Consider the following 207,295-nt stretch of genomic DNA (forward strand, 5'->3'; position numbering starts at 1 on the left):
TTTTAATATTCACATTTTCCTATTATTGTGTATTAGCTTCTTAAAAGCTGTATCTACATTTATAAGCAGTGACGATACATGGAAATCTTTCTGAATATCCACTTAGGGTCCTGAAAATGCCAACGCAGACAGAGGTTTACTCAGCAGACTAGCAAATGGGTTCCCAGGTTGCCTTTGGAGAACACAATAATAATGGATTGCATTTATATAGCACTTTTTGGCCCCTCTGGCCAACACCAGTAGGCGGTAGGTAAAGTGTCTTGCCCAAGGACACAACGACCAGGACAGAGAGAGCTGGGGGATCGAACCGGCAACCTTCCGGTTACAGATGAGTTTCCCAACCCCCTGAACCACGGTCGTCCCACAATACTGCCAAAACCTGTGTAAACTTGCGACAAAATTAAGAAGCTTTTAGATTAAAGGGTAGGTAGACACACAGAAATATAGTATCGGCATATTCCTCTCTGAAGTGGCTTTTTGGGGTTTTTTCAGTTGAATGATCAAAGTAAAAGTTTTGAATTCATAGATGCGGAGCACAAAGTTACCATAATAATCAGTGGTCACGAGATGAGAAATGTACCCATTTCAAGGCTATATCTGTTTAGAAAATGAACACAAAATGAAACTTCTCTAGAACAGGCCCATTTGAAATCATTTCATGACAAATTCTGCCCATCTCCATATCTGTAAGACTCAGTGAGAGTAGGGGATGGCAGCAGCATGGGGCTGAGGCGAACGCTGCAGTAAAGCTGAAAGGTTTCCAGCAGCTTTCAGTGGCAGACATTTTCAGACGTGGCTTCCTTCTCTCTGCCGGGAATACTGTCAATTAAAACCAATTTACCCAAGTGTCAAGTTTTGAGAATGACTTTTTGTAAATCATTTATACTCATTATTTCTGATAATCATGCTGTTATTGAGATTTTAAACATGCATTAGCAAAACTAAAATATTTCAAAAGCTTGTCGAGTCCTGTTTCGAATGCCATGCATCAGTGCAGTGCAGTGTTATCTTGCCAAATATATCATCAGTCTCATATTTACACAGATCAAATGTGCTGTATGTTTGTGTTTATCACCCCGAGACCACAGAAGACAGGAAAAGGTATTTACATATTTCAAAGACACACAGGACTAGAATCAATTTGCATAACTATAGAGAGTATCCACACATCTACTGTGTTTAGGACAGCCAAATAGGAAGAAATATCAATGATAAATATGAACCACTGTGCATTTAGAGGTCCTGTACAAGCGAGATGACGTGCAGGCAGCACATAATGAGACACAAACCCACGTGTCACTGATCAATAATTTACAAAGGAATGATCAGCACGCTAGCATACACATCCCAGGGTATTTGAAAGATCAATGGCATACATGCAGTAATGCCCTGAAATGCTGCAGGTCTTTGGTAGTGTATAAGAGACAAGAAGATCTCATTGTTCTGTAGTGAATGACAGAGCAATCATAGCATTGTGCAAAACAAGTCCAACCTGCTGTTTTGATGGTGGATTTATGGGATGACGCCTACAGTAGGTAATCAATAATGAAAGGCTCACCAGCCTATAGAGACCACATCCTGTAGCATTTGACTGCAGATTAGATGTAGACGCAAACATTGAGAGGTAAAGAATTATAATCGCATCAGTGTTGTTAGTAACATAATTTTTGCGGTGTAAAATAAGCCTCTTCAGTGTTTAGCTCTCAATTCCTCCTTATATCTGATTTTCTTTTTCTATTACATTTCTCTTTATATCTATTTCTGGCTCCAACCAATATCTGACACCAATATGAACTGACAGACACACTGAAAAGATCTGTGTGAAGAGTGACAGTAACAAAAGATGTCACATTTCTGCAGCTGGTTTTGAACACATTCTGGTTTTGGTCTCTGCCCTCCACTGCTGATGTGATTTGAGGTTTCTTCACAGATATCAGTCAATATATCCACTTTAATCCTCAGTGTTGCTGTCCTTCAGGACGGAGGAAATCCTTGCACAACCAAATATTAACAGAGTTAGACTCAGTCTAAGACTTTGTGACACTTTATAATGCAGTCGTGTGAAAAGGAAAGTGTTCTCAGGACTCCACGCAGAAAACCTTTTTTATTGTCACTGCACACATACAGTGCTGAACAAATTTATAAGACCACCTGTCATTGTATAAATTGACGAATGCAATTCAGGAGTAAATAACTGTCATTTTTCAACCTAATAAAAAATTTATAATGATAACTTGCTTTTTAAATTTTAATTTGAAATGTCAGGGGTAACAACAGTAATTTTATTTTAGCAAAAAACAAAACAAAACTTCAGTTAAAAAGCTTTAATTAATGGGGATCATCCATTATGAGACCAATGCTGTTACTTTAGCGCAGCTGTGGGATAAACCTTACATTAATTTGTTAAGCACAATACTCCATTTATACAGTATTGTATATAATTCTGTGCAATATAATACTGTATTGATTCATACATGCTGCATACATACATTAGTGGCTGCCAACACCACTATTCTGTGTCAGTTTAATTAAGTTTTATTAAATTTTATTCATATAATCCAAATTACAACAACAGCTGCCTCAAGGTACTTTATTTTGTAAGGTAACGACCCTACGATAATGTTGACATACTATGTCATTAACTTTTTGTTTAATCTCTCATCTAGTTGGTTTTGTTGTCCTGTAATTAGCTGTCTCCCTGTGCTCCTCTTTACCGTCTTGCTGTTCTCTCCACTCCCCAACTGGTCACAGCAGTTGGTTGCCCTTCTCTGAGCCTGTGTCTGGTGGAGGTGTCTTCCTTTTAATTGGGACTTCTCTATGGGCAGAAATCTGTGCCATCAGAAACTGAATTTGAATAAGTTCAATTTGAATTTGAATTGCTCAGATTGAATCTGAATTGTAACTTGAATAAATGCTTTTGAAAACTGAATTTGAATTAGTCTAATTTGAAATCGAATTTATGGTTTGAAAATGATCATCACTAAATTGTATGCTTGCAGAGACCCCTACAGTAGGGAAACATGCAAAACGGTGTCCAAACCTTTGTATTTTAGCTTTATTTATGTCTTACACAGCATCCCAACTCTTTAGCTGACTTAATAACTTTAGCTAAAGTGAATAGTTAGTCTAATTCATTAGTGCAGCATTACTGGATCACCTCTGTTTGAAGTGATATAATGTGATATACAACTATCACTGAAACAGCAAACTTTGTAAATAAGCAAACAACACTTCTCATTCTCTAAACGTTTGGCCACAGCTGTAGATTACACTATCAGTGCTTGTTCACTCTTGACAATAATAACATTTCTAAATTTACTTTGTGCATTTACAGGTAAACAATATCTAATATTTTATCTAAATGACTGCTGGGTGAAGAGCCTGAGGCCGGTGACAGTCCAGTTCTACTCTAAGTACATCCTTACAGTGGCTCACAGGACAAGGCCACATTCCTGTCCTGTCAGAAGAGAAGAGAAACTTCAGTCTTCATGCAGTTCAACCACACCTGTCATATTCCATATGACAGGGGTCTCAAACTCCAGTCCTCAAGGGCCAGTGTCATGCAACTTTTCCATGCCCTCGAGGACTGGAGTTTGAGACCCTTGCCGTATGGTGTTCATGCTGTTTTCTACCCCACAGTTACAGCATGTCTGACTGCCTGTTCAGCATATGCAAAAATATATGATGAGTTTAAGCATGTGATGACTAAGGCCTTCCATTATGGTGTTTGTCATCACATGTCACAGACATCTGGATGATCATTTGGAATAAACTAAAAACTAAAAACTTGTTACTTCATCTTTTATCTTTATTATTATTATTGTTCTTATGTTACACTTTTCATTGTTAGGCATTAGGTTTATTTGTAGTAGTCCTTTCCAACGTCTTTCCCTCTTCCATGTTACTGTGTCAGCTTGTCAGCATCTATTTGGGTTTGGAAGTGGAACAGAAAGTAAAGAAATCCAAAGTGCCATTAAAACCAGGAGAGGTTCTTATATTTCAGAAGAAGGGATTAATTCAAAAGAAATTACCTCAATGCCATATTTTATTTAGGAACCCTAGAGAGCACTTTGCAAAATAACACATTCTTATAATTTCACCCTCAGATGAGCCAAGCTACGACTGTCAGGGAAGGTGATGTAGGTACAGAGCATATGAGAGTGGTTAAGTTAATGTCTCTTGTCTAGATGAAGGCACAAGAGGGATCAATGGCAAGGCGTAGAGATTCAGTATCTTAAGTCTTCAGTGGACACTCCATTTCTGGCACAAAACACCTGTAAAAGATGGTCGATTTAGGAGGTGACCCAACAACTTCAGCCTGTCAAACATATTAATGGAGCAGTATGTTTAAAAAAAAAAAAAAAAAAAAAAAAAAAAAAAAAAATCTAATTAAGCATGCACTCAGTACCCTAAGATTATTATGGTAGTTAAACACAGTGATAGTTGTATATCATATTATATCACTTCAAACAGAGGTGATCCAGTAATGCTGCATTAATGAATTAGACTAACTATTCACTTTAGCTAAAGTTATTAAGTCAGCTAAAGAGTTGGGATGCTGTGTAAGACATAAATAAAGCTAAAATACAAAGGTTTGGGCACCGTTTTGCATGTTTCCCTACTGTAGGGGTCTCTGCAAGTGTAACCCAGATCATTGTTTGAGTATGGGATTTCTGATTATTTGTAGTCACTGAACGCACCACTGTGCCATGCGCATAGCCACTCTCTAGTCCAGCTACAGAGTTTTTTTCCTTCTGTTCGTCCGATGAGGCGCATGCTGCTCTCGTGCCCTCTGCGAGCTGGAAATTCGGAAAAAGGAGTCTTGTAGCGGTTACGAACGTGAAGCTGAGCTGAATCCGACAGCCATTCGCCATGACATGAACCCCTCTGGCTTGTTTGTTTGCCCTTTTGGTGCCCTGGATCCTACTGGATGAACTGCCTTGTGGAAGTCCTCATCTGATGACTCTGCTGAACCGTCCTGGCTAGTAGATGGTCGTAGCTGCGGGTGGATGCTTCTGCTTGCTGGATGTTATTATTGGGTGCTACACCGTTCCAACAGAGCGGTAGGAACAATTCAAAGGGCCCAACGATGCACTTTATTTTTTCCCTGAGCTCAGGTGATTTTCTTTTGGCCAAAGGACCTTGAAGGGATACATATTTGAGTTTATTTATTTTATTTTTCTTGGGACACTGAGTGGAAAGACACTACAAAACAAGGGGTTATTATTTAAAATTGTGCCTAATAAATGTGTTTATGTTAAGTGAGTGTGGTGTCCATTGTGTGCTGGAAACCTTATTGTTCCTGTGGTGGAGCAGCTACTACCAATCTCCTTTACGAAACTAGCCTCTGATGGGATACAGATATTTTGGACACATTTGAATTCTTGTAACCTATTTCTAGAGAAACTGTGATTCTGGGCTTAGACATCGGGGTGAAATTGATGACACCGACACCTAGTGAACTGCCCAAGGTCAACAGTCCTGATTTCCACGCATTAAAGGTTTGGCGTAAGTACAGATTGCGTTACAAGTGGCGAGCCAGCCAGGTGATTGGTGAAAAGTAGCACCTTGACTTTCCAGCTCACAACACCTACCTTTTCATTTTTCCTTGACCCTATTGAGTTGGACATGGATCTTTGCAGACGTTTTGATGTAAATGGCCAGTGCTCACTTTTTGTGACTGGCATTGAAGGGATTTACACAGATGATGACATTGCTAGTGTTTTTTCAGTAAATGGTAAAGTTTCTCGGATAGTTCGAATCCCAGATGAATCAAACCAGCCAGAGGGTAGAGTCCTCATAGAATATTTGTCTGATCAAGCCATTTCCAAGATCAACCCCCAGATCTTAGGCGACTTGCCGAGCCCCAAGGATCCTGCTATCGGTTGGTCTGTCAAAACCATTCGAGATGTTGCTCAGGAAGAGGTAGGCAAGGAGTTAGCTCGTAGATACTTAGAAGAACTGAAGGCTGTTGGAGATAGTGGTAAAGCAGGTTTCTTGAGTGTTATTCAGAGTGAGGTCAAAGAAGCTCGACATAACTCTGAGATTCCTGACACACAGCCACACACAGCTCAGGATGGTGACACATCCCTCCATGACACTGTAGCTAGTGATCATGATGAGCCTAATCACTACACACAGACCCACAATGCACCTGATAGTGCTGTGGTGAACCCTGTTAATATCGACCACAGTCTCCTTAATCCACCTCAGATTCAAAAAGTTGTTGTTGAGCACGTTATCAGAAATGACTCAACAGCCCCGTGGTCTACACAAACCAGACTGCGCACCTTTTCTGGCCGTGCTCCTAGGCCCAATGGTGAGGTAGACTATGAAACATGGCGCACACAAGTGGACCTTCTTGTCAGTGATTGCTCCCTTAGTGATGCGCAAAAAGTTAGGAAAATACTTGAAAGTTTGCTAAGTCCAGCAGCCGATGTTGTTAAGTTGCTTGGTGTGAGCTCACCACCCAGGGCTTATATTAGGCAGCTCGATTCCGCTTTCAGTGTTGTAGAGGACGGAGAAGAGTTATTTGCAACCTTTCTCAGCTCCAATCAGAATAGCGGAGAAAAGCCCTCAGCATATTTGAACAGACTCCATAGCCTCCTCACTCGAGCTATTTCTAGAGGGGGAGTCTCTGTCGAAACTTTAAGCGAACACCTACTCAGACAGTTTATTAGAGGCTGCTGGGACCAGAGTCTCATTATAGCTCTCCAACTAGAGAACAAAAAGAACAGTCCACCAACATTCCCAGATCTACTCCTTATGTTAAGGACCGAGGAAGGTCGTAGATCTGCAAAGCTAGACAGGATGAAAAAACATCTGGGTGCTACAAAAGCAGCTGTACATGCCCACTCCATTTTTGATGTACCCTCCTATGATGATGAGCCCGTTCCGACACAGACTGCAAAACAGAGTGAAGCATCTAAGCTTGAGAGGAGAGTGGATGAGCTTTCAAAGCAGGTAGAGAAACTGAGTCAAAGGTCCAAGAATTCTCCTTTTGACAGTGAGCTTAGTACAGCGTTAAAACAGAGACAAGAAGAAACTGTTAAACTTGAAAGTAAAATAGATGAGTTGTCTAAGCAACTCAGAGAGCTCACTCAGAACCAAAAATGTCCTAAAGAGAATGATAGTGGCAAAGACTTCCTTACGGCAAGAAATAGCAGTGCCAGGAGACCAGTTAAGGTTCCCTCTATGCCAAAAGCATGGTTCTGCTTTAGATGTGGTGAAGATAACCACATTGCCGCTCGGTGTCCAAATGAACCCAACCAGGCACTAGTCCGTCAGAAGAATGCTGAGTTAAAGGAAAAGCAAGGAACGTTCCAAGCCCAACAGGTTACTGAGCCTTTTGCTTTAAACTTGTAGCGGCTCCTGCTGTGGGACGTCCAGGAGCTGAGACCAGCATTAGTCCCGCCTCAAGTGACCAAAGAATTGATGTTCAGAGCAAAATGAAGACCCAGACAATGGTTCAAGATTTCAGTTCCCAATCCCGCTTGCCACCCGGTCTGATAGGTCCTCGTTGTTCAGCTTCTGTTTTGGTTGAGGGTGTGCAATGCAACTCTATCATGGATAGTGGTTCACAAGTCACTACAATCTCCGAATCATTTCACAAGGATAAACTGGCACATCTCCCCATTCAGCCCATTCAAGCATTGCTTGAGATTGAGGGTGCGGGTGGACAGCACGTTCCCTACCTTGGTTATGTTGAGACCCACGTCACTTTTCCTCAAAACATTACAGGCAAAGAGGAAGAGTTGGTTGTTTTGGCTCTTGTTGTGCCTGAGTGCCATTTTAACAGCAGAATACCAGTTTTGATTGGTACCAATGCACTGTTAAGACTCCATGATAAGTTATCTGAACGTGACGGTCCAGATTTCCTTCACAGACTGTGTTCCAGAGATGTAGCACTGGTTCTCCAGCACTTGGCTAAACAAATGGATGATTGCCACATACGCCCAGTGAGGTTGCACGGGAAAGTACCAGTCACCATCCCTGCCAACCACAAGTGCTGTTTAATGGGCGATGTTAGGCTGAGAAAGAACACTCCTAACGTAAGTTTTGTCCTTGAACCAAATGAACACGACAAGTTACCTGGTGGTTTATTTCTTGAAACTGCTTTGATAGACATCCCTTACAAAGCTAAGAGTAAGGTTCCAGTCGTCTTGCAGAACTTGAGTGGGCACAGTATTGTGTTGCAACCAGGAAGTACAGTTGCCCAGGTATGTGTAGCCCAGCACATTTCACCCCTGGTGCCTGTTTCAAATGCTTCTTCTCATGACAAGTTTGATGGAGAGAAGCTAAAGTTTAATCTTGATGAGTCACCCCTCTCTGAAGAATGGAAAGGGCGCATTACCACCAAGCTCAAGTCTATTTCAGAAGTGTTTGCGGTTGATGACCTGTCTTATGGTCATACCACTGTGGTAAAACACCACATTCGGCTGAACGATGACACGCCGTTTAAGGAACGGTCGAGGCCCATCCATCCAAGTGACAGAGAAGCTGTCAAGCAACACCTCAAAGAACTGCTTAATGCAGGGGTTATTAGGGAGTCAGAGAGCCCCTACGCATCTCCAATAGTAGTTGTGCGTAAAAAGGACGGTTCGATCAGGTTGTGCGTTGATTACCGCAAGTTGAACGCACGGACCATTAGGGATGCTTATGCCCTCCCAAACATTGAGGAGACCTTCACGGCCCTTAGTGGTGCCAAGTGGTTCTCGGTCATGGACCTCAAATCAGGCTATTATCAGGTTGAGATGGCCGAGGAAGATAAAGCTAAAACTGCTTTTGTCTGTCCTCTTGGGTTTTACGAGTTTAATCGCCTGCCTCAGGGCGTTACAAATGCCCCAAGTACGTTTCAACGACTGATGGAGAAGTGTGTTGGGGATTTGAACTTGAGTGAGGTACTTGTGTTTTTGGATGATCTGATTGTGTTTTCAGACACCCTGGAGGAACATGAGGTGAGGCTCATGAGGGTGCTGAACCGGTTGAGGGACTTTGGGTTGAAGCTGTCCCCAGAAAAATGTCATTTCTTTAGGCCCTCGGTGAAGTACCTTGGCCATGTGGTGGATGCCCAAGGAGTTCACACAGATCCTGATAAGATCTCAGCTTTGAAAACATGGCCTCATCCTACAAACAAGAGAGAGCTAAAATGTTTCCTAGGCTTTGCCGGTTATTACCGGAGATTCATTGACGGATACTCAAAGATCGCAAAGCCTTTAAATAGTCTAACGGCCGGTTACTACTCACCCAAAAAGAGGGGTAAAGTGTATCTTGAAGAACGTTTCAGACAACCGTCAAACATTAACTTACCTTTTGGAGAGGAGTGGACACCTGAATGCGAAAATGCATTTAAGACTTTGATTGAGAGACTGACATCGGCACCTGTCCTTGCTTTTGCCAATCCACAGCTACCATATGTCCTGCACACTGATGCCAGTCGTGAAGGCTTGGGTGCAGCACTCTACCAAGAGCAGGACGGGAAGCTGAGAGCTGTGGCTTATGCAAGCAGGGGACTTTCCAAAAGTGAGAGAAACTATCCCACTCACAAGCTTGAATTTCTAGCTTTGAAGTGGGCAGTTTGTGAGAAGTTTAACAGCTACCTTTATGGCGCTAACTTCACCATTGTGACGGATAACAATCCTCTCACGTATGTACTGACATCTGCGAAGTTAGATGCTGCTGGTCATCGCTGGTTAGCTGCGCTGTCTACTTATCAGTTCACCGTTAAGTACAGGGCCGGTCATGCCAATCGCGATGCAGACGGGCTGTCCCGACGACCACAAGCTCCTCCTTTTGAAGATGAGGATTTCATCAAAGAAAGGGAGAGAGTTGATGACATGAAAAACCGTCTTCTAGAGGTGAGCAACGAGATGAGTCACGAGGTGGTATCTGCCTTATGTCAGCGCCATCTTGTGGTGTCAAAGATCGAGCACTGTTCAAATCTAGAACAACCTTTGGCTGTAGAGTCTCTTGCTGTTGATCCCTCAACAGTTGCGGATGTATTTGGAGAAGACACATTACCATCTATGACAAGCTCTGACTGGTATAAAGTTCAGAGGGATGACCCGGTTGTCTCACGTGTCATTACCTTCGTTGAAAGAGCTCAAAAGCCCAGTTTCAGAGAAACAAACCTTGAAGCTCCTGATGTTAGGCTTCTTCTCAAGGAGTGGAGAAGGCTCGAACTGAGAGATGGAGTATTGTACAGGAAATGGACAAATAGAGACAACATTGTATGGCAGTTAGTCCTACCTGAACAGTTCAGAGGGAAAGCGTTGCGTGGAGTGCATGATGAAATTGGTCATCTTGGTTTTGAACGAGCACTGCATCTTGCCCGTTCCAGATTCTATTGGCCAATGATGACAAAGTCTGTAGAGGAGAAGTGCAGACAGTGTCCACGCTGTGTCAGGAGGAAAGCAGTGCCTCAGAAGGCAGCGCCTCTTGAAAATATTATAGCAACTTACCCGCTTGAACTCGTTTGTATGGACTATTTGTCAGTTGAGCCAGACAACAGAGACACCCGGAACATATTAGTTATCACTGACCATTTTACAAAGTTTGCTGTGGCAGTGCCAACTAAAGATCAGAAGTCCAGGACCATTGCAAAAGCTCTATGGGAGAACTTCATAGTTCATTATGGGTTTCCCAGTCGTCTACTCAGTGATCAGGGTAGAGACTTTGAATCTCACACAATCAAAGAGCTATGTGCGTTGATAGGAGCAGACAAAATCCGCACTACACCTTATCATCCTCGCGGAAACCCGGTGGAAAGGTTTAACCGGACGCTTCTTGATATGTTGGGTACGTTGGAAGAGGAAGACAAATCTCACTGGAGGGACTTTGTTAAACCCTTAGTTCATGCGTATAACTGCACGAGAAACGACACGACTGGTTTCTCTCCATATGAACTGATGTTTGGCAGACAACCCCGACTACCCATTGATCTGGTCTTAGGTATCCAACCTGAAAATGCCAACCATAAGTCTCATTCAGAGTATGTGAACAACCTTCGTCAACGTCTGGAGGAGAGCTACACCCTAGCTGCAAAAACCTCCCAGAAGATCGGAGAAAGGAATAAAGCTAGGTTTGACGAGAGGATTAGAGTGGCCGAGCTCTGTGCAGGTGACAGGGTTTTGGTTAGGAACATGAGTATCAGAGGTAAACACAAAATCTCAGACAGGTGGGAACAGAAAGTACATGTTGTGGTTAAACGAATCAATGATGGCCCTGTCTATGTTGTGGAACCCGAGTTGGGGAATGGACCAAAACGCACCTTACACAGGGATCTCCTTCTACCGTGTGGGTTCTTACCTGTGGAAGAAATAGCAGGGAGCAGATCTCATGGGCCCTCTAAAGGGAAGAAACCAAGAAACAAAGCCGAAAGGGAAGTACAATCTTCTGATAACCCTGATGGTCAGGAAGATGAGGTATACAGTGATGAGGACGAAGTGTATCCAGCTTTTGTGGTTCCAGAAATAATAACCAGAGGTCCTTTTATCCAGACTGAAAGGCAGGTTATCACACCTCAGCTGTCCACTGGGGATGTGTATTCTAGCTTGCCCCGTGCAGAGCCACAAGACGAGTCACACGCACAAGAAACACCCTGTCATGTTTCTGAACCTGGACCTTTGTTACACTCAGAAAGCAATGAGGTGACCACATCTCCCATTCCATCTGGTGAAGGTCCAGGTTGGGTTGTTATTGACATTCCTGAACAGACAGAACCTGTTGAAATGAATCAAGAAAGCAGTGACACTGCTGAGCAGAGTTCAGAGCCAGAGACAGTAGAGTTGCGGCGTTCTGGGAGAGAGAGACGCCAACCTCGTAAACTAACTTATGACGAGTTAGGTGAGCCTTTAATTTTAGCTCTCAGTTCCTTTTTGTCAGAGTTTCGCAATTGTATTCTCTCAGAGCACTTTCCTTCACACACCTGTTAAGTCAAGTGTGCATGCAGAGACTCATGCACTTTAGAGGGGGAGAGTGTAACCCAGATCATTGTTTGAGTATGGGATTTCTGATTATTTGTAGTCACTGAACGCACCACTGTGCCATGCGCATAGCCACTCTCTAGTCCAGCTACAGAGTTTTTTTCCTTCTGTTCGTCCGATGAGGCGCATGCTGCTCTCGTGCCCTCTGCGAGCTGGAAATTCGGAAAAAGGAGTCTTGTAGCGGTTACGAACGTGAAGCTGAGCTGAATCCGACAGCCATTCGCCATTACATGAACCCCTCTGGCTTGTTTGTTTGCCCTTTTGGTGCCCTGGATCCTACTGGATGAACTGCCTTGTGGAAGTCCTCATCTGATGACTCTGCTGAACCGTCCTGGCTAGTAGATGGTCGTAGCTGCGGGTGGATGCTTCTGCTTGCTGGATGTTATTATTGGGTGCTACACCGTTCCAACAGAGCGGTAGGAACAATTCAAAGGGCCCAACGATGCACTTTATTTTTTCCCTGAGCTCAGGTGATTTTCTTTTGGCCAAAGGACCTTGAAGGGATACATATTTGAGTTTATTTATTTTATTTTTCTTGGGACACTGAGTGGAAAGACACTACAAAACAAGGGGTTATTATTTAAAATTGTGCCTAATAAATGTGTTTATGTTAAGTGAGTGTGGTGTCCATTGTGTGCTGGAAACCTTATTGTTCCTGTGGTGGAGCAGCTACTACCAATCTCCTTTACGAAACTAGCCTCTGATGGGATACAGATATTTTGGACACATTTGAATTCTTGTAACCTATTTCTAGAGAAACTGTGATTCTGGGCTTAGACATCGGGGTGAAATTGATGACACCGACACCTAGTGAACTGCCCAAGGTCAACAGTCCTGATTTCCACGCATTAAAGGTTTGGCGTAAGTACAGATTGCGTTACACAAGCATACAGAGGGGGTACTCTGAGAGGGTCCAAGATGACAACTTTGGAATTCTACTAGAAACAGTCGATCATATTTGTTTGTCAAAGCTGAATTCAGGGCAAACTACGCTAAATTAGCGTTTTTAGCTAACAGCTACAATAAGCATAAAAGTTACTGTACGGCTATCATTTGTTAACATGACGCTTGTTCTTATACATGTAATACATTTATTACCAACCTGAGAGTTTATCCGCTAGTCATTCGACATGACGAATGACTTCTGAAGTCTTAATTCAGCTCAAGATGCTGTAGATTCCCGTCAGTAACACTTTCGGTCCGCTAGTAAAACGTAGTTCTATTAATCTGCGCTTGAACCGGAACCGGATGTAAGTTCCAAAAAACTGAATTTTGGAACTGAAATTGATTGTAGAACTGAAACTGAATGGTGAGAAGTGAAACTGAAATTATTCGAGAGCTGAATTTTTAAAGGATAAAATGCAGTTTCAAAGCAAATCAATTCATTTTCAAAATATAAAATTCAATTTCAAATTAGACTAATTCAAATTCAGTTTTCAAAAGCATTTATTCAAGTTACAATTCAGATTCAATCTGAGCAATTCAAATTCAAATTGAACTTATTCAAATTCAGTTTCTGATGGCACAGATTTCTGCCCATACTTCTCCCCCACCTTTGCCAAGTGCTTGCTCACATGAGGATGATGGATTGTCTGGGGCTTTCTAATAATACTGGTTATTTAACCTACAATATGAATCCCTTTGAGATCACTGTTGTTAAACTGTAAATAAAAATAATGAAATATAGTTTAATTGAAATGATAAACCCAGCAACTATGTTTGAAAGACTGCCTTTATTTTCCCCAGTCTTAAACTGGTTGGATGGAAGGGACGGTTTTCATTGACAATAGTGGTTCATTCAGATATGCAGCTCGATATATATTAATTCCATTTGTGCAAAGAGGAAACCAAATGCATGACTTATTTTTTTTTTTGTTGCATACAGAGACAGTTGATTGAGAACTTGTGTAGTTTTTACGTGGTTGGAGCCACACAATGTACACTAACATGCTATGATTGGCACAACTTTTTTAAAATTTATTTAAGAAAAACAACATATTTATGTAACTTACTGAAACTTCGTTAACGCATAAATTGTTTGTTTCCTGGTACTTACTTTTTTTGGTGATCAAAGCCACAATTTCTCAGCTGTTCATTGTCAACATTGTTTGGAAGACCTTTCTTTCATTTGCATTCCCTCCCCTCACCCTCACCCTTTCTCAGTTCTCATGCCTGTTCTCATTAGTACCTGTGGATCACCTGTCTAGTGAAACTCTGTGGGGCACCCTAAATAGCACCCTTATGGTGAGTTTCTTATTCTTATAAAGTACATCTTCTTTTAAATTTCTTTTTATTTTGCAATGTTTGATAAAACAAACAACAAAAAAAAATATTACACAACCTTTCCATCGCCACTAAGTCCAAGAAGGACATCCAACAGATAAGGAGTTAATATGGAGAAATACCATTCTGTGTGTTAAGATGTTTGGCAAGAAAGTCCAAAGCTCTGGTTAATATTAACATTTGTATCTATTTGGTGGTGGGAATCACTAATCATTGGGTGTCGGATAGACATGCAGATCATGTCTATACTGGGTCTGTTGGTCCGTGACCAACTCTGGACATCTATACGACGTCCAAACTAGTTCCACAATTTGGACGTCCAACCATGACCGAACTTGGACGTCATTATTTTACATTTTCTTGTTTTCTTTAACTGGCTTATTTATTTTAGTTAATTGACTTATTTGTTTGTAACCAGGTCATGGTCATGTTATTTATTAAAATGTGTTGAAATGTTAAAAACATTGAAATCCATGTTAACATGTAAAATAATAATGGTTAAAGTGTTTAGAAAAAAATGTGAAATTCCTTAAAAAAGCATTTGCATTATATATGGTTCATTTTTACAAGTATCCTGTTTTATTGTGAAAAGCTTTGTAAGGGGAAGTGAATGGTGTTGTCATCAGTAGCCTGCTCTGAGAAAGTACAGGAGATGTCCACTGATCACTCTGCATTCTTGCACAATGTGAAGGCTGTAGCTCAGGAGGTAAAGCAGGTCAGCTGCTTATTGGAAGGTTGGTGGTTTGATCCCCAGTTTGAATGCCTAACATCCTTGGGCAAGATACTAACCCCGACTTGCTCTCTGATGTATGAATGATAGTTAGAAAGCACTGAAAGTATAGATAAACAGTGCTTGTGCATATGGATGAATGCGGTGTGTTGTATATAGCGCTTTGAGTACTCCACGAGAGTAGAAAAGTGCTATATAAGAATCAGTCCATTACACATAACTGTTTCTGTACATGTAGAAGCATTATAAAGAAGATCTCTAAGTGTGACTTTTAAAAGACATCCACACGACCACATTTGGTGCTACCAAAGACAACACTAAACGTTTAGCAGACGTTGAAAAAAGATGTTGCCCGGAGTTACAAAACAACCAATTCAGTGGACCAAAAGTGGAGGTCCAAAAATGACTTATAAAAGTGACTCCAACGTCACTGTCATGGTCATGGGTCAGCCACCCAGTGTTTTGATCTTATATTATTATTATTATTATTATTATCATTCTATGGTTTTATCTTGGTTAATGTCTACTAGTGTTTTGGTTTCTGTTTTGTATTTCTAGTTCCTGTACTCCTCATGTCACTCTTGCCCCTGTGCCTGGTGTATTTCCTGTTGTACTTTGATGGTCCAGGTCTTGTCTGTGTAACTGGTGTCAGCTGTGTCTCCCAGCTGTTTCCTCTTTGCCCTGTTCACCTCTTCTTGTATTTAGTGTCTTAGTCTCCCCCTGCTCGGTGTACACTCATTTTGCTGTGTGTCTCTCGTCGTGTCCCGGTTGGTTTTTCCTAGCATGAACGTCTTAGTTTCTAGGTTCCTGTTCCCAGTTTCGGTTTAGTTCTGCATTTGAGGTTTTGGTTCGTTTCTGTAAAATTCATTGCTTTGAAGAGTTCTCCAGCAATAAAGCTGCACCCTGTGGTAACTCCCTGTTTCTGAGTGCTGCATTTTGGGTCTTTTATCTTGCCTGTCGCGCAGCACTAGACATGACAGTCGCTTTATGCAGTGGGATGGTGGTTTGTTGGTGATCTGCTGCCTCACAGGTTTGAACCCACCAGCCAGCTGGAACCGTTCTGTGTGGAGTTTGCATGCTCTCACCATGCTTGCTTTCAGGGTTCAGGAACTCACTTCCTCACACAGTCCACAGACATGCATGGGTATGATTAACTAGCAATTCTAATTTGGCTGTAGGCCATTTAGCTTTTGGCCGTTGTGAAAGACAAATGATTGTCTGTCTCAATGTGTTAGTCCTGCGATAGACTGTTTGTCATTAAGTTTTTTCAGCTCAGTATGCCCTGTGCCAAAAGCTTATCGTTAGAAGTCGTTTTGGCAGTGAGCCCGAAGTTAAAGAATGCTAGCTGGGTTAGCTATCAAAGCAGGGGTGCCACACTGTGTAATGGAACCAAGAGTCAAAAGTCTGCACTCAGACACAGACTCTCTTAAACAATAGAGTAAATTTATTTGTGAAAATTGCAACAATTGTCCAACACAAAGTCTACAGTAGTGACAATCCCGCTCCCAAAGTGCTCACGATTGTCCTTGCTAGTTTCTCCACAGAAACACTCTCAGGCACACTTTGCTCACTGCTCCCATGGAAAGATTTCCACATAGGTTAAGAACAAAGACAACGAGCATTGGAGCTTGGGTTACTCTGACTGTCTGTAGCTTAACGATGCAGCGAAGACTGAAGCTCAGCCACGCCCTTAAGTAGTGGCTTCAAGGAGGTATCAGGTAATGGTGTGTGATCATCAGGAGGTGCACAAAGTCCAAAAGGCAGGAACCTGGCCTGAATCCCCCTATTGCACAAAAAGGTATACACCCACATGCACACACACTGGAATAGTGGAAAGGCAAAGTAGAGAGCGAGGAGAGGAGAGACAGACAGGGATTTTTTTGCCAATCTCAGCTTCACTGTTTGGTTAGGTTTGGCCACCATGGAGGCTTGTTAGTTTTAGCCACTGAATATTCCCCTTCACAGCAGTTGCTTTTAAGTTGTTACCCAGTGACCTGAACAGGTCTGCATTAGCGGTGAGTTGGGAGTGAGTTGTTCTACTATTGCTATAACCTTTGGCCCTGACACTGATGTTAAAGGTTTCTCTCGTGCATGCTTCTTATACTCCAGCTACTTAGACAAAGCTGCAGGTACTGCTGCTCTGGGAATGAAAAAACCTCTAGTCAAGGCTGTGGCAACAAGCAGTACATATTATTGTAATCATGCTGTTTTTCTGTAACACAGTAATGTAACACATTTCAGTACTAAATTCCACCCTCACATTGTAGTTACAATTATGTTGTTGCCTGCGTTACAGAGATTCTCCAATTATCTGTTTGATAGGAGGATGGCAAGCAAAGCAAAACATAAAAAATGTATTTTCCTTTCTATATACTTACAAAGCAATCAGCTGATTTCAGTTCATGTGCAGGGAGGGGGGGCATGCTGGTGCAGTCTACAGCTTTTGAGAAGTGAAGATATGAGCAGTGCTTTTGTCTTAATTGCACAAAGGGAGAAATATATAATGGTAAAGTACAAGCGGCATCCTGGACAGAAACCACTGTTAATACCACATTAGGTTTTTAGAAATATCTGCACAGGTAGCTGAGTGCTGAGTGTATGCTGACTCCAACCCAGCAGCCAGAGCCTGAACATCAACAGCTAAAAAGGCAGTGGTGAGCAATCAGGTTTGTAGGACTGTAGCCTCCATTTCTACAGTGTAATAGCAGGGGAGACTGCTTTGAAGGCTCTTTGGGTTGTTTTTCAACTTTCCTCTGTGTTTCTGACTTTGTGTTCAACCTTAAACACCTAAAGAAAGATCATATGCAGTTTCCTCAGCTGGATAGGGATTTGTGTCAGTGTGTGGGACTGTAACATAAAATTAATTTTGTTAACTTGTGAGACTGTGGTTGTGCATTTCAGGTCATGTTAAGTAACATAAAAAACAAATAATAGTAATATATTACTAGTAATGACCCCAACACTGACAACAAATCAGTCCAATAGGTTTTTAAAACAAAGGCAGCCGTTCTCTCAAATCTGATAAAAAGGGAAATAGCTTGTGCAGATTTTAACTGATTTAGCTGCTGTTAATGGCTTAGTTATGAATATGCTGGACGTTTTTATTTTGTATCATCAGAGTGGTTTAACTGTTATGGTGAGAACTATGTGTGTTATGAACCTGAATATTGTCATTCTTTGGAAGTAAATTAAAAAAATGAAACTTTATAATTATGTTTATAGTACAAGCCCCATATGTACATATACTATACACAAACCCTTACTCCAAAAAGATTAGCCTGAGCTTTAATCTTACCCTAAAAGCAGTCAAGCTTTGAATGTATTCTATGACATATCTCAACAACTATTTTACATATTGTCTAAAGCTGCAAAAATGTTATTTTAATGCTCTTAAAATTGTGTTCTCTGTGAATAATTATTAAAATTATTAAAATAATTAAAAAGCTTGATTAAGGAAAAGGATAAAACAATCCAGCTCTTAGAAAGGAGAGTGGAGGATTTAGAACAGCATGCACGACTGGAGGACGTGATTATTACCAGTTTGGAAACCAAACACAGGAGCTACGCAAGAGTTACTGAGATTGGGAGTGGTGTGAGGTCTGGCGGAGATGAGCCCCCGGTGGAGGAGCAACAAACACTAGAGCGTCAGGTAGTGGAGTTTTTTGCGAGTAAAAAACTTCCCCTGCATAGCAACAACATCGCGGCGTGTTATACCCTCCCCAGAAAGAATGCCAGGGCAACTCCAGCAATAGTAGTAAAATTTGTGAATCGAAAACACAAAATTGAGCTACTGAGGCAGTCCAGACAACTGAAAGGGAGTGGAGTATATGTGAATGAACATCTCACGAAAAAGAACGCCGATATTGCCAGACAAGCCCGTATCATGCGTAAAGAAAGAAAAATCCAAGCAACATGGACAAGAAATTGCAAAGTGATGATAAAGCTCAACGGAACACCAGAAGAAGCCAAGGTTGTAATGATCAGGGATCTTCATGATTTGGACAACTACGGGGGATGATTACACTGTTGCGGTCGGACGGCAGAAGGTCTGTTATGATGTGTTTGCTAACAACTAGCCGAACTTATTCAATGAAAGACACTATTTCCGACTGTAGGAGGGGGAAAATGGCAAGGTATGAGACAGTAGACTGGAAGAGTATTACTGTGAAGCTGCAGGTGGATATGGAACTGGGACCAACGGTGTTACAATTATGCGCCAAGACCAGATATAGATCTGAGCCGCAGTTATTTATGGATCGGAAAGAACTGTATAGCTATGAGTGGTTTTTCAAAATTATGTTGTGAAATACTTGGGTATGTCATAAGGATAACAGACATTTAAAGAATACTCAATCACAGTGACTGAAGATTCGGATTACAAATTACATGATTTTGAAAATAATATCAATCCAGAAAGGAATGTGCTTAATGCAATTAATGTTACATGCGAGTATTATACTGAGAATCAATTTAGGGATAATGTTGACTTAGGCAATACATTTTCATTAATTCATTTCAACTGTAGAAGCCTCTATAAAAGTTTTGTTCTGATCTATGATTTTTTGAATAATCTGAAAGGCAAGTTTAAAGTGATAGCACTATCAGAAACATGGATAGATGAGGAAAGGGGTTGGGACTTTCACATTGATGGGTATGAATTACATCATATAAATAGATCTAATAAGAAGGCAGGAGGTGTGGCACTTTTTGTTGATAGTGATTTGAAATGTAAACAGGTTGAATATATGTCTGTGGCTATTGATGATTTAATGGAGTGTGTGACAGTAGAAATAGAAAGGGAAAGAAAGAGTAATATAATTGTTACTTGTATGTATAGAAGGCCTGGGACACTGATAGAAACATTTACAGATGTAGTAGAAGATTTATTGAGCAAGGTAAAGGGAAATAAGACATCCTGTATTTGCGGTGATTATAATATTGATTTTTTAAAAATGTTCAATCATAAGGCATCATCAGATTTTTTTGAGTTATTTTTTGGAAGAGGGTTCTACCCTCTGATTACTAAACCTAGTAGAATAACTGAAAAGTCAGCTACTTCAATTGATCATATTTTCATTAATTGCTTGGAAAGCAACATTATAAGTGGTCTTGTCATAAATGACATAAGTGATCATTTACCTGTTTTTGTTACTTTAGATTATAAAATGACACGAAAGGAGGACGTGTGTGTGGACAGATATATAAGAATTAGAAATGATGATGCAATAAATGAGTTCAGGCAAGATCTTATGAAAGAAGATTGGAATGAGGTTTATGTAAATGATGTTAATGCTGCATACGAGGCATTCTTAAATACTTATTTGGTTTTGTATGAAAATCACTGTCCACTGGTATTATATAAGCAAAAGAAAAAGAAAACTACTGGTAAACCATGGATAACAAAAGGACTAGAAAATGCATGTAAAAAGAAAAATAAATTGTATAGAGATTATATAAAACTTAGAACAAAGCCTGCTGAAATGAAATATAAAGTTTATAAAAATAAGTTAGTATTAATTATCAGAAAGGCTAAGAAAGAGTATTATAATAAATTATTTTACAAAAACAAAAATAATGTTAAGGGTATGTGGAATATCTTAAAAAACGTATTGGGTAATAAATATACATCTTTAAATGTACCTACTTACTTTAATAAGAAAAATAAGGTCGTACGTGATATGAATGAAGTGGTAAATGAATTTAATTCTTTTTTTGTAAATAGTGGGCCTAACCTGGCAAACTTAATTAGAAAACAGGATGATTCAGAATGGAAAGGAGATAGCAGAGTGGTACAGTCTATGTTTTTAGGGGAAATCACTGAAAAAGAAATCATAGCTATTGTAGCAGAATCTAAAAACAAGACATCCACTGACTGTGATGGGTTAGACATGGTCATCGTAAAAAAGACCTTGGATTGTATAATCAAACCTCTCTGTTATATTTTTAATCTCTCATTTTATTCGGGTGTATTTCCTGACCGAATGAAAGTGGCAAAAGTTATCCCTTTTTATAAATCGGGAGACAGACATAGTTTTAATAATTATAGACCAGTGTCATTGCTATCACAGTTTTCTAAAGTGCTTGAAAAACTCTTTGCGCAAAGATTTGATAGTTTCATTGAAAAACATCAACTGCTAAGCGAAAGTCAGTACGGATTTCGACGGAACAGATCAACAGCAATAGCATTAATGAATACTATTGAAGACATTTCATCAGCAACACATCATAATAAATATACTATAGGGGTATTCATTGATTTAAGAAAAGCTTTTGACACTCTGCAACACTCCATTTTGATTTCTAAGTTAAGAACTTATGGTGTGAGAGGAATAGTATTGAACTGGTTAAGCAGCTATTTAGATAATAGGTTTCAGTATGTGCAGTGTTTAGGCAATTCATCTGATAGAATGAAAATAGAATGTGGTGTCCCTCAAGGTTCTGTTTTAGGACCAAAACTTTTTAATTTATATATAAATGACATTTGTGATGTGTCAAAAATGTTGAATTTTGTTTTGTTTGCAGACGATACAAATTTTTATTGTTCCGGAGAGAACTTGAAAGAATTGGCTAAAATTATGGTTATTGAAATGAAAAAAAATTTAAAAATGGTTTGATGTAAATGAGTTATCACTGAATTTGGAAAAAACAAAGTTTATGATATTCGGAAACCGTGTAAAGGAGGAAGAGATAGTATTATCTATAGAGGGAGTATTAATTGAAAGAGTGACAGAATTCCGTTTTCTGGGTGTAATAGGGGATGACAAGTTAACATGGAAATCACATATTGAACATGTTAAAAGAAAGTTGGCTAAAAGTATTTATATCGTGGGTAATGTTAGATATATATTAGATTACAAGACAATGAGAATATTATATTTTTCATTGTTTCTACCCTATCTGAGCTATTGTGTTGAAGTATGGGGGAATACATACGTGACTAATATGAAACCATTATATTTACTACAGAAGAGAGCGCTTCGAATTATGCATAATGTTAAATATAGAGAACACACTAATAATTTGTTTATAAAATCAAAATTGTTAAAACTAGAAGACATAGTGAAATTACAGACTTTAACTATTATGTTTAGGGCGAAAAATAAAACACTACCTCTTAAGTTACAAAGTTTATTTGTATTGTGTTCAGAAAATGGGGACGGCAGAAGGAAGTTTTATTTTAAGCACCGGTTTGCTCGAACCACACAAAGGCAAATGTGTCCAACAGTCATAGGCATAAGAAACTGGAATTCTCTCAGTGATCATCTTAAGTGTTGTATAAATGTTTCTCAATTTAAAATCTGCTATAAGAATAAAATGATAAACCAATATGAAGAAGTTGAAAAGAATAGAATTTAATTGTAGAAAAATGATCCTTTTAGTTTGATATTTAGTGGTATTGTTCATTGTTGAGTATATTGTTCTGTTTGCTTTGTTTTGTTTTGTTATGTGCAGAAAATTGTCATAGTGTAATTTTGGTTGCCTACTTGTATTATCACAGATAGGGGGCAGGTATCAATAAGAACTTATTCTTCTTCCTGCTCCTTTTCATGCATGGAAACAGTGTTACTTTAATTGAAAGGAAGGTTGTGTATGGGAATGCATTACTGCTGTACCATGTGTGAAACAAAAATAAATAAATAAATAAAGTTGCCAATTTGCTAATAATGCCTGATCTTATAACCAAATTACCTGGGACTGTAGCTGAATGAAAAAGTGTCATGACAGCATGGTCATAGCTAACACATTCATTTCAAAAGCTGTACCTGCACAGCGCAGTGTAGCAAAAGAGTCATCTCAGAAATCTCAGAAACTACAAAAAAGTGTCAAAGTTCATGAAAGTGCAATAAAAAAGTTCAAGAAGAAGATGGTTTGTTGGGGACACTACAATCTTCTAAAAACGATCTTAAAAAAAACCTATGTAAAAAAAAATTGACACTATCCTTTCCTACTGTGCTGTTTCAGCAGGCCCTGGATGACTCAACAAAAATGATCCCTTCATTACAAATGTTAGAAAAAAGGTCATAACAGTCAGAGTAAAAACAGTGAAAAGAAACTGTTCTGAAAATGGTTCATCACCTTTTTAGGCCAATCATATTTTCCCTTGCGGCTGAAGAGATGATTCAGTTTAACCCTTCATTATTTAAGGTTCCAGAATCTATGACTAAAGTCAGATTAATAAATCACCCTCATTAAGACTGGCAGCACAGCAACAGCCAGTTGCTGTGCTGCCAGTCTTTATAAGTTTTTGACTGAGTCAATAGGGCAGTTTGCAGCTGAGTGTGAAGCGGCTGAGAGGAGAATCAACACCTCCAAATATGAGACCATGTGCAAAAAAGGTGCAGTTCACATTCCAGATTAGGGACCAGTTGTTGACCAAAGTGAGTTTAAGTGTCTCATGGTCTTGTTCACAAGTGAGGGGAATGTGGATCAGGTGATTGATAGACAGACAACAGTCTTGTTGGCATGGTGTCTGAATCTCTCCAACTAGCCTGTTGTGCAGAGGGAGCTGAGCATGAAAGCAAAGCTGCCAGTTTACTGGTCAATCTATGTTCCTGCCATCACCTATGCCCATATGACCTTTGACCTCTTGTTAATGGCATGGCATGCAGACTGCTTTTACAACCATTTGTGAAAGAATGGGTTTCTCTCAGGAGCTCAGTGAATTCCTGTGTGGTACTGTGATTGGATGCCGCATGTGCACAGACCAGTTGTGAAATTTCATCTCTACTAAATGTTCAATAGTCGGCTGTTAGTGGTATTATAAAAGTGACAGCCACTAACTAGTAGATCACGTAAAATCACAGAGCTGGATCAGCGGATGCTGAGGCACATAGTGCAGAGAGGATGCCAGCTTTCTGCAGAGTCAATCGCTGCAGACCTCCAAACTTCTCCACCTGGCAATACGATGAATGGGTCTGGGTTTGGCGGTTGCCACGAGAACAGTTCTATAATGATAAGGATTTATTTTGTCAGGAGTTGGGCTCAGCTGCTTAGTTCCAGTGCCAGGAAGTCTTGATGCTTCAACATACCAAGGCATTTTGGACAATTTTATGCTCCCAACTTTGTGGAATCAGTTTCGGGATGGCTCCATCCTGTTCCAGCACCACTGTGCACCAGTGGAGCAAGGTCCATAAAGGCATGAATTTGGATGAATTTCTGGAAGATTTGAAGCTGTTATAGCTGCAAAGGCTGGGCCAGGATCATATTAATAACTATGGATTAAGAATGGGATGTCACTCAGGCTCATATGCATGTGAAGGCAGACAAGCAAATATAGTCTATGTCCTACTGAGGGAAGTCCTCAGGGCAGACCTAGAAGATGTTAGAGAGATTAACGCCTTGGTCCCCTTCGGACAAGCTGAAGGAAGTTGTTGGGCAGAGGAAAGTCTGAGTGTATAAATGCAGAGAAACAAAAGAACCTGGGTGGACGCATGAACAGCAACAGATTTGCAACGGCAGGTTTATTTATGACAGTCAGTTTCTGTTTTATCTCTAACAGATTATATGTAATAGCCAGCATGACTAATTCATTCCCATCTCTGATAGCAGGCTGACTCCATCTTATTGCTGTTTTGTTGACATTTGTGTCACTTTGAACACAGCAACTGACTGTGACTGGTTGCAGTCCTGTTTCCTGCAACCAATTTTGGTCAAACTCTCAAACCACTCTTTTGCTTAATGTGACTGTACTATAATGCAAACTGAGTTATACTGCATCATTAACATCAAATTATTATTTTTTATCAACATAGAATAGAATAGAATTAGAATAGAATTCAACTTTATTGTCATATACATAACACATAACATAACACAACTAACAGCTTTAATATTTATTTTCTAAACCCATGGTAAAAGGTGCTTCACACAAGGCATTAACTTCATAAGTAACATTCGCCATGGCAGCATTACATCCACAGTGGGTTTGAGCTCTTACTGAAAGTTATGCAGGAGTTGCATATATAGAAAATGCTGTGCTATGAATGGCTGGGTTGCGTGTTACTTTTAATTTTGGGACAGCATTATCTCCTTTCCATATCATAAACAATGGTCCAGTGTGTTGAAATTTAAAGAAAAAGAGAACGGGCCAAGATACATTTTGTTAGCATTTACAGTTGGTCCAGCTCTCATTATGTCTTCTACTTAGATAGTTTCAGGTAATTTTGCTCAGAAGGCAAAACAGCAACCAATGGTTAAATTAGAAATGATTATATATTCTTCAAAGTTCTGTTGGGGACATCAGCTTCCCTGCATACACTTCAACATTTTTACAGTGTTCATTCTTAATAATTGAAACAGTGACTACAATACATATCTGACAATTAAAATTAAATTACATTTTTGGGTGCGGTAGTTTAAAATGATTAATTCACCGGTCCGATATTCTCTTCTTATTTGGAAGTAACACAGTTCCTGCATTTGATACTGGCACACAGGAGAGTGGGCTTCAATAAAGGTTTTGAGCAGAAGGTTAACAGCAGAGATCAGACCTTGCTATAATTTGTGAAATAATATTCATCATAAGCCTGCTCTTTAACACCTGTAAATGTATTCCAATGGAAATCCTAAAACCATCAGAACACATTTACTCCCTGACAAATGAAACACCCCTGGGTCCATTGCTATAATAAATTATGGACAGAGGTACCAAAAATAACACTTCATAAGAATTTGTAACAGTGTAACAATCCCTGGAAATGTCTTCTTTCCATGGTGCTCTTAACAAAAGCCACAGCAAAATAACAATGCAACAGTGAAGTTCTGTGAAGAAACTTTGGCATTCAAAGACCCCCGATGAATAAAAGTGATGAGTGTGGTGTTTGTCAGCATTCAGCAGTGGTCTTCCACACAGAGCCTTTTCCCTGTGAACCTGGAAGAGAGCTCTACTGGCTGCCTGTCAGCTGTCCCATGGTGCTTGGAGAGGGCTCATGGTCTTTTTAATTCCCAGCCAATCTTCTGTCCATCACACCACTTTATCCCTACTTTAGAGCGCAGCTCAGGTCCACACACTGTCACTTTTCTGACATATCTCGCAGCCTACACCTCGACAATACCAGAAAATATTGTCAGCTCCTTCACACCCCCAACTCACTTTCAATATGAACAACAAATCATATTTTCAAACTGGATGTAGAAACAGAGCCTCCTACCTACTTTCCAACACCAGTCCCCTCCATTTTGACTTTTTTCCTTGGCAGCATGTGTGTGTGATGGGATTGAAACCATATGTATAATAAAATAAGTTCTCTGGGTTTAGCTCATGACAGATCACCTGGTGCTTATCAGTTGACCCAAGCAGTTTCTTCGGATTGTCCCGTAGGAGGCGTGAGATGTTGCTAATAATGAGAGGTGGTGGATTCAAAGCAGCACAATGTGCACAGCCTAGCAAAGGTAAAGAAGCCACTCTTCGAACGCTGCCATTCTCAGGAGATTTCCATGAATAAAGGATTAACCACAAGCTGTGAGTCAAGCTCTGGTTCTTCCACTTGCTTTACATATTTAAGGCAGAATTTCGCACCAGCAGAACAGGCGGCTTAAAGTCAAAGGAGATTGTGCAGCAGTTTTGCAAAGTAGAAACAGTTTTGAAATAGTCTGTGGAGTCGCTGAAACTGTCAACGTGCATGGCTTATCATACCTTAATTTTTAATTATGTGTCAAAAAAGGTAGTTAAATGTGCACCCGCTCAGTTTATCTCATTTTTGTCTTACTCCTCAGTCAATTTGGAGCATAAATTTTAGTTTCCTCCTCTGAATTTCCAAATGAAAAGCTTCTCTTTTAGGCCTTTAAAATGCAGCCCCTGTCAGTAAACATATTTACACTAAATCAATGTCACAGCAGCACAGAGATTATGAGCCAAGATCAGAAAGCTTTGAGGAAAGTCATATCAGTGCTGATTTTATCTCCCGAGACTAATGATTAAGGGATAACCTGCAGAATCCATCATACATTTAATTGGTTCAACTGGTATCTGTATGGCTGATATCAGGTTTATGAGTGTAAACACATAACTTTAACTGAAAAGTCTGCCTCTCTGAACACCAGTCAAAACTGAGACATGCAGTACTTTGAAATAAGTGCTCTTTGTTTGGTAACATGCTGTTTTCTTTGATGGGCTGGTTTTAATAGAACAAAATAGCGACTGGAGAGGGTATTTTATATAGACTACAGTGTTCCAGCTCCTGTATCATAGTTACCTGTAGGGCATGTTTATTCTGGTTAGACATTGTTTGGTTTTTCTTTGATTTAACCCTGAAATAACTGCTCTGGGTAATTTTACAGTTGGCTGCATTTCTGCATGACACAACTGTTTAACCGCCTCATTAAATGATCACTGATCTGGCAACTGGACATCTGGATGGACTTCTGGACTGGCTGAAAAATTGCTTGGTTGTCTTGCAGTTTGACCAGGTCAAAAATCTGATTTCCCACTTGGCCTCTTTCAGATCACTTTGTGCTTGTAAGTATTATTGGAGTAATATTGACATCCTGGCTTACTGAGCACACGATAGACCTGGATGTCTCTGCAGAATAGACCCATCTGCACATCTATTGTCTTTCCAGACAGTATTGTTGCATTTTTCTTGAGATTTTTGATACTACATCACTGGTAAAACCGATTATTCCACATAACGTTATTACAATTTGTAAAGTGTAAAACTGTAGTTTAACATCTGTTGTTATAACCAGAATACGCAGTTTAACAACTATTTGACCAGCCACACGATGCAATATACAGTTTCTAAACAGTGACGGCACTGTTATACGTTTATAACAATTTAACAACTGTTGTTGGACAGGCTGCTCAGGAGGACATTTATTATTGTGTAACAAGGTGTTCATTCAAAATTATTATACACAAATTATATGTCACTAAATCAGACACCACAGCACCATTATACTTCTGTTATTCTTCTGTAGAAAAAAAAGATTTTATAACTCAATAGCAAACATCGCCACTAAGAAAATAAAGAACTGCAGCATATAGTAATGCAAGTAATGCAATACAAGCTTGTCTTTTTAATTGGATATCTGTGATAACTGACTAATATGAGGTTTTATTAGCTTCAAGATGTACAGCAGACTGCATTGTCCAATAATAAGGACCAAGTGTTGTGTTGTTTCTTTTTGCCATTTTCTCTTTCTGCATTCTCTTTACCCAAATATTTCGAGGCAGATGGCCGCACTCCCTGGTTCTGCTGGTGGTTTATTTGTTAAAAGGGACATCTTTCTACCACCATGTACCAGTGTGAAGGGCTCTGAGATAAGTTTTTGGTGATGCTTAAGCAAAATAAATAAATAAATACATTAATTAATTAATTCCACCGATTCATTTTGTTGTCTGGGTCTGGATGACAGTTTAACAGTCTAGGACATCCATACATCCTTGCCACTTCCTCCAGGTCTTCTTGAGGTGAGTGGTTCCGAAGACATGATCGTGCCTGGGTCTGCCCCGGGGTCAGTTAGACATGCCTGAAATAGCTCATCTAGGTGGTGTCACGGTCAGGTATCCAAACTATCACGGATTACTCTTGTTGACGTGGAGGTACAGTGACTCTATTTCGAGCATCTGAAAAATGAGTGAGCACCTCAATCTATCCCTAAAGTTAACCTTACTATTATTCTTATTTACTACCTTTAAATAAGAGGTTTGATTTCTTTAAAGATTTTTATGGCGAAGGTTTTCACAGATTTCACAAATCTGTGAAAACCACAGATCTTTTGCTGTCTGTTGCAAATCTATTGCAATCTACATAAATTCACATGAACTATTTACGTTCACAATCCAGCCAGAGTCTCATAGGTTTGAAAGACAAAAATCAAAAATTCTTTCACAAATAGTAAAGTAGTTACTGCAGCAACTACTTGTAACTGTAACTGTATTGACAATGTAACTGCAGAATGACATAGATTCTTTGTAACCTTGCTTTGATATAAAAATATAATCAAACTACCAGTTCAGTCAAGTAATTTTTGACTGCAAGATTGCAGCATGTTCGCCAACTCTCTGCACTTACAAGTCAGATAACAGCTATCTGCAGACCTTTGCCAATCTGACTGAGCCATTGTTTGCAGACAGGTTGCCTCTCATCAGGTGACCTGCAATTGCCTTGGAGAAGATGGCCACTGAAACTACTTCCAATCTGTTGCAGAATGCAAAAAAAGTTGAACGCAATCATCAGTTTTTCCTACTCTCAAGGAGGCCCATCATTGGTGTTTTACTCTAGAGTGACTGAGCCATTAATGAACCAAAAGGAATCTGCAAAAGAGAAGACAACAAGCAAAAAAAACATCAAACCTCATATAATTTTTTTGTGCCTGTTTCATAAACCTTTCATCCCACTGTGCAGTGGAAAGAAAGTTCTAGTCATCTGATGGAGGTATAGCATGAAAATCTCTCGAGAGTCTTTAGGTAATTTTTCCTTGGTCCCAAGGGAACACTCTAGCTACATCTCTTTACCTTTATTTCTCTGCAGCCCTACAGCATAAGCAGCTTGCACTAAACTTACTTAATTGCTGTGATTCTCCACTTTACTCTCTGTAGTACAGCCAGAATCTCCTGAGACCAGTTTTGTAAAGAATAAAGTCACTTAGTAAGGTGTATGACTCAAACAAGAGAGAAAACACTTCAGATGATTAAAGGGTTTCAATGTGAAACTTTTATTGAGCCTTTTTGTCATCTCACAGAGATAATAATATATTAATACAATGGTATTACATTGCTGAATGAAGAAATCGTAGATTCGGTTAAAGACAAAGTATGATCATAAATTTAAGAGCAGGGATTTTGTTTCTTAAATATCAATTTGGGACATCATAATGGGATATTCCAGCCACAATAGTGAGAATAAATAAAGGGAGTCTCATGTAAGATGCACTTATTTAAAATTATATCCAGAAAAATAGTGAATACATAGAGAACAAAATGTGATGTTATATAGTGAATAATCCTAAATAAAAAGAATAGTGTTCACAAAAAAACATGGGAGACGCACCATTTTACACTCTTACCTAAACTTTACAGCACACCATACACAAGCTAGCCATATATCATACATAATTTAGGAGTCTATGAAAGACATTAAAATACATAATAGTAAATAAAAGTGAAACTTAAAACATGACAAACAAACTCAATTTTCTACTATTTTCAGCTATTTAGTATGATCAAAATGGAAATATTTCTCCCAGGTATTCAATAGAATCCTTTTTTTTTTTAATTATTTTTTTTATCTGTATTTAAAAAAGCTCTAGTCCTGATGTAATGCAATTATGTCAAATGTTCTTTTTTTCAGTGTTTATAATTTCAATTTGGGATGTATAACAGATGTTTATGTGACCGCTCTTCCTTTTTAATAAACTCTACATACAATCACATCAAGTGCAAAATACATTTCATGAAATGCGTTTGACACAAATAAAACTTTACAAATCTAATAAATGACATTCTACATTGTATCTTCAATATGTCTGCCCTTTTACAAAATAATTACAATCAACGTGTTTTAGACGGGTTCACAATAAGTTTAAAGAGCATTAATTTAATAAGGCAAAGCAGATCTTACAACCTACACACCAGGTTAACTGGTTAACTTTTTTTCCACTACACAACCTCTTTAAGCAGCAAATCCAAGTATTTCTTTACATATATTTAAAAAGAATCATGTGCATTTTGTCGCTTAACATCAACACAGGAAACATTTATGGTCAGTTCAAGCTGAAACATGGACCGGGGAGGCAGCAGTATGACACATGTTTAACTGAAGAATCTGTACAGTTACAACCCCCCCCAAAAAACCAACACGATTAAAAGCAATGACCGGTACAGAGTGCAACAGGAATTATCTTCAACAGTCCAACTGCTGTACAGATGAGCAAATAACTGGCCTCTCTTTTCTGCTAAATACCCCCTTTTTGGGTCACATTAGCCATTATCTGGTGTAATGTAATTATGTCTGTGTGTGTGTCTAACAGTCAGGCAGAGCTTCTGCTTACAGAGCAGCGTTTCTCACAGTGGACACTTTCATTTGTCATAGTGGGAAAAGGCCCAGCTGGTAATTATTAACAGTAACAATGACTCTGTTCCACTCAGGTGTGTAAGCAAACAATGCCGCTGAGGCGCTGTTGCACAATAGCAAGCCTAACTTGAACTAGAACACAGCCAGTGGATGAAATGCAGTTGTTATAAAAGTGAGCTGTTACATTTATCAAACGTGCCCAGGTGTAGTGCTTAATTTCCCAAAGCAGGGGAATAAAAACAAAAAGAAAAAAACTGCTAGATTTTTATGACTTTTATTAGAGAATCCAAACTGGTAGATTTCAAGAATATATATATATACACACACACATATATATATATATATATATATATATATATATATATATATATATGTTGTTGTTGTTTTTTTTACATATGTGAAAACAGGTGCACAAAGCCTTTTGTGGCTCCAGAGCGAGCTGTACTAAATCTTATAAACAGTTTCAAGTGAAGCTGGGTATCAAGCTAGAAAGAATTGAGTCTACTCGATCTCTGGAGCCTGCCTCTCGTCTGCGTGCGCCTAGCAACTCAAGGCTACAACAGCATAACCCACAAGAATCACTCAGAGAATGTTTGGTGTTCAAAGTGCATTGTGGGTAATGCACTCAGCAGCTGAGTGGGGAAAAAAAGGACGCTGGGCATCATTCACTTATGTGTGTAGAAACATTTTTGCCCATCCCACAAAATAAATGCACATGCCAAATAACTGTCAAATTCAATATCAGTAAATCAGAATCTAAATCAAAAGATCTTGTTTGCTGTTTGCTGTGCACATGTTTACCTTGGGGTGGTTCATGCAGAAAGAGGAGACACCTGCACCATTAAAGCAAACAAGCAGGAGAAATTCTAACTGAAGAATCTGAAAGAATAGATAACAGTATAGAATAGTATATTAAAAAAAAGGTTAATATTAGTGTTAATTTTGATGTACTTTCTTTAAATGTCCTTACCATCAGGTATTTAAATGCATAGGCATTTTTATTTGGAGATATACTGAAAATGCTGATCAATGAAACACACATACCAATGACTTGTATTATTGTTGCTTGTTACTTTGACTTACTGATGTGGACACCGACACCGTGTACCTGTAGCTGACTTTTTGGATGAACCTATAGCACTACTATATTTGTGCATGCTTAAAAACAACACTTAACAAAGTAAATAAAGGAAAGTGAATGACTGTTTTATCTGTTCTTAGAAGCTAGGGCAAAAAAAAGTGGAAATGTAGAGTCGAATGGGGAAACTGGGACACGGACCTGCCCTGTTCAATTCTCAGTGCACGATAAGAAACTCATCTTCCCATGTTTATCAAATGCATGCATCCTGGAGGGTTGCAGTGGTCCTGAAAATTGCCAGATGAAAATGTTTTGTAATTGTGCTGTTGCCTGTGAGTAGCGGTCCGGCCACGGATTCTGTGGGGCATTTGACAACCTGTCAGAATGGTTTCATCATTCAGCTTTGGAAAATTTCTACTTCCGCTGCTTATTCCATAAATCTGATGGAATAAGATAAAAGACAATCTTACACTGTTTTCATTCTTTTGTCTAGAGCTGATTATAAAGGCATTAGAAGCTACAAAATGAACATAGAAAATATCACGAGGGAGGGAAAATGAATTGAAACTGGAAACACAAATCCTTTTGAGTTGAGACCTATAAAGAAAAGAACACAAAGTATAATGTTAGCAAAGAGATTCAAGACATAACTTCTGTGTCTTTTTTGAGTTTTGGAGTTTAGATATGGAAAAATTACAGCACTGAATAGAGGAGAAGTGTTTACATTATGATGTATGTTTAGCTTCTTAACACATTCGTTGTTTGGTTCACAGTGTTTCTAGCGTGTCCTGATCAGTCAAAGTGCCGTTTTTTGTTTCCTAAAATTTCAGAACTTCTATATTAACATGCAAAAAGCTGATGTTGTTTATCTCTCTTAATCTTTCGACTTAAAGATGTCAAACTGTGTCTGTTCTTTGAATGACTGAGGTTTAGTAACAATGAAAATAGACAGTTGTGTGTTGCACATTTCTAAATGATTAAGCTTATTATAAAAGCTCTGCTACGTTTACATGGAACTGCTGATCGATCACAGTCCGCAGTCGCCAGCATCACTACGGGGGCAAATTTCACTGGTTGACTGGCCAGGTTGCACCCATAGGTGTGTGTGGCTGCACTTAGCACAGGTTTTCCTTTCACAGCTGAGAGGTTCGCTAGATAAGGATTTGGGGCAAAATACTGCATTGTTTTTTTTTTTTTGCAGTTTGTACATCAGAAACTGATCAATAAATTATAGTTTCTATACATAGCTTTGAGAGGTATTTGCAGAGAGTGAAGTTAAGATAAACTGAGAATACTGGAAAGTCTAACTGGTGCAAAAGTTTTGCAAAACATCAAAGCAGTTGTAAAGTGCATGCATGTAGAAATCTGAGTGGTGAAAATTTGCTGAAGTCCAGAATATAACAGAGAGGCATTCTTAAAAGCACTTAAAAGTGATTGTGAATGGCATTTCTCCTTATATATTCAGAGGCTTTTTTTTTGGTTCTCCATCACCCAGCTCATGATAGTCTTGTGAACTTAAGAAACAAGGCAACTGGACTTCTTTAGGTTTTTGAAGAGATTTTGCTCCTCATCCAAGAGGCTTTCTGAGTTATAGAACTACTGGTGGAGAGTCCAAGGTAATAAACCCCTACTGGGGCTGTCCCCCTTGAAGTGGTCCTGAGGGTTGTTAACCCACTATTGATCATATGAGTCATTAAATGAGCCAAGAAAAAAAAAGCCACGGATCATTCCTGTCACTGGGGCCGACAGGTGAAACCTTAGCGAGACTTTGCCCCACCCCATCATTATATGAGTTATTGAGGTTACCAGAAGCAAAGTATGAATGGAGGTTGAAACACCTGTGAAGGGATCTCAAGATAGGTGGCTGATCAGTGTCATAAACCAACACCTCTGTTCAACAGTGGACATTCATAGTGGGCATAGATGACCTGCTTTCCTTCTCTCAAACCATCTGTCTTCTTTGCTAGTGTTCACATCCACACCAATGTGAACACTGGCATCCTCAAAAGAGTATTCGTTCTCCTTTAAATGCAGGTGTACGGCTGGATCTTGTGCTGCTCAGGTGGCTCTCCTATGCTGTACCAAGTGTTTGTGGAGTGGCTGTTTGGTTTCTCCGACGTCTGAGCACTCCTCACTGCATATGCTGTGTTGTTCAACCAGTGTTTGGTGTTTTCTCCTTGGAATGAACCAGGAAGTTCAGTTGCCTTCTTTTCAACCTCTCAAGAGGATAACTTAAGAGGATCTTTCTCAGCCAAAAAAATAATTTGTTAACTGTTTTAAAGTAACGATAATCATTTGCTTTATTTTTGAGAGTAAGATGAAATATGTGTATCATTACCTTTAGAGGGACTGGTTGTATTTTTGATCTTTGTACAGTAAGGCTACCTGTTTTTATTTCTCGTATTCACTGTGCTGATCTAAGCTAAATAACGTTTGACTGCAGCTCTGTAGACGCTGCACAGATAACACTCTGATATTGTGTTTCTCCAGCTTCTCTGGGGAAAAAAATGAATGAAGCACCTCTTCACTTTAGAATTTAAATGGCTATAGCTTTCCTGGCACAGGCTATCTCGTAGCTTCCTTTGCACTTATGCACTGCTGTACCTCTTTTAAACTGTACTCTTCATTTAGAGTTTTTGCACTTATCGTATTAAATTCCATGAAACCTTATCCATATAATGTTAAATATGCCAATGGGTGTTTTTTGAGCTATATTGTAACCTTGAATTTTATTTTGAGTCACTTTGTTTTTAGGAAAATGGACAAAGACAAAATCTGCTTTAGTTGAGAAATTGTCATAACAGAATAGTTGTTTAATTAGGTTTCCTGCTGATGATTTACACAGAAAGAAGCAGAGACACGAGTCAGAGTGACTGACAACTGAAGATCAGAAGCTGCAGATACTCCCGACAGGCAAGATGTTTAATTTCAGATTTTAATTTTACCTGCCTAGCTTACCTACTCTGATAACACATTTAGTTTTTTTTCCCCTTAACCCATCTCTTTAGATTTACATGGAAAACATTTGATTTTTATTTAAAGAACACCCATTTAGTTGAATCAGACATCTACAAATGTAAAAAGGTCAACATATATATGTGTGTGTGTGTGTGTGCATTTGCTGAACTATATAATAAATAAAAGGTTAAATAAAGTCATAATTATTTCTGGCAAAGTCAGCTTGTTTACATTTCTCCTCGTCTGTTTCCCAGGTAACGCCAATGCTTAGCCCAGTGATCAGCTACACCCATCAGCTACACCTAAACAGAGACTGTGCTTTATGTTTTCATGATTCATCTGAAAAAGATGAAAACATGCTTCATATTTTCTCTTGTTGGCATTGATTGAGAGACAGCTGTGTTTTAAAAGATGGCTTTTATAGCTCTTTCTACAGTTTGTCTTACATTTATGTTTCCACTCACTCTAAAGACAGAAATGTGAAACTGAAAGAGGATATGTTTGATCTACATGTCTTTGCTAATTGCAGGTAATATTCCAAATTGCAAAATTAGTTAGAACAAAACAGATTACATGATTATAATCACTAACACATTTATTTTGACCATTAAACAGATCTAAGCTTCAGCCTTTTAAACTCTTTATTTTGTCTGAAGCAGGAAATCAAAGCAGTACGTCAGCTTTACCTGATTACATTCTGGGGTCTTAATCGTGCCAGAGTCTACTAGTTGATATTTTCATTGAGACTACATAATACAGTGTGATTGTACATCAGCTCCAGCGCTCCAGAAACTGGCAGATAAAGTTGAATTGTTTAACAATGTGATCACACCACAGCTGCCAACAGTTTTTAGACCAAATGAGATGTTTAATATCACAAATAAAGTGCTGTTTACCCTATCAATGGAGATCTATCACACCATCAACTACTCATCATTGTCAGTATATTTGCCAAAATGTTGAGCTACGGTAAGTAGCTCTGAAAAAACAAAACAAAAAAAGCCCCAAGAGCTAAAAAGCCCAACGTTCTTGGGTGAGATATCTGTGTACATTTTGTGTCTCTTCCTCTTGGTTGCATGGCACAGTCTAATTACAATTTATATGTGTATTCTGAAAGCCTTGTTCAAGCTACAGTAAAGCTGATAAACAACATCAGTCACACAGGGGATTAGTTACACACGGTGCACCCATCCCACTGCTTCTCTGCCTAATTCTCTGCTCCAATCATTTGCATGCTGTGGAGTGTATGGAACTTACTGGACATCTTTGGTATGCGGATGGGACCGCTGCTGGTGCCATCGCCCCCTTCGGTCAGAGCTTTGATCTCAATGAGGTAGTCCTCTCCAGAGGGGATTTTCAGTTCCAAGCTGGTCTTATTGGTTTCCAGTACAGTGGTCCTGTCATGCCAGTTCTGGCGATACACAACCTGGAGGACAAAATGCAATTCTTTAGTCATAACAGTGAGATATTAAACTTTTTTTACTCCTCAACAGAAAAATTTGTAACTTCATTCAACGTATCAAACTAGTGTGTAAAAACACACATTGCAAATCCAAGAGCGGCGCATGATACTGTTGCTTCATCTTGGTTATACAATCCTATCTCTAGGAGGTAATGAATTCAAAATGCCACACGGCATGACAGGGATGATTTGGCTCGATGACTCAGGGACTTGAGAACAGAACCTCAGACATCATTTTTGCATATTTACTTGTGTAGCTTCACCATCATTAAAACGCAGCAGAACGTTTTATTTAGTCCTCCGAAAGAAACACAGTGCAGAGAGCCAAACTGCAAATTTAGTTAAAAAAAGAAAAATATGCAAGGAATATTGACAGTATTGTCTTTGTGAAATCTTTACTCGAGTCGTGTCTGCAAAAGAGCCGGCTAAAGACTATGTACGATGTATGTGCATCAGGTAAAATAAGTATTGAACAAGTCACCAGTTTTCTAAGTAAAAATGTTTCTAAAGGTGCTACTGACATGACAAGCTCATTAGATGACGATGATAACCCATTCAATCCACACATGCAAACTCCTCTGTCTGAAATCATGCGAGCAGCATCTGGTCATGACTGCTATATGGTGAAATGATGTTCTTTCTGCTTCCACATTAATACCCCGACAGTGCTCACTGCAACCTGCAGTAGCTTAGAGTTCTTCTGTAACCAATGCCCTCAATACGTTTTGCAACAATAAGGCTGCATAGGTCTGAGAGGGAAGGACGGTAAGCACAGGACCCACTGGAGGATATCAGGCCCTCAACCCACTTTCATAAGGTCTCTGATTGTTTGGAGGTCATTGTGTAGGCCACCCTTGTAAAAGGAGATACCAATGATAGTGATGGGTTAAGGACCTTCTATGGCCCTGCTCTAACTACCTGTCTCCTTGAGACTGTGCCAAGAGAACTAGCAATAGCACATAATGATGTACCATCCTAGAGGTAGAGGAGTTGGACTACCTGTGTGTGTGTCTTGTATGTATATATATATAAATCACAAACAGTGTGCTTTTCCACACAAAGTATGCAAAGTGGATCAAATATGATTCATCGTTTTACTGCTTGGAAAAACTTCATTCCTTTTGCGGCATGACGCCTTTCATTTTATCACCTGGAACAGATCTTTTAATTTTGAAAGGCCAGACAGGGCCAATCCATAATGTAACACTGGAGTGCTGAGGTCTATCTTTCCGCTGCAATGAGAAAGCCATTTATTGAGATGACAGCTGCTGAGGCTCTATTTGTTTCCCCAGTTCTGGACTTTCTGCTGTTATTCTGACAAACTCACCTTGTATCCTGTCACCTCGGACTCATTCTCCATCGCTTTGACATGTTCCCAATTTAGAAAGATCTTAGAGTTGGTCAGTTTCCATTCAATACTCCCTGGAGGGTGACTTGGTGCTGCAAGACATGTAATTACACAGACAGAAGATTTACAGATGAATGCGTGTCAGTGATCGTATTCTCTAAGCTAGTCTGCACGTAGCCCATTATGAATTTTACATCATATAGTCGTCAACCTTAAAGAGCACACCGGAGAAAAATGAAGGTGCATGACTTTTGACTATCCACAGGAAATCAAACTACTTGATTAGAAATAAACACGGTGTAGGAAATCATTTGCAGTCTCATGTGCAGTCCTGTGTCCTAATATAGATGGCAAACTGTATAAGGATACTGATTATGCAGATTGGCTCTTTTCAGAATCTTATATGCAATGTAGGTGGATCATAATTAGTGATAATTACTGATTTATGAAGGCAGAAATGGTGCAGAGTGCAAAGTACAATTTCATTTGTTTCCTATGTTCGGTTTTGCATTGTGAGTTTTGAAATATTTATTTTTCCTATCTATTATGTTAATAGTTACTATTGTTACTTAGATTTACAGTTATTTTATTTTATTGGGTTTATTTTGGTTTCATTTTATTATTTTTTTTATATTTTGCTCACCTCATTTAAACAATTTACATGTCATATATCATATTTGTTGTGTTTAACCCTAAACCTGTGGCTGCTGTATTTTGACTGTCACCTAAGCAGAGTGAAATAAATCTAAGTTGAAGTGGTGAGTTGCCTTCACACCTAAACAGAAACATTGATGTAGTCAGAGGTTAAAGTGGGATTTGGCAGGTAGAGGAACTCTAATATCAGTTGCAGTGGCTCAGCATGGGGAAAAGAAGAAGAACTAGTTTCTATTGAGAGCTCCAGTAGATTTTCTTTGTATACCAGCTGTGATCAGCTGACCTGCTACTGCTGCTCTGAGGTTTACTGGTCTTTGTGGATTTGCACAGCTGAATTGAACAGGATGTAGCTCAGTATTTCACAGCTATCTTGGCTGATTTCAGTTCTCTACACTGACAGTATACTGCATATAATGTTTTTATACTAGACAGTGGAAAGTTTGTGTAAAGGTGGAATACACTGCAGTATTATAGGCATTATCAGATTAAATTCTGATTCATCTACACTTTATGCAACCTAACAGTGACCATGAACACCACAGCTTTATTATACATTCACCACGGTACAGAAAGCGAACCTGTTTCACAACAAAATAAATAAAAAAAACTTCACATCATACAGATCCAATATCTGATGTAATAAACAAGGACATTAAATGTAAGCTTTAAATCTGCAGTTTATCAAATGCCTCTGAGTAGTCCTTACCTTTAAATCTAACCTCTCTTCTTCCTTTCTTTCCTCATCTCTCAGTAAAGTCACCGCACAGTCTTTTCTCTCCCTGTGAAATATAGCTGCTGTACCTTTAGCTAGCAGAAACTGTGCGGCAGACTGCATACAACCAGTTTGTGTGTTTGCTGTTATTTGTTGAGCTGATAGGAACGTTGCATTTGAAATTACCTGCCACATTAAAAAACATTGTTCCCCTCAGGATTATCTTTTGTATCATTGTTCTCTTTATTTAGGCTCAAATTGATTCGATGTTTGAAGGCGCACAAAGCTGGGAAATAAGAACCTTATTTAAATGCGTTAAAGCTAAAGTAAGGAGGCTCTTTAGAAAATGTAAGCAGTAGAAAGTACAGATGTTTGTGTAAATATGTTCAAAGATAAAGTAAAAAGTTGTCAGTAACCTTACTTTGTTACTTCTCACCTCTGACCAAGGCTATTTTAGCAAAGAGTTAGCTTTTCACCTTTTCCGTCTGCACACACTTGTTTAATCAGTATGTCCACCACACTATTCTTACCAACATGGTCTCATTCTGGGGCATCACATGATGCCATTCTGTCAGATGCCACCTGCGTCACCCTTGATATACGCCATGAGATAACAGCCTTACAAATCCCTGAAAAGTCAGTATAAGAACATAGAAGAGATGCTGATAGTCAAGAGCCCAATGTGTCCAAACTGTTACATGTTTGAAGTTAAAACAGGTGTGACTGTAAAGGAGCTGAAAGATCCATTCTGAGTGTGCTTTTAATAAAAGCAGTCATGGAGAAAATGTACAATTTCCCTGTGGTACAAAAGTGTATTATAAAGTGTGGAGGATGTAATAGATTAAAGCTTCAGTTGTTCCATAATCAAATGAAGTTTTTACGACTGATAAACACATTTCATGTTTGTCTATATTTAAGGGATAATAAGAAAGGACGGGCTTTTGAAATTAAGAAGCTCGAACCCGAAGATACTTTGAAGCTGAGCCTTTTATTGTCTTCAAAGACATGTTTGAATAGAAACCTGCACCGAATAGGGGCCTGCTCATCAGGTTATCTTTTAATGAACTACACTAACAGGAGGTCTTGTGGACACATTGATATTGCATTATTGAAAGAATCGGCCCAATCTTACAGCCTGTAGTGATTTCTAATTTATTAACAGCTCTCTTTTGTTTTCACACAGCTATCACACAGGAAACGAGTTTAGCAAAATTCTTAATTCTTTCATTTAGGTTTTTAGCTTAGTTTAATAGACAAAGGTACAAAACTTTTGACTTTATAATCAGAAAAAAAGTAACTTGTAAATTGGTGTTTGTGAAAAAGAAAATCAAAGAGTGTAAGAGAGGCAGCTGTGATGTAGGTGTATGTGTGAATGTTACCCTGAGGTGAGAAACAGCTGGAATAGCTGGAGGCTTCAGTAGTCTGGTAATTAACTGTAGGGGTGTTACAATAGAAATGTGACAGTATAGACGGCTTTCTTCCTGAAAAGATGGATTTGCTGCACAACTATTTGGGAGAATATGACTGGATGGGTATGAGTGAGTAAACAAGTACCACTTAAAATCAATATTATATGAAAATAAATCACTAGCTTTAGTAATATTCTGCAGAAATTAAATATTTAGGATAAATAACTATATGATATACTTCTTGACCCCCAAATTAATTGGAATTTACTTTAAATCATAATAAAAGTTTAAATTCTTGAAACGAATGCATCCTAGGACCTGGCGTCCACATATGTGGACATCACATTTTTGGTTATTTAGACAAAAATACTCAATTTTGCTCTACAAGGGCCTGATATCCACTTATGAGGACATTATACTGCTACTGTTCTATCAAAATTTTAAACGAATATCCTCATATGTGGCTCTTATTTTTCTTAAAAAACAAAAATAAGGTAAAAAAAAAAAATCTGGTAATTCTTTGTTTTTACATTCATCGGGCCCCAATTAGCCAAAATATCAAAGAGAAATTAAAAATGCATGCTGTGGAAGAGTTCGGGTCTTAGGAGGTTAAATACATTTTGATTGTAGGGTTTAGGTTTATAAAAGAGGTATTCAAAAGCCCCTTATGGTAAAAAGCAGATATAATATATTAGACATAATATAATATTGGGAAGATCTCCAGCTGGTCTCAATGAAGTTGATAATATATTTTATGAATCTTAAAAAGTATTCAAAAAGATAACAAAAGTGTGTGCGAAAACGAATCACCCGATTTAAATAAATGGAAATGTATAAGAATACAATTATAGGAAAAAACAATACATGCAAATCAATGAATATGGAGGATGTATTTGAAATCAACAAGAAAAGCGCTGTGTTAATGAATCTTGAAGCAAATGATTGTAATGAACTGCTAAATATGTTTTCCTCAATTTCTATGATGAACCACAAACCCTTAAATTTATATTCACAAATCTGACTGTGTATTTAATGATTATTAGGATTTTTTCCATATATTATTGCAAACTCTGATGGTAAATATTATAATTAATGATTGTAAACATTGTGATTTGACATCAATCTGATGCACTCATCAGAATAATTTTTTTGTTTCATGGAACAGGTAAAAAGCATGAAGTTTAAGTATAAATACAGTACTTGCTTATATTTAAACATATTTATTTCAATATGGCCCCTAACAGCATGCTGAAATACTATCCTAACATGATCTCAGTTTTAATATTCCTGCTATTAGAAGGATAATAATAGTGATATTATTGGTGTGAGTAATTACCTCAGTCTCAGCTGTTACTGTGTAAGACAGTATTATCATCATTGGGCACATATCGAGTATGTCATATCTAAACTCCATTAAACAGACTCAAACGTATTTTTTTTTTAAAAGAAAGACCCTCGAGTCAACATGAAAAAAGCGGTTAAAGTAAATAGATCCCAGTTTTGTGTGTGGACTCACGTGGTTTCTTGGTGGTGATATTAAAAGGTGGGCTGCAGGGTCCAAGTCCAGCACTGTTCTGGGCTCTGACTGAGATCAGATAAAGTGTGCTGCCCTTCAAGCTGGAGAGCAGAGCTGTGCAGTTGATAACCCTCACTCTGTCTGCTTCACTCTGCTCCAATCCTTCCTCCCAGAAGAGAACCTGGACCAAAGAGACATGAGTTACCACAGACCTCTGAGCATAGTGCCTACCTTTTCATTTTTTCCTTTTAAACTGTCAAGGTAGCTTCCACCCTGACTGGCCATTAAGATAGTCACATCATGATTATGAAGTAAAACATCCCGCACAATGTCATTTCAGAGTGCATATGCTGTAGATTCAAAGTGCATATGTATGTTTAAGCAGTACCAGCAGACATATAGTACAAAGGAACAGACCTATGGATAAGATACAGATATCAGGTTTAAAGGAGCATCACTTTAGTGCTTCCACTTTATCGACTTAGCTATTGTAAGTCTCCGATCAGTCCAACACGTATTTTCAAACTACCAAATGATACTGTATCAGACAATCAGCAATATCACAAGCAGCAGTGAGAGTGAACAGTACCAGAGCTTGTCAGAATCTGTATTCACTGAGAGACTGTTTATGACCCAAACACAAGACAGGGAAATGTCAAACAGATGGTCTGAATGTAGGTACTTATTTAACTGAGTGCACACACGGTTTTTTAGGATCTTGCTTGGGAGAGGCAGATTAGCAATAGGGCCTGGAGTTGCTGATAACAGATGCATCCAGGGTGTTTTCTCCAACTGAATTTTAATTATAGAAGTATTTTCAGACACTTGGGAAAAATCTCTGAAATACCTGAGCACAAGAAGTTCACAGTTCTTATAGCACCTCTGCAAAGAATCTAAACACTCACTCAAAGAGGGATCGAAGAAGGCTTAAGCTGTCTTGCTGAATCTTATGCTGTCTAATAGAGACAGTGACAGTGAAATATGTCATACCTGCAACACAAATTGTGGTTGTGTGTGGTAAACATGAACAGTAAGTGCTGCTGATTTTACATTATATTATACATCCCAATACTAGATAACCAAGCAGGACAGGTGCTGTTTGAAAAGGAAAGAGCTGTAACTACAAATTAGGACGCTGTACATCTTTCCTTTTCTTAGTATGAAGTTAATTCATAAAAAGTGTCACATTGCATACGTGTGGAAATATCCATCCATCCATCCACTGGAGCGCTAGTAGTGACACAGCAAATTTTTGGGAGTGGGGTGGGGGGTGTCACTGCATTGATGCAATGCATTTCTATTGATGGCCTCACAATATTCTACTGATTTTGCAGTAAAAAAAAAAAAAAAAATCTAACAATGTGCCAAAATACAATGTCTATACTTTATATTATAAAGGTTTAAGATTAATGCAGCCGCTTGGTCTGAAAAGTGAAACCAATATGGAAGTGCCTGCATTCTTTCTATTGGCCTGTGGGGGGCGACTCCGCTGGATGCAGAAGTAGATTGCTTGTATAATTATTTACATCATCAAAAATCTTCCTGATGAATTTATGGTTTAAAATATCTAGATATATTACCATTATGGGTAATTCTACTAACTGTATATTAGTATATTTAAGCTTTGTAAAAGTGTGCGGTTTGTCATTTGTGGGTTTTGTTTTTCTTTAACAAATAACAGATGGACTGTAAAACTTTTTATGGTGCAACACCGGGCGATTTGACCTGTGGGATCATGCCTATTTGGACACAAAGAAATGTACTATGCCCATTACTTATTCATGCGTACAGTCAGCATATAGGAGGTGCTGATCCTTCTGTCAAGCTGATGCTGGTACACATTTACAAGATCTCTTCCAGGTCAAGGTGATGGGAGCTTGGATATATCTTTGCCCTATACATCTCTCTTACAGACTGCTGACTTGTCTGTGAGACAGACTGTGCCCCATTGAACAAGAAACAAATGTTTCTTCAAAGGTTTTTCTTGCACTTGACCACAACTTGAAGCAAATAAACATCCCAGTATCTAAAGCTGAGCAACCGTCATCCTCCTCTCAACCACGAGCTGCTTCAGAAGGAGCAGTACATCCCAAGAGCCTCACAACCACTACACTTCAGTGTGAGAGGCTGAAGTTGTGCTACCTCTGCTGGAAATATATGTTCTTTGGCTTGAATGCAGACCAACAGTGCTTTGATAAGAATTGATAAGAATTTAGCTATTCTGATTCCGTTACCAATGTCACTTATCGATTCTCATTGGGTTCTGTTTCTGTATATTGGAGGTATTTCAGTGTTGGCGTCATTACTCCAAAAAAGTAATTATTACACAGAAATCTTTTCTTAAAAGTAATCCAGTATGTTACTTAATTAAAGAAAGTAATTTGTTATACTAATTGTTACATTACTTTAATGTTACTCTGTAAAATGACCTGAAAGGCACTGTCTCATAATTACCATTAAACAGTATGGCTGCAGTCCCACACACCCTGATGAGGACACACATATGATCTCTCTGTTAGTATTACACCACGGCTCTCTTAGTAGAACAAAAAGCTGACGTCACAAAGCAAAAAGAAAACGAGCACAAACTGCTCAGCCTGACTGCTCATCAGTTTGTTACCTGCTTACGTTCAGGTTCTGGCTGCTGGGCTGAGGTCGGCATTCACTCAATTTTAACGTCACCCTGGGTTCTCGGCTAGCTTAGCGTTAGCATGTTGTCTGTGCCGGGTTTTCTGGAAATCCATCCTATCACAACATCCTACCTGTTGTTTCTGCGTATGAGCACAACATGAAATTAAGCGCCAAACCGTCCTACCTTCGTGAATATGAGCTGCAAGCATAGTCAAAGGAGCTTGCAAAGAAAAGCGTCTGGACTGCTTTAAGTTGCTTGAAGACGTTTCACCTCTCATCGGAGAAGCTTCTTCAGTTCTAAGGTCAAATGGTGGGGAGTCCCAGATTTAAACCTGGTGGGAGTATCCCCCCACAGAGGGACAAAAGGACCCCCTGATGATCCTCTAATCGCCTGAGCCAAGGTGTGAAACTGGGTGTGGGTCCCAATCAGCCAGGGTTTCGGGTGAGCTCGTTGTGAAACCTGGCCCCACCTTATCATGCGAATTCCTGAGGTCAGATGGCCCAGGATGTGAGTGGGCGTTAAGGCGTCTGGGGAGGGAACTCAAAACTGGATTATAGATGGCAGAGAGTTGGTGTCGTAAACCACCGCCTCTGTTCAAAGATGGTCGCTCACAGTGGACATAGATGGCTTCTTTCACTCCTCTTTCAAACCATCTGTCCTCTCTGTCCAAAATGTGAACATTGGCATCCTCGAAAGAGTGTCCTTTATCCTTAAGATGCAGGTGGACTGCTGAGTCTGGGGGGATACTCCCACTAGGTTTAAATCTGGGACTCCCCACCATTTGACCTTAGAACTGAAGAAGCTTCTTGGATGAGAGGTGAAACGTCTTCAAGCAACTTAAAGAAGTCCAGACGCTTTTCTTTGCAAGCTCCTTTGACTACAATGACCTGGATGACTGAGAACCTTCACAGACAGCTACAAGCATACTTCGACGGGTAAAATTAAGTGGCAAACCGTCCTATCTTTATGAATATGAGCCAGAAGCATACTCTGATAGGTAAAGTTAAATGGCAAACCGTCCTACCTACTTAAAATTTATGCTGGAATTATTGTGTGACAGTAGAAATGTGCATAAACTATGTACAGTAGGACGGTTTGCCAAAGTAGAACCGGTGCTTGCAGAGAGGCAAAGTTGTTACAGCATAATGTTGTTGTTTCGAATGAAGCTCTTAGGTTCTGTGATGATCAATAGCCCCTTATCACAGTTGGCATGTTGACCTTTCACAGTAGGAATGAGCAGGTGCTAATGAACTTAAAGATCTAATATTAAAGTGTAGACACGACAATATGACGGGGATTCAGCATACACAGAGCCCTTTAGCTGAAGCAGCTTCATGGGATTCTGCCATTTATTCACCATGTATTCACTTTTTCATGTATTTACTTTTTCCTTTTGTATGCCATCATAGTTTTAATGATAATGACTATCGTTATTAAAAGCATGTTTTGGCATTTTTCAACTTTTGATTGGCAATCATGGAGTTTGCTGAGTTTTTTTATTTTTTTATTTTAGGAATTTAACATCTAGAGCTGTAATTTGGACACTGTGCACTCAGACGGTGAAGGCGTGACCAAGTGCTCCTGCTATTTTGGTTCATGCGGCTGAAGCAGGGCTGGACAAAAGTTTGGGTGGAATGGAAGATAAATTGAAGGGTGTGATGATGACTCATTACCCTCTCAGTCAGTCACATTTCTGCTCTCGTACCTTTCAAACTGCTGTTCCAATCAGAAAGGCATAGGAAGAAAATGTCGCTTGGGACTGACCTCAAGTGCAAAATGGTGTTGTGTAGAAGTGCAGTTAGGTAAGAAGTGATTGTTCTGAATTTTTGGCATACAAATTTAGAGGTACATTTCCTCATCTTATTTTAATGGTTTCTAAGTATTTCTCTAAAGGGGCACATAGAAACCACTTTTCTTTAGCAAAAAGACTGACTTGAAGTGTAGTTGTCATCCTCTAAGCAGACATATAAGATGGCACTTCACTGAAATCAAAGACACTGCTAACATAAGTAGTATTTGTCACCTAACATACATGGAGGGCTCTTTATGTGTGACAGACTGACAGCTGGTTGTTCCGCTTCAAGACTTGACCATAAAAACACTAGTTTTTAGTTCACTTCTATTGGGGTTTCTCCTTATTAACCTGACTCCTTAGTTCCCCATCAGTACAAACCTTTGATAAAATAACTCTGAGGAAAGTGCTGCATTTTGGCACCATGTACGAACAGGATAATATGAATGTGCAAAGCTCTCCAGCTTCACTCCCCCTCTTCCCTCTTTGGCTGTAAAGAGGAACTTGCTGTGGGAGGAACGGGTATCCTCTTCTGGGAGATTAAAGAGCAACTACAGATGGAGGTTATTTCTGGAATTCCTCCAGAGGACAACAGGTAAAAAGTTTTTAGGCCAATCCAACTATTTTCTGGGACTCTGGAAAAGTAGATGCTTCGCTTAATGTCACTATGGTACTTGCAATAAAGACACTTTCTTTAAAGCCTGTGAATAAAAGACTACCATCATTTAGTTACTGACTGATTTTCAAAGAGCAATGATGTGACTTTTCTTTATATGTACCCAATTCAAAATTTATATTCACAGTGCTTAGTTAAGGAAGTGCATAACTGCCCTGGAGTTTGCAGTAATATAGAAGTAAAGGAGCTCTGATGCTACCCAGCAGGTGTAGGATTCACATAGTGTCTACACATTATAAAACCAGCACATTAGCAGAGAACAAGCTGCAGCTTGCATTCAGTCTCTTGGGACACGTAACAGTGACATGTAATGGAAAAAATTTGACTTGAAGTGTAAAAAATACTAAAAAAACACAGATGAAAGGCCTCCTGTGTAGCAACACAGCTAGACTCAGCCACACTTTGGATGATGCTTTCAAAGCCCGGAGAGTCGGTTCCTGTAATAACACCGCAGACAGGGAGGCTGAAGACACACAAACCAAGCAGATCTCTGTCTGTGCATCTGCACTGCTGATTTAAAGAAAGTGGCTCTAATTTCTAATTTTTGTTAGATAAACATTTTGTTAGGTTCACATAATGACTTGTATGTGACCAGCTAACAAATAGTTGTTATCATTTTGCATATCTCCTCACCTCTTTACAGCTTATTCTTGTCGTTTTACCCACTTTACTTACTGGTTTAACCACACCACCACCAAACGTGTTCACACCAGACGGCAGACACAAATACTCACTAACATGTAACAGTAGTCCAGCATGCAATGGAATGAATTACATGTTGGTGGTAAAGAACAAAACACAGCTAATAAAGAGTGAATCTAGTTAGCACACAACAGCTAATTTATTAGCTCCACCTAGCTAAACATAATGCAATCTATACTATCTAATGTAAATGTTACAATGTCTAGTTTTTGTCTAGTAAAAAAATATTTCAGAGACCTTTTGATATACTTTTGGCTGCTCACTTACTTCAGATGGCACAGTTTTTACACTGGTTGCCCTTCCTGACACAAACCCTACCATTTATCTTGCGCTGGTGACCCCCTGAGTCTGAGTTTGTGTCTCCTCCTGTTGTCAAACTGGGTAATTTTCTCATAGAAGGCAAAGGTATTAACATATATACCATGGGGTCACAAGACTCCTTGATACAAAATGTGCTAAACCCTAAAAAATGTATTCATAGGTGTTTCTCTTATTTAGTCTAGCCTCACTGATTTAAACAGGATGGTTAACAGAAGTTAAACAGAAGTATCTTTTAGGTGTAACATAACTGATTTAAGCAGCACCACAAACTTTAAACAGATTACACGAAGCCCCTCACTGAATTATAAGAGCACCTGAATATTATGACCTTTATCCAGGGGTAATTTCTAGCAACTACAACTGTTGTTTTAGACCACATTAGCTTTAGCACAGTGCTCCTAATACACTGGCAACTGAGTGTGAGTGATAATAATGTGTCAAGTCCAAAAAGATTGCAATTGCAATGTGTGTAAGTGTTGTTGCCCTGAGCATTGAAAGGACATGGCCGACCATGGTCTGACCAGCACCAACCAGTAACTAGGCAGTGGGATGTATCAGTATAATAACAGTAATGTCACTATGACATTAATAGGCCCCTGGTGCAATCCCACTTTAATTCCCAGTAACCTGAAATAAGCAGAACAACCCACTGCCACTCCAAAGCCATAATAATTTAAACCATAAATTTTCCTCTGGAACGCTGTTGTAGCACAGCCAAAATTAGACTCCAGAGGGGTTTGTACCCAAATGTACAGAGTTTAGGTAAGCACTTGATGTTGAAAACAAAAGAAACTTTATCGTCCACATGAAGTCAAACCCTAGAAATGCAGTTGGGAAAAGTGCATGTAGTTTTCAGTCAAATGCATGCACATATTTTTCCACCATCAGCTGCTGTTTTTTTCTCAGTCTAATCAGAAGATTTCTGACCTGACCTGTTACTTCAACCAATCCATGAGTTCCAACTGAGCAGATTTCAGTTGTAACCTTTTATATAGTTCTGAAAGTAAATAACAACACAAACATAAAATAATTCAGTTCCTTAAAGGAAATTCCACTGTGTGATGATCCAAATTATAAGAAGCTGTATTTACTGTATATTATGCAAGCACTAAAGAAAAACAGCACCGACGGGTGTGATGCTGTAGCATCCCTAAACTGTATGCTTGCTGGAGTTGTACCAAGCCTTTAAAATTCAAATGATCCTCTAAAACAGCTTTTGAGAGGCAATTTAAGCCCTAAATTAGATTAATTAGAATATATGTCACAAAATCCCAGTAGACCTCTTTAGGAATGGTTTGTCATTGTGAGACTGAAATATAAATATCTACCCACAGGCTGCTGTTCGGTTTTTCAGATCAAGCTGGCCAAGCCAGCTGACAAAAGCAATGCCAAAAAATGTAGATTTTACAGTTAGATAGTTTAAGATTGTTCTTTTTTATTTTCCTCCAGCTTGCATTCTGGCTTAGGATGGAGCTTCTGTCCGAAGTAGAGGAATTTGAGTATTTTGGTATATTGGTATCACAGGTAAAGTATCGTCTTGATGCATTCTCAATCATCCAGGAAAGTAAATCTCCAAAAAGTTGATTCTGTTCATCTGGACGTAGCGTTTTGTGGGAGAAACGTTTCGTCACTCATCCAAGTGACTTCTTCAGTCTCAGCTGACTGCAGTTTTCCCCAAATCTTATAAACAGTACCTTTGCATAATGACTGAAACCAGCCCACTGAAGGAACAATGGGCTGGGAGGTCAGTTCCTTAATCTTAATTATGCAAATTCTCATGACCATTGATCAACAGCCATTGACCAAAACCCACTGATCAAAGACCACTGATCAATGGCCATGAGTACCACTCACAGAGAGTTGGGGAATGGCTGCAATCACAGCATTGTACGATGGTGACAGATGTACCCTTAGTCCCCCTCCTCGATTCAGAGATGGTCTTTCCCTTTTCACGTAAATGGCCTCCTTGACTCCGCGCTCAAACCAGCGTTCCTCCCCGTCCAGGATGTGTACATCCTCATCCTTGAACACTGGCCTGTAGGTGTAAATAGACTGCAGAGTCCTGGCCTGATGAGGTAGCTCTTCTGTGTTGTGCCATCCACTTCGCCAGAGGTTGTTTGGTTTCCCCGATGCGTAAATCCTGGCAATCCTCCTGGCACTTAACAGCGTACACTATGTTACTCTGTTTGTGTCGGGGGACCCGATCCTTGGGGTGGACCAGTTTTTTGGTGCAGTGTGTTTTGGGGTTTAAAAGCCTGTTTATAAGATTGGGGAAACCTGCAGTCAGCTGAGACTGAAGAAGTCACTTGGATGAGTGACGAAACGTTTCTCCCACAAAACGCTACGTCCAGATGAACAGAATCAACTTCTTGGACACAGAAGTAGTTTGTGAAAGCAATGCTGATCCAAGATCCTATCCTCACCTATGGCTAGGTACTCTGGGTAGTGACTGAAAGAAGGAGAGTGGTTACGAGGGATGGAAATGAGCTCTGAGTAGGATGCCTTATAGGTGCCTCCTAAGTGAGGTGGTTTGGGCATGTCCTACTGGGAGGACGCTCGAGGGCAAACCCAGGACATGCTACAGAGATTACATATGTCAGCTCATTTGCAATTGCCTCAGTGTCCGTCCAAAAGGAGGCTGGGTATCTCTGCTAAGACTGCTTACCCTGCTGCCTGGACCAAGGTAAACGGTAGAAAATGGATGGATGGCGTTTTTTCTGTTGTCTGTGTGTTTTTTTTTTTTTTTGATTATATAATTTGCACATGATCAATAAAACCAGCAGGATTATATAAATTTTATAACTGAGCAGTAAATTTTTACTTGCATAGGCTTCAAATTATAATAAGTTGAATATTTTAAAACATTTCTACTCTTAGGAAGCTGAATATTTCATTGGATTTTCCCGTGTTAAACATGAATATTCTAAGCTGAGTTAAATACCTCTGTCTTGTTTCCAAACATGGAAACCTCTGTCTTATGACAATGTGTGTAGCAAACATTGGCAGCGACCTCAAAGCATCTCTGCAGAGGTTAGGCCACCTGGGTATACACTGCCATGTAAAATATCTGGGGTTTCGGAGACAGTGTTATTTTTATCTAGGTTTACCACAGCTAAATCCCAGGGGAGTGTTTGTTGTACAGGATAGTGATGTATGATGTTCACACATTCTCTTATTTATTTTCTCTCCCTTTTTTCTTAATAGCAGCTCTGAGACAGCCTTGGGTGCAGAGTTCTCTTAGAGACTGTAACAGCTGTCAACAGACCTCTGTGACTCCAGCACACACAGTGTTTTAATGCCAGAATATTTCGACAGCGTCACCATTGGTGGTTATATTCAGATGAGATCAGGTTATTGTGCTGTCAGCCATCTGGGATTAATTTTGTGTCTTTGTTTGAATGTTTCACTTTTTTTTCATTTTCCTACCTCATATGCAACGATCTTCTCACTGTTGGACCTTGGAGGAACTGGTTCCCAGAACACCTCGATCTCAGAGGCTGACACCGCACGGGCCCACGCTCTCGAAGGTGCTTCAGAGGGTTCTGTAAAGGATGGATTGTTATCAACAATGTTCCCTCTAAGCTGTGGCGCGTGTGCATTTGCACACTGCTGGCACAGTCTCTGCGCACAGAAAATCTGCGTTGCGCACAAAAAAAAATCTAACCTGAATTGAAATTAAAGTAAATACGTTAACAATTCTGTTTTGCAGTGTTAGTAAGTGACTGGCTGCTCCCGTATGGGATTAGAACGATGCCACCTTATCCCATAGTCCAGCCAATGATGCGATTCACATTCGTATATACGCAGGTAATCGACGTCGTTGACAGGCTATGACAGCGTCCTTATGTGAGGACACCAGTGTTTTAGCTAGCAAAGCGGCGTGGCTGATGTGGAGTGAAGCCACGTTAATGATGAAGTGTACAACCATTGGAGATGTGAGCAGGACAGACGGAACAATTGACGGGAAAAGTGTGGACTTTATACCAGTTTTTAAATTGTGTTGATAGGCCACGTAAAACCAGAGTTATGATAAAACTATCTGCAATGTTTGGTTTTCTTCCTGAGTACTGTCGTTGTTTATATTTACTGCGGGAAGAAACGGTAAAAACGGCGTTTTGTAAGGAAAACGCTCGAAAGCCTGTGAGCAAAAACAAAACCAAAAAACCTCCCTTTCCTATTGGTGGAAAAATGTACCATGTCGACCAATCAAAAAATGATATGGCAACATTGCACTTAGTTGTTTAGGAATGGGGGGAAGTTTTAGGAGTGACTGCGGTGTTTTGAGATGTGAGACATTTGCGACGTTTAGCGCAAATCTTGTGTAGTTAGTGTGTAGTGTAGTCAATAGTTTTGTTGTGTGTGTCAGAACAATGAGGCGATTACTGAATGTTACAGGTGTTACAGCAGTGATACATCTCCTGCTGTCAGGCCTGCAGGTATCAGGCTGGTGTTCTGCTTTATCTCATAGTGGACAGAAATTATTTTTTGGAGTGGCACAAATAATTTGTGTGGCATCAAATTTGCAGAACAGCTGATTGTTCTGTAAATAGTTTGAAATGTTTATTTAAAAAAACACCTTGGCTGCATTTTTAGGTAAACAGCTGCAAAAAACTCAGTAACTTTTTTGAAGAAGTAACTATATAATTAATTGCCCAACATTGGTCATTATATTCTGTATTTTGCAGACAGAGTTACAGGACTCTCTCCCAGGCCACAGACTCATACTCAAAAAGTCAGAGCAAATAATGATAATAATAAAGTTGTGTTTTCAAAATTGGAGTTCAAGTTATTTTTACTTCCAATAGTGTTAACATACGACACAGGTCATGAACAAGATTTTTTTTTTTTAATTTTCATTGTAAGTGGGCTGAAGCAGTTAATTAAAAGTAGTCTAACATAAATGTAAATGCTGTAATTTGATTATTTTAATAAACCATGTATCTTGGATGGATTCGATGCTGGCGTGACCACAGTGCACACGTCTGATGTCGCTCACAGTGGTCCAAGGCATCGCTCAGGGAGTTTGTGTGTTCGCTCAGACACATGGAAAATTAGAGGGAACATTGGTTATTAATGCACATATTTTTACTTCTACACAATAAAAAATATATTTTTGTCAGATCTTTTGGGAAATCTAAAAAAAATCTAAACACAGGTGTAATTCTCTAAGCTACATAAAACATGAGCGTCACTTGATTTTTACCTGTTAACTACAGAACAACAACTGCTGCCTGCTCTGAGACTTATTTCTGTACTACTCCATCATCTGTGACTCCGGGCAGACTCTTTTTTTTTTCTTCTTCTTTTCTGTCCCTCTGTTGCAATGATCCTGGACTAGACTAGACAAGAGCATGTCCTCACACTAACGACACACACTCGAACTTACAACTCTCCTAACCTTTGCACCAGTTTGTCTTGTTCCTCGAAAAACCTTGATACCATATCTCATCCCATTTTTGGTAAACTCAAAGTACAAGTTAATGGAGTCTATAATCATAAATGCACAAAAGCAAAAGAAAGCAAAAGACAACGACACAGTTATTTATGATATTGCCTTTTGTGTGTACCGTATTTCTCGGACTACAAGGCGCATTTAAAATCCTTTAACTTTCTCAAAAATCGACGGTGCACCTTATGTATGAATTCTGGTTGTGCTTACGGACCTCAAACCGATTTTCTGTGGTACACGGCGCTCAAAAATCTGTCAAAAAAATGTTTTAGTACGACTTTGGTAAGCTACGAAACCGCACCACTTGATGGATTGTCGGAGCATTATGGCTACCATAGTCAGGAGCCTCACGGAGTAATTCGTACTGTGCTTCAGCATAATATTACCGTATTGTGTGTGTATAAGGACCCCAAAATGTCAGCTGTTAAGAGACATGTTTACGAAGCAGATTTCCAACTCTATCAGTCACGCAGTAGAACACGGGAATAAGAGCAACTGTGAAGATGACGAATTTGATGGATTTGTGGAATGAACTGAAAAAGTGAGTGTATTGTTCTGTATTTTTTGTGTTACAACCGAATGATGCTGAGTTATTGTGAATGAGTTGAATAAAGTTTAACTTATTTGACTGTTTTGTTTCGCATAATTTGCCTTATGTATGAAAACAGACCCGTTCATCGACAGTGCGCCCCATAATTTGTGCCTTATGGTCCGAAAAATACAGTAATTGACACAAAATGCGTATTTTACATTGTTACCATAAAGCTATCATCAATACACTGTTGTCGTGAAAGCCCTATTTGCAGCTAAAAGTGAAAGGATACGTATTTATATTTGCAGGACGTGAAGACGCTCACCTTCCTCTGCAGAAAACACTCTAACAATGCGGCTGAACGGCCCCTCTCCCATATTGTTGTAGACTCCCACTGTCACCTCAAACAGGGACAGGGGTGCGATGCTGTCGTTTCTGTAAATATATCTGGATGCGTCAGGTGATGCCAGCACTGTCTGGATCCAGGTGCTGCTGCCAAGTGGGCGGAAAGCTACAACATAGCCAAAGTCCTCTCCGCTCTGCTGTTCCTCTGGAACTGGCTGAGATGGGGAAGGAAAGTTACGCCTTTGACCCAAACAACTGTGAGCAGAAATTAAATTAGGCAGCTGTAAAAGAGTAAAGCAGTAACAGTGTTTTATGTCTAACAAAGTTTTGAGCAAATCAACGGATCCAGCACCTCTCCGTGCTTTGACCCACATCCAAAAAATGTAAAGCTGTCACCTAATTCTGGATTTACACACGTGTAATTTGCACTGGCTCTGTATCTCCTTGTTGATTTACACAACAGGGGGAGTCAGCAGGCAGCAAATCAGAAAAGCTCTGCCTTTTAATTAAAAGCCATTCCACTGAAGCCAGACTGCTGCAGACGCAGTAACCTGCCAGGATTCCATTCTTATCAAAAGAAGAATACTCTGTCACAATGAATGCCCACTCAGAAATGCCCATGATCCTCTTACCTCCCACATAATAACAAGTTCTCCTCGAGCTCCTCCGCCACCACTCACGTTAATCGGCGCAACCTTGGGAACTAAACAGACACAAAAGGAAACTTGCTCATCCCTCAGTTCTGACTGTTATGTCTGACGCAGGTGCAAGAAGTAGTTCAAATAAGGGGATCGCAGGCACTATGTGGAGCTTCTGTTTACACAAAATGGGTTAATCACACAGGAGAGGAATTAGGTTTTTGTTGACAGTGGCATTACCACCCGTGTGTGCCGCCGTTATTAGCCGAGTGCCATATGTCAGCCCCGTGCGTGAGGCTCAACGGGAAACTTGTTCCCTTGTGATTCAACCAGCGGGATAGAATTACTCAGCTAACCAGTCAAAAAAAGACTCGCTCACAGCCATGTCTCATGGCATGTGCGAGTGGGAGATGCTTCTCTTGATGCAACCACTAATTAAACCCAACACATGCTCCAGAGTGCACAAGAGCTTAGTGCTGACACTTTAAAAAGCATTTTAAAAGTGTAACTCAATTTCCACTCTTCCCGCGTGCGACTGAGTAATCAAAGTAGTGGCATGAAAACATAGAACAGATTTGAAACATCACAGGGAGCACGGACAAAAAGTGGAACTAATCAAACAGTTAAATTACATTTTCCAAGTGGGACTGATTAATTTGTTATGAAGAGAAACAACAAATCGAGAGGGTACCTGCTGCTTTGGTTCGAATCTGTTTTGATGGCGTGCTGGGTTCTCCAACACCAACACTGTTGATTGCCACCACCCTGAATTCATAATCCACCCAGGGGTTCAACTCTTTCACTGTGGCATGCATCATCTGTCCAGGCACAGAATCAGGAACTAGGATTAAAGAATTTAGAATTGACATGTGTTTTGTGTTTTTATGTTTCATGTGTCACAATCACATTTGCTTCCCAGCGAGTATAAGTAGTTCATATACCAGTGAAATGCATGGAATGAAACTATGAAATTTCCAGCTTTAATCAGCTCGTCAGCATCTCTACAAGCATCATAATTATTGTCGATCGCACAGGTGCATCAGCATCTTGCAATGCTATTTTAAACAGTAACACAACTAGATAACCACAATTAATAAGCTGTTGCAGGACTGAGGATTTTTAGGCTGTATTGCCAAAAGTGGCAAGAAATTCCTGTGAATACCTGATATTTATTTACTTAATGATGGTAAATCAGCCCTCAGTACACGTGCATTTTGATTAGAAAAAATACATTTCAAAGTACAGTGAACAATAGCTCCCCTCCCGGTGGTTCTGAGGGGGACACAGAGGTGCAGCCTGTGTTTTATTTTTGGACAATAAAGTTACAATGGAAAGGTGGTTAATTTTGAAACCAACTAAATATCAGGATATGTCACTTTTATAGATCAGTGAAAGGGCGATGCTACTTATATGCAAACGATACTAAGCCATGCTACGTATCTGCGTGGAGAAAAATACCAGGAAATATGTAACTATAAAATTCTGTGAGTAAAAAGAATTTTATGCATTTCTACATCAAGACTTCTTGTTTATTGTGGAGCTATTCACAACTCACTAAACAGCTTCATTCACTGAAAAAGCTGCAAAGCATTTCAGCTTTCGTCTGTTACATGTCATACATGTGAAATGTGTCATAAATGGTTTATATGCACAAACTTTTAATACATCAAAAAATTGTTTTTAAATATTGTATTTTGTATTCATATCATGCCAGTATCATGTGAGGGAGCATTGCCTTAACTATGTTCATTTATAATCACCATAAAGAACACTGAATTTTGAACCTTGAATGATAAAAAACACATTCAATAAAAATATAACTGCCTGACGGTGGTGGTGCATTTGTACCTGTCCTCACAGTCTGCCAGCCTATAGAGAAGGGGGTCCTGGCCTGCACCATGTACTTAGTAACAGGGCTGTGGTTGTCAGCTCCAGAGCCCCAAGACAGTTGCACAGTAGTGTCAGTAATGTCAGTCACAACCAGGCCCTCGGGGGGCCCAGGAGGTCCTGCAACAAGAAGAGACACCTGCATCAGCCTCACTGCACGGCAGCAGCCTAAACAAATGAGCTCACGTCAGCTTTGAGACTCCACTGCAGGTGTTATTCATAACTTAGCTAACAGGCTGTGACACCACCATAATTAATACACCGAATATCACAGATCAGTGGGGACGCAGGTTACACTTCTTTTATCAGAGACTGGGGTATTTTTAATGCTTTAATTGTTAAAAAAAAACAAGTACAAGAAGAAAACAGTGAGTGAGCTCATCATGAAATCTGACCTATTTAGTTTCTGGAGATGTATGCCTCACACCAGCAAGAAAAACAACAAAAGAAAGAGAAACAGGTCGCTGAATATTTTTCTTTTAGGAGGTTTGTTTAGCTTTAATATGTAGATACATTTAAAAAATGCCTTTATTCATTATCACTGGGTTTCACAGATTAGTTGTACAATAGGTTAAAGTAACCTTGTCTTTACATACTTATAAACTAGGACTAGATAATGTATCCATGTTAAGACTTTGCTTTTCTAAGGTCCAGAAAAAACAGAGGTAAAATTGTGCATAACATTATATGTTGTCTAGCCCGCTGCAAGTAGGTGTACCTACTTACATTATGATACGTTTTTATTTCTATGAAGATATGTTGCATGGCCGAGACCCTTGGATGAGTTTTTCAGTAAAGATTTCATTTTACAAGTTTTGTGTAGTAGAATGAGCTTATTTTGCTCAATAGGCATTTTCTGTCTGAGGGAGGTTCAGTGTTTTTTGCTAAGTGAAAGTAGAGTATAATAATAACAAAAGACAACATTAATTACCAGGGATTTGGGAGAAAGGCAGATTTTTCAGTTGGTTTCTCACTAAAATCAGGGAACGCAGCAACATGGGATTTCCTGCAAAGCCCTGCAAATCTGCAAAAGTAGCGCTGTGCTCTAAATGCGACTAACTACTTCTGTAGGAAGATGATTGAGCATCAACAACACTGGTTTTGGATTATGCATATAAAAACACAATATGGAAAACCTGCATAATCTATATTGGTGGCAGACTCTTGATTCCCTGCATTGTAAATCTGAACGTCTCAGATTATCCCAGACCATTCTTTCTACGCCTAGTCTAACCTTTGCACTTTTATCATGTATTTCCTTTGTGTAATACGTCATGGTTGTGATGGCGTGTCTGTGAAGATATTTGCAAATTCAAATGGAACTTGAGTCTGCACACTTGGTTTAAGGTTTTGACAGATTTAAACTCACGTGAAGCTCGAGAATAAATATGAGCAAGCTTGACACAGTCTGTCTCTCATCTCACAGTTCTCCCTGGCAAAGCCTATAAGGCGCATAACATATGCATAAGCTATGCTAACACATAATAAAAATGGAATAAAAAGAGACAAAGGAAGTGTCTGGAGCTGCGGACACCATTATATCTCTGAAGGTTGTGTAGATGCAAGCACCCTGAACTCAACGTTGTTGAATAAAGCCTATTGTGCCTGGGTCACAGACATATTTTGTCTCTACTTAAACTACTGGCACATCAACCAAAGAGACGGGTATGTATGATATCTATAATCCTTGAGTATAAACATCAAAAATGCTCTCCCCGAGAGTAACATTTATGGCATGAAATCAGTTAAAAACATACTTTATAAAATGTTTTCTTGCATGAAGACTGTTTTTCTAGATACCCTTGAAGCTTTTTCTTACTCTTTCCTTCAAGTTAACTGTGATATAAGAGGCAATGAGTTTAACTTTATTTTCTCAAAGACTGTCATCAGCCTGAAAGTTGGAAACTGGGTAACACGTGTCAGGAGTATCTGTTTAACAGGACTAATTTAACTGACACATGTGCTTAATTACCCATCTGTTTTTTTTAACCACTTAGCCAACATCCAACAAGTCTGTCCAAGCAAGACGGTACGGGCAATTACAATCACAAGTTGACCTAACCTCCATGTCTTTGTGTTGTTAGACGAAAGCAGAGTGCGCAGAAAAGAAAAAAAAAAAAACATCACTGTGCAACCAGTTAAATCCAAATTATACTAACTAATCACAGAAACATCATTGGGATGTTTTTTTCACAAAAGATCTTATATGCAGAACACTGTTGCTTTGCATCTTTTCATGTGTAGAAATGCCTTCTTTTGGCATATTTCCAGTAAAGCCACTGGGACAAATTTGAGTGTAACACCATCGGGGGGATGGCTTACAAAGCCCTGTCTTTATGTCTAGACGGGCTCCTTTCGTTTGGCAGCATCATTCTCCTGGCTGAATTTGAACCGGCTCTCGTCTGCCAGTCAAATCGATCAATCAACGGCACTATGAGCAACCTGAGTCTGCATTGCCTGCAACAAGCCAACCGCGCAAATACAGGCGGCCGTGTCGTATTAAAAGAACAACTTTCAGTGCTGAAAATCATCAATATTTTCCTTCTGAAATCAGAAAAGGGATCTAACATGTCTTTACAGAGTAAAGCTTGTTTACCAGCAGTGAAAATGCTGCTAACACTGAAATGCTCAATGTTAAATGTAGAGGAGTTTTCTGCTTTATCGCCTGATTTAAAACTTCTGTTGGAAATTATATCAGCAAGTAATGAAATTTATGCAACAAGTCCCCCTCTTTACACTGTCAGTGATACAGCTCTTATCATCATCTTAAGAAACACAGACATGCAGAGTACTACAAAATGACAAGCAGTGTAAGGAGGAAAAAGCATACCTCTGACAATTAAGTCTGCTGCTGCAGAAACTGTGTCGATTTCAGTGTGTACCATACACACATACTTCCCAGAATGCTTTAGCTGAATGTTCCTCACCATCAGGTCACCCGCAAATCCCTGATGACAGAGACATATGCGACTGAAAGTCTCGGAGAAGAAAAAACCTCCACCAAAAGCAGCAAAGTCAAAGTGAAAAAAGAAAAGACGTATAGGAAATCCTCAGGAGCACATTCAGTTTCATTCTCAGCCATGTGCTGCAAATCCTCCACAAAAGGAGCTTGGAATAATCAACCACAAAATAAAAAGAGGCAAAAGAAATTAATTTGGTTTTACGTTGTAAGAAAGGCTACACAAAATTGACTTGTTTTCAGTGTTTTCAGTATTTGTTGTATTTACACTTTAACCTTACAACTCGGCTGAGTGGCTCCAAGAATAATTTTCAGAGATGCTTTTTTCAATTTGTTGCTGCTTGTTCACACACACACACACACACTTGTTTTTTGTTTTGTTTTTTCCCAGAGAAATACAGAGACTCTTTGTTTGTTTGAATATTTTTAAAGGAAAGTCAAACATCTGTTGTCATTACGCTCACTGTGAAATGTTAGTGTTTTACGGCAGCTTCAGTGGCCCTGCTATGATCAACCTGACAAAGCATAAATCTTGCAATCACAAAGATTTTGGCTCCTTTGTGAAGGCTCAAATTGATTGATTTGCACTAAGATCTCCTCTGGGCTAGAGTCTCATCCTTATAGGCTCCCTCGTCACGACTCACAGTAATATCTGTTGGCGTCTGAATTGAATGTACACAGCTTTCACGTGGGTTTAAAATGGAGCTAGCCTACAAATACCAGTTCCCCTGGTGCCTTCATGTTCTCACAGAACCAGTTCAGTGTATACAACTTTAAGGAATAATTTGACAGGGTGAGAAATGCGCTTAATTAGCATAGAATCCAGAGAAAAGAGTGATACCACTCACTTGTCTCAGAGACAGGCTGGGAGGCATTTAGCCTAGTTTAGCACAAACACTGAAGGGAATTCAAAACCTTTTTTTTAAATTCCAGGACCACAAAAGCTTAACAATTACAGACAAAATACTATATGTGAATTTATTCATTGACTATAACGCTATAGGTATGAGGAGGTTAACTGAGTTTATCATACAGATTGCCTGAGCTCACTAATCGCTACATATTATTTTATTAACCCAATATAATTAGTACGTTTTAGAAGCAAACGTATGTGTTTTTGTCAGCCGGTCAGCCAGCTACCATTTCTTCTGAACCAACTTCAATTTGCTGTCTTAAAATTTGAATGGAAGATTATCTACATATTTACATATTTAATCATGTTTGTCTAATTGTTGCGGAACAACAATTTACAGAGTTGCAGGCATGTACCTGATATAATTGTGCAGTATGATCATGAAATACATCCATTAGCTGACATTTTTATGGGTAAATAATATATTTTTTTAAAAAGTTAAATGGCAACACACTGCATCGTGCAGTACTCTGTCATTTGATGGCTGTAACCTATACAGAAGTAGCCAAGGGAGCAACAGCTATTAAGCTGCTGCTGTTATGATGAGTTGATGCATGTCTGTGCTCGAAAACAGGACAATAGCGTTTCCTGACTCACTGCAATAACGTGTGTCAAGATGTGGGGCCTGTGTGGGCAGTGATGGGGATATTTTGACACATGTAGGTCCTCCTAAAACCACATGTTGCCATTTTTATATTTCCATTTGTTCCAGTTGTTTTTTTTCCAGGTGGAAACCTCTGAGGCTGAATAATGAAGCCAGTGAGGTGCAGGTCTATAATCTTGTCCCTGACGTCCTCGCGCTGCTCTTTGGTCTTGCCCGTGATGATGATGAAACTGACTCTGTGTACAGGTGTGCTTTATATACATAACAACTTGGGATCAGAAATATATGGGATTGACTGTGCCACATGGGCACACAGCCACTCTGTGGAAAACAGAATAATAACTCGCTTATTTCATTCAATGAATGCAAATCAGTTTATAGCTTTTATGGACCTTGCTTTCTCTGGATGTATGTCTGATACTCTGCCTCTCTTCATTAAAATGAGAGACTGTTCCTATCTTCAAAAGTCAGAAAACTTACAAATTCAGGGATCAAATAATTATTCCTTCCACTGTATGTTTGAAATTGATTTGGATTTTACTGGATCCACCATGTTTGTGACAGATACAGACGTGGTGTATTTTCATCAAACGCAAAGCAAAAAAGCTAACCATCATATGTATACATACTCCTCCAATCATCTCAAAGTGCTCCTGTCTGTTGAAGTCGATAGCTTTGCCGTTGAAAAACCACTTGAAGATGGGGCTCAGGGACGAATCACTAGACACCTCACAGGGCAACACGATGCTCTGTCCCACGCTGGCATCCAAGCTCAAGGGTGGAACTATGATCTTTGTGGGCTCTTGGGGAGAAAAACACATTGACTTGTTACTATATGCAGCACAGTGTCGCTATCAGCCAAATGAATAAGGTAATGAAGCTTATTTTGCCCAGAATCACGAGACAGATTTTGGTCTAGCAGTGTAATTAAGCGACCTTAAATAACTTCACTTAAAAAGCAAAAGCCGCCCATAACTCAGTAATGAATAATTAAAGACGCTGCAATCACAGTGTCAACTAGAAAGAAATAAAATGACTCTCTCACTCTCGTTCTCTATAATAATCATCATTTAACAACCCCAAATCTGAAAATGCTACAGGAGCTCTTTTTAAATTAAATGAAAATATTCTTCACTCACAGCTATAGATGTCAGTGGTTTGCCCCACTCTGCTACATGAACAATAACTCAGAGCTGACAAAACCTCGCATGACTTATATGTCTGTCAGAGCGGCAGGAACATAAAACGGCTATATATTTCATTATCCATTTCATGCTTGAGCTACTATTTTTTTCCCTCTAACAAAAGTTTAAACCCTCGGCTTAGAAGGTACACTAAAAAAAGAAAACGTGGAAAAGAATACCTTTTACCACCAGTGTCCCTGTGCTGCTGGAAGTACCAAAACGGTTTCTGGCCACACATGTGTACCTGCCTCCATCCGATTTGGAGATATTGGTGATGCGAAGAGTTCCATCCTCCATGATGGTCCGTCTGAGGAGAGAGACAAAACTGAAATAGCCCACTTCTTTATGACTTCTTTAGTAATTAACCGAATGAACAATGATGTCAGGAATCAAAGGGACCAGCTCTGGCTGTGATAAGAATTCATTTCTCAAACCATTTGAACTTTCTCTCTTTTATCTTTCTCGATTTAATTCTTTTTGAATGAAGGCTTTAGAATCTATTCCAAAAATCTATTTGCACGCTTCAAAAGATAACAATTATCTTAGCTGAAGCAGAACAGATTTGCTGTAGGGTCAGCACAGTATTGACAGCACAATAGCTTAAATGCACATATTAATTGGACACACAACAGGCCACCGGGGCCGGGCGGCATGGTGATAGGGCGAGGGGAGCAGCGCTGTAGAGAGGGATCTTTACCTGCAGCCTTATCGCTCTACAACATGCAGCGATTATATCAACATGCTATAAGCCATTTCTGAAATGCAATAATATGGTGATATACAAGAATCTCGCCTTGAAAAAAGCATTAGGCTGGCAGTCTGATTAGAGAGCGAGACAAAAACATAACTAAAACAACAGCTACACAGAGGAATGATGGCCTTGTTGTAAGAGCGAAACAGCTGGTGACTTACTTTTGTGAACTACATTTTCCTTTGATACAGGAGCTCTCTGTGGTCAATAAAGGTGGGGCTTCTTTTGGGGACTGTGATTGGGGATTTATTACATTTTGAAAAAAAGAAAAACATATATATATTTAATATGTCATATAAAATCATATGTAGTACTGTGCAGATGCCTTGAACTGACCCCCATTTTATTTTTATTTCACCAGGAAAATGGGAACTAGATGCATGAATTATTGGCATAAGTGTAGGCATAGTACACTGAAATACAATATATAAGGCAAAAATAGAGTTTGTTCAATTCTCATAAGGCTCAAAGTCAATATTTGGTATGAGACCCTTTATTATTTCACACAAGCTGAACTCTCTCAGGCAAGACTATTCCTTAAATAGTCTTCAGGAATAGCTCTCTAGGTTTCTTGAAGAACATTCAAAGTTTGTTTAGACATCTTTTTGTCCCATTTTCTGTCCCACACTGCTTCAGTAATATTCAGGACAGGGCTGTGGACTTTTTGTGTTTTTACTGCATTGGCAGTGTGTTTGGGATCATTGCCAATTAAAGTTTTCAAGATCAAGAAATATTCAAGGACTATTCAAGACAAGGTGTCCAACACCGCTGGCTGAAATATGGCTCCAAACCATGACAGAGCCTCCACCATGTTGTACACATGGCTGTAGGCACTCACTGTTCTCTGTCTCTCTTCTGGCTTCCTCTGTTTGAACCAACAGGGCCGGGATAGCGCAGAAGTAGAGTGGTGCCCCCATGATCAGAAGGTCAGGGTTTGAATCCACTGAACGGCTACCCTGAGGTACCCCTGAGCAAGGTACCGTCCCTACACACTGCTCCCCGGGCGCTGGATTGGTGGCTGCCCACTGCTTCACTGAGTGAATGGGTTAAATGCAGAGAGGAATTTCCCCATGTGGATCAATAAAGTGTACATACATACACATACAACAATTTCAAATTTGGATTCCTCCCTCCTGTTACTGCTAATTTTGATGAACCTCAGCCTTTTTCCCCCATTTCTGTTGCTTAAAAATGACTTCTTGACAGCCACTGAGAACGTTTCTCATGAGGCTTCAGCAAACATATATAGGTGAAGAGCCAAATGCATCTCTCAGGTCCTGTGTCAGGATACTATAGATACTATTCACTTGCCACATCTTGTTCTTTCTCTTGTCCAGTTTCCCCAAATCTTTACAAGTCACAATCAGTGTTGGGCAAGTTACTTTGAAAAAGTAATTAATTACAATTACTAGTTACTTCTTCAAAAAAGTAACTGAGTTAGTAACTCAGTTACAAGATTCTAAAAGTAATTAATTACTTGAAAAGTAACTATTTCGTTACTTTAAAAAAACGTTTAACCCTCTGGGCTCCAGGGTATAATTGGCCATTTTTAACCACTTTTGATGTTTCCTCTACATTTCACCTTTAAAAACTATTTACTTTGCCTTGTTTGGTATCATCCTTTTCAGCACAACCTCACGTGTCTGAATTTACAGTTATGTTTTCATTTTGACATATTGTGTTAACACAATTGATCTAAAATCAGACAAAAACATAAAATCCGAGTAGAAAAAGTTATATTTTTTAACAACCACAAACATGTTTATTGAATCATATTTCATAACTTTAAATGCAAATATAAATGGTCAATTTTAAAATCATATGCACAAGTTTTGCAAACAACAAAGTTATTTGCAGCTATTTACCTTTTACCCTCTATTTTTATAACCATTTCAAACTATTTATATAACAATCAGGTGTTCTGCATTCAATATGTACAAACTCTCTCTCTCTCTCTCTCTCTCTCTCTCGCCGTCACTCCTAAAACTTCCCCCTCTTCCTAAAGAACCAAATGTCATGTTGCCATATTATTTTTGATTGGTCGACATGGTGCATTTTTCCACCAACAGGAAAGAGCGTTCTTTTGTTTTGTTTTTTTTAATTTTTTGCTCATAAGCAGAGAGTGCTTGCTGCGCTGTCCTTAGATGTTAGACGAGACGAAACTATTGAGGAAAAAATGCCGCATATATATTGTTTATCATCTACATCATGGTTTTACGTGGCCTATCAACACAATTAAAAAACTGGTATATATCACCTTGTTGCTTTGTCATCTTGAAGTGGTCATGTGATTGGCTTATGGCGACTACTTTAATCTTCCTCAATCAAACAGCAGCACTCATGCCATTGTTTTGCCCCCTTAGCTCCAGGTGTTGTGCGAAAAAGTGATCGTGATTGCCGTCTGCCGGAGCGCGCGTAGCTGCTTAAAGCTCTAGCGCCCAGATTACTTACAGCTAGGGATGGGTATTGTTTAGGTTTTATCCGATACCGGTGCCAAACCTGTACTTTTGAAATGGTACCGGTGCTTAAACGGTGCTGAAACCAGTGCTTAAAGAATGGAGAACACAAACTTTGTCCAAAAACCTCTTATGTTTTTATTTTTAGCAGTCTCCTTTTTTCTGCAAAATGATAAGAACCGTCCAGCCACCCGCACAGGGCGATTCGTGCTAACTCACTAATGGAGATTTACCACACCCGCAGTAGATGTGCTCGGTGTGAGGTCTTGCAGCAAGCTATCAAATACGGTGCATTTCTCAGCTTTTAAAAAAACACTATGTGTCGCCAGGTGTTTCATCAAATTTGAGGTGTTACCTCTTTTGCACAGTATCACCTTAACCTCTTAAGCCCCAAAGGGGTTTCTTAGCTTCCTGCTCGAAAATGCAATGCCCAAATTTAATTGATTATTTCTCTGCAATTACAAACTCTGTGCTTACAATCTTGATATCAAAATAAAGCTAACACTTGTGAAATTTCATCAGAGGTGTAAATATTGAAGCAGATATTACTGTGTCAAAGTTACTGAGAACACAGAAACACAGAAAAAGTAAGTAGATTTTATCCTCGCCTATTTTTTTTTTTTAGCATATGCCTCAGTTCACATTTCATTACAGAAATTTAGTAACCAACATATAAACATCAACTGTGCAAAGATTTATGTTTGTAAAGTGAAACAGTGAAAAATTACAGCACTGTCAATACATGAATATCCAGACATTGTACAAAAATGTCCAATTTTGGCACACAATTGGACACCATGCCAGTTGAACTTTTTAGGTATTTAAGAGCAGAAATTAATTAATTTTATTAAGATGCCTAAAAATGTTTTATTTTTTTTAAAAAAAAATACATTTTTGAAGAATTAACCACACATTCTGCCGTGCGCATGGAGCGCTTCGCCTTGGGCATTTTTAATCTGTAGCTCTGCTCTAAAAGAACGTACGTACCTGGGCCCGCCTACTATCCTTGGAAAGGTAAAATGATTGGCTAGAATCCAAAGTGTATGAACCAAAGCACCGAAATGTGCACTACTTTTCGTTCTGGTTACTACCGTTTATGTCAGAACCGGTGCCATAATGGCACCGGATACCGGTACTCATCCCTACTTACAGCTACTTCCGTGCGACTGATATAAGATACCGTAATCTGAACACAGCTTCAACCGTCTGTTAGTTGAAAAAAAGTAACGTGACAGCACCGCATTTTCTTGTTAGTAACAGTAACAGCGTTGCAACGATAGGAATAGTAATTAGTTAGATTACTCGTTACTGAAAAAAGTAACGCTGTTAGTAACGCCGTTACTTGTAACCAACATTCTGGCCAATAGCTCTTTGGGAATCACCTTTTTGGTAAGAAACATAGTATTATGCCTGTCAGACTCAAGGAGCAAATGATGTGTTTGCAACAGCCTGCCAGTGACTAAGTGCCTAAATATACTGTTATTTAAAACTGTCTATTTGCTAAGTTATCTGTCATGTGCTGACACAACACCGGTCAGTCTATGAGTAAGATGTCCTTTTTATGTTTGAGTGATTCATGGGCTAGTGTTACAAGTGGCCTGACCAAAAAAAAAGATTATATCGGCATGATGGATTTTAGAGTCTGCAGGTATTTCTTCCCAAGAGCTGACAAGGTAGGATAACCTGTATTTTGCCTGAAAGGGGAAATCGAGGCCAAATAAGCTCATTGCGCTAATTGCTTCAAGAGTGCGTAATAGCTGAAGATGATTCAGCTGAGTATATAAACATTTTTATCTGTTCGATCTTCTCTGCTCACTCGTGGGGGAAAGGCTCAGAAACATTTTAATAAGCAAATCAACCTTTAACGATAAAATGAGTGGATGAAAATATAAATATTTTCAGGTTATTCAGACTGACATTAATATACAACTTTGCTTATACTACTTTACGTTACGCCCTGGAATTTTATTTTGCCACCTCGGTTGATAACAGAGAAGTCGGAGATCACAGAAACACACGCATAAATGAGGCAGATAATGCTCTCCTGTTGTGACCTTTGGATTCAGTAAATCAAACAAAAATGCTGTGAGCAGCCAGCTCAAAAAAATCAAACAATTTCATATTGGCTTCCAAGAATAAATATGTATTCGCTCAGGCCAAGCTGAGACCCAGGGAGCATGTCTGACACAGGGTGCTTTGCGCTGATTTATTGACAAAAATATCAAACACTGAGTGATGGAGGCACACTGAGAACATGACCCGAGGAGCAATGAGCTGCAAAAACAAATAGAAACGTAAAGAACTATCTACTTTGTAGACAAACTGCGTTCCAAGCTGTGAATTTCTATTCTTGTTCAAATGTGCTGCCTGGGTAATTTTTCTCCCTTTCCTCAAGACTGGCCCATGGAAAATATGATAAATAATCAATCCCACTGGTCGCATGTTGAGGCAGGTCTGCAGAGCTAAGGAAAGCCTATGGAAATGTGGTTGTACATAATGATTGGAGCGGGAGCAGGGAGGAAAGAAAGAGGGAGCATGTGATAATCGACATGAAAATGAAATCGAAAAAATATAGTCACTCTGTGAAATAAACAGCACTAAGGTCAGATTTACTTTTTAGCATCTAGAATGTTCTTCTTGATAGAAACAGACAATTTGATACTCAAACCAGTGTGCTTTGACTTTCAAATATCTCGCACTTTGTTTTTGATGTGGTATAATATGAAGGAAATGTATTAACAATCCATTGCTGGTTTCTTGGAATACTAATTTTCCAAGGAGAATGGACAGCTCTTCTAAGATAGACTCTTTTTGTGCCTTCAGGGCTGCAACAGCTTGTCACTGAAGAACTGCTGTTATGCCCTTGACAGGAGTTACTTGTAAGTATTGGCTTGTGGTTTGTACCTTACAGAGACCAGTCTATAACCTGAGGTGACAACGTTTGTACCTTAAACAGTACAAAAATGGACCATTAAAAAAAGGTGCAAAGCTGGTTCCAAGGGCACCCATTAATTTCTTTTCTATATTATTATTATTTGTAGTAGTGTTAGCAGTAGTAGTATCATAGGAGTGGACAAGGAAATAGTGAAATGAGAAAAATAAAAGAGTAGACTTAATATCTTTTTTTATATTTCACTGAACACTGCGTGAAAAGCTAGATCAGACTGAGGAAATGCGCTAGAAGAAAATGCACCAGTATGTGTCTTTTTTGGGATCTACATTTTGAACTTCGAAAGTACAAATAATCACGTTGAGGACCTTGAGGAAGGTTTCCAGTCAAGTAAGACAAGTTAATTGCGTTTTCATTTTCTATTTATAACCATAGGAATGTATAACTTACATGTTTTTAATTTCTTATTTTATTTTCTAAAATAAAATGTAATAAAGTAATAAAATGTAAATGTTAAAATGTAAGCATTAAAATGAGTGTGAACTGTGTCCATACTTTTTTTTTCTTCAAATCTACTGGCAGCTAGTTTAAGTATAAAATACTGTTTTCATGGAGAGAACTTATCTAAATGAATTCCCTTCAAACCTGTAAGGTTCATCGTAGGCAGTTTCATTCTGTAAAGAAAGCTGAAGTACAGTGTGCCATGAATACTGCTACTGAACCTATTAAAAGCAATAAATTTACAATTTTCACAGTTTTCCAATGAAGCCAAATGTAAGAAATTTATGCTACATTTTCCTCAATCAATTAAATCGATTACCAAATTTCACCATTATTAAACTGAGAGAAACCAAGTGTGACTTCTACTGCCACAAAAATCAGTTCAACAATAAACATGTGCATTGGGTTAAGACTATGAAAGGCCTCAACAAAGAGCATTTCAAATTGTTTTTTAATGGTTAAAGCCATCTTAAAGTTGATCCCGAGAAGTATTAAATTTGCGGTGGTAAGTTGTTAAGTTGTTGATGTAAGGTTATTTAGTATTAAAAAGCATGAGCCCACTAACTAAGGAAGAATATTTTGAAGCTTGTATAAATAGGAATCCTACAGTCTTGTGCCTGTAGGTGGGGTCTTTGGGGTTAGCTTACAACCCACCAATTAAAATTTCCACAGATGAAGAGACCGCTTTTTGTGATGCCGTGTGCATGAGTGACGTTAGCAATAACAAGGACAATAATAAAACAGGAAATGACCTTTCGAGAAAGCCCTCCACCTGTGAAGCTTTCACTTGTAGCACATATGTCATTTCTAGTGAAAAAGCAGGCAGAGCAGTCAGAATTCTCTGCAAATTCTAAAAGTCCTTGATTTAAAAGGGGAGAGGGAAAAAGTAGGCTCTAGTTTCAAGCCAGGGACCGTGTTTTTTTTCCCCCCCTCTGGGAAAAAGAACAATCTCGAGCTGCATGAATCACAGACACGTCTCACACTTTTGAAATACAGCAAGTGCCCTTGTACCTATCACCATGCTGATTAAAACTCAACATCTTTATTTTTACATGACCAAAACTGTAAACTACAGGGTGAATAAAAAGTCTTATTACACTATGAGCGCTACTGCTGTAAAACCTTTTCAGCAACTGAAATCAAATTATGCTGCATCCCTTTTAATCATAGCTGGTCTTTCAGAGATGGTGCCACACTTTGTAAAACCAGCCACAATGAAACAGCCATAATATATATTATAAGGGATCGTGGTGAAGCCCCTCATTGTATCAGCTGTTAGGAAGAAAATTGTTTTAGCTCCATTCCACCCGCATATAAGCCAAATGTCTTCTGATTGGCTGTTTTTCACAAACAAAAGGTTTGAACTACAGGTGGGTGCTCTGTGCTCACAGACGGAGCCGTGTGCCCTACACGACCTTCTCAGAAATATTTCTAATATATATGATTGACATCACAGAGGGTAACGAGCACAGCTTGGGGGCAGAGCACTCATTGGTCTGTTGGAATTACACATACGATAACCTCATTATTTAATATTTTAGGCCTGTTTTAATATGAGCATCTTTCACTGTAAAAGTATAAAGATGACAGAAAGTAAGGAAAAGGATAACAGGTCTCCTAACACCTGTAATAGTAAAAAAATACAGAACAAAATCCAATGTATATCGACCTGTAAGACAATCTAAACAAACTAAACAAGCTTGAAAACTAGTCAGACTGCTTGAATGACAATGAGATCAAATCAGGGTTCAAAACTCGAACCAACAATAATCAAAAAGTTCAAATGCGGAAATAACAGTAAAAGCTAAACAGGAACCCAAACTCAAATAAATTACCACAACACATAGGACCATGATACGAGGAGCTGGCTACTGAGATTTATTATATATTAGGGCTGCTACAAACAATTATTTTGATAGTCGACTAGTCACCCATTATTTTTGCGATTAGTTGACTAATCAGATCATGCATCCATTGGACGTAAAACGTACAGCTTATTGCACCAACATGCATCTGCTCTTATATAACTATCATTAGCTTACAGCTTTAAGTGTTTAAGGTATGTGCTAACTAAAAATAAAGACAAGATGATAGTTTGTTAAATTTTAATGAAATCTGCAGGTTGTTTCAGTGAAGTTTAATAAACTCCTTGCTATCTAAAATATAACGGGACACCGGAGTACATTCTCGAGCATCTCACACTTCTGATAATCAGTTGTCTGCTTGACGTTTATTCAGCTGTGTAAAAACTATAACTTTAATCTCAGCCAAACCGATTTACTCAGGAACAAATAAAATACTGAAAAAAGCCAAACAATAACATTTGTAAGTTATCTAAGTGACTTATATTACATGTTTAACCCGAGTAGTGAAAGACGGCGGTGGGTTTGAAAACGATTTGCCGGGAGTCCGGTGTTCTCACCGGCTCTAGATAGCCTTGCCCCCGGCTAATTATCGAGCTAGTGGGTAACAGACGTCTCCGAAAACGTCGGAGCGCTTTTGAAAATATGTGGTGTCTTGATAAACCGAGCAGATATTTGAGGTTTACACAGCTACATTCTCGCCTGAAAATATGTTAAACTTTATTTTGTGACCCAGAAAGAATAATAAGAGTAATATTAAAACTAACTAGCTGCCGCCATTATTGACAACTGAGCTGGGCTGCGCTATGAATTCTGGGACAGAGCTACCTCTTCTTCGGGGTTTAACGGCAGCTGGCATCCTTGTACATGCAGTGCTGCCATCTTCTGTTTCAGTCCGTTATTACACTCTTAAATCCTACTACTTATTCCTGCGTCTTTTGGGATCTTACAAAGCTTCAAACGACGCGTCGACTATTAAATCAGTTGTCGACGATTTTAATAGTCGACGTAATCGTGACTAGTCGACTAATCGTGGCAGCCCTATTATATATTATATACTATTAATTTATTCATATTTATAAAGGATAAATCATACTATTTCTCCATACATTATTCTATTTGGTTAAACTGCCAACTTACTTCAATTTTCAAATATCATATTTCTTTTTTATAAAGAAATTCTAGGTAACAGCACTATAAACATTTTCCCTTTAATAAAGAGGCCGACTAACAGTTGGTAATGCAGCCTCATTGTGACATCAATACAGGAAAGCTTCTGTTCCTTTGATGGCCAATTTGAATGCATTATTACCAAATTTATGACCTCAGAGCTCCAAGTTTAGAATGCAATTAAAAATTCAACTTACTGCCAAACCTTTTGTTATTTCAAAGCCTCACTTGATGTTAAGGTGTTGTAAGCCACTGAAGCTGTGGTGGCTTTAGGAGGCAAGGCACTAACACAAAATTGAAGCCATTAAGTTAATTATACAGCATGCGACTGACAAGCCTTTTGGACAGTGTTTTACAGAAAAGACATGCTTTCAATTTCAAGTCGGATGATGTATGGGTATGCTGAACAATGGCCCAAAGACGGATACACCCAATGTGCCAATGCTGCTTTTTATTCCTATCAAAAAAAAGAAGGATCCAAAATACTCCAATACTATGTGATTAAGATAACATCATATTGTCAACAGTGGGAGCTGCACTTAGGCGCAGCTCAAAAGTGTGTAAGGAAAGTGATTTTCAGTGATTGTTGACAACTGTTAAACTGCTGTGAAGTTTCCTGGGAAATAATTTGTCTGCCCTTATTGTAGCCTGTCTACCAGTTATCTAGCCATCACTACATGACCTTTTTTGTCCCTTTCTTTTACACCCAGCGTTTAATGAAAGCAGACCTCATACTGTGCTTGAACTCTTGCTTGGTTCATCCTGTGTGGATTAGCTTCTGCTGAGGCTGGGTGCAACAGAAAACGGGTTCTGTTAGCTCACAGGTGTCGCCTCAGACCTTCAGTCATGACACGGCGCGGCCTGTCATGTCGCCTGAGGTGGCGTTTCACTGAAAGATGGAGTCAGATTGTTTTTCTCTTTGGCTTTCACATGGAAAAAGTCCCAACAGGATCTCTGTTCTACTTTTTTTCCCCGGCTTTGAAGAGCTGTAAAACTGCGGTGACACCGGACGCTTTGAAGTTTCAAACAGCTAAATCATACAGTGCTCTCCTTCCTGTGCATTGCAAAACTGATAAGGCTCGGTGTCATGGCCTCCTTGGTACAGGCAGCAAACGGCAGCAGTGTCAGCAGAAAACCAACATCCATATCCGAGGGAATAAGGTGTCTATCTAAAAAAAACACATTCTTTGACCAACGAGGAAGTTTTATGCAACACTGATTCCAAAGTCCCCTTGAGCCAAGCCATAAATAACAATCGGTACTGGAAATTAATGCCTTCAGTGGGTTGTGCAGCGGTGCTTATAATACCCTACCTCTCACTGTCCTTCAGGTGCATCCCCCCCTCTCTCCACCAGGAGATTGTGGCCCTGGGAGAAGCGTGGGGGCGACACTCTAACACCACCTCACCCCCCCTCTGGATCACCGTGGACTTCTTCACGGGGCGCCGGGTGAAGTCAGGCGGCGAGGCTGAGGAAGAGACCCGTGTTGATGCCGTTTGTCTCGCTTTGTCAAGGTGCAACAGCTGTGCATCAGCCAAAATGTCAAGAGCATCACCAGCAATTACGGAAATTATATGTCACCACCAGACTGGCTCATTGTAGGAAATAATTATGGAAATGAATGTGCAAGGCCGCGGCTCAGTGAGGTGCTAGTTTAGCTGGTTTCTACTTATTTATTCACTTTCAAATAGGGAGCATTTTAGTTCCAGTGACAGCAAGATGTACAGACAGCATATCTTTGCCTTGCCTCTTGTTCAGTCCATTGTAAATGAAACAGGGCAAACACGACTGCTTACCTACAACCTTGAGCTCAGCACTGGCATACACAGATCCATGCTCATTCTCTGCCACACACTGATACATCCCAGAGTCTGACAGACTAATCTTGGGTATGGTCAGTCTGCCAGCTTCCAAATGGATCCTCTCCTGAACAATAAAAAAAATTGAAAGAAAATGTCAATTATCCTTTTTAATGATTTTGAAACTTGCAGTACTCGTACTCACTCATACATCTTACCTGTGCTTTTAGTGACTGACCATTCTTCAACCATCTGTACGTAGGCATAGGTTTGCCAATGGCTTTACATTCCCACTGCAGGTTAGCATCGATGGCCATATGGGCATCTTTCAGTGTCTGGACCCACTGTAGATGTTCAGCACCTGCAGAAAGACAAATGGTTATGAATATATCCTATGAATTCAAAAATTAATTGCATATATTCGTAAAAGTGTCGCTCTACAAAAATCAATCCCGATGTGACAAATATGGTAATTTCCCAGTGAAACTCAGGAATTAAGAGTAAGAGAGAAAGAGATTATTTTAAATGAAGAACTACTGCCAAACAACGGGGAAGACAAAATCCAGTTTGATTACTCATTCTAAGTCATTCACGTGATTGTAGTGAAGGAGAAGGCATACTAGACCAGAGTTCACACTTCTGGTCTTTTCTGGTCTCTCCTAGGCAGGAATTAGTGACTTGACTTCATTAGTGACTTGACATGTTACTGCTGGCAACAGATAAGGAGTGGCAAGTAAAAGAAAAGGTAGTATTACCTAAGCTGTCTTTGGGTGATTGTAGACTTGACATGTTGCCACAGGTTTGGACCATTTGCAGAGGTTTTACTGTGCCTACTGACAGCTCTGCCATTACAGCATAATCGGTGAAAGATGACACCTCTGTACGAAGAGAGCAGCTCTCTCTGTCATATAGGACCTAATCTTTCTTATATTATATAGTGTATGGCACTGATTCTCGTTGCTAACCCACAGTAAAGGGTTTCAAGTTATGTACAACATGGCCAATCAGTGGAATCATTAATGTAACCAATCTGAATAACCCAGAAAGAGATGAACTTCAAAAAGCACCCAAAGAGATTCGTAATGACTGTGCGAATGATTGTATACATTAGATTGTATAATCCAATTAGATATATAAGATGAGCTACATAGGGATAGGAAATGAATAAGAATTTGGTTCCTTTGTTGGGCGACTGGGAAATGGTCAACATTATTTAGCATGTGAATATGATCTTTCTTTGATTTCATGCTCATCTGTTTTGCTATTTGCATTAACACTTGTTGCCCATAAGTCCAAAATAATGATTTTATTGATTGATTTATATAAATATAAAATAATACTATTCTAACCGATACCAGAATAGGTATACCTACAGCAAGTGTGTGTTTGTATAATATACTTGTAGATTTGATAATTATGAACTGATCACTGCTTAGTTTAATTTGATTTGTGTCTTTTCACTTTCACTCTCAGTCTGGTTGGGATTTAGTACTAACACTACTTAGTAAGGGTTAGGCACTAAATTGCACATTGGTTTTCAGAAAAGATTGTGGTTTAGTTTACGATATCTGTATTTACTACATTAACCCAGCACATTAAAAATGGCTCTTTAGCAGCATGTTTAAATATAATTCATTTACATTTGTAATGGGATGGAAAGCTCTTTGTGCTGTTGCCATAACCTTGTGTATCTCTGAGACAGGTAATACCAGTATTTGGCATCATAGGCGTGAACCAGCTGTTCATGCAGGGCTTGTCTGAGCTTCAAGTCATACTTTCAGCGTCAGATGTGCAGTATTTAGTTACTAACTTTAAGAAGCTCTTGCTCACTACTACTTTTAAGTACTGGTTAAAAACTTCCTTCTTTACACTTAACTTTAAGCTCTAGTTAGTTCTACTTTTGACCCTCAGATTTCTTTTAAATTAAAAAAAAAAAAACTCTATTGAATTTGTTCTTTTTATGTTTTAATGTGACACTGTTTCAATGCCATCTCCATCTCCTTTTGAATTCACTGTGAAGCACCTTGAATTGCATTCATGTGAAATGTGTTGCATAAACAAACCTGCCCGGCGTTACTGCTGCTTTGTGTCAACAGCCATTCACGGCTTAATCTTTAGCACTACTGATGTCATAACCAGACACCTCAGAATCCACGCTGCATGTACACAAGGTCTGCATAAAACAAAGGATCCTGAATCTAGTTCAGACACTGATATCCATCTTTCCTACTTTCTTATCTGCACATATGGCAGACAGGAGCAGGCGAGACACTGACTCCTCTCTCTGCTTTTAGAAGTCGACTGTGAATATTCGCAGATGGCAGGGATTTCCTGAGATCTACAAATGACCCCTCTAAATATTTGAATTTGACAGTCAGATTCAGAGATGGTAAATTTGTCCTGAGATACTGGGAATCATATTTTCTAATTTGAAAATAATTATTACACTGCAGGCAATTTACACTCTAACAATAAGGACACAAGACTTCAAATTATCATGCTTATTATCCTTCCATTAGAACAAACATTAGAAAAATAATGCTTGAATAAAGGGCTGTTTTCCAATAATTATAGCTCTGACTAAAGGTCTAAATATTACTGAAAAAGAAAAAAAAGGTAATTAGTAGACTCCGATAAGCAAGAAGCAAAATGTTCTTCCTTCCTTACTGTGGAATATAAGTTGCCCTCTGGCAACATTTCGTCCTCTGCTGTTTTCGGCTACACACTCGTACATGCCGGCATCCTCTGGGCGAAAATATGGAATTTCCAGAACCCCGCTGGAGTGGTTGATTTTAATCTTGCCAGGGAGTGGATTTCCATCAGCTCTTCTCCATGAGATGGAAGGCACAGGGCTGCGGAGGTCAAACACAAAGAGGTCACGCAGGCCACATTCTCCTGCTCCACCATGACCGGAAAGACTGCTGCTGCCGTGTTTGATAGTAATTGAGGACGCTGCTCTGCAAATATTCCAGTGGACTGTGTTGTGCCACTTACTTTCCTAAGGCAAAGCATTCCAGTTTCACTGACGATCCTTTGGAGACATGAAGGGTGTCAGGAAACTGAACCTCGATCTTTGGCTCGTATTCGCCCATCACCACTGCACAAGGCATAAAAGGAAAATCATATCATTTAAAACACAAAAGAAGAGCAAGAGCTGTGGCGCAGGTGACAACTAGTTCACTCAAGTGATTTATCTCATAGACTGATAACCACAAGGCAGACTGGTGATGGTGATGCTCACCGTCCCTCCGTACCACCACTGGGGTTGGAGAGCTGAACACTGTTAAGTTGGTCATCATGTTTCTCACTGCGCATGTGTAGTTCCCCGCATCCGATGCTTCAACTTTGGCTATGTACAAGTTTCCCGTCTTCTGAGAAATGAAACGACGAGCATCCTGCTGCAGGAAGCTGCGCTGTCCATTGAAAACCCATGAATATTTGATCTCTGGAATAATGGGAACAGGACATGAAATGCAGATAGTGAGGCACAAAAGAAATTAACTTTCCAGTCACATTTCTAAAATTCCCAGAACAGCAAGACCATTAATGCCTAACACATACATAGATAATTTAAGGACAAAAGTACAGGCCCACCCACACATTACACTTACAGTATGGGAGCTGCTTGGCCATGGACACCCACGCTACAAAGCTTTGGTGCTGATATTAATGCCAGAGGAGATTTGGAGTTCTGCACTTATTGAGTCAGCATGGGATTGGCCACTTTTAACCCTTTAAGACCTACCATAGAACCAAGTCCGCCAGATCTTATATTATATTTTTACATGCTGTAGTGCCATTTTTGGGAGCTATACATCAATACAACCATTATAACCCAAATTGTAATAATATGTATGCATTAAGTAACTACATAAATTGCAAAAAAGTGCAATAAACTACAAAAAAATTGAAAATCATTTTTGTTTTTTTTAACATATATTTCTAGTTAGAGAAATTTAAGAGGCTTATCCCTCAAAACTGCAAATACAAAAAAGTTCCACAAAATAGTTTCCCACCACAGGAAATTTAGTTTGAGTGTCTTCATAGTTTTATTTTTGAAATACGCCAATTTTTATATACTGCAGGAAAAACAAAAATAAATATTGTAATGCAAATTTGCAAAAAAACAGCATATGCATCAAAATAAACTATTTCCAGCAGTGCAATATGAGTCCTAAGCATCCCAGAAACGACACAGAAAGTCATAAAGTTAAACATAACTTTTAAAAACACAAGTATAGGCTCATAAGGCCCCGATGGTAAAAAACTACATTTCCGCGAAAATGACGTCACTTCCGGTTTCGGGCAGGTAATGGCGGACATGCGCTGACCTCTATTCCAACGTAGGAAGTGTTACGAACAGCTGATCGGATCGGCAAAGCCTGTTTCTGGAATATTATGTTTTTGTTGCTTTTTATGCAATTTTTGCAAAGCCATATGTGGAAGGAAACCGCGACCTAGGGCAAGCTGATGGCATAAGATGTAAGTACAACTCCTCTGGTTTCATATGCAAAAATTTTTTTTTGCATATGAATATATTTTTTGCGCTAGCTTATGTGGTTGCAGTGCTACCGGGATTTAAAAATAGTTATGCAAAACGGAGCGTGCCCGCTCCCACCGGCTTTAAAGGGTTAAGCACTATAATAATTAATTATTAAAAGGTGTGGACCGACAGGTTCACTCTATGTAGTTTATCAGGAAATGAGAAATATATTTTATTTCTCTGTTGAACAATACAAGATGACTTCAAAGCACATAAGAGTTCAAAGTGTTTTTAGTTAAGCCAAGTTAAGATCAGCTGACCTTCTGCTCAGATGTCGATGCACAAACTTATGGTTGAGCATTTTTATAGTATACATGGTGAATTCAACTCCAACAACAATAAGTCATCAAGAATGTTCTTTTTGAGAAAAAAAACTTTTTGGACATTTTTAATTTAATTTAATAAATAATTGAGCCATTTTTCTTCCTTTATTATCATAAATTTGGGTGTTTATTTTGAGTCGCACCCCCAAACAACACATTTGCAGCTGCCTGAAATACTCCAGCGCCCACCTGACTATTTTTCTGCTTTTTAACTGAAAGTTTACGTTTGTGTGTTATTTTTTAAAGCTTTGTGCCTTCACTAGGCTTGAAGCGACATGGGACTGGGTGCTGCGGAAAGGTTAGGTAACATGGGAAGTACTGAGAGATGGGCTAAGGTTGTGCTGACACATACAGCAAAAGAATAGCCTCTCTGTTTTGACTCGGATCATTGAGTTGCTCGGCGAGGCTGTCATCACAGGGGACTCCAGCAGAAGAATGCAGGTTTGATAAAAGTTGAACCCAGCACTGGGACTTTTTTTGGCTATATTGGTCAAGCCTCTAGCTATCAAAAATGTACAGAGTTGGTTAGAGTTCTATGTTATGTGTTATAAAAACACTGGAGGATCATATTTTATTCATTTTTTCATTTTTTGATTTGAACTCAGAGTTTTGGGTTATTTTGGATGGCTTCATTGTTCCTGCCTTATCTGTTGAGCATGTGGAATATGGCAACAACACTTATGGTTATTAGTCTCTAACTTTATTAAAAATTATTCTACACTTCTGAAACAAATAAAAAACAAACACAGAAAGAACTGATAAACAGGCCAATGTATGAGTGCAAAGTGCAAAGAAAAGCGAAAGAGAGCTAAGAAGAGTGAGAAGCGTCTGCAGGGAATGCTGAATGAACTTTGCTATTAGTGCAGCCCACCCGTATCAGACACATGACATTCTGCAGTCAGCCCTTTTGACTGGGCAGATGGTAAAAAAAAGAAAGAAAAAAAAAAAGTCCCACTTGCTTTCCTTCAGGGAAAGCTGTGAATTAAAATCATTACAAGGGAAGTCAGGGCAGTAACTGACAGACCTTTCATGATTAGGGACTATCAGAGAGTGGGTCTGTTGAAGAGCTGCAGTCTCACAGCAACAGAGGACTTGCAGGCACATAATCTCATGTCCTCTGACAGAGTTTAACTCACAGAGCAGCTCCTTTTAGGCCACTTACCTATTGATTGCTCTGAAAAGCTTCAAATGTCTCCTTTTTTAATAAGGTGCATCAGTGTATTCCTCAAGTGGTGCATCAACAAGTATTAAAGAAGTATTTAACATTATCTAAAGGTGGAGGAGAAAAAACACTGTTTCCCAACATTTTTGTTCCATTTTAAAAACACCTCCAGCTACTGTGGCGTTACATCGTACAAATCCCATCAAATGTTTCACTATGCTTCATTTAAGAGGAAAAATAAAGAAATTGAGGGGTTTTTTTTTTTGTTGTTTTTTTTTTTAAACGGGAAGGGAGGGAATGCTGGAGGGCAAATTGCTAAAGTGTGGATTCCCATGTGGCAGCAGGATTCAGTTGGAAACAGAGAGCGGAGAAAGGCTGGTATGCTGGCGTGAAATTGTGCTGGTGGGCATCGAATGGCTGCAGGAGTGTGGACCACTTTGAGGGTCTGCTAATCAGTAGCACACAGACACATGAGCCGACTCACTGCTGTGCCGCGGGATAAACGCTCCCGCGGCCGCACCAGCCACCGGCAGCCTTTATTACCCAACAGATAACCTGCCCACATCCAGGAAAAAAATGACAGTCGGGGAAGTGGAGCACTGGAGACTTTATAGATGACAGCATGGTCACAGATCATATGGGCAAGAAAAGTGAGCTCAAGGTTAAGAAGTATGAGGCTATGAACTATAGATGAAGGCATGGGTCTGGGCAGGTAGAGCTGCGGCTGATCATAAAAAGTTCCCTGTCTGACAGATAAGGAGAAGTGAGTGGAAAACAGTATGTCACGGTTCTGAGGGAAGAGCTGCAGAAAGAGAAAGTGGGAAGACATAAAAACAAAGAAGACGCTGCAGTGTTACAGCGAGATAATAAGCAGCAGAGTAAGGGAACAATAAAGATTGCTGAGGCAAGCAGGAGTGTGAAAGCACAGCAGACAAAGAGTCAGGAAGGTGCGCTGTACCTCCGTAATGGGGCGGGGGTCCGCAGAGCAGAACCACGGCCTGACCCTCTCTCACCGACACCGTGTTCCTCATCTTGCTGCTGAAGTTCTGCAGAACTGTTGAGCGCAAAACACATCAATAACTTTTCAGGGTCTGACAGCTGTAATAACTTATTTTACGTGCGGGCGACATCCGAGGGAAGGGCGTTTTAATCCTGCACAACATTTCCCAGTTTGTTCATATCGCTTACAAGTCAAACCCAACAGCCCCCTGTTCATATCACGGCATGCGCTAGAGACCAGGCAGAGGGTACACCAAAATGCTCCTCTCCAATCGCGCGTTAGAGATTACTTTCACCTTTAATTAAATGCTGCTGTGCTGCGTGAGACAATAAGCAGTGGGGAGACATATCAATTCCAGCGTCAGAGAAATACCATCAAGTCCCGGGAGGGGAGCAAGCAAATATCAGCGGTTGTCAAACCAGAAATCAACTGATTAAAAGTCCCTCCAAATCAAGACGTGCAGGCTTCATTCCTTCATGCATTGCATCAGAGCTGCAGACTAGTGTGCAGCGGTAACACACATACTGTAACTGCTGTCATCCGTGTAACACTACTTTTTGTTTTTTGTTGCTTTTACTTTTGACATGTGATTTCCAGGTTTAAAAAACAACAGAAAAAAATTGATGCTGTGCATTAATTAGGTTTTAAAAACCACTAAAGAAGGCAAACAAGAAATGCACTGTTTGACCAAAACAGGAAGTGTTAGACAAAAACAAGACTGGCAATCTCAGTAGCTAAACAAGTAAACAGCTCTTTTTCTGGCAATACTTTACCCTATCCAGTGGAAATATAGTAAGGCCACCAAGTTGTTTCTTTTTTGGTTGCTTCTTTTATGCTCAGTCACACTACGGAAAAAAAAAATGATGGAAAAATCAGTGCTTGCCTGGTGATTTTTCTGCACGTAGCTGCAGCGATCAACTGGTCAACCAGAAGTTGAGCTTACAACACCCTCAACCTCTGGACAATCACTTTCAATCACAAGGGGACACAGGTTGCATGGTGTAAGGCAGCCTGGCTTCTAACAATCACGGTCCGACTGCAGTGAAACAGAGTCAGTCTGCGCTGATGAGCGCAACTCGTCTGCATCTCTTTGCAGTTGAATCAACTCAGTTGTTTACCAACAGGCTTTAACAGCAAGGTTTTCGAGCAGCTATGCAGTCCTGTAGCAACTACATCACTATTTGTTTCTAATATAAGAGGTAAGAGTTGCCATAAATCTGCTCGTGGCGTGGTCACCAACCACAGTTTTAATTAGTGAGTATGAGCCGCCTTCATGCAGTACTTTTGTTAAACTTCTTTGGGCATGTCTTACCTCTACAACAAAGAGAAGTTCACACCCCACAATGTGGCGGGGCGTGGTCTGGACATAACTGCGGATGCCGTGCAGGTGCGTGCGCTTTCCCAGCACGGCATCAGCAATCATGTCCCATCTTAAAATCTGTACTGGTTCCTGTTTTGAGTGTTGTTGTTGGAGTGTTCGGCTGAGCTAGGAAACTGCAGCCTTGTGTGTCTGTGAACAGTAACCGAGTGTGTAAATAAAAGTTAATGCTGAAAAGCATGTACGTGGGTTCTTTACACACAGTTTTTATCAGTGATTAATTATTAAAAATTATTAAAAAACAACTTTGCAAACAAAGGCCAGAACAGTTACATCAGCAAACTTGAATTTGTTAACTTCACAGCTAATTCTTTTTTAATCTGACTCCGTTTCATTGCTTAGTTTTCCCCTGGTCGTCCACGCTGGACCTGCAGAGGCTACACACGTTGTTAGCAGTGCACCACAACAGTTGGCTTATGAACATACTTAGAAGTTGGCAGGTTAAACATGATGAACTTCTCATCAGAGAAGCTTCTGTGGGTCTGAAATAGCTGTTTAATGACCACAAAGCTTATAATATGCTATATTGATAATATTGTACTGGATGTAAATATGTTTTATATGGAACACTTAGAGGGACATCACAACTATCATCTAACAAATTTACTAGCAAAGCATTAAGAGTAACACGAGTATAAAAACTGGGATCAGATTTCAATATTTCTGAATATCTTACCATTCAAATAAGGAAAAACAGCCAAAAACAACCATTATCTCTGTCCAGTATCATGTTCTTGCCCAGAACAGAATACAGAATACTTCTGGGGTTTAGACACCTGGCCTGACGAATAAAATATTGTGTTCTGGGATTTTTCACCATCTCCTGACATTTTAAAGACCAAATAAATCAAATGATTAACCAGGGAAATTATAATAAGGATAAATGGAATTAATCATCGGTCGCAGCCCCACTCTAACTGTTTTGCATTCCGTTGAGTCACACATAATATCACACCGAGTCAAAGTGGGGTGGGAGAGGGGGATTTTTTTTCACTGCTGTGACAGTATATGCATATTTAAAAAAAAATCAGAATCAACTCACATGCAAACTGGACTTTTGCCTCCCTGCTGACGACAGTCCCGAATGTGTTGGTGGCAATGCACTGATACACTCCCCCGTGATTGATGACATGAGGGTTACTGATCAGCAGGTTCCCCTCTACAAGGCTGTAGTTTAGATCTGAGTCCGTGTTTATGTCTCTTCCATCTACCTTCCACCTGCACAGACAGACTGATGAAGACTGAAGCATTGGCACCATCAATGAAAAGTGATGCTGGCCAAGAACATGTAGATTTCCTGCTTTTCCAGAAAGCATCGCACAAGGAGACCAATGACTAAACACAAATACTTGTAGTGAACGACTGCATTAAAATATAAATGGGTTCTGTAAATTTGATCCCACACGCTGTAGTCTCACTTTGTAGATAAACAAAAAGCTGTCAGACCACTCACCTATAACGCGGAGGTGGGTTCCCTTTTGCTTTGCAGTTAATAAACACCTGCTTATCATCAGTGCTCATTGGGAAAATACTATCGCTAGGCTCCTGGGTGAAGACGGGACCATGGCGTGTATTCTCTGCAGAGAGAGAAAAAAACACAAGAAAAGTACAATGGGGAAAAAAAAGCACTCATTGCTCAGAAAACTGTGTGTGAACTTAACACCTATTATAATTAGCTGCCAACATGGCTCCTTGAGCAGATCCTGCATTTAATAAACGCTCTCGTGCACATGTCATGAGGCAGATAATACATTATGATGAAAGAGCAATTAACCAAAGATAACCCTCAAGCATTTTGGCTAACTGACTGAGTTTTTCTTCCTCTCCCGTACTCATTCTTACACATCCACATACACGGTTATGATCGTAAATCTGTGCAGCACATAAATACATTTGAGTAACACATGGCTGAAATGTTACTACTACCATTACTACTACTAATAATAATAATAAGAACAAGAACAAGAAGAAACAAAATACATCATCATTAGTAATCATATCATTGGTCAACATGTTTTCAGTGTATACAGGTATATATGACATGTATTTCACTGGTGCTACTTCTATGTGTCACAATGCTTTCAACAGTGTACTGTGAAAGGAAATAAAATTTATTGAGGAGTATTTTCATATGCTTTAAAAAACATGTTACTTTACCTCGCAGCTTTACAGATTTCCTTTCCTTTTGATTTGAAATTTGATACTTGAAACATTCCAATTTGTTCTGATTTCATGAAAAGTGGATGAATAGTTTAGTGCCGAAAATTTAGCCGACAAAATGTATTTTAGTCATTTCTGGTCTCAAGCTGACAAAGAAGCATGTCATAAAAATCAGAGTCAAACAACAATTTTAAGCATCTTTTTCAGTTTAAGTGGCAGAAACTGGTACCCCACTCTATTCCTGGAAATCACTGGCTAGCTGGCTTCCTCCTAATGATATCACACACACTGTAAAAGATGGCAAACATTTCCCAAGCACAGCTGAAACTATGACTTCTGGCAAAGCAGCTTCTACAGTATTGAATCAATAGTCCAAATATAAACGAGAGTGTTGAGCTTGTGATTATTGCAAACATTTCTAACATGTTTTTGCTCCGTCTTTGGAGGCCGTTGAGTGCAGATTGATGGGAAAACATTTTTTTATTAAAATACCAAAAGACAACAAATACATGAAAGTACAGAAAAGAAAAACACAGAATCCAGTTTAAGCTGAATTACATGTCAAGAATAATTAGAAAGATGGACAAGTAACCCAGCTGGCTAATTGAATTATGTTTTATTTCATCTTTGCTTTAATGCAAGCAGGATGACTTGGTTAAGATGTTTACACGAGAGCCGCAGTAATCAAAGTAGTGCCCCATTCTGCTTAGGATCTAATTAGACGAGCGCATGCAAAGCTGTATACATGTTGTCTGAGCATGCATGTCTGCTCTGTGAAGCTTGTTGTTTTGGTTTCCTCCAGCCAAACTATCAATACACAGGAGTAATTAACTGATATTGCACTAATTAGTCCCGTGAAATCTATCGTTTCTTTAGCAGGTGCACGGCCACACTGTGGCACTCGCCCTCCCTCTCCACCGACCACGTGTGTCATATGCCCAAGCTGCACAGCAGCGCTGCTCCGGGGGGAAAAAAATTGTCCATTTGTCTTCTGGTGCACTTGAAAGGATGAGGTGCTTTTCTTTTATAATACAGTCTTTAACCTTGACTAGGACAAAACGCGCTCCCTCCCACACCATCATCACCATCATCCTAATGAGAGTGGGAGTCTTTGCCTCTGGTAAGGGCCTTGTTTCCCCAACCTCTGAGGGCGGTGCTTCATTTTTTTACCCTGTTTGCGGTGTCCTTTAAATTAAACAAATTAATGAACCTTTAACAGCGGGGCTATTTCACCTGGGAAACGATTGGGTTGGTTTGAGTTTGTGCTCGCGAACAGACCTGCCCTGAGAACACGCCAACTGGACTGACCACCAGCACACATGAACACACACATACAAATTAACCTTAATTAGATTTCCTGGAAATGCAAGTGAATGTGCGCTCCGTAGTGAGCGTATGTATGTAGAGTATAGTGTGCAATGACATGTGCATAACCCTCTATTCTCTCCTCTGTGACTGCAGACTACATTATGCGCCTCGGTGAAAATGCTGACTTGAGTCGAGGCTCTAAATCAATGGGAATGCAAGCATAAATAACAATACAATAGACCCCACTCCATATGCTGTATCAATTTAAATGTATTCCTTGATGCCTTGTAAACGGTTGGCTTGAGTTGAGTATACAGTATATTCTTCAAATGTGACTGTCAACACTAAATCTCTACGCTGCGCAGGTTGCCATGTTCAGAGCTCTTAGCGAGATTTTAATGCCTTAGCTGTAACTCATGTAGGTATTAGGAAAATAAAGTCTAACACTCATCTGCTTTTCTCAAAGAGCATCTCAGCACACTGCGAACCTGTGCTGCTGGGGAAGAGGCACAGAATAATTGAGTGTTGAGGAAAGAGTGAGTATGGATTTTAACAGTGCTCTGCCACAATTCATGGAAGTGGCAGCAGCTGGACATAAAGCAAGAAAATTGCATAATAAAACAGCGAGGCATAAAAAGACAAGAGACAGTGAGTCCCACACCGGATGCGAGTCTCTTTTCAAATGTTGGTCTTAACAATGATTCACATCATGAGTCTGAGGTGCTCTGAAAGGAAAATATGAACTCTGATTGTGGCTTAGCGCTATTATCAAAATTTTGATAAATTGATGCACAAAAGTTTTACTATTTCCTACTAAACAGTCTAAACACTGATTTTAATGAACAAATTGGATCAAATTGGTAGATTTTACCCACAAGCAAAACTAATAGAGTGATTTTTGAGGTTTCTATCTTTTGGTTTGATGTGCAATAGTAACATAAACACGCATTAAGAAAAGGGAAGCCCTTCCTTGCTCGAGATCCACTGTATTCATATTAGGTGTGTGTTATAAAAAGGCGACTTCAATTGGCATCTCACCAGCAAGGCACTCTTTGAGTGACAGAAGGATTAACAGTTCCCATGGCAACAACATCTTCATTTTCCAAGGTCAAAGATTCTCCTTCTTCCCATCCAGTTGCCAGAGAGTGCAGAATATTTCCTGGGCAAACGCTCCTCCGTTTGGCTCTGAAAGAGATGGAAGGTAAATGTGTTGCTGTGAAGATGAGGAGATGCAGTCTACATCGAGCCTGCTAGGGAAGAGAAAAAAATAATAAAAAGATGGAACTTGTGGAAGACCGGTGAGCCATTAATAATTCATTCAACCAAATAAGCAGAGCCAAAATACCATGCCGAAAGGCCAGCTAGCAGTCGATGGGGGAGCTGATATTTGGTGTACACACTGCTACACTATCTCCAAGAGAAAGTCAAGCAGAAAAAAACCCCAAACTGTACAATATGTGTGGTAAGTTTATCACACTGATGAATGGAAACAGCCATTTTATTGTAGAAAAGCTTCAAACTTTTGACATTAACTTAGAATTAATAAGCAAATTTTTAATTGTTTGGGACTCTGTCGAGTCGGATTATGTGTAATAAAGAGGTAATAAAACATATAATCCTGCTTTTGAGTACCTCTATTGTTCAACATATTGTATCTAGACATAACATCTGCCCTGTTTTTAAAATGATCAGTGGCTCAAATATCTAAGAGTCACACAGAAATACCAGCTGATTTTTGCAGCTGCAAGGAGCATTTTAGTTTATTATTATTTAGCTCCCACAACCTATTTTGTCACGCGTACCTTATTCATTAGTGGCTTCTTGCAAACACAAGAGGAAGGAGTTCTCAGGTAGCAGCTATAGCGGGGGCACAAGCATTTTAGAGCTGATTAGCCAAACATTTACCTCAGGAGACGGTGGTCTTGAATTTGTCAAATGAAGCTAACTTGTAATGAATGCTAATGTTTCTTCATATGTAATTAGGCATGTGTTTGTTTACAAATTAAACATAACAACTAAATGTTAATAATATGCCAGTTTTGTGTTTACAGCTTGTTTTTCCTTGCAATGTAAGTGTGTGGACATGGTAGACTAATGATTTAAAGCTGTGTAAACAGAGCCTGACATCTTTGTGACATGCTATTAGTGCCTGTGTTGAAAGAAAAAGGAAAGATATAGTATAACTGCTATAAGGGTACATGAGTTTATGCTATTTTGTGGCATTATTGCCTTTAGTTTAGTTTTACACACTTTATATATATATTTGAAAAGAGTTTTGTGCATGTGTGAAGCTTCTACGGTTTTAAAAGTTGCAGTCTTTTTCTTTTATTTCATTTTATTCTATATTATATTTGGACAAAAGACGTGAAAGCTTCAGTGCTTCAGTCAAAAAGTAGTGCTTTGGGGTCATGTGACTAAAACAGTAAGGACAATGCTGTCATGTGTATAGGCTACTTTTCTTACATTTGAAACAAACACATAATACTCTTTTAAATACTGAAAACAGGGGAATGAATTCTTCTCTGATTTATAGAACAACTTTATAGATTGGCAGATTTATAGATCAAATATTCAGAGTGAACATCTGTGCAAACTATGTGCTTGGAAAGAGTTGGTCATGCTGAATCTTAGCCTGTGTGTGACCACAGTACGTGTTTAAATCTGACTGTGTTATGACTTGGAAATGAAGTTCAACCACTGATGCAAATTGCGACACTCGGTTACCGAGCTTCTTAAAGTATTTGTCTGCATGAGCTGTGTATTACACATGGCTGTGTTGATAATGATTCAAATCAGCAGGTCAGACTAAAATAACAAACGTGACGTTTTGGATCACTGTCAGGAGGCTGCCTGTTCAACTTGCTAACTATATTTGACTCTCCGTTCATGGAAAGCAAAGCAGAATCCACAAAGCTGACACAGCATTGAGAATAGAATAGAATAGAATAGAATTCAACTTTATTGTCATTGCACATGCACAGGTACAGGGCAACGAAATGCATGTACCTAAACATGTACCTAAAAATGTACCAAATCGAACTCTGACCCCAAACATTATTAGACCGCCTGCCATATGATAAAAGATACGGATGTGTTGACCCCCCAAGATTTATGAAGTACATGTTTACCACACATTTTGCCTTCAAGAAAGTTTTACATTGTACTGACTAATGGTTAACACACTGTTTTAACTTATATAAGCTTAACTTGTATGTAAAATATAAAAACAAAACTCAATTAAAAAGAGTCAGAAAACCTGCCGAGTTCTTTTTTCCAGGTATAAGTATTTGCTCATTTTGTACTCTGCAGTGAAGAATGGCCCCAAACTCCTCTTGAACATGCAGTCTTGCTCTGCAGCTGCTTTAAATGCGTGTTTGACGTTGCTGCCAAAGGATTTTTAACCAGTTACTAAAAGTGGGTTTTTTTTTCAGCAGTAAAGGGAATGTTTAAATGCTCTGTAAAAATAAATAACTAAAAGAAGAAGAAAAAGCCTAAAAAAAACCCCCAAAATATCAAATGAGCATTTTTTAACACATTTGGACCAAAGTTCAGGCAACTTGAAGTTTCCTGTTATGATGCAATCTACCTCAGATGGGATGTATTCCCGCCTTGAGTTGAGTAAAGTATAAACACTATACCCTCCTAGTTTCAAACAGATCTTTTCCTATAGAAGGGAAATGCCATAACCACTCGAATCAAGGTTCTTCATGTTGCTACAGCTGTATTTATAAACCACCATCAAATAAGAAAGTTCAACTACTGAGCTTCAACTGCTTCAAAAAACAAATTAAAATGAACTGTATTATTGTCAGGCAACAAGTAAAATGAAAATGCATGACTGAGTGATCAAGCCTGTGGCAAAAAACTCTTTTTCTTTTTTTACTTTCCCTCTAAACAATATAATATTGAGGTGTCAACAAACAGCAATCGACGTATTAAATGTGGTTTTGGAGAATTATTACATCCCTAATATCCAGTGTTTGATACATTTCCAGTGATTAAACAAAATGTCAGTGTTGTACAACAACAAATAAATTTGAAAACCTTACTTGAATCAACGATTGCTAGCTGCAGTTAATCAAGACAAAAAAAAAAAAAAAAAAAAAACAGGCGCTAAAACAGATAATGTCCACAACCAGAACTTCAACTATTCCTTTTCTTTTTTATTTCATCTCAATTCTTCTAATAATTTGGTCCGGACAGATGAATGTAAGAAAAACGCAAATCAAAATCATGAATAGAAGAAGGGAGAATGGACGTGTAGGGAGGAAATGCAGTCAATTTTTTCTTCTCTCTATTATTTATTCTGAGAGAGCTCAGTAGTGTTCATCCAAGCTTCGTCTTGTCAGTCATCATCATTGATTTGGTTTCCACTTTTTTAACCTTCAGCCTTTTTGTTTGTCATCCTGCCCACAGCCTTGTCATGAGCCTCAATCAAATACGGAAGGACTGATCAATAAAAGTTGTGGTTGATGTCTTTCCTTATGAGACTCACTAGATTGATGCATTTCCTGTTGTGCAGAAATGCAATGAAGAAACTTTATCCATCTAACAACTGAAGCCAGTCTTTTGACCTACTTAGGCTTCTGAGGTGTGAAATGTTCCCTTCTTTCAATAAACTGCCTCGCGTTGTGCTATTCTCAGCCTACTTTAGTGTCTGAGGTAATTATATGTTGATTAAGGTGCTGGATGAAGAGATTCTAAATGAATGACACCAAGCTGCATATGGTAATTACAGTTAGATGCGAGGCTTTTATTTTGGCCCAGAAGACACTTTCAATCGATGTGAAATGTTTTCCAGACATTTTGTCAAAATGCCTATCTGTGATCAATGCTGTTATAGACCAGCACCTGTAAGTAATTCCTAATCAATATGTTTTAAAATTCAGACACACTTGCTAAGTGCCATGTGAGCAGAACTCAGAACAAGTCAAATTAGACTTGGATGAAAACACTGAAAAAGCAGATCTTTTGCTTCTTTGCTTTTCACTGACAGTTATTACCGTGCCTTTTAAAGTTCTTGCTTAGAGAGTTTCAGAGATTTGAAAGCTCGTATAAGAAGATAAGAAGATCTAGCTGCACTCTTTGAGGTATAACTTGTAGATAGGACTGCATTATCTATATTAATCCTCCCATCATTAATTTTTGCATGTGAGTCAAAGACAGGCCATTTGCCAATATGAAGATACCAGATTAGGAATTAGAGTCGTTGGTATTTCATGGATTGTGAGGATATGAAACCATTAAAGCCAATAGGAGAGGTTGTCTAACAAGCCCCTGCAGCCTAAAGTCATTAGTAGACTTGCTCTGCTCACTGACAGATGTTAATTTATGCTCAGTCGTCCACTTTCACTTTTGGGATGATCAACTTTATTCTGTCCACTTGCAAACACCCTCGTTTGTTCACCATTCAATGTCGGGCTCAAGGATTCTGGTCGCATTTAGCAATAGACAGTAGCTATTTATGCGTAGTGCAGAGGCCCCAATCCCATAAGGTATATAAGTGAGGGAGCGGGCACTGTTCCCGTCTCAGACAGCACAAGTCTCTTTTAATGATGCATAGGTCCTTGGCATCCTCAGGGAGGATGTGTTTCTTGGTCACAGTCCAGAAATTTAAAGCAGTTGCTTGTGATCCCCATGATTAATTTATATACCCTAGAAAAAATACAATGGTAATAATTCTTGTGCCCAGTGGATGGTGGTCGCAGGTGTTGGAAATACCAAATGGGATGAGGCCAAGCTAATGGTGCCTGGAAGGGAAACTATCTGTCAAGGATAATCCCTAATACTGTAACACCCAGCATAGATAATGTCCTTTCCCCCACCTCTCTCCCCCCACTGCCCATGATATTGAGATAACGGTGCTAAAATGATTACATGAGGAATGGGTACTGACACGGATAAATCTGAGTATCCAGAGTGAAGTTTTGCCTGGTTTAACATTTAGTGAAGATTACCTTTCCCACTCTGAAACAGCCAAACTAAGCTAAGCATAAAATGCGGGGAGGGGGATGTCCTGTGAACTCCAGTGAACCACGTTCCACTTCATTACACTCTGAGTAATTGGTTAAATATGTGACTACAGAAATTAACTTTGCCAGCCTTGCGAGAGGTAATTAAGGCATTTTTTCCTCTTTTTTTGGAGCAGGGAGGACAACCAAGATAAACGCAACATTCAGCATCACACAGAGCCAGGTAAAGACTGCGTAATCATAGCACAAAGTACCAACAGCCTGAAAACACATCCCTGATTTCACTCACTCCCTGATTGTTCAGTAATTATATGGTACGCTAATGCTCATATCAACATATGCCTTCACTGTAGAGCTGTCGCTTCAAAGTCTTTGTTTTATCTTATCCAAGCTGTAAATATCCACAAACCCACCTGATCTCAGATTACAGTCCATCTTAAATCCCATCAGCCACAAGGGAGCGTGAGCAGTGCTGCAGCTCAGGTGGCAGACTGTCACTCATTGTACAAGTGCATATTACAAACACTGAGTAGGAGAAGGAGAAGAATATTGAAAGCTAACACCCTGCCAGTTCAATACAGACTTAGCAAACAGAACTGTACATGAAGTTAGGAAGGACCAGAAAGACCTCAGATGTGAGGTGAATACTTATAAATGCTCAAGGAAAGAAGATAAAGAATTCTCAGCTGTCTTTTGTCAACTTTTGCTTTTCATGTGGCAGGGTTAGGCCAGAATTTGTGATCAGTTGTATAGTTGGAAATGTTCCTACCAGTTTTCTGAAGCTGAAGGTTTCAGATAACCTTACAAAGAAGGACACAACCATCCTTTAAGCAGTCATGATTTCCTGAGTTGAATTTTTTTCTCTCCAGAGGACCTGAGCCATTACCCAGTGAGGTAATGTCTGCTAGCTCCATTTTACATTTTTAAGAAACATCCGGGTTACGTTAAGTACAGCTCCTAAATGATGCTCGTAAGGCCGCTGAGGAGGTGAAAGATGCTAGAGCTCCAAAACTGCTGTAAAGTTAGCAAGCTAGTTGCAGCTAATGTGGTGAGGGGGGAATGCTACCAATATCAAATTGCCATCCATTGAGGTAAAGTCAGTACATTTAGATGTAAATCTACAGTAGGTTAAACACCTTCGGTACAATGTGATGAGTATGCACAACCTTCAAGTAAAGGGGTGTTTACTTTTAGTAAAATACTGTGATTGGTTACTTTTCTCAGTAACACTGTAACATCAACGCTAACACTGTGGAACAAATATATACTGGCTTTAGCTTTCATGTACGGAGCCCCGGAGGGGACATGGGAGAAAAAAAAATTAAGACGGACTTTTGCGAGATCTCGCAAAACTAACTCGGGATCTCGCAAAACTTTTGCGAGCTCTCGCAAAACAAACTCGGGATATCGCAAAACTTTTGCGAGATCTCGCAAAACAAACTCGGGATCTCGCAAAACTTTTGCGAGCTCTCGCAAAACAAACTCGGGATAACGGGAAGAATGCGGCTAAAACTTTTGCGAGATCTCGCAAAAGTTTTAGCCGCATTCTTCCCGTTAGCTTCGAGCTAACGGGAGGTCGAGACCTACTACAGCCGGGAGGAACACCGCTTTCCTGGCACATCGTGCCTCGACCTCCCGGTTGGCTTCGAGCCGGCGTCCGAAGAATGCGGCTAAAACTTTTGCGAGATCTCGCAAAAGTTTTGCGAGATCCCGAGTTTGTTTTGCGAGATCTCGCAAAAGTTTTGCGAGATCCCGAGTTTGTTTTGCGAGAGCTTGCAAAAGTTTTGCGAGATCCCGAGTTTGTTTTGCGAGATCTCGCAAAAGTTTTGCGAGATCCCGAGTTAGTTTTGCGAGATCTCGCAAAAGTCCGTCTTAATTTTTTTTTTCTCCCATGTCCCCTGCGGGGCTCCGTATTCATGTCCTGCAATTGGGGTGAGAAATATAGTAAAACTTCAAAATAATATTTCTTTATATGTACGTTTTTCATGTCAGTCATGTCGTAATCTCTGGTGTAATCTCAGTTTCGCTCTACTGTAAGCATAGCTTGGGTGTGCATTTTATGCTGTAATAATTAATGTAAATTGTTTTTACTGGATGAATGAAAGTTAATATCATTTATCAATACTGTATGTCTGATAGATGGTTTGTATCTCACCTTGCTACAACAACTCAACAATATTAGAGTAAAACATATAATGGGAAATATGGAGGAAGAAAATGAGGTGTGAGGATGGGGAAACTGATTTAAGCAACTTTATATTGGGTTTCTTTACTATTAACGAAATGTTTCTATCACAATTACTCATTGCTTTATATAATTTGTCATTATTGTGGCCTCTTATCCTAATAATTTAATATTATCCAGATATATACATTTTAGTTACCAAACAAATTTCTGGGGATTATGTTGGTAAACAAGTTGCTTTACTGAAATACAACTACACTAATATTTTTTTGGGGAAATTGTATTTTAAATAGACTTACCTTCACATTTAATCTGCAAACTAGCTCATCAGGGAAGTAAAGTTAGAAAATAGCCCCTTTTGACTAGCATAGCAACAACAACATCGAAGTGTCTTTATTTATTGACTGCATATTTTAGATGAATAGCTTTACTTCTGCAAACCTAAAAAGTGTAATACTTTAAATACTTAAAAAATAGTAAATTGAGAATTGCCAGGACAGAACATACATCTGCCTACCCACACATTCCTAGGAAGAGCAGATTATGCTACCACAGTTCCTTTACCTGGAAAAACAGTAATTTATAGTCAGTCAGTCATTTATAGCATGTAATAAATCACAAAGGCCAAAGACAAGGATGTTTCACACTGATTGAATACTCACAGGAAGTAGAGTCTGCTTGCTCTTTCCTTCACAGGTAAGACACAATCAGTCCTTTGGCCAGCTAAGAAAAAAACAAAGGAAATGTTGAGTGATTGTAATAATACTTTCATGACAAGAGAATTCAAACTGAGTTTAAATTCAACCATACAATCTGCACAACCAAACAGGCTATTCCTTTAAAATCCCCTAGATTGAAGGCACAACGTGATACAAGATTAATAAGTGATATATTTCTAAAGAAAATGTACATCGGAGAGTTGCTGCAAATAATTATGTGAGGGAAAAACCTTCAGATATATAGATCTGCAGGAATCAGAATAAACGCTTTATCCTGTCACAGTGTTGAATTCTTTTTATGATTATATTATATGAAAATAATAATTTTGCTGCTCGCAGTAGGATGGCTAAAACAACAATTCATCCTTCGGCCAAATGTAATATTCGTTCATGGTGTTTTTTCAATCAGCATTTAAAAATCAAACAGAGCAGCTGTTCCTTTGTTGTACAATAAGTTGTGAATACTGATAGATTGGATGCATTCCTATAGTGTCCCTGTTTCTATCAGTGATTCATTCTCTAGCTTAAGTGAGCCACTTTAGAAATTAAATACAGTTTTCAGAGGGTGGAAATGTCAAAATAATTCTCATCTTTTCTTTGTTCATTATGTTTAATGTAAAGACTGTAAAGTTAAAGCTTTATAGGTCAGACTGTTTACAATATGTGATGTTTCTTTCGTTTAGACATGACCATTTGTGTTTGCTCTAATAGTAGTCATGTACAAATTTTGTGTATTTTACAAAACACAATTAAGTTGATCAGTAAAATTACTGAAATTCTACTTTTTTGACTGTTAAACAAGAGTATACAGCAATCATGGAAAATGGAAAATATTCCAACATGTATGGAATTGGGTTTGTATTAAGTAATATCCATATTAAGTACGTATAGCTTTTCCAGTTGAAAGAAAAGCATTTAGAGATTTAATGAAAACGAAAATTGCAGAGAATTTTATTTTTGTTTTATTAGTACTTTTGGTGCTTTTAGTAGTACTAATCTTTAGGTCTTATTGTCACATATATAGTTATTTCACAGATCATCACATTAATTATTTGGTCTATTCTTCTTTATTGACTCTAATGTTTCCATAGCTGCTGTTTAATAATGAATAATGAAAAATAAATAAGAAATAATGAAAAAAGGAATGAACAGAACTAGCTAATGTAAAATGGCAATGAATTCCACAATTTGGGAGATATTACTGTTTATTAGCTGATCTGAGCGACAAGGAAAGGGGGTGCAGTGCAAGTACAGCAGCTCTAAGACATAAGACAGGGCAAGGCTATTTAAGGACTGAAAAACACACAAAATCATTTAAAAATAAAGCCTAAAATGGACAGGCAGCAATCTGAATAACGATAAAACATCGGTAATATTCTTCCATATTCTAGTTAAAAGTTGGGCTGCAGCATTTTTGCACCACCTGAACCTGAGACCGGCAGGACTGGCTAACACCCACATAGAAATAGTTACAGTAATCCAACCAAGTTGTGATAAAAGCATGACATGTGAAAAAGAAATTGGTGACAGAATCAGAATACTTTATTAATCCCTAAGGAAATTATGTGGGTTACAGTTGATCCAAGACAGTAACAGACTAAACTATTAAAATAATACAATTTATTACAGATTTTACAAATTTAAGAAATAGCACTAATATATTAAAAAATGCTCAATTATAAATATCAAGAATTAACAGGGGTGGTTATCAAGAATATTGACAAAGAATATTACAGAGGTGGAATATATACGATTGATATTTGACTCTAACCTGTGAACTTTGTCATTCGCTATTTTACTGTAGAGCATGTGCAAAAAGGATGTAACTATTGCAGTGTTTACAGTGTATTAGGAGTTGTACAGGGAGAATTGCATGCAGCCCCGTGATAAATCCTTACTTTTCACATGCTGCTGATAATAAAATGCACTTCATTTACTGATCATCGGCAAGTGTGATCACTACTACAAAAGAAGTTGTTTTAGCAGTTTGCAAGTCTGGAGCACTGCGGTATGTGTTGACACAATGCCACATTTTCCACAATTCCCAAGAAGTGGACATCCCAGCAAATTTAGAAAAAGTTCTCAGGGAACCTGCAAAAAACCCCAAGATCTACATCTAACAAAACAGTCCTCAGTCAGCAAGTTAAATGTTAAAGTTCATGGCAGTAGAATTACAAAAGACTTGGACAAGTATGGCTTGTTGGTAAGAGATGCCAGGAGGAAACTTCTCTCTAAATAGGACATGGCAACACAGCTTAGGTTACAAAGTTGCATCTATACAAAAATGCAAAAGTTCTGGAGCAGGCACGACCAAAGTGGAGATGTTTGGTAGTAATGCACAGAACCATATTTAGCAAAAACCAAACAGAGCATGTTTGCACAAATGGAGGAGATTTACACCATCACTACCAACAGAGGTGAAGATTTTGGTCCAGTCTGCACTCATGAAATCCTGTAGTGGGATCTCCAGAGAGATGCATCAATGAATGAATGCCTGGAAACTTCTGTTAATTGGAGCAAAACTACAAGGAAGAGTGGGCCAAAATTCCTCAACAATGGCTTTCTTCAAGTTATTGCTATTAAAGGTTGTTATAAGATACTGAGTCATGGGCTGTACTGTACTAAATTCCGTGGGCAGTAGCGCCATAGGCTTTATAATACTTTGTAGCACCTCATTTAGCTTCAAGCTTGTGTCAATGGCTGTGACCCATTTTAGCTCCTACCTTTGACGAACAACAATTATAAAGATGTAGTCATAGTATGAATGAGAGCTACTGTGCTGAGCAGCTGCCCCCTTCTCCACATATGACAGCCCACACAGAGGATTGAGGGTAACATTAAATAGGACATGTTTTGCATTAACAAACACTGGTCCCACTTTCCTGAATGTGAAAATACATTCCTACAGGAGATAACATTTGTTAGGAGGAAAAGTCAGATATCACAAACACGTGCTTCGAGACACTGCAGAACTAATCATAATGACCTGAATGTCTGCACAGGCACCACAGAGGCCATTTACTCAGTGTAATTTGGTTTCCAGCAAGACTCCTGCAGAGCCATCACAAAAAGACTGATTGATTCTGGAGCTGGACAGAGCCTTGCTTGCCCTGGCCTTAATAATAATAATAATAATAATAATAATAATAATAATAATAATAATATTATGAGGAAGAGCAACCAAAAGGAAAAAAACACTGCAAGCAGTACACTGCAAGCATCAGAGGTGTCTTTTCCTTAAGTAAAAAAAACTGGAAACATTTTTAATTTGAGAATGATTTTGTTTAGAACTAACAGGTATTACACAAGAGATATACTTGAGGAAAACACAGAGAGAAACAGCTTCCGTTGGGAACTTGTTTAAAAGCGTGGAAACCTTTCAAGAAATGAAATGCATTGAAATTCAAGACTCAGCTCACTGTAATGAAACTTACTAGCTTATGCTCTAAAATTGTCTGCATAAGCACTCAATTGTTGTTGCTTGCATAATTTAAAATGGAATTTTCCTGGGATAGCATATATTGGGAATATCTTGATTGGTTTTTTGATTAAATTATACCTACCTGCATCTTTTTCTTTAAAGATGCCAGAGATGTCTACTCTATCAATATGTATCCGCTCAATCCTGTTTAAGTAGGAATAGTATTATCTGGGACTTCCAATAATTTTCTTACAGCTGTGGCTGTCATTGATATGATCATAATCCAGTTTGGACAGAACTTCTCGTTTTATATTAGTCCAGTGGGAATCACCATCTTTGTAATTTTCCTCTTTTATGATGCCTTAATTACACTGTAAAAAATCCAGTCATATGGAAATGGCTGATGTGTCAAACCACAAAAACGATCTCCATGGCTACATTATGGATCAGTGAGTGTTGGTTTACTTAACCTTTCTTCCATGAGGTTCTTTTAGTATATGGTAAGCAAGAAAGTCTTTAAGTGGTGATGGGGCTAGGGTCCTCCAAATCCCCCAGCTACAGGGCTGGTTTGATCTGCCAGACTGGTCCATCTTTGAACACCAGGATTTAGAGATCTTCACACAGTCTGTCCTTTTCTACATTAATTAAGTGCTGTGTAGAGAATGTGACAGCGACCAAAACCATCCAGGTTTTTCCTAACCGAAAATCTATGTGGTCAGGAGGAGACTGAGAGTGGTTAACCCCAGGAGAGCTGCTAGCCCCAATGGCATCTATATCCCAGCATACTGCTGCAGGGATCCTCACCTGGCTGTTCAACCTCTCCTTGACTCATGCCACCTTTGTCACCTGTCTGAAGGCCTCCACTATCATTCCCATACCCAAAGAGACTGGAATAGACAGTCTCATTGACTACAGACCTATAGCCCTCATGTCTGTAGTCATCAAGTGTTTTGAGTGCATTAGAGACCATCAACCCCCCTCCCCCGACCCCTACCTGTTTCCTTACAGAGCAAATTGGTCCACGGAGGATACCACCACTATTAACCTTCACAAAGTGAGCTAAGTGAGGATGCTCTTTGTGGACTCAGCCTTCAACACCATAATCCCAGACATTGTTACCACCAACTGAACCACCTTCTGATCCCCACTGCCACCTGCTCCTGGATCAAAGACGTACTCACCAACTGGCCTCAATCAGTCCAACTCAGACCCAACCACCTTAATGTCCATACGTAGATGACACCACCGTGGTTGGGCTCATGTCTGATGGAGATAAGACAGCGTGCACTGGTGCTCAGAAAATAACCTGAAGCTGAGGGACAGACAGGTCCACTTCCCACTCATTATGAATTATGAATCTGTCTCGACCTTCAGATTTCTGGGCACCCTCATCTCCGCTGATATCACCTGGACCCATAACACTAACTCCCTGGTAAAGAAGGCCCAGCAGCCGCTCTTCCTCCCTGTCCAGAGGGAGAATAACCTGGACCAGAAGCTGCTGCTGGTCTTCTAACGTTCCTCAGTGGTTTCCTACTCCCTGGGTGTTTGGTAAGCAGGGGCCACAACTGAGAACAGGTACGCTGTGCAGAGGGTTATTAACACTGTCCAAAAACCCTACCCTCTGCCACCCCTGGAGGCCATCGCCAGATCCTCTCATCTCAGGAAAACCAGGGCCATCGCAGACGATCCCTGTGCTCACCACCTGTTTGACCCGCTGCCCTCTGATCGACTCCTCAGGTCAATTAGGTCCAACGCCTCCAGACTAACAAACAGCTTCTTCACCTGGGCCATTCGAACTGTCAGCAAATACTGAGCCCCACCCCCACCCCCACCAACACTTCACCAATCTGACCCATGGCCTGAGTAATCCCCATCAATCAGGCAAGTCGCGCACACCAAGTCTTTTCTTTGCACCAATTCCAAGCACTTTGGAACTCTTTTGTTCTCTAATGTGTGCCTTTCTCTTATTTTTGGGTATATTTCTCCTGTTTACTATTTATTCCTGCTGTCTACTATATATTTTATTCCAGCACAGTTGGTGTGAAGCACCTACAATTTTGTTGTACATGTACAATGACAATAAAGGTCTATTCTGTTCCATTTTATTCCATTCTATAATGAAACAAGGCCAGAAATAGAACATTTATTCATCATCAGTGAAAATTCATCTACATCAACACAGGGCACTGGCTAACTGAGACACCTATGCAAGCTAATTTATTTCTGTGATAGGCAGGAAAGACTAGTTAGTTTCAAAAATCTGGGGAAAAATTGTATAGCTCTCCCACACCTTTCATCCCAGCAGGAACAATTTTCTCTTCCTGCTCTCTGCCTGTCTCCAAGTAAGAAGTCAGTGGTGGCTATCTCCCAAAATCTGTGATATGTTCAACCCTATATCCCGCTCTCCCTCCAAACTTTCTGACTCATTTCCAGATTCAAACCAGTGCCTCAGAGGAACAGGCAGAGCGACTAAAAGACACTATAGCTATAAAGAAAAAAACCTGTAGACACAATACAACCCAACAACACACTAGTATTCTGTCTGAGTTTTATCCTAGGTGATATTTAGGGTATGATGTTTGCATGCATGAATTAAGTTGCTTAATCAGTTCCCTGGTGTTAAAATTACTCAGATTTCTCAGGTGAAACTTAACATGATTTAATTAACACATCAAATTTATGCCTCTCTGCAAGGTCACAAATCTGACTACATTTCTCTGACTGTAAATCTATCCAAGTAGTTGTTTCACACCTGAAACTGTCTGATAATGTCTAAAAACAATGTTCGAAATTGTGCACTTTAGCAGTTGTGTGACAACCAAGGATGCACAGCCCTTTCTTAATCCCAAGGTATCTACTACAGCTGTTTGGATAAAGCCCATGAAGTCTGAAAGATATGCACAAGGTTTCCTTTGATATTACTGCATTGACTAAACGGTAGTAACCAGACCGAAAAGCAGCGCACATTTCGGTGCTTCATTTCGGTGCTTTTTTTTCCTGAGCTGTGATACACTTTAGATTCTAGCCAATCATTTTACGTTTCCGAGGATAGTAGGCAGGCCCAGGTACGTACGTTCTTTTAGAGCAGAGCTACGGATTAAAAATGCCCAAGGCGAAGCGGTCAAAAGTCTGGCTGTACTCCACAGCAAAAGATGTAAACTCAGCAGCCTGCAACAAGTGCTTTAAGGTGATACTGTGATACTGTGCAAAGGAGGTAACACCTCAAATCCGATGAAACACCTGGCGACGCATAGCGTTTTTTTAAAAGCCGAGAAATGCACCGTATTTGATAGATTGCTGCGAGACCTCACTCCGTGCACATCTACTGCGGGTGTGGTGCCTGTTATCGGACCCGGAGTTAGCAACATCCCCCACAAACCCGAAGAGGAGAGTCCTGGCCCCTAGCCCTGCCAGTGTAGCAGAAATGATGACGGATAACAATGGCAGCAGCAGCAGTTCTTCTCTGCGTGAGTAGCTAAATGGTGTTCGTGTGTAATTTACGTTCTGTAGGCTAACCACGTTATTACATTAATGCGCGTAAGGTGAACTAGCAAACACCGTCGTAGTTACATGCGGCTGTCTTCTTGTTTGATGGCAGATACTCCCGTCACCCTGGCCAAAAAGGCTAAAATGACCAAAGAAAAAGTGGAAAACAGTTAAACAGAAGAGGTTTTTGGACAAAGTTTGTGTTTTTTTCATTGTTTAAGCAGTGCTTCCAGCCAAGAGTGATACCATATATGCCCATATAAGCTGCAGAAAAGACTAACATTGTTATCTTTTTACAAAAAAACAGCTAAACATGAGAGGTTTTTGGACAAAGTTTGTGTTTTCCATTCTTTAAGCACCGTTTAAGCACCGGCACCATTTCAAAAGTACCGGTTTGGCACCAGTATCGGATAAAACCTAAACGATACCCATCCCTACTTGTTACCCTGGGAATGAGTAAGTAAGTAAGGAGAACTGCCTCTCAACCTGGAACTTTAAAATGGGGCAAATTACCAGTTTCTGTGTTGGGATTTTTTTCAAATCCATTTTTCACTGAGAAATGCAAGAAAAAGATTTTGATCCAAACACCAAGCAAGCATTTTCTGTTCAAGTGAGTATCTGTTACCTTAACATGTTTTTGCTAAGTTGCTTATCATCTTTTAAACCCAACACAGATGACTCACAGTTATGGGCCGCATGAGAGACCAAAGTGTGGTATTTACAGCCTTTTATAGCTTCTTGTTTCCTCATTCATCAAAGAAATAATAATATAAATGAAAGAAAAGCATATATGTAGACCAGTTGTGTTGGTTAACTAAACAGATATGATCCAGATAAATTGCAAACATAAAACCGTAATATTGCACACTTTTAAACTTAAAAGGATCATCAGTCACATGAATTTCTGTTTATTTGGTTTGGGACCTGTCTTCTGGCAGCTTGTGGCTTGCAAGCAGCAACTTCTGGCCATTGCAGAAATACCAAAAACTGCAGTTCCTCTAGGTGCCACTTGAGGCTGGTCTTAAGGGGGACTCAGTCCCATCTTAAAAATGCTCAGCCTCAACCTTGGCATGCTTTGACATATTAGCTGACATATAACACGTGGTTGGCCTCTAATTTTAACTGCCTCCTTTATTTTTATTTGGAAACACTTAATTATCTTAATAATTAGTGATGCGCACGTTACTGTAACCTGATTACTTTTTTCAAGTAACGAGTAATCTAAGGTAGCCTACTGCAAAAAAAGTAATTCGATTACTGTTACTTTCCCGTAAGCACGCTGCGTTACTGCGTACTAAACCGTCATGCTTTTGTTTGTTTGTTTGTTTGTGTCTCTCATGACAATGACATAAGCACATGCAACGCCTGTGGCAGCAAGAGACGTGTGTAGATCAACAATGGATAATATGGAGTGTGGGAGAGAGTACGACCATGCAGGGTTTAAAGCGTGGACGTACTTTAAGTTTTAGTCCGTAAAAAGTGACAAAAACTTTAGTGTTTGCTGTACACGCTGCATGGGCTAGCACCATGCTGCCACGGGAATGTGACATTCACAGAGAAACCCCGGGATCCCTCCAATGACACAACCGCTGCGACAGTGGGCAAACCTCCACCTGCTCCACTCCTGCTAAACAGGTGACAATAGATTTAAGAGCGACAGACTTAGTGTTGCTGAATCTTTAAATTTATTTATTTTTTGCTATGTTTTACTTGCATCTATTTGAAAGAGTGAGTGTAAGACTTTTATTTTATATGCTGGAATATGCAGAAAATAGGTTTACATGTTAAACAAATTTCTTCAAGACAAAGGCTGTTGCATGTAATTAAATTTTTGCTTTAATGCAATGTGCATAAAATTAAAACTCATAAAAAAATTTTTTAAAAAGAGGCTTTCCATTTGGTTCAGTTTTAATATGATGGATTATGCATAAAAGATAGAACTGGGTTGAAAGGTCTGTTGCTTTATTACGTATTCAGGTTGTGTATCATTTTTTTTTAAAAAGTAACTAAGTAACTAATTACTTTTAAAAATAAGTAATCAGTAAATAACAGGATTACTTTTTTGGAGAAGTAATCAGTAATTAGTTACTAATTACTTTTTTCAAGTAACTTGACCAACACTGTTAAAAACTGGGAATGCCTATGTCTATGACTACATGACTGGTACAGAAAGATTTTGGTTTTGCTTTTTTTTAGCATTTAATAAATCTGTTTGTGTGTTTCATCTGCAGAATTTGTAGATGCAGGTTGCTAACCAAGATTGCTTAGCTTTGGTTGAAATATGGTCAATTCTTGTTCCCAAATAACAACAAGAGGCTAATGTTTAAGGCTTCAAAACGTGGTGGGTAGAACCCAACAGGTTATTATAGTTAACTAAAAGTAAACTAGATCTGTGATTTAGTTATTTTAGAAAACTAATAAAAAAAAATAAAATACAGTAAATATCCTTAGTTTCAGTACCTGTTGGTAAATAAATATTACAACTTGCCTGATGAAGCATTGATGGGCATGTTTATTGAGACCCTGTCAACTTACTGCAGAAGCTGAAGTAAGTTGCACCAGTATTAATTGGTTCAAAGACCCCGGAATGTACTTTATACCTTCCTTGCTCACTACTTAAACTTCTTGGTTTTAAATATATTATCTCCCCCTGCTGGTAATGCAAATTCTGCATGCATATCCATTTCACGCTTGCATGGGAGAGGCAAAACGTGAAATGCACATGGTGGATTGGCCTGTCTGCACGCTTTGTCATCATACTGGGTTGGGTCGTACCCATAGTCTATGGAGCTCCCGGTGGATATGGATATGTTAAACCACACACCGTCATAGAGACTTGCGAGTGCTATTAGCAAGAGGCACTTCATGTTCCCCATAAAATGCCATTGCTAACATAGATAAAAAAAAACAATACCTGAAGAGGGTAAGTGAAGGACCCTTATTAATCAACACTTTTAGTTTGGAATTGCTTTGTTTCCTCTGAGACACTTGACTTTCCACAGAACTCAAGTTCTTCAGTTCAACGTTTTAGAGTCTGTTCCAGGTAACCATTTATAAAAGAGCCTCAAATGACTCAAGCACAACTGCTTAGGTAAGGTAGCAGAAGAGGAGCCTATACTAATACACCTGGCTATGTAAGTGTGAATGAAATGATATACACTCCAGATGGGTTGTCAATCCATCACAGAACACATATTTCAAAAGTGATCAGCACAACCAGATGTGTTTTCACCCAGCAAGAACTGTTTGTCTATAGACATTTTCAACTGACACAAGAAATCGCAAATGCCATTTCATAAATAATCAAAGAATTCTTGCAATTAGTCATAATGACAAAACGATCATTGTCTTACTGTCCTCGACTATAACAGTGATTCAGCATGCATAGGGAAGTTTGAAAAGAGACTTTGCATTCACTATTGCAACACAGCGTATGGTCGACCTGGATGAAAATAGACTCTCTAAGGAAGAGTGCATTTTATCATTCTGGCAGCAGCAACAGGGGTTTGTTTTGAATAAGTAGAGGAATACTTAACATGTATAACAAGGCACCCTGGCTATCCAGACAAGAAATACAGAGACTCTGACTTCATCACCACAAATCCGACGGAACAGGAACCAACACATAAATAAATAAGCAAATCAAGGACAAATCAGGTTACTTTTCCAATGCATAGAGTGAAAATATTTTAGATTGTATGTGAGAGCACAAATTCAGAAAATGAGTCATTATCTATTATAGTGTCAGCATGCATCTGTGTTCCTTCGTACATCCAGCTGGTAATTTTTATTGTATGTGACGCTTTAAACATTACCTTCAAACAATCATACACTATATATAAGATGCCTCTGATCCTGAGCTTCCAGATAGTGTGTTTCAGATTGTTTCTCTGAGGCCTGCTGCTACAGTATGTTGCACAGATTTTGGAAACACAAACTAGAGGCATTTCTAATGTTTTCAGTTGTAAATCATTAGTATTAGAATTATTAGAAAAGTGTATTTTACAGTATATTTGCTGTAAAACCAAAAATACATTAAAACAAAACAAAACAAAAACAGGCAGGTCCTTTATCTCTGCATGCAATGAACATTTATTTCAGTTCCTTCTTCCCATGCGTAGGTATCACATGGACTGCTGGAAACCCCACTAAGTGCCTGCAGCAAGAGAGTCGCATTACAGCAGCTGTACAGATTATGAATGATAGGGAAACTCTTTTCTCATTCATTAAAGTGCCACAAATGAATAATTCATGGTTTCAAATTTCGGGCTTCTAAATATGCAGCCATATTGCATGAGGCCTTTCCTCTCCATTTGATTGTTCCCAGTACAGGTTTTCCAGTGGGTTGGGCTCAGTTGTCAATTTAATGCAAAATACAATGGAAAGTCTCATTTGTCAGGTGACACAACGAAACAGATAAAGCAAGCTAAAGTCATCACCAGAGGGTCTATTAGTCTTTGGATAAATGAGACATTTTAGCAACAAAAAATACAGTGAAGTAAACATATTTTGCTCTTGGCTCAAGCTATTATTTGTCTATGTTGTCAACCAGAACAGTAATGGTGTTGGTTTAATCTTTTATAAAATGTTTTACTCAAAGTAAATATCGCTCAAAGTAATAAAACACCCACAAGAATTTCACAGAGCTGCACAGAAGTGCTAATTCAAGGCAGTAACACTGCCATGCTCATATCTTCCTTTTGCCCTGCAGATATCTTACATATTAACCTTGACCTTTGCATTATCTGCATAAACATCAAACACCCTGAAGGGTCCGTATATTCAAGTTTTGACTTTCTTATTAATGCAAGACATAAATCAACATTTTGGGGTGGCAATGCACAGTCGGTCAAGATTTAGATTTATGCTTTATTTATTTATTCATTTAGATGTTGTGATTGCAGAACACAACTAAAAATTAAGACGAGTACATTTATCACTGTGATGTAACACTTTTTGTATTTTTATTCATTTTTTTAGTGAGCCAGATGTTTTGGTTTGAACTGTAGGCACAGTTAACATGAGCCAGGCTGTTAGAATATATGCTAAGTAACCTGTTCTGAAAAAGGAATAAATAAAGTCATTTAAACACATATCAGGCAGTAGTGTTCTTTGCATGGTCGGTTTTAAATAAAGTGTTTTTTCAGCCCATGCAGCTACTTCCATGTAAGTGTCCTGCCTATTTTTATTGCAGTGCCACCTGAGTGCCTGGCTGTTCAGTTCTGGGTTTTGTCCTTGTCCCTTGCATACAGAGATCATGCAAGACACACAGATGCCACAGATAATGAAATCCCCAAGTTCTTTGCGGTTCTATAATGAGAAATGTTTCTTTTTATAATGTGAAGCATTTCTTTTCCACATATTCTTTCAAAGAACATTGAATCCCTGTCCATTTTTACCTCTGGGAGACTCAGCTTCTACGCGGTGCTCTTATTTTGTTATTAATTGTTTTACTGGCAACACTTTTCAATATTTTATCCTTGTCCTTTGTACCATTTGTAAATAAACACATGGTGATTTGCAAATCATTACTTTTTGTTTTTTATTTTTATACAGAATCACAACTTTTGGCGAAACAAAGTCGTACTTAGTTATTAACATTGTAGTGAGATCACTAAATGCAAGTTGAAACGGATCGGTCTTAATGAGGAACACTTAGAGAGTCATCCAAATATACATTTCCCTCCACACGGCCGTTGTTGTTCTGGTTTGGCAGCTTTGCTGCTTGTGTTCATTCTAACTTCTTTTATGAGTCTATTATAAACTTTATTCGTGGATAAAAGTTCAATAAAGTTACTTTGCTGTATTTTACATTAATTGGAAACTAATAGATACAGAGAGACTTAACAATGTCTTAATAAACACACACACAAATGCATCTCTGACTGACTAATGTGGAATTTAAAAATCCAAGGATGTCTATGTAAATATTCTTCTTACTCTGACAATTACCTTGTAAGCCTGAATTACAGCACTTAAGAAGTCAGGTAATCAGAAGAAAATGGAATAACAATGTCGCCAAAACCAAAATCATCTGTATTTCCTGAGTTAGGCACACAGAAATCTAAATGAAAGCGTTTCGGCGAGCACCTTGGAATATTTCACCCATGAAAGAAAAGCTGAGGCAGCCTTGGGAAGAAAAACTGTCCACTGAAAATTACAGTTTTCAGTGAGAGCGATGGCAGCTCTGTGTGTGACACCAAAACAAATTTTGCTGTAGAAAAAAAAAAGAGCCTCAATCATAAATTGCTGATGCTGTAACACCCACATCATCATGCCATACAGTATCATCACAGCTACTCAGGCTTCTGTCGACACTGCCTGCTTGTATAGCTGGCTGGGCAATTGCAGCTGTCAGTCACCTAAATAATGTGCGAGATAGTGGTGGTATTTCAGACAATGGAGAGGGATTTTATCATCCTTTCTCCAGTAGGTCATACAGAAAAAAAGAAAAGAAATTAGTATAGGTGGGGTGCAAGCAGCAACTGCTGTTCTTGACAAGGCTTTGAGTATTGTCATGAAAGAAATGAAGTTCATGGCTGTCTGATCACCCTTCCTGACATCATGGGAGTGAGCCTACAAGGAGCTTGCTCGAGCTAGGAGCCTCACAGCTGGGTACTGCAGCAGAAAATATGAACCCCCCCCACACACACACACACACAAAATGCAGTTACTACATAAAAAATTCATGCCATTTTGTTGCTTCCACGGTTGAATCTCTTCAATGGTTCCAGTGGCGGCTTGTTGGAAGAAGGTTGATAAAGAGAAAAGTCTGCTCTCACTTCTCAGGAGATTTGTAGAGTCAGTCTGAGTGAGAGCCTGCAGGAGGGATCTGCACGCCCCCACTTTGAGCTAGCATATAGATCATGCTGGGTTTTACGTCTGGTGTTCTTTAACTGGTGTCTGGTTCTTTCATGTGCATTTCATATGTTTGCACCAGTGCTTAGATTAAATCGTAGCACATCTAATAAGTTGTTATGAGAGAAAGCGAGAGTGTCAGAAGGAAAGATTACTGCCTACAACCTGTGCAAAGGCTCAAGTCTAAATTTTAATTTGTAAGGATGATGAGGCCTTCAAAGCTTCTTAACACAACAAAGACCAGTGGATTTAGGGTCTAACAGATAGTCAGCATCAGCTGATAGCAGGCCTTCTGTTTAGCACACAAACACACACACATTTCTCCATTGTGCATGAATTATCCTGGCCACAAAAGCTAAAACTTAATTTAAAAAATATATTGAAAGAAAAACACTTTTCACATTCACTAATCTGAAGACTGAGTCTGCTGTGTGTTCTTTTCTTTGAAAAACATTTTAAAAAATGAAGAAATGAGTTGAGTTACGTTGAAGGTACAAGCAACTAACAGCAGAAAACAACATGACACCATTTCCAAGAAGAAACGGAAATCTCTGAACTAAACTGACTGAACTAGTTTATGTGAAGTGGGGTGTCCACACAAAACTAATTTGACTAGCTGGGGGTCTTATTCTGGTTCATTGTTTTGCATAAAAGAATATTAAAGAGTTTCAGTTCTGACAACTGTAGGGTCGTAGCACAAACAATGTTTTGTTTCTAAAACTGAAACAATGCTGTCAACTAATAGGGCTTAGAAGTGAGAGACTCAGCGAGCTAACTGTAACTTTAATCTATTCACTTACATTTAATAAATGTAGTTTAGCTGAAATGACTTTAAATGAGAAAACAATATTTCAAATAACCATATATAAAGATGGACATGGACATGGTCTGAAAACTAATTAGACCAGCATTCTTTCTAATGCCAGCAGCAGAGAGCAACTCCCTGGTTTCATAAAGAAGTTTGTTTACATCTACGGGGAAAACAAGAAAGAATGGGTGACATCACAGTTGCTGTGTCCATCTTTTAATACAGTCTCTTGTTTTGACGTTAGAGAATGAGTGATTTAGCTTGTGCACCTGCCTACATTAGGCCAAAGCCACATATGCCTATAGACTGGGTGGCAACCCCTTGGCAACCTCCGTTACCTAGAAAAAATGTGTATTTCTGGTCTGGTTGCTAGACGCTGTTTGTTGAAATCAGTTCCAAAGAGAGTGCTGCACTGAAAATCTGCTTGTGATTTCTTTGGTTGCCCTCCAGGTAGCTGCCAACCAGTTTTTAGGCTTGTATGACTTCAGATGACCTGAGAAAGCTGACTGATGCACCAGGGGCCCACATCTAGCCTTTAAGCCCTTGTACAAACCGAAGGCACATGAACATACATTATCCATGATACCTCCTTTTCAAAAGATGTCAGAGGTCATCTTGCTTTATTTTAGTGATGACATCATCAAGGTTTTCCAACTGTGAAAAAAGCTGGTCCAGATCCTCAAATGATGAGGACTGTCTTCATGGGCGAGTACTACACATTTTCACAAGTAAACTAAACTTAATCTTTAAAAACTTGGAAAACCATCCTCTTCATGTAAATCCAATTATTTGTTGTGTAAACAAAACTTTCTTTCTTAGATTCATGGTGAGAAGTTAAGATGGATTACATCTAACTGATATTGATCTCTTTGGCAAATTAATTAATGGGCTACATTGTGCTAGCCATGCGACAAACTGGTGACCTATACAGGATGTACTGTGCCTCTCGCCCTATGATAGCTGTGATAGGCTCAAGAACCCCAAGAACCCTGATAAGGATAAGTGAAAGAGAATGGATGGTCAATAAAGTATCTATCAATAATACAACAGTAAAATCCAGAATAAGGCTGGTAACAGTGTTGAAATGAATGACATATAAGTTATTTTAAACTAATGAAAAAAAACCTGTCAAATTTCATCTACCCTGGTCAAAGGCAGCCAGCAGAAATACGTAAATTGAAAATCTAACAACACTGGCCTGCACACAAAGTGGCTGTACAAATAGTCAAAGAGAACACTATTGCACCTGCTTGAAAGCTGAGACATTTCAATTTCAGAATGCAAATGGTTTGAGACTTCTACTGCTAAAGGGTCATGCCCTGCAAAAATCAGGAATCACCTCGCTGAGAGCAAAACAATCTTTGCACACAGTTCAGTTTCAAAAACAGAGGATTAAAAAAAGCAATTTCATCTGAGAATATGTTCAAAGAAAAATGTCAGACTTCGGAGAATTATTCCATTGTCTGTGTTAAAGAGTAAGCAAAAGGGGGAGATATTTAGTAAGTGTATTTGAACCATTTGAGGAATATGTGTAATTCTGATACAAAGCATGGGCAAAAGCCATCCTGTTTCTAAACCAACAGATAAAATATGGTTATTGTGAGATCAACAACGGTTCTTCTTTCTTCAATCAGTCGGTGGGAAAAGCAAGTATGCTTCTAAGATAATCTGTCTAGCTTTTGTTGTTCACATCAACAAGAACAGAGTCCACGTCATTGTGCCAGTTATAATTATCTTAAATCAACCATTAAATCAATTTCTGCCTACAATTTCAACTTTAGAATTAAAAGAAGCGATATTGCCTTTCTCTCTTTTTTTCTTCTTTTCAAACATTTTGTTCGAACAGGCTTTACTAGAATAGGCACTGGGTAGCTGGTGTTTATGATTAGTGTGAGCTCAGCATGATGGATAGAACCATAAAGAAATGCACCCATCCAACTTTTTCCAATTGCAACTCTATACCGATGCCTTGGCTTCAAATATCAGAAATCAGATCCAACACTGGTATTAAATGAATAAGCTGCGTTTTTGACTGTGAGGAAGCGACTGCAATGCTACACCCATGCTAGCATCTCCTTTTACTGCTCTCACTGTGAGTGTGCCTCCTCACACACACACACACACACACACACACACACACACACACACACACACACACACACCTGAGATGGACCAGGTGAGAGACAGGTGAACTGAAATAATACTAAATGAGTTGAGGATGACATGTAATGTGATAATTCAATAAAAGCAACATAAGAGTGAACGGACAGTGTGAGAGCTGGAGACGAGCTTTTTGTTGGACTTTTTCAGTTGTCATCTTAAGCAAAAACAAAACAAGTAAAATGCTTAGACTTTTAATTTACAGCATTTTTAAAAATGTAATTTTAATTTGTAGTTCATTAAGATCACAGAGCTGCAGCATCCATTGTTGACCAACAAAATAGACACTTAAATTAACGAGACAACAGACCCAATGTCATTTTTTTGGTTACGAATCTTCTGATAGCATTAGTGTTAAGTACAGCTGCAAATGCTGTTCGAAGCCTGAGTTCTGACAGTGTTAATTATATAATAATTTAATTAAGTCGTAATTAAAATCACTGCTTGTTTTTTGAAATTCACACCCTTTCCAGTTGTTTCATAAACAAAATGCAATTATTTATTTAGCTACATCCATAATTATTTAGAGTTCTGGTAACATTGCAACATTTCTTTTAAGTATAACAGTATGGCTGCATGACACACACATAGGTAGTAGACATATAAAGACACATAAAATGACACTCAGTCAAAAATAGCATGCCAGAAATTTGTGCACATTAATTTTTCCCTTCTGAATTAAGGGTGGTTAAACTAGATTTTGTATTTCAGTACAATATTATATGCTTTTATGTTACAGACAATCACCTAAAACCAAAAATAAATATTAATAAAGGACCGGGTTGTGCAATCTTAAATCACTAGTCAATGCGCGCAATGCCCATGTTGCCGAGCAACAGCCATTTGCCCTCTTTGGCTGAGTCGCTTCCAAAAAGGAAGGACAAGCGAATGCTGTTCTAGCTGCATAAATATGAGTAGGCCATGATGGCTAAAGGGCTACTAAATCAACATACCATCCAAACTTTTGTCGTTCTTTACGTGAGAGAAAAGGACAGAAGGACTCCGAGGAAATCTGAATTTTTGAGGAGAAATAGCTACAGTTGTGATGACCCTACAAAGACAACCTTTGTAGGTCATGTAACTCTGGGTGGAGTTGAAGAAGCCCAGCCAGCTGGCTGATTGTGATTGTGGCTTAGAGTGTATAAAGAGCTGGCCTGGCCACGTTTTCTTGCTCTCTTCTCTCCTCCACATGACAGGCAGACTCCTGGGCTGATGGACTCTTTATTCACACATCCAAGCATACACTGCACCACTGATTTATAGACTTTTCTGCTTTCATCTCTCGTCAATAAAACGGTTAATGATTAATATACTTGTGTGGACTCCCTCTTTTGTTGCAAGCTGGAGTTACTTGTAACACAATGTAAATTTGGTGAAAGAACACAACTGAGCACAAATTCCAGGCTTTTGTGCACCTTAACTATAAAGAGGTTCAAGAGATTAAAGATGATTGGAGGACAGTTTCCTACCTGTGCTAAGGTTTTCGACCACATGAAAGCAGTGGTTCACCGACTTTCGCGTTTGTTTTTTTCTTTTGTGTGTGTGTGTGTGTGTGTGTGTGTGTAATTCACAAGGAGCTAGGTGTTGGTTTTTAAAGGAGTTCAGGTGTTTATTTCAAGCTCGGGGTTTGAAATTTGAGATATGGTGTTGCCTTTTTCCAGATTATAACCCCTCAAATGGCTATACCTGTCCCTGGTTGAAACAGCAGTATCCCCTACAGCCTCCTTTACGCTTGCCCTCTCATGCACCCCAGTGGTTTCAATTAATTTGTCTCTCCCTGAGCATGGGGCTGGGAATATCAACCCAGGAGACAAGTCACCCGTTACCGCTAGGTCTCGGGCTCCATTTAGGCTGTACGACTGAGGAAAGAATGCCCTGACACTCTGAGGATAATGAAACAATCCTCTACATCTAGGATGAGAGCTGTACGGTCAGACATCTGTGTTCAAATTAGAGACAGTGGATACATAAAAACTAGGACAAAGAAACTTGATGGGTGTGTACACTATGAGCAAGAATTTGTGCAGAAGGTAGCATCAGTGTGTCCTTATACTGGGTGATTGGTCTATATTTGGTTACCGAGCCACCTGGATCCTTCGTCAGACACTAACAAGCTAACTACCTGTCACACAAACAAGGGATATATGTGTGCCGAGCACTGAGAAAGAAGGCGAGTCTCTGCCTTATTAAAAAAAAAACACTGATGGAAAGAATGACACAGCAAAGACAAGAGAAGAAGAAAAACTGGCAACATGTTCATGAAAATTACGCAGTTGTGCAGGTTATGCAGATTCTAGTGTGAATACTGGCTCTGGAAATCTACTGCAGCTTTGAATGAACTTTTCACAGTTTTAAAGACGAAAAAATTATATTCTTCAGTTTCTGCTTCCGCGTTTACGGTTATTTTCGCAAACAGCTACAAAATCATTCTAAAAACTTCAGTGTTGCAATAAAGAAGCGCAACAAGAACACGGCAATGTGACAAAAAAGAAGGTCATTTTTCATTCTACATTTTTTTTCTTTTACTGGCACCTGAGCAACACACACAGAAAACTAGTCGTGTTTGCCAAAGAACTTACTGATACTCCAGGAAACACACTGACATTTCCAACTTTAACTTTGGGGGAATACTGAATTGCATTTTAGGCTGACAGTGAGCATGTATTACAAGCTTTCTGGCACAAGTGATGGGGCTTGTAGTTCACCGTTCACTTGCTAAAATGTCACTTTAACACAAGTTCTCTATAAGCACAAACAGTGCTAACATCCTGGTCTCTAACATGCACAAAATAGCATCACTAATATGCTGATGTTAAGCAGGTGTAACAACTGCCATGTTCACCATTGTATTTCATATTTGTTTGCTTCTCGATGCCTGTTTCTCAATAGAAAAATAAGTGTGTTCTATTTGTATATAGCCAACAGGGTCAACTTTGGCTCATTTACGGAGATCAAAGAAGAGCGAACAAAGAAGAAGTAGGTATAAGAAAAAGTCACAGCTGGTTTTCTAATTGTCACGTTTCAAAATTAACAAGCCACAAACAGTAAGGCTTTTTTCAGTGTTAACAAGTGCTAATTAGAGCCAAACACACGCTACTGCTGGATCTGCTGTGACTGTATTTCTTTTTTCAGGTATTTGGTGATTAAACAAAGTATTGGACACATTAATATTTTTACTCGATCAGAAATTTAGGGATCCCAGGACTTTTAAAAATTCACCATGTGAGGAATATGCAAAAATTCATGGCAAATAATTTGATAAATTTCCAAGTCAGTTCCCTTAGAGACCACAAATCAGCAAATCATAACCACCACAGTCACATTTCTTAAAGAGATTGAACAAATCCTTCATTTTGCTTTCCTTCACTTTTGAATATTATTGGTTAAATGCTAAAATAATCCCTTTTACCTGTAAGTAACGTAGAACTAGAGTGTTTCCAATAATTACTTTAAATGACTTTTTAATCATTTTAGACGACTTAGTTCATCACTTGAACTGCACATTTCAAGAAAAGCACACATCTTATTTGTACTTACTTGGCCATTTTATCATTTTCAGATATTGAAGGTTGGTACTAGAATTATATCAGTTACACGGTCTTCCTGCTACTGATTAAATGTAATTTGAATACAGTAAGTGAGCTTTGAAAACGTCGCCAAGGCTCTAGACAATTAAAGAACAAAGGTTACCTGAGTAATATAAAATAAATCGTCTTGTAATCGGAAGGTTGCCGGTTCGAGCCCCGGCTCCGACAGTCTCAGTTGTTGTGTCCTTGGGCAAGACACTTCACCCGTTGCTTACTGGTGGTGGTCAGAGGGCCCGGTGGCGCCAGTGTCCAGCAGCCTCTGTCAGTGCGCCCCAGGGCGGCTGTGGCTACAATGTAGCTTGCCATCACGTGTGTGTGTGTGACTGGGTGGATGACTGAATGTAGTGTAAAGCGCTTTGAGATCCTTAGGGACTAAGTAAAGTGCTATACAAATACAGGCCGTTTACAAGATAAAAGAGACACGTTCGATCTTTAAATCATTGCATTTTTAACTGGTGAATCATTCGGATTCATGGGCTTGACTCTAAACCACAAAATTACATGTTTAAGTAGACGTTGTTTTGAGCTCAGCTGGAAAATTATCAGGTCAAAATGTCATCCTATCTAGCAGTTTTTAAAAATATAACATTTCATTTGTTCATCCGAGTCTTACCTGTAAATCAAAAATTATTTAGATTTATTGTGCGAGTTCCATATGTGACGCGTTTATGAAAAAAACAAAACATAAATGCAATGACCTCATGAAGCTAGTGGACAGCATCAGTATATTTCAAAGAATAACTATATGTACATAATTTTGTGCGAAAGTGACAAGTCGCCTGACAGATTAATTGAGTAACACACCGACTGAAGCCTTAACCTGACTCAATTTCCTGGTGCCAAGCCTACTAACACTGCCATTTCTGTAGGCAGAGAGGGTGAGTAAATTCACATTTATTTACGCCAGCATGGACATACAATGCCCCAGTGGGCCTCAAAGATCTACAAGAGCACTGGTTCTTGACCAAGCATGAGCTCTCTGGCAAAACAAGGTCAATCTCCTTAAAAAATCTCCTGTGGCTGTTGAAAAAAAGAAAAAAGGAAGAAATGGTGAAAGAGGAAAAGCAGTTATCTGAGCCTCACATGAGAGCATACGGTGATGTTACACTGTGATTGTCATGAGGCCATAATAAGAGCAAAGGTCGCTGAATTCATGCAAGACATTTCGTCATCCATTATACATGAGGCTATGGCTAAATAACAGTGCAGCTCCTGGGTCTCTGGGCTGTTGTGAATGGATATTACAAGGCAGTGTTTTTGTGTGTAAGAGCCACTTTCCAGTGTTACTCCCTTGAACTCTGCTAAATGACTGTGTCCTAATCCATAAAAAAGTGGTAAAATGTACTGGCAAAAAGGATTTGTAGAGCCTTTGTTAATTCAAACTGCTGTCTTTATTAACATAAACACCCCCAAAAAGTATACAAAATTACTTAACAGGCTTTAATGTAATCCCTGTCATTGTAATCCATGTCTATCATTATCAGCTGGTTGCGAGCCAATTTCTGTGTCTGTTCTGCCTTTTTTTCCTTTAAACCAATCAGCAAACTGATTACAGGCAGTACAACAGGACCAGTGACTGAAAGATATGTCAAGAAAGCAAGAGTGCGCATTCATTGGCTCAGCTAATTTAAACATATAATGTTGAAAGTAAAATATTATTTCTAAGAGAGAAAATTTGAATCTTCATTTTAAAAATTGGGACAGCATTTTACTAGTAGTGTTGAAAAACACCTTAGGACTACCTCTGCTCTTTAAAATCAGTTTTGAAATGCAGGTAGACTTCCCATCTTCAACTAAAGTGTCAAAAGAAACTAAAATTTACTTTGAGTTGAGCATATAAATGAGCTGATCTCTACAAACACTCAATTTTTTAACAGCATCATTTATCCCAGCAGAGACTTTGAAAGAGGAGTTAATCTCATTTTAACGGGACATCGTATAAATTGGAAAGACAAGAAATATTAAAAATAGTTGTTGAGAGACCAACATTGTTATAAGAGCATGAGACTAAATTAAAAGGATTGGGAATTTCACAGCAGTAAAGGAACTTAAAATCCAAGCGCTAACCACATGGGTAATGGGAGATAAAGTCAGATAACGGGACAAGTTACCAAGAATTGAACCATGATCAGAAAGAAGAATGTCTTTGGAACAAATAAAATCAGGTAAAAACTCTGTCCAATGTGTGTCCTTTGTAATGTGAGGGGGAGGACACATGAAATGAATGAAAAGAATCCACGATACTGAAAAAACCTCTGTCAAAGATGATATCGTCAATATGAGTGTGTCACCAAGTATTCCAGTCTGGATAGCTTCAAGGTGAAGGATAAAAAGTCACTCCTAAAAAGTAAAGAAAAACTATTTGGGCCATTTTCTGTCGATATTTTTAAATCTGGTCTGGAAAACCACTTTTTCAGTCTGGCTTTTAACCGGGTATAGAAATGTTGATTTTATTTGGATTTTATTGTCTTTTGATGTTGGTGTTCTATATTGTTTACTGTTATTGTATTTTTATTTTTAGTATTTATATTAATATTTTTTCTTACTTCATGTTCAGCACTTTGGTCAGTGCTAGCTGTTTTTAAAGTGCTTTATAAATAAGTTGGCTTGACGTTGGTGTGTTGGTGGTCCTTGTCATCTGGGGCTGGGCGCTCATGCATGTACCGGCTCACTCCTGGTGGCCGATTGGCGGGGCTGGGCGCCTGTGGCCCGGCTGGGCTCCTTCCGGGGGGTGGGATGCCCTCAGGCCTCTGGGCCTGAAGCTCGGTCCTCTCTGGCACAGCTGGCTGCCGGCGGAGCCCGCGGGCACGCCACTGCAACCCCCTCTGGCCTCTGCTCTGTAGCTGCGGGGTGACCTCTCGTTTGGGGCTCTACTCAGCTCTTCCCAGGAGGGTGGCACGGTTCCCCCCCCCTTTGGTGGTCCTCCTCGGGTCCTTGTACTCTGGGGCCTCTGGATATCTGGGGCCTGGATCTCCTCCATACCTGCTTCATACCCTGGTGGACGGGGCTATGGCTCCCCACACTCCCTAGCAGATCGTTACATGGAGAAACCTTTGGAATACAAGCATGCTGATCCACACGGGTGTTCACAGACGCGGACTACACCTTTCTTGGCTGCTGCCTCAAAGCACATTGTGCGCTGTCTATCTTGCGTGCTGCACAATATCGTTTATTATTTAGTATCTACTGTTATCTACTGCTAGCTAGTTTATTGTGATGGTGCTGTTTTTATTATGTTGCTCTTTGTTGTTTGCTTTCTCTTCTGTTTTTTTTCTCCATACAGGTGATCCAGGCGTTTTGTTTGTTTGTTTGTTTGTTTGTTTTTTCCTTTCTTCCCCCCCTTCTCACCATCTCTTCTCCCCTTTGGTTTTCTTTCTCTCCCTCTCTTTCTTTCATTCTTTCTCCCTGTCCTATCCCCCAGTCACGTCTGTCCTGTTTGTAGCAACCGAAAATAAAATAAATACATAATTATAATAAAGGTCAATCAAATGGACCAATATGGCAAGGCCATGATGATCCACTTGGTAAAATAAATCCGCTTGGCATCTTTCTTGGCCTTAAGACAACAATTCTGATGGCTAAAGATCCAAACGGGACACAAAAAAGAAAAAAAAGAAAAAAAAATAAAAAAAAAAATAAGTTGGCTTGGCCATGTGGACAACGCACTGCAGCAGGGTAAAAGGGATCCTCATTCTCGACTTTAACTGATGAAAACTGAAAGACACAGCAGTAAGACCTCCTCTTTGACCAGACACTCAAGGGTGGCATATGATAGAGCAACCACCTCGGGAAAGTTTGATAAGGGATGAATAATTCGAGTCACACTGTCAGGTTTCTGTAATTAATAAGAAATCCTTCAACTTCTAGAACTAGAAAAACCAACACGGTAGGAAGATAAAATGTTGACACTGAGGTTTTGAAATGTGGAGATATAAACCACTGGGTCATGTCACAGTGGGTACGTTTTACTGTCTTCACCATTTCATTCTCTTTCTGTCTCGTTTAAACAGCATCTCTCGTCTGTCATTTGACAGGTCAATATTAGGTTCTACAGTAAATACTTTGCATACTGCAAATATAATATAGATATTATATCTTTCCACAGACATCAGACCGTGTTGGCTCCATGAAAGATGATCTTCACAGTGGCTGGTGGGTTGTTCCACTGGTGTCAGGAATCAGTATAGACTTTTTCATAAGAGAAGGCGGATAGTTTTGTTGCTGTGATTTCCTCAGAATTTGAGAAAAGCCCGTGACTGAAAACCATCATTTAAGACAAGTTTTTCTCAAAGTCTTGAAGATCAGAGCCATGACAGCTGTGACTGGTGAACCTTTCACTCTGGTGACCTCCATGTATTCTTCATGTTGCTGCTCCATTACACAAGCTCAGCACTTAATTGCAGTGGCACAGTCTGGCACTTGCAGCGAAACTGTGTTGCTGCAGTCAGCAGTCCACAAGGCTCATTTTCACATCTCCATCAGTGCTTTACCAAAAAGAGAGAGGCTTCCTGTGGAGATACCTTTTACATTATCTTGTCATTATAATTGATGGGAAAATTGCTACTGGTGATCATTAACAACTTAGGCCACTTCTGACTGCAAGTGGCACTTTGTTGAGAGGTTTCAACTCGTTTATCATCCACTGAGCCTCTTGTTTTGGGCTAATCTTCTTACCTCAATTAATGATAATGAATTCAGGATTTTCTACAAATGTGTCATTAGTTTTGATATCAGTTAATGGTGCAAAAATAATAACAGCCAGACAAGCAGTCATAACAAAGAGAAGAAAAAAGAAATACAGTGTAATCATCCTCTTTAAAACAATAAACTAGCTATTTAACTTTTAAATAGGCAATGTTCTGAAAAAGCAATACCAAAAAAATGTCACAGCTTTTCCTGACAATTTCAAGTGCATCACCCCGCATTCTTCACTGAATGGAAGTACAGGCCCTTAATGACATTATAAACCCTGGCTCACCTTGGATGACAATATTTTTGAATATTTGTGCTTTTATTAACAACTGCATGGCTACATTTTTTCAAAAAGCTGAGATTTAAAAAGAAGAAGTGAAATTTAATTGCAATGCTGTAGGAGAGCAGAAAATGCAACCTCTGGCATGAAAATTAAATATGCTATAATCCTGCCAACCACGAGGACCTCTCCTTTTCTGTCCTTAAATAGTGAGGTGCAGAAGTCAGTTTAATCAGTATCAATCAATAGACTATAAAATGTGTCAAAACCCAGGAGTGAAGTTAAATTAAGTTAAAGCATAGCTTATTTTCCAAGAATAAATAGACTATTATTATGGTTGGTGCTTATATTACATGTGATCAGAGTTTCTAATAATGGGGTCAGCATATGTGCAAGCAATCCCTGAGAGCTAGAAGCTCCGGCTTCAGGTTGTTCAAATATTAGGCAATTTTCACACATTAGACAGTTTTCTACCATGGATCCATATTATATCATAAAGCAGGGGTATAACAGTTAATAGTGTCCATTTGTAAGTCTTTACTACTGTCATGTCTTGAGCTAAAAGCTTATTGTAATGTTTAGCAGTTTTTAATGTTCAAGCTCTTACTTTAGCATGTGAGGAGTTTAAATGTTACGTTGAACCCGGTGCACGTTGCATACATCAGCTGGGTAACTGGAAATGTGAATGAGAAATGGGAAGTAGTCTTCAGGAGATCAACTGAGGAGCTTGGAAAGAAAGTAACTGAGTTTCTTCAAGTTTCTTGAAGACGTTTCAACTCTCATCCGAGAAGCTTCTAAAACCAAATGGTTCAGAGTCCCAGGTATTTAATGCCTAGTGGGAGTTGTTCCTTAAGAGGGCTGCTGACCCGCTATTGATCATGTGCCTCATCACTGAGCCAAGGTGTGAAAAAAGGTGTGGGTCATTGTCAGCAGTGGTTTTGGGTGAAACCATTGGGAGACCTTGCTACACCCTATCATGTGATCTACTGATATCCTTTGATGCAAGATGTGAGTGGGGGTTGAGATGCAAACCTGCATTGCAGGTGGCAGACAGTTGGTGTTGTAAGCCATCCCCTCTGTTCAAAGACGTTTGTTCACAGTGAACATAGACGGGCTCTTTCACTCCTCTTTCAAACCATCTGTCTTCTCAGTCCAAAATATAAGAGTGACTTTTATCCCTCAGATGCAGATGGACAGCTGAGTCTTGTCCTGTCGTGGTGGCTCTTCCATGTTGTGCCATGCATTTATGGAGTGGCTGTTTGGTTTCTCCATCTGAGCACTCCTCGCTGCACTGCACAGCATACACTATGTTGTTTATCTTGTGTTTGGGAGTTTTGTCCTTGGGATGAACCAGTTTTTGTCTGAGTGTGTGGCTGGGTCTCAAGTGAACTGGGATGTCATGTTTGGAGAAAACTCTCGTGAGTTTCTCTAATAAACCTGGTACACAAGGGATGACACTGTTGTCCCGTTTGTCACTCTGTTTCTCCTAGTTGGTGTCTGACCTTGTTTACTGTGCATATTCATTTGATGAAAGCCCAGTTGGAATAACCACATGTTTTAAGCGCTTTCTTTACATGTGTGTGTTCCTTTTCTTTCCTTTCTGGCTTATTGGGAACATTTTCCACTCGGTGTTGCAGGGTCCTGATTACTCCAAGTTTGTGTTCCAGAGGTGGTGGGAGTCAAAGAGTATGTACTGGTCTGCGTGTGTGGATTTCTCCTCAATGTGCACAACACAGTCCAGAAACTGCAAACTATTATCCGTTGTATCTTCCCTGGTAAACTTTATGTTTCTAACCACTGAGTTGAAGAGCTGAAGGCTTCCACTTCTTGGGTTTTGATTTTGACCCAGGTTTCATCTGTGTATCTGTACCAGTGGCTAGTTGCTGTTCCTTCAAAAGACCCCAGAGTTTTACTTTCAGGAGGTTAGTAATCTATCCAGTATTTAGATAGTTTGAACCAAAGTGACAAACTAAGTGAACTAAAAAGGCTCTAAGGTCTTCTTTTCAATACCTCTGCTGTAGGGCTTCAGCGGGGCTGCTGTCTGCAACTGGAGTGGGGAAGACGGAGTCATTGAGATTAGATGCCATGCAGAATTACTGCAAACATCAGATTACAGTAACGCGTTACAAGTAACGCGTTACTGTAATCCGATTACTTTTTTCAAGTAACGAGTAAAGTAAGGGATTACTATTGCAAAAACGGTAATTAGATTACTGTTACTTTCCCGTAGGAACGCTGCGTTACTGCGTTACTAAAACCCTGATTTTTTTGCGAGAATGTCTCATGACAGTGACGTAAGCGAGTGCGACGTTCGTGACAACAGCTGTGTGCAGATCAACAATGGATCATATATCGAGTGCGGGAGAGAGTATGAGCGTGCAGCGTTTAAAGCGTGGAAGTACTGACCTTACTTTGAGTTTGAGTCCATAAAAAGTGACAAAAACATTAGTGTCCGTTGTGCATGTGAAGAAAACTTCTTTTTACACCGAAAAAAAACCCCTAAACTTCCAAGCAAGCACCGAGTGCGCTATGACGTAATGGGAAATTCACAGAGAAACTGCCGTATCCTTCCACTGACCGCTGCGGAACACCTGCACCAGGGTAAACCTCCACCTACCCTACTCCTGCTTTACAGGTGAAAATAGAGCAAAAGGACCGCTGAGTCTTTGATTTTATTTATTTTCTGCTGTGTTTTACTTGCATCTATTTGAAAGAGTGAGTGTAAACACACAAAAAAATATTTTATGTGCTGGAATGTGCAGAAAATAGGTTTAAATATTAAATAAATTTCTTCCAGTCAGAGAATGGTGCATATAATTAATTCTTTGCTTGATGCATAAAGTTAAAAGATTAAAACTAATAAAACAAGTTTTAAAAAGGGACTTTTCCATTTGATTACATTTTGTATGATGGATTATGCAGAAAAAGTAGAATTGGGCTGAAAGATCTATCGCTTTATCACCTATTCAGGTTGTAAATCGTGTTTTTAAAAGTAACTAAGTAACTAAGTAATTAATTACTTTTGAAAATAAGTAATCAGTAAAGTAACGGGATTACTTTTTTGGGGAAGTAATCAGTAATTAGTTACTGATTACTTTTTTCAAGTAACTTGACCAACACTGGTGATGAGTTTGTGGACTACAGTGATACAGCACAGCTAGCTGTTTTCACATGCACGGTGTTCGATGAATTTTCTACAACAGAGGAGTTTTTCACATTACTGCCACTGAAAACCGCCACCAAGGGAGTTGACATTTACAATGCAGTGGAGCGGTACTTGTTGGAAAAAAAGATTCCCATTGAAAAACTGGTTTCTGTTAAAGCTGATGGAGCACCAGCCATGACAGGACATCACTCGGGATTATTTGCACATTGCAAAGTGGACCCAGACTTTCCTAAATTTTTGAACTATCACTGCATCATCCATCAGCAGGCTATTTGTGCAAAAGTCATGGGGTTTGATCATGTTGTGACACCTGCTGTTAAAATCATTAACTCCATTCATGCAAAGGCCAAGCAACACTGGGGCTTCAGGCTTTTCCCAGAGGAATGTTCTGCAGAATATGGAGATTTCCTTGGGTGGCTGAGCAGAGGTAAGATACTGGAATGGTTTTTTTCCTTGCTGCGTGAGATCAAGGCATTCATGGAAATGAGAGGAGAGGATACCACAATACTAAGTGATGCTGAGTGGCTCTTGGATCTGGCTTTCCTAATGGATATGATTGAAAAAAATTAACCAGCAATTGCAGGGTAGAGACAAAACAGTGTGTGAAATGAACAGTGCTCCGAAGCCGTTCACAGCTAAGCTCTCATTTTATATCCAGCAGACACAAAATAAAAGACTTTCAGCGCTGCACCTAAGTTGCAAAGATGCTAGAGTCCCATTCAGGGGCAGAAAAGGTGTTTAACGGACACAGGGTCTGTGACCTGCTGTCCAAGCTGGGACAGAAGTTGTCAGACTGATTCTGTGACTTTGAGAAACCGGAGCCCTCTGTGACAGCATTGTTAACCCCTTCCTAGATGTTGACATCAGTGAGTTGTCAGGACAGATGGCTGAGCTTTTCAGTGTTGATCCTGTGGAGACGGAGATGGAGATAATAAATCTCCAAAATGATGTCCAGCTTAAATCTGAGCAACATTCCCAACATTTCTGGAGTTTGGTAGACCCAGACAACTATACAATTCTTCATCAGGCTGGTCTAAAAGTAGCGGCTTTGTTTGGGTCGACATATCTGTGTGAATCTGCCTTTTTTGACATGAATGTTATAAATTAAAACACAGAAACAGACTGACAGATGAACATTTAAATGACTCCATCAGAGACGGTGAATTTATGAGCTCAGAAATGTGCACCTTTTGTTCTTTATTTCTTTGACAAACTGTGAATTTAGAGAAGTTCAAGTCCTTCAGATATGCTGGATCACATGCTGTTGAATTAGTTTGGATTATCTGACTTTTACACATTTTTTGAGGTGTTCTTCAGGAGTACAGCATATCCATGCTATTTAATTTGTTTGTGCATGATCTCTATACGTTCATGATCATTTCCACCATTTTCAAGTACAACATATACAACGGTCAGATACTTGTGAATGAAACTTCTTATACACTGGTCTAAACGAGGCTAAAAAGTGATTTCATCCACATGATTTAACGATGCTCAGGCAAGTTCAATACCATGATTTTGAATCCTTCTCCTCTACAGACCTGTTTGACTGTGAGTCCACTTGGACTCAACCTTACTGAGTGGGGTGGGTGTGGGGATTCAGACTCTTTTGGCTGGCACAGTGAAACATGTGAGTTCCAGGGTTTCGGTGCTGTCTTCTGCTTTTACAGCCTGTGCAACACACAGGGCGATGTCAGGTCACGCAGGCCACACACTTCTCCGAGGCATTGAGTGGCTTCAAAGCAACACTGAATGAGCAGCTGAACATCACCCAGCCAAGTCCCCCTCTGTGTCAGAGTGGAAGTAAATAAAATATGCAGTCTGGATTTCTATTTCCCACTAGCAACAGGAGTATTAATCTTGTTTGTTGATGTATAAACTACAGTTGTTTCAGATAACAGCTGTGTTGGGTTTGTTTTGGTGGGAGGGTTCTACAATCCTCTGAGGTCTAAGTATGTAAGAAAAAATCCTAGACTATGTACCAGAAAGTAAAAGTATCCGCCCCCCTGTTTCAAGTTTTATTGTTTCATTGCACCTAAAGAGACACTGGGGGTATAAAACTGTGAAGTATGGACCAGATTTAAAGAATTTCCATAACTTTTGACATAAAAGGCATATCACATCCCAAACACCCAGCATTCTAACACATGCACTCATGTCTTTTGATAGACACAGTTATGATGGTGCCCCACAAACATTACATGCTCCTGTTAAAAGCTATGGCTAAATTAGCTTAACCAAGATGACATTAACCTATGTGAGCTTTGTGTGGAGGGAGCTGCACTGACTGCAGTCACCAAAGAAGACAAACACATCGACTTTTTCACTTTGAATTCTGTGTGCTGATCCAGATGTCTGTGTCTGAGCTGGTAGATACGTTTGATGCATTTCCTAGTTGAGTTTGACAACATTTGTGTACAACCTTTTGGTCAATGGACTTTTACAGAAAATATACCGTGCATGTACAATTGCTACCACCACTATCTAGCACCTACTGCATCTATGGTACCTGTAGTAACTACAGCAATAGAGAAAAACAAGTACTTTGAAATTTTTCACAACATCCATTAACATAACAGAGAACGTTATTTCACCTGAAAATAATTAAGGCAATTATATGATTATTGTTGAATTTTTTTCTGTGCTGCAGAAGCAGAACCAGTGTTGTAATCATTCCAGTAAGAGGAAATACATTATTATTACTATTGTTAACCCACTTTTAGAATATTGTTTGATAAATGATTTAGTGTTTCAAAATAACCTGTTTTTTTCTATGGTAATAAAATTATATTTAGAATATTATCTAACCCAGTCAAACTCAAATCTGTCGTCATGACTCTGGCGAAGTCGTTTCTTCTGTGAGCCAATCAGCCTCTTTTATGTGTAATTATCTTCTATCTATCTCTGCAGCTCCACCGCAGCCTGGTCTCTCAGAGCCCTCCATCTTTATCTTCACCACCACCAGTGTCTGAACTCGCGGGCATCCTGTCAAAATTCATAGTATTGCTGGGTTCACTATCTGGCTTTTCTGTGCGGAGTTTGCATGATCTGCCCATGTTTACGTGGGTTGTCTCCAGGTACTCTGGCTTTCCCCACAGTCCAGATACATGCAAGTTGGTGGGGTTAGGTCGATTAGTGATTCATTGCCCAAAGGTGTGAAAGTGAGTGTGAATGGCTGTCTGTCTCTATGTGTCAGTCCTGTGACAGACTGGTGACCTGTCCAGGATGTACCCTGCCTCTTGCCCTATGACAACTGGGATGAGTGGGAGAGTATGGATGGACGGATGGATGGATGGATGGGACTCTATTCTGCTATGATGGATCAACAAAGTCTAATTGCCAAATAGCTTATTAATTGAGTTCTATAGCTTCTATAGCTGAAGTTCAAGTCTTCCAATTGATGTCTCCTTAGTGAGGAAAAAGCAGAAAACTCTGCTCTTTGAAGAAGCTCTCAAAAACCTCATACTTGTCACAATTAGATAGTTACACAAACACGCTTGCATGTTCCTAGTCACCTGATTGCCAATTAGCTGGTGAATGATCAAGTAACTGTGAAGCATGAAGGAAGTAGCTGATACTAATACAACCTGAGTTTTCTATTTAACACTGTGCTCCATTTAAACCTGAATATTCACTATTAAGATTGGCAAAGATATCCAAAGTAGTACGAATTGTGCACAAAATAACTCAAAAACCATTTGAAAAACATTCTTAAAAGGTAATTTAAAGTGCACTACAAACTTCTTCAAAATACCACAAAGGCTATTTTGCATTTCAGAGGCAAACGTTCTGAGAGGCAGAGGGTTGCTGAGCTCACAAGCCAAAGCTTGAGCGCATGCAGGGTTTCCAACATCACAGCAGGAACTCCAGCTGTGGGAACAAAAATGAACCTTGCAAGCGTACAGACAGACTTCAGCAGACATAACCTGAACCAGAGCAAAGTCAATTGTAGAGAGCAGTTAAATCTATTTTGAGGAGATGAGTTTTAGTACATGTGATTGTAAGCTAGTTTCTTCTGAAAGCAACACCTCTCACTGCTTGGAGTCATGGGCCGACCCTGCAAGTCTTCTCACAGAGGGATAAAGTTTGCTTTCCAACTTTGTCTTATTTTCTTTATTTTACAGCAGATCATTTATAAGAGAATAATCACATGGGCCAAACTGCTTATATCATAGACTGACTTCCTTGGTAGTTTTTTAATCCATAATTCAAAGAAAATTTAAAAGTAGGATTCCCAAAATATTTTCCACTGCACACTTGTTGGTAGTACGCATGAAAAAACATCAAACATCATTATTAGTCCAGTAGGATTCCTTCAGCCTGAAGACTTTTTTTGGTCACTGGCTGCAAAGTAGTTGGCCTGATTCTGTCTGTATTCTTAATGAACCTCCTAGCAGATCACCTGGAGCATGGCATGTGAGATTTAGTGCCATGTAGAGTCAAATAGCATTGTTCTCATGCGGGCAAATAAATCAAATGGAATAAAAAATACCCAGACTTCAGACATGTAATGTGCAAACACTGTAAACCCCCTGCTGTGAGTGATTTGTTGTCAAGATTATAAATCATCACAGTTTCTCCTTACAAGAGCAGCTAAGAGCGTGAGGCATATGAGCAGAAACCTCTGCATCACTCCAGCATAAGCCAGGATATCACTGACAATGAGCGCACAAATCTGTTTAAGTTTCATCATGACTCTGTCAAATCTTAGTGGCAGCTCATAAGTATCCATTGGATACTTGTTCGGCGGAGCACCATCAAGTAGATACAAAAATAATTCAATTGGCCAATCACGTAGCAGCGGTATGATGCATAAAATCGGGAGCTTCAGTTTATTTTCTTGTCAATATCTAAATGGTGACTTTCTCAGTGGCATAACTGACGAGACAGGCTGGTCTGTGTATTTCAGGAAATGCATATGTCCTGGGATTTTCAGTTTCCTCAGAATTGTGAAAAAACAAGCAATTCATCAGTGTGTGCGTCAGTTCTAGGGAACAGATTTTGCTGATGAGAAAGGTCATGGGAGAGAAGCCAGATGATTCCAGCATGATGGTTCACCATGTCACAAAGCAAAAGTTTTCTCAAACTGATTTCGTGAACACGACAATGAGTTCAGTGGCCTCCGTAGTCACCACATGCTAATCCATCTGAACACCTCCGACTGTGCAGCTGACAAATCTGCAGAAATGTTGTGATACAAACCCTTTAGAATGAACCATAGTGTCACAGTAATGTTTTTAACATCATGTTGAATCCATGGCTCCTGGGTCTATATGGGATTGGGGGTATTTTAAGTCCCACATTCATTAGCATCAGCACCTGCAAAGACGCTTTACGTTTCTTGAGAACATTTATCCATCCACACATGTGGCATTCTCTGCACCACCTGAAAGGACCTTGCTTGTAGTGCTGAAGTCCTTGAGTAGGAGCTGAGGGCTCTGAGAAGGTTAGATACTCTGTTTGCCATAGAAGGATAAACAATAGCCAGCACCCGTTCCACAACATGAAGGCACAAAGAAGCACCCTCCTCATATGAGATGCAAGTACAATCATCCTTGCTCTTCACCTCTCACCGTGAGGCCGTGAAGATGAACCTGACTATGTCTAGCCAGTGTCTTTCAAACTTTTCAAACAAAGTTTTGGCAGCGGTCAAGGCCTGCGTCTTTAGCTGCAATTCAGTGCTGGAACTCAGTGGCTCCTCCTCCTGCAGGTGCTGGACCCACAGGACGATGGTAAATCGACTGGTTCTTTTATAGCACTTTTCTACTCTAACTGAACACTCAAAGCACTTTTTACACATCTTGCCTCATTCACCCATTCACACCCATTCATACAAACACTTTTTCTGTTCTTTCCTATGTAAGTGCTTTCTATCAAACATTCACAAACATTCATACTTCGATGGATGCAGAGACTTGAGGTTAGTATCTTGCCCAAGGATATTTAGCATGCACACTGGAGTGGACGGGGATCGATTAGTAGGTGACCTGCTCTACCTCCATGGATGATGGCTCTATGTGGCTCATACAGGATGGGTGAAAGTACCTGATGGCCAGTGTTTTCCTTTATATGATTAACACAGTTCATTCATCATATTTAGACAGCTCTGGCTCATGATATAGTCACCTGCATATTAAAATGTGTTGCTAGCAAATTAGATTTTTAAGTGCAGCATTTTACACTGATTTCAGAGGTTCTGATAATGACTTAATTTGCTTATATCTCACAAGACCTATAATTCAGTAGATAATTACTCTCTGAGATGGCAGAAGTAAAATTTCACAGAGCAATTTGACCCTTTGGTGTTCAAATCCAAACAAACAGCAAACAAACAAGCACTAATGGATACCTTACCATCTCGGTAAAGTAGTATGATGCACTATTTCCAATGGCAAAAGTAGACTCTATACCAAACAGGAAAACCAAAACCTTTTTCCTTCCCTTTGTTCAATATTAGAGTAAATTAAAATAGGATTGCTTATGTTTATTTCCTAGTACACAGACAGCTGGATCCTTGCTGTCAGTAACACTGGAGTAGGAGGTAATCACTGAAATCTTGGTGACAAAGTTACAAAGACGCTGACAGGAGCGAGGCCAGTGGAAATGGTGAAACCAAAGGCAACAGTACCATCATAACTGTCCAATGCAAACAATCGTAATAGTTTATAGACTGGCCACTTCTTTTTAACCCACTTTATTTCCCTCTGCAGTATGAGATTAATAGCCACAGTTTGAGAACAATGACTCTTCACTTTTGGTTTTTGCCTCAAAATGTTAGCTTGCTGATCTCCCATTGTTTCGAGGTCTCAGCAAATACCTCAGTGAACACAATAACTAACTAAAAGTGTGGAGGGAAACAAAACAGGATCCAAGCTGTGATAAACTGTAATTTCAATTAAATGTGCAAAACTTTTCTTTCTCCTTCCCTCCTCACAAAAACGCCTCCCTGGCAATTTGGTGCTCAATCCTGACAGGAGCAGATCACAAGCGCTCTGCCAACCCCCCGCTCATGCACTTTAATACAAGCTGTCCTGATCGATCATAGTAGCCAATTAAATGCTGCGCTTCATCTCCGCGTGAGGACAAACATTTAGCATTTGATAATAGGGAGCAGCAGCAAGCGGAGGAGTGACTGGGGGGATAGCTTGTTAAAAGTCTCTTCAGGACATGACCACACCTGGCTGCTGCTGCTACTGCTGCTGCTTGAAACATTTAAACAGGCTGAAATTAGTATGCAAAGCCTTTGTCCACTGAACATGGTGTTTGCAGCCTGTGACAAACAGCAATGAACTGAGCGGGGTCTTATCAACCGCACAGAAACTAGGAATGATCGCAACACTCTGCTGTGATGGAAAGTGAAGCGAAACTACTGCAAAAGGGAGAGAGGCTTAGAGCTGCTAGGCATTGTTTTGTGCGCGTGCTGTTCGTGTCCTCACACATTTTCTGTTCTCAGATTATTCTCAAAATGAATGTAAAGCATCCACCCTAGTTATATAGCAAGCAATATTCTAATTTAACATATTTAAGACTGCAGCTGCAGAAATTAGACAGGAGATGCTGCCTCTGTGCTACACACAATCTCGGTTGCTCACTTTAGGAAGAGGCTGTAATCTTAGAGAGCATGACATATACAATACATACCTCTGATGCATACCTCCAATAAAAGACAATTGAAATGACAATAAGATTTACTTCATTCCTTCTAATAGGTACAGAGATTGATGTAAGTCTCAAAGAGAGAAGCAATCTTTTGAAATCCAATTATGTAAAGCTGGCAGGTTTCCCTTTCACAGTCTAAGATCAATTGCACGGCAGAGAAAACGAGATATGATCCACAATATGAAGACAGTGAACAGGTTGAATGAGTCTGTTGTATACAGCCAAGCAGAGCAGCAACAAGGAATAGATCAAGCGGTTATCAAATGAGTGCAAAAATACAGTATTGAATAATGCTAATATATCTTTGGAGTGTAAACAGCAGGTGTAATACGGTACCTACCTATTGTTAGCCTGTGAGCTAAAACGGTACAGTCAGTGACCTTGCAGTTGTCAAAGAAGAAAGAAAACGTCTGGAAGAAGAAAACACTTAAACCTGTAATTTCCTGCTTGTCTAAAACAGAGCAGCAAAGAGTCTTTTTCCCCCCCATTCTTTTTGACACTCCACACAGGTTTTTTATTAAAGCACATGCAACTGTAGCAGTCACTGTTTTCTCTCGCCTGTCAAAGCCTGTTGAACAATTTGAGGTTTCACACCAAGCCCAATTAGTTTGGTGGCAGGACTTAGTGGAATGGAACAGCCGTGATGCAGAACAAGAACCAAAGTATTTTCTGGTTAAAAAGGAAAGTCAATCAAACGCATGTCGCATGGTGTCAGGAAAGAAGTGAAAAAAGGTTGATTCACACTGCTGCCTCACAACAGTGTTACTCCCAGCACTTTATTGCTAAATGCTCTCTCTCTTTGTAGCTCACCAGTGATGCTGAGAGCCAATATGACAATAAAAACATTTTTGTTATTTAATATGAAGCGAGCACAGTGACATCAGCACACAGTGACATTAGCGCTGTTTCTGTTTGTAACCAGGGTTACCGATACTGCTACCATATTACAATTTTTTGTTGACGTCAGTAGGCATGTAAATGCATAAATGATTGCTGGTGTGTCGTTATAACGCATAATAGAATAATGTCAAAACAGAAGCAGGGATTCCACCAGAAAAGTTGTTAGCCCTGGAAGCCAGGCACTCACATATTGTGGTGCTACCAGCCTGCTGTAACACTAATTGTGAGGCACAGATATGTGTTGGCCCAAGTGCATCTCTGCACACATAGTGGATGACAGGGAAGAAAGAGAGATAGCAGTGTATTCTGACAGCTAAGAGCAGTGAAGGAGCACAGAATCACAGTTAATGTCATTCACATATGGTGAAACAAATGATCCAGCCTACAACCATCCATGATCATGGGACCAAGGCTGAACAAGTAAAACAGCTTTAAATCATAATTTCTACCTGGTTCTTTATGCTCCCCCCCCCTTTTTTTTTTTTTTTGCTGTTATATATAAAACAGCTACCTGCAGCAATTGTCTAATATGACAGTTTTAACTTTTGTATTAAAAAAAAACTGTGATTCAGCAGTAATGCATCTTTGGCCATGAGTCTGCTGGTTTTTTAATATACTACAAGAAACCATGTGGGTGCACTGCATTCTCAAGAAGATCAAAATCAAGAGCAGATAATTACAAAGAAAAGGTCAAGCTGTTTATCAATCCCTATTATAATTGAGAGAATACGTAAGACTGTGATACCTGATTTAATCTAGCAATTATGACCTTGTAGCTTATTTATACTAGAGCATGCCCACAGTACAGTATTGCTTGATTTTGTCATGCTGTCGGCCATGAAATGAAAATGATTTGATGCTTTTACATGGTTTTGTAGGTGCATAAATGCTTTAAAAAATGGGCCATTTTAGCCCATTGCTGGGTGGCTGCTGGGGAACATGACAACATTATAACATATTATGTATATTTCAGCTTTTGTGGATATAAATGAGATGTTATTTTAATGAAACTAAAACAGCATGATGCTTTGATAAGGTGTTATAGGTCCATAAATGCTAAAAACAGGCCATTTAGGCAGAAGATAGTATCTGTTGCTAGTTGGCTGCTAGGCAACCTGACACCATCGTATTATGCCATGCATAACTGCGGTTGGTATACAAAACTTAGATGTTGTTGTGAAATAAGAATTATGAAACGCCATTATACAACGTGAGTCGTTGCCAGGCAACATGATGACATCATAGTACCTGGTATAGGTAAAAACCCTTAGGGGCCCAGGATCTACTAGTGTGCTTGGAAGTGCCACTTTTTTCTGCAGAATGTTTTAATTCCAACAGAGATTCTCTGCTGGGCGAAAACTGTATGTTTTATAAGTGTAGCTTGTTAAGCTGTTCTGTACTTATATAAGTAATGAAGCTGGACCATGAAATTACACCAGCACAAACTGTGCATTGCATTCTCACTGGAATGTGTATGTTAATTAGTTCATGTATTTATTTGGTGAAAAATGTATGAATGTTTTTATACTTGATTCTAATGTGCGGCTAAGTCTCTTTTGCATTCTGGAATTGCAGCTACGAGAACACAGAACACATACATACACAGATACATAGCATACAAATACTAAGAATACTTATTCAATCAGTAAAAGTTTTGATCAGCCAAAGTGAGTAAGTAACCTTCTACGTCTCCCCTGTCATGATTTGGGACAGTAACTTTTAATGTTTAAATATATGCAATTTAAAGATTCAGAACTGTAATATGCCGCTGTCACCTTAGAAATAAACAGCAGCACCAAGAATGCACTCAAGGTTAAAAATGTTTTACTTGAATTGAAATGTTTATTTTACTGCTCTGTGTGCATAATCCCAAGATTAACAATGTTCTATCGTCTTACTTACAACAGCTGTGCTGTACACGTAGGGTACATTTTGGTGGGAAGAGTCATATAAGACATGAAAAAAGGCCTGTTTTATGTGGGCGTGCACAGTGTCTGAAGTAGAAAGTCAGGCTGAACAGAGAAAGTTAAGAACCACTGTGAGACCTGTGATTTTTGACGGGGTTTGAGTTTTGTTGAGCAAACTAATGCAAAGAAAGGAAGCGTTGAGCTTGCTTTGTATTATAACACTCTAGTATAATCTCCTTATATCGTGAGTTACCATTAGCTGGGCATTGGGCATAATTTTTTTAGACTGCATTTGTTTACATTTTGAAAATCTTTTTACACCAATTAAGTTAGGAACAATCTGGGATTACTTTAAACCAAAGGACGTTCTAAAGAATTAGACATAGGGTAGAGCTCAGAAGCAATTATTTTCTTGGTTTTACCTCAGGATAGAGACTTATTATTGTTAGCTATTACTATCTGTTTTATTCACTTTTTAACTTATGATCTCTTTTAAACTTAAAGAAGTTTAAAGAAAATTAAATAATATGAAAGTATTGCAAAGAATTGAAATCTCTCATATTTAAGCAGTGGTAATCATGAAAAACTACAACCCGCTTATGGTGGAGTCTTCATAATTTTAATTAATTCGGACTGATAAAATGCACATTCCAATCTCTTTAGTTGAAACCTTTGTTGTATAAAAACTCTCCACAGAGATCTGTTGTTGTTGTTTTTTTTATCATGTGAGGCGACTCGTACCACAGAGAAATGGTCTGTGTGGCATTATTTTATTTTTTTCTTGTCATATTTGCCTCATTAGCACATCAGCACAAATATGAAAAAAATTAAAATTCTCGCACTGGCATCGATCCTGAATATAATTTGATAATCTGGGAACACAAATTGTCCCTGTGCAAGCTAATTTAACATACTGCAGACCAACGTTTTTTTACTTTTATTGTCTCAGGCTCGTACTTGTTTGATCACATTATGGTGTGCACCAAGAATTTTGTTATGCTTTCAAGCTGTCATTTTTTTGTTTGTTTTTTAATAAAATAGAGTATGCAGTTTATGAGGTGAAATCACAGATATACAAAGTCTACAATTAAAAAAAAGGAAATACTGTTTAGGGACTATTTTTCTTCTTTAATAGTGCTTTCAGCATTGAACACTAATGTCACTGGAGGACTTCAAAACTTTACTACCCTGAAAAAACGCTATATGGAGTGCACTGGCTAGGTCTGTCTTCACTTGAAAAACAAGCTTTCTGTAGATATTATATATATATATATATATATATATATATATATATATATACATATATATATAACATAATTTTACACAATGTGTTAAAGAAGACATAAAGAGATTAAAAAAACAAGGAAACCTTTTTTTGAGCAATCAGTGCATATAGCCTCCCCTGGCAATTATCCTGTTCTTTCAGCACAGCGTGTGAGGGTTTTTAAAAAGAGACACAGATTGTTTATAAGTCCATTGCTAGTCCAGACCTGTAATTTGATTTGATAGCACTGGATTGTCAGTGACCTTTTCTCTAAGCCAGCTTGTTTAAACAAGCGACCTTGTAACCCTTGACATCTTTAAGTTGTCATGTAAGATGAAAGCCAAGGTAACAGCTCCTTTGGGCTGATCTGTAATTTGTACACCAAATAACTGACTACGCGCTTTTATGACAGAACCTTCGAGATTTAAAACTCACAATATCCACGCAATACTAATCAATACCACAATCACAGTTCAAGATATTTTGTTTACTCTTTGTTGCACTTCAAATCAAAGCTTAATTTGTTGTGCAGGATTGTGAATTTATGGAGTAAATTAGATTTGTGTTCAGAGGTTTCTCATTTCAAACTGAATATGCATTGAGGGATTTCTGGGGCTATTCTGAAAATTTGTTATTAAAGGCTGTCCAGCGGCTACAAATAGTCTCAGATACCCTCTCTCAGCCCAGGAGTATTTAACATGCATCACAGTTAATGGCCACCACATGAATGTTTAAATGTTTCAAAAGGTTATGTACCCTGTAGCCTTTTGAAAAGGTTACCCACCCAGCAGTGTTAGACCCATCACCTAGTAGATGTCCTAAAGTGACACAGCTGCTCTGCATTGTGTGTCTGGCAAAACAACACAGAGGTGTTATAGGAATCGGTCGCTGTTTGACAGTGATCTGAGGCGATTAGTGAGGCAGGCTTTCTTATCTTGCTGATTTAGTCATAGGTAATAAAATGCAAGCAAAATCTAGGTCTCGTCTAAAACATCAGTAGCATAATGAAGGTAAAAAGTTTTAAACAGAAGTATAGAAAAAACAAAAACACCATGCAAGCCACTTTACAATCCCACTTCTGATCCCATATTCACTGACAACAGTTCCACTGTGCGAATAATCCATCACCAAACAAATGAAATAACAGTCCTATTTTAACTATAGTGACTGGATATGCAGTTCTGCTTGTTTTCCTCCACTTTACCTTGTTACAGAGTTAGCTGAAACCAAAAACAGAACTGAGTAGAAGTTTGGGTTTGTGTCAAATATTTGCTCCATAATTAATGGATCGCTCTGTAAAAGCATCTGTTTGCTATATTAACTTAAAAGGGGATGACACGTCAACACTATATCACAGATGTTGGTGTTTCTTGTTAAGGGACACCTCAACATGCAGACTGAAGGAGCTGGGGTTCAAACCACCAACCTTGTTCAAACATGTTTTATTTATTTCCCATTGAGTCACCTTCCTCTGCAAGTGTTCTTCAGGTTTTAGATCTGCCCCAAAGCTCCATCACATAAATGTAGGACCCATGATTGTAGTAAGACTTGGAATTAGGTTTGAATGATACCAGAGAAGAAATCATGTGCAAGGATAGGCCCTGTCTAATTAAAAATACTTTTGAAGAGCCCTTTTGAATATGCACTTGAAATGCACAGATCTTCATCTAATATCTTCAACATCTGTGACAAATTCCAATCTTTTGCCTGCTGTGACAGATGACCAGAGAGTCGGAATAATACTCTTATGTTTCCAACCCTGCAAAAAAAAATTTCTGTTTTTTTAACCCAGGTTTCCGTAAATGTTGATATTTAATGTGTGGTTAGAAGCATGTGGAAAAAACCCTTCATTTTAAAATGCTACACTGTACTGTATTTTTAGACTTTTTTTCTATGTTGCTTGCAGGAGGGGACTGCTTACGTTATGAACTCGTCCTCCTTTCTGCTCCTAGTTGTGTAATGGTAATCCTGGAGTTAGTGTTTAACTGAGGATCTCCTTCATTCAGATTGTTTTCACTGGAAACCCACAATTTTCTTTCACAAAAATGTGTCACCTGACAAATCCTTCAACATTCTGCTTTGTCAATCAGAGCAAGGTAGACGGTGGAAGGAGAGGAGGGCAAGATGCTGAAAAAGATATAGAATGGCTATATGTGGTAGAGCAACTCACGCACAGCTTTATCTTGTTCACAGAGGGCAAGCACATGCATTCTTCCCCCAAAGGAAGTAAGTGAAAACCTGCCATAGAAACAACACAGCACGCTAGCAGCACCCGTGTTCTGGAGTAACGCTTTGTCCAGAGAAAGCTGGACTCATTAACATCTTTTGCTTCTCTTTGCTGTAAGGCATCGCAGAGCAGCCTGAGAAAATAAGTGTGCCGTGTGCAGTTTTCTGACAACATCTTATAGGATTTCAGCTTCCTGAAATTTGCATTTTATTCCCTTTTGCTGTTTGTCCGGGCTGCTTAAGAAACATGGGAGGGTGGAGTTGCTTGGTGCGGCTTAAAGAGTGGTGAAATAGCCACAATCCAAGGGCCTACTCATTACAGGTCTCCGAATTCATCAAATTTGCCCAGTGGACATTTAGCGCATTGCCAAATTCTGCAGAGTAATCTACTTTTAACACACAGTCTGACTTGTAACAATAACATCAAAAGGCGGGAGTGAAATTGCAAAAGCACAGTGTCAGAAGACGGTTTACAGACCGCTCTTCGAGCATGCAAGGTGAGAAAGAGTTCACGTGTTCTGTCAGTAATTACGGCATGATGCATTGCATGAAAATGGGAATATTATACCAATTAGAATTTCTGCAACAAACATAAACAGCTTAACCAAATGACATTGATACACAGAGGGAAAGAAAAAACTAATTATATTATTGCTTGCATACGAACATAATTGAGTATGAAGCAATACGACTGCATCATATTCATGCACAATAAAAGGATATAATGCATCTTATTCTACATTATCCAAAATAAATAAATAAATAAAAGTGCAGATGATTCTGTGAACTAACAACAGACAGATTTATCAGCAAACAGTGGCGGATTATAGCCGCTAATGGGTTCAGACTTGACTTCGTCATGCTCCATTAAGACTATAGATTACATGCATGCAAACAAAGTTGCTTTGTTAGAGCTATCTGTCTGTACAGGATTTGTTCTTCAAAGCAGTGAAGGTTGAATATGATCTGCAGTGGTGTTCTGAATATTATTTTTCATTCAGAACAATTGTTGGAACGGACGCAGGAGGAAAACACCTCTTTTAAATCTCTGTGTTGTCCTGAATATCATTAAGATGCAGACAGAGACAAACCGTTGGAGACAAATTCCCATTCGACATTTATGGTCCTTGAGAGTATAATGAAATTCTTATCTTTCTAAACATGCATAGATCTCACTAAGCTCTCACCAGAAATAAGAGTCCTTTGGCCAGCTGTACATTTGAGATAGATCTACGGCACTGCATCCAGATCAGCGTGTGAGGAAAACCTGACAGCAAAGCTTCACTTGGACTTGTTAGTAAACTAAAGCCTCTCATTTCTTTTTATTAATTTAGATAATTTGACAGTACAAACGACTCAGAATAAGAAACAACAATTATAGTCCCACATTTAAAAGTCACGTTGCTGCCTGTTAAGTTTGATGAACTGCTTGTAAACAAACTGACGATACGTCTTCAGGCCATCGAGAATTTTGACATCAGCAATAATGAGTGATGGAAGTATGATTTCAATGACCATAAAAATGACAAACAAGGCTGTGGCTTCATCTGTCCATATTAAGATAAGCTTGAGTGAGAGGTGAGAGGCTTAGGGGAGGCGTTCAGTGGGATGCTGATTTGAATATGATTAATGGAGGGCCAGGTCTTCAAATCCCATCCAGCTCCTGCAGTCAGCCTCTCCCTGATAGGCTACCACTCAAAGTTGCTTCTGCTATCACGGCTCAAACTCGCCGTCTGTTTGTGCCCAGAGCTCAGGAGGGGGAGACGTCTGGGTGCCATCTAAGCCTAGATCACAACAGAAAGGGTTACAGGCGGTCTGCCTGGCCAACTGGACTGGAATTCAGCATCACGACATCTCAGCCAATAAGAGATCATTTTGATCTAAAACATTCTGCTGTTTTTGGAAGGCTTTAATTGTTTTACAGAAAAAACAAAAACAAAACAACATGATAAGAACAGGAGATGTTGCCTAAAAGCATAAAATTATATTGGAAGTATGAGCGGAATTAAGACCACCAAACACCAATCACATAACATAGCAAGGAGAGAAAAACACTCTGAATTATACCAGTTCTTTATTCCGACACACGGAGAATACACCATAGTCATGCGGTCTTAAATGTGAACCAAGTGGTAGGTGGTCAGGAAGTATTCCAGTAATGTCTCCTGATGGGTTTTTAAGGAAAAACATACTGAACCTCATGTGTCCATGTCTATTTTAATATCACATCACAATCACCAGATTGTTTTTTTCTGGAAAATCCCTCTAAACTCTTTCTTCTCTGGTGTAAAAAGAAGAGTCTTTTGGTTATTGATTGTTTTGTTTTTTTTGTTTTTTTACACACACACAAATGGAAGGAGTAAAACTAATGGTTACATGATATTCACAGTACTATCTCTACTATCTGTCAATGAAAACGAAAGATATTTAGTCTAGGTTTCAACCATGATATTTGGGGTTCTCTGTGTTTGCTAATTCTTATATATTTCAACTATTTTGATGTTGTAGATAGTCTCTGTTTCTGGCTACAGGTGTTATTCTAGTCCATCACAAGTTTATTGGAAAAGGCTAAAGTGATACAACAGATGGAGATGCAGCCGCTCTCACTTTCACTATATGTTGTTGTTCTGCTGGCATGTTTGTTTCAGCTTTTTTGTTGCACTTTCCATGCTGATTGGTCACACCACCATGATTAAAATGAAAAACTGAGCAAAAGGAAAAACCTTGGACTGAAATACTCAGAATAAAACAAAACATGGGATTGTACTGTGTCTAGAGCCACATTTGTATGGTAACTTGCATGAAGATGTATAAACACAACCCAATTTATAGCAACTTTAACCCCCAAACTATCCATAAGAAGTTAAGTTATATTGGTAAATTTACAGCATTGCACATTTGCCAAGAAAGCTCTAAATTAATTCTGCTGTGCAGCTTTCTGGTGAAGTGTGGTTAACATGTATGAGAAGACCTCGAACTACAATACACTGCTCCAAAAACTTTGAACACTTTGAAAACACATCAAATTTCAATGAGAAAAATCATGTATGGGTAATGTGTTAGGAACAAAAGAATGCATCATTGTTTGATGGAAATTATACTCCAAGAATCTAAGTGAAAAATGGTGCAGGAGCCTAGTCCATTTCAGTGAAATTTCAGTGCAGCAACTCAAAATGACACACAGTGGTTTGTATGGTCCCCCCTGATTGTATTCATGCCTGACAACATTGGGCTATGCTCCTAATGAGACAATGGATGGTGTCCTGCATGGTGTCCTGGGGAATTTCTTCCCAGATCTGGACCAGGTCATTGCTAAGCTCCTGTATAGTCTGAGGAGCAACATGGTGGCATCGGATACACTGAAACATAATGTCCCAGAGGAGTTCTATTGGATTGGTGAGGTGAGTGTGGGGGCCAGTCAGTGATATCAAGTCCTTCATCCTTCCTTCATCAAGCTGCCTGCATCGTCATATGAGGCTGAGCATCGTCATGCACCAGGAAGAACCCAGGACCCACAGCATCAGAGTAGGGTCTGACACTGGGTTCAAGGATTTCATCCTGATAACTAATGTCAGTCAGGGTGCTGTTGTCTAGATGTAGAGGTTTGTGCAGCCCTCCACAGTTTCTCCAAATCCTTTTACATCTGTCACATGTGCTCAGAGTGAAACTGCTCTAATCTGTGAAAAGCACAAGACAGCCAGTGGTGGTCTTGCCAATTCTGACATTTTACGGCAAATGCCAGTCAGGGTCCAGGGTGGGCCCACTGAAGGACGTCAGGCCCTCAGCCTTAGGGTTGTCTCATTCTTGCCGCTCTAGTGCACTTCATTTTTTTCAGCCGTGTATTACATCTATGGGAAATCTCTAACAGCCCATTCAGTCAACAGAGTTTTTGAATGATGATATCAGTATGGTTGATGTTACACTGCAGTTACTACAGCCGGCAAAGCAGCCAAATGATCATTTTTCTTCGACAAATGTTTGGTTGATTGCTCCTGATTTCACATTTTGAATAATTTCTTGGAATTGAACCATAATAGTCTATTTGATAACAGTGAGGGGAAAGCATCAGTATCTAGAAATTACACGACCAGGAGCTACCAGATTTACGGGCAATTCTAAATGAAGATTTGAGACTTTTGAGATAATGTGAAACTATATTGTGGTCTCTCCTGGAAACATGCATAAAGCGAGGCACATTGAAAACACTGGGATGATCAACTTCATCGGCTTGGTTTTCTAACATGTTTGGTAGATTTATTTTTAATCTCAATATGCTGTACTGATAGCAGCTTACGGAAATGTGGTCACATCGTGGGAGAGCTTACCCAGTTCAACAATTTCTCATTTGATATCATCCCATCTCGTGCCATCTGGCATATAAAGTTCAGCATGTGCATATTCAAATCTGAAGTGGACTTCTGCAATCTCATCTGTGCTTTCTATATTTCCTTAACAGATATACTCTCTTGAGGAAATACAGAATATATCAATATATCAGAATTTGTTTTGTCCAAACTAGAAGAACAAGATGACCTACAATCGATGCATACGCAAAAGTACTCTACAGAAGTTTCATATATGACAGATGTACGCTGCTGAGTGACTTTATTGGTTTAGCACTGGACAAACTTCAGACTGTGAGCAGCACAAGCACAAAACAAAGAAACAATTTGCTACAGTATGACAGGTAGCATTATTAGCATTGCAACCTCTGCCAATTCCAGCGCTCAGATGAAAAGGATTTCACCAGACTAAATACAAATGCATTCAACTGAAACCAGCATATGTTGTCCTCAGTCTGCAAGTTTAAGACTGCAAATACGAACCAATTTAGAACACGTAGCTGAGCAAACACGACTGTCAGTATAATAAGCCGCTTTTACTGTCTCTGCAAGTTGATAAGACGAGCCAGTGTCAATCAGGAAATATTTTATAATCATGAACTACTTCTGTCCTCTTAACTTCCAAGCTTCCTCAAACCTTTGTAAGTAGAGAATCACATTCACAACAACAGGAATCCAATAATATTATAAATAAATAATTTGTTGTAGACAAGCTTGTGGGAGCAAGCTGCAATCCTTTGAGTAACCTTTAGTGGCCATTTATTTAAGCACATGTAAAATATTTGCATGTGTTCTCACTTTTTTAATATTTCGAATTTTGGCTGAATCCTGGAAACCTGAAATCCTGTTTTTCAAAATTCTACAGATAAAAAAAAATATAAAAATATAAAATATATAAAAAAAATATGGAGAAAATATGTGGATAATTTTTGTCAAGGTAACAAATACGTTTGTCTTTGGTGGGATTGAACTTGAAAGTTCATGTTTGTCTCCTTTTTTGCTTTTACTGTTTTTAGTCCTTTTTATATTTTTCTTATACTCAATATGCAGTGTAGGGTAAGTTTCTTTAAAAAAGTAATTAATTACTAATTACTAATTACTTAGTCAATATTGTATTTAAAATACTTATCTAATTACTGTGTCAGAAAAGTAACTTAATTACTCAATAAGTAATTTAAGTAAATACTTTATTAAAATCCCTATAAACCTTGAGTGGACAAACAATCGAAATTAAACTCTTTAAATAATAAATACATTTTTTTAAAGACGGAGACTCTACAGTATGCAGCGGTAGCATCTCTTCCACAATGTAGCCTGCAATCATTTTTTAAGCTCACCTTCAGACGCTTTCTGTGCTGCTGAAGTAAAATCACGTTTTGCCTGCTTAGCAGGAGTTGCCGCGGTGTTATCCATGGATGATGAACAAGGATCACTCGGACGTGTTCGTCTATGCTCTCGTGTCAGGCGCTTCAGTAGATTACTCGTGCTATTAACAGCAGCCGATAGTTTTTTCTCCCCAGGACATAGCTTACATATTACTGTAATGTTCTTCTCTGCTTGTTTCAGAAAAGTGAAGAGACGGGAATATGTCCATTTCAAAAAACAGCCACATGCTTCAGTCGAGTCCGACATCTTCCGCTTTAGAATACGACTATGCAGCAAACTGGCGCGAAATGACGTGCAGCTGGCGGGCAGAGTTTACTTCTACGTTTAGAAGACAAATTATTGAAATTAAATAATGATATTCAGCGAGTTTAATTATTTTACAATGTAACGCAAGTACATTGTAAGTAACTGTAATTGAAATACCAAAAAATGAACAGTATTTAGTTACTCTACTTTTTCAGTGGAAAAGTAATTTAATTACAGTAACGCGTTACTTAGTAACGCATTACACCCAACACTGTCAATATGAATCTTAAATCTTGTCCGTTTTATATTTTATCTAAACCATGTGTCCTGTGGTTAAAAGGTACAACAGAAACACGCTTGTCATTCTAATGCCTTACGCTGAAGCAGGTGTAACTATGAACAACACTTTTCATTAGAGTTCATTAGAATTTGCCAGTGGGTCTTTTCATCATAACTGCTATGTCCACGTGTGTTTTTGTCATGACATGTGAGGATATTCACTGATAAACCTTGATAGTACCACCAGAAGACCAAGGACACAACACAGTAAAGTGTTCCTTTAAGGAAGCACAGGCTTACCTAAACACAATCAGCACGGCAGCTGCTGAGTCTCACCTTCTAGTTCATGCCACTTTAAAGACATCAAAGGTGATGTCAGCAGAGAGCATGTCATCCCTATCAAGACTTACATGCATTAAGGTCAACTTTGACAAAGTCAACATCCTTCAGCTACTCAACTGCTCCAACCCCCCCAACAAGAGCTGACTGAGACTTTCTGCCTCTGCTCAGTTTGCTCCCACTGCACTACATAAAGCACAAAGCAAATAAATTTATGAAATGAGACAGCAGTTATGGAATAACACGCAGTAAAGATGGGTTTTTCAGTGTCAAGGATGTTTATTAAATGCATAAAAAGATGCATTGCTGTCTTCAATGTGAGACTCTTGTACAGATGACACTTGTTTTTATAACGTGACATTTTCATTACGCGATTACTGAGTGCAGTGCATGTTTCTATCATGAATTCAAATTTGCTGTCTTTTCACACATTATTCCTGCGTCAGAGTACACACTGCGCCATGTGGCTGAGGTCAAAAAATGTTCTGACCCGGTGTATTTTGTTTCACTTCACCATCTGCCTGGTCTAATCTACAAGGTCATTTAAATCCCTATTCTCGCTTGACCTCAGATCAAATTGTAATAATCACTCAGGCTTGGCATATAATGCTAAAAAATATGAAGCTGTGTCACAAAGGCAAAAAACCCCGTCACTTTCATAACTGTTTGTTTTAAGAGTTTCTCTCATTCACAGAAATCTCCAACTTTGCACTAATGCCACAGTGATGCACATCAAAAACAAACCTTTCATTTGCTAACTCAATTTAAAGTGTTATATTACGCAAAGCTTTTTTTTCAGATGCATGTATGTGTCAACACACTGTAAACTCAAATGCTCATTTGACTCATTTATTTAGCTTGGCTTTTAACTAGACTTGTGCTGTATGTTTGATTGTGCTGTTTTATGTTCATCTGTTTTATATTATTGTGAATCACTTTGTGGTTTTTATCCTGTGAAAAGTGCTATGTAAATCAATAAAGTAGTGTAAAGTTAATTTTTTTTAAAACAGCCCTACTAATTAAAAAAGCTTAAGTTTATCTATCATTTTCTTTCATTTAAGTTAGTTTAACTTATCATGTTTGATCAACTTTAGCTATTTTTGCATATTAAGTATCTGCTACTACTAATATTATTTTGTTCTACTAATTTATCTAAATTAAATGGCAGATGTTTGATTCCTGGGGTCAATTTGACATCAAACATAAACGATATTAGTCTTTAGTCTCATATAACAGCTGGATTGATTTCGATTCTGAGAGAAGACAATGGAGTAAAACTAACTAACAACTAATATGAACCAGCTTTCTGATGAAGATGAAGATGATTATGAACTGAAGAGGAGATTTTTCATTAAATCATCCTGTGAATTAGTGGATTGGTTTACGATCACCCTCTCTCATTAATTCAGGACGAGTCTATTGAACTAGATCAGAGATGTTGCAGCGACCCCAAGAATTTTTAGGGCTTACAGTCCAGGAATGTATGCGGTGAGTTTTACATAAGTAAAACAACACTATACAAGAACAGGCACAATGTACAGTAAGTGCACAGTGACAATTAAACCTATGAAATGCAATGTATTCGAAAATAGGAGAGCGTATGGTAAACAGCCAAAAGCTGAACAATGTTAAATTAGCAAATTAATATTCAAACACAACTAAAGCTTCACGGTACGACGACTGAGCAGCAGGAAACACAATAAAGCAGTGCACTAACGCTGCACACAAAACTCCAGAAAGAGATATTTCTGTTCCTGAAGCAGAAAAAAGAGTGGTCAGGTTTCAGCTTATGAGGCTCATCACTTAGCTGACTGGCATCTGTTCTTTGGGATTTCTCAGTAAAACCAAAACTAATGAGGAAATTTGATCTTGTTAGCGCTGGCCACACTTATCACATGCATTCTGCTAAAAGTCATTCCAGGTGGTGTGCAGACTGTAATATTAACTTAATGCGCCTTGGCTGTAGAAGTAGGCTGAATTTGTATTGAATTTGTTACCTAGAAGTTATTTATAAAAATGAATGGCTCTAATTACTGATTTTTCTAACGTCTTCCCACCCTTTCCACCGTGCTGAGTTCTGAGCACTGCCAAAACATGTGTGTCCTGCACGCAATACTGCACCTAAACCCATATCGTGAAGGCACACAGGCGGTGCTGAAACACCATTATCTCTATGTGAGAAATGCGTTGGGAGAAGACGTTTATAAGACTGGGAACTGAAGGCTGCTGGAGGCAGTCCTAAGTGCTGCTATTGGGCGCTTGGTAGATGTGATATACAGCGATAATAATTTTGACCACAAAAATGTAGCCTTTTATTTAAACAAATATGTCTGGAGTTTATTCAAAATTACATGGCCGTGGCTGAAAAATGAAACCATCAAAAAAAATGTCTGCAACTGAAGATCCTTCACTGACCACTTGGGTCATTCAGTCCTCAGAGAGGTGGTGCTGCAGACAATAAACACACAATTTTCCTTTCTTCATGATAACCCCATCATCTCTGCTGATTTAACGTCCCTGGACTTGACCTTTCAACTGTGTTTTAAGTGTTGGTTCCTCTGGATAAATTTGCTAATCAATGTTACCATTAATTAGCCGTATCTGTGTAACACACACAAATAATCTAGGCACCAAAATAGCTATTGTTAGGCTCCTAACCAATGCAGTAAATGTTTAGTGTTCCGCTCTAAACAAACAAAATAAAATAGTATGTCTGGTTCCTGTTCAAGTCACTCTTTTTGTGACAACTTGCAATTTGGTACATATTATTTTCTGTCCACAGTTCACAATAGTTGAAAGGAAAGAGTGCAGCCTACTTTCCATCAGTACTTTTAACACAGTTAGTTTTGGCAGCTATTGTGACTCAGCAAAGAAAAAATGGAGAAAAAATGAACATGTTGCAAAATATTATCCACTGTTATGAAGTAACCGGCCCTAATATGACACATTGAGGCCCTAGTTATATATATATATATATATATATATATATATGTATATATATATATATATATATATATATATATATATATATATATATATATATATGTGTGTGTGTGTGTGTATATGTATATATATATACATATATATGTATATATGTATATATGTATATATATACATATATATACATATATATACATATATATATATATATATATATATATACATATTAGTTCTGTCAAAATTAACGCGTTAACGTAGATTAAGCCGTCAACACGATTAACGCGATAAAATTTTTTTAAAGCTATTAACGCTTCTGGAGTGCAGAATGACTCAAAATCCCTGAAATGTTTCTGTCCACACCTTTCGGGAAGTTTGTCCAAGTAGTTACCTTTGCACATGCGCAAATGGGCAATAGATCTGGTAGTGACGGGCAGCTGAACCAATCACATTGTGCGAGAAAGAATTTTCTTTTCACTGAAGCACTTGCAGCTTAAAATATCACATTGACGCGAAGCATACGTTAGTCGGGGATGCTGCTAGGACTTGGCTAACGCGTCATCCAGCTTGCGACAAACCACTCACGGAGCATCGGGGACTCAGTAAGTCTACCTCGGACATATTGACTGACACAATTGCCAAGTGAATTGCAACAAACTGCAGACCTGTTAATGTCATTGAGAACACACGCTTTACATAGCTTTGGTTCCTCGTTTCAAGGACTTGAAGTGCCTCCCCAAGCGTGACAGAGAGAGAGTGGATAAATGTTTACAGAGTTTTTTGTTAACATGAATGTTCAAGATGTTCAATAAAGATGTTAAGTGCATATATTTTTACCTTTTCTTCCAAGTCTGTTTGCTCATGCAAAATGAAATGCGATTAATATAGATTAAAAATGAATGATATTTAATCATGATTAATCAGAATTAATCCACAGTAACCATGTGATGAATCAGATTAAAAATTGTAATTGTTTGAGAGGACTAATATATATATTATACATTAGTGTATACTTACCTATTAGTATGTAGGTTTTTTAAAAAGTTGTATTTCACAGGAAAGAAACTGTGCTAAAAGAAAACTATTCAAATTCTCTTTGAATTTAAGCATACGTTCTTTGTGTTTATTCTCTATTTACTTCATTATATTAAATGTCTATAAATATCTGTTACAAGCTTAAATATAAAGTTGAAAAAGTGTAATTGTAGCTAGGCTATCGATCAAGTAATTGCGATTAATCGTGATTAATTACAGAAAATTGTGAGATTAATTAGTTAATTTTTGACAGTTAATTTCTAAGCAGTTAATCTGACAGCACTAGTAAATATATATATGTATATATATATATGTGTAAATATATATATGTATATATATATATGTATATATATATATGTATATATATGTATATATATATATATATATGTATATGTATATATATATATATATATATATATATATATATATATATATAGAGAGAGAGAGAGAGACAGAGAGAGAGACAGAGAGAGAGAGAGAGAGAGAGAGACAGAGAGAGAGAGAGAGTCCAGCGTTTTGAGTTTATTCGGTATCTTTGACTCTCTTTTGTTAGTATTTTAGGTCTGTCAAGCTGGTGTTATCATGTCTACGTTTCCATGTTTTCTCTTTATTCTTTATTTTGAAAGAGTCTTGTGTTCTTTTGTCATTGTTTTTGTTTCACTTCCCTGTGATGTCATTATGTTTAATTTCAGTCAGCTTTTTCCCCATGTGTTCTCACTTCCCCTGATCACCTCCTGTTTATTTAAGTCCTCTGTTTTCGGTGTTTCATTGTCAGGTCGTCTGTTATACTTACCTTCATAGTCTTTGTCATAGTTTCACAGTGTGTTTCATGGTTGTCATAGTTGTTCATAATTTTTTCTTAATTTCAAGTTTACTGCTGACTTCCAGCCAAATAAAGGTTCGCCTTTTGTTCTACACGCAACTCCTCTCTCCGCATCTGCTTCTGGGTCTTGTTCACAACACATTGGCGTACCCCACCGTGACACTTATATTGAAGTGTGGGCCAATGACTTTACTAGTGTGGACTACCCTGATGACTCATTTCAGCATTTCTACATCTTTATGGACAAACAATATTCTGATAGACAGTCTCCATGCTCTTATTTTGAAAAAACAGTCGCTGCTAACCAGCATCCTTTTCTGTGTGTCCCAGCTGGCTTGGCTGGCTGTGTGGTTGTTGTGATTGTCTTTGATATCATTCAGCTGCTTCAGTCTGCTGGCTCCAACGTCTTAGCCTGCTGCTGCCAACAGCAGTCCTGGTTCTGTTTTGTGAGCTGGACAGTCACCGTGACCAGAACCCACAGCAGGTTCAGAACTGGTTCGTGTGCCACTACGCTGTACTCAACAAGGCTGCGGAGCAGAACAAAGACTACTTGCTGCAGTTGGAGTCCATCCACGATATCAAGACTGGTTCAGAGGCAGCTGATTAGAGCTCCACAATAACACGCACAAAAAGAAGACTATAAATCTGCAGGAAACACTGATGATAGCATACTTCAGTTCTGCTTTTTTCTCACCTAACTCGGCATCCTTCACCGAACTGTGATTTCCTTTCAGACTACAGTGTTTGTGTTTATTATTAAACTTCTGCACAACATGTGTTTAATCTTACGCTTTATCAAAGCTCAGTGAAATCTGTGCTACACTGCATGCCACTAAAGCACGAGGAGCTCCACTGTGCCGCTCAGACGTGAAGTTGTGCTTCATTTTAATTAGTGCACCGAGAAGGTGTGATAAGCTACTTCTTATCCACGTTCAAAGCCTCGAGAACTGATGGCTCCAAATTTGCTGATTGGTATTTAATCTTCAATTTATATAATTACTAACAACATATGTTGTCTCCTCTTGTAATAACTGTGAAGGAGTAAAAAAACGCTGAGGTCAAACCGACAATCATCTCTATCTTGTATTGTTGATCAAAATAATGTATTAAGCACCTGTTAAATATGCATGTAAACAATCTGAGTAATAAATAATAAGCTCTCTGAAAACAAAGCAGCTGTCACCACTGTCTGCAATACAATTGAAATTCCAGAGCAAGCACAGGTGTGTCTCAGTGAACAGATTGTGAATAGCATCTCTTTTATATTTATGAAATTGGTTATGAGTAATCTCAGCCAAAATGCTCTTGGAAAAAAAACAAGAGATGCAAAGTTCTTAAATATTTTTTGATTCTGGAGCAGGAAAACTATCAAAAGTATCCTATTTAGTCTGAACAAAATCATCTGAAGGAGCGACATGAATAAATCTGTGGTCACTTTATCCTCCCATTGCATTTTATAATCAATATCCAAACAGCAGCAGAGTGCTGTGCAACGCCTGATACGACACGTCTCTCAGCGTGGAGACTCTGTGGACCTGCCGAGTTCTTATCGCCGGGAATGTCCACTCACACAAAGTAATGAGATCATCCTGGGTGAAGTGATGCTGAAAATGAATCATCTCCTCCCTATCCCCAAACGGCACAGTGGGTACATTTCTCCTGAACCTTGCACTTTGAGGCCATCCATCCTCCACCACCACGGTGGGCTCCGGTTTCACTCATCAAAGACACAGCGCACCGTCATCCGACCTCACCGACGACAGCACCTGGCAGGGAGCTCGCGCTTAATCCAATCACAGCCAAACAGGTCGAACCCAGCAAGCGCATACCTATAAGAGGTATTATGATCTTTCCATTTTGGGTGCTTATTCACTTGAGGATTAAATACAACCGCAAACTGTACAAGCCGAGGTGCAGTTATTGTTTGGTCTGGGGAAGATCTATATTTGTTGATAAAGGTATGTTAGCCCTGTAGATACACAGTTATACCCCTGTATCTTCAGGACATGTTTTCTATTAAGAGAAAGTGGCTATTTCAGGTAACACAATTTTACTCAGAGACAAAAGTCTACAAACATTCCTGTGGGTTATGAAATCACAATGCGCAATGAGAGGTGGGGTTGAAGGATGGCCACGGACTTTATCCATTAGACCTCGCAGCCTAGTTTTTATGCTGCCCTGATATTAGGATAAAGCGCATTGATGAATTCCTGCTAGTGGAGGCTTTCTTTTTTCAGGGCACAAACATAAACAATAAGAAAAAAGGAGGTTGCAAGCTGGCCACGAAGATAAAGCTTAATCTATCACACCTCAGTAAGTGTCACAGAAAAAGAGTTTAAAGGTTTAGAATAATCACAGATGTCAGAAGCTATTTTTCACTGCACACGGGATATGAGTTGTCTTGGAAATATGTCTTGAGGAGCCACGCTGAGAGCAAAGCTGGGGCTGGGACTGCTGCCCGGGTAACTCAGGGGGGAAATGGAGCAGGTCACAGGGCCAGATGAGTGACAGAGCCGCAGGAGACAAAAATCAACACAGCCAGGCTGCCGGGACAGACACCCAACAGCGAGCAAACAGGCCTTTGACCAGGTGACCTGCTGCAGATGGGAGGGGAGGGGGGAGTGTATACCAAATGTTCTAAAAGCTGAGACCTCTATTTATGATGTGCGACTCATCCCGGTCACGTCACGTGAATGAGCCCATCGTGCCTATTCGACATGCAAATTCTCCCATAAAAGACCAGGAAGAGCCACACGGCTGTCGAGGTGCCGGTTTATTGAAAGTGTAAGCGGCTCATCACATGATCAGTTCTTTGCAAATCCATTTAGTGTGCAGTGCCTTAATCACGCTGCAGGCTGCCAAGGTTCAACATTTATGCTACTCTGTAGATTACAAGAGAGGGGTGGTGGAAATTCTGCTTAATCGCAAGAAAGCTCTCATTAGGTTCTCTCTGCTTTCATTCATTTTTCCCAGTGCTCCGTGTGGTCTTACATACGTGCTCAAACAGGCATGATAGAGAAGCATGGGAGTGATAGAGCATGTGCAACACATCTGCAAAGATGCAAAGGTTTTGGCTTCCCTCTGAAGCTAGGCTTTGCATTCACTGCGTTTAAAGGCGTATTACTGGACCATTTGTGGGGGGAAAAAAGCTTGCTGTACATTAGATATAGATATCATTATGAGATTCTCAATCTTCCCATCAAACTCCCAGTGGGCTCTCTCAATTACATTCTTCTCGTAGAGCTGCGCTGAGTGGGGTTCTGACATTATATTTGGCGCTAATGTAATGTTACCACTGCACAAGACTGCATTACCTAAAGGTTATATGAATTAACCCAGTTGCAAAAATAGCACGCAAATGCACACAGAGCAGCCACTCTGTGCATGCCACCCATATCTACCTCGACGCATGCTTACTTATTAGATTAATAGCTCTCCATCACGAGCGGTGCACAAAGAAAAGCTGATTGTCAAAAGCGATCACAATCATTTAGCGGTTGTCAAACTTGATCAGAAGCAGCCTTATCCATTGAAGCATTGGCTGAGCGCTGAATACATGTATATTAATAAAAAAAAGGGGGTTTGCATCAAGCATCAAAAAGCGCATGGATTCATAGAACATCACACACATACACACACGTATAGTTCGTCAATATCAGATAAGGCTCCAGACAGGATTTGATGGATGGAGGTGCCAGGAGGAAAATCATTTCTGCTAACTTATCCTAGCTGATGTGAATAAGAAGGAGCGATGGGAAGTTCACAGGATGCAACATAGCAGGTAGTGACACAGGATGCAATGTACTGTACTTTAGATACATACAGCACAAGGACAAGAGGACTGTCCTCCACTTTTGCAAGTGCACAGCAAAGTTGGATACTGGAAAACACCAACCAGCATGGTTCTGCAGCCTACGCGACTGATAATAAAGTACCTCGTTGTACCTTTAGGGGCACAGCGGCTTCTCAGTGGGGCAGGAACTTCCAAGGGACAAAGATTGTACTTCTAATAATATGTACTTTATACCCTTGTGGTTTGTACTTCACAGCAACAGCTCTTGAACATCTGGTGGTAATTTTGTATATCATTAAATGTTATTAAAAAAAAGTGTGAATTATCCTAAAAATTAAGTAGCCATTCATTTATTTTATGTGTTTTTATTCAATTTAATTCAATTTTATTTACACAGCACCAAATCACAACAACAGTCACCTCAAGGTGCTTTATATTGTAAGGTAGACCCTACAATAATACATACAGAGAAAAACCCAACAATCATATGAGTCCCTATGAGCAAGCACGACAGTGGGAAGGAAAAACTCCCTTTTAACAGGAAGAAACCTCTGACAGAATCAGGCTCAGGGAGGGACGGCCATCTGCCGCGACCGGTGTTTGTTTATACAGTTGAAGCAGGCTAACTGTGTCAATGTCCACTTGAAAATCTATCTATCTCACATCTACACCTACAGCCTGCTTAGATTAACCACTTAACCAACATTTATGTTTTTGTGGGAAACAGAGAAAAATCCACCAGACACCAGGAGAACAAAGTCTATTAAAAAAAGGCCCCAAAATCTTCTAGGTGACAAGGGTCAACCAGAAGACAAGCACAGGCGTGATTTTTATTTAAAAACCTATGAAAACAGCAAAAAAGGAGGGAAATTTATAGTTTGTCTGTTTTTTTGGGGTTTTTTTGTATTTGCATGAATACAGACCGTCTCCTGATACTCCACAGTTCAACTGTGCTTTTGCTGCTCGGGAACATTCTGCATATATACCATTTCGGTGCTTGAAAAGGTACACATAATTACCTTGAAGTCCAGTAATTAGCTCTATGGGGGTGCATTTGTTTAGATGGTACCTGCAGGCACAGAAAATTACTTCTGCTAAATCCCCTTTTCTGAGAGTTAAAAAAAAAGTGTAGCGCTCATGGCTGCAGTTAGGGTGGACCGTGAAGGGAAGTGACACCGCTGCTTAATGCAGTGGGCTTCTCAGTGCTCACATACGTGGGGTAAAAAAGTAAAATATAATATCGAACTGCTTTGAGGTAAACACTAAACTTCACATGACAGATGTATGTGCATTAGTTCACTTTGCATTACAGATCAATGATATTTAAGCAAAATGAGACATGAAGTGTTTGCTTCTGCATACATGACTAAAATCACATTCTGCATGGGTAACTATTAGCTGCATATATTGGGAGGAAAGCGCTGTGAAGGCGAGGGATAAAACACAGACTCCTATCACAGAAGTTTCCTATTACAGATAGTAAGATCCATACACTGCTCAATAATGTGTTCTTAGTCAGGATAAACTAGCACTTTATGCAAGTCAATGTTTCATCTGACCAACCGGCTGCCAATCTCACAAAAATCCTCACTTAGAAAACATGCATTTAAAAAAAAGAATTTTGTGTGGTCTAAAAAAACCACAAGCTTTAGGTTTCCCATTTCAATGATGAGCTGATATTCCACCTGAATATCATCTATTTAAGAGTTTGCAGTTTGCTATTCAACTGTCTGTGTGACGGGTTCATCTTACATCTTACAGCCTTTCTATCGGCGCAGTGCAGCTTTCGCTCGACTTCAAGTAAAGTCTGTTTTTTGAAAACATGCACTGCCGTTAATGCGTTTGTGACACCAGCACAACAGAGGATTTGTTGGAGGAAACTGAGCTCGGCTCCCGCCTTCCTTCCGTGGTATTATCCTCAATCATCTTTCAGCCACACCACAGAGTCCAACTGAGAAGCCTGTTTGCAAATTTCCAAAATTCACTGGTGTTTGTGCAGATATTGAGTACGTGTTACCTTAGACTGTGAATAGCATTTATTTTGTGAGCGCTTAGCTGTTCTCTTTTTATATTGCCTCGGTCACACTGGGATGGCGTACATCTTCTGACTCAGATATCATTGTAAAACTCAAATCTGCATGGGCTGGCACTCATAGAGATGTCCAAAAAAATGGCCATTTTCCATAGGAGACAAGATATTAAAGTGTGTGTGCAAAATCCTGATACAATTACTGATGAGTGCAGAGCCAGGCCTAAATGAATAATTGATTGTAAAAGCTATTGTCGTGGAAATCAACAACAGAAGCAGGAATTATTTATGACATTGTATTTAAGTTCGTAGATGCACCATATAGACTTTCCTGCACTTGGGCTATTTTTGGCGGGAGAGGATGCAAAAGAAAAAGATAAAAGTAGCTCCCAGTTCTGTACAGTACATCCATACAGTACATGGTAATTTCACTCGCTATCCTTCAAAGCAGTGAAAGTGAGGTCTCTGATTTATTCATAAGCCATGCTTCTTCTGCCAGGGAGCATTAGACAAAGGGAGATCACACAAAGGTAACAATTCTGCTGAGAAAAGCGAACTACAAATCAAAACAAATCAAACCAAGGTGAGAGCGGTTTACTGTGATGCTCCAGCAAAGCGCAGGCTAGCCAAGCACTGCAGCTTCTGGGCTCAACAGTTGGAAAGTAAAACTCTGGTATCGAGCAACTGAAGGCAGGATTGTTTGGACAGCTGTTGGTGGGGTTTCTTTCATTAATTCTAATGCTACAACACACAGTGCACCTCAGTGGCTTTAAGGCTTCTTGCAGGTTCATGTCAGGAATAATTCAACATGATTCCAGCTGCACAGGCTCCATCAAGCTTCTGTCAGTTTCTATCAGAGAGTGAAGGTCATCACTCTGTCCTGCTTACCTGGTCTCCTATAGCCCCCGCCACGTGTCCTCCTCCTCTTCTCTCAATCCCTTCTGACTGCTGTGGTTGATGACCACAAACACTAAGCCTATTTCAGTCCCTGAACTGGTTAAGCAGTTAAGAAATTAGATGGATGGGTAAAAGGCTTCCTCAAAGTATCTCAAAAGTTGGACTTGAATATTACATATTTTAAATTTAGAACATGTTACTGTCTGCAAGAACTAAAATTAGCCATGTAAAAAAGAGAAAGAAAGAGCACACTGAATTTTAAACTATCTGATCTTCTGACCAACCAGTTCATTTCCCTTCTGCATTATTAAATGGCTTTCCCATTCACTGCTTGCTTCTGACGTTTTAATTCTAAGCTTTTAAACTGGTTGATTCCTTTAAAATGATTCATTAGATGCATGACCAGCACAATGTGCTCCTGATAGACACCAGCCAATCAATAATCACAATAATCAACTGACAACATTCAAATTAAAAAGTAACACTGTGTCAGGCATTTGTTTTCTTTTTATTAGCATTGCTACAAACAACCAACTCAGAGAGACATGATGTGCATAAAGATATAGATTTTTCAACATTTTAGCACATAACCTGTTCATAAAAGAGTACAATCAATACATTAGCAGAGACTACCGATTTATATTTAAGATAACATTCCAATTTTAACTATCAATAAATAATGCTGCATATAGTTTCTATATAACTGATGAGTGTCAGGAGACATATAGATAACCTACAATTTAGTTCCACATATCAAAAAAACTGTGTGCTTTAGAGATTTCAACATTATTGTTCATTGACTGTTGGGGTCATAATATATTATTATGACCACATCATAATATTCACGAGGAACACATATATAATTTTAATATTATAGTATTAAAAATATAGTGTTGTTATTAATGATTTGTTGCATCATTATTAATTGTGATTGGTTTCAAACCTGTAAGGAGTTTTGTAGTAGAACATGGCGGTAAACATTAGATTGACTGTTTTAAATTGTATTTAGCATACATTTGCCACACTGACACATAAATTGTATCAAAAACATACTCTTTCATGAACGGAAGCCAACCTAAAAGCAACATGTACATTTCTTCACTTTCTAACATGGATATTGATGACACTAACCTGCGAGCTAAGAGAGCAGTTAGCATTATAGAGATGCTCAAGCTAGCATTAGCATCTTTCACAATTATTATTGCTCTCCTCTACCTCTATTTTGGTCTCCACCAGCTACTGCAACTACCTACATGCTAAAAAGCGCTTTCATTTCATTCATGAAGCAGTTTTATCAGATATTTTTAAGGACAATGACTCAACAACAGCAGTGAGATAGAGAATCCTTTCGCTAATTGTTAATTTGACCTGTTAAAATGTATGCTAGCAACATTCTGTAGAGCTGTAGGGAAGGAATGTTGGCTGATTATTTTTCTACAAGAAAAAATGTTCATATTCCGCTTTGCTATTTTACAAATGGTAGATATAAAAATATTGATGAGGGCAGCTTTAAAATCATTATATTTAATAACCGCTGCCCTTGCCTGAGTGAATTTAAATGCCTGCGCTGTGCAGAAGCATTTACTATACATGCAAGATCATAAATTTTATATTTACAAGGTGGTCACATAGTTACTTCACACTCAAAAAACAGTCGAGTTGTGGTTGTTTGAGGGTGTAGCTTCTCCTTTAGAAATAAGCCATCACCTTTAAGTGTGAAATTCAACAGTAAAACGCAACATAACCATGTCACAGTATGCACTGGCTGCCTGTCTGGCTTGTGGCCAAGGAAGCAGTTGACTTGGAGAGCAGAAGCGACTGACAGATGCCTGAGCAGCAACATAGCATTCATCAAGGCATCTGCAGGCTCTGAATACCGAAGCGGCCTCTGCTTGCATCCACCTGCAGCTATTAAGACTGCCAAATCCCAGGCACGAGAGGAGCTGAAGCAGTATTCCAGTATCACAGACCTGACCCTGCTAGACAACAGTCAGCTCTGGGTGTTAAACCACCCCATCCGCTCCATACATCACTGTTATCTCTATCACCCCTGTGAAGATTAGCCTTCAGCCAGCACTGCCTACCTCTTCATACTGCTGCTGTTGAGCAAAAACCCAGAGAGCCCAGACAACACGAGGTGATAACCCCCAAAAAACAAGGTTTATACTTTGAAATGTGAGGAAGCGCCACAGTGAGTACAAGATACTTGCCTTTCCTTTCTCCTCCACTTAAATGCAGTGTGCAACGATCTCTAATCAGTCTTCATGTAAAATCGCATTATTAAAACTTTCTAAATCCGGTATTTTCACATTATTTATTACTGTGGTCATGCCTTTTGAGTAAATTAATGGGAGGTTAAAAGATTCATTATCATGTTTGGATTTCCCACAACAACAGAAAAACATACCTCGAGCTGCCTAGACCCTAAATTGCATACATTTATATTTTTGCAGGATTGAACTTTATGTCCAGTTCCCAAAAAGTTGATTCTGTTCAGCTGGACGTAGCCTTTTCAGTGGGAGAAACATTTCGTCACTAATCAAAGTGACTTCTTCAGTCGAGACCGATGATGAACAGAATAGACTTTTTGGGATTTTCTTACCTGGATGATGGAGCGTGCATCTAGACATTTATGTCCAGTTGTATTTCATGCAGACTACCTCTGTACTCAGGGCAAAATAATTTTGTTTTTTTATGTACTGCAGTGTCGCCTCAGTGTTTTGGATGAGGGCAGCCTGGTGGCCAAACTGTGCCTGCCTCTGTCATTATGTGGTGATGAGGACATGAAGGGGCCATATGTATTCTCCTGATGACCCTCCTGAGAGTAATCGGTAGGGCTACAGGAACGTGGCAGGTTTATTAAGTCAGTGCTAAGAAATTAAGCTGCAAAGTGGCTTATTAATCATCATTTTCACTGGACTAAGTGACAGAGGAGTGTGATCACTGAATACAATTTGGGAGGGCTGCATCTGAATGAAAATGGCTAATGGCATTTTTATTATGCTTTAGTGCCCTTCCTGGGGAGGAGAGGGGTGAATAAGTGTGTGTATGAGTGTGTGTGTGTTTGTTTTTTCTTGGGGGGGGGGGGGTTTCCTACATCCTTGTATGACAGCACAAATGCCAGCATTAATAGCTTTAGACGTCTAAAGACAGAGGTGAGGTAAATATTGGTTACAGCTCTTCCAAACTGAGGGAACTGCAGGAGGAGCGCATACTGACTGTAGGTGCGCACCATTATTTCACGGTAAGTGTAGGCTTTGGGAGCATTCATTAACAAGTTGTTTGCAAAAAAACTCATTTTCAAGCATTACTTCCACTACTACAGTTGGGCTCTATTCAGTCGCTTTCAGTGAGAAAAGCGGTATTTCTCGGAGAAAGCTCCGGTTTCCAATCTGACACCTCGCTGGCAGGTGCATTTTGCGCTCGAACCTGGTGATCTAAATAGTTGGAATTTGCAAAGCGCGTTTTGCTTCTGTCTCTGCCACCAATCCTGCATGCATGCATCCACTGCTCGTGAGCATCTTGGTGGCCACGAGGAGCGGGGAACCTGGGTCCTTCACACTGCGTTGTGCTGAAACCGCTCTCATTTTAACAGTGAGCTGTACCCGCACTGGAATGCGCAGAAATCCACGGAACACACTGTTAACTGTTAACTTTCCTTACAAAAAATTATTTAAGAGGATATAGCAAAGCACACCTTCTCCTCACCTACCGTTACACGGTAACTGCGCAAACGCACGGTAAAGGAAAGGCAGAGGATTTTGTCAACGTGCAGGCGGGATACACAGGGAACAGCACAAAGATCGCACACTGCTGAGTGGCATAATAACTTTGACAGATCCCTTACCTGTTCAGGAGCGGAGACACGAGCGTGAGCAGAGGAGAGAGGACAGAGAGGGTATCGGGCAGAGCGCCGAGCCACACAGCCTGCACTGTGGATGAAAGAACTACCAGACGTCCCAGCAGTGAACTCCAAAGTGTGTCTGTCTTTTTACGGACAGTGAGATTCAGACCACTCCCCCGTTGTATCAAATTATTTCCAACTGTTTCCTTCTGATCACAAGCATCTCATTTAAGGCTCATTTTAGGAGCAGGTCTAACAACACGACAGCGTGCTTCTGTTCTGCAGTGTGCAGTGCCCTTAACAATAATGGGAAAGTGAATCAGAGGAAATGTGCAAGTTGGCTATGTGATATTATCGCATGCCTGGCTCTGTCAACACGTGGATCACGCGGGTGATTATCAGTCATTATCATTATTATTCCATCTATTTTCTTAGTTAAAACCAACCATATTAATAATAATAATATGCATATTTAGGCTGCCGAAACAAACGATACATATCCTCACCTTGTGAACCTATTTAAACATCCAGCAGTTACCAAGCAACGCTGGCATTTTTTATTATTTATTTATTTATTTATTTATTTATTTGAGGTCATGTTTCTGGTCAGCAGGTGAACTTAAGTCCAGTACTGCTTTTCCTTTAGGCAGTGTCAGCAGGGCAATGTGGCCTCCTCCCTTCAATGATCCAGAGCAGAGCAGATCACACAGTAAACTTCAAGTTTGTATCAGTTTGTATCAGGTCTCTGAGCTTTTGGTAAGTGGGTGAGAGGGTCTTCACTTAAAAAAAAAAAAAAAAAGGCACACAATCGTCCCACAATGGGACATGTTTACGTCACACCTGCTTGGGATGCAGAGGTGCCACGCTGACCCACTGGATGGTTTTGGGAACTGTGACTGTATTGTCGTTTTTAGCTTCTTCTTATTGGCAAATCAAACATCCATGGCCTATCATAAATAATTAATAGACTAGGGTTTTGTTTTGTTTGTTTGTTTGTTTTTTAGTGTTCAGTTCATTAACAGGAAAGTTGCAGTTTGTTTTTACTCACTTTTAGTTCTATTTTGTTTTATTTTTGTTATTGTTTTTTTCATTTACATGACAATGTTTAGTCTTTTATATTTAATCTGGAGTTTTTTAAAAAGGGGTGCTTTCTGCCAATTAACAAAAAAAAAAAATCTGATTTTTTTTAAAAAAAATTATAGACAACATCTGGTTAATGAGCTGCTAGACTGCCATGTTATGTATTTATTTCTTAAAGTGTTGGTCCACAGAGCTCTGCTAACATTGTTCCCCTTTAATTTACTACTTCAACATTGCTTTATAATGTAGAAAAACTGCAACTTACAAGTGAAGCTGCACCAATTTCTTTTTAAAGATATATCATAAGTTAAATGCAGTTAAATGTCTTTACACTGAAATAAAAGACAACAGTTTTGCTAGTTATGCACAGGTGAAATTAAATTGGTCTTTATGTGTCTCATGATGTAAAATAAGGGTGTCACCACCACTCTGGAAGGGTTTGCACTCAGAAATTTGAGCAAGTAATCCCTACATCTTGGTAGAGCCTATCAAGCCTATCAGTTGGAGAATAAAGCATGTGTGAACTGCTGTAATCAGGTCTGTCCACAGCTCTGTTAGTTTGCAGCAAAGTCAGAGTTTTGTCTGGGTTGCACAGGAATATTCAGTGTCTTGTCTTGTAGCCAGTTTGGTTTACTGTTGTGGATTGTAAGGCTGGAGCAGTTTGGTTTTTTTCTACGGATTTTTGTCTGCATTCATTCTCTGTTTAAGTCTAATCATTCTCCCTGTGCCTGCTGCTGACAAGAAAGCCTATAGGGTGATGCTATTGAAACCATGCTTCTGTGTTTGTTTGTTTGTTTGTTAGCAAAAGATCCAAGGAAGATGCTCTGAAATTGTTATTTATTTATTTAGAAACAGAATCATTCAGAAACAAGCTCAAAAATATTTCATTCAGGGGTCAGAGTCACTCTTCCACAGGATTAATCTGCAAAGATCCACAGACAGATTTTTAATTTTCAGGTTCTTGTAGCTCAAATGAACCAAAGCTCAGTCAGACTTACAAATCAGACTCACTTCCTGTCCCAGGTTATTTACTTCAAAGCTCCTGACAAAATCCAAATCTCTTTTTAACTTGACTCTCAGATGATCAGTTGGAGCCTCTGCTCGCCAACTGATCACTCTGCTCACTGGTTTAGGGTTGGCTTCCTCTAGGCAAAACAGCTGACACTCCAAGAATGTACTTGAGGCAAGAAGTGAGTAAAGTTGAGAGTTTAGCAGTTATGTAATAAAACACAAGTAAGATGGTCTGAGCAACACTCCCAACAGTGTAGTGCAGCAATCTGGTGTTAAATGACAAGCAGAGGTGGGTTTAAATGCTGCAGATAAGGGTAATGAGCGACAGATGCATCAGCTGGAGTTTAAATGGCCATGCCCACTTCTGAGGAGACTTAAGCAGAGTTTTTATGCTCATACACACCCATTAAATAGAAGGAGAAGTAGACAGAAAAGGAGAAGAAAGACAGAGAGAAAAGAGAACCAGCACCTGGAGGACAACGGGGACATTAACAGCTTTGCCTGGACTGTCGTGGTGCAGAACCAGACATACATAAGCAGGTATGTCTGGTTCTTTGACTGACATAGTGCTTGGTTTAGTTTTTGACTCTTCAGATCAGAGAATAATTTTCTGTGCCCTCCGAATTTTTAATTCCAGTTGTGGAGGATGTAGTAGCATCTTAACGGGAGAGTGTAGATTCCAATCAAATGAACCACCCCTATCTAATCTATCCCTTTCCAAGCATACAGAAGAACCTGTGGTAGCTGTCACTTTAACATAAAAATCACGATCAATTCTGGAGTTTGGATGTTCTAAGCTACTATAATATCATAATGTAAAAACTGGTCCCTAGCATGGTAAGACAGCTTGCTCCCTTTGTACGGATGAAGGCCTCCTTTGTATGATAATTACGGAGCCCCGCAAGGGACATGGGAGAAAAAAAATTACGATGAACTTTTGCGAGATCTCGCAAAACAAACTCGGGATCTCGCAAAACAACTCGCAATAGTTGAATTCCAACAATGGCGGCAGCTACTTAGTTGTAATATTACTCTTTCTGGGTCACAAAATAATCTTTTAAGATATTTTGAGGTGTGAATGTAGTTGTAAACGTCAAATATCTGCTCGGTTTACAAGACCTCACATATTTGCAAAAGTGCTCCGACGTTTTCGGAGATCTGACACCCACCATCTCGAAGCTAACGGGAGGTCGAGACCTACTACAGCCGGGAGGAACACCGCTCTCCCGGCACATCGTGCCTCGACCTCCCGGTCGGCTTCGAGCTGGCGGCCTCCGAAGAATGCGGCTAAAACCTTTGCGAGCTTGTTTTGCGAGATCTCGCAAAAGTCCGTCTTAATTTTTTTTCTCCCATGTCCCTTGCGGGGCTCCGTAGATAATATACTAAAAAGAAAGAAAACATAATTTTGTCTACGGTACTATATTGCACTGCTTTACTGGTTGAGTCATCTACATCTGGTCCTTTATTAGTCATTTGACAAAGTCCAAACAAGGCATCGTGCATTTCACTCAGCATTGCTTCGCTGTAGCCACTCTGTTACAGGTTTTGTCATCTCTTCAGAGAACTTATGAGGCTCCATTAGAGCAATTTCTTGATCACCTCAGTTCAAGGCCTTGCTTGTTTGGTTGCTCAGTTTTGCCAATCAACTCTAGATAGAGTCTAGATAGGTTTCTAACTTCTTTCATTTTATTGAGGCCTTTCTCAGTTCTGATCTACATCTTTACATTTTTATTGCAGAGGTCTGCAGAAAGTTTAATTTTCTGTGCCCTCCGAATTTTTAATTCCAGTTGTGGAGGATGTAGTAGCATCTTAACGGGAGAGTGTAGAGTGTTGTTTTTTTTTTTGTTTTTTTTTAAATTGAATATAAACAGGTTAAATATACAGGCGAGTGTCTTAATGGACACCAATCAAGATCTAGACACATCTGACCTCAATCATTTTATGACTTCACTTTGGGAATATTTGCAATATGTGATACTGAAAAATCTTGTCCTGGCATTACAGCATAAAAATGCTGGTTATCTTTAACATAAAATAAAACACAAGAATAAATGAATTACTACAACATCAAAAAAAAGATTCTGCCTAAAATCCATCTTTTGTTTCCTTCTGTGTCCTTTTAATACAAATTAAAATAAGGTTCTCCACACTTCATCCACTGGTCTCACCAGCTTGAGAGTTTTCTGCCCTCTGCACAAATTCAATTAAATTATTTGTACTTTGCCTCTATTTAAGGATAGTAGTGACTTTGGGGTTCACCTATCTTTAATTGAGTTCTGGTCAAGAAAATGCTTTGTGACAAAAAGCAACTTGACTCAGAAACAAAGATAAAAGGAAGAAAATTAAAAGTGCTCACAATAATTAAAATATGCTATAAAAGAAAAAGATGCCCTTAAAACTTTGGGTTATGAGTTTGGAATAGTAAACAGTGGCAATGGCTGATCTAAGGCATTACAAGAAAACTGTGTAGTCTAAATAATGTTTCTGAGAGTTTCATATTCTGGATGCTGGTTAAACCAAAATGAGGCTATTCTCTTAATGCGTGTTATTGAATTCTACACTTAAAAGAAAAAATAGAAAGGTCAAGTTAGTAACAAACTTTTAGGCTAAAGAATAAAATAGTGATAGAACCATGAGATATGACTTATTTTTGCAAGAGCTTTGTCTTGTCCGGTACAGAGGAGTCTACTGGGACACTCGCTTTGTGGCCTCATTCTGAGCACCTGGGCCAGTAAAGAAGCAGAAAGAGAAAGAAGTCATTATCATTACAGACAATAACTCCAGGGGCCGTTCATGTAAGGAAAATTCCCACAGGAAAGTCCGCCTGCAGTATGCACATCATTATCAGTATAATCAACTCCCTTGTGAAATTCCAGCCCTCTCCCCCCAAAATAGAAAGGAAGTGGTTAGGGTAGATTTCAGTTTCATGATCTGTGGAGAATGTGCTCAGGATCCAGGAATACAAACTACACCAAGGGCAAATATGCACTTATCAGAAGCGTCTACATAATTAAAGTATTCATTTCATGTAATTACTGCTTAATCTGATGGGACACAAGCGTTACATTATGAACTTCCTGATATTGAACAACCTGGGCAAGTGTAGAAAACTCGGTAATGTTAGTGGGCTCCATCATCACGGTGACACATCATGGTGGCTTTTTAACCCCGAGATTGTCAGTGCTCATCAGCTGCTTTTTTCTGATGAAACAGATTTTGATTCCTTGGTAGAAAAGAAGAGCTCACAGTACTACAGATTTTCCTTGGTTGGAATTTTCTTTGTTTTAGATTCATCAGGTGAAAAGGCAAACCGTGCCTTGCAAGAGAATTTGGATTTGGAAGGTATTAGTGCGCAAAAATTTCTGCTTTTAGATTTTAATAAAGCAAAAAAGATACATAAAGATAAAAGCCAATATGAGTTGCAGTTTATCTCTGTCATCAAGCAACATCATCTGACTAATACCAACAAAGTCACCAAATTAAGGGTACTACTTTTTGGCCTTAAGTAGAACCTTGTAGTCACAGTGAGGTTGCTAGGCAACCAGCAAAGATTTTAGTGAGCTACAGCTCCCTGCCAAGAAACAGCGTAGCATATAATCTCCCCAAAACTATAACTTGTTTTACACTTTGGGTTTTTATGGATTAAATAAACAAAATATAATAATCTGTGAGGTTGAACATTCTGTTTTCATTTGAGGTAAGCTAAAAAAAAAAAAAAAAGCATATTTCACCTACTTTTGACATTTCACTTATGCAACATGTAAAAAATCATGGTTTTTTTTGTTTGTTTGTTTTTTGTTTGAAGTTTTATGTATGACTCTCACCCTCTATTTCGTTTTTTAAGAAGGTGGATATCCATTATTTCCTAAGGACAACTTTCTGTTCTGCTTCAAGTAGTTTTTTTTAGGCATGCAGCTTCTTTTGTTGTGTCCTTGGGCAAGACACTTCACCTGTTGCCTACTGGTGGTGGTCAGAGGGCCCGGTGGCGCCAGTGTCCGGCAGCCTCGCCTCTGTCAGTGCGCCCCAGCTGTGGCTACAATGTAGCTTGCCATCACCAGTGTGTGAATGTGTGTGTAAAGCGCTTTGGGGTCCTTAGGGACTAGTAAAGCACTATACAAATACTGGCCATTTACCATTTATTTACCATTTCTTTGGGACACACTACATACTATGTTGCAATATCCCAAGTTTCAAGCTAATATCTCTTTAGGAATCACCTTTTATTGCAGAGTTTATGTATACCAAACTCTTTTCTTTGGTATTTTTTGTTGATTCACTTGAAATCCAATTCAAATACTTTTCTTTGTATATTAATAATTTGCTGTAGACATGTATGGTAAGGGTGAAATTCAAACTTATAAATGAATGTTACCACATGGTTCTAGCATTCTTATTTTCAATTTAATGTATTTAAACCACCTTCTACTTTTTGCACCAAAGCAGACAGCTCAACTGTATGACCTGAGAGCATTTCTGCATTTCATCTATCTATCTATCTAGCTATCTCTCTCTCTCTCTCTCTCTCTCTCTATATATATATATATATATATATATATATATATATATATATGTGTGTGTGTGTGTGTGTATATAGTTGTGAAAATACTTTGATAAAAGGTCTTATCTTTCTTACTCATAATTTTTTTTCATAATATGCCTCCTCCATCATTTAGTCAGTTTACTGCTGCTAGAGCAAAAAAAAAAGAAATTACAAGAAGACACGAGACATGACTTATAATCAGTTTTGTAAGTTATCTTTATAATATTGAGATTGTGATTCATTTTTGTTTTTAGGTTACGTTCAGAGGCTAGACATGGACCACAGATGAAAATTAGCCTGTGGTTAATACTGATATATTTAAAATAATATTTATTAATGTTTGTTTGCCTTTGATGTACAAAGCAATCCACAAATAGTTTTACTTTGGATGTGGCTCATACCCTATTGAGCTTTTCTTTTTGGTATCCATTTTTATAGACAGATTCTAACCATATTGAATGCAAGGGCCAGGTGTCATTTGCAGTCGTATTAACATGTTGTTTAAACTGAGGTGCTGGGAAGCTAATTATAAGTCCACCCTCCACTGCCCCATCCCCAGTGAAAGTCTGTGTGGTGGCTAGTTCAAAAAGCTAAGATGCAGGACAAGACATTTGTAAGTTGAGATATTTTGATGATTGTGTTGTCTAGAACAGCGGTCCCCAACCCCCGGGCCTCGGACTGGTACCGGTCCGTGAGTCGTTTGGTACCGGGCCGCGAGAGTTGAGGTTCAGGTGTGAAATGTATAGTTTTCAGGGTTTTTATCGGTTTTCAGCGTTATTTTGTTATCGTTTTTATCGTTTACTTGGTTTTCCTGGGTCTTTTCACGTGTGTTATGAATATTTTTTCTTTTTTTCGGTACCGGTACTAGTTTTATTTTGTTGTATTTATCCGCGACACCTTAAAGGCCGGTCCATGAAAATATTGTCGGGCATAAACCGGTCCGTGGTGCAAAAAAGGTTGGGGACCGCTGCTCTAGAAGGCGGACTCATTCTGAACATCTGCCCTGCCTTTGATAAGGTGCTAATGTTACAACCATTAGCAAAATGTAATGTTTTTGTCTGTATTATAGTATGCTCTCCATCTTAAAGGAAATAACCAGTCAAGTGCTTCACTGAGCAGATATATTTTAAACAGTAGATAAAAGAAACATAAGTTGTTTTCACTGTTATGTAAAAGGAGTAAACACTGCAAACTCTTGAAGCCTGTGAACCTAACTAAACAAAACAAACACAGTACCAAATCCCTGTTCGTGTTCTGAAGCGGGGAGCAAAGTAACTGTTATGCTGGCTTCAAATTCTATAGGGAAAAAGCATTTATCACTATACATGCAATTTTAGCCGACAGGGTTGTTGTCTAGTTAGACTGATTAAGTTCCCACACATAACAAACTGCACCTGCAGCTCTTTTGGAGGATGGCTCATTGTCTCATTGTCTTTATATGCTGCTGCATCATCTCCAACGTAGCTGTTACCATCCATCAGTCGAATGGAGCAAACAGACTCTGAAGAATTCGCTCCTCCTTACAGTCACACCAAATATGTTTTATCACGGAGCAAAACAGGGAAAGCTCCTGAGACTCAAGTGCTGCCTGCTCTCACATCTGAAGCAATTTTGATGCAAACCAACATATTTCAAGAATATTTGCATGGAAGTGTACACGCAGTCGGAGCTGTATGTGTGTAAGCCAGAAAAAACGTCAAAGTCAGCTTTTCTTTGAGCACAGTCGGAGACTTGTTATATTCCAAACAAAGACCTAGCTTGTGAGTTGGCTGCTGTTATGATAGAGGACAGTTTAGTCCTGAATTCCAACAGCATCTCATCAACTGACTATGAAGAAAAAACGGGACAGCTGTCTTTTGATGTCCTGTTGTCATTTGCATAATCACATTCATTCAACAAGGGTTAAATTGAAAACATGCAGGGCACAAACCGGTGTGCTCACCCGCTTTAATGTTAGAACCACGTTTTTTCCTCCACACTGTTTTATTACAAAGGAGCACGCTAGTGTGTAACATGCAATTTATTTGATTACTGTGTGCTGAAAACAGAATCTGTGCACTGCCACCCTCAGTGAGGACACTTCAGGGTAGATTTGCAACTATAATTTATGGGTTTTTAATTATAAAGGTCTAATGCTTTGTGTCATGTTTATGGTTATTTGCCGAACGTCTTTTGTACTTCTTGTGTTTGTTTAGAATTAACAAAAAGTGTCTGCTATTTGTAATTTTTAATTAAGATTTTATTTTAAAAGTTGCAAAAGTTAAATTGCAGTCCCCATACAATCTAAGGAGCTTGGAAAGAAAAGCGTCTGGACTTCTTTAAGTTGCTTCAAGACGTTTCACCTCTCATCTGAGAAGCTTCTTCAGCTCTAGGGTCAAATGGAGTCCCAGATTTAAGCCCTATGGGAGTGTCCTCCAAGACGCCCTAATGATCCTCTACCTAATCACACGAGCCAAAGTGTGAAAATGGGTGTAAAGTCACAATCAGCCAAGGTTTCAGATGAACCCACTGTGAGACCTTGCCACACCCTATCATGTGATTTCCTGAGGTCAAAAGGTTGTGAGTGGGCATTAAGGCGTCTGGGAAGGGTTCTTAAAACTGGATTATAGATGGCAGACAGTTGGTATCGTAAGCCACCGCCTCTGTTTAAAGATGGTCGCTCACAGTGGACATAGATGGCTTCTTTCACTCCTCTTTCAAACCATCTGTCTTCTCTGTCCAAAATGTGAACACAGCTGAGTCTTGTCCTGTGGAGGTGGCTCTTCTATGTGCCATGCACTTGTGAAGTGGCTGTTTGGTCTCTCCAATGTAGAGGTCTGGGCATTCCTCGCTACACTGTACAGCATACACTACATTGTTAAGTTTGTGTTTAGGAGTTTTGTCTTTGGGATGAACCAGCTTTTGTCTGAGTGTGTGGCTGGGTCTGAAGTACACGGGAAGGCTTTGGAGAAGACTCTCCTGAGTTTCTCTGATAAACCTGCTACATAGGGGATGACAGTATTGTTGCCTTTGTCTTTCTGCTCCTCCCTAGTTGGTGTCGAGACGCTTTTCTTTCCAAGCTCTTTGGACCACGATGACCTGGATGACTGAGAACCTTCACAGACATATCCCCATACAATGCACAGCTTCAAGAACTATTTTTATTCAAATTCTAACACTAACCTTGAACAACCTTGAACTGGAAAGACATCAATTAAATTAAATATAAATATAAATTAAAGCCACATAGTTTTGAAGTCGAGTAGGTGAAAAATAATGCAAATTATTTGTCACTACAGGTGGAAAAAAAAAACATGTAAAAAGTCAAGCTCAGAAGGAGGATCACTCAGTAATTCATTGAGCGTATCACTGATAAACCATCAGTTCATTATAAGGTTACTTTTTAGCCAAGTTAGAGTATTCTGTGTTGCTTGCTGTTGGCACTGCTGTCATTCATTAGAATACCAAAAATGAGGCGCCAAAGTCAGGCATCTCCCTGTCTTTGAAATGGCCAGAAGAAGAGATGCATCTCAGCAACTGACTCCAAACTGTAAGCCAGATGGACAGTTGTGTATGTTATGTTTTCAATTTTTTGCATTTAAAAAATAAGACGTGGCAAAGGAACTGAAAACGATGTAGCAAGGAATTAATTTTTGTTGCTTAATGATAAATGCAGCATTGTGATTCATCTATCACTGGAAGAAACACAGTCAGCTGACTGCGTTGGACCATAAGTCACCAATCCCCTAAATCTCAAAGTGGCATTTGCTTATAGGACTATTCCTGGTTTTAATTTGTGGATGACCTACTACTACAGCATTGCTGTTGTGAAGTCGCCGTTGAGGCGCACCCTGAGAGTCCTCCGTGCTGCAGCTGTTAATAATGATTCATAGCACTTCCTCCTCTTCAGTGTGTGAGTAGGATTTCACAGGGAAGAGACAAATCAGAGCTGCTTTTTATATCCCGACCTTTCAATCAGGATCTGACCTGTCTATAATAAGTGACACCGAACCCTGGATGTGTAATGTATGTGTGCTGCCTCAACAAATTGCTTCACTGGGGACCAGAGGAGAGCCTTTCTTTTCCTGGCACATGAAACTCCGGGGAGAAAGAGCCTTTGAATGCTGCATTCAAACTTCAAGCTGTGCCCAGCTTCAAAATTAAAAAAAAGAAGAAGAAGCTGCATTTAAACACTATTACACGAGTGCCTTTTCTATTAACAGCTGCACAGAAGAACATAATGGCTCCAATCGTATGAAAACCTGCAGCCATTTGTCATATTATTATGTCTGCTGCAGCTTTAATCAGGAAACCGCTTGGTAAGGTGTCAGAAGTGGCTTCTGCTATTGCCTCAAGTCACACTTCTGTCTTATTACATATCTGAAATTTTATTTGCTTACTGAGCCAACACAGGTTTCTCACTCTAACTGTCTCTTCTGGGAGAGAGGTCTTAATGTGTGATGGGAGGAAACATGAGTTTTTGACCCACATTCATCTGAACACAGATGAGACTGGGTGACTGAAAAGAAGCGGTCGGCTCAGTGAACGTTCAAATCATTCACAAATTCAACAAAATATTTAATCTGTTCAGGTAGACCTGTGAGAATACAGGGAAATATCTCAACAAGAGAAAATTGTAAGCATTGTGGGAGTAAAGAATTTTGAAGGTTAATAGAAGCAGCAGAAGCATAAATAATTCAATTCAATTCAATTCAATTTTATTTATATAGCGCCAAATCACAACAAAAGTCGCCTCAAGGCGCTTCATAGATACAGAGAAAAACCCAACAATCATATGACCCCCTATGAGCAAGCACTTTGGCGACAGTGGGAAGGAAAAACTCCCTTTTAACAGGAAGAAACCTCCGGCAGAACCAGGCTCAGGGAGGGGCGGCCATCTGCTGCGACCGGTTGGGGTGAGAGAAGGAAGACAGGATAAAAGACATGCTGTGGAAGAGAGACAGAGGTTAATAACAGATATGATTCAATGCAGAGAGGTCTATTAATACATAGTGAGTGAGAAAGGTGACTGGAAAGGAAAAACTCAATGCATCTTGGGAATCCCCCGGCAGCCTACGTCTATTGCAGCATAACTAAGGGAGGATTCAGGGTCACCTGGTCCAGCCCTAACTATATGCTTTAGCAAAAAGGAAAATTTGAAGCCTAATCTTAAAAGTAGAGATAGTTTCTGTCTCCCGAATCCAAACTGGAAGCTGGTTCCACAGAAGAGGGGCCTGAAAACTGAAGGCTCTGCCTCCCATTCTACTTTTAAATACTCTAGGAACAACAAGTAGGCCTGCAGAGCGAGAGCGAAGTGCTCTAATAGGGTGATATGGTACTACAAGGTCATTAAGATAAGATGGGGCCTGATTATTTAAGACCTTGTATGTGAGGAGCAGGATTTTGAATTCAATTCTGGATTTAACAGGAAGCCAATGAAGGGAAGCCAAAACAGGAGAAATATGCTCTCTCCTTCTAGTCCCTGTCAGTACTCTTGCTGCAGCATTTTGGATTAGCTGAAGGCTTTTCAGTGAGTTTTTTGGACATCCTAATAATAATGAATTACAGTAGTCCAGCCTGGAAGTAATAAATGCATGAACTAGTTTTTCAGCGTCACTCTGAGACAGGATATTTCTAATTTTAGAGATGTTGCGCAAATGGAAGAAAGCAGTCTTACATATTTGTTTAATATGTGCGTTGAAGGACATGTCCTGGTCAAAAATGACTCCAAGGGTCCTCACAGCGTTACTGGAGGCCAAGGTAATGCCATCCAGAGTATGAATCTGGTTAGAAACCATATTTCTAAGATTTTCAGGGCCGAGTACAATAACCTCAGTTTTATCTGAATTAAAAAGCAGAAAGTTAGCGGCCATCCAGGTCTTTATGTCTTTAAGACATTCCTGCAGTTTAACTAATTGGTGTGTGTTATCTGGCTTTATGGACAGATAGAGCTGGGTGTCATCGGCATAGCAGTGAAAATGTATGCTATGTCTTCTAATGATGCTGCCTAAGGGAAGCATGTATAATGTAAACAGAATTGGTCCTAGCACTGAACCCTGTGGAACTCCATAATTAACCTCAGTGTGTGAAGAGGACTCTCCATTTACATGCACAAATTGGAGTCTATTAGATAGATATGATACACCTTTAGTGTGGCCAAATGGAAAAATAACTCGTGACTATTCAAACTGTTTCGAAAAAAGCTTTCATTACGGGTTGTAGTTATGATTCTGCAAAAGAAATAGCAGAGGCACTATAAATTCAACTATTGACTAGAAATACTTGCACTTGACACTCGTTTTAAAGCATGTGCAGTACAGTCCATTCAGAAAGTTTTCAAGCAGGTTTTGTGTAGCTTGTTGCGTTTCACTTTTCTTATCACTCTTACAGACAATAACAAGCAAAAACAGTTTTTTCTGGCATTTTTTAATTAATAAATAATTTGAATAAGTCCTCACGCACTTCTCTTAATAGTAGGTTAAATCAGCATCAGAATACTTTAATTGTCCCTAAGGAAATTATGTAAAGCGTTCATGCTCTCCCCTGTAAAACAGAGAAACACACAATGTCTGCGGATTGTGTCTTTGCCAACAATGACAGCTACAATGGTAAGAAATAAACCTACATGCTTGGCACGCCTTTCTTTTCTCACCGTCTGCTGTTCAAACCAGAATTGTCTAAACTCAACTTGCGAATGGCATAAATGAGATAATGGTGTATCAAGCTGCGGTGCCGCCTGGGATAGGCTTCCCCTCAACTCTGAATTGGATCAGCAGTTAAGAAAGTGGATGGATGCATGGATGAATAGATGGGGTCCTTATGCAGCATATCACATATGTTTCACCGTGACGATTGTTCAATGAACCATTTGTGTGTGTGGTGTGTGACATTCGATTGCCTCCGCTGGATATAACGCTGGTTTGGCAACAAAAAGCTCAGATAAGCAGACCCTGCCTTTCTAACATGTCAAGAAGGAAAGTCCAGCTAATGTTCTTGAAGTATATCCAACAGACAGCCAGATCAGGGAAAATGGAACAACGATCATTTTGGAACAATCTTGAACCGTGAAACAGTGAAACAGCAATCAAAACATTTACTGGTCAGTCGCTGGTTTCTTTTTCACATCATTGAGAACTGTGGCTAAACGGGTTCAGTCTTTATTTTATCTCAGCACATGCTTCTCATGATCTGGGTCATTCAGGTTCCTTTCAGCACACTCACACTGGGCTGCCATATTGAGCAATAGCTTTGGTCTGGCCATTCCACCATAAAGGCATCCGATATATGCCTTGCTACAGTTTTGGAAAACACCGTTAATAAAGACCCCGAACACTTGTGTTAGACTTGTGACAGTGATGGATTGTGTATACAGTGATGGGTAAAAATACTGAATCCGTTTTAAGATGACCTGAAATATAAGAAAGCACAGAAGAGGAAATGAGTGTACTGAGCATTTATATCCACGTCTTGTTTCGTGGGAATCCAGCCACAGGAGGCAGTGGGATACAATATGCAGTCCCCATCCTTGTGGGAGTGTGAAGTATGTTCTGTTCCAGATCCAAGGGAGATGGATAATGCATCTTCTTTTTTTCCTCCTCCAGAAAAGCTTTCCGTGTGACAGTATCTTGTCTGACTTGCCACCCCTGGAGCATCAGTGAGGCATCTCTGGGCATCGAAAAAAAAGCACACTGGGAGAGGGAGATTTCCTCTGTGTTGCTCCTGAAGTACTGGAGCAGATCCTTGGACTGATTTCCTCTCATGATTTCCTAGACACAACAGGTGCCTGTTTACTTGTGATCAGGCCTTTAGACAATCTACCGCGGGGGGGGGGCAGCTGAATGAGCAATGAAACAATTTTATGTGACCTTGAGCGGCGTTGACAGCATGATGTGTTGTTCAAAATCTGAAAAAAAAAAACAGTTATACTGATGGATTTTAATTTTCACTGAGAGGGCTGCTGCTTGTCAGCAGTATTCTCTTTTGGTTTACACTTGAGGGTATCCTTAGCAGTCACTCCCAAGTACTGTTAAGAGCACTTTTAAGCCTGTGATGAATTTATTTCTATGCAAATTTTCTTTGTAATGATAATAACTATGTTAATAGGTCCCACGGCATATTGGGCAATTTAGTTTCTAACATCTACTTTGGCATCTTTGTCTGACAAAAGGGCTGAAAAGATTTCAGCTCCTCACTACAGGCCAGCACACTGAAATTAGCATATACTCTCTTGCCCAGTCTTTCCTAGGAGGCCCTGTTTGTGCAAAGACAAGGAAACCCTACCATGGCACACATGACAGAAGAATTTATGACCATGGAAAACATGGAAATTCTTACACATTCAAACGAATGTTCCCACTAGGTCTCCTGTACCTCACTAGCCTGGAGAGGGGAGGCATGTAAAGTCATCTGTGTGCTGCACTGTGAGGTCCAGCTCTTTTCCTAAAGTGGTACAAGCCTGTTTAGCATCTTTGTTGTATATATGTAAGACCAGCTTGTAGTGTGTAGCTGAAGGAGGAAAAACATGTGTAAAATTTAAATATTCATCCACCAAGGCAACAGCTCGTAATGAACAGTGACAGAGTCGTTAGTGCTACTGTTTAGATTGTTATTGTTGCAGAACTGTGAACAATAAGCAGCACTGATCAATAATTTTATTATTTCTTAATAAGGACAAATGCCATGACTGTGCAATGTGAAAGTGGTCACTTACACTGATGAACCCAGAGCAAATGATCAATTCTTTGGTTTTCCTTTGCTCTGCAGAGCATTTAGTGTCTTTTAGCTCATTGTTTTGCGTTTGTGGTGCTTAATTTTAGTCCTGGTTCAGCCTCACTACACGTGACTGCTGGAAAACATCTGATAAAGCCGCTGTGTACCACCTGCCCAGCAAAAATACCAAACAAATGGCAGAATGGCACCGTTGTGTAATATACCATTTGTTCAGTGGTTTATATGGCTGACCAAATGCTAATTTTTTGTCATATCTGTTAGCAAACAGCTGTTTTCTAAACCAAATCAAATCTAAAAGCTTATAATATGTCAAATGTGCTTTCTTCATATTCTACTGTTCCTGAGTGGACAAAAAAAGCTTTGTTTTTCACTTGCTGTTTACATTCAAACAACATGAGTGAGTCATTTGCCACTGAAAAACAAAGATAAGGGTAGATAAGAACATAAAAACCGAGATTTTTAGACAATCTGAGTGATGAAATTTCAAACCGCTCAACTAGACTCTGCAGCGTGCTAGCCCCAGGGCCCCAGAAATACAGCCCTAAGTTTAAAGTGCAGAGGATCCACAGTTGAGGGCAATAAAACAGATGGATGAACTTTCTTCAAGATATTTGTGAGATAAACGAAAGAAAACAAGCCACAGTACCAACATTACTGCCAACAGTTGATGGAGGATGAAATAGCATCATGCCAATAAAACAAACAATATAAATAAATAACTAAAATAAAGGAGAAAAAAAAGATGAGGAAGAAGAAGAAAATTATATTACATGATAGACAGAAAGGAAACTCCATCATCATTAGACGACCTTGGTTAGAAGGAATCAAAGGTAGCAGTTTTCAGTCTTTGTTCAATCTGTCTGATGAAAATCGTGCTGAGTATAGACATAACTGGGTTAGCATGTCAGCTTTTTCTACAGCACGCATGGACAGACTGATGCTGCTGCTGCCTTCACATTGCCAACCTGCTTCCCAATTTCCCCTCTGATCCCACGCAGAAACACAGGCAGATAAAACAGAAGCGAGGTATACGGCAAGCCAGAAACCCCCAGCATGACAGAGAAGGGAACACCGAGGCTCATTAACAGCAGCCGCCTGGACCAATCCCAGTGCTCAGTGTAGGGAGTAAGAGCCAACTCGCTCCATTACAGGGACGAGAGAGACTTCTAAAGGGCAAGACCATCTGGAGCAAGCCTCACTCATTTTTTCTTAACTGCATATGGGCGGGAGGCAGAGCCCAGATTCATCAGGCAAGCTGATAATCAGATGCCACCGACACTCATTCGTGTGGCTCTGTGTCGGGTCAATTGTGGCCGCTGGTAAAATGTAGCAACTGAACTGAAGTTAGATAAAAAAGCGATGATTGTTACGCGATGTGGGTGTTTCAAAGACACTCAGCATGGCTAAAATATTTTTGTGAACTTAAAGCAGTCAAGTTTTTGAAAGCAACAGGGCTTAATCAGACAGAAGTAGGACGTGTCTTTAAGTAACAATAAGTACAACCATGTCGTCTCCCTCAGTGTCCAGGAAGTGTCAGAGGAATGCCGCAGGGACAGGTGAAAACTCAGACTCCAGTGTTAAGATGACATCCGTCCCCCTGAGGACAAATAGCTGCTATATGAAAAATTGATACAGGGCAGAAAATAGACTCCCAGTCTGAGAGAGAGTAAGGGTGACCATGAGGCCACTGCAGAAGGAGTCTAAATTATAGCAGCACAATTTACCCAAATTAATTATTCACTGGGCAGGAGGCTGCTATCAGTAACTAGACACACAATTACAAAGACACAAGGTTGGGCTTGTTTAAGGGTACATCCAGAAGAAAACTAATGAGGGCTGACACACTGATTGATGGCAGAGTCCAGAAGCTATTTGTCTGCCCTCTGCGTGAAGCTCTTTGCTGAGAATGCGTCTGGAAAAGCCTCTTCCAGGATTAGGAGCACAAGGAGAACGGATGAGAGTAACAAGTAGTCATAATATTTTCCTGTGAAATTAAAGGATAAGATTCCAGTGATGGTGGCATACAGCGGTGCTTGGAGCAAATCCTCAGAGCCTTAGAAAAATAATGACCTCTTCAGAATTACATTGCAATATACATGAAGCGTCCTGGAAAATGCTGTTGCAGTAACCCCATTGCTTCTCAACTCAAGGGAGCTGTTCAACATGCTCACAAGTGACAGCAAGCCTTAATAAGTAAGCCAGCAGCCAGGCTGCACGGAACACTGCTTCCGTGCTCTGGGCAGATACATAGATAATCAAAGCATGACAGTAGGTTTTACATTTCAAATAACCCACGGTGCATTACCAGCAGTTATTTACAGTGTAAGCACTACACATTAATTTTTAAACAGGCCCTTAAGGTCTGGTTGACAGACAAAGCTGGCAAGCAGGAGCAGCCGAATGCACTGTTGTTGTTTTTTCGATTCACAATATGAAACATAGTAATGGCACCAAGCAAAGTGCTGGAGAATGCATTATTAATGCGCTGATGATGTAATACGTAAAGGTCATAGCCATTGTCTCTGCACACAGTCATTCATCATTTATTGTGTCTCCGTGTACAGAGATGCACAGTATTACTGTACAACCAAATTAAAATATAGATTTTTATTTTGCAGATATATTCAGGGAGTCAAAACACGCGTGTGATTATCCGGCTACAAATCAGGATGATATCATTTATTTCTTGGATACTCTCTTTTGAGCGAAAGCCCACAGGAGATAAAGCGACAGCTTGGCAGATGTCTTTTCTTACTGGGAGTAGTGGGAGTCCCAGATGCCACAAATGAGACTGCACAGCTGCCACGTCTCCATCTGCACCAGTGTTGCGTATGTCAGCCGGCTTTCGTGTACAGGTGTGTCCCCCTGGCTCTGCTCGCTGGAAACGAGGCGGTGAGAGCTCGTGTTCGGTAATCCTGCTTTCTGGCTTTCGCTGCCGCAGTTTTGTGATCTCATTTTCCATGTGTGTCTCATTAATCCCCGTCACGGCCAAGTGGCCCGGCGCTCCTGCTGTCATCACCTCGTAGGGTCCTCAAGCCACCGCACGCCAACCCAAGGCCTCGGAACAAAGCGGACAGGCGAGGAGGGGGGAGAGCGGCGCCTGTGCACCGGGCCACAAATCATGGATGAGGGTCGGACTGTCGCAGACTGTGAGAACTCACCTTGGCTTGGCTTCTTGCAGCCCTATAAATGAAGACTGTGTGCTCTCTGATGGATGGTGTGCATCAAAATAGAAGACCACAGGGTTGTTTGGCCGTGATAAGTGTCACTTAGAGCTGCCACACAGACACAGACACACATTTTATATGGGAAGATATTTGTTCAAGTTAATGTCACATTCAGTAGATTTTTAGTTATCACTTGCAAGTACTGTATATGCGTAATGAGTTCAATCATACTTATTAAACTAGATGGAGCTGTGGCTTGAGTATGCTATGTGTTGTGTAATGAGGGCGCTAATGATGCTTTAAAATTGTTTACTGGAAAGCTCACCACTTAGCGCTTAGTTCAGTCTTTTATCACACGACTTCACGACTAACTTCAATATCTTCAAATGACGGCATTTGTCATTGCACTGCGAAGATGGGAGTCAATCGACTGCTACCGAATATGCAAAGTGGAGCACAGAGGACCGTGGAGAAGATGAGACTGCTTTCTTCTTCCAAACAAATATGAGTGTAGCCTATTGTTTTGTGATAGTATAATCTCAAAGTGTAAAGATTCAAATAAAAGTAGAGCTAATTGTGTCATATGTATGTGTGGATGGTGGTGTTCTTCCTCTTCTTTTGGCAGCTGTCGCCCCCATCTCTCCTTTTTCCTAGCATCCTCGTCTATCACCCAAACCCTCTGCGTGTCCTCCTTCACTACATCCATGAATTTTCTTAATGGTCTTCCTCTTTAGGTCCTGCCTGGCAGCTCCACTATCCCTCTCCTGCACATGTCCAAACCATCTCCATTCCAAGCCATCCTGGTCTCTCTTACTTTGTCTCCAAAACACTCAGCCTGAGCTGTCCCTCTGATGTAATCACTTCAAATCCTGTCCCTTCTGAAAATTTTGGCACCTCCAGCTCAGCCTCCTTTTTTGCCACCATCTTCAAACCATACATCATAGCAGGTCTCACTATCACCTTGTAGACTTTTCTGTCGCAAATAACCCTCATACATGCCCTAAACCACGCTCACATACTTCTCTGCCACTCCTGACTTCCTCCTGCACTACCACAACTCCTCTCTTGGCACCCTATCATATGCTTTCTACAGATCCACAAAAACACACTGCAACTTCTGACCTTCTCTATATTTCTCCAGTATAGAGAAGGTCATTGCATCTGTAGTGCTTTTCTTACCACGAAGCCATACTGCTGCTCACTGACCATCACCTCTGTTATCAACCTGGCTTCATCAGCTTTCACCCTCTGTAGTTACTGCAGCTCTGCTCATTACCCATCAGGTACCAGTATGTCCTTATTGGAAACTATTGCTAAGCATTAGCAGAAGGAAGACCATACAGATTTTAAACAAACCTCCGGTTGTCTGTACTTACTCATAATAGTAATAATAATAGTATTATTAGCCATGCAAAACTTTCATGTTATAAATAGCCTAAGCATCAAACACCGCTACTCGAAGTAGCTCCGTGTTGTTGTCAGATCTAGCTATAAGCAGGGGCCCATCTTATCCATCAAATCAAAGTTCCAGAAAATAATTTTCATTTTCTTTCTGCCAGTGTAAAAAGTAGCAAAGGAAATCTGCTGTTGTGTGCAGCCTCTGAACTCTCCAAATGCACACCCTGTTAAAAAGTGATCAGAGCTACAAATATGCCGAGGTCAGAAGAAACCTGACTGCTGGAACTCTCGGAGCATGCAGGTTTAACTATAACCTCAGAGCATAAAGTAACACATATACACACACATGCTCCAACAGATAACCTGTTCTAACTCATGTAGTTTTGATATTTTTCTGTGTAACCTGAGCAGTTCTGCTTCATCTGTTGGTTGTTTGCTGATTACATGTGTCATGATGGCCTCTGTCCCTAGGTTAAGCTAACAGGGAAAATACTAACTCGGCTACTTTTCCGCTTACATTTGACTCATGCTGTGTCACTTCTTTTTTTTTTTTTTTTTTTTTTTTGCCTGTTTGGATCTTTAGCCATCAGAATTGTTGTCTGAAGGCCAAGAAAGATGCCAAGTGGATTTACTTTACCAAGTGGATCATCATGGCCTTGCCATATTGGTCCATTTGATTGACCTTTATTATAATTATGTATTTATTTTATTTTCGTTTTTTAAAGACGGGACAGACATGACTGGGGGATAGGACAGGGAGATAGAGGGGAAAGGAGGGAAGAAAAAAAAAGAAAAACAAACAAAACACCTGGATCACCTGTATGGAGATAAAAAACCAGAAGAGAAAACAAACAACAAAGAGCAGCATAATAAAAACAACACCATCACAATAAACTAGCTAACAATAGATAACAGTAGATACTAAATATTACATGTTATTGTTTTGTTTTTTTTTGTTTTTTTTAATTTCACCTGTTGAGAATGAAAAAAGAAAACAAGCAGAAGAAAACAAGAGCAATAGAATAAACAACATCACGATGATATATGGGAATATAACAGTAAATACTAAATGTTAAACATTATTGTGCAGCACGTAATATCGACAGCGCACAGTGTGCTTTGAGGTAGGAGCCAAAAAGGGTGTAGTTTGTGTGTGTGTGAGCACCCGTGTGTACACCTGTGAGCGTGAGCGCGCTTGTTTTTAAAAGGTTCCTTCATGTAATGATCTGTTAGAGGGTGTGGGGAGCCACAGCCCCGTCCACCAGGGCGTGAAGCAGGTATGGTGGTGTCACTTCCATTGTACTAGTACTATTGTAATGCTGCTGCACCTTGATTCAGAAGACCACACTGCAAATTTGAACGTCTGTTATCACTGACAGTTGCTCTTTGGAAAAGGAGGATGGAAAATACCCTTCTTTTACTTACACTTACACATGCTGCTTCCTGCAAGCTGCATCATATTATTGTTTTCAAATTCTGTCAGGGTGCCTGTAGCTCAGGTGGTAGAGCAGGTCAACTACTAACCGGAAGGTTGGTGGTTTGATCCCAAAATATAAATAAATAAATAAATGTGACCGCACATCACAGTGTGTCCGATGTGTATGATGCTTATTTTTGGATCATATAAAATTAAAATATGCCAGCATCTGAACAGGGACCGACCTGCCAGCTACTAGATGGCTGCTCTAACTTCTGGTCACTTATTATTTCAGCTGCACAACCTAACACTGCAGGCTAGAACAAGACTGAGAGAGTCAGGGCTAACTGATGAGCAGCAACTTCATGGAGAGGTGAAGCAAGGTTATGTTTTCTTATCAAGTGAAATATTAGAGGTTTTTTTAACATTAAATCACAACTGAGTTTCTACATAAAAGTTCATTCTACTATTTTCAGCTCTTTCACTTTTCATGATGCAATGGCAGCGTATTCGAAACCTTGTTTTATACGTCTCTTATAGTGCTTGTTCTGTAGAAAATCTGTTTTTCATGCCATCTGCAAGAGTTCAGTCTACACGAGGTGATAGCAAGTGTTTTTTGACAGCTTTTCCCTCTACACACTCCAAAAGCTTAAGTTGTTTTTGTGCAATTCCAAAACCATATCCCGAGTGAGTAAAGTGTTGCCACAACTGGTGAAAGTGGGGATTTGACAGTTTTAACAACCATCTTTCCATCCATCCATTTCTGCTCTCATCAAAGGTGGGTCAAAACGGCAGCAGGCCAAGACAGAACAGGAATTCCTGAAAGAAATGCAACCTACATAAAATACCCTAATGGCATCTACCAATTTAGTATTTGAAATGATGTCAGAACAAGGTATTGTTACAACCGAATGAAAAAGAAATACAGATATAAAGATATATATAATGAAATAGGACTTTAAATGGCTTCTTCTTCTTCAAAATAAACCAATAAAAATGTGACTGGACTCAAACAAAAGTACTCTTCCACTGAGGACAGACGCTGAGTCTACTTGATGTCAAGTATTATGAGACCTGTGATTCTCGCCTGCTTTGCTTATTTTAAAGAAAAAGAGCAAATACAAAATTCCCAGAACAGTAAACTGGATGATCATAAAGAGTCGCTAGTAGTACATATTTTAACACCTTAATAGCTTTCCTGGATTATGGGTGAGCAATGGGTGGCTGAACTCAACTCAGAGCCAATCATCAGAGGAGTCTCTGTAATGGAGTTTTATTCCTTTTTTTTTTTTTTACAGGGCCCTACATGGAGCAGACACCAATCACAATAGACTTTGTATATGAGTCTGCAGAAATATGCACAATTTACCAGTGGGGTAGAGGATCAACAGGATTTAGAGAGATAATGGGACACGTTGAATAAAATATAATATTTAACTGTCCCTCTCTTGCCACTTTTATGATTCTGCAAAGCCATCAAACCAGCAAAATAAGACTTGTCAAGTGGTTCAACAATGAATATAAAGTAAATGATGCTTTGTAATGGCTAAAAATGAATTTCGTGACAATCTGGCTGCAGCCACTACTTCCAGTCATGGGGTCATGGCCAGATTAGCCTCTGTTCCAGTAGCTTTGGAAACTATTAGAGTTTTTCTACCAGTGGTTTTTCCACCAGTGGTCAAAGAGCAGTGCTTGTTTCTTGTTTTTATCACCCATAGTGTATGTGGAGACAATTCAAAATCTCCTGCAGTGGTGGCTGCTTCATGATTTTGACGAAGAAAACAACAAAACTTTCCGAGAGCCAATAAAGCTTGTGGTTCCTGTGAGCAATAGAAGTGCAGCAGTGCGAGAAGGCTATTAACATCCTTATAACACATGATGTTTATAGCCATACTCAATAACATGTTTCATAAATTTGGCTTTGTACAGCACCACGACAGATTATCACAGACATGTCTCAGCTCAGCTCCTTTTCCCCTAAAGCTGGCAAACACCTACTGATCTCATATGAACAAAGACTTAATAGACTTTTAATAAAGGCTTGATTTCAAGTTATTAACATTTATAGTTATAAATGTCATTCATCTGGTGAGTAATGTGTTCTTTCTTCTGGAATAGAAACAAAATCCTTTCAACAATACTGAGTTCACTGTGTGGCAACAATAACACCCAGTCAAAACTGATAAATCATGCTTTTTAGAATTGCGTTATGGAAATGGGAAGTTATGGTAATATTTAAAAAATAGCCAACACATGCCTGCTACGTCTACAAATACCTCCAAGAGATATGGAAGCACATTAGCATTGATCAGGAGTTTTGTTTCTGTCCATTAGATTCATGCTGTCAGGGGCTCGGTCTGTGACACAGCACTTTGAGTTTATTGTTTTATTTGTTATTTCTTAGGTATGTGGAAAAGATGTTAAGTTCTTGTATTATTATCAGGTTGCCTTGAGTTTTGAGTCTAGTTTAGGCTATTCTTTGTATTCTTAGTTATGAGTCTGTTCCTATTCTCTTTATTATATGGTCTGTCTTGTCCTCAGGGTTTTACCTTCAAGTCTCCATTGTCGGTGTGTCGTGTGGAGTCTGTGTGCATTAGTCTGTCATGTTTCATGTCCGTGTTCCCTATGTCATCATGCTTGTGTCATGTCTGTGTCCTGTTAGGCTTCCTGTTTTATTTTGAAGGGGTCTTTGTGTTCTGTGTTCATTGTTTCACTTTCTCCTGTGGTGTCATCATATGAATTTTTGTCAGCTGTTTCCCCGTGTGTTTCCCTTCCCCTCATCACCTCCTGTGTATTTAGTGTGTGTGTTTCCATTCGTTCCTCGTCACGTCGTCTGTGTTTCTTCCCGTCACGTCACGTCAACTTCTTGTAATTTTCATGTCCATGTTCACATTTCATGTTTTTTCGCGCCATAGTTCCTTACATGTACCTGTTTAGTATTATGTTCACATCATGGTAATCATAATTTAGTTTCTTTCCAGTGTAGGTTTTAGTTTAGTTGTCACCTTGTTAGCCTTTTGCTTTATTTTGTATGCTTGAGTATCAGCCCCAACTGTCTTTTAGCTCTCTTTTGGCTTCCACCCAACGGCGTTCTGTCAGGGCAAGCAAGCCAAGCAGTGCTTGTCCAGTGAAATCTAGACATTAGACATCAATCTCTCACTTGTCATTTCAAACAGCTTCTTACATGTTTGCATCAGTTCTTTAATTACTGCAATCTTGTGGCTACAGCTGGTTATTGCCTCTGGTACACATGTGAGCTAATAGAACTCTTACACTGAGCTCAGCTTTAAACATCTGCAGCGGTAATGTTGATCCATGAACTGACCATGGATAATACTTTGATCCTGTGTGTGTCCTGCATGTATGGCAGCACTGACAATAAAGTTGACTTTGACTTTCACACTGATGGACTTTTATCTGCAGAGTAAAATGTATTAATACATAATATAATCAGTAATGAGGTGTTTCTGTAGTGTGGTGTTGCTACGTTTACTAAAGGAATGCTTTAAAAAAAAAGTAGTATTAATACTTTGCAATTCTTCAGGCAGAAAGGAGTGTGCCCAGGAAGAATGCAGAAGGTCCATGAGGTTGGCAAAATATATAAAAGAATAAAAGACAGGAAGCACAAAATCATGAAAAGGTACGTTTCATCTTCTCTGTCTGCCTTTCTGTGAAAGTCACTGCATGTCACTTATTCTTCTATTCCCTTTAGGGGTCTCCACTGTGGATCATCTGCCTTCAGCTCACCATATCCCATCATGCCAACTCTCTGTCCTCTCTCACTTTATCATAAACTTCCTCTGTGATCTTTCTCTTTTCATCATTTCTTCTGTTTACTGTCTTTTCCCAGTATGTCCACATTCCAACCATGTTAACCCAGCCATGAAAGAACCACAAGCCTAGCACCGATCTTTGGCAATCGTCTCTTTTAGCTCACCTGATAACATCGGTTCATTAAAACAAGAAACACCTTTCATATTATATATAGTAATTATATCCATTAAAAATAAACCGTATTAAGTTTAGCTTTAAAATGGCCTGTCCCCTGATGTCAGCACAAAGTCGATCTAAATTTATTGCATTATTAGTAACCAAAACTGCTGTTTCTGGGCAGGTTTTTGTTTTTTTCTTCTAAATGTGAGTGACAGCAGCGCTGGGCCATGCTGCCAAATGTTTTACACCACAAGGGAGTCCGTCAAGAGATGTTTCTGATGGACATAATGAGGGAATAGTAACATTTTTCAGAACAGGATGAAGTCAGGGATTTTCAAGTTTTGTGCATAGTTAAAGAAAAGCCTGACACATGTGCCCCGGGGCCACTGAGTGCTTGGTTAATTTAGCTGTGGCTCTTATTGCTCTTTTCACCGCTCGATGACAAATCAGTGATTCAGCACTGACACAAATATATGTGCATATTTCTTCTTTTTTAAACTTGCAGAAAAGAAAAAAAATCTCTCATGGAGAAAAGGGGGGAAAGAAACTTGCATCAAATATCGTGTGGAATAAAGTTCTCAAACCTAAATGTCAAATAGGTCATTGGATATGACGATTCCAACAAAGCCGCCCAGTCTTCTTTAAAGAAACGGGTTTCTCAAAAGGTCTGACAATGTCTTTCACTCTTTGCGTGTCCTTTCTTATGAAAGACAAGTTAAAAATAGATTTCCTACACGCTGGAAAGAGTGTACTCAGTGTGAATGCAGGGTAAATGTCTTTGATCCTCTTTCTGCTGTCCTTTAGCCTCTGCTATCTGAAAGAGGGTCAGAGATGAAACATTCACATATAGAAAAGTCAGTGGGGCTTTTCAACACACCGAGCTGAAACATAAAAGCTGTATTGTACATCCATTTTTAAAGAAACTGCCAGGAGGTGATCTGCAAAAAAACAAACAGCATTTACAGGATAAAGTCATGTTGGTGTATGGAGTACGTAATGCTGTGTTGTTAGACAATAAGTTAACTACAGCGAATAAGAAAATGCTGCTTATACGTCTAGATATATATCTCACTCTCTCTATATATAATCCGGTTCTGCAGATAAGAGCAGCATAAGCTTTTTCTGCTTTTATCAAGTGGTTCAGGCTTACTTAGATGCGCAAAACCTAAAACTGTGAAAATTGTCACCAAAAGCAAAATCCCACCCCACAGCAAATAAGGCGTTCCCCATTTCCCCAGTGTCAGCTGCATAAAACAGTGAACAGCTCTGACAAATCTTTTTCTTTTTCATACGTTTTTTTTCCTACTTCCTCAAATCGACTGTCAACAGATTCCTGGAGAATTTCAATTTCATGACATTTGTGGGCAAGCCATTCAAAGCCCAGACGGCGTCTGGAAAAAAAGTATTGATATCCACAGAGATACTAGGAACATTTCCCCACAAAACTCACAATTGGAAATTTCAGAGAGCAGGCAATGGCCTCAGACACAGCTCAAAGACATGGTTACTGGACTGTTCAATACTAAACGAAGACTTTTTCTCTGGAGACCAGTGAAGCCTTCCTGGAGCGCTGCTATGCAGACTTCTCCTCTGTGGCAGCCTTCAAGGTGCAGAAGATAAGAAAAATGAAAAATGACACTGTGGGGAAGCTGAGCACTCTTGTTGTGGAAAAGTCAACATACCCTCTGTAAAGCATTGTTTATTTAGACTCTTTGTCCTTGGGAATGGCGTCTTTTATACGCTTGAAGATACCTTACAGGGCTTTTCACACCTACTTCTCTAGGTCCTATATATACACACACAAATAGTTTTATAGGAATACCTTTTGGAGCGCCATCATTTGTCACTGCTAAATACTAAAATGCTCCACCTAATACTTTTGAATGACATGTTACTGAAATGTGCAATAGCTGCACTGTGGACCTATAAGTAGATTGCGTTAAAATATTGGTATTAACTTCAACCCTGTTGTTAGTTTTCAAAAAGGAAAAATTAAAAAGTCCTTGCAATGACCAACATTATATACTTACAGGCGCCTTTGTTAGGTACACCTGTTCACCTGCTTATTAATGCAAAAGCCAATGAAATCCCAGTGATGGTCTCAAGCCCGGGTAAATGGAGCTGCATCAAGAAGGGCTTCTGGTGTCAAAACACACATGTGGCTCATTAGGAATAATATTTCCATACAGATCGGTCAGAGGCCGGGTTAACAACTACTGTCTGTAGTTCTTCTTATACATATACATTCTTATATACATAATTTACAAACACATAAATGTAATGTAAAGTGGCCATTCATTTCAAGATCAGCTGCTTCACAAAATATATATAATTTGTAAGGATTTCAGTGTAAAAATAATTTCCCATAGCTTTACTTTTCTTGATAATCACAGTATCCCAAGTGGACTGTGGGTGATCACCCATGAAGGCACATGGAGAACAAGCTAACTTCACACAGAAACGCACAAGCCAACAGATTTGTCCCAAGAACACTCTTGCTGTGAGGAGACGGTGCTAACCACTGCAACACCAATTCAATTCAATTCAATTCAATTTTATTTATATAGCGCCAAATCACAACAAAAGTCGCCTCAAGGCGCTTCATAGATACAGAGAAAAACCCAACAATCATATGACCCCCTATGAGCAAGCACTTTGGCGACAGTGGGAAGGAAAAACTCCCTTTTAACAGGAAGAAACCTCCGGCAGAACCAGGCTCAGGGAGGGGCGGGGCCATCTGCTGCGACCAGTTGGGGTGAGAGAAGGAAGACAGGATAAAAGACATGCTGTGGAAGAGAGACAGAGGTTAATAACAGATATGATCCATGCCACACCACACTGAGGTAAGACATGCTGTGAATCAAGCGTTCAGTCGCTACTCACATAAAAGAGGTGGAGGTCTGAGCATACAGAGCACAAGAAATGTTATGATGCATTTGTAGTGGCAAAGCTGATGTTGTTAGGAGATGTGGCAAGATCACATCAGTTACATACTAGGCCACACCTAAAAGTGCTTTTTTACAAGTGTTCACTAGGTGTGGACATGTTGTGGAGTAGCTGAAATATTAAACCAAAGCTTTTATTTGAACTATAGGATAAAAACTGCTCTGTCTGACCACCCAAAAACCAAACAGGTTTTTGGGTGTTTGGAACAGCGCACCAGAAGAGGAAAAGTGTAACCAGCTGTCACTGAGAAAGAAGTTTTTTTTATTTAAATAAAAAAGTTCAGGCTGATATTCAAGCCTGACTGAGCAGTTGAAAAGTTGAAAAGAAAAGGTTTGGTTGAAAGGAAAAATCAAATATCCTTTTAAGACACAACCGTGGTTTCCTAGTTCACAGACTTGTGATTTACCACCCTTCTATCTTCAGTGCTTCTAATTGTGAGTCTTTGTGAGGTACATATTTTCCTTGACACAATGGCCATGACAAACCAACACATTCTCATTCTTGAGCGATGAATAATGGTGTTTTATCAAATGAGGCTTTTTGTGCAACATTGGCATTATCAAATATTGTCATGAGCTCTAAGAGTTTGTTTCCACATGCTTTTACTTGCACTTTCACTTGTTGGTTAGGTTTATGCATGAAAGTCTGCTTTGTTAGGTGATGGATATGATTGTGGTTTGGGCTAAAATATGTACATTCAAAAAAGTAACTCTACACATAGAAAAAAATAATGAGTTAAAGGCCCCATAACCCAGCGTCACACACTGCTGCCAAACGACCCTTCTGTGTAAATGAGACAGAGCTTTAGCTTTGACAAAACGGCATTAATTAATACCCTGGGAATTTGATAATATGGGAGTTTGTCATGCCCAGGGAATCAGTAAGTGGTGGATATTCATCACTTTGCTGCAAAGAAAAAGTTTAACCCAGGATTTACAGTGGGGGAAATACTTCTTTGATCCCCTGATGAATTTATAAGTTTGCTCACTAATATTCATGGTAGTTTCATTTTACCTGAGAAAGACAGAATATGAACCAAAAGTCCAGAAAAAACAACATTACATAAAAGTCTTAAAAACTGATTTTCACTGAGATAATTTGATCCCCTGGGAAAACACGATGTAGCACTTCAATGGAGAATCCCTTGTTGGCTAGCACAGTGGTACGATGTTTCTTGCAGTTGGACACCAGGAGGGAGTTTGGCAAATTCCTACAAACCTTCTAAATCCTTTTGGTTTCTTGCTGTTTGGCAACTCCATACTCCAGCTCCTCCACAGAGTTTTTAAGAGACTGACCAGGCCACTGGTCTTCTTTAGGCGCTCCTTTGTAGCCTCAGCAGTATGTTTTTGGTCACTCTCGTGATGCATCCATGACCCTTCTTCATCAGGTTTCATCTGACCACAGTATTTATCTCAGGCCTTCTTTAAATCATTCAGATGTTCACTGGCAAACTTATGATAGGCCTATACAGGTGTGTCCTTGAGCAGGGGGGGGACCTTGATTTCATCTCATTATGCCATAGTGCATTACCAGTGATGTTGTTAATGACTGGTCCCAGTTGCCTTCAGCTTCAGTTTCTAACTCCCCCCATGTGATTAAACACGTTTCTCATGAACATCCTCAACCCATGAGGCAAGATCTTGCATGGAGCTGACTGAGGAGCTGAATAATTGCATCAGCACCTTCTCACCAAACGTCTTGCTGATGATTTTGTAGCTCGTTCCAGCCTTGCGTAGGTCTACAGTCTTGTCCCTGATGTCCTTTGACAGCTCTTAGCGCTTACCTGTGGTGATGGAGAGGTTGGAATGGAAGAAACTGGTGGACAGGTGTGCTTTACACACATAACCAGTTGAAATCAGAAGTATCCATAACTGAATGACTGATTGTAATTTGTATGCCACATGGGCACACAGCTTGTCTGTGGGTTGAAGGGCTCAAATACTTATTTCATCCAATTTAATTTATAACTTTTATGTAATGTGTTTTTCCTGGACTTTTGGTTTATAATCTGTCTCTCTACATAAAACCTGTTTTTTCTATTCTTTGTAAATAACCAAACTTACAAATTCAGCAGAGGATCAAATAATTATTTCCCCCCACTGTAGTTTCATGATCATCATGCTCATCCAGCTAATTGGAGTTGACAAAACATGACTATTTCTGTAGCTAAAAAGGTCAAATGGCTGTATTTATCCTTCATTAATGCAGAGTTTCTGAAAACTGGAAAACTGTTACGATGCACTTATTTTGCATTCTATTAGATAATATTTTGTGTCATTCCTTTTGTGTCTGCCAGATTTTTTAATTCCTTGCTCGCCCTAAGTTTGTGAACTTTCAATTATCCCCAACTTGCCAAACACACTTCATGACTTGTCTCAAGTTCAGTTATTTTATTATATTCTCAGCCTCCAGTGGCCTTCTAATTAACCTCATTTCATTCAACCTGGAGGCAGCGATTATCCGGTGAATACACCCGTTTAATAGCGTTTTATATAAGTATTATTTTTTATGCCTCTTCTTGAGGCAACGATGCAATTATGCCCATAATTACGTGTTATTCTCGCAGAGATATTCCACGTGTCGTTAGATTGGATGAATTTTTGTTTTCCATATTGTATGCTAAGCAACTCTGTCCCACTTTCAAGCGTGGAGAGACTGGAGGAAAAGTTGTCAAATGAATAGGATGACACCTTTGTTTCTAACATATGGGTTCTGTTCCGTTTGTGAAGGGCAATAATCATGATGTCTCACCCATCAAGCAGGGACCTGAGCTGGAATCACAGCTCTCCATTTTGAAATTGGCTTCACAGAGGGTTTGGTGCGAACTGCGCTGGCAACTGCATTGAAAGGAATGGACGGCATCTGTGCTACCAGCTGAGTAGACTTAAGCCTCCTGGCAAGCGCTTCATTTGGAGAGAGCTGTGCTGGAAAACACAACACTTCCCCACATTTCTCCGTTTGTTTTTGTATCACAGGGTTTGTTTCAGTCAAATGTCTGTCTTTCTGTTTGTCTCTTTTGGGCAAGAGGAATAATGGTGGAGGTCTTTGGAAACCTGTTACTTAGCAACAACGGCTGTGGTCAGATTTATTTAGAAAACATGTTTGTCAAATTTTGTCAGACTGTTTTCTAGAGCAAACAAAGCAAGGAAAACAAGAACAAGAGAGAACGGTATTAGAGAGCAAAAATGTTGGCATCCACTTTTTTCTGAAGCATTTCTAAAATATGGTTTCTTCATGACATAAATTTCCTTTCTTTTTAGCTTTTTAATACTAATGGCAGCACAAACCACATGTGTGGCAGTGCACACAGAAAGTTCACAAAGTGAAAAAGAGATGCAATTACAACTGGCAAAACAGGCCACCAGTGTTAAATCACAGTGGCGATCAAGTTCTGCAGCTTCCACCTGAAAAAGAGAAACAAAATATTAAATTTGGTCCTCCTGTCAGGATAGTCGGCTTTAGCTTTGTGGTTCCTGTTATGTATGTTACATACATGAGCTGGATCTCCTCTCATTTGGCACAACATCAAATGAAGTTTTCTGGGCATATTAAGGTGATCTTTGCTCACCATCAGCTCTACTCACCAGGTTTAGATTCCTGGAGCTTCTGTGTTTTTTTTTAATTATTTGTGCTGGTGGACAGTGGCACCTGCCCGTGACCTGATACCGTGCTATATTTTCTCTGTAAAGTGCTGTTGGTCTATGGGTCATAACTGCAGACCCAACTCTGTGATTGTCAGCATGAATGTTTGATCAGTTAGACACAAGATTTAATATCTGATCTCTCTGTGAAATTACAGTTGCATCATGCTACAGTCACACTAAGGGAGACAGTGGCTGGAAACCAGCGCTTGACCAAAATTATATGGTCAACCACTGGTGATGTCACTGCCTTTGAAATGCTTCAAAGATAGGAACCAGGTCGTATAATCAGAATGCAACCAGTCGTCAATCTTTGAGTTGAGCTCCTTAATACAAAGAGACACGTTGCAGACGAGTTGCACTCATCAACTCACAGACTGAGTCACACTGATCTGCCTGTTTCATATTGCACAGCATTATTTGCAGACCTTGTTTAATCTGTCTGAAAGGCCTGTTTCTTCTTCTGCGAGTCTTTCTTTTGTTAAAAATATATCTCGGACTATTTTTAGTGCAGCCTTTCACACAGACTGAACTCTGCTGAACAAATTTGCAGAATGTACTTTTTCAAACCAAGCTCAATTTTTCGGATTTTTCAGATCCAGATGTACAGATATGACCAATCATGTCACTGCATTTGGCAACAAGTGCAGTCGTAGCTCAAATCGACACACTTAGTACACAAAGAGTAAAATAGTATTGTTTTACCTCAGATACATGGCTAGACGGTGCTCCAAATCGGTCAGCTCTCTGAAATTATTTCTCCGTCGCCTCAGATGTGGTCCCAGCTCTACCACAAAAAGCTCAAACTGCCTCACCGACATCCTGAAATATATATGAAAATGGCTGTGATAAAGCTTCAACTCCTGGATAAAAACATGAACTTATTCCTGCTGCTGCCATCTTATGAAGAATCTCAATTTATTCCCTTTCTTGCTTCGGACCAGCTCCTCATTGCTTGGTGTCAGTGTAAATCTTTCCACAGTGCATTATTTGAGGACAGATTTTTCACAAAAACCCAACACTTTAGGCTTGTATATACATCATCTGGCAATGTCAGATCCAGAAAATTTGGAATTGCATGTCGCTTTTTTGCAACACAATTAAGAATGACACTTAGAGTATATTTAAATAATTACTCCTTTTGTATGGGCCTTCCATATTTATCTAAGGCAAGAAAATGCTGTGCACAAAGGCCATATTTCAGACGTAAGGCAAAGAGCTATCTTCCACTGTACAGTATGAACTATTACACCATCCTCATTGTGAGTTCGTTACAGTTTCATCAAGTCATGAAGGAGATGAATGATGTGTGAGGGAGCCCTGTGGAAAGCTGGGCTGTGTGAAGCGATGGCAGCGCCGTCTCTGTTTACAGTGTTTGTAGTCACCAGGCCCAGAGCCATTTGTCACCCTATTGGCGCATCGTCATACAGTAGAGCACACAGCCCAATCTGCTCTCTCATTCATCAAATTGAAAGTTGATGAAAGAGTTTTGAGTTGAATTAGACAAAAGCGAACAGAGCCATTCTGTAGTCTCAGCGTGAGTATCCTTTGTCATTTAAATGTATAGTTTCAAATGGTCCACATGGTTCTCCCAGCTCTATGCATGCACAAAAAGTACACAATGACATAAAATTATCATTTAAATGAGATGTAGTTGAGTTATTTGCAACAATATCATTATCTTCAAATACGTCAGGCATAAAATTGCAACATGATCATTTTCTTTATCATCACAATGACTTTAAGCAAGCTCCAGTTTTACTTGAGGCTGGAGCTTCAGTAAGTAGCTTGAGAAAATATGTTACAACACAAAGACAAACAGTATTACTCCAACTAATGCTGGGAATACAATGAGCACAAATGTGCATGTTAGAAAATGATTAGAGGTTCAGCCCCGCAGCTACAATTATCTGTCTTTAAAGAGTTGGTTTCTTTCTCCGCAAAAAATGTACTTTGCCCACCATTTGTCCTCTATTTAAAATTACACACAGTTACATTACTGTAGTTCTTTTTTTTTTAAAAAAAATCAAAACGCAGAAAACTCACAGCAGGTAAAGTTACAGAGAACAGCAGCAGAAGGGTGACCAATTTAAGAGACGGAAATATGGCAATGATATACTTAAACAGTCCAAAATATGGCTGTAATCACAGAAAACACACACACACACACACACACACACACATACATATATATATATATATATATATATATATATATATATATATATATATATATGTATATGTGTATATATATACATATATGAAAGATAAGAATAAGAATACCATTAATGACAATAATATTACATCTAATGTAACTTCTTGAGCCTGAAGACATTTTACAACTACAGTCTAATTTAAAAGCAAATTAGATAAAACACCAGTTATTATTCAACTTAATTTTAACTATCATGCAAACTATCATAAAAATATGAAAATAGCATTTTTTTCACCATCAACAAACAGTAGTTACAACCTGAACAGTACCTGCACTGACTGAAAGAAGGCATGTGGGAGGCACATAATGGACCATGATGCCAAAGCTAGTAGTGCACTAATAACATTTACAACTCAACTCTAAGAAATTATAACAAGTCGTCATCAAGTACGGAGAATACCAAAGTGAAATTATGTTTGTTGGTGGTGTCTTGCATCGGCCTACAGCCAACTCAAGTACACCAGGACTATTTGATTGGCTGATGCAAGGTCCAAAATTAAATGCTAAACAACCAGCAAAACACACCGAGGACCAGGCGCACTAGTCTAATCAGGTGAACACAGGGAGGGCAAAGAGATCAGCTGATCACATGATCAAAAGGGAGGGAAAAGAACAGAAAGTAAATCTATAAAGAGAAACTAAGAGAAACAGGAAATGATTAACGGACACTCAACTGGATTACAAAAAGGAGCTCTACAAATCTGTAGACAGTACAAGCAATGGATGCAGCCACCATATCACTCACCATATCATTGCCCGTTTGTTGGTGATGTGTCCATTATGAAGCCAGGAGCTGAGCTTTATAAGCTTCACCATCTTGGTGATATTAAACCAGATGTGACGAGCACATCTGACTCTGAAACCAAGGATATGTGATGCTGACCATCACATATATCCTAACCATAAATTATAGATTACTTAATGTTTTAATCAATATTATCTGAAACTAGAAACAATAAACCAACCCACAACCTCATCAAGAAACAGGTTACTAGGGTCCCAGATTAAGTGAGATGGTTTTCTGTAGATTTTGATACAATGAGAAGACTCACCTTCTCCTGGTCATTAAAAATAAGATGGATTGAGGCACTTTCATGCATGATTTACTTTTCAGGTTCAGATGATACTGTCTATGAATAATTTGTAACAGATCTAACAAAGACAATCGAAAAACACAAGACAAGGACAGAGTTTCTATTGGCCACTCGCAGGTAAAACTAGAGGACTAACTAAGAAAGATTTAACAGACCAGTACCACTGGATATTGATGAAATTTTTGTTGTTGTTTGTTTTGTTTTGTTTTATTTTATTTTGTTAGTCTTGTCAGATGCTCCACGCTTATCCAACACTTGGTGCTCGTGGGATTATTTTATTCAAAAGCAGCTTAAGCCAAAACAACAGGCAGAAGGATTTGAAAAATAATAGAAACATAGGTACATTTAAAATATTCAAATAACACAGAAAATGTTGTATCATGCAGAATGAAACAGTACAGTCTCAAGTACCGTCAAAAAAAGAAAGAAAAAAAAAAGCAAGTTTATAATTCAGCATAGTGCTCTGTTGTATCTTTGCATGAAGAATTCATCACAGGCTCATTTCCACTGCAGCAAATATTTCTGCTGCTGCATTTTCATTTTTAGCTGTAATGATATCCAAATGTAAAAATTCATGCCTAGCCAATAATTCTTTCATGTAAGAGGACACTCCTGTCTTTGTCTAAGCTGATTTTTGGTTTAAAATGATGGCAGCCATCTAATCATATCTCCATGTAATATATTCTGCTACTTCTGTTGCTGTTAATAAAAGAAGAATAGGCCTCTATACTGTACTATCTAAACCTCGGATTCAACAATGAAGATAAAAGATTTCAACGCTGCACACCAGAAGAACTCTCTGTACAAAGGACTACAAAGCTAATGTAGGATCAGACACAATATCATAATAAGCTCAAACAATGAGGTTGGTGCATTAGAGTGGGATACAAGGGTGTTAATCAATAATAGACATTATGTCTGTGAAGGTTCTCAGTCATCCAGGTCATCGTAGTCAAAGGAGCTTGCAAAGAAAAGCGTCTGGACTTCTTTAAGTTGCTTGAAGACGTTTCACCTCTCATCCGAGAAGCTTCTTCAGTTCTAAGGCCAAATGGTGGGGAGTCCCAGATTTAAACCTGGTGGGAGTATCCCCCCACAGAGGGACAAAAGGACCCCCTGATGATCCTCTAATCGCCTGAGCCAAGGTGTGAAACTGGGTGTGGGTCCCAATCAGCCAGGGTTTCAGGTGAGCTCATTGTGAAACCTGGCCCCACCTTATAGACATTGCAGTACTAAAATAATAAAAGAGAATGAAAGACACAATTCAAGAGTCCCAAAGCGATGTGCGAATGGCTGTCTTTATCCTGTTTATTGAAAAAGTAAGAGGAGTTTTAAGATTCAAACTATTTTCATCCTTCATCACTGTTGCAAAGTTTAATGTTTTACATAAAACTGAACTAAAAACAGAAATAAGTAGAAACTATGTGGGGAAATAATGCTCTACATCTTTTAGGCATCTATACCTGGGACAGACCTTGGCATTATGCTCCACAGCACGCCTCATTATTGTGCTTTGGAAGATTCATGACTTGGTAGCGCTTAATGGGCAGACTTCCTGCAAGTCTTTTGAAAGATCTTCTAACTTTGGCTCCTGCTGTTTAGCCTCCGGATCAGACTTTGAATCACGCGTTTCTCATTTTCCGCAGCTCTTCTAATGTTAGTGGGGTGAGGTTGGAATGAGGCATCATTTTGCGGGTTTAATATTGTAGCTAAAATCCAATCACAATAGTACACACGGAGATCTCCACAGGGAAATTCTAGCCATGGACACAAAATCTGTAGCAAAGACAATAGGAGCATATTTATTACACTTGAGTTTCTACTACTCAGATGAAAGACTGGATCCAAAAATTATGCCTTTTATATACTATAACTTGTTTGGACCAGCCCCCAAACATAGAGACAAGTACCATGAAACTTTTTTCAAAACTCATTTCTTGTAGGTTATTTTCAATGACCTGTTACAAAAACACATAAACAGAGGTACCAATGCTTAGCTCTGTTACTCTAATAAGCATGAATACACTATATGGACAAAAGTACTGGACAATGGCAGAGGGAATTTTAGTCATACAGCACATTTTAGAATTTGTAAACTCAATGTGCTAAACACACAAGTTAAAAACCCGTGTAGCAGTGAAAAGAGCAAAATAAAACACGTTGCACCAGCTGCTCGGCCATGGCATGAAGCTCCCGGCACACAGTTTTTTGCTGATGTTACCAGAGCAGGTTTGGAACAGGAGCATTAGCCACTTTTACAAACTATGCCCCTCAGCACTACATGTGACCACTTTGTGGCAGAGTTGCTGTGGCTCATAAACACTTCCAGTTTCCCATAATATCACAATCCTACAGCTGATCGGGGAATATCTACGAGGGAAGAAACTTTACAAACATACTGGTTGCTCATGCTCAAATTCAGTGAGCTGTTCACGACCTATTCTTTCTCTGCTATTGGTAACAGCAGACTGCATGGCTTAATGTTATACACATATGATAACGGGACTGAAAACAGCGGAACTCAAAGGTTTAGAGGTGTGGACAAATACCATTGGGCGTTTCCAACAGGACAAATGTGAAGATACATTTTTCATGGCATTAAAAAATATGTCAAAATTATTATACAAAAGTTGTTTTCAGATTTAGGTAATATTAATTGGAATGAATGGTGCACAAAGGCCCTGTAAGTTCTGTGCGATGTAGATGTTGGGACCTGTTTTTTAACTCTTTGTCATGTTCCTGAACTATTTGTAGTAATCATTCAGTGTATTTATGTAGTGCAACTGCTTTCATTGTTGCATATATTGTGCAAACCATTCCCCTGATGAACTCACATGTGCATAATTATGGTGATGATATGATATTATATGCCTTGTATCTCCAGTAAGACTTATGTCTCACTCTACAATTAATGAAACATAAGTGCATATGTTTGCATTTTCTCGTGCAGCATAACTAAATATTTGAATTTGTGTTGGCGAGCAGTGAGTAATTCATAGTATGTGTTGTGTATCTGTAACATAAACAGGGCTCTAGACTAACTTTTTGCCATGGGCCTACCGGTACGCCTAACTTTAAAAAGTTAGGCGTACCGGCACAAAAGTTAGGCGCACACAAATTTTATAATAATTTATATAATATAATGTGTTTTTCTGGATACACTGTGCTTTTTCAGCATTCAAAGATTGATGACACCGTGTCAGAGCACTGGCTATGAATTTCAGAAGGATCAGGCCTTAACTTAACAGAAAAGTTAGCAATAGTTCTTTTCCTATTACAGCTACATCCACTTCTGTCGTGCCTAGGCTGCTCACTGGGGCTGGGTATCATCACTGATTTCTATAATCCATTCGATTCCGGTTTTCAAAGTCCCGATTCGATTCAACTTAGCCTCAGACAGTCAGAAATATTATAATTCTGATCATTTATCAGTACTGACTTCATCAGAATTGTGAACATCACAGCAGATGCCTTTGTGTGAAAGTAACTGAGAATAAAACACAGAAAAACATGAAGGAGATTTTCCTGGTCTGGCTTTTTATAGCAGATAAGCTTAAAAATATTCTACAATGTTCTGCATATAAAGTTTAAATTTCTTCAGTATTGAACAACAGAAAAAATAGGCTTTCTTGTCCGAGGTCATTTAAGTGAAAAAAAGAAAAAGAAAAGAAAAAGACAGCAGCCGACAGCGCTGTAAACAACGGTAGACTGGTGGGTAATAAGCGAATGAATAATACAGAAAACAGAGATTGGAGACGGGAAACTGTTCTTGAAGTACAGAGAGAGACAGAGAGAGAGCTAGCTGTGCATGGAGTGTGATTTTAATAGTCGTGGAAGCAAAACAGCAAAATTCATGACGACATTGATCAAATGTGACGCGCAGTTTGCTGCTTCTTTTGCTGCTGGCTCGGTGAATTTTGGTTGGAGAGAGACAAAACCTGCAGCTCAGAATCAGCGCAAAAAGACATAATCACAGCGCGGACCCGACGCATCAGAATCGCTAAGCTCCGACAGCGTGTCCGTCTACGGGCCGTCGGGTGAGAAAGCGGAGAAAGACAAAGTTAATTCTGATGCGTCGGTTCCGCTCCGTGTTTACGTCTTTGTGTGGAATCCGTGTACCTGCTCTCATCTGCCGTTTGGTTGTTGTTGAAATGGTTTTGTGAGCTTTAATCTGAGAATCTGGCGTTTCTGGCAAAACACAGTTATATTTAAAAGTCGATTCAGGATTTAATGAATTGATATCGCTTTATTCAAGCTACTCACCTCCCACTTCCACCTGCACTTTCAACTGGACCACGGCCAATCAGAGAGGTCCCGCGCCTTACTATCTCTGATTGGTTTAGTCCACGATAGGGGCAAAATGTGTGTCTGTTGTTGACCACAGGGAAGGTTGCAGATTTTTGTTTTTTTGCTACCCGAACAGTTGGTCGCACGGGTGCAACCAAATATTTTTTTTTAGTCGCACCACTGAAAAATTTGGTCGTATTTGCGACCAAATTGGTCGCACTCTAGAGCCCTGATAAAGTTCTTTTTTATTTTGCTAGATGAAGGCAGTCGAAATCCACAGATTACCCAACAAGTACACTCTGCATTACTAGACTTTGTTTTTTATTGTTGCCATGGTGCTGTGCCTGGGCTTACATCTCTGTTTTAGTTGCTAGTAAGCCTTTAATATGACTTGGCATCTCATTTATGATGTGGTCCTGTGTAAACCAGAGGACAATGAAAACACACATTTCTTTAAACAAGAATTCTTTATCTCACAGCAGCAGTCATTGTTGGAGACTTTTGCACTTTTGTCAGTGCAGGCGCCATGTGGGTAAATAGGGCTCCGGCTGCCCATCTGTCTTCTCTTATTTAATTTTTGTTAATTTTAAAAACAATCACAGTGCTTAGAACTTGACAGGTGGGTAAGATGTGAAGCTGGCAGAGAGCCACAACATCACAGCTAGACGCAGAAGACCAGTTGCTTCTTTGTGTGATCCCCTGTAGTATGTTCCTGCTGATGGAAGTCTCTGGACAATAATGACAACCAACATGATTGGTGTCGTAGGTGAGAGCATTGTGAAACTTCACAATGTGTCAGATTAGAGCCTGGTCTAGAAACAACCGTGTTTCTACAAAATCTGTAAAGAAAACTGTGGATTTCACTGAATGTACTTAACAAGATTTACAAAAGCAGGAAGTCTTATGTGAGACTGACTTTGTACGCTAAAATAGCTTTATTACAGGGACAGAGTATGCCACATGGCACAGAAGTGTGGGTGCAAAGTCACACATCAAAAGAGTTTAAGAAAATGAGCTGATTGTGTTTTTTTCTTTCTCACATCCATGCAGTCCCCAATTACCGCCACTGTCAGCACTAAATGCATTATGAGTACTGCCATAGAATCAGAGACAGATTTCCTTTAAAATGCAAAGATAAGCCATTTTGAAAGAATGTATGCACTATATAAAGTTGTATAATGCTGGGGGGAAAAAACCCCAAAGAGATCAGTCTCCAAACTTAATATAGTGCTTTAGAGGCTTTTTAAATTTTCAGACCTAGTGGGTACAATGCATTAAAAAAATTCTGTTAGACTCTGCACAGATCTGCTCATAAAACCTCTCAAATGTCCATATGGTGTGTCTTCTGCACTTGTAGCTGCATTGCCTGAATTGCCATTAGCACAAGCTGTGCCAAAAAGCTGCCTTGTTCTTTGCAGTGCATCATGTGCAACATCGTGTTTTTTTATCTGCAGATTTCTTTGCTCACTTGACTAAAAACATTTTCATGTACGTTCATGCACAACTCTGATGTGGAAAAGAGTAGGTTCTTTGATTTAATGGCGCACAATTGGCAATAAACACTGTCGATGCAGTTGTGAAAAAGAAAGCACAGCCCCTCTCAATTCAGAAGTTTTATATATTGAGAGATAAAATTTCATCTGGTCTTTAGTAGGTCATAAATGTGGTAAATACAACTTTAGCTGAACATCAACACATGAAATATTACAATGTGTTGTATTTATTTAAGAAAATCTAAGCCGAAATACAGAAACGCTGCATGAAAACTGAGTAACCACCTCAATAAAAGCGATCGTGGTTCAGGGGGTTGGGAATTTTGTAACCGGAAGGTTGCTGGTTCGATCCCCTGCTCTGTCTGTCTTGGTCATTGTGTCCTTGGGCAAGACACTTCACCTACCGCCTACTGGTGTTGGCCAGAGGGGCCGATGACGCGATATGGCAGCCTCGCTTCTGTCAGTCTGCCCCAGGGCAGCTGTGGCTACAGCTGTAGCTGCCTCCACCAGTGTGTGAATGTGAGAGTGAGAGCTTTGAGGGTCTCGAAAAGCGCTATATAAATGCAATCCATTAATAAAAGCAGATCTGGCAGTTTGCTGGTCTGGAGCCTTCAGGTGTGCCTTAACACAATGCCAAGGAGGAGCGACATCACCAATAATCTTAGAGAAGTAAATGCTGCTGATCTGGAAAGGGTTAGAAAAGCTACTTTTAAACAAGTTCATCATTCTACAATGACAAAGATTATTTATAAGGGAAATACATTCAGTACAGTTGCTAATTTCACCCTAAAGTCACACTCAGAGAGCTTTATCTTGGATTCTACAAGCTTCAGTCAGCATGTTAAATGTTAACGTTCAGGACAGTAAACTTTAAATAAAAAGAGAAAAAAAACAAATATGGCTTATTTGGAATGGTGGTAAGGAAAAAGCCTCTTCACTCTGGAAAGAACATGGCAAGACATCTGGAGAAAAGACCAAACAAGATTTCTGGAACAAAACTGTGATGTTTGATCGTACTGCACAGCGCCAAAACATATACACAGCGGTCCGGCTTGTTGTGCAGCCACAGGACCTGAACACAACGCAGCAACTGAGGTGATCAGCTGAACTTTTGGTATTCTAGTATTCTAGAGACAAATGTGAGGACATCTGTCCAACAGCTAAAGCTTGGGCCATACAACAGCCAACAATGATCCCAAGGACACTGGAACATCTACATCAGAATGACTGAAATGTTTTAGTAAATTGTAAATCGATTTATTTGTCCTTTATTGGCTTCCCTTCATTGGCTCCCTGTTAAATCCAGAATTGAATTCAAAATCCTGCTCCTCACATACAAGGTCTTAAATAATCAGGCCCCATCTTATCTTAATGACCTTGTAGTACCATATCACCCTGTTAGAGCACTTCGCTCTCGCACTGCAGGCCTACTTGTTGTTCCTAGAGTATTTAAAAGTAGAATGGGAGGGAGAGCCTTCAGTTTTCAGGCCCCTCTTCTGTGGAACCAGCTTCCAGTTTCGATTCAGGAGACAGACACTATCTCTACTTTTAAGATTAGGCTTAAAACTTTCCTTTTTGCTAAAGCATATAGTTAGGGCTAGACCAGGTGACCCTGAATCCTCCCTTAGTTATGCCTCAATAGGTGTAGACTGCTGGGGGACTCCCATGATGCACTGGGTGTCACATGTCCTTCATCCTGTCTTCCTTCTCTCACCCAACCGGTCGCAGCAGATGGCCGTCCCTCCCTGAACCTGGTTCTGCCGGAGGTTTCTTCCTGTTAAAAGGACGTTTTTCCTTCCCACTGTCGCCAAAGTGCTTGATCATAGGGGGTCATATGATTGTTGGATTATTCTCTGTATGTATTATTGTAGGGTCTACCTTATGATATAAAGTGCCTTGAGGTGACTGTTGTTGTGACTTGGTGCTGTATAAATAAAATAAAATTTAATTGAATAATATTAGGGGTGGTTGTAGCTCAGGAAGAGCAGGTCATCAACTAATCGGAGGGTTGGTGATTCATTCCTTGGCTGCTCCAGTCTGCGTGCCAAATATCCTCGGGAACCCTCATGTTAACTTTTATTGAGTGGAAAAAAGTTAGCATTCGCTGTGTTTATATTATGCTAATCATAGCTTTGTAGCTAGCCATCATTATATACCAGCTAGTCCAACTTCAGTAACCCTACAAACATCACTATTTAGTTTTCTGTCTTCATTTATGTCTTTGAAAAAAAAAAGTACAAAATTTTAATTAAAGTATATTGCAGTAATTCCCAGATTTTCAGCCCTACAGTGTACACATACACTGTAGGGCTGCATTTAAATGATTTTAAGTTTGCATTTTTGTCTTTGAGCTCCTCAACATCTGGGACAGGAGCAACTGTTTGCTGCTTGTCTGGTTATACAGACCTCTGTCTGTTTCTGCTGTAAAAATGTTGGAAGTTATTTCCTCCATGACAAGAAAATCCATTTTTCAAGTTGTCACAAATTGCTGCAGATGGAAATGAACAAACTCAACCATTGATGGGGCTGATTAACTCTGAAGGACACAGTATAATATGAAGAATATAATACGCCATAGCGCAAAACTATCTATAGGAGATGCTTATTTAATGGTTTAAATAGGTCATGATTTCTCAAACTGAGCACAGATAACAAGTTGGAGGGTTCCTCATTTCCTTAATCCTGAGGATGAGGCTTCCATGTTTTCCAGAAAACAAAAAAAATTCAAATTTTGATTTCTCTGACCACAGAAGAGTTTTCCACTTTTCCATTTTCACTGAGCTTAAGCCTGAAGAAAGGAGCATTTCTGTACTGTGTTCACTTTCGGCTTCGTCTTTGTTTGATAGAGCAGAATAACCTGCATTTGTGGATAGAACGGTGAATTGTGTTGACAGCGATTTGAAAACAGGACGTGTTGCTGAGCCCATGCAGTGATCTCCACGACAGAATCATGCCTGTTTTTAATGCTGTGCAGCCTGAGGGCACGAAGATCACGAGAATACAATATTGATTTTTTTGCCTTGTGCACAGAAATCTCTCCACATTCTCTGAATGTTTTAATGATATTATATACTGTAGAACATAATACATACATACAGAATACATCAAATATTAACTCCTTGCTGTTTTGTATTGTATTTAACACTGAAAATTCACAGTTTATAGATGCATTTTACTGTGACAAATCCTTTATAGCCAGTCATCTTAGTAATCTGTTGCCAATGAACATAATTATTTGCAAAACTATCCATCTATCCATTTTCCTGGACCTCCTTCTCCCCAGCCACCTCCTCCAGCTTGTCCGGGGGAACACCAAGGCCAGCCGAGAGATATAATCTCTCCAGCGTGTCTTGGGTCTGCCCAGTTGTTTGCAAAACTAATTGGGTTCTAACTAATTTTTTTCCTTACCTTTGAGTCTTTGCTCCCATTTCAACTTTTTTGCATCACACATATCTGATAGTTTACTGATTACTGAAATACTAAGATTTCATTCACCAAACCTGAAGAACAAACCTCTTGAAAAGATTGCACCACACAGCAAGTCACGCTATTTTACAGACAATTCCTTTTGAAAAGCCACCACATAACAAACATTGGTAAAAGCCTCACTAAAGACCCAATCAGTTTTTTGTTTTGTTTTTTCATTTTAACACCAGGCTGTATGTTTTAGAGCTGCATAGGGCATTTTAACATATGAGTCTATGGGGACTCTCTTCCACTCCAAAAACTGTAGTTTTTGACTTTCCACCAATGACTGTAGAAAACTTACCGAAAAAGTGCAGCGGGGCCTCGGGTCCTTCTGTCGGGTAGTCCAGTTTACTGAAGAACACCTCAGGCTGTCAGGTTAAAACAGTCGGTCGCCTTTTTGTAACGTAAACGCTGGCCCTCCTCTCAGAGACTACGCTCTATCTGCTATTCCCGAACAGAGATACGCAAGTTTCTCTGTGACTGCAACTGCCAGTCAAAGCTGTTATGATGACGTTGCACCCCAATTTAACATGACTGTGGTAGTAATTAGCATCAAACTTGGGAAAGGAAGGATCAAAAAATCAGCGTGATGAGAACTATTGATAATAAAAGAAAGAGTCTTTGGAAAAAATTTATCTGCGGAGAATTAATTTATTTTAGTCTGACCCCAGTCCCATCCGCTAACATGGAGCAGGCAGGGTGTATGACCTATACTACAGCCAGACACCAGGGGGCGATGGAGACATTTTGGCTTTTTTGGGAAGCTGTCGCGTCGTCCATGTTTTCTACAGTCATTGCTTTCCACACTGGCTTCATTTGCCAATCACAACTTGTTACACAACATCCAGTCAGTTCAAGTCGTGCATAAGACGTCTTTCTTTCATGCTTCCTTTTTACTTCTATTTACTTTATTTTATTTCAAAGTTCATTTAGGCTTGGGTGCTGAATATATAGTTCAAAAGCAAACCTCTCCCACCTGCAACTAGCACCTCAGACATTTCCTTGCTTGCCTGTCCTGTAACATATCTATGGCTAAAGTTTTTACAAAAAGAAGTACCAATGGCAGCACAATGTGACAGTACTAACCAACTGTCAGTCTGTGAGACTGAGGTTACACATAGACACATACACAGTGTGGGAATAGATGGTCTAGTCTCAGTATCTGTTACAGAAATCATAGGTGAGGTGATGAATGAGAGCACTCTTTTTTCATCCATCATCCTTCAGTCTTGTAAAGAGTATGTAGAGTGCACGCTGAGGCTCAGTAAAGATGAGCACCGGTCAAAAAGCCGGTAGTGTATGGAGCCCTCACTATGAAAAAAGACTTAGATATAAAGCATTTGTATTGGGATGTAATGAAATACTTTTCGCCGTGGCAATAAACTGGCCCTTGCTGGCTCAGCAAACATGAGATGATGAAAGCATGGCTGATGCACATTTGATTGTGAAGTCTCTGCTAGAAAAGAGGGGATAAAGTGCCTCTAAATCAGCCATAAAATTGCAGATGGTAATCCAGTAAATATGTTAAATGACTAGCATCATTATCGCCACTCTCTGTCTGACCCATTGCATACATCATTACCTTATCAATGAGATGGAACTTCATCTTTCTTGGAGGAAAGTCTTTTATTTGATTCCCACAACAAAGCAGTCATTGTGATATTATTTTCTCTGCACAACTTTCTCTCTCTCGCCTATTTTCTCATACCCACTTTGCCAATACTGTTGGACAAAGAGCTCGTAAGTATTAATTTAGTGATGAGGCTTTAACATTGTAACTACTCTGTCATCAGTGAAGTTCGGACAGTATTTTAATGGAGTGACAATTTAGCTTTTCTTTAACAATCATAAGAAAAATAAGCAGACAGCCTCGAATTGATTTATAGACAGAGATCGGCTTAGGATGTGTGAGCTCTGCAGAGGCAAAACAGCAGCAGCCAGATTCCGGTCAGTTAGACAATGAAATCAGATAATCTGTTCCAACATCAGATAAGCCTCACCTGTTAGCTTCTTTCATCTCCTCTCATGCAGAGAAGATCAATGTCAACAAGGTCACCATCCCTAAAAGTAATCTCTCCTCTTACTCTGCAGATGCATTATTACTTCTTTTTAAATGTTATTAAGACTAAAGCTGTCCACAGCAGTGCAAAGTCGCACTGCAGCCCATTCCCTTTCAGCTGATCTGCAGCTGGAAGGGGAGACAATAGGAGAGAGAGACACAAAATCCAAAGTCCATAGTACACAGATGGATTTTCATGTGGCTCATGTTGTGTTTAGAATTCCTTTACTGTTTCCATCTATGTATAAGATACATTCTAGAATTTTAATAATTATGGTTTTTAATCACTTTTATGCAAAGAAAGGCATTCCAAATAAAGGATAGTGTGAACATAATTACATTTTGGCAATCAATGTTACTTCTTACTACGGAGCCCCGCAGGGGACATGGGAGAAAAAAAAATTAAGACGGACTTTTGCGAGATCTCGCAAAAGTTTTGCGAGATGTCGCAAAACTAACTCGGGATCTCGCAAAACAAACTCGAGATCTCGCAAAACTCATCATCATCTATTTCAGACCTTCCTAAAGTGTGGGGCCCGCCCCCTAGGGGGGGGGCGCAGAGCCATTGCAGGGGGGGGCGCGGCATGAAAAGGGAAAAAACAAAAAAAACAATGCTTGGACACTGCTAGCACTGGGCGCTTAAACAAACGCAAAGCAGGAGGTGAAGCATCGCTGAATATGTTTCCAAACCAACTTCATTCTAAGCCAAAGACTAGAAAATATGGTGAAGCATATCTTCCCTTTGGTTTCACCTGCACAAGTGCCGAGGTAGGTCTCCCCTGCAGAATTGGTTTTCCCTTTGTCGGGAGCAGCGCTGGGCTGTTTAAATCACGGGCAAAGAGTATCCCACATTCTTGATTTTTAGTTCACAAACACTTGTTGTAATGACTAACTAGTCCTGACATTTTGGAGATGTTAGCTCTTTATACAGTAAAGTTACAGCGGGATACAAATAACATCAGGCTGATCCTGCCACGATTTGTTCCCCGGTTCAAATCACGGACAAACAGTATCCCACAGTTGTTTATGTTTTTAAACCCATTTTGCACAGAGAGGCATTTTTTTTGACAAATAGCAATGTTGAATATTATTACACAGGAAAAAAACAACTACATGTAAAATAATTACACCCTGACGCCTCTGCCTTTCTAAATGGAGGGACAGTAACTGTGTGTTTATATGTAAGCGTGTAAAACCTGAAGATAGAGACAAAATACTGTTAATCTGACTATCTGCCATTCTGCAATTCCTCTCATGTAAGTAATAACGTGGCGCACAGCTGACGTGAAAAAAGGCACATACCTTTAACATTGCATGATGAACTCTGTATTCCTCGTCCACACGTAAACGCAAAAAATTAGTTTTAAAAAATCTCCGTTTTCGGTGATTCGAAACGCCGTTTGCGTGTGGACGAAACAGCTGTGTTTTCAAAAATACCCGTGTAGGTGCGGACGCAGCGTAAAAGAGTTAGTAGTTTATTTTCTTACTACCTGCAGATTACTTGTATTTGCTT

At 39.4% G+C, this 207,295-nt stretch overlaps 1 protein-coding gene across 2 annotated transcripts; it reads right to left on the bottom strand.

The window, feature by feature from the left end:
* Nucleotides 1-29,622: 29,622 nt before the first annotated feature.
* cntn6 (contactin 6) lies at nt 29,623-159,694 on the bottom strand. 2 transcript variants are annotated; one of them, XM_084927528.1, is made up of 24 exons: nt 159,331-159,694; nt 94,906-94,966; nt 87,125-87,271; nt 84,072-84,195; nt 83,661-83,836; nt 81,199-81,294; nt 77,454-77,657; nt 77,207-77,309; nt 76,880-77,064; nt 74,431-74,573; nt 74,210-74,339; nt 73,728-73,881; nt 62,964-63,091; nt 62,212-62,402; nt 59,955-60,072; nt 57,086-57,244; nt 55,929-56,078; nt 55,232-55,302; nt 54,580-54,814; nt 51,700-51,815; nt 42,151-42,331; nt 37,839-37,951; nt 36,307-36,475; nt 29,623-32,688 (listed from the first exon to the last, which is right to left on the bottom strand). In XM_084927528.1, exons 3-24 carry the CDS (start codon nt 87,183-87,185, stop codon nt 32,609-32,611), a joined length of 3,087 nt encoding a protein of 1,028 aa, XP_084783654.1. In that variant the 5' UTR covers nt 87,186-87,271; nt 94,906-94,966; nt 159,331-159,694; the 3' UTR covers nt 29,623-32,608. The 2 variants fall into 2 exon arrangements, with proteins under 2 accessions (XP_084783654.1, XP_084783655.1); XM_084927529.1 differs by having other exon boundaries at nt 62,230-62,402; nt 159,331-159,693.
* Nucleotides 159,695-207,295: the final 47,601 nt, after the last annotated feature.

This window comes from Perissodus microlepis, chromosome 5 (genome assembly GCF_051167445.1).
Source record: "Perissodus microlepis isolate ML-2025 ecotype Zambia chromosome 5, ASM5116744v1, whole genome shotgun sequence".
Taxonomy (NCBI): Eukaryota; Metazoa; Chordata; class Actinopteri; order Cichliformes; family Cichlidae; genus Perissodus; species Perissodus microlepis.

Coding starts and splice junctions, on each gene's coding strand:
- cntn6 (XM_084927528.1), bottom strand. CDS start 87,185: ATGAAGATGTTGTTGCCATGGGAACTGTTAATCCTTCTGTCACTCAAA. Junction 74,574..76,879: donor AGGGCAACTTATATTCCACA/GTAAGGAAGGAA, acceptor GTCTTTCTGCAG/GTGCTGAACATCTACAGTGG. Junction 57,245..59,954: donor AGCAGACTTAATTGTCAGAG/GTATGCTTTTTC, acceptor TTCTTGTTGCAG/GACCTCCTGGGCCCCCCGAG.